This window comes from Trichomycterus rosablanca, chromosome 22 (genome assembly GCF_030014385.1).
Source record: "Trichomycterus rosablanca isolate fTriRos1 chromosome 22, fTriRos1.hap1, whole genome shotgun sequence".
Classification (NCBI taxonomy): Eukaryota; Metazoa; Chordata; class Actinopteri; order Siluriformes; family Trichomycteridae; genus Trichomycterus; species Trichomycterus rosablanca.
The window spans coordinates 2,449,775-2,693,542 of NC_086009.1; the positions used below are offsets into that span (position 1 = coordinate 2,449,775).

The 243,768-nt window shown below is 40.8% G+C and overlaps 15 protein-coding genes, 1 long non-coding RNA gene and 1 pseudogene across 24 annotated transcripts; 8 read left to right on the forward strand and 9 right to left on the reverse strand.

Moving 5' to 3' along the window:
* Positions 1 to 16,228: 16,228 nt before the first annotated feature.
* LOC134335926 (uncharacterized) lies at positions 16,229 to 18,272 on the forward strand. The gene is made up of 3 exons (XR_010015664.1): positions 16,229 to 16,253; positions 17,542 to 17,587; positions 17,690 to 18,272. It is a non-coding gene; the product is annotated as an uncharacterized LOC134335926 (long non-coding RNA).
* Positions 18,273 to 21,910: 3,638 nt separating this feature from the next.
* Positions 21,911 to 31,493, forward strand: pih1d1 (PIH1 domain containing 1). 2 transcript variants are annotated; one of them, XM_063018680.1, is made up of 11 exons: positions 21,911 to 22,013; positions 23,782 to 23,869; positions 24,005 to 24,062; positions 24,153 to 24,341; positions 25,291 to 25,352; positions 25,489 to 25,570; positions 26,735 to 26,831; positions 26,969 to 27,004; positions 28,074 to 28,152; positions 29,162 to 29,305; positions 31,414 to 31,493. In XM_063018680.1, exons 2-11 carry the CDS (start codon positions 23,789 to 23,791, stop codon positions 31,447 to 31,449), a joined length of 864 nt encoding a protein of 287 aa, XP_062874750.1. In that variant the 5' UTR covers positions 21,911 to 22,013; positions 23,782 to 23,788; the 3' UTR covers positions 31,450 to 31,493. The 2 variants fall into 2 exon arrangements, with proteins under 2 accessions (XP_062874750.1, XP_062874752.1); XM_063018682.1 differs by lacking the exon at positions 21,911 to 22,013 and adding an exon at positions 22,497 to 22,515.
* A 5,444-nt stretch (positions 31,494 to 36,937) lies between these two features.
* Positions 36,938 to 46,834, forward strand: tnnt1 (troponin T type 1 (skeletal, slow)). Of its 2 annotated transcripts, XM_063018430.1 has the most exons (10): positions 36,938 to 36,974; positions 39,146 to 39,172; positions 42,346 to 42,406; positions 42,505 to 42,621; positions 43,456 to 43,533; positions 43,658 to 43,771; positions 43,889 to 43,998; positions 45,379 to 45,469; positions 46,476 to 46,516; positions 46,620 to 46,834. In XM_063018430.1, exons 3-10 carry the CDS (start codon positions 42,350 to 42,352, stop codon positions 46,663 to 46,665), a joined length of 654 nt encoding a protein of 217 aa, XP_062874500.1. In that variant the 5' UTR covers positions 36,938 to 36,974; positions 39,146 to 39,172; positions 42,346 to 42,349; the 3' UTR covers positions 46,666 to 46,834. The 2 variants fall into 2 exon arrangements, with proteins under 2 accessions (XP_062874500.1, XP_062874499.1); XM_063018429.1 differs by lacking the exon at positions 36,938 to 36,974 and having other exon boundaries at positions 39,118 to 39,172.
* A 1,622-nt stretch (positions 46,835 to 48,456) lies between these two features.
* syt5a (synaptotagmin Va) lies at positions 48,457 to 53,847 on the reverse strand. The gene is made up of 9 exons (XM_063018835.1): positions 53,700 to 53,847; positions 53,570 to 53,584; positions 52,785 to 52,957; positions 51,775 to 51,867; positions 51,295 to 51,462; positions 50,621 to 50,788; positions 49,283 to 49,400; positions 49,057 to 49,190; positions 48,457 to 48,931 (listed from the first exon to the last, which is right to left on the reverse strand). Exons 1-9 carry the CDS (start codon positions 53,845 to 53,847, stop codon positions 48,722 to 48,724), a joined length of 1,227 nt encoding a protein of 408 aa, XP_062874905.1. The 3' UTR covers positions 48,457 to 48,721.
* Positions 53,848 to 56,851: 3,004 nt separating this feature from the next.
* Positions 56,852 to 58,660, reverse strand: LOC134300418 (ferritin, middle subunit-like). Its single transcript, XM_062985107.1, has 4 exons — positions 58,414 to 58,660; positions 57,470 to 57,616; positions 57,255 to 57,380; positions 56,852 to 57,142 (listed from the first exon to the last, which is right to left on the reverse strand). The coding sequence occupies exons 1-4, from the start codon at positions 58,513 to 58,515 to the stop codon at positions 56,987 to 56,989; spliced, it is 531 nt and encodes a 176-aa protein (XP_062841177.1). The 5' UTR covers positions 58,516 to 58,660; the 3' UTR covers positions 56,852 to 56,986.
* Positions 58,661 to 61,564: 2,904 nt separating this feature from the next.
* Positions 61,565 to 63,049, reverse strand: LOC134335925 (ferritin, middle subunit-like). The gene is made up of 4 exons (XM_063018566.1): positions 62,802 to 63,049; positions 62,236 to 62,382; positions 61,995 to 62,120; positions 61,565 to 61,855 (listed from the first exon to the last, which is right to left on the reverse strand). Exons 1-4 carry the CDS (start codon positions 62,901 to 62,903, stop codon positions 61,697 to 61,699), a joined length of 534 nt encoding a protein of 177 aa, XP_062874636.1. The 5' UTR covers positions 62,904 to 63,049; the 3' UTR covers positions 61,565 to 61,696.
* A 5,266-nt stretch (positions 63,050 to 68,315) lies between these two features.
* Positions 68,316 to 70,028, reverse strand: LOC134335924 (ferritin, middle subunit). The gene is made up of 4 exons (XM_063018563.1): positions 69,764 to 70,028; positions 69,146 to 69,292; positions 68,895 to 69,020; positions 68,316 to 68,646 (listed from the first exon to the last, which is right to left on the reverse strand). The coding sequence occupies exons 1-4, from the start codon at positions 69,866 to 69,868 to the stop codon at positions 68,491 to 68,493; spliced, it is 534 nt and encodes a 177-aa protein (XP_062874633.1). The 5' UTR covers positions 69,869 to 70,028; the 3' UTR covers positions 68,316 to 68,490.
* Positions 70,029 to 73,898: 3,870 nt separating this feature from the next.
* Positions 73,899 to 85,371, reverse strand: aldh16a1 (aldehyde dehydrogenase 16 family, member A1). Its single transcript, XM_062984718.1, has 17 exons — positions 85,083 to 85,371; positions 83,336 to 83,435; positions 83,125 to 83,251; positions 82,808 to 82,965; positions 82,470 to 82,547; positions 82,108 to 82,292; positions 81,772 to 81,930; positions 81,086 to 81,244; positions 80,390 to 80,546; positions 80,196 to 80,271; positions 79,597 to 79,702; positions 78,899 to 79,029; positions 78,532 to 78,699; positions 77,142 to 77,346; positions 76,431 to 76,616; positions 75,661 to 75,786; positions 73,899 to 75,431 (listed from the first exon to the last, which is right to left on the reverse strand). Exons 1-17 carry the CDS (start codon positions 85,170 to 85,172, stop codon positions 75,258 to 75,260), a joined length of 2,385 nt encoding a protein of 794 aa, XP_062840788.1. The 5' UTR covers positions 85,173 to 85,371; the 3' UTR covers positions 73,899 to 75,257.
* Positions 85,372 to 87,036: 1,665 nt separating this feature from the next.
* LOC134300178 (apoptosis regulator BAX-like) lies at positions 87,037 to 92,830 on the forward strand. The gene is made up of 6 exons (XM_062984851.1): positions 87,037 to 87,164; positions 87,255 to 87,285; positions 89,021 to 89,179; positions 89,806 to 89,941; positions 90,020 to 90,124; positions 90,883 to 92,830. The coding sequence occupies exons 1-6, from the start codon at positions 87,143 to 87,145 to the stop codon at positions 91,036 to 91,038; spliced, it is 609 nt and encodes a 202-aa protein (XP_062840921.1). The 5' UTR covers positions 87,037 to 87,142; the 3' UTR covers positions 91,039 to 92,830.
* Positions 90,934 to 178,556, reverse strand: kcnc3a (potassium voltage-gated channel, Shaw-related subfamily, member 3a). Of its 6 annotated transcripts, none has more exons than XM_062984848.1 (4): positions 177,887 to 178,556; positions 134,060 to 135,029; positions 132,584 to 132,769; positions 90,934 to 91,020 (listed from the first exon to the last, which is right to left on the reverse strand). In XM_062984848.1, exons 1-4 carry the CDS (start codon positions 178,523 to 178,525, stop codon positions 90,980 to 90,982), a joined length of 1,836 nt encoding a protein of 611 aa, XP_062840918.1. In that variant the 5' UTR covers positions 178,526 to 178,556; the 3' UTR covers positions 90,934 to 90,979. The 6 variants fall into 6 exon arrangements, with proteins under 6 accessions (XP_062840918.1, XP_062840919.1, XP_062840917.1 ...); XM_062984849.1 differs by lacking the exon at positions 90,934 to 91,020 and adding an exon at positions 102,911 to 105,170; XM_062984847.1 differs by lacking the exon at positions 90,934 to 91,020 and adding an exon at positions 110,818 to 111,167.
* LOC134300115 (toll-like receptor 13) lies at positions 94,154 to 95,583 on the reverse strand (annotated as a pseudogene).
* Positions 178,557 to 199,377: 20,821 nt separating the features above from the next.
* On the reverse strand, positions 199,378 to 204,550 carry zgc:193811 (uncharacterized protein LOC559801 homolog). Of its 2 annotated transcripts, none has more exons than XM_063019054.1 (5): positions 204,388 to 204,550; positions 203,527 to 203,700; positions 202,827 to 202,937; positions 202,304 to 202,401; positions 199,378 to 199,817 (listed from the first exon to the last, which is right to left on the reverse strand). In XM_063019054.1, exons 1-5 carry the CDS (start codon positions 204,436 to 204,438, stop codon positions 199,481 to 199,483), a joined length of 771 nt encoding a protein of 256 aa, XP_062875124.1. In that variant the 5' UTR covers positions 204,439 to 204,550; the 3' UTR covers positions 199,378 to 199,480. The 2 variants fall into 2 exon arrangements, with proteins under 2 accessions (XP_062875124.1, XP_062875125.1); XM_063019055.1 differs by having other exon boundaries at positions 203,527 to 203,671; positions 204,388 to 204,493.
* A 3,211-nt stretch (positions 204,551 to 207,761) lies between these two features.
* On the forward strand, positions 207,762 to 208,686 carry LOC134335836 (toll-like receptor 12). The gene is given in 3 exon segments (XM_063018443.1): positions 207,762 to 208,425; positions 208,428 to 208,616; positions 208,619 to 208,686. Coding segments are annotated over 3 exon segments (915 nt in total). The 3' UTR covers positions 208,681 to 208,686.
* A 6,940-nt stretch (positions 208,687 to 215,626) lies between these two features.
* On the forward strand, positions 215,627 to 216,538 carry LOC134300288 (toll-like receptor 13). Its single transcript, XM_062985008.1, has 2 exons — positions 215,627 to 216,127; positions 216,209 to 216,538. The coding sequence occupies exons 1-2, from the start codon at positions 215,627 to 215,629 to the stop codon at positions 216,536 to 216,538; spliced, it is 831 nt and encodes a 276-aa protein (XP_062841078.1).
* Positions 216,539 to 221,554: 5,016 nt separating this feature from the next.
* Positions 221,555 to 222,706, forward strand: LOC134300289 (toll-like receptor 13). Its single transcript, XM_062985009.1, has 2 exons — positions 221,555 to 222,205; positions 222,287 to 222,706. Exons 1-2 carry the CDS (start codon positions 221,555 to 221,557, stop codon positions 222,614 to 222,616), a joined length of 981 nt encoding a protein of 326 aa, XP_062841079.1. The 3' UTR covers positions 222,617 to 222,706.
* A 4,968-nt stretch (positions 222,707 to 227,674) lies between these two features.
* Positions 227,675 to 236,113, reverse strand: ccdc47 (coiled-coil domain containing 47). Its single transcript, XM_063018600.1, has 13 exons — positions 236,010 to 236,113; positions 233,180 to 233,475; positions 232,232 to 232,324; positions 231,428 to 231,602; positions 231,204 to 231,325; positions 230,806 to 230,871; positions 230,588 to 230,689; positions 230,391 to 230,501; positions 230,208 to 230,293; positions 229,915 to 229,973; positions 229,026 to 229,135; positions 228,732 to 228,899; positions 227,675 to 228,253 (listed from the first exon to the last, which is right to left on the reverse strand). Exons 2-13 carry the CDS (start codon positions 233,465 to 233,467, stop codon positions 228,173 to 228,175), a joined length of 1,461 nt encoding a protein of 486 aa, XP_062874670.1. The 5' UTR covers positions 233,468 to 233,475; positions 236,010 to 236,113; the 3' UTR covers positions 227,675 to 228,172.
* A 1,385-nt stretch (positions 236,114 to 237,498) lies between these two features.
* On the forward strand, positions 237,499 to 243,126 carry dcaf7 (ddb1 and cul4 associated factor 7). Its single transcript, XM_063018557.1, has 7 exons — positions 237,499 to 237,971; positions 238,965 to 239,123; positions 239,216 to 239,327; positions 239,541 to 239,659; positions 240,092 to 240,301; positions 240,674 to 240,791; positions 241,516 to 243,126. The coding sequence occupies exons 1-7, from the start codon at positions 237,834 to 237,836 to the stop codon at positions 241,686 to 241,688; spliced, it is 1,029 nt and encodes a 342-aa protein (XP_062874627.1). The 5' UTR covers positions 237,499 to 237,833; the 3' UTR covers positions 241,689 to 243,126.
* The last annotated feature ends 642 nt before the right edge of the window (positions 243,127 to 243,768 follow it).

Genomic DNA, 243,768 nt, shown 5'->3' on the forward strand with positions numbered 1-243,768 from the left:
CACTGTTGGGCCCTTGAGCAAGGCCCTTAACCCTCAATTGCTTATATTGTATACTGTCACAGCTGTAAAAGCATCAGCTAAAAGGCGAAAATGTAAATGTAATAATGTCCATCAGGCCCAATGATCATTCTGCATGGACGTACAACAACTAACAAATCTGACACAATTTCCCAGGACAGGCAAACTCTCATAATTCTCAAAAGTGTCCATGTTCACCATTAAAAGTCACTATGAAAAACTTTATCAGTAAGAGGTCAGGAGGACCCAAATCCTGCTGAGAGTCAGCAGTGAACAACTATAAACAGAGCTCAACACTGCACACGGTTAGCATGTTACGGTTACCATAAATAGAAAACTTCCAACTGCAGCTGATTACTGTGGGAAAATGTTTCCCTTGGTATTCTGTTTACTTTCTGTAGTGGAGCAGCTCACCAGTGAAAGCTGAAAAAGCTTCCCACACCATGGCGCCTAACCGTGGTAGAAATGCTGAAACCTCTCTGAACTTAAACCATGCCACATCACTCTACATATCTCAGCTTAACCCCTCTGAATCAAACCGGCCAGACTTTGGAAGGTTTTTCACGATATACATTTTAATTGGTGCAGTTCTTGTCAAGTCCTGTATTGAGATACACATTCCTAATTTCTGAATCTGTAACGTATGGTTTGGTAATATCTGTTTTATTTTCTTTAGTGTGATCCATACCTGCCCCAGGCCCCCAGCACGATGAGGACATGAGCTCTGATGGTCACCTCGTTGACGTTATGAACGGCAAAACTCTGCTCTTTTGGACTTTAATTGCTGTAAGTCAATTTTTAATTTCATTTTGTCTTTTTCCTGAACACAGACTCATCAAAATATTTACACGCCTCTGGTCAAATTCTACTTTTTGTTGAAAATGAGGTAATGCTGAGTCAGTCCAGGCAACAGACTTATGTTACAGAATATATGAACTTTTCCCCAGTATGTTTCTCTGTAGAGGATTATTAACCAGTTAATGACTAATCAGGGGTGAAGACTGGTTAAGAGCCTGAAGCTTAAGTGGGGAGGGTTTGTACTATGGAATCAAAAAAGGATCATAAAGATTTTGAGTTTGTAAAACAAAAGTCACAAATGTACTGAAACTTGTAAATGCATTTAAACAACTACATGCACGAAAAATCCAAATCCACAAATGAACTGGAATGTGCAAACATGAAACAGAAATTAATATTAATAATAATTCAAATGTACAAATGTGAAAAAATATTTTAAATATATATAAATATATATTTTTCAATTTGTAAAAAATATTAGCATTTGTAAATCCGATCTTGTGAATGTGTGGAGTTAAAATCCTCTCATTCACCTTCTCTGCTGCAGTTGCGAAACTCTTGCTGCAGTTGCGAATTTTGACCCTGTTTTGACGCCTAATTGATGGACCAATAGGAAAGCTTTAAGCTGGACCAATCAGATTGCGAGGTTTGTTTAACTAATCAGAACACTGATTTGTTGCTGTCACTCAATTTCGGCACGCTGTTGGAACACGCCTCCCAATCTCAGTCATGGAGCTTCCAGCCAGAGGTACAATGGAGAGTCAGGTAAGGAACAATGCTAGCTCATGTTTCTTTTGCAGAAAGTTCGTTTTAAAAATATAACAGGCAGGCTCTGTGTAGTGCTTTTATTTATATTGTCAGTTTGACTCCTGTGCTAGCTTTGGGTAGCTGTAGCCAATTAGATAAAGATGGTTAATTAATTGGCTACAGCTACCCAAAGCTAGCACAGGAGTCAAACTGACAATATAAATAAAAGCACTACACAGAGCCTGCCTGTTATATTTTTAAAACGAACTTTCTGCAAAAGAAACATGAGCTAGCATTGTTCCTTACCTGACTCTCCATTGTACCTCTGGCTGGAAGCTCCATGACTGAGATTGGGAGGCGTGTTCCAACAGCGTGCCGAAATTGAGTGACAGCAACAAATCAGTGTTCTGATTAGTTAAACAAACCTCGCAATCTGATTGGTCCAGCTTAAAGCTTTCCTATTGGTCCATCAATTAGGCGTCAAAACAGGGTCAAAATTCGCAACTGCAGCATGAGTTTCGCAACTGCAGCAGAGAAGGTGAATGAGAGGATTTTAACTCCACACATTCACAAGATCGGATTTACAAATGCTAATATTTTTTACAAATTGAAAAATATATATTTATATATATTTAAAATATTTTTTCACATTTGTACATTTGAATTATTATTAATATTAATTTCTGTTTCATGTTTGCACATTCCAGTTCATTTGTGGATTTGGATTTTTCGTGCATGTAGTTGTTTAAATGCATTTACAAGTTTCAGTACATTTGTGACTTTTGTTTTACAAACTCAAAATCTTTATGACCCTTTTTTGATTCCATATTGTACAGGATTGCAGAGGTCACCAAATATTCTGAACTGACTGAACTGTTGTAAGACTAAAAACTCATCCCAACAGTCACACACACACACACACACACACACACACACACACACAAACTCAATGTTTTAAACCTAAACTGTAATAAACCAGCCAAGTCTGGAAAATTTAATGTTTGATAAATATTTTGATTTGGTTTCATTTGATTCAGTTCTTTTCATTCTGTTTTATTTGATTTAACTCTTCTGATTTAGTTCCATTTGATTCAGATTTTTTTATTCAGTTTTATGCGATTCAGCTGTTTTGATTTAATTCCATTTGATTCAGCTTTTTTAATTCGGTTTCATTTGATTCAGTTTAATTCGATTCAGTTCTTTTGATTCGGTTTCATATGATTCAGCTCTTTTAATTCAGTTCTATTTGATTTGGTTTAATTCGATTCAGTTCTATTTGATTCATTTCTTGTGGAGGTGTTTTCCTGAGCACTGTCAGTTGGACGTGGTTTGTTTAGTTCGATGTGAAAGAACTCAAAACAAAACATATTCAACTTCATAATTTTTTTTCAAGTTGTATTTTTTTTATATAAATTGATGCCTACAATACCTTAAAAAGTTTACACACATCCATTTCCTAAAGCAGATAAGAGCCCTGTTATCATATTTTGTGTATCTTAGCATCTTAACAGCCACACATGGTTTTTATAGGACACAGGTTTGTACAGCAGGCAGGCCAGACTAGCACCAACAATTTCTGATTATGTGTGGTTTGACCTGGTCATGTTGATACATGGATGGATGTCCCAACATGACCAGAAGAAATCATTCTAAAGGCAGCGTTTGTTGCTCCACAGTTCATTAATGGTGCCATCACAGATATATGGGTTCTTCATGCTGTGGGTACTAACGCACCTCCAGCTACTGGTAACAATACAGATGTTTTTATTCTCTTTTGGCCTGGAAAACATGACCTCCGTGTATCCACCGTGTATCTGTTACAGACATCTGATGAAATCAAGCGTGACTGGGTGTGTTTTTCAAACAATGCTGTGGTTTTACCACAACAACCATTCCAGAGTGGGACTGTTTTCCATTAACACCGTGTCACGACATGCTTCATTCCTCATATACCACAACAACTTGGCAACCATCACTCATGCGATTGGAAAAGTGTTACACCTTAAAATCACGTGAGTTTCAAAAACATTTGGGACGGTGCGCAAAAAATGCTAACAAAAAGCGAAAGTGAAACCAGAATGAGTTTTTATGAATTGTATTTTTTTTTGTACACGGATGCTTATTCCAAATTTGGTGCCTGCATGATGTTTTAAAAAGTTGGGACAGGAGCATGTTCACCTGCTGTGTTACATTTTTGGCACTGAAGACACAAATTAATAAAGTTTTATACGTGGATCAGGGCTCTGTTGTGATATTTTGTCTTGATGCAGGACACATTCTTTTATAGAACACAGACCAACAGGCAGGCCAGTCTAGTACCCACAACCTTTGATTATGCAGTCATGCTTTCGTAATGCGTGCAGAATGTGGCTTGGCGGTAAAACACGCTAGCACACCAGAGCTGGGATTTCGAATACATCGTATCGAATCTCAGCTCTGCCATCCGGCTGGGCTGGGCGGCCACATGAACAACGATTGTCTGTTGTTCACAGGGTGGGATGAGCCGGACCAGGGTTCCTCATAACTAACTGATGCAATTACAACCTCTGCTGGCTTATTGATGACGCCTGCGCAGAGTTGGGGAATAATGCTGATCAGGGTGTGGCTCCCTGCACACAAGACTGATCCGCGTATGAACTCGCCTTTGCAGGGGAATAGATGCAGTCTGTACTGCGCATGTGTCGGAGGGGGCGTGTGTCAGTTGCAAAGCTCCTCAGTCAGCAGTGAAGGGTTGTATCGGTAGAGGTGAAGCGTAACGCAATCAGGGGAATTGGATACGACTAGATTAGGGGAGAAAAATTGGGGGGTGAGTTCAGAGAAAAAAAGGGGAAAAAAGGTCCATTAAAAATAAATCGTCAGCATATTTTGCTCCAAAATGTACGGATATATTTCTGCATTCTCTGTGCTGTCAGAGATGTTTAAGTTATCAACACACACCTTTACAGTTCTGATTGTAGATCAGGGGCTTGTTTTGTCCAACAGCATCTAAATTCTTTAATGTTATAAAGCTTGCTGACCTGAGGACAGATGACGCTTTGGGATTTCTTGCTGAACTTGACGAGGACTGTCAGTGGGGCGTTGATGCTGTCAAATTAGTCCTATTAATATGGGTACAGAGAAGTAACCAGCTGTAGTTAATTATAATTATTAAGAATGATTTGGAAGGCTGTGGCACAAAGCTAAATCAGTATAGATAGTATTAGATTACGTTATTAATGTTAAAGTTCATGTTTTAATCTTATCTTCTTTCACAGGGATTTCTTTTAAGTGTGGATGTCTGTGATGCCAGATGTCCTGAACAACCTTTTTCAAACTTTTTTGTAAGTCTTTTTACTACAGAATTTTACTGCAGGCAAATCATATAATACTTTGTGTTTCTATACAACCTGTGTGGTGTTAATGTAATATTTAAATGCTGTGTGTGTGTGTGTGTGTGTGTGTGTTTTATAGAAAAAAAAAAATTTATTAGCGGACCACTTCATTGAGATACGACATTTCACATCTCCTACTAAGACAGCAGAGGTAACTTACATTTACATGTTCGGCATTTAGGAGACGCATTTATCCAAAGTGATTTACGGTATACTGTCTAAGCAATTGAGGTTTAAGGGCCTTGCTGAAGGGCCCAACAGTGGCAACCTGGCAGTGGTGGGGCTTGAACCAGCAATCTTCTGATTACTGGTCCAATACCTTAACCGCTAGGCTATAACTGCTGTATAACAGCTTCTACAGCTTCTAAATAATAGAAATAAATAAAGCATAAATTATTCAGTATTTGTATCTGTAAGGACACCGTTGATGTTAGGAGTCAGTGGTATCCCTGCTTGTTTCAGCAACAGTGTGGCTGTGTAGCAATAGAGTACAGGTGCTAGACTGGCCTGCCTGCAATCCAGTCCTGTCTGCCATTAAAACCGTGTGACACAACATGTGTCCTTTTAGAATGAATTAGTGTTAATTCATTCAAAATATTACAGATTAAAATTCGCTTCTTTTTTTTTACTTTCTTAAATATGTTATAAATATGTACACACATCCAAAAAATGAACTTTTCAGGACAGGGAGGAATATTTTAATCTTTTAATTACACACAAAAATAACAGCTTGCAATGAAAAACATTACAATACGCTCACTGTACACCAATCAGCCATAACATTTAAACCATTTACATTACATTTACATTTTCAGCATTTAGCAGACGCTTTTATCCAAAGCGACTTACACAGTGAGCGGAACACAATGAGCAATTGAGGGTTAAGGGCCTTGCTCAGGGACCCAACAGTGGCAACTTGGTGGTGGCGGGGCTTGAACCGGCAACCTTCTGTTTACCAGTCCAGTACCTTAACCACTGAGCTATCACTGGCTCACCTCCTTGTTTCTACACTTTGTAGTTCTACGATTACTGACTGTAGTCCATCTGTTTCTCTACATGCTTTGTTAGCCCCCTTTCATGCTGTTCTTCAATGGTCAGGACCCCCACAGGACCACCACAGAGCAGGTATTATTTGGGTGGTGGATCATTCTCAGCACTGCAGTGACACTGACATGGTGGTGGTGTGTTAGTGTGTGTTGTGCTGGTATGAGTGGATCAGACACAGCAGCGCTGCTGGAGTTTTTAAACACCTCACTGTCACTGCTGGACTGAGAATAGTCCACCAACCAAAAACATACAGCCAACAGCACCCCGTGGGCAGCGTCCTGTGACCACTGATGAAGGTCTAGAAGATAACACACCACCACCATGTCAGTGTCACTGCAGTGCTGAGAATGATCCACCACCTAAATAATACCTGCTCTGTGGTGGTCCTGTGGGGATTCTGTGGGGGTCCTGACCATTGAAGAACAGGGTGAAAGCAGGTTAAAAAAAGTATGTAAAGAAACAGATGGACTACAGTCAGTAATTGTAGAACTACAAAGTGCTTCTATGTGGTAAGTGGAGCTGATAAAATGGACAGTGAGTGTAGAAACAAGGAGGTGGTTTTAATGTTATGGCTGATCAGTGTATGTAAACATTTGACTTTTTAGTCTAAATGTCTGATAATTTTGTCACACTTTAATTTGTTCATTTTGTCTTTTCATGTTATTTCGTTCCCAGACTAATGACACTCTGCTTTCTTTAATAAACACACTGTGCTCCAGTGTGGACAAAAATTATCAATTTTACCCTAAAAAGGTTCAACCCACTGAACCTCTTCAGCAAGTCATGTGGGGGTATGCAGAACTCCTGAGTTCACTTGTAAGTACACATCAGATATATTAGATTAATTATGATGAATACCTGACCTGTGGGGGGATGTTTGTAACGGGTGTGACGTCGTGTCATCTCTGTTTTTTCAGCTAAACCAGACTTTTGAGGTAAACCAGACTCGTGCGAACAACACAATGATGCAAATGTGTGAGAAGCACATCTGCCATAATTCCACATACCACAAAAGTTATGTGCTGCTGAAAGAGTTTAAGACGCTGTATTATAACGTATGCTCCTGGAATGAACCTCCATCAGGTACTGAACTCATGTGCTACTAGGGTGAACATTTTACCCATTTTTCCTACATTTATTTTAAGACTCACTAGTAAAAATGCTTCTGTTTGTTTTCTTGAAATACAAGAAATACAATCTTTTTTTGGATTTTTCATTTTAATTCTATGATCAGCAAAAGGCAAAAAGTTTGAGTGAAAAGTAAAATCTCTGTAAAATACATCCAAGTTTAGAATTTCTTAGCATTCGGCTGAAAAGCGAGTCAGCACGTTGGTAAACCTGATCTTGTGAATTCCTGATGCGCGTCTTACTTTGAACAGATGGATTTGTAACGAGCCCATTGGTTATGAAATAATGTCCTTCTGCCTTGCCAAATATGGCCAGCAGAGGGGGCATGGAGGCGTAGAAGGTTGACGTGTCGGTTCCTCTCAACTGACAGTCACCTGCACAACATTATCTATTATCTATTTATTACGCTTTCCGCTCTGGTCTGGTTTCCCACACTTTTCCTGGGAACTCCAAGGGAACCAGGACGAGCGAGCTGATTGTCCTTTACCAGGCGCCTCACGATTGCAGTTGCAAAAATCCTTTTTTACATCTAAGAAGTATCATGACATTCACATATTTACAGTGTATTTACTTATTAACATATTTTTGTTCTTTATTTTCCATCTACTCCTCGTCTGACCTCAGAGTGCCCGGGTTCAGGAAGTAAGTAACAAATCATTTAAATAGCTTTCACATGTCTTTAAATTATTTTTTGTTTTGTTCTCCTGGCCCCTGCAGTCGTGCTTTCAAATCAAAAGTGAAAAGCACTGAATTTTCCTCAGTGCACCAGTTGGTTGAGAGATTTGTAGAAGTTACAGCTGCATCCTTCAGTCCACAGGGAATAATGAAATCCTAGATTTTTCTTTTCCCACCAATTCAAAAAACAGATCTCAATTCCAGAACGGTTAGGACAGTGTGTAAAATGAAAGATAAATAATAATTGGCTTCCCGTTGCTCAACGCATTCAATTCAAAATTCTTCTATTCACTCACAAAGCTCTCCATAATCAGGCCCCATCCTACCTCACCGACCTGCTCCATCAGCACATTCCCTCCCGTAGGCTTCGCTCTTCTGAGGCTAACCTACTGTCCATACCCTCTAGGACCAAGCACTGGACCTGGGGTGACAGGGCCTTTTCCATAGCTGCTCCATCTTTATGGAATGCTCTCCCCAAACACCTACGAGATTGTCCTGACCTGTCCAAATTCAAGTCACTTCTCAAAACTCATCTATTCAAAATGGCATTTAACTTGTAACAACACGAAATAAATGCTTTTATTTTTGCTATTCTTTTTAATAGTTTTTATACTTAGATCATGACAGAAATGTGAAGTCCTAGATCCTAAAACTTGTAAAGTTTTCAGTTTCCTGATTGCATGTGAATCTGTCCTGTTTCTGTCTAATTTTAAGAAATTGTTCTATATTTGTTGTTCTCTCTCATAATTTAGCTAATTTTTAATGAACTGTCTTATGCTGCTCTCTTTGTTTTTATCTTAATTATTCTTGATGTTGATGTACTATTTTGATTTTGTACTATGATTTGTATGGTGTATGTACGTATTTGTTTTGATTATTTGTCTTATGTAAAGCGTCTTTGAGTATCTTGAAAAGCGCTATATAAATAAAATGTATTATTATTATTATTATTATTAAAATCCAATGCAGTCGTGTGTAACTTTTCTTTCACATGTTTTAATTATTATATATAAGTTATTATTTCACATTTATTATCTCATTATTTCATATTATTACCTCATTAATTCTTTATTATTACATCATTATTTCCTAGTAGTATTATCTTATTATTTCTTATTATCTTATTTTTTATATTATTATCATATTATTTCTTATCATTACCTCATTGTTTAATAAAAAATAAATAAAGCACAATTAATCTTTTGTTTCTATTTTTTTTTTAGATCCATCGACTTCCGCTCCATCCTTCACTAAAGTAAACCACATCACCAGTAAGTCTCTGCACCTTTTTTATTTATGTTATACTGGTGATAAGGATCCAGGTCATTCCAAAGGGTTCACAAACTTTTTCCTACAGCAGTAATACAGTCAGGATTCACTGTGATGTAAAATTGATGCTGATTTCTAAAAATAGTTTTTTTGTTCACCTTTATTTATTTATTTTTTTTTTTTTTATTGTTTAGGCACCCAGGCTTCACCGTCTACAGAAAGAAGCAAAACGACACCACCCACCTGTGAGTCATACAAACCCAAATCAGAAAAAGTTGGGACGGTGTGGAAAATGCAGATTTAAAAAAATACTGAAAACACAGTGTTTCTTAGGTTTACTTTAACTTTTATTTCATTGCAGACAGCTGTATGTGGTATAACCCAAAATAGTCCATGTTTTGTCTGACCAGCTTGATTTAATTTGTTAGTAAACATCAATCCCTGCATTTCTGACCTGCAACACATTCCAAAACAAGTTGGGACGGTAAAGCATTTACTATTCTGTAACATTGCCGTTCCCTCTCACAACACTTTAAAGACGTTTTGGTACCGAGGACACCGAACAATTACGAGTTTCAGGTCTTATTTTGTCCTATTCTTCCTGCAAACCTTTCCTTATTGGAGAAAGGTCAGGACTGCAGGCTGGCCAGTCCAGCACCTGTACCCTGTTCTTCTGCAGCCATGCTTTTGTAGTGTGTGCAGCATGTCGTCTTGTTGCTCTAAAATCTTAATGTTCTTTTCTGCAATAGTGCTGCCATCACAGAAGTGTAAATGACCTTTGCCAAGGGCACTGAACTAACACCATACCATCACAGACCCTTGCCCTTGGACTTCTTGCTGAAAACAGTCTAGATGGTCCTTTTCTGTTAAATATCTTGGGTATATTCTCTCTGCAATGAAATACAAGTTGAATTAGGGCCAGTGATAGCTCAGTGGTTAAGGTACTGGACTAGTAAACAGAAGGTTGCCGGTTCAAGCCCCGCCACCACCGAGTTGCCACTGTTGGATCCCTGAGCAAGGCCCTTAACCCTCAATTGCTCATTGTGTTCCGCTCACTGTGTAAGTCGCTTTGGATAAAAGCGTCTGCTAAATGCTGAAAATGTAAATGAATTAAATGCACTGCATTTTCATTTTATTTGCAATATTTATACTGTCCCAATTTTTTCTGATTGGGATTATAGATTACACTGGCACTGGAGTTAAAACCTCTGTGCATGTTTCTTTTTTATGTTCATTATCATTATTTATTATAATTTTTTTGAGTTGGGGGTGGCCTTGTTGTAGTTGGTGCCAAAGACATAAAGACATGCAACCTGTTGACTTGGGTTCGGTCCTCGTCTCCTGTCTCTGACTTGTAAGGAGTTTATCATGCTCTGTTTGGCCTGTTTGGGTTCTTTGTTTCCATCCATTATGCAAAAGTTGCCTTGGCTGCCTTGAGCTGACTGACTGGATCCTGACTGGAATAAAGCCACAAGTCTGATAAATGAAAGAATGAAACATTTGAAACTGGCACATTAAGTGTCATTAAATGCTGTTGAAAGGTCCTGTGGATCTGGATCTGATTCTGGCCTCTGGGTTCTGGGTTACCTCTGAAAGGTGGGCTGAGTGCCCAGGATTGCCCTCCGGACAGAGCGATGAATTGCACCCAGTGTTTTGGTGTGTCGTGGGATCTTCATGGTTTCATCGTGTTTTTGATGAAGGCTTCCCATTGTGCAGTCCAGTCGGAGGTCTGATATGTGCTGTGAGTTTGTACCCTGCAGTTCTTTGTCCCAAAATGTAAATAATGCGGAACAGTGATGGTTATTTAATTGCGTTCACCCTCTTCTGATTTATTACACGCTTGCTTGCGTATGCTGTTGAAGCCGTTTGCTTCAGTATGTAGGACGTTTTACAATCCTGATCACAGCTCTCATCTCATTCTTCACATGTTTGTTCTGTCTCCTGTTTGTACAGTGATGTCGAGTAATAAAACATATGCTGTTAATAAATAGTCTCAGTGCGCTTTCAGTTCAGGTCCCAAGCCTGGAACCCCTGTGTAGAAGTAGAAGACATATATACATATATAAATAAACACGTGTACAGTACAATTAAATTCATTTTTTGCATATCTCAGCTTGTTTGGAAGCTGGGGTCAGAGTGCAGGGTCAATGTACGGCACCCTGGAACAGACAGGGTTAAGGGCCTTGCTCAAGGGCCCAACAGTGGCTGCATAGCGGAGGCTGGATTTAAACCGGCAGTCTTCTAGTTGATAGCCCAAAGCTCTACCCGCTAGGCTACCCCTGTCCCCTAGATAATTTGCTTAATCTCGTGCTGACTGTGTTTGAGATCTAATCTGTCTTACCAAGACTTTGACGTTTTTATTAGACATACTTTTTTAGATTGTTGACCTGGAGGAACAATGATCTGAACAGTGTCTGGACGACTGGGCTAGTGGCTTTATTTGCGGTGGGTCCAATTCATTAGGCGAGAGTCAGGAAACACCCCGGACAAGTCGGCAGTCCATCACAGGGCACACACACACACACACACACACTTGTAATAATTTTAGTATCTCTAACTCACCAGTTCCAACTTACTGTCTTTGTACTGTGGGAGGAAACCGGAGCTCCCAGAGGAAACCCCGCAGACACAAAAAGAACATGCCAACTCCACACAGAACCCAGACCCACCCATTGTAGATTTCTGCATCACATGTTGCTGTTATTCTGTTTTGCAGATACAGAAAACGTTATGCTGCCTCATCAGACATCAACTGACTCGAATAATGGTAAAATAATACAAAACCTTTTATATCTGTGTATTAATCTTTAAAGTAGCCTTCTCATTATAACACACTGATACACTGTATGACCAAAAGAATCTGGACACCCTTGATAACTGTTAGGTTTAGCTGTCTCAGCCACACACACTGACAACAGGTGTAAAGAATATATATAAAATCATATAAAATAATTCAAACGCTTTCCAACTGAGTTCGATTGAGTTTGTTGTGGGGAAGCTCCAGTGACCTGCACAGACCCTTTACCTAAATCCCCCTGAACACGTAAGGGATGAATTAGAACACTGATTGTGAGTGTGACCCGACCTCATGAATGCTTTTTTGATTAGATGGGCATAAATTCCAATGGACTCAGTCCAGAATCTAGTGGAAAGTCTTTCTAGAGGAGTGGATTCAGGGCACAGGATGAATAAATGAATTAACATCAATTGGATGGAACCAAACAGCTCACAGTCAGGTGTCCACATACTTTTAATTAGATCAGACCTGAGTGGCGTCTAAACAATTTAGGAACGACGGTTTAGTGGCTTCAGCTGATTTTTACTGATTATTTAAATCACACGTCCCTGTTTTTCTGTCTTGCAGGTTTAGAAAACGTTACTCTGCATCATCAGACATTTACTGACTCAAATGGAACTAATGGTAAAATAATACAAAAAATTTCTCATATCAGTGTATTTACTCTTTATATTACCAAAAGTATGTGGACACCCTTCCTGACTACTAAGTTTACGTGTTTCAAAAATCAACTATATAAATTAAATGTGCTTTCACATTTTCTGGCAACAGATGTCAGTGCTTCTCCGGTCCAGTACGATTGTTCCCTTGTGCAGAAAGTGAAATCCCATCAACACTGATATTTATTGGGATTTTAACGTCATGTTTTACACTCATGGTTACATTCATGACAGGAACGGAAGTTACTGGTTACCCAAGATTCCTCAGTTCACAAGTTTAATATCAAACACAGTCATGGACAATTTTGTATCTTCAATTCACCTTACTGCACATCTTTGGACTGTGGGAGGAAACCGGAGCTCTCAGAGGAAACCCACACAGACACGGGGAGAACATGCAAACCAAAAACAGAAAGGACCCGGACTGCCCCACCTGGGAATCAGACCCCACTGAAGGTGCTCAAGTGTGTTTGGATGTGTTTTATCAGACACACTTTTTAAATTAGATTGTTGACCTGGAGGCGCCATCTGAACAGTGTCTGGACGACTGGGCTAGTGGCTTTATTTGCGGTGGGTCCAATTCATTAGGCGAGAGTCAGGAAACACCGCAGACAAGTCGGCAGTCACACACACACACACACACACTTGTGATAATTTTAGTATCTCTAACTCACCAGTTCCAACTTACTGTCTTTGTACTGTGGGAGGAAACCAGAGCTCCCAGAGGAAACCCCGCAGACACAAAAAGAACATGCCAACTTCACACAGAACCCAGACCCACCCATTGCCGATTTCTGCATCACATGTCCCTGTTTTTCTGTTTTGCAGATACAGAAAACGTTATGCTGCCTCATCAGACATCAACTGACTCGAATAATGGTAAAATAATACAAAACCTTTTATATCTGTGTATTAATCTTTAAAGTAGCCTTCTCATTATAACACACTGATACACTGTATGACCAAAAGAATCTGGACACCCTTGATAACTGTTAGGTTTAGCTGTCTCAGCCACACACACTGACAACAGGTGTAAAGAATATATATAAAATTATATAAAATAATTCAAACGCTTTCCAACTGAGTTCGATTGAGTTTGTTGTGGGGAAGCTCCAGTGACCTGCACAGACCCTTTACCTAAATCCCCCTGAACACGTAAGGGATGAATTAGAACACTGATTGTGAGTGTGACCTGACCTCATGAATGCTTTATTAATTAGATGGGCATAAATTCCAATGGACTCAGTCCAGAATCTAGTGGAAAATCTTTCTAGAGAAGTGGATGCAGGGCACAGGATGAATAAATGAATAAACATCAATTGGATGGAACCAAACAGCTCACAGTCAGGTGTCCACGTACTTTTAATTAGATCAGACCTGAGTGGCGTCTAAACAATTTAGGAACGACGGTTTAGTGGCTTTAGCTGATTTTTACTGATTATTTAAATCACACGTCCCTGTTTTTCTGTCTTGCAGGTACAAAAAACGTTATGCAGCATTACAAATTTACTGACTCAAAAAGAACTAATGGTAAAATAATACAAAACATTTCATATCTGTGTATTTACTCTTTATATTACCAAAAGTATGTGGACACCCTTCCTGACTACTAAGTTTACGTGTTTCAGAAAATCAGTTATATAAATAAAATGTGCTTTCACATTTTCTGCTTCTCCGGTCCAGTACGATTGTTCCCTTGTGCAGAAAGTGAAATCCCATCAACAGTGATCATTATTAGGACTTTAACGTCATGTTTTACACTTTGGTTACATTCATGACAGAAACGGTAGTTACTCATACCACAAGGTTAATCAGTTCACAGGTTTAATATCAAACACAGTGATGGACAATTTAGTATCTTTAATTCACCTCACTGCAAGTCTTTGGACTGTGGCAGGAAACCGGAGCTCCCGGAGGAAACCCATACAGAAAAGACCCAGACCGCCCCACGTGAAAATCGGACCCAGGACCTTCTTGCTGTGAGGCGACAGTGCTACCCACCGATCACAAATAGCACAAACAATCGCTCATTGTTTTGGACTGGAATGCTCAACATGCTCATACACGAGTGTCCTCATACTTTTGACCATATATTTACCTTGCTAAGTCTTGACAAGCCTGGACGCCAATTTCGATGTTAGATTAAGTTTTGATACAGAAAAACATCATAGGACTCAACCTTTTAAGCCGTAGCCTAGTGGTTAAGGTACTGGATTAGTAATCAAAAGGTTGCTTGTTCAGGCCCCACCACTGCCAGGTTGCTGCTGTTGGGCCCTTGAGCAAGGCCCTTAACCCTCAATTGCTCAGATTGTATACTGTACTGTAAGTCGCTTTGAATAAAGGCGTCTACTAAATGCTGAAAATGTAAATGTAAAACTTAATCAATTTTAGCTGAGAAATGTTTAAAATTCATAAATGTATTTATTAATAATGTAAGAATGATAATGTTTGTATATTTGTATATTCCAGATGCAACCTAAACAAATACATTCTACTCAGGTGGAATCATTTGAATTGTTAACATTTTTTAAAACTTTTTAATTTCAGTTTCAGGAACTCAGTTTCAGGAAGCTTTGACTTTAGCATGTAAGTGTGGGACATCAAACTGACTTATTATGTGTATCAGTATTTTCTTTTGAGTACTAATCAGTATGATGTCTTGTTTTCTAGATTCGATCCTGTCACCACTTTTAATTGTTTCGGTGATGCTAAACGTCTGCCTCTGCACTTATATTGTACCCAGGTACAAAAAACAGAAGCGAGACAAGGTAATGTTTGCTGCGATTGTTCTCCGTTTCCTGTCTGTGTTGTAACATGTTCGTTCTGATGAGTCAGTGAGAGTTCTTGCTGTCATTAGTCTCAGGTTTATTCTGTGCTGGTCTTTTACTGGTCCTGAATAGTGCCAAAATATTTCTTTTAAATGATCACAGATCAATAAATCTATTGGGGGTGGCACGGTGGCTCGGTGGGTAGCACTGTCACCTCACGGCAAGAAGGTCCTGGGTTTGATTCCCGGGTGGAGCGGTCCGGGTCCGTTCTGTGTGGAGTTTGCATGTTCTCCCCGTGTCTGTGTGGGTTTCCTCTGGGAGCTCCGGTTCCCTCACAAAGTCCAAAGACATGCAAGTGAGGTTAACTGGAGATACAAAATTGGCCTCAGATGTGTGTGTGTGTGTGTGTGAGAGAGAGACCTGTAATGGCAGCCTGTCCAATATGTTTCCTGGATTTTGCCCAGTGAATTGTACCCACCGTGACCCTATATCAGAAAAAAACTGTGCTGAAAACACTTCTTATTTTACCAATAGTTTTTAACCTTTTTGACCTGTTTGAGATCCTGCCACAACATTGCAGTGATGTTTAAATCAGAACTTTTACTAGGCCATTTCAATTTTTTAATTTTATTTCTTTATTATTTATTACTTTTTCATTCAGAGATCTTGTTGTCTTGTTGCATAGCTTAGATGTACTTGAGCTTCAGATCACAGATTTATGGTCGTCAACCTAATAGCTTTGAAATTGGCACTTGTTGCCTCCCACTTTGACAAAGTGAAAAATGTTTGTGGTCGGAAAAGTTCATTTTTTTTGTCACACAAGAAGAACAGTTGCAGTAAATCCATGTTATGACAGATTGTAGATTTTTTTTACCTGGACTGCGTGTGTTCGGATGATTTATTTTATGCTCCGTTTGGTCTTTTTCAGTTAGCTCAAGAACAGATGCTGCATGAATATTGCATGGGTGTGGCCCAGGTATCACTTTTAAATATGTTTTTGCTGCTGATGTTAACACACATGTAACAGAAACACCGGTGTGGCTGCTCATGTGGCAGGAGCATGATGAAAACCGGACACCATCGGAAGCTTCAGTTAATGTATACATCAACCATCAGAAGAGAGAAAAATGTGGTGCAGTTGCCAATGTGAGACAGGTTGCTGGCTCTCTGGTATTTCTGCAGTCAGGGAAAGTTCGACTTGATAATGAGGAAGGTCAGAAGAAAATGTTCTGGCTGGTTTGAGCTGACAAAGGGGCTTAAACAACAAACCTTTCACTGGTGTGAAGCAGAAAAGCATCTCAGAAAGCACAACACGTCGTACTTTCAGTTAGCTCCAAAAGCAAAAGTCCACATCAGATTCCACCTTTTGTCAGATCAAAACATGCTGTTTAAATGATAAAATGCTCTTTTATTATGAAGCATTTTACTTCATCTTCTTCCTAATGTAGATGTATCCAATTACCCAATCATATTTTACCTCTGCTGATGCTGATCTTTACTCCTGAACGAGAAGAGCCATAATGAACACATGCTCTGACACGTGTGCAGTACTGACCGCTTCTTTTCCCCTGCACCAGGTGGGTTCATATGGTGCTCAGAATCACATTTGGAGAGTCACGTGTCTCCATTATCCCAAACGGCAATCCCACCCTCGGACGAGCCGATACTTATCCATGGAGGCACCAGACCTGCAGATAGCAGAGCTGAGATTCAAATTTGTGAGTCTGAGACCACATGGGCATCCTCACACTGTTCAATTCTGACATCTATCTGCTTTGCACTGCAGAAATAAAGATTTAATGGACAAGACAATATTTATTTTGAACTTTCCACTTGAGGGAGTGGATTGTTATGTGGTCTTTGGCTGTTATGCATTCAGAGATGCTGTTCTGTTCGCAATAAGTGTATTAATTGGTTATTTAGGATGCTGAAACCTACGTGTCAGTCAGGCTGATCTCTGCCACTTGCTGAATGTTTTTCCCATATTTTTTCCATTCTGATGTTTGAACATTAACAGAAGCTCTTAAACCATGACTGCCATTTTGCTAAAATGTAACTGAACCTGTGTGTTCCCATAATCACTATGAACTACATGTTAAGGTAATTAAACTGCAGAACTAGAAGGAAATCGGTCGTGATAACAAATGTATAAAGCTGAATGCTAACTAAATCATGTAGACTCATGTGAAATACCTTAGTAATCAGATTCTTCATACCATCACATTTTTTAAACTTATTTAGATATTCTATACCTTCTTTTTTAGGATCAAAATATGCCACGAAGGAACTCGAGAACTGAAGATACCATAAGTGAGTTTCACTTCCTGTTAGTGTGTTTAAGTAATGCTATAGTTTCTTGTAAATTCATGAATGACATGCTAATCAGTTCTCGTTTCACTTCTTCCACTGTAGTCTAACGTCTCGCTGGATCATCAATCACAGCAGCAGATAAATCACCTATAAAAATGAGCCCAGGCGTGTCGTTTTGACTGTGATGCCAAACTCAGGCTGTTTTACAAAGGGCTGAAATGAGTGAAACTGTGGTCAGTTTTGGATGGGACGGTATTGACCTGAATACAGAATGGACATAGAGTGTCTGTTTTGTTGAGTTCTATCATAACAAGAAGCAACAATGGTTCATCTAGACAGATCACTTAATTTTGGCCAAAATCTCAGACTGAACTTATAAGCTTCCGTCTGGAGGACTGAAAGACATGAAGTTTATGGAACTGTGGACTATGAACTGGATGGAAGCATATTGTGAGCATATTAGTTGTGCTGCAAGGGTTGGGATTGGCCAGTAAATGAAATATTCTTGACAATGGGCTGCTTCCTGCTTTTATAACCTGCTATGCTGCATGTTCTAATAAGTATGAAAATGCAGAAACACTGTACAGATTATTAATTTAAAATAACAAAAGAGGGAAAAACACAGGATGTTTTACAACCCAACAGCGGATTGACGTCTCACTTGTAAATAAATCGATTAGGTTTTTATTTGCTGTATTTAAAGTATTATTTATAATGTGTGAAAGGTGTCGTAGATCAGATCTGGACTGAGCCCAGTAGAATTCAGTAACACAATAATGAGCTGTGTTCAGTGTTTTGTGGCTAAAATGAAACTAACCAAATTAATAAACCACATTAACTAGAGAGAGAGACGTGGGAGATTCTGTACCAACTCAACACCAGACAGAAACTAAAATCATATCAAATTCTTTTGGCTTTAATTCTGGATTCTAGTGAGACTTCAAACAGAAGTGTATAAACGATGGGGTGTTTTAAACCCACTACCAATATAAAAATATTCTTCCTTCACTGTTTTCTTAAAATTAGTATTGAAGCATCAAGCGTATTTTAAAAATCTGAGGATGTTTTGTGATCTGTTAAAGAGGCTCTGGTGTCTCAGAGACCCCAAACAAAACACAACATGACTGCATGTTTACTTTTAATTTCAGGACCACATAAAGTTTAAAACTTTGAAGTTAATTGTGTGGAAGAGATTCATTAATTATACATTATACATTAATTATTCTGTCCTGACATTATCTTCATTATCATTGTAAAAATGGTAATAAATATACCTCCAAGTGGCGATTTCTTGGGTTAGCCCACTATGGCCCAATATGTGAGTGTAGATCCATTCCTGAAGGAGAATAGAAGGATAGAAGCATTATGCCAAAGTTCATGTCAGACTATTTTAGCATGTCATAGTGCCATCTAGCACTGCAGTTATACTATTTTCTTGCCACAGCCTAAGAACCTCCTGCGCTCTGTGCCTCTGAAGTTTGGTGATTATCGGTGTGATGTTTTCTGAGTTAAAGCCGATTAAATGTGTGCTTTATGCTTGGCGCTGCTTCATGTTTTTAAGTGTTGTCTGGCAACAACACTGTATAAAAATTACAACTTTTTTTGATAATTATTAAAGTTTAAGTTCTCAGGGTTCCTTTGATACCACATTTGTGTATTTGGGGTGATCATTTAGAGACTGTGATTTGGCATATTATGCAGATTAGCTCAGAATCTGTGTGATGGTGTTTGGGCTTTTTCTACGGTGTAAGTAATCAGAAGAAAGAAATTTTGTCTGTACGTCTTACGGGGTATGTTTGACAGTATTCTATAGTGCCATTATCAGGCCAATCATGTTGTACAACTTTTGTTTGGTCTATGAATTTTGTTTTATCTGAGAAAAATTAGAAAAAGAAGAATCTTAACAAAAACAGCAGGTATCCGGCAGCGTTGGTGCTATAACGATTATAATAATAACGATCGGACCTTAATTTACAGCTGTTGCAGTTGTATCCTAACTGCGGGGGTGAAAATCTGCCCAATATAACTGCCTGCAAAGCACATTTCTTATTTTTTTGTGTTTACTTTTTTAATTTTCTTATTTGTCCTTCTGTCTTATGTCTGCACAAATACATTTTAACACACACACACACACACACACACACACACACACACACACACACACACACACATATATATATATATATATATATAGTATTTGTTAAAATGGGTGCACTTACTAAAACTGTGTGCTGCTATACCTGTAGCATTCATAAACTCCTATATATCTGTAATAAATGCCCATATATATATATATATATATATATATATATATATATATATATATATATATATATATATATATATATATATATATGTGTGTGTGTGTGTGTGTGTGTGTGTGTGTGTGTGTATGTGTATACATATTCTCTGTGCAACCTCACATAATCCACATAATCCAGTACGCTATCTGTATAGTTAATGCTCAGTGTGTGCAGTCAGTGAAAAACCAAGGCAGTATGAGTTCTCATTTACATTTATTAGCATTGGAATTATTAAAAATGGTTTATGTTCTACAGTGCATGTGTCTTCTGTACAGCAATTTGTCATCTTTGTGTGTATATGTGTGTGTGTGTGTGTGTGTTTGTGTATATGTGTAAAGGGGGGTAGCAATGTTTTATGCATGTAAATTCACTCCAAACAATTGGGAAGGAGTATGTGTGTATTGTTTGTTATCTGTATACAGTGTGTGTTTAATGTGTATAATGTGTGTACATGTGTGTAATCAGTGTTATATCTAGACTGTGTGTGCATGTGAAAGTGTTCTCTGCTGTATTAATGATAAGCTGAACTTGTAATTATATTTAATTGTATATTTTGCTGTTCACTTGAAAACTAATGTTATAGAAGTATTTATATACATGTTATTTGGTATTTCTAATTCTAAATGATTTACCATCATTAAATGTTTATAAGGGAATGATGTTTTGCTGTTTTAATGTGACAGTGCTTCATTTATTAATTTATCATAATGGCTTTGCTTTCTACGGGTCAGAATCACGGCGGTCAGGAGTCCATCAGAAAACACCAAACTGACTCCATGGTTAGTTGTAGCTCAGTGGTTAAAGTACTAGACTTATAAGGTGAAGGTTGCACCCACAAGATTTTATCTGGGTTTTTATTCTAAATGCTAACCGAATTAGTGAACAGGTGGGACTGTATGTCTTTTAACTGTAGTCATTAATAACATGTTTCTTAATTGTTTAATGTAACTGACTGTTTGCTAGAGGAGCCTCACCTGTTTGTTTGTTTGTTTATGAGGATTTTAACATCATGTTTTACACTTTGGTTACATTCATGACAGGAACGCTAGTTACTCATTACACGAGATTCATCAGTTCACAAGGTTATATCGAACACAGTCTTGGACAATTTAGTGTCTCCAGTTTACCTCACTTGCATGTCTTTGGACTGTGGGAGGAAACCGGAGCACCCAGAGTAAACCCACGCAGACACGGGGAGAACATGCAAACTCCACACAGAAAGGACCCGGACTGCCCCACCTGGGGATCGAACCCAGGACCTTCTGCCTCACCTGTAAACAGATAATTATTTTCAACAGATTCATTTATTGTATTCATATACATTTATTATGCATATATACAATCTAAAACAGAACATTTACAATTTCCCAACAATACCTGGCGAATTAATTCATTCCTGATGTTAATCCTTTATTGAATTGAATGTGTGTGCATAAATAAATCACTAGTGACACCAGAGATGTTTTGTTTAATTGAGACTGTGGCAGCTAAGTAAGTAGAACTTTGGGCTATCAGTCAAAAAGTTGTGGGTTTGAATCCCAGCTCTGCCAAGTAGCCACTGTTGGGCCCTTGATTAAGGCCCTTAACCCTCTCGACTCCAGAATGGGTAAGTGTCCAGTATCATGTTGGACTGGCGTCCTGTCTGGCACCATATTACATTTACAATCATGACATTGAGCAGACATTTACACTTACAACTGTGACTGAATAAATTTGAGGATTAAGGGCCTTGCTCAGGGGCCCAACTTTGGCAATTTGGCAGTAGTGGTGCTTGAATTAACAACCTTCAGGTTATAAGGTTCATATTTTAACCACTGAGTTACAATTAATCAAAGAGTCATCTTGGTGTTTGCTGATTGACTCCTGACCCGCCGCGATTCTGAAAAGCCGTTATGTAAAATAAATAAATGAAGGAATAAAATAAACGAAATAAATAAATAAAAGCTTATTAAAACGTGTGGTAGTCAGTTGTATTATGACTTGTATTTTGAAATGTGCTGTTGTCAGGCAGGACTATATGCTTGTGTTTTGAGAGTCGAGCATTCAAAACTACAGTCGGTTGACAAGTACAAACTTTGGTGAATAAAAACCTAAACAAATGTTATAAACGAAGACTTTATCAGGTAAGTAATGCTTTACTGAAGTGCTTATTTTCTGTTTAAATTACTGCTTATTCACCTCAGCGCAACTAACTTAGCATTGTGTTGTGCTAACTGGCTAACCGGCTAGTTGTAGTAAGTAGCTGTTTAGCATTAGCACCATTGCTAATGACGTAACATGCAGCCAAAAGTTTATACACATTTAAAAACATTAATACAAAGGCAATACAAATACTTTGGAGTTGTAATAATTTCTGCAACTTCTTTCTGTATCTGAGCCTTTAAAATACATACTTGTATTTCCTTTTTACGTTTATTTGATGTTTTTTAAAACAATATGCAAAAGGATGCAGTTTTGACCCTCGTAGAAATCATATTTTAATAATTTTGGTTTAAAAAAAAAAAGTTTAAACACCCTGGACAGTCAACAAACGTTTGTACATTTAATCCATAATTATAGTTTATTTGCTGAATTTAACTTATAGGCTAAAGTGGAACGTATTGCCTAACAAGAACAAAAGCTATGGTAAATTATATATATTATAAGCTCTTTTAATTACATACTAATTATATATTAGTTATATGTATCCAGTTTGCTTAGTGGTAGCTTTAAGGTACTTGACCAGTAATCAAAAGGTTGCCAGTTCGAGCCCCACTACCACCAAGTCACCACTGTTGGGCCCCTGGGCAAGGCTCTCAACCCTCAATCAGTACATAAAACAACCTTTAATTATTATTATTATTATTATTGTGTGATCATATTAGCACAGTTTTTACGCAGGATGCCTTTCCTGATGCAACCCTCCTGATTCAAGTCATGTCTGGGCTTAAGAAGCACTGACAAGTGCACCCCCCAATGGTAGACTGTTTTGATCCATGCTGACGCCCGACTAGCTGATAGCACAGCTAAGATTCGAACCCTGGATCCCCAGATCTCAGCAGTGGTGGGCAGGCGTACTTTACCGCTGCATCACCCGAGTGCCTCTGATATCATTCTATATTGCTGCCAAATATGTGTGGTAGGTTTAGTCTGGCACCTCTCCTAAGACCAGTCTGTCACTGGACTCTCAGACTGGAGGTAAAACTTGAGCTCTCGTTGTCATGCCTCAACAAGGCACCATACCATGAGAACTTTCAGCAACCTAAATTAACCTAAATATATCTGATTATTGACTACAGACGGTTATGTCTCCGTACCTAAATAAATAAGCTAGTTTGACTTAATCTGTAAAAAGTACTGTACATAAACAGTGGTCTCCTTCAAGTCATGCTGATATACCTGAATGCTCAAAGACCATAAACAGGTTTTCTTTAAATTAGAAGCTGCTGGAACATTGGCTATACTCTCCACAGTCAACTGAGCTTTCAATTCTACATGTGAGAAAGAAGCCCCTGCTTTCTTCTGTCAGTGTGATAAGCAACACACTGTGAGATTTGTGGTGTATTTTGACCACTGTGAGATTTGTGGTGTATTTTGACCACCGTGCGGTCTAATTAGCCCTGTTATAGCTACTAAATTAGCCCTATTATATAGACATTATGGTACTTTCTATATCACCAAATAAAGAGCATTAAGTTCAGAATACCAACAATCAACCAAATAAATGAATCAAACTTTATAATGTGACTTTTTTTGTCAAAAAAAAGCAATGTTTTGGCCATTTAGGAGCTTAGAGAATGGTTGCAGAAGTATTACAATCCCAAGACTTCCATAAAATGCCCTTACCAAGTGTTGGATTGTTGGATGGTTTACTTTCACTTTCTCATGACAGCAGCTTGTTTGTTTAAACAGTGTTGCAATGGAAACAGACTCAACTTTGCTCAGAACAGAACTGGAGGAACAAAAACAGGAAGAGCTCTATCAGCAGCTCCTAATGCAGGTGGGTAACACCTGGGTGCATCTGGGGCACAAGTTTCTTTAAATTGGCTCGTATCTTTTAACTCGCATGGACATGTGGGGGAATGAAAATGAGATGGTGTGCTTTGTGTGTGTTTTATCTCTATTTTATATTTAGACCATGGGAAAGATAGCGAGTGACAACGCTCCCTCTAAAGTCATCCGGCCACAGCCAGGTTAGTTTAATCTCTTTTATGTTGTTATGTAAGATGTTGTTGATGATATAAACTCCGTATCAAAGACCTTGAATGCTGTTTATCTTTCAGGAATGTGTGTGAAGACTCTTTCTCTATCAGACAAGCAGAAGGTTTTTGTGAATATCTGTCAGTCGGCAGATATCCCGCCTCCTCCACCCATCTCCCAGGAGGCACTGGTGGAGCTTTTGGAGTCAGAGGATCCGACAGGTTACAAAGTACCCATGAGTCTCGGAGAAGCCCACACTGAATTAGATAACAGTAAGAGTTTCCTGTTTTTGTATAACATGTGTGATGACTTTTTGCTATAGTGTGGATGTTTATTGACCACTTTTTTAAATATCCTTGTCTCACCCGAACCCAGTGTTCTGCACCATGTCCTCTCAATACCAGTTTATTATGTATTCCACTAGTCTTGTGAGGTCAGATACCAATCACTTATCAGATTTGCATCTCGAGATTATCACGGCTTGAACATTTGAAGTACGTCACTGAGGTCTGATTCAAAACTCGCTTTGTTTAATCAACACACATGCAAACGCTGGCTCAGATCATGTAAACAAGCTTTGATTTGATTCAGTTCTTTTGTTTTGATGATGTTTTGATGATGCCAGGATGTTTTGGTGCACATTTTCTTTCATATCTTCTCTCATGGCTAACAGAACAGCTTTTAGTTCCAGTGCACATGGTTTCATTCCCCACCAGTGTGAATAAACAGTGAATTGCAAAACCCCAGATTATTGCACAGCTGTGCCCAGGCTAAAAATGCTTTCTGTCATGCCCACATGTACTAAAACTCTGGGTTCAAACAAACTGACTTCTGTCTTCAGGTAAATACCAAAAAATACAAAGAGTCTGTATGTGTTTCATTGTGCGCAAGTCGGCGTCACAGTGGCATGGGTAGCACTCTCGCCTCACAGCAAGCAGGTTCTGGGTTCGATTCCCAGGTGAAGTGGTCTGGGTCCTTTCTGTATGTAGTTTGCATGTTCTCCCCGTGTCTGCGTTGCTTTCCTCCGGGAGCTCCAGTTTCCTCACACAGTCCAAAGACGTGCAAGTGAAGTGAACTGAAGATACAGAATTGTCCATGACTGTGTTCGATATTAAACTTGAACTGATTAATCTTATTAATAAAATAAATAAATAAATACCTGCGTGTCCATAAATTTTTGGAAGGTATCCATGGGAGTTGAGTATGTTTCCTGCTTTTCAGGTTCCAACAGTTGTATCGTGTACGACGTCGTCATCAATGCGGAATTCTTCCAGAGGTGCCAGGTGTGTTTATAAGGGTGTTTGGTATAATTATACCAGCATGTCTCTGCATGTGGTTTTACTGGAAATCAGCAGATATTTTAGAAATGTTTATAAATGCCAATATTAATTAAGACAAATGATAAATATGTCTGTACAGAAGGACACGTTGTTCCAGCAGTTTATGATCGCAGTGTCACTCGAGGGATTGGAGAACAAATACAGTTTGGAGTTAAGCAGAGGTCAGTTGTTGGAAATCACATTTACATTTTTTGTCCTGCTCTGATTGACTAGCTACACGTAGGACTGTATGTTATTGACTAAAATGATAAATGTTATATCTGTCGTCTGTGTTCCTTAAAGCTGTATTAAACAACTAGGAGTGCTGTAATCATGGTGAGGTTTAAGTGCATAAACCACACCATGTTGTGCCCTGTTATGCTTACATCATATCAGTATACAAAAAGTTACACACATTGTTTTGGTCAGTTTAATCAGCCGACCGGGCGCCTGCACGGACACACGATTGGCTATATGTCTGTAAGGCGAGCGACAATGGCTGAAACAGGTTCTTTGTCTCTGGGGCAAGTGCGGCCTTCGCAGACCGATCAGAGCACCTGCATAGTGGGTGGCTAATCATTGACGGCAGAGTGCTTACACTATATTAATATGCACACGGTCGCACATGTTGTTTTGGTCAGTTTAATCAGCCGGTCAGGCACCTGCACGGACACACGATTGGCCGAATGTGTGTAGGGGGATGGGTAATGGCTGAAACAGGGCTTCTTGTCGCTGGGGCAAGTATGGCCTCCGCTGACCGATCGGCGTGCCTGCATAGGGGATGGCTGATTATGGATGCCAGGGTGCTTACACGATATTAATATGCACACGTTGTTTTGGTCAGTTTACTCAGCCGACCGGGCGCCTCTGTGAACACACTATTGGCCCCCGTCCACTGTTGCTTGGGCAAGTGCGGCCTCCGCTGACTTATCAAGGTGCCTGGCTCTCAGCATGTGATACTGTGCTGGACGTTGTTGACTATATGGTTAATCTTTATGATCTGTGTATATTGACACTGGTTTGTCAGTATATTTTCAAGCCCACATGTTGAAATACAGCACAAAGGCATCTTGATCCTGAAATCATGGGATCAAGATCACTGGCATTTAGTATTTATTTTAGACTTCCATTAATGTATAGAGATATCTCTGAATTTCCTGAATCTGATGATGATATTCTGCACTGTAGACGGTAAAATACCTTAAATCCTTGCAAATTACTCATGAGGATTTTAACCCTGCTGCCTAACTAGGCTAATACAAAAAACTACTACATGTGTATATTTTTCATTGTTCTTCTTGTGTGTGATGTGGAGTTATGAATGAATTACTGCGTTTCTCGTGTAGACATCAAGATTTTGAAAAACAGGAAGTTCATGGGCTCAGTGACTGAACAGAACATTCGCACAAAGAACAAACCAGTCATTCAGGAGATCAACACAAAGTACGACTTTACTTTATTCTCTTCTGCATTATTTTCTCAGATCCTCTTTTCCTTTTAGATTTCCAACATTTAATTGTGATATATCTAATAAGATTCAAAACAATGTCCCAATTCTTGTCTGTGCACGTTCTGTACAGGGAGACACAATCCCAGCCACCTGCAGCAGCCAAAAGGTGAGTACGTTCTATTTAAACACACACTGAGCACTTTATTAGGTACACCTGTCTGAAAGGTACATTCACTGTTTATTTTATAAACTACACCTATCATACAGATATAGAATACTATACTGTGTTATACAGTTCTTATCCTATAGTTTTTTCTGTACACTTGTCCACCCCCCTGCCTTTCACCTTTACATGAAATTAAAATGTGTATCGATTTATTGAGGTTGGGGACCCTACATGGGCTCACCTGAGATGCAGATACGGTTTATTTTTACAATTACAATTTATATGGAGTTTATGGCAGATAAAATAATTATTATGGTTTATTATGCTATATATTAAATAGGGCGGCAAGGTGGCTAAGTGGGTAGCTCTGTTGCCTCACAGCAAGAAGGTCCTGAGTTCTATCCCCAGGTGGAGCAGTCTGGGTCCTCTCTGTGTGGAGTTTGCATGTTCTCCCCGTGTCTGTGTGGGTTTCCTCCGGGTTCTCCGGTTTCCTCCCACAGTCCAAAAGCATGCAGCCAGGCTAATTGGAGACACTGAATTGTGTCCCCGGCCCGGTACCCGGCCGCTAGGATGCATAAACCAGTGCGCATTGTAGTGCCGGTCCCAAGCCTGGATAAATAGGGAGGGTCGTGTCAGGAAGGGCATCCGGCGTAAAAACTGTGCCAAATCAATAATGCGGATCATGATCCGCTGGCGACCCCTAACGGGAGCAGCCGAGGAAATAGATTATGCTATATATTAAATAGAAGCTTAGTTCCTCTGACAGTCTTGACAATATCAGCTGCATAAACAGTACAAATTACATAATAATAATAATATTGCACTGGTATGATAGTCCACACAGTCAGATGTGAGGTTGTGCTGGCGTCTTAAAAACATGAGAACCCCCGTGTTAACCAGTCAGAAATGCATTTGTGCTATAATGTGCTGTGTGAACACAGGTGAAGCAGCATTTGCCCTTCAGGTTCACATTCATGTGCAGCTTTACTTTATAGACAAGAGAAGAAAATGTGAGAAATGTGATGTTTGCTCTGCTCCAGTTTTAACTTCCCAGTTCTTTTCCATTCAGCCCACAGTTCTGCTTACTGGTGGAGCCACCTGTTGAAGATCCAGAGTATCTAATAGCTGAAATCCAGCTTCCTGGAGTGGTAAGGAACTGGCTGCATTGTTACAGAGAACAGTGTAGATAGAAAACAACATTACCTTCTGTTTTGTGCACCACTTGGCCAAAAGTATGTGGAAACCCTTATTAATTATTAAGTTCAGGTGCTAACACTAATTAATTAATTAACTTCTTGGTTGTTGGAAAGTTATCTTTTTTTATTTTATTTTCAAGATAAATAGTGAAAATTATCGGTTTTCAGTTTGGTTTTCCTGGTGAGACATGCATATTCAAGAAGCTTTATTGTCATTTCTGTTACGTACAAGTACATACTTTAAAAAACAGTGCTCCTCCAAGACCATGATGCAACACACAACATGCAATCAACACAATATGCAACTATATTTCGAACATCACACCAAACAAAAAGATGATGTTTCTACTCCTTTATTGCTTTACTTTCTGGAAGGTGGTTAGAGCTCCTAACCAGATGCGAGAAATAATCCGTCCAGTTGGACCCGGGTCTGCCAAGTGTTCTTCGCCAGATAGGAAGTGTCTGAGTTAGCTGTACACCAGAGACATTCCTGTAAGCTGTGGTTTCTCTTGGTGAAAAAAAGCACTTCTTCCAACCGCCTCACAAAGAGGGACAAGACGACATCTACAGATAACAATTAGTGACCGCCAGCCACCACACTGGATACCATTACAGCCTCAGCTGTGTCTTGATATGAGATCATAGTGATTAGATAATATTAGTCGATTATGATTATTAAATTAAAAAGGGACAGTGGTAGCTCAGTGGTTAAGCTACTGGACTAGTAATCTGAAGGTTGCCGGTTCGAGCCCCACCACTACCAGGTGGCCACTGTTGGGCCCTTGAGCAAGGCCCTTAACCCTCAATTGCTCAAAATAAATTGTGTACAGTCATAATTGTAAGTCGCTTTGGATAAAAGCGTCTGCTAAATGCTGAAAATGTAAGTGAAAATGTAAATTAAATTGTGGAAGAAATGAGGGAATTACACATTAAGTGTTTGTTTTTTGGTGCTTTCTACTAGACTTCTGTTCGCTCTCTCATCCTGGACCTGGGAGAAGACAGGCTAGTCCTAAATGCTCGGCCCTCTCTGTTCTACCTGGACATTTTTCTACCCTTCCTTATAGACCAGGACAACAGTGGTGCCCAGTACAACTCCAACACACAGGTATTCCATACCTTCGACCGTATAATCTCAGTGATTTTAGATCCTCGTATGATATGTAATACAAGACAAGAGAACGTGAGGAAACGTGAGGTTTTAATTATTATTGATTCATTTATTAAAGGAAAATGATTGTAGAACACATATATACAGTGGGGCCAAAATATATTTAGTATTTAGTCAGCCACTGATTGTGCAGGTTCTCCTACTTAGAAAGATGAGAGAGGTCTGTAATTTTCATCATAGGTACACTTCAACTATGAGAGACAAAATGAGAAAAAAAAATCCAGGAAATCACATTGTAGGATTTTTAAAGAATTTATTTGTAAATTATGGTGGAAAATAAGTATTTGGTCAATAACAAAAGTTCAACTCAATACTTTGTAACATAACCTTTGTTGGCAATGACAGAGGTCAAACGTTTCCTGTAAGTCTTCACCAGGTTTGCACACACTGTAGCTGATATTTTGGCCCATTCCTCCATGCAGATCTCCTCTAGAGCAGTGATGTTTTGGGGCTGTCGCTGGGCAACACGGACTCCACAAATTTTCTATGGGGTTGAGGCCTGGAGACTGGAGGTTTTGGCTTAAAATCTCACGATACATGGCCCCGTTCATTCTTCCCTTAACACGGATCAGTCGCCCTGTCCCCTTTGCAAAAAAACAGCCCCAAAGCATGATGTTTCCACCCCCATGCTTCACAGTAGGTATGGTGTTCTTGGGATGCAACTCAGCCTCCAAACACGACGAGTTGAGTTTTTACCAAAAAGTTCCATTTTGGTTTCATCTGACCACATGATATTCTCCCAATCCTCTTCTGGATCATCCATATGCTCTCTGGCAAACATCAGACGGGCCTGGACATGTACTGGCTTAAGCAGGGGGACACGCCTGGCACTGCAGGATTTGAGTCCCTCTCGGCATAGTGTGTTACTGATGGTAGCCTTTGTTACTTTGGTCCCAGCTCTCTGCAGGTCATTCATCAGGTCCCTCCGTGTAGTTCTGGGATTTTTGCTCACCATTCTCATGATCATTTTGACCCCACGGGATGAGATCTTGACCCCAAGGGAGATTATCAATGGTGTATGTCTTGTATTGCTCCCACAGTTGATTTATTCACACCAACCTGCTTGCCTATTGTAGATTCACTCTTCCCAGCCTGGTGCAGGTCTACAATTTTCTTCCTGGTGTCCTTCGACAGCTCTGTGGTCTTGGCCATGGTTGAGTTTGGAGTCTGACTGTTTGAGGCTGTGGACAGGTGTCTTTTATACAGATAACGAGGTCAAACATGTGCCATTAATACAGGTAATGAGTGGAGGACAGAAGAGCTTCTTAAAGAAGAAGTTACAGGTCTGTGAGAGCCAGAAATCTTGCTTGTTTGTTATTGACCAAATACTTACTTTCCACCATAATTTACAAATAAATTCTTTAAAAATCCTACAGTGTGATTTCCTGGATTTTTTTTCTCATTTTGTCTCTCATAGTTGAAGTGTACCTATGATGAAAGTTACAGACCTCTCTCATCTTTCTAAGTAGGAGAACCTGCACAATCAGTGGCTGACTAAATACTTTTTGACCCCACTGTAACCCACATGGAAGAATTACCACTGTTGTTGTGCCACTTTTAGCAGCATAAACGGTGAATTTTAATAGCGAGAACTATTTAGGAGTGGTGCTCTTTAGATCACAAAATGATGACCAGACATTTCCTTCAGGTTTTTGTCCATCAGCACAGACCCCAAAGCAGCAAATCACATCCACACCATCACGCTATCATGTCTGACTGCTAGTAGGATTTCTGAGAAATGCTCTTAGCTTTATGCCAAACATAACAGGTCACCCTGTCCTGAAAGTTCCTGTTTCAACTCATCAGTTCACAGAACACCCTAAAAGGCTTGGGTCATCAGTGTGGCTTTTGGCAAATGTAAAAAGAAACTGTTCTTTTGGTTAGAAGTGCTTTTGCCTTGCAGCTCTTCCACAGATATGACCCAGTGTTTTTTTTTTCTGTTTGTGAAATCAATTTAATATTTTATAAGCTTTTGCCTATCGTGTTGATCTTCAGAAGCAGTACATCTAATCACATGCACTGTGTTCTTCTTCCCTTTCTAACAGGTCCTGACTGTCACTATGTCTGTGACATCATCCTAAAATATGTGTAACATTTATTAATAAATTATTTATGTTTTTTATCATTTGGGTGTGCGTCCATTTATTTTTCACATTAAGATGACATCCCAGCAAACAGATCTGCCATAATAAGAAGCTGGAAGAACGTGGATGATATTGTCTACAGTCCGGCTTTGAGATTGCTTCGCCAGAAGCACGTCACTTAACTGTAGATGGTGTGACCCACACTCCATCAGATTTGTCTTCCTTGGATTAAAAAGTTTGGGTTTGCTTTCTATTAAAATAAAAAAGTCTCTTGCAAGTGTGTTCAAACTTTTAAGAAACTGATTGCTAGCATGTACAATGGCCTGTTGACCGATCTGTTTTTACTTTTCTTCACTGTGTAAATTCACCATGTGTCTTCTGGAACAGTTGTCCTTAAATCCCAGTGCTATTTTTGTCAACTTGTCTCTGTTCATTGTTTTACCCCCCTTGTATAATCCCTGGTGTTTGATGGGTGAGGTCAGCTCTTCTCTCTCTTAATCCTCAGCGCTGGTCATCTTTCTTTCCCGAGCTTCTTGCTAATCCGTCTGTGGACATGTGCCGTAGCTTCCATCACCCCCTCTGTCTTCATGTCTGTATATAAAGGTCCCTATTGTTCCCCATGACAATAACCAGACCCCTCACTTCCAGGGCGTCACGCTGAAGCACTCCGGATTCATCCTGCCATCACACAGGTACAGTACAGTCTACATAGTCTCTGTAACTTGGTATGGGAGTGTAGCTGGTAGCAAAGCTGAAGACTAATAATTGATTGATACTTTATGGATTGTTCCACACTTTTTAAGAATTGCACTTATTTTACTCTGTTTTATAGTTGAACAGCCTATGCAATAATCTGTATTGTTTACAAATTGCATTTATTAACTGTTTGAGTCTGTCAAGCAGGGGAAGAACTTAATTGTAGATTCCAAATTGTTTTGTTACATTTCACTATTTTTATTTATTTAGGCTTTTTTTCTTTCAATCAATATATACGTATAATACAGAAATTAAAATATAAAATGCAGTTTTTCTTTTCAATTACAGTATTTCCAACTATTAAAATAGTTAAATGTGACACTTCTTCTTAAAGCTAGAAATTGGCATAGAACATCGCTTGCTAGTTAGTAATCCAGTACTAAACTGGGCTGTTCCACTGGTTCCATGACATCAGAAATATCGATCTTGACAGATGAATTAGTGTTTGCTAAATGGATTTAGATTCTCCAGATTAAATAAATCAATATCACACATTAGTGCTGACTGATCCAAATTCTTTCAGAGGCTCAGAAAACTTGAATTTTAAGGGGTATTTTTAAATAGTTAAATGTTGATTTAAGCAGTAAAAATAAAAAATAAAACTAGTAAAAGTACCTTGCATGTGTTGGTACATAGATACAGCCCTAAGTTAATACTCTAGCAGCCAAAACACTTATGGAGCCATTATGATAGATCTGTCATCAGTAATTTTACATACATTAGTTAAATATTTATTTATGTACTTATTTATTTATTTAGAACTAAATCCAATTAGATTCCCAGACTAAATATTGCAGTGTTGCATGCTATTGCAGGCTAACAAATATATTACTGTTTAGCATGCTGAAAGTTACAAATATTTAAAGAAAGAACATTAAATTACTTATTTACTGACCCACAAACTTAAGTTTAGTGATCAAAACCTCACTGAAAAAGAGGAACAGGGAGTAGCAAGTGATGTTAGCCAGTTAGCAATCTGTTGCTAACAGAAACAGTTATGCTAAATCCATCAGATTGCATCAGTCTTTTTCTATCTATTTGAAATGTAATTTTCTATATTAAATGTTATACATAACAAAACTGCAATTTCCCCCATATTTCTTCGTGGAATCTATTTAAAAATTCTGTATAGATAGTTATTGCTCAGTACAGGTACAAGGCAATGAAATGCAGTTAGCATTTACCAGAAGTGCAAATAGTAGCATTGTGCAAAGAAACAGAGAATATCAGTAAAGTTACATATCTATGAGTAATATTATTATATAATTATAACTATAGATATTTACATGTATGGAATTATATATACATAGTACTATATACAAAATAGCAATAATAATAATACGCATATGAATAAAATGGGATTAGTTAGGTGTATATTATAATAATAACAGTAATAATAATAAAAGATTAGTTAGGTATGTATTATAATAACAGTAATAATAATAAAAAATATGTTAATAGATAACTATACAACTGTAACTATAATATACACTAATATAAAGTTGCTAGTCAGCCAGTGATCGCAGCTGTTACACCAGGTCCATGACAACAAAATAATGTCATCTGGTTCGTAATGGTTTCATATTCCATTATGTGAAATCAGACCTATTAATAAAATCACCCTCATGGTGATAATCACCTCTGTCAGAGCTAATCTTTCAGTCGTGTCCTTGACAGAGATGAACCTTTTAGCATTGTGTGGTGAAAGCTTCACTGTTCCTGACAGGATCTTTACACTTCCATAGATAGAAACGTCCTCTTTATTGAGGCTTAGTCTCTTCTATTGTTTCCAAATAACAAGCTTAGTCTTGGTTATTGTCTCAGTACTCTCGACACAGACTGTTAGTGTGTATATTACTGCCTGTTTCAAATTTATTATTTAGTTTTCAGTGATTAAGCCTGACTTTGTTTAGCTATTGAGATGTTTTTGGTCCCCTATACTAAATACTGTTTTGTATAAAAGGTCATTTTAACCCTCCAGTCTTATTAACCAAAGGAACTGTGTTATCAAAAACAATATAAAGGTAAACGTTTGTGAACACACTTCTTATTATAGATCTCTGCCACACCCATGGCTAACATATAAAACAAATCATATGCAAGTAGATTTTTCACAACAAACTGGGAAATACAAGGGTTTTTGAATACGTTTCCACACTTTTTAAAGTTCATTTATTAAGAATTTCACAATGACATCACATCACTTTTCTACACGGTCACCTTCTGATGCATTTTTCCAGTGTCGTACCAACATTTTCATGCCATCAGCAGAAAAATTTAGCCACCATCAACACATGAAAATCTTCTTCCCCTGAAAGCTTCTTTGAGCGTCCAAAAAGGTGGAAATGAGATGGAGCTAAATCCGGACTACAAGCATCTATCAGTCTCTCAGACACGACTGATTACTCCTCCTCCTGTCCTCACCGCTTATAACCGAAATATAAAAGTGCGGAAACTTTTTGATGATCCCTTGTCACTTTTTGTCTCTTGTCTGCAGGATCTGGTGGTTGTTGAATTGTGGTTCAAAAAAAATCATCACAAGATTCTTGGCTGTGCTTGGAGGGGGAACAGTGAGGCAGTCTGTAGTCTTGGAAAAGCTCCTCATTTGGAAAACCTGCTTTTCTCTTTCAACCATGATGCCAGGCTCTGTTACAATGTGGCACATTTAATAGTTTGTTTTATTATGACCTTAAAATCACCAAAATGTGAAATTTGAGCAGGAACGTCTACACCTCTGCATAAGATTTTATACACAGCCTAGATGCTGTAAAACTCATTGTAATCTAAAAGTAAGGTATTGTAATCTCTGGTAAACTGAAAGTAAGATACATCTCAGTGCCTAAAGACTTCATATTGTGAATATAGAGGCACCACACAAGGTGGTGGTTATGGTAGGTTGGCAATAAACTGGCATTGAACCGAGAGAAACCTATATCACTCTCATGAGGGCTGGAGGATGTGGATTAAAGGCGATGAAAACTATGCACTTCATAAATACCAAATATAACGGGCCAGCTATAAATTGTTCCAGATGACAACGGGTGGCACCAAAAAGGTTTTAAAAGCTTGTCCTGTTTTGGTCATGGTGCCAGCCTCTTGTGTCAAATGGCCAAAGTAGCATAGAGTGAAGCTCTATAATGTCCCAAGGTGTGAGGATGTGAATGTTTTATTGTGAAAGTGCTGGTTGTCCTGCAAAAGTGTGTTCCCTTGTTGGGATTCATGTTTTTGTATGCCATTGGACCAACCGTGACCCTAACCAGGATGAAACGGCTAGTGAACATGCACTTTCACTCGTGTGAGGAATCTTTTTCAGATGTACGCTTCCATCTGAGGTGACTAGAAGCTTCAGACCGGGTACAGTGTGTCTCTGGAGACCGTCCTCACAGTAAGACAGAGCCAAGCGCTTCTGTTACCAGGAGCAAAAGCGAACGGGCGTGTCTGCCATATAAAAATAAAAGAAAATAATATAACCAAACAGCTGGTGCGACTGAAAGTAAAGAAAGAATTAGGAATCGTATCTCACTGTTCCGGCTGTCCTCACATTCTCACCTGTTCTCACCCCACAAATCTGCCCCATGATACAGCCAGGATGGTGTCGTCACCCTGGCACAATGAAGACTGTACCAGCTGGTGCCACAGCATATCACAATATATCAAACCTCCAATATGTCTTATTGTTCTGTTTGTAAAAAAAGTATCAGATTTTTTTATCTGACGTGCTTTTATTCAGCTGTCAACGTACTTTTTAACATATAATGTGCCTGATTTACAAACACCTAAATCCAAGACATGTCATATTGCTGCAAATACAGTATATTGCTCTGCAAATAAGGGATTGATTTCACTGGCCCATGCAGGTCAGGGGCGCCGCAGGTCTCGTTTAACTGGGAAACAATAGATACAAGGCAGGAATACCCAAGATAGGGTGCCAATCAACCGCAGGGCTTTGACCTTCCCCCAAACCCCTCTTCTCGGACAGTTGATAGGGCTATTATAATAGACCCCTGCACCACCTGAGTGCCTATTTTTTTGTTTTTTTTTTCCTCAGCCAACTTAAAAGAAGACATGCAAACTTTTATTAAGCTGGATTTGTAATCTAATAAGTAATATTACAATATTAAAGATTTATGTGTTTTTTTTATTTTGTTTATTGTTTAACCCCAGGAGTTGATTTCATCATGTCTGACGTCGAGGAAGAATATGAGTGAGTACATTTTAATTTACCTCATTAAAAAAAAAATAATATCACAATGTGTGTTTTAACCTTAGTATTTGATTTTTTATCTCTGTCTTCTTCTGTTCTTACCTGTCTGTATCTTTGGTTTCTCAGGGAGCAGGCAGAGGGTAAGTCTAGATCTACGTCATGCACATAATTCTTCGACCATTATATTATTCGTTTGCTGATTGATGGTTGATTTGCTTTCAACACCAGCAGTAAAATTTCTGGCTTTCTGCATGACTTTGCCAAAATGTACAAATACACACTAGATGTATCAACACTGGGAAGAATGATGGTTGATAAATAGATCTGTTTTTGTCCTCAGATACAAATTCTTGTTTATTATTTATTATAAGAAAATAATTACTTGGTTGTTTGGTTTGGACAAACGGACGGATGATTGGACAGGTGGATATTTAATAAAGGCTGCCCATACTTTTACCATATAGAGATGTTTTTAAGGAATTAATTAGATAAAGTACCCTTACTGGTGTATTTGTGTCAATAACAGAAGAGGAAGAAGACGCCCCTGCACAGGAGGATGAAGGTAAGAAAGTCCACCATTCAAACTCTTAGTCATTAAATTTAATCAAACTACATATTGAATGGGTTCAGTTACAGTGGTGTTAAAAAAAATAGCAGTACAACACCATTAACCTGATAAATCACTGTTTTTAGTAGAAATGCTGTTTCTACATAGCAAAAAATTTACTTAAAAGTGTAGTAGAGTATTGAAAACAAAACAAACCCAACAATTAGGACATGCATGCCACTCATTCTGAGTAATCGAAGCATTAATTGAAAGGGGGTTGTTCAAAATAATAGCAGTGAGGAGTTCAATTGGTGAAGTCATTCATTCTGCAGAGGAACGGGTGTCAATTTTGGCCCTTATTTAAGGTAGGAGGGGGGCAAATGTTGCACAGGTTGGTCAAAGCACATTTCCTTCTGAAATACTGGGTAAAATGGGTTGTTCCAGACATTGTTCTGATGAACAGCATACTTTGATTAAAAAGTTGATTGTAGAGGGAAAACATACAGAGAAGTGCAGCAAATGATTGGCTGCTCAGCTAAAATGATCTCAGATGCTTTGAAGTGAAAACCAAAACCTGAAAGACGCGGAAGGAAGCGTGGAACTACTGTTCGAAAGGATCGAAGAAAAGCCAAAATGGCAAAGGCTCAGCCAATGATCACCTCCAGAAAGTTCAAGGAACATCTGAAGTTACCAGTGAGTACAGAAGATGATTAAGTGAAGCCAATTTACCAGCAGGAACTCCTTGCAAAGTCCCGTTGTTAAGAAAATGATGTGTCCTGAATGGGTTACAATTTGCCAAAGAACACATTGACTGGTCCAAAGACAAATGGCTCAACATTTTGTGGACTGGTGAAAGCAAAATTGTTCTTTTTGGGTCTAGTGGCCGTAGACAGTATGACAGACGACTCAAGCCAGAGTACACTGTGAAGACAGTAAAGCATGGTGGTACAAAATGATGATATGGGGATGTTTTTCATACCATGGTGTTACACCTATTTATCACATACGAGGGATCATGGATCAGTTTAAATATATCAGAATACTTGAGGAGATCATGTTGCCCTATGTCGAAGAAGAAATGTCCTTAAAACGGGTGTTTTAACATGACAATGACCCAAAACATCTTGGTTACAGACAAACAAGATTGAGGTAATAGAGTGGCCAGCCCAATCTCCTGACTTCAATCCCATAGAGAACTTGTGGCCTGATAGCTGAAACTTGCTTTTTTGAGGCAAAACCAAAATTGCAGAAGAACTGTGGAATGTAGTGTAATCATCCTGGACTGGAATACCTGTTCAGAGGTGCCAGAAGTTGGTCGACTCCATGCAACACAGATCTCAGAAACAATTGTTATGCCACTAAATATTAGTTCAGTAATTTAAAGTAAAGTGAAACCTCAAACATTTTTTTCAGTTTATACATAAATTTTTTTAAAGAAAAATGCTGGCACTGCTATTATTTTGAACAGCCTAATATTCATTTTTCTTAACTTTCTGTAAAGGATTAACACAAACTGGCTAAATTTTGTTAATGTTTTGATTTAGAATTGAAAATGTAGTATTTTCAGTGCATTTGCATTTATGGAAATAAAAGTTATTATAATGATTTTGTGCTTTATTCGCTTTTTTTAAATCACTGCTATTTTTTTGAACACTACTGTAGTCCTGGGAAACACTGGGCACGAGGCAGGAATACCTTAGACAGGGCACCAGTTCACTGCAGGGCTTTGGTCTTCCTTTCCTTCTCCCCCAGGTTTGGCCATCAACTGTCTCTGTGAACATTTACTATTCAGTATTTAGAAACCTACACCTAAACCTTTACATGAATCCCCACATATACTTTAGTTTCCTTTTCAATAAACTCCATTTGCTGCATTGGCTACTATAAATGTCATAAAGGTGTGGGTAAGTGTGAACTAGTCCCACAATTCAAGTGTGTGATGCCCTGCAATGGACTGGCACCCCAGTCCAGGGTATATTCGGGGATCATTACATAAATGAAATAAAACTAGCTGATAATAACTGTTTTTAATGCTGAAACTATTGCTTACAATACATTAACAGAGATGTTGGTCTCCATGTCCTCTTAGTTATCATGTCTCTAAATAGTTTGGACAACTTTCTGACTTTTCTTACTTCTCTACTTTTCTATAAACTGAATGGATCCGTGTTGGGACCATGTTACAGAGCAGCGGGACTACACCGAGTATCAAGGTACTTGTGTTTCATTGTGTCATTATAACCATCATTGAAATGTTTGTACATTACTTTCATCAGTTTTCAGTAACCTCTGACCTGCATTTTAAACCAGAACAATTGTGTATTGTCAAGCAGTCAACTTAAAGTTTTTACAGAAACACTTAAAGAAAGTTCCAGAAAAGCTGTGAAAAAAGTATTTGCCCCTTCTCGGTTTCTTCTACTTTTGCATATTTGTCACACTTATATGATTTACATCATCAAACTACCTTTAATATTAGACAATGGCCTAAGTAAACATAATATATATGGGTCACCTTTTTTATGATCAAACTTAGTCCATCCACAATGATGTAAAAGATTTATAGCAGGGTATTGCACACGTTTGATTGCAGTTGTTACTACCAAGGGTGGCACAACCAAGTTTTAGGTTTTTTGGCGGTGCAATCACTTTTTCACATGAGTAATAGAAGCTTTTAATAAATCTTTATATTCAATAAATGGAACGATTATTTAAAAGCTTCATTTTATGTTTGCTTTTGTTGTTATAACAATCCTTTTATAGATCTGAAACATTTGAATGTGACAAAATAGCAGAAATAGAAGAAATCAGAGGGACAAATACTTTTTCTGTACTAGCTCCTGTTACAGATGAATGAAAGTCTGATGTGCAGTAATGAAATCTTTTAAAGACCAGGCCATGATTTCTGTGTCATTGATCCAAGCATCTGTCCAGTCTGCTGTTCTCCATTGTGTCGTTATGTTTTCACCTCTCACGGCTCCATCTCTGTTTCTTCTTCATTTATTTCCTTCACGCATCACATCTCTCATTCATCAGATGAGACGCAGGAAGAAGGTGAGAGTGTTGGGTGTTTCTTCAGATATCACTGTCTCCCTCCCTCTGACCTTTACACGACCATTTATGACTTCGCAATAAGTGATATATTAGGATGTACAAAGGGTGCACAAGCCCCCCCCCCGACAGACAGACAGACAGACAGACAGACAGACAGACAGACAGACAGATAGATTGATTTATAGATAGATAGATAGATAGATAGATAGATAGATAGATAGATAGATAGACAGACAGACAGACAGACAGACAGACAGACAGACAGGCATACAGACAGACGGTCGGATGGACAGACAGATAGATAGACAGATAGATATACGGACGAACGGACTGAAAGACAGATAGATAGATATACAGACAGTCAGACAGACAGATAGATATACAGACAGATAGATAGATAGACAGACAGATAGATAGATATACAGACAGACAGACAGATAGAGAGATAGACTTGATATATGTGACAAGTACTGCTACTTGGTGTTTGGTGGCCATTGGTCCCATATATACAGTGTATCACAAAAGTGAGTACACCCCTCACATTTCTGCAAATATTTTATTATATCTTTTCATGGGACAACACTATAGACATGAAACTTGGATATAACTTAGAGTAGTCAGTGTACAACTTGTATAGCAGTGTAGATTTACTGTCTTCTGAAAATAACTCAACACACAGCCATTAATGTCTAAATGGCTGGCAACATAAGTGAGTACACCCCACAGTGAACATGTCCAAATTGTGCCCAAAGTGTCAATATTTTGTGTGACCACCATTATTATCCAGCACTGCCTTAACCCTCCTGGGCATGGAATTCACCAGAGCTGCACAGGTTGCTACTGGAATCCTCTTCCACTCCTCCATGATGACATCACGGAGCTGGTGGATGTTAGACACCTTGAACTCCTCCACCTTCCACTTGAGGATGCGCCACAGGTGCTCAATTGGGTTTAGTCCATCACCTTTACATTCAGCTTCCTCAGCAAGGCAGTTGTCATCTTGGAGGTTGTGTTTGGGGACGTTATCCTGTTGGAAAACTGCCATGAGGCCCAGTTTTCGAAGGGAGGGGATCATGCTCTGTTTCAGAATGTCACAGTACATGTTGGAATTGATGTTTCCCTCAATGAACTGCAGCTCCCCAGTGCCAGCAACACTCATGCAGCCCAAGACCATGATGCTACCACCACCATGCTTGACTGTAGGCAAGATACAGTTGTCTTGGTACTTCTCACCAGGGCGCCGCCACACATGCTGGACACCATCTGAGCCAAACAAGTTTATCTTGGTCTCGCCAGACCACAGGGCATTCCAGTAATCCATGTTCTTGGACTGCTTGTCTTCAGCAAACTGTTTGCGGGCTTTCTTGTGCGTCAGCTTCCTTCTGGGATGACGACCATGCAGACCGAGTTGATGCAGTGTGTGGCGTATGGTCTGAGCACTGACAGGCTGACCTCCCACGTCTTCAACCTCTGCAGCAATGCTGGCAGCACTCGTGTGTCTATTTTTTAAAGCCAACCTCTGGATATGACGCCGAACACGTGGACTCAACTTCTTTGGTCGACCCTGGCGAAGCCTGTTCCGAGTGGAACCTGTCCTGGAAAACCGCTGTATGACCTTGGCCACCATGCTGTAGCTCAGTTTCAGGGTGTTAGCAATCTTCTTATAGCCCAGGCCATCTTTGTGGAGAGCAACAATTCTATTTCTCACATCCTCAGAGAGTTTTTTGCCATGAGGTGCCATGTTGAATATCCAGTGGCCAGTATGAGAGATTGTACCCAAAACACCAAATTTAACAGCCCTGCTCCCCATTTACACCTGGAACCTTGACACATGACACCAGGGAGGGACAACGACACATTTGGGCACAATTTGGACATGTTCACTGTGGGGTGTATTCACTTATGTTGCCAGCTATTTAGACATTAATGGCTGTGTGTTGAGTTATTTTCAGAAGACAGTAAATCTACACTGCTATACAAGCTGTACACTGACTACTCTAAGTTATATCCAAGTTTTATTTCTATAGTGTTGTCCCATGAAAAGATATAATAAAATATTTGCAGAAATGTGAGGGGTGTACTCACTTTTGTGATACACTGTATATAGGTATATATATATATATGTTATTAAATATGTCGTTCATTTCATGGCTTATTTTCTCTTTCTGTTTTGCCTGCTGCGACGTCTCTCTCTCTCTCTCTCTCTCTCTCTCACTTTTTAGAGGAGGAACGACCTCGTCCAAAGTACGTTCCAAAATAAATGATGTTATTCTCATTTGCAGTCCTGATGTTTGCAGAACTCATCCTGAAAGCATTTCTTCTGATTGTATTTCAGACCCATGGCTCCTCAGCTCGCCCCTCCAAAGATCCCAGAGGGGGACAGAGTCGACTTTGATGTGAGTGTGACTGCACTCTTTACTTCTCAGACCATGAGTTATAATAATATATATTGTACCTTTTACTAGGTTTTAATCTGCTCTCTTTGGACCTTTAGGACATCCACAGGAAGAGGATGGAGAAAGACCTGCTGGAGCTGCAGACGCTGATCGAGGCTCACTTCGAACAGAGGAAGAAGGAGGAAGGGGAACTCATCGGCCTCAAGGACAGAATTGTTAGTGACTTACACCATGTGGCCAAAAGTATTTGGACTATGAGCTTATTGGACATCCCATTGCAAAAACAAATGTGTTCTTTTCAGCTATAATAACAGCCACTCTTTATGTCTGTAGGAATTTGTGCCCATTAAGTCAAAAGTTGACAGCATTTGTATGGCTGGGCACTGATTTTGGTCAACAAAGCCATAATTGATGTTCTGGTTCATTCCAAAGCTGTCCAGTAGGGCTGAGGTCAGGGCTCTGTGCAGGACACTGGAGTTCCCTAAACTGTTGCTGAAAAGTTGGAAGCATATCATTTCCTTCATATTATCATCAACTTTTATAAATATTATTTTGTTTAAATTAAAGTTAAGTGCTCTTAGATTTAAGACACTTTACCCTATATGGCCAAAAGTATTATGGACAACACTTTTAAATAACTGTGTTTTCTGTGTTTAAAGCCAATCAAATAAAATTATGTGTTTGATTTTTATGGCAACAGTTTGGTATTCTTTCTTCTTTCTTCTTGCTCCTTTCTTCTTGCTTCTGTCGTCTTGCTTTTTTGAGCTTGCTTCTTTCTTTTTGCTTCGTTCTTGTTGCTTGTTTAGTTGTGCTGCTTTCTTATTTTTGTTCTTGCTTCTTTGTTCTTGCTTCTTTGTTCTTGCTTTTTTTATCTTGCTTCTTTCTTTTTGCTTCGTTCTTGTTGCGTCTTTCTTCTTGTTTCTTTTTGCTCCTTTCTTCTTGCTTCTTTCTTCTTGCTTCTTAAGTCGGGCTTTTTTAGTTATGCTTCTTTCTTTTTGCTTCTTTTTTCTTTGTCCTGATTGTTTTCCTGTCTGACTTCGTTCCTGCAGGAGAGGCGTCGCTCTGAGAGAGCCGAGCAGCAGCGTGTAAGAGCTGAGAAAGAGAGAGACCGACAAACCAGGATCGCTGTAAGAGCCACACTAATAATAATATTACTCATAAACAGTGCAGCGTCACTGCTGACATCAAAACAGGTTTAATAATACTGAATTAATAAAAGAATCATTTGTTTCTCTTTGATTCACCTCTTAGGGGGAGCGCCAGAGAAAAGAGGATGAGGAGGCCAAGAAGCGAGCAGACGATGAAGCCAAGAAGAAGAAGGTTCTGTCCAACATGGGCGCCAACTTTGGTGGTTTTCTAGCCAAGGTAAAACATGGTGGATTATGTGTGTCTGTAATTATTTCAGCTCTGTTGAACCAGAGGAGGTTGGTATCCGTGTTTACCCGTGTTTACCCATGTTTACCCATGTTTATATGATGGCAGGCGGAGCAGAGGCGAGGGAAGCGTCTGACTGGAAGAGAAATTAAGAGGAAGACTCTGTCTGAGAGACGCGCTCCTCTCGGCATCGACAACCTCAGAGAGGACGGTCTCAGGTATATTTAAACCCACACACATCTGAAGACACTGGGGCTGAATTTTAGTTTTTAATTAACACTGAAATCGCGCAGCGTAAAGCTGGCTTAACAGGCACAAAAGCGATGTGTTTTAGGACTGATGGGTGCAGAGGATTTACTCCTTTTACTGGTACTGACAGGTAAAGGAGCCATGCTCTTACACTGGCGGGTAAAGACGCCATGATTTTTTAATAGGATTAACAGCTACAGAGACCACGGTCTTCAAACAGGGCTGACAGGTAAATACGCAATGACTTTTGAATGGGATTGACAGGTATAGAGACCACCGTCTTTAAATAGGCCCGACAGGTAAAGAGGCTGACTGGAACTGACATGCCGGGGCCATGCTTTCATACTGGTATTAGGCACACACTGCCAAAAAATAACTACATGTAAGTTCAACTTTTGCTCCTGGTTTTTTTTTTTTTTTTTGGAATGTATTTGGGATTCACTCCTTCCTCCCACCTTTTAAAAAGGTCCAAGTAGGTAAAATGACTTCTGTGAATTTCCCAGGAGTGATTGAGCATGAATGGAGTGAATGTGTGTTCAGGGTGGATTATAAACATTCCCCAGCAATCCAAACCTGGTAGTAATCAAGCACATGTGGCAGCGAACTTACTTAGCAAAGTTACAATCAGGATTCAGTTAGTCAAGATATTCATACAATTCCTTTGATCTTCATGCTCTCATAAAGACACATATGGTGAAAACACATTTCTTGGCTTGTAGACAAAACTGAACTGACCTTTAATCGCTGTAAAAAACTAATTGTATGCGTGCATGTCTAATTTTGTATCAAGTACGTATCGATTGTATGTATCAAGACCAGTATTTCAGTAATCGTCCACTAGCCGACGCACGTCTCTCTGTTAATTTTGTCAGGAGACTCGCTTTGTTCTCGCCTTTTTTTTTCTGTGTTTTATGCTTTATTTTTGCAAGTTCTAGTGCTTAGTTTTGCTCCAGCGCTGCTCCAATAACCACCAGCAAAGCTTCAAATCCCCACTATACGATCATGACAAAAAAATCTCCCCCACTACACTATCCCCAGTAGTACAACCCACCAATTATAATATTTATTTACAGGTTTTACATGGCATATTTACACATCTATTTACACTGTTCAGTTTACATTTTATGTGCATGTAATATGTGCATGTTTAGCACTTTTGTGGACCTTAGTGCTGTGTTTTTGTATATTTTTGCACCCCCGGGAATAAACCTCGCTGTTTAGGATGAATGCATTTTACAGACCAGTGCGCCACCTTTTCAGTCTGATAAATCAAGGTTCCACTACGTTTTAATTACAACAATGTAATGATTACATTATTGTCACCTTTTGTGTCACCTGTATGTGAGCAGGCAGCGAGCTCAGGAGATGTGGGACTGGATCCATCAGCTGGAATCGGAGAAGTTCGACTTCATGGATGAGATGAAGAGGCAGAAGTATGAGGTCAGATGTTTTTTATTTATTTTACTGACTTATTATACTGTAGTTTACACACTAAGTTGCCTGTGTATTACCTACAACTCCACACACCTTTCCCTAAAATGTCAAAGTATTTGTTTTGTGTGGTGGCTCGGTGGGTAGCACTGTTGCATCACAGCAAGAAGGTCCTGGGTTCGATTCCCAGGTGGAGCGGTCTGGGTCCTTTCTGTGTGTGTTTGCATGTTCTCCCTGTGTCTGTGAGGGTTTTCCTCTTACAGTCCAGAGACATGTAGACAGGTTAATTGGAGGTGTTTCCTACCTTTCGCCCAGCTGAATTGTACCCACCGTGACCCTGAATAGGAGAAAGCGGTGGTAAAACAGGACTTGTTTTCCTTACATTGTTTGGTGGTTAAACAACAAGGCTGGATAAAGAACCAAAGTACATAGTACTACTATATGGACAAAAGTATTGAGACACAGTGGGTGGCACGGCCTCTCAGTGAATAGCACTGTCACAGCAAGAAGGTCCTGGGTTCGATCCCCAGGTGGAACGGTCCGGGTCCCTTCTGTGTGGAGTTTGCATGTTCTCCTCCCGTGTCTGTGTGGGTTTCCTCCGGGAGCTCCGGTTTCCTTCCAGGAGATACAGAACTGTCCATGACTGTGTTTGACATTAAACTTGTGAACTGATTAACCTTGTCCTGTCATGAATGTAACCAAAGTGTGTAAAACATGACGTTAAAATCCTAATAAAAAAATACATTGGCACACCCATTCTAATCTAAACTGGAACATTTGGTAGAGCTGGAGTCTATAGTACTGGTGAGAAATGTTGTTTTTTTTTGGTTCTGAAATTATTCTCTGGAATGTTTGGGAGTTGTGTTGTCTGAATCGGATATTTAAACAGTTGAACCAGCGATCTGATACCATGGTTTTTTTTATAGCATGTAGTGTGTGGCACCTACTGAGATTAGGTGTACCATTGTGTAGCTACAATTCCATCAATCAGATCTCATTTCCTTTTTCCCCACAGATTGTTGTGCTGCTGAACAGGATTTCACACGCCCAAAAATTGTAAGTCGTCCTCATATAAAAGAGCTACAGCTACACGATTACACGCTTTTTCTTTCACTTTTTATTGTTCTACAAGTGCTTCTATTGTTTTTTCTCTCTGTAGCAAAAAGGGACACGGAAAGGGAAAAGTTGGAGGTCGCTGGAAATAAACTTTCGTTTTTGGAAAGAAGAAGTCTGAGCGGAGGAGGAAAGAGAAAAGAGAAGAGAAACAAACATAAAAAGACTAAAAAGCTTCTTCCTCTTGTGTTGATTCGGTGTCTGCAGCTCTGCTGTCTCTGTGTAAAAGCTAATCTGACATTCATAATAAAATGATTCCTAAATCCATGTGTATTAGTATTATGGGATTTCTAGATTATTGCAAAACACTCGTGTGAAAACTCACCAGCTCTGTTAATGTGACTGAATAAATGCTGGTCTTAAGGAGGATATTTTATTTTTTTGGATCATGTGCAGCAGCTTTTCGGAGCACTTTTATCTCTGTTAAGCTTTTCAGTCATGATGATTTCCTGCATGCATGTCAGAACATCGTCCTCCCTAGTCATCTTTAGCTCAGGGACTGTGTGTGTTTGGGGTTTGTGTATGAGTTGGGAGGAGGTCCTGCATTCCAGATCAGTAATCCATCCTGATGTACAGTGTCACAGCGCCCTGCTACTGAGACCTCCAGCTTCCTTCCGTTCTGCTGCTGTTAGAATAATCTGGTGGATGTGATCACTAACGTCCCCTACTGGTAAGAGATGGAAATGAAGGGAGGTTATTACCCAGCAAAACCTGATAATCTATTTTATATTTAAAGCTCAATACCTCAATACAGTACGCTATGTGACCAAAAGTATGTAAACACCTCAACATGAGCTTGTTGAACTTTCTATTTCCAAACCTGCTCGTTCCCCAGAAGTGAGGTGTTCAGGTTTGCCTGTGTGTGTGTGTGTGTGTGTGTTTGCCAAAAGACAATTATCCACTTCAGTACTCTTCCTTTGTATTGATGTTTATTTTAGAGAACAGATCATAAACACAACAACACATCAGTTGGCTTTTAATCCAGTTCACTATCTTACAGCTAATGTTTTATTCTCTATTTTCTGGGCTGTTCATGTATTTAGGGGGCGCCACAGTGGATCTGGGTTGTACCCACAGACCGGTTTCACATAAGATATAATTTCACAGACTGGCGGGGCAGGAGGATTTAAAATAAAATGATATGATGAGCTTAATAAAAAAACACAAAGTGCATAATCATACTACTCACTAGTGATGGAAAATTAAGGGGAACCCTGAGCTTGTGTTTTTGCTTATTTTAGCAGCTTGTGGGCTTAATTTTTTAGTATCACGTGATTGAAATAGGTGTCAAACCCATCGAGAGGAACAGATGGATTTTATTTATTGGAAATTATTTATTTTTGTTATTTATTTTTTATTATATTATTATGTTAATAATATTTATTTATTTTTATTATTTATTTATTATTATTATTATTTATTTTATTTATTATTATTTTTTTATTATTATTTATATATTATTATTATAATATTTATTTTTATTTATTTATTTATGAAACTGAAAAAATACATTCATTTTCTCTCTATGCAGCCCGGTAATACATAACCCGGTGGTTAGGGACCACTGCCCTATATGATGCAACCCTCAGGCTTGGGACCAACCCCCGAGAGCGCAAATGCACCTCCCAATAGCTAGGTTTGTTTCAGCCAATCCCCTTCCCTGAACGTTAGCCGATCATGTCCGTGCAGACGCCAGGCCGGCCGATAGCATCGCTGAGATCCAAACCCGAACAAACACAAGTGATATAAAATAAATACAACATTTACACACAATACTTACACACTGCTGTGATTAAAACGTAACAGGAAATACAAAAATAAACAACTAAATACATAAAATACAAGGAAAATTTCAGTGTGAGGTTGGTTTTCTGTGTTACTGATACATATACAAGATACAGATCATATAAAATAATAAATAATCACAATAAAATGAAACTAATGAAGGGCTGAAGGTCTGAGGTGTGTAAAATACGTGATTTTAATTTGCAGTTTGGGACTAGTCATGGGTCTGCAGGTTCTCAGGTATAGTTAGTGAGGTGTGTATATATTTAAACACGGGTCACGACGTTTCTGTTGCATCTGGACTGTGAGCTTTGATTGGTGTATATTTACGGGCGTGGCTGTGTTTTAACTGGACAGGTATGTTTAGCGGATCGGCGCTTTTAAGGCCGCGTCCACTTCCTCCTCGGGCTGCAGCGTGTGCCACTGGGCGACGGGGCGTCTGGGATTGGCCAGCATGTCGGACCAGTGACGGAGGCCCACGCCGCTGGCACCGTACCCGATCCAGCACTTACCGATGGCGTCGTTGCTGCCCAGTTTGTCGTAATCGTAGACGGTGATCAGCACCTGGATCTTCTGCAGGTGAACGGAGGAGAGACGGTGTGTTAGTACTAGATGTTACTGTTACTCAGTTGTTTATAAACTAGGGTTAATTTAGGGTAAGTATAGCAGGGATATGTCAAGTTAAACTCTGCTTTTACCTGAATCTGAGCGAAGGGGATCTCAAAGCTGAAGCTCTCGTTGAAATACGGGTTCAGCGTGTTCTGTTTGACCGTGGTCTTCTTTTTCTTTAAACGTTTGCCATTGTGTTGCAGAACCACCTTTACAAACGGGTCTAAAAGATAAAACAGCACCCAAAAAATCAAGCTTTGGTTCTTAATCCCATAAACGGTAGTTGAAGATGATCAGGAAGAGAACTGTGCTGACCAGATAAACCACCCACGTCCATCTTCTTCAGGTTCTTGGCTTCCATCACACAGACAGTGAGCTTGCCGGAGGTGGGGACGTACCTCAGGGATATACAGATGTCTCCTAGTTTCTCTTGCTGTTTGGAGAAAGGGTTATGAAGGTAGTTATATGACATTAAAATAACTAATTAATAATATATGCAACAACAAACAAGCCTTGAAAGGGGGCAATTTTTTCACTGCATCTAATAAATGATGTGTCCATTTGCTGCATTTATAAAAGTTATTTTGTTTGTTTTTTCTCTTTTTCTTCCAAATTCATTAATTTCCTGGCTGGTACACTGTACCCACGCTGGTTAAGGAGGGATGCAAGCTACCACAAGCTTCCTCTGATATGTGTGAAGTGACCGACTGCATCGTTTTAGCCTTTCAATCACAGGAACATGCTATGCTCTTCGTATTCCACCACCACTTGTGCTGGTGCCTTAATCAGACTGTAGAAGTGCTGGGCTAGCGTACTGGACTGATATGCCACCTGAATGCCCCTTATTAGGTTTTGCTAAGCCTAGTCTACTTTAATCCACCTTTGTAAATTAGAGCATTTGAACCAGGTATCAGTTTATGGCCCTCAATTTTGAAATTAATGTAAATTGTGACTGGAAATTTTATATTTTATTAGTTATTTGCATTAAACTTCTGCTTTCTTAGTTCAATTAGCAGAGGTAGTAGAGACTTTTGGAAGGTTTCTTAGGTCCAGAGATATGTTGACCTTGGCATGGGCTTCTTGCTTCCGTGGGAATGCATGGGTGTCAGGACTGTGTGTGCGGGGGTGCACGCGCAGTTTTGATACTGGTGCATTCTTGTGGAAGTATGCCATGTTTCTAACAAACTGACTATTCTTGTAGGATGATAAAACAAGTTTAGTGTGGAAGGTTGACCTTGAGCTGGGTTGCTGAGAAGAGTTAGCCTGAAGGGGCAGTAAGTGGGGTATAAATACTGTGATAGGGCAGACGTAGTCGCCCTTTCTCTCCTGTAAAGGCATGTGTGCGTTTGCATTGAGATTGGCCCTCAGCTGAGTAATAAATTGATTATTTGCTTTTATCACTATCCCGGTTGTCTGTGTCAATCTTTAAGGGTTATTTTGAATTCCCACAACAAAACCTACAGAGAATAAAACCCTAAAATTATGTGTATATATTTATATATATGGCTATACTGGCTATATATGTATATATGTGGCCCAATTCATTGGCCCAATTCAATGTGCAATACTCATCACTCCATCCATCCATCCATTAACTTAGAATCAGTGATGAAACAACTTCATCCTGTTGATGAAAAGTCATTAGAGACTCACCTCTTCTTTTTCTCCTCCAACCAGGTCTTTCCACTCATGAATAGGCTGTCCAAGGTCCACGCTGTTCATGGGAACCTTAATCTCTCCGATCACATCATGCTTACCAAATCGGTCAAAATCAAACACCTGCAGCACTAAAGTCTGGCCAGCCAGGTCATTAAAGGGGATCTGAGGACAGAAGAGTGCAAGGTAAAGTCTCCCAAATTAAAATTCATTATATATATACTACTAGATGCGTCCACTGATGTGTGTATAATACAAACTCAGTGTTAAAATGTTGGGACAGTAGGTAAAATGCAAATAAAATGAGAAAGCAGTGATTATTAAACTGCCTTTATAGCTGTTTAGTTGTAAGAAATACAGTAAATACACTATTTAATGGTTTAGCACATTAAATTGGGTGTAAAAGAAGCAAGACTGGGTCAAGGTTTGCCAATTGTTGAAAAACTAATTAATGCTGCCCATATACAGTAGCATATAAAGTCTTTCTAGTAATGGAGTGCAGATGCTAGACTGGCTGCAGTCCTGATGTCTCCCACTGAAAATATGTGATGCATTACAAATCACAGTAAACAACAACAGACACCCGGACTGTTGTTATATCAAGCAAGAACAAGTAAACAAATACTGAATGATCATATTGCTCTGAGTGAGACGTGGAACATACAACAAACCTTAAAAATAAAAGTCTCGTTAAAAACAGGACAGAGGTTCTTGCGCTGGATTTTGGTCTCAAACTTCTTCTTCTTGTCAGGGAGCATGTACACTTTGACGTAGGGATCAGAGGTGCCTCCCATATCCATAGCAGGAAGATCCTGGGCTTGCAGGACACCCACGATGAGCTGGACAAGAAAGAATGAAAAACATATTATTTAAGGACTAATTTCTTTTCTCTGTTATGTACTGAACACTGAACGTGTCCGAGATGATAAAATTTACTGTAGTTTATAATGTTGGGATTAGCTCAGCATAAAGCGTGACATTCAACTGTCTGCCACCAGAGGGCACCAGTGGCTATAAGAATGGACCTGTTGGGTTTGTTCTCTTTTGTTCTCCATTAAAAACACTAAATCTGATCTAAAATCAGGTTTTTAACACCTGAACAGGTTTTATTGATTACAGAATTTATGGGAAGGTCTCTCAGTCATACACACCTGATTGTCAGTAAAGTTATAGTCCAGGGTGTACTCCAGTTTACCAAAGAATTCCTGCTCCTTTTCCTCACCTTCCTCCTGCTTCGCTTCTTCCTGAAAAAGCATTAAATAAAACAATAAATAATGTACATTAGAATGTGTTCCTTACATTTATTGTTAAAAGAAATACTCAATTTTCTTAGCTCACTGTTCAGGTGACAGCTTCCTTTCTCAGGAAAAAAGCTTGTTATAAAATTCTAATCGCATGTTTGGCAAAAGTAACCCCCCCCCTTTCTGATTCTCTGTGTTTACATATTACATGTCTCATTTATGGTATGTTTATATAATTTATAATCTAATACCTGTATCACTCTGTGAAAAAGCAATTTTGGCCCTTTATTCCTTTAACTTGTTACAGCTTTTAATGTAACAGTGACTGAATGATTAAACTACATGCTTCCCATTATTTAATGTCACATGATTGGGTTTACATCAGGACTCTGACCATTCCACTTTTAAATATGAATTTTGTTCTTCTTTTGTATTTTGGATTGTTGACCTGCTGAATAATACATTTATGTTTTAGTATGGCACTCCGTCACCATCACATTACAGCCACCATGTGTGGTAATGTTCCAACTGTGGAATGCTGTATTTTTATTTTTTATAATTTTTTTTGGAAATAATAAATGAATGTTAAAGAGAATATTACCTGTTGTTGAAAATATATTATACAGATTGTATGTTGTACATAGAACATTATCTCAGAAGGTTTAAAGATCGTCTAGGTTCTTGTGTGCAAATTGCATAATAGAGAACGGACATTTCTCTTGGTTAGCAGTGGGTTTTCTTCTTGCTGCTCTTCTATTAATCCATTTTTGCTTAGTTTTATACTGTTGAGTCTTCAACTCCTTAGCATTTGCTGAGACTTGCTGTGTCATAAGTTTTTAAATGGGATCTGACCTTAGTGAACTCAATTAGTCCAAAAAAAATTGTAGCACATCCCAAACAACATAAACTCTCCCTCTTACCTTGTCCTCCTCTCCATCTTTGTCCTTCTTCCTTGTGCGGCGTCCGCCCTTCCTCTCCCTCACTTTCTTGGCTTTCTTCTTCCCTCCTAAACATTTCTTATAGATGCAGAAGGCAAAGCAGCCGACGAGGGCCAGCACCACCACCACTATGGCCCCGATCACCCACATGGGCACTGAGAGAGAGGGATTGGTAATAATTAAGCGAATAAATTGATGGATGGTTTTAAAGATATATAGTTTAATAAATGGATTCATGGAGGGATGGAGGAAGGATAAAAGGAGAGAAGGGATGGACGGATAGACAAATTGATAGATGTATGGAAAGACAAATGGAAGCCTGTCTGATAAACAAATACGTGCATGGAATTTGAATGGATGGATGTTTGATTGGATGATAGATGCTTGCACAGGAGTGAATGAAGAGTGGATGCACATATCAGTGATAGATGGGTGGTTGAATGGTTGAGAGAGAGAGATTTATGAATTGATACATACATGAAAAGAACTAGATGGAATGACTGATGGGTAGATGGAGGCACTGATACAAGGATTGTTCATATAGATGGATGGACAGACAGACCTATCATGTGGTAGATGGACAGCAGTGTTGGAGAGGTGGATGGATGAATGAGTTTGTAAATGATGGACGCCTGGTTAGACTGGTGTAAACAGGTAGATTGACAGACAAAACGGTAGATGTACAAATGTATGGATAAAACAGTGGATAGAGGGATGGATGGGAATGTTAAAATATGGGGAATAGAGAGGGTGGTAATGAGACTTACATTTGATCTTGTGGTCTGTGATGGTGAACAGAAAAGCATGACACCGAATGAATTAGGGAAAGTCTGGGAGTCTGGTACTGAATGATGCACTACTAGAGAATTAGTTTTTTTAGATATTCGTGTTACCCACTGGGTAGGTGGCCGAGCTCATTGAAGAACTTGTTCTTGATGTCGAGGAAGTTGTGGGAGTGGTGGGACGGTGGAGGTGGACCGGGTGCAGGTTCCACCTCAGGCTCCGCCGCCCTCCGCGTACGCTGCTGTGGGCCGAGCAGTCGCATGGCTGATCAGCTGGGAAATTACAGAGAGGATTTTAAACAAGGGTCATTCAGAACCTCCAATCCAAGATGAATGAGCACATTTCTGATTAACAATTCATAAAGTCAGGACATGTGAGCTAAATGAAAAATAATAATAATAATAGTAATAATATAGACAATATTACACATACAGTATTTAAACTTTTGGTAAACAGAGAAGCTGCAATAAAATACAGTACATTTTCTACCTGATGGTGTGTATTATATTTTAACCTTTACCTCCCAATAATAAATACGGAAACTTGACAGTAGTCTAGAATATCAACACTCATAACATTATTCTAATCATCATAGTCTGCAGGAAACAAATCCTTAGTATAATTGCACAGGAGTGCAGTGGATAGCGCTGTTGCCTTACAGCAAGAATGTCCTGGGTTTGATTCCCCAGCCAGGCCATATGTGCATTGTCCCAGTTTGGATATACTCAATTTCCTCTTGCACTCTGACGACCTCATCTGGCAGTATGACACCTTGGCCCACCGAGGACGGCTGCAGGCTAGCACATCCCTCTTACAACACGTTAACCCGCAGACTGCTTTTTACATGCTCTGTTTGAGCATCCACCACTGACTGGAGTAAAGAAGTAGTCGACAATTTCATGTGTCAGTGGGAATGGCAGCTAGTCTGCGGTCCCCTGCAGCCAGCATGGGGTGGTGCAAGGAGCAGAGAAATTGTATTAGGGAATATTAAATTAATAAACTGAGAAAAAAGTGGGGAAATAGGGTGTTAAAGATTTAATTGTGTCTGTTTAGAGCACGGCCAGGCTGGTGAGACTAATCAGATTTGAGCCTGGATTAGTGAGACTGCTGCACCACCCAAACACCCAGATAAATACACTTTTGACCTCATTATCTATCAGACTCTATTATCTAAACATAATGAGAAACTTTAATATACTAAAAATGTGTTATACGTTTTCTATCCTGTGATCTTTCTCCAACACCAACATCCTCTTATTTACCTTTAGTACGACCAGTACAGCTGGCCCACTAAAATCCTCTCCCATCATGCATTTCTGTACCCAGCATGATTAACTCTAATCCCACAAACAACCAGATCTACTCTTAATCTCTATGAACTAGTGATGCACAGGCATTAATGCAAGTCTAATCAGTTTCATACTGGACCAGCAAGCAGGAAAACACAATTTACCCACATACACAACTGGAACAAGCTATAAATTATATAACAAAGTATAGTGTTGGCTCTAAAAAGCAAAATAAAAGCATTATAAAATAGATTCATCAGCCTACAGTTGATTTTATCAGTCCTCTGGTCTGCGAGTTTAGATTTTCTCTGCGTCACCTGGATTAAATTTATTTATCAAGAAGCTAAATGTGATAGTTTTGGATAACAAACACTCATCCTTAGCAATTTTGAGCCCTAGACAATGCTACAGCCGTTTGCACTTTGGACTAGAGGAAGCATATTTTGCTCATCGGCCCAACATTTGTAACCTGGCATTTTGAACTCACAATATTCCGATTACCAGTCCGGAACCTTCACCACTAAGCTTTTACTTCACTTTTGTGTCCTTAGTGTGTATCTTCTCACAAAGGACGATACATAGAGGACAATTCTCTTACCTGATGATGATCTTTCACTCTGTTTCTTTCTGTTATAGATGAAATTTAACCTCGTCTGCTTTGGTTGGAAAGGAGATTTGGTCTCATCACAGGGTTCTGTGCGCGCTCCCGATCCCTAATCCTACTTATCATTCAGCTCGTCATCTCTCCCTCTGTCACCATCCCTCCATCTCTCACTCATTCACTCTGCATCACTCTCGTTCACTCCATTATTCACGCTGTATCACTCGTTCTGTATCATTCACACTTTAATAACCAAGGTGAAGTGGTTGAGAAAACTCTCACAGAAGCATTTCTAACCACCTAGTTAAAATACCGCGGTTCTGGGAGTGGTGGTGAGTTTAAAAAGTGTTGAGTTTCAAGGTATTTTTTTTCATAAGGATGTTTGGGAAACCTGTTAATGCGTTCCCTGGTCCCTGTTAACGTGACTTATTGTACTAAAAACGAGGGAGGAATTTTATTAGTGGAGAGACCTTATGAGCAGTAATAATTAAGAGAGGTTTAGTGTTTCTTTGTCGTTCTTTGTCACATTTTTTTTAACAATAAGTATTTTAGACTCTTGAAAAAAACAGAACCTCGAGCTATAATACAAGTTTGAAAGTGAAACAGGGAGGAAAATCCAGCTAAACACAAATATATGTGGAGCTTTCAGACTAGATCTGATAGTTATTCCACACAAATGCCGATTCGTCTCATACGCACACTTTGATGACATTTTACTGCACGGCTCATGCCAAGTGCTAAACAAAGCGGCTGTTCATTGTAAATTTAAAATTAAATAAATGACATGTTGAGTTCAAGGGTACAAATTTCTCAATGAAGATTTAGAGTTTGGGGGACGTTGAGTTACAAGGTACCGCTGTATTAGTTAATAACAATTTGCAGTTTTACACAAACAAAAACAATCTGTTTATTTTTTGCTTTTGTGAATGTGCACATTAAGTCTGTAAAGCCAGTAATAAAACATGAACTTCAAAACACTGTTACTGAATGAAATACCTGCCATTTAGGTCAGCACTGCAAAAGGTTCCAGAATTTAATCAAAATTATATTTTAAATGAACTTTCATACACTTTGTGTATTTAAGCTCAAGACTTAAAAGCTTTCAGATTAAACTTTTGTCCTGGATTTGGCTCCATTACCCTTCTTTAACGGTTATTCTGGGATTCAGCTTTGTTTTCTGCGGCTGAAATGTGAAACAAGTGGCTACAAATGAAGACTGAAGACCAAGATTAATCTGAGGTCAGACACACCTGAGCTATAGGAGATATTTTGGCAACATGATGCTGAATGTTTAATAATTTATGAACAGCTACCTGGACAGGTGCTCACCTGACTGATCTCACAGTTTATTACAGGTAACAAAAAGCAGTCAGTCATTCAGCTTAAAATGTTTATTCTTCAGATTTAAAATTCTTAAGGACTAAAACATTCACTTCAAACCGGTTTCCAATTATTCAACACACGTTAGTACAAGTCAAACTAAAGTGATGCAGCCTGTTGTTAAATCAGATTTAGCTCTTGTCGCCCAGGGTGTGCTTGTCGAACAGGTACTCGGCCATCCTGTTGTTGCCGGCGTCCATCTTGCTGAGGTTGGTGATGTGGTCACCCAGCTTCTTGATGGACTCCACCTGCTCGTTCAGGTAGTGAGTCTCCAGGAGGTCACACAGCTGATGGACATAAGAGATCATTGGTAAATAAATAAAGTCACAATATTAACATTCTGCTTCAGTGGGTATCGTCAGTATTGTAACTACGGCATCGTTTAAAATACACACTTACATGAGGGTCGATCTTGTCAGCAGCAAGCTTGTGCAGGTCCAGCAAAGCCTGGTTCACATTCTTCTCCAGCTGCAGAGCGCACTGCATGGCCTCCAGTCCAGTCCCCCACTCATTGCGCTCAGGTTTCTGGAATATTAAATACAACATCAGTCAAGCTAAACTGTAAACACATTTGTAACGAGTTATGATTAGTACAGGCGACAGTTCTGATGTACCTTGATGTCCTGGAGCATGAGGAGTCCTCCTCTTTTGTTCTGGAAGGACATCAACTTCTCAGCATGTTCTTTCTCCTCGTGGCTGTTCTCCTTGAAGAAGTGAGCGAAGCCAGTGAGGGCCACATCATCCCGGGAGAAGTAGAAAGCCTGTTGGATAGGAACACAGAGATCAACAACTGGGTATGATTTAACACATTGTGGTTCTTTCAAAAGCTGGGTCAAATATATTTCAAATAACTTTTATGTTTTATTTATGTTTATACACAAAGATGCTTTAATAAATCCCAAACTAGTCATTTTAATCTTATTTTTGGTCTGAGAGATTTGTTCCTACATTAGATGCAATAAATAATTTTGTTAATTTGAAGCCAGGATGGCACGGTGGCTCTGTGGGTAGCACCATCGCCTCGCAGCAAAAAGGTCCTGGGTTCGATCCCCAAGTGGGGCGGTCTGGGTCCTTTCTGTGTGGAGTTTGCATGTTCTCCCTGTGTCTGTGTGGGTTTCCTCCCATAGTCCAAAGACGTGCAGGTGAGGTGAATTGGAGATACAAAATTTACCATGACTGCGTTTTGATAACTGTGTAACCAGTAACTACCTGTCCTGTCATGAATGTAACCACAGTGAATAAAACAAAAAACAAAACAATAAAACAAAATCCTAATAAATAAATATTAAAAAACATTTAAATAAGTTTTTTTTTTATATTTAATACACTTTCAATTGACTTTTATGTGCCTCTAGTTTTATATTTACTGATCATATTGAATAATGTCATGAATTAAATACAATAAAACAGAAACAAAGCCAAACTGAATTAACATTAATAACCAGGCAGCAAGTTTTCCACCTTAGATTTGCACAACTTTAACAGTTTTGACCTTTTTAATAATAGAAAAGCAATTTACAGTTAATTAAACACCAGATATAATAAGTAGAGTTCTCACCATGGAAGTGTAGGTGTATGAAGCGTACAGCTCCATGTTTATCATCTTGTTGATGGCGGCCTCGCAGTCGCGGTGGTAGTTCTGACGAATCTGAGACTCCATTTCAGCTGGTTTTCTTATCAAACGTACAAAGAATAAATATTATAACTGAATGTTTAGGCTTTACTCAGTACCTGAAAGACGTTCCGTTCAATCACTGTTGAAGCAAGAACCTCCTCTCAGTCCGTTAGATGATGTGAATTTAAACGGTCCGCTCAGGGTATTAATAATACAGGTGCGTGACGTCAGACTTAGCGACCAATCAAATGGCACTGGAAAGATTTAACGGTCATGCTGACACAAGAAGGGCTGTTTGATTCCTGAAATTAAGGAGTCGACTCATTTAGGACTCGGTTCATGAACACGGTACATACATGCATTACAATAAACATTACATCTGTAATTAAAATATTTTAAATATTATACTGTGTTAGGATTTAAAATGTTAATACAACAACAATAACATCTGAAAACAATGCATACTGACTCCTTTTTAAGGACTTAATTCCTGTTTTCCTCGTGAACACGTTGACAGTTTGTCATAAACAAGCTTCTACCAGTTTCTTGGTACACAGTACCTACTTCGTTTTTTTTATGAAAATAAAGCTACATTAACAATTTAGTAACATGAGACATCCAGAGCTTTGGGGCTAACAATTTTCACACTATTTTCAAAGAATCAAAGAATCGATTCTTCAGGTTTGACACCGAGCCCCGTTTACTAAAACGTTTAGGAAATGCATTGCTAATTTATTTTTTACTCTTAAAATGATGTGAATATTACATTACAACATGTTTTAATTGACTATTATTTGCAGAAATGCAGTAATTTTCCTGATATGCGACCACAAGATGCCAGTTTTTCTGATGAGCAGTCGAAATGTATTCCACATACTAGAGTAACTTAGTGTTTTATAAAACAGTTTTTCTCCTGTGCAGACAAAGTCAAAACCCAATGACAGATACAACATAAAGTTCTTGTAGTATTCCGAAAAATACACTCTTTCTAATTATTTTGTACAAACTGTAATCTTCTGGTATGTGTACCACTGTGGGTTCCAAAACCAACCAAGATGGTACCTCACACCAGGTCAGTGTTATTCTGCTGAATACTGGGTTTCCCTTGTTCTCATGTTTATTTTAATCTCTTCTCTAAACAATTTTGATTCTCTTGGACAGTTGCTGCTTTTTTTGGGCTGCATGCTTACTCATTTCCCTTTTAATCATTCCCACTAAGATATACAGAAACTAAATTAAACGTGCATAGAATAATGAATAGACAATGAATGATTAATGTTTGGAACAGTAAGTTAATATGATGAAACTGTAGTAAGCACTTATTGTTTTTGGAAACGCTGTTTCTCTTGAGACGCTGCAGGTGTAACAAGATGCGTCACGGAAAATGCTGAGTCAACACACACCTCTCCATCTCCAAGTACATCTCCAACTCTATTACAAGCACAACTGACTTTGTCTCATGTAATGTAAACTGTGTGTGACACAGCAAAACACCACAACCTAATAATGGTAACTCAGCTTAGTGGTTAAGGTACATTGGTTCAAGCCTCGCCACTGCCAAGGTGCTACTGTTGGGCCTTAAACAAACCTTGCTTGGATTGCAAACAAATATAACAACCAGAGTTGCCCAGTGGGTCTTTAGTTCTCTAAGCAAAGGCATACAACAGGAAAAATAATAAAATAGTCAAATAAATTAGAACAATTTACTCACCAATCAGAAATCTTATTAAGTAAATAATCTAGTATTATCATGGTTCATTATTTACTCCTAGCTCAAATTAAAATATATTCAAATGTTTCCACTTTGAAAATTTGTAATAAATTGTCTCCATATTTGTTCCCTATTAATGACTTCTCAGCATAATGCACTCCCAATACTGAACCAGTGTAGTAACAAGGTTTTACCTAATTAACGCTGCAAGGCGTTAAACACCTAGAGAAGCACCCAAAGCAGAACCAGCGGCCACAAGGGACAATGCTCTATCCCATTTGTGAGAAGGTCTGAAAAGAGTTGCAAGTGCTGTCAGATTGAAAGCCACCTCATTAATCTCAAGATTACTCTAACATACAAAATTAGGTCGACACCCAGCTTTGTGAAAGACCAGATTGCTATGCTGTGCATCATCATTAGACAATCAATGTTATGAAACTTGTTTCTATTTCAATTCTATTTCCTAACTTAGTTTCACTGTGGAAGTAGCAATGCCACAAAGGGCAGGTGTGACTGCTAGTTTTCATGCCATCCGAGCTCAAGCACACCTGACTACACCTGTTTTTGTCTTTGGTATGCAAATACTTGATCAGGCTACATGTGCAGCAGGTCAATACCATATTGTCCAGACTACAGTCACTTACATTTCAGATTTGGTAACAGGAATTCACATGTAATCCATTTATGGATGATAATTTAAAACTGCACAAAGATTCTGAAATGTTTTGTTTTATCACTGAGTCAAATTCTAAACCTTAAAATAACTGCAACTGTTATTGATCTGTGACTGAATTAATCCAGAGTTAGTCTAAGAAACAAAATTATAACTTTTGATTTTTCTAAAGATGAGAAACATACAATGCAAAATGGAGGAGAAATATTATACAGTTGGTAACTTCTGTGCCCTTATAAACTAGTTTGACTTTAGAGCATAGACGAGGAAGGATGGTAGCCCTGCTTTAAGGATCATTTTGGTCTTCAACTTATACATTTCCTTATGTGACTGGATTTAGAGAATGTTAAATGTCCAAAACACCTGAGCTAGCAGTTATGTTGGCAAAATTTCAGCAAGTGTAAGAGTAGGATTTATGTAATGCACAACAATAAAACCACCAACATCGAAGACCTGTAGTCTTAAAACATTTGCTTCTTACAGCAAATTGGACTTCACCCAGTATTTACGATCATCCTTTCCCCAGTAACGTGTATAATTGTCCCCGTTTACAATGTCTACAGGGCTCATAAACTGATAAGAGTTGTATTACCCAACACTAATTCCAGACTAGAATAAAGGTCACAGTTTTCCCACATGATTACTGACTGAAAACTACACTGACCTTCCACATTTAATTTTATTACAAATAGAAAAGAGATGAGTCACTCTTTCAGCTTGAAATGTTTATTCATCAGATTTTAAATCCATCACATGCTTATAATCAACAGCACAAACACCAACTCAAAACAAGTTTCCAATCAACACACTTGGGTGTGCTGCGTCTTATTGTCAAGTTAGATTTAGCTCTGTCCACCACCCAGGGTGTGCTTGTCGAACAGGTACTCGGCCATCCTGTTGTTGCCAGCGTCCATCTTGCTGAGGTTGGTGATGTGGTCACCCAGCTTCTTGATGGCCTCCACCTGCTCATTCAAGTAGTTAGACTCCAGGAAGTCACAGAGCTGATGGACAAATACAAAAGAAGTGTAAGAAAATTATGGCCCTCTTGTTAATGGATGTAAAACTGACTGTGTTGGGTGATACTGTTTAAATATTAACATTAATATAGAGTTTTGCACAGGTTAGGACTGCAACACTTACATGAGGATCGACCTTCTCAGAGGCAAGCTTGTGCAGGTCCAACAGAGCCTGGTTCACATTTTTCTCCAGCTGCAGAGCACACTGCATGGCCTCCAGTCCAGTTCCCCACTCATCACGCTCAGGTTTCTGATAGAGAATAATAATACAACTTTAGAAAAAAATGGATGGAGAAAAAGCATGGCATATTACACAAGCACAATACGACTTGTAATGATTGGCACAGTCGATTGCTTTGATGTACCTTGACATCCTGGAGGAAGATGCGTCCTCCTCTTTTGTTCTGGAAGGACATGAACTTCTCAGCATGCTCGGTCTCCTCATGGCTGTTCTCCTTGAAGAAGTGAGCAAAGCCGTTGAGGGCCACATCATCCCGGGAGAAGTAGAAGGCCTGTTGGATAAGAATTTTATATTTGTTTATTGATCGTATTGATTAATACCACAACTTTTAATACAGAAGAGACAACACCAAAGACTAAAGTACATTGTTATTTACTATGTAAAACATTTAACAATAAAATTATATGATTGCAACTGAAATTCTGGGTAAAATATAAATAATACAATAAACAATTGTGAATAAAATCGAGCTATATTAAGTATTTTAATAATAAGTGTATTTTTTTTGTTGTATTATTATTGGGTTTGTAACTACTGGTCCTGACCAGCAGGGGGCTCCGCTGCAACACTATTCTACCAATACATACACAATAAACAATTCCCAATTCATTCCCATTCAGACAGGTTTTACCTTTAAATTTACACCTTTTTACCTCTTTAAACACCAGACATAATAAGTAGAGTTCTCACCATGGAAGTGTAGGTGTATGAAGCGTACAGCTCCATGTTCATCATCTTGTTGATGGCGGCCTCCAGGTCGCGGTGGTAATTCTGACGAATCTGAGACTCCATTTCAGCTGGTTTTCTTATCAAAAGTCAAGTATAAAAATAAATAAATACTAAAACTGAATGTTTAGCCTGAAATTTCGCGAGAAAGACGTTCCGTTCAATCACTGCTGAAGCAAGAACCTCCTTCGAAGCTAGCGGAAGCTGTAACTCGGAATGGCTGCGCTCTCTGTATTTATGGGAAAGGAGCGTGACGTCAGACCCAACAACCAATCAAATGGCAAAGGAGCGGCTGCACAGTCACAGGATAAAAATGCTGACGCAACGAGGGCTGATTCGATTCGTGATATTAAGGAGTCGATTCACATTTGCTTTAAAAATGCAATACATGTGTTACAATAAAAAAAAAAGAAGCATAAATAAATAGAAAACTGTTAAAATATTATGTAAAGATATGGAATACATAAGAAATATAGATTTTTTTTTTCAGTTTCAGTCTGTTCAGTTCTTACTCGTTTTCACAGGGCCAGTTCGTTTTAGTACTAGCTTTTACCAGTAACTACCTAATTCTTCTTAAAGAAATATGAAATTCATAAATAAGAAATTCAGATATTCATAATTTTGGAATATATGACATTTATCAGACGGCGAAATGGAAATCTTTGTAAAATCAAATTCAGAGCTTTGAGGCCAAATCTGTTTTCAAATTAGCCTGAATCAAGGAATCGACTCTTCACTTTTGACGCCCAGTCCTGTTTACTGAAACATTAACAAAATGCGGTTCTAATTCAATCTTACTTTTAAAGAAGAGTTAATATCACACAACAAAACGTTGTTTGATTCTACTTGACTCTGAATCATTTCCTCAATGTGCTACCACAAGACAGCAGTTTTTTTTCTGACGAGCAATGACTAAGCACTTTTTAATGTATTCTAAACAGAGTGACATAGTGTTTTATAAACTTAAACCAGTTTTTCTGCTTTGTAGACAAAAACCAATGACACATAGAAGTTACTGTAGTGTTCAGACAAAATAAACTCTTTTGGACTATTGGTTCCTGAAATGGTGGTAAGTGCACAAACCAACCAAGATGGTACCTTACCTCAGGCCAGTTTCATTCTCCTGGACAACCGGGTTTCATTTGTTCACCTGTTTAAATTTAAGAACCTTTGTAAATTATATATTCTACATATAACCATTCAACCCATGCTTACAGTAAATACAGAGCATTGCCTGTAAACACTAACCCCAAGGACAGTCCATTGCAGGGCAGAAATTGTAAAATTTTTTATTATTAACAAGGTTAAAATGATCACAGTCATAATCGCTAAAATGTAGAATTCTAAAGTGTCCCAGAATAGTGGCTGGCAATTTCGGCCTATCAGCTCTAAATAATTTAAATTTTCCTCAACAACGGCTGTTTCTTTGCGTGTTTGTTTGCCCATTTTTTTAAATCATTTCAACATTATCACATTTAAAGATATTTAGAAAATAAATTAGAAATGTGTTGGCGTAATACAATAAAAAACACTGAGCTTTGCTTTTCAAGAATGCGGCATGGCCTACTTTTATTTTTTGCAGTCTTCACAATGAAGATTAAAGATTTTAAATATTTTTCTTTATAAAATAGTCTTCACACTTTTTTTATTGACGTAATGTTGTCATACATATTTCTTAGTAGCTCTTTATGAAACAGTTGACATGAACCCGACTTACACCTGTCAAAAACTATGACACATACAGTATAAAGTTCTTATAGTGTTTACAATATGCATGCAATAAACAATGTATAGTCACTGAACAAACAGAGGCTTTTTCTTTTAAAAATATTTATCTTATTTATCACTGTCTTTACAATGAAGATTAGACATTTTTACTCTTTAAAATAGTCTGTACACTTATAAATGGAGAATTGGATTTCATAGTTATCAGTAGTTCTAACTGTTGTCTAAATGACAACATTAAATCACTTGGGAAATGTATGGAATAACAGAATAATATTATGATTTAACTAAGTACTGATTTCCTGTAAGGCACTGCTGCTGTAACATGATCTCTCATGGAAACTGCTGAGTCAGCACACACCTATCTCCAAATCTACTAAAACCACAGTGGACTTTGTCTGATACATCATGGAGTAATGTAAACTGTGTGTGACACAGCATAACCACAGACAGGCCAACCTTACCTGTACAGCAAGCTGACATAAAGACCAGAGTAAACCAGTTGGTCCAAAGTTATCTAAACAAAATGATTACAATGGAAATATAAAAAAAAAGTCAAAGAATAAAACAAAAATTTGCATATTTGTACCAAGCAAACAGCAAAAGCTAAATAATCTAGTATTTTTGTAGTAGTTTTGGTTAAATACTCCTCAAAAATTATATAGTGACCAAGATTTAACCATTGTTAGAAACAAATTATTTGAACTTACCAAATAAGTAAAGTCAAGTGTGCAAGCCAGTCTAGCACGTGCACTCATTTTAAAAAAAGCTACACTGTGGCTCCACAATGCTTATCTAGCCCATTATTGAATTCACTTTGTCCCAAGTTTTTTAGAATGTGTTATATATACATAAATTCAATATTACATTAAAATTAAAAATTCTTGCTGTTTTAATAAAATAGCTGTAAAACAATGATGCACATCCTTCTTTATTATGTTTTTATCTGTGAAATCTAAATTAAATAGATTATGTTAAAACCTCAGAAATTGTATCGTTTGTGTTGGTAAAATGTTCAGCATTTAGATACTTTTTGGTAAAATGTGTGTGAAAATAAGTGAGAATTACAATACATTTTATTCTGTAACTAAATTATTATTATTTACTTATTTTTACATATTGTTAGCTTTGTAATACAAGCATTGTTTGGTTATGCAATGTGAAAGTCACTTCCCAAGTTATTGACTTGAAATGTGGTGAATCTTGTCTAGTCACTGTCCTCCACATGAGAAGAACATGAAATTTACATTCAGCAAGTTGTTTTTGGTGTCATCAGACACCTGAGACGTTGTTTCATGTTACTCAAAGCAGTGAGCGAGTGAAAGGATGATCTAATGAAGGTAATGCAGGTAAAACATTTTGCTGAGACATCGTGAGTCATCATTCGCTCAGTTAAATATCCAGTTACCTAAAGAAATAACTGTACATGGCAAACCATAAAGAACATCAGTGATACAGACAGTGTATAAACATTAACCACTGCTGGATTAAATATGTACCACACAGGTCACCTTCATGCTTATTATCAGCTGTGTGCGCAGTTTTACTACTCAGACGTTCCTGCATATCTGTGTGAGAGTCATGGCACCAACATTTCTTACATTTTTAGTAAAAATATGACCATGACATGCAAAACTGTTATAAAATAGGTATTGCCATGGACATTTATACAGGGTGGTCCTTATGTTGTGCCATATCAGTGGAGTCGCTAAAATCTAGGCTATACATTTAAACAGCATTAAAAATTTTTGAATATTCTAAATTAGTTTTAGGATTCTAAATGATTTCCTTTTTGCATAACAGAGGGATAATGGACAGGTCACAGGTCACCTACCTACTTATCCATTATAAGGATGAGCCTATGAACATACATGTACATACATGAAAAAAACAGTGGTGAACAGAATTATTTAGGACATGCACTATATGATAATAATAACAATAATTTAACTTGCAAATTTTTTACTTCACTGTCTGTAAAGCTTGTGTGATTGTGGCTTAAAAGTGCATTCATCTGCAGACATAAAATTTCCACCGTCCAGTTTTTTGTAATAGATTGTTTCCCTCTTAATGCTACAATATTTTAACTGCTACAATCACAGTGGCAAAATAATGAATATAAAGACTTGCCAGTGTCCATCTTGGTGAGGTTGTGTGGTCATCTAGCCTCATGATTGTTTTCACCTGCTTATTTACGTAGTGTGTCCAGCAGGTCACTCTAGCAGGTCATAATCAAGTGGACGTAAAACTAGCATCATGCAAACTACTGGTCTCGTGAACTGTTCTTTATTGCAGCCATACAGACTGGACCTGCCATTATTCAGCTCTAATCAGCAGGTTCTAATGACCAGCACTGTGAGTGGAGGGGTTCAGGAGTAGGGCTGTTAAGCAGTGATTTTGGTTTGGTCTGTAGATTCATGTATACATGTGGATGCATTTCTGGGATTTCTTCATGTTTTATTGAATTTGCTGATGGTGCATTTCTGAGAACAGCTGCTGACAGATATTAAAGTTGATTAGTGTGCCATTCAGTGATGAAGACCTGAATTTAAGTTCTACTTAAGTCACACATTTCTGATTAACCTGATTCTGATTGACCTGGGCTAGTCAGTTATACAGAATTCTACTGCTAACTTTAAAATAAATTTTCTATTTTGACCTCAGTTCAAACATCACATCCATAGTAACTGGCATTTCACACTTGTTTTAGATATACAGGGTCGCAAAATGTGCCTTTTTTAAAATCCTGAATTAAAATAATGCCAGTTCCTGACCAGTAGTAAGAATGAGTAGACTGTTTGTCCCTCTGCCTTCAGGACCATAAAAACTCAGACTAGCAGGCTGAGGAACAGCTTCTTTCCCAGAGCTGTGACCTCCATCACTCCTCTGTACACCCTCGCCCAAACCCTTAAGAACTCATGCCACTTTGCACCTCAATCTTTATATGCTGCTATTATTGACTGCATGTTTCATGTCTGTGTTGTTTTTCTTTTTATATGATTCATTTATGTTCATCTATTTTATGATGGCTAACATGTGCTTCCTTCTAGACAAAATTTAACCTAGTATCTGGATTGTTAAATTTATATCTGTGTTAGTTGTAATTTTAATTGAATGTATCCTTTCTTTATGCATTTTCATTGTAATTTTAACATATCCCCATTTCTGCTATTGCTTTAATTTACATCCATGATTTTGTTTTTAATGCTTTACTATACTTATTACTTATATTTTGTTTTTACTTTGTACTGTAAACCCCTTTCAGTTGCAGTTTTAATGTTTGAATGGTACGACATAAAGATTAAAGGACATGGAATGCAAAACCATTCTAATAGAAACAATCCTAGACTGCACAATACAAACAAAACAAAAATCACTTCATTGTGCTTTAGAGTTGTTGTTGGCCATAGCGGCTCTAAGAAAATTAGCTTTTACCTAGCTGTTTTATTGTACACTTAGTCTTGCCTAAAGGTGAGGGATACCAACACAAAGGGTAAACTCAGACCACAACTCATTCATGTATATAAAAATGTATACCCAAGTCCCATAATTTTGGTTATATACTGTGGTCATCATGCCTGAAATGCTAACATATGTATAAATAACTGTTACAGCTTCATCAATATTTGATCTTTTTAGCTGCATAACCCATAGCCCACCCCTGAAACTGTTTATACACGGATGTTTTGAACAGTTATGTACTTCACCAAGCTCACTGCATTATATTTCAAAGTAAAACCACAAAGTCACATGTGCAGCAAGAAAGGTTTATTCATCAGATTCAGTCAGGGCTAAATTATAGCGAATACATTCATGTAGGCTACATGGAACAGTGAAATATATAAAGTTCCATACGACAGCATTAAATCTGCAAGAGCGCTAACATTAAGAGCAGATTCCTGGAGTTGATGATAAACACGAGGCAGATTTAGCTCTTGTCGCCCAGGGTGTGCTTGTCGAACAGGTACTCGGCCATCCTGTTGTTGCCAGCATCCATCTTGCTGAGGTTGGTGATGTGGTCACCCAGCTTCTTGATGGACTCCACCTGCTCGTTCAGGTAGTGAGTCTCCAGGAAGTCACACAGCTGATGAAATAGAAGAAAAATAAATAAATTAATTAAAAGGTCTATAATTGTTTGAAAAAGCCTGCAAACATTTGGCATTTAATCAAAGCGACCTATGTGAGCCCAAACACAGACTTGCCACAGTGAGCACATTCTCAAACAAGTCTGTGTTTGTTCAAGGGCGGCACATCAACACGTTGTGCAACCGCCATGAATTGGCACATTCAGGGCATAAGCGTAGGCTCAGACAAGACGGAACTCTGACTTACATGAGGATCGACCTTCTCAGAGGCAAGCTTGTGCAGGTCCAGCAGAGCCTGGTTCACATTTTTCTCCAGCTGCAGAGCACACTGCATGGCCTCCAGTCCAGTTCCCCACTCATCACGCTCAGGTTTCTGATGCAGAATAACAAAAGTATGAACTCAATGGAGGATATAGATGCTTTATTAAGGCTTTATTACCTTGCAGATTTAAAACTGAATAGGGTTAATGTTTATTATACTTGATATTTGTGACGTACCTTGATATCCTGGAGGAAGATGCGTCCGCCACGCTTGTTCTGGAAGGACATAAACTTCTCGGCATGTTCGCGCTCCTCATGGCTGTTCTCCTTGAAGAAGTGAGCAAAGCCGTTGAGGGCCACATCATCCCGGGAGAAGTAGAAAGCCTGTCAGAAAAAAATGAACACAGTAAAATGTTAAACATATAGTTTGAGCCTCAAAAATGCAATTTCATTAGACCATGTTGGCAATGTGACAAATTCTTTACAGCAATACTATGAGTCTCACAACATTGCCCAATACCCAGCAGTGACGTCATTGGTCCTGTTTTCTGTTGATTTCTTAGGCTTTCAGAGGCAAATCCCATCAATGCCAAATCACCCTAATTCTTCTGATTAAATACTACTTTGTATATGTATTAACTAATGCAAGTTTAAAGAACAATTGTCACTTGTTTATGTTACAAATACCCAATTGTTGTGGCAACCAATTCCAAATATCGCGAGACTTGCCTCTAATAAAGTAACTGTCTCCAAATATCGCGATACTACAACATACGCTGTGAACTGTTCCGTTCACACACATCATTTAAAAAAAGTAACTAATAAACATTAAAAACAAAATAATAAACATCTCACCATGGAAGTGTAGGTGTAGGAGGCGTACAGCTCCATGTTTAACATCTTGTTGATGGCGGCCTCACAGTCGCGGTGGTAGTTCTGACGAATCTGAGACTCAGACATTTCTGCTGGTTTTGTCTCTTTTTTTAATCAAAACGTACAAAAATAAATAAATCTATTTAACAGACTTTAGAAATGTCGAGGAAAACACGCAACAGAGCGACAATGAAGTTCCGTTCAAGCACTGTTGAAGCGAGAACTCCAGGAGTCTAACCGAAGCTATGAAATGGATGCTTTGTGCGTTCGGTATTTATAGTCAACTCGAGGAGGCAAGATGCTGAACTCAGCCAATCAAACAGCGTTTATGAGGGAAAAAGTAGGCGGGCACAAAGAAAGCAACCAATCACGATGCTTTATTTGTGCCAGGCCATGATGATTTTACATGCAGGCTCGATTCCAGGTTAGATAACGTTTAACGACTCCATTACCTAAGTGTTTTTCCCAGTATGGGTGCTGGTGGTTTTTGTGAATAAAACAACAAAGAGCACATTAAAAAAGAAGCCTGACTTAAAAGTGACACTTTGTTTTTAATTATTTGTTTGTTTTGTTTATTTGGATTTGAACATCATGTTTTACACGTTGGTTACATTCAGGACAGGTAGTTAACGGTAGTTACTCGTTACACAAGGTTCATCAGTTCAAGGTTATCTCCAATTTAGTATCTCCAATTTACCTCACTTGCATGTCTTTGGACTGTGGGAGGAAACTGGAGCACCCGGAGGAAACCCACGCAGGCACGGGGAGAACATGCAAACTCCACGCAGAAAGGACTCGGACCGCCCCACCTGGGGATCGAACCCAGGACCTTCTTGCTGTGAGGCGACAGTGCTACCCACTTAGCCACCGTGCCGCCCCTGTTTTTAATTAAATCCAGTTTACATCAAAAGCATTCCATAAAATATTCCATTAGTCTATACACACAAAAACTTGCACTGTCCATGTATATACAGATTAGATTAGATTCAACTTTATTGTCATTGTGCAGAGTACAAGAAGCCAATGAAATGCAGTTGCATTTAACATCTGCAGAAGTGCAAAATAAAGATTATTTTCATATAATACAGTTAAAGTGCAGAAGTGACCAGATAAGTGAAATGAGGAGATACAAGTTAAAGAATATTAAACAGATAATGCTGATTGTACAGTGCATAGACTAGTATATAATTAAAGAGTAATGAATGAGAATAAATGAACTACATAAGTATAGCAGATATATACAGTATATACATTATTGTTTGTGCTGGTTAAATAGTGCAGTAGAGATTACTGATTGTATATACAGATAAAATGATACACTTGTGAATAGTACAGAGTTCAGGTACAGAGTAGATATTACCAGTCTGTGTGATCATAGTTAATGTGTAACACATCAAAAACATTACGAGTAAGCATACTGCATCAAAACAAACCTATTAGAAGAATGTGGATTAAGAATAAGCTTAATTGTAAAACATTGTGGCATTTGCATTGCAATATATACAACTTTAAAGCAACGTAAGGCAACAGACAAAGATGCAAAATAAAGGTTGTATGGGCAGTCTCAGTGGACATGGTGGTGCATGTCAAACATCAACAGAAAAGTCCATCAGTGGTCACAAGTCAAAGCTTACTGACAAAGACACATTACAAAATAGTTGCTGAATATTATATACAAATATTATACTGACTGAATTTGAGAAATGTTTCTGATAAATATTTAACTTCACCTTTGAACTGCTATTAATCATAAACTTTTATTATAGATTTTGGGAATAACATGATCACAAACATACATATCCAGAACAATAATTAAAATAAAAACCCAAAGATGTTTTTAAAATTATTATAATAATGATTTATACCGATGTGCTTACAATTTGTTGCTTACAAAGAAGAACTAACTAACGATAAACAAAATGAATTTAAACCATGATCTTAAGGAAAAATAGTGGTCTGGAAAGCACAAAGAAATTGAGCTTTTGAAGTCAAAATGTCTATACTGTATATTTGTATTCATATAAAGTGCTGTCTGAAATGCACATGACTTGAAAAATGCTGAATCACGATGACTTTGCAGTTCTTGTTTACATGATAGCGTGGATCACGTGGACGAATACTTCCTCACTCCAGTACAGCATTCACACCCATAAACTATGTATGCATCTGGGAACCTGAGACAACTGCGTAAGCAGGAACTGTTACTTTGCTTACTATGTGAGAAACAATTTACCTATACTTATGTGACTTTTTTGCAAACTCACCTTCAGGGTTAATCCAGTGCATTTAGAAAAATCTCTCGTTCAGGCCCTTTTTTTTAATACTTTGTAGAAAGCCTTTTGGCAGCAATTATAGCTGCAAGTCTTTTCGGATACATCACTACAGCTTTGCACGCCTGGATTTAGACCGTTTCCCCCCCCCATTATATATAGAATAGATCATTGCCTATTCAAACAGGTTATTCTATCTCTGCACTCGACCTTGAGAGCTTTTTTGGAGTGACCTTTGGGATCCTTCTTACCTCCCTGACCAAGACTATTTTGCCCAGATGCCCAATTTGACCAGACAGAGATCTCTTGGAAGCTTTAAAGTTGTGCCAACCTTCATACATTTCAAAATTATTGACACCATGATGGACCTGAAACACTCAAAACCTTAGATATTGTTGTATTCCTTTGTCACAAACTGATAGGGGTGATCCACAGTGCCTTGGACGTTATGGCTTGGTTGTACTTCTGACAATGCAGTGTAAATTTTAAGTCCTTAAAGAGCCCGGTGTGCCTTTCCAAACTATATCCAATCAGTTTTTGCAACTGCAACAGTTGGACTCCAATTGAGTTCTAGACACATCTCAAGGATAATTACCATGCAACTTATTTAGGTACTGAAGAATTAAGTACAGAACTAAGATAACTAAGTAACCAATGAAAACAAGGTAGAAGTCTAAAAAACAAAATCACAAAAGAACTGAATCAATAGTAAGTAAAAAATAAACTAATGACCCTTTTAAACAAATTATTAAATCATACTATAAAACAACTTACTTATTTATTAATTAATTAATTCTTAAATTTGTCAGTCGGCCACAAATTTTTTTTTTTCTGGGAGATCTTACAAAAACCAACATCAAGACCAAATATAGTCTAGACAAGTACAACCTGGGTAATGACATTCTGAAAAAAATGTTTATGTGCATTGAAATAATTAAATAGCAGCACCTTAGGCTGCCAAACTGTTTAACAATTGACAGTATTATTCTGCTACAGCAGGTTATCTTTAACAAGGATTTACAATTCCTTTATCCGAGTTCCTTTTTGTACACTCATCAGGTGCTTTTTCTGAATCGCTTACCTAAAAAAGCTGAACAGCAGACGTGCACGTGATGTGAAAAACTGCAGTCTCACCGTGATTCAGCGTTTCTTTTGATGAGGAGCCTAAGGTGTGTTTATAGGAACAACATACATCAGTGGATTTGCAGCTGGATTTGCATCTGCCCAGACAAGATCAACAGCTGCTGAAAATACAAAATAAACTTCATTCCAGCCTCAACAGAAGTAACTGCAGCTTCTGCACAGACAGAATGATGGAAACTAATTAAGAAAAGAAGTAAATTATTACAGTTCACCAAAACACAGTCAAACAAAAGTTTGGACACCCCTCATAAAATCAAGTAACGGTTTTGTTGTTTTTTAAATAGAAAAGAAAACATTTGCATTTAAATGAATGTTAGTAAGTAATATACAGTATTTAACTGTTCCAAGATCATTTTAATTATTTAACAGAATATTTCGCCTCACAGCAAGAAGGTCCTGGGTTCGATCCCCAGGTGGGGTGGTCCGGGTCCTTTCTGTGTGGAGTTTACATGTTCTCTCCGTGTCCGTGTGGGTTTCCTCCGGGAGCTCCAGTTTCCTCCCACAGTCCAAAGACATGCAAGTGAGGTGAATTGGAGATACTAAATTGCCCATGACTGTGTTCTATATAAACTTGTGAACTGAAGAACCTTGTGTAATGAGTAACTACCTGCCCGGTCATGAATGTAACCAAAGAATGAAAACATTATGTTAAAATCCTAATAAATAAACAATATTTAACAGAATAAATGACACAAACACAGAGGCACTGTTGCTGTAACCGTTTTATTTATTTAACTCAACCCGTTAGTACTTCTTACACTTGTTTAGGTCTTAAAGGGATGTTCCAATCCCATTCTAAACAGATATTACCAAAACGCTGAAAGGCCAATTCTGGTACTAATACAACACTAAGAGCAAGTGGGTACAAGAAATCAGATGATTAATGTTTTTTGTTCACATGAATCAGTCTAATTTCTCAGTGTGAAGACCTACAGTGAAGATGTTTTATGCCAGATGCCCTTTTTGGCACAAGCCTCCTTATTTACGCAGGCTTGGAACAGCTGGTTGCTGGAGAAAACGAGGCTACTGTTGAACCATACTGGAAAAAGAAGGAGGAGAGGAGAAAAAAGAAGAAGAAAGGTCACTTACATTTACATTTTCAGCATTTAGCAGACGCCTTTATCCAAAGCGACTTACACAATGAGTGGAACACGATGAGCAATTGAGGGTTAAGGGCCTTGCTCAGGGACCCAACAGTGGCAACTTGGTGGTGGCGGGGCTTGAACCGGCAACCTTCTGTTTACTAGTCCAGTTCCTTAACCACTGAGCTACCACTGGCCCCACTTGTGGGATAACGGAATAAAAAAACATACACATTATTAAACTTGCCAATCATGTCTGTAGGAAGATGGAAGGTTAGTGCAATTTACTGCAATTTAGGGTTTTAGGAAAGACTTAGTACTTACTGTTAGGAAAGAAGTGTACTGATGCACAAATCTGGCTTACACACCAGCAGAACCAGAGCTAGCCCTCATGATGAGATTTAATGATTAAAGCACTAGAATATGACGGTCAAATATGATTGAGCTGTCGAATATGACTTAATCACGACGGCAGATACATTTTGCATAAAGTGACTTGTTTTACATTCAAGTCCAACTTGTTTGTTGTTCCTGAAAAGATCTCTGTATACACTTATATAACAGTATGAAAATGACAGATAAGATCATTTACAGTAGACTGAGTAGCTTTTACTATACAGAATGTTTTTATAAACAGCCCTGAGTGCTCATACCAATCATGTGAGGTAGTTACACAATAAACTTGGCACTGGTTTAAACTGGTTAGAATCATGAGCAAGTAGATTTGACGTTACATGCAGAACAAAAACTTTTGCTTCTTTATTTCCTTCAGTTTGTGGCCTTGAAAAGGGGCTGTTTTGCATAACGCAAGAGCTTCCCTGTACTTGACGCCTCACAGTCAACACGCTTATCAGTTTAGGAATGCAGAATAATATTAAGGGAATGTACGATCAATGTACAAACTTATTTATTTTATACTTTTAATTTTTTGATTTTCTTTCTCCTACATTTCTATATTTTCAATAACTGTAGCTAGTGTAGTTAGGCCGTAGGGATCCACACACTCTTCCACGCCACAGCGTTCCTCCACATTTCCTCCTGTACTGAAGGACTCGGGTGGGTCCAGTATCCTTCATTTTTCTCATCCTCTTTCTCACAGTGCAGCCAGAGTCGCTTCAGAGGGCTGCAGCAAAAATACTGGAGAAATTGGACACCCTGCACAGTAAAAAAGCAGTGGTTTTTAATAATAATGGTTAAGTCCACGTACAAAAGGTGGACAAAAATCCATAACATTAGGTTAATATATAGAAGGTATTAAGGATTTAGTGGCCTTGAGGTTAGTTTTGTAGTTGACCATCATATTTGCTCTTGTTTTAACAGCATGTATTACTAGTTAATAACACAAGTACTATTCCAGTACTTTATCACATCAGCTCAGACTTACCTCCACTGTACCCCAGTACCAGACTGCCTGGATCTCATTGTGATTGGCCAACGCTTGGGTCAGGTGATCCCTGCCACCGGTGATCACACTGACCAAACCAGCGGGAAGATCAGCCGCCTGGAGAACCTGTCACCAGGAAAATAATGTGAACAAAACCAGGAACCGGTACAGAAACAGGAACAAAAATCTCACCCAGAGGAACTGAGACTGTTCCAAAGAGAAGTGAACTCATTTAGAAACATAAAGAGGGAATTTGTTTGATGCACACACGATTTTTAAGAATTAAATACAGTTTCTGACTACATTAGAGGGGTTTAAATGGTGGCATGTATCCCTGTTTTTTTATTAATTCCATTCACTACCTGCATGTGTAAATTTAGGTCACTTAACACTCTTGTGAAAGGTGAGACCACATGAAATAATAGATGGTAACACTCCTATTAAAGTTATTATACAGTTAATATACTTATTGTGCAATTCCCAAGTACATTTCTAGTGAATTACTATCGAATGCACAGTCTGCATGTGTCCTTAAAGTCAAATAATCTGAACAATTTAAATGGCTCTAGTTTAAAATCCCAATTAAAAAAATTCAGACTTTATTTTAGGTCTGAAGATGTTCAGTCTTTAAATTTTGATTTTAGCTGTATAGCATCATAAAAACACTAAAATGACCTTTGCAGCAATGGCAAGCTCAGTAATTCAACCACAAATACATAAAAAACAAACAAAAATACAGCAAACATATAACTAGGATTGTTTTAATGCACCTGAATGAAATCCAGAGCTGGGAGAGGGTACTTCTCGCTTGGCACTATGATGACAGCATTTCCCATGGAAACTGCAGCTCCAAGCACAGATACTAGGGACAGAAGGGGCTTCGCATCGGGAAGTACCACACCGATAATTCCTAAAGCCTCCGGGGTGGAGAAGGCCGAGCCAGTCTGAGGAAGCAGCTGTGGAGAAACAGACGTACCTCGTGACTTTAGTAAACATATCAGTTCATTTTAAGAGCTGATCTGAATTAAAAGCTGAGCTGCAGATCACACACACAGTGTGTGGAGTAACAGTGCAGGAGTCGTGCCAAAAACCAACACCCTGTGCATGTGTGTCAGTCCAACACATGTTTAACACAACCGTGCAGTGGTGAAGGTGCTAGATAAGAAATCAGAAGGTTGCTGGTTCAAGCCCCACCCCCTCTGTAGGGGCCCCTGAGCAAGACCATCAACCCATAACTGCTCAAACTATCGGCCGTGTTTGAGGGAGAGAAGGTCAGATTTTGTGCACAGGAGCACAGTCATGTTAAAACATAAAAGGGCCTTTCCTAAACTGTTGCCACAAAGTTAAATATTAAGCACATCTTAATAGTGGGTGCGGCTGAAACACCTGAACACAATAATTAGTAATGGCTCAATACAATTGACCATATAGTTAAAGTATATGTAAATATTTATGAATGTAAATTAGGAAGAATCTCTTACTGGCATTTGTCCAACTTGCTTATCACAGTGTGCAGCCCAGTCAGAAAGCCTGGAGACGCTAAACTCTACTTCTCGCTCGGCTTCCTCCATAGACAGGCCTGTCTGGACGCTGACGGACGCTGCCAGGTCCTTTCTTTTCTTCTCCAGACTGTCAGCAAATGAATAGAGGGAAAGTGCACGAGCAGCCGGACTCTTTTTTACCCACCTATGATTAAAAACGTCAGAAAGTTTAGATCATCAGAAGAGAAACAGTGCTGTGAAGAAACTATTTGCTTCTGAAATTATGTGAATTTCTAACAAGGCAAGGCAAGTTTATTTGTATAGCACGTTTCATACACAGTGGCAATTCAAAGTGCTTTACATAAGGAAAAAAAATTAATTAAAAGCATTAAAACATTCCTGAGATCTAGAATCTCAGAAAGACTTCTTGCAAACATTTAGTTACAATTAAGAGAACATGAAATTCAAACAAGAGAGATAAAAAATTAAGAACGTGAAAAATTAAAAGAAAATATTGTAAAATATACCCTACAATTTAGAATGTACACTACTCTATAAAAAGAATTATTAAGAGCATGAAAAACTAAAAGAAATATGGTAAAATGAGGGTAATAGCAAAAATTTCGAGCTCAATCACAGGCACAAGAAAAAAGAAAAGTTTTTAACCTGGATTTAAACATTTCTACATTTGCGGAACATCTAATATCTCCTGGCAATCTGTTCCAGTTATATGCAGCCCAACATGCTGCTTCACCATGTTTAGTTTGGACTCTGGGCTCAACTAGCTGACCTGAGTCCATGGATCTAAGAGATCTACTGGGTTTATATTCTCTAAACATTTCTGAGATGTATTCTGGGCCGAACCCGTTCAGTGATTTATAGACCAGTAGCAGCACTTTAAATTCTATTCTGTAACTAACCGGAAGCCAGTGTAGAGATTTTAGAACTGGAGTGATGTGCTCAGTTCTCTTCGTCTTAGTTAAAACTCTAGCAGCAGCGTTCTGAATGAGCTGTAACTGTTCAATGGTCTTTTTGGGAAGTCCAGTTAAGAGACAATTACAACAGTCCACCCTACTGGAGATAAAAGCATGGTGACCTGCAAGTGACCTTGATCCTATTAAATAATTTTGGATCAGCCTGGAACCTTCACTGTGAGCCAGACCATCTCATCCAAAATTTGTGACTGACCTTAACAATGCTTTGCTTAAATTTTGTCGAACACCCCGCAAAAAATCCAAAATACTGTAAAACACATTCTCAAAATGATTCAGCCGCAACGATTGTTGGAGACGGATTCATACTGTCGCCCGTGGTTTTGTGTGTCAACACACTTTTGTCCACATTAATGCTTTTTATGAACATATGAAGTGAAATGAATGCAGCAGTGTACCCTGGCTGGATCTTCAGAGCAGATTCCACGGCATTTCGGACATCCTTCCTGCCTCCATCAGGGCAGTGAGCCAGCACAGCACCTCCCGGAGCCAGAACTGTCCTAGTGGAGCCCGAATCAGCCTTACACAGCTTCCCACCCACCAGCTGAGAGCAGGAACGAGCCACGCTGAGACACAGACAAACAGAGAGATACACACAGGGATTCCTAGAGAGCTAGAACAAGAGAGACATCTGGTGGATTTTTAAACACCGTTACGTTTTATGTGTGTGAAGATTGATGGTGTTTCCATCGAGGCTAAAGTGAGAAGATGATTTGAAGCTTGAGTTAAAGCTTTTTAGTTTGTATTAGTGAGAAGGAGACGCACCTGGTTGGATCAAAACCTGCTGGTACCAGGAATTTGGATGCAGCAGTGCCGAATTTGGTGTAGTCCAGAGAACTAGGCATGGAATGTGGCATAGACGTCGAAGGTGAAGCACAGAGGTACTGATACAAACCCTACAGTGCGACAAACAGGACAAAATAAGATTCCACAAGCAACATTCTGACAAACACATAAAATGCAAGGGTCGTCTCCTGACCGGGGAGGGCCGTAACTAAAACATGCCCCCACCGACACGTGTGGAGTGGCCAGCCACTTCTTTTCACCTGTATGCCCAGCTAATAGCAGAGCTGAGATTCGAACTTGGGAGCTCAAGATCTTGGCACTGGTTGGCTAGTTTGTTTTACTGCTGCACCAAGTGCGCGCCCAGCTGACACTTCTTAATGACAATTCTTGACATGCCATACAAATCCTAACAAATCAAACTAAAAGTCAAACATTACATTTAGGTTGGACACTGTACAGAACTTTTTTTCCCCATGCCCCAATTAAAAATTGATCAGTCAATTTAATATGTTTATTAAATACAAATAACTGCTACAGAATTTACTTAAAAAACAAAACCCAGGGAGGCACAATTTTCTGCACATAAAAATCACCAATCCTCCTCATTTTACTTTGTTACTTTCCAGATCTGCCCATGACGACTTAAAATAAAGAGTAAAGCAGTGTAAACGTTTCACCTCTCGGCCTCCGTCGGTACAGTTCCCGCTCTCTCTCCGTCCAGACTGTGGGAGCGATGGATCTGTCACCAACTGACTGTTCACCCACACTGATCCTACACACAGACTACAAACACACACACAAACACACACACACACACACACACTATTTTTAAATTCATGTGTTTAAGCCACAACAATTGCTAACAGGTGTATTATATAAATTGTAATTATATAAATGAAATTATATCCTTTTAGCAACAGTTTATGGAAGGCCCTTTCCTGTTCCATCATGACTGTGCCCCTGTGCACAAGACAAGCTCTAAAAAGACATGAAGAAAAGCTTGATTCAAAGAAAACCCAGTGTCCTACACAGATCCCTGAGCTCAGCCCTACTGAACAGCTCTGGAATGAACCGGAACATCAACTGAGGAAGAAGCAAGTGATTACTACACACGTCAGGGGGTGTGTGTTAGGTACACCCCTCCTCTGTCGGGGTAGCGGTCTGCAGTGGTGATGAGTGATACATCTGGGTAATTAAGATTGTGGATATTCTATCAGTCACTGCTAGCAAAATCAGGGTTCAGATATGTAGGGTGCATTCAGAGGGTTATGGGTACCTCTTAGCAGTCTCCAAAGCCAGAGTCAAATCTTCAGTCCAGATAGACGCGGCCTGACCATGAGGGCTCCAGTTACCTTCACACAAACAGGTCACATTAGATACAAATAACATAATACAACATGCAACAGCACCACAAAATTTATTAAACTGATGCTAAAAGTGCACCAGATGTTTTTTTCTTGTTGTTTTTACCTAGAACGACTCCCTCTGCGGCACTTCTGAAGGACAGCATGGGCAGGATGGGTCCTGGAGGAGGAGAGACCACCGAGGGGCAGGAGGGGGCCACATTGCACAAAACCGTAGGGGGAAACACACATCCGGAGGAGGGTGGAGAACAGGATTGGATTAGCTGCAACGAACCCACAAAACAAGCAAAACAGCAGTAAATAAAAATTTAACTTTACTGTCACCTTTAAAAAGATATTTTTATTATTAATTAAGAATTCTGCAGAAATTCATTCAGGTGAAATTTGTATTAGATAGGTGGGTGCGCCAGTAAAGCCTTTACGGTAATGGAATAACTACAATACATGGCCAAAAGTTTACAGACATCCTGTCTCAAAACGATTGAAAATAATATGGAGCTGCTAAGAAAATCTGCTCAAAGATTCCAGCCTCACTCTCCCTGACTGGCAGCTATTAAATATAAAGATTCAATTACAAAAAAGTCCAGACAGTTTAATGTGGATTTCAAGCATTGCAGTAACAGTAGACTATTAAATTACATTAAAGTCACACACAGGTTTGAAAGCAAGCCCCTATCAATCACTGTCTGTAAAAAGGCTGGTTGACTGTAAGGGTTTCCTTTCATAAATAGTCAGAAGGTGGATTGGCTCCCTAAATTCTCGTGACTGTGAGTAAATAAATACAGTAGTAAGTGTGGCTCACCACTGCCCCCTGCTGTTCTGCCTCCTGCACTGCAGCCTCCACCAGGCTCCTGTTTGACTCCCTGGCCAGAGGAACACACTTCATTCCGGCCATCCTCAGTTTCAGCTTCGCCGCCACACCATCATACACCGACTCCTGGACACACAGCACCCACTGGCACTGCCGGGAGAAAGAGAACCATTCTGCTTTAGTACACAGAGACATATTCACAGTCGTTCGTAATGTCCTGGGTATTCCAGCCTTGATCTGATCATGGCAGTGGCGGTTCTAGGGGGAGCCAGTGCCACTGTGACAACCAGCTTGGCCCCCCCTACGGCCCCCCTAGGAATACAGTATATGTAAAATTGAATATGAAAAAGAAAAGGACTGAATAAATGACATTTAAGCAGAGCAAATGCCTTCAATGGTGATTCTTTGTTGATCTGTTCACATCAAACTCAAGAAAATGTAGACTGAAAACTGCATAAATAAAATGTTGAATTCTACTGAATATCGACTGTTTCCTCTTAATGCCCACAATGCACATTTGGGCAGAAAGTAATTGGCCCCTCTATCATAGCCTCTGGCCCCTGCCTGGCCCCCCACCTCACACAGCAAAGCCTCTGATTTGAGGGAATTAAAACAAACTTTCCCACCCTGAAGTGACTCCAGCTAAATCTTTTTAAGTGTAAAATCTGTTAGCTTACGTCTTTACTGTTTTTAAAAGCCGTTTCTATCGCTGCATCCACCGCACTGTCAATATCGGCGGTCTCGAAGATGATGAAAGGACACACTGTGCTGACGCAGAGGGACAGAGAGACAGGGACGCCCCGACCAGCCGTCTGCTGAGCCAGCGCTACTCCATCCTGAAGAACAAAAAAGAAAAACGATACAGGTAAGTTACTGCACTGCGCCCTGTGATTCTGTGAAACCCACGACCCTGACCAGTATAAAGCGACGGTACAAACATAAACATGAAATGAAAAACCTGAAACGTAAAGCGAAATATGTGTATTTTTACACAAACACACACACACACACACCTGTTTGCTACCACTGTAGGTCAGGTAGCTGATCTGGGAATTCTGAGCCACTCGAGCACCCAGCGAGCTGTCGCCCGTCACCACGTTTAACACCCCAGCAGGGAATCCTGACTCCATGAAGAGCTGGGCCAGTAACAGTGCAGGAGGAGCCATTTTCACTCCAGCAACCACGGTGACAGCATTGCCTGTATAACAGCACAGATCAGATATTAAACATCAGAATACTCAAGGGACCTGTCACAGAAACACATATCCCCCATCCACACACACTCACACACAATAGAACTATATGAGCCTGGTTTGAATTGAAAGGGTTAATATTTGTGAAATGTGGGCTGTTGGAAAATGCAGATTGGACTCACCCACAGCTAGAGCTGGTAGGACCTTTTGCCATATAGAGTAGAAGGAACAGTCATCTGAAACCACCACAGCTACGACCCCTAGAAAACACAATATCACGGATACTGTTATGATACTGATACCGATATACACTTTCGAGTCACATTATTATAAACACTTCCCACTTTCAAGGCTGCAGCGCGTAGGAAGGAAGTCCTGTTTCGTGAGCTCTTGCTCCCAACTCAATATAAATGGATGAAATAGTGACAGACTGATATATCCAATGTCCAAGCTTCCAAATCATCAATACAATTTTGTTCCGTCCCCGTCATACTGTAGCGAAAATGTCAAATGCACGAACCTTGCGGGTTCCACCCAGGCAGCAGAGTATCTCTGAGCTGAGCCCAGCCAGCGCAGTACTGTGCCAGTCTGACCAGAGCAGCGGTAGAACTGGGACACTGGGACAGGTCACACAGCTCAGTTAGACACTGACTGTATCTCTGAATTGTCCCTGCCAACCTGCAAACCACACAGATTCAAAATAATATCACTACAGAACTACAACAATAAAACAACACATAAAGAAAATCACTTTAACAGTTTGGGGAAGACCCTTTCCTGACCCCTCCCCTCACCCATGTAAATGATCATTAATGTGACGTTTTGCTGTGCTGGTACCTGAGCAGAACTTTGGCTCTGCGATGGGCGCTCAGCTCACTCCAGGCTTTAAACCCTGCGGACGCAGAGGAGGCGCAACTCGCCGTATCCTCATCCTCGGCTACAGTGATGCTGCACAAAGACCCACCTGGAGGAAAGAGACAAAGAAACTAGCAATAAAGGCAAATTAATTATGCAGATAATGAGTGTGATCACATTTCAGCTCACTCACCCGTGGAGTCACTTAAATTGTGTTTCTGCCGGCCAGCTGGGTTCACAAACTTTCCATCACAGAAAAACCCAAGACATTTAGAGTTCTGCTCGAGCCAGGACTAACAAATAGAGAACAGAGACACATCATAAAAAAAAAAACATGCTGTATGCTGTGCGGTATGTATAATTTTGACCAGGTAGATATTTTTGTAAATCCTACAATAAACGTATGAATGAACTTAATTTATTATCTGTTTTATATCAATTATCAGCCTTGATGATTTCTAAATACCAGGACCAGTTTAGACCATTTTTCTGAACTTTAGACCATTTCATCTGTACTGCTGTGTTTACAAAGTAACACATTAATAGAGCTACAGTAAAAGTCGTAGGTTTAAATACACTTGGAAGTGACCTGCATGTTCTAGCAATTGTCCAAATTTATTTAATCATTTTCTTGCAGCTGTTTTTACTATTAAAAATAAACATTATATATAAACTTATATATTATGTCACTCAACTTTGTGGCACAACCTTCTAACTCCTTTTCAGTGATTGACTTCACTGTATAATTATAAATGGTTCTAGTACGATTACACCAATTACAAGGTACAGTGAGCAGAAAATAACACACAGAGTCACTTTGTGCTTAAAGGGAATAGGTCTGGATGGTCAAAAATGTATCTACTTTATTAGTAACAAACTAAAATCCCTGATGGATTGGTGTCCTGTCCAGGCTGTGTTCTGAGAAAACCAGACCCACATAGACCATGACCAGGATAAAGCTTTCATAAAGCAGGAGAATGAAATGAAATGAAAAAAATATAGTGTCAGAATAAAGGTTTGTAAATTTTAAACCCTGAATAGGACGGCACATCCAGTAGGTAATTATTACTTTAAAGATTACATGTGCTCGGCCTTGTGATTCTCCCTAATGAAGAGTCACATGCACACTAAATACCATTTATTACCAGAGAACAACATGCCCTACTGATACATGACTATTTATTTCCTCTGAAAGTGTGTGAACCTTTTGAATTAATTATGTATATGTTCAGAAACCGGGTGGCAGGGTGGCTCGTTGGGTAGCACGGTCACCTCACAGCAAGAAGGTTCGATTCCCAGGTGGATCAGTCCGAGTCCTTTCTGTGTGGAGTTCCTGTCTCCTTGTGTTTGCTTGGGTTTCCTGCGGGTGCTCCGGTTTCCTCCTACAGTCCAAAGACGTGCAGCCAGGACCAAGGACGGATTAAGGATAGTCTGGGCCCCTGGGCAAAGAGTTGGCTAGGGGCCCCAAAAGCATGGCTAGGGCCCCCAAGAGGCCCTGGGGTCAAAGTCCCTAATAGTCAGAGGATCCTTAAAATGGAGGGCCCTCGGAAATAAAAATATATTGTATCATAAATGTTGATAGGCATCGCAAAATGTTTTGGGCCAGGGCCCCCCCGGGGCCCCCTGACCTCAAGGGCCCCTGGGCGCTGGCCCCACTGGCCCGGTCAGTAATCCAGCCATGGCCAGGACAACTAGAAATACTAAGATTACCCTAGATGTGAATGTGTGTGTGTGTGTGTGTGTGTGTTTGCCCTGTAATAGACTGGCAACCTGTCCACTGCCCACAGTGGTTAATATTTTTGGTTGCAAGTTTTAGGGTTCTCTTCTATTTTGGACAAGAAAGTATGTTTAAATGAACACAGTGATAAAAGGGAACAGCTGTGTACATGTCCCTTACAGGTGTGTGATTACTGCTGCTGTTGTGTGCAGGTAGATCTTACCTGTGCTGTACCAGCAGCAGATGAAGCAGATGGACCTAACTCCATGGATTTAAAAATGTTGTACACAGTGTTTGAGGTGCTATCTGCCATACCATCAACTCCTAATAATAATTAGTAACTAATCAACTAATAATAAATCTGATTTTCAGTCCTGAACCCACACACACACACACAAACAATCTGTGCTTTACTGATTCATAAGCTAGGTAGCTAAGCTAACCAAACTACAGCAATGCTAATTATATAGCGCGCACTTTAAAGAAAAAATAAAACACAACGCGGTTGAAATTTAAGCACAAAAATTTAACTGAATGTTAATAAAAGCAGGCGAAAGCAGCATTAATAAAAGAGATTAGAAAACTACAGCGTGTTCTCTAGCTGCCCCTGTCATTCTGTAACCCGCCCCGTTTCCGACATCCCACCAATAGAACGCAGAGGAGGGGAACCACATTACATTTGATTCAGAGTCGGTTCATTTCGTATACTGTAGGTATTTCAATTACACCATTTAGGTGGTTCTTGAGTGGGGGTTTGAGTTTTTGAAATGTTATACAGTGTTTGATGTGCTATCTCCCATACCATTCCACCGACATTCCACCAACAGAACACAGAGGAGGGGAACCACATTACATTTGATTCCGAGTCGGTTCATCCGGAATCGGTTCATTTCATATACTGTAAGTACTGTATTGCATTTACACCATTTCGGTGGTTCTTAAAATTTTGGGCCCATATAAGTTTTAACATGTACAGTTTGAGGTGCTATCTGCCAAGTGTGCAGTTGTAGCCTAGCGGTTAAAATACTGGGCTAGTAGGCAGAAGGTCTGCTGGTTCAAACCCCACCACTGTCAGATTGCCACTGTTGGACCCTTGAGCAAGGCCCTTAACACCAAATTGCTTAGAGTGTATAATGGACAAAAGCGTCTGCTAAATGCCAAAAATGTTAATGTAAAAAATAAACCCACAGACCTCTAAAGATTTTAACATCATGTTTTACACACTTTGGTTACATTCATGACAGGGCAGGTAGTTACTCGTTACACAAGATTAATCAGTTCACAAGTTCAATATCAAACACAGTCATGGACAATTTTGTTTCTCCAGTTATCTTCACTGTGGGAGGAAACCGGAGCTCCTGGGGGAAACCCACAAAGACACGGGGAGAACATGCAAACTCCACACAGAAAGGACCGGACCACCTTACCTGGGGATCAAACCCAGGACCTTCTTGCTGTGAGGCGGCAGTTCTACCCACCGAGCCACCGTGCCGATATATTACTAAAATCAGGTGTTTAAATAAGGACATTAGGCAAATATACATACTTATATTGTTATTTATTTATTTTTTATCACTGCACAAGTTATTCCTTTTTGATTGTGAAGCATTGTGTGGATCTGGCTTGGAACTCACTTACTTTTTTAGTAGGTGAACGTTTCTCTACAAAAGACGAATGTTGTCTTTATTTTATTCTTCAAGTTGCCAGTCAAATAAAATGTTAGTAATATAATGATAATAAATAAGAGATTAGTTGAAATCTTAATTACTGAGGGGGCAGAATGGTGGCGCCTCACAGCAAGAAGGTCCTGGGTTCGATCCCAAGGTGGGGCGGTCTGGGTCCTTTCTGTGTGGAGTTAGCATGTTCTCCCCTTGTCTATGTGGGTTTCCTCCGGGAGCTCCGGTTTCCTCCTACAGTCCAATACATTCAGTCAGGTTAAATGGGGATACAAAATTGTCCATGACTGTGTTTGACATTAAAACTTGTGACTTGATGAATCTTGAGTAACCAAAGGTAAAATCCTAATAAATAACTAAATAATTCTGACACATTCTGTCCTGAGCTGTTTACTGATACTGCACTGATACAGCGCCACCTACAGGCAGAACTCGGTCGTTATAGAACTACTTGTTCTGGACGGATGTAGATTTATTAGCTCATTCACGTCTGTTTGCTCGTTATAAGCAGATCATCTTCTGTTTTAAGAAAGAAACTTTCTTAGTCTTAGTCTAAATTAAGTCTACTTTCTCTGAAACCGGCGGATATAAAAGCAGGGTTTTTAATATGGACGGTGAAAGAACTACCGGTAAGCTGTATGTATATAAACATGTCCATGATGGTGAAAGTAAAAGAGTTTATATATAAGAATAATTTTTAATTTCCCCCTCTTCTATAGATTACCAGATCGGACAGGCTTTGTTGAACAGGTAAGGGTTTCCTTTTTTGTTACTTTTATAAAGATTATTTATCCCTCGCTTGTTTTGTTTACTGCTTTAATAGATGTATGAGTTAGTTAGGTTACACTAATGTTGATCTATTACTTTATTATTTTGTAATTTGAAAAGTTTCGAAGAACATTTTACTTCCTAACTTCCTTAAGTTTTTTTTCATTATAAAGTGACGTATGAGAAGTGAAAGTAAAAGCTCCACGTCCACAGCTGTCAGTCCTTTTATTACGATTTGAAGCGACATAATTAATGTAGTTTAGTAAACTGTGTCTCGAAATATTGCACATGAGTAGTTGTAATCTTCACCCTCTATCCTTCTACTCCTCTATAGCCTATCTAGCACCGATTAGGCATAACATTATGACCACCTTGCTAATATTGTGTTGGTCTCCCTTTTGCTGCACTGTGTATTCTGACACCTTTCCATCAGAACCAGCATTAACGTCTTCAGCAATTTAAGCTACAGTAGCTGGTCTTGGCCTTGGCCGCCCATGACCCTGTCGCCTGTTTACCACTGTTCCTTCCTTGGACCACTGCAGACCGGGAACACCCCACAAGAGCTGCAGTTTTGGAGATGCTCTGACAGAGTCGTCTAGCCATCACAATCTGGCCCTCGTCAAATTCACTCAGATCCTCACGCTCGCCCATTTTTCCTGCTTCTAACATCAACTTTGAGGATAAAATGTTCACTTGCTGTCTAATATATCCCCCCCACTAACAGGTGCCGTGATGAAGAGATAATCAGTGTTATTCACTTCACCTGTCAGTGCTTATAATGTCATGCCTGGTCGGTGTAGTAGTTTAAAAGCCTTATTTTTGACTTTTCATTCCAGTAAAAGTGTATATTCTCGGTCCCAGTTGTGCTGGGAATATTTAGTCTAAGCACAACTGGGAGAGAAAATTTACACTTTTACTACACTTGAAATCAAAAGTTAACATGCAGTTGTTTTTAAGGTTGTGCTTTATGACAGAACTGTAATTATTAACCAGGATTGGTAAATATACACACACAGTAGATTCAATTACATTTACATATAATGGTGCTGTAATTAACTGATTTAAGTTTGAGGCATGGTCACCCATTGTATAAATAATTTCTAATTAGTAATTATGATAGACTATAGTTTTTTAACTGTTAGTGTCCATATAAACAGGGCTACTTTGATTGCACCCAAAACCTAATAAAATGGTAATTTTTGTTATCTGTATATTACCACTATTATACTCATTCATACCTATATCTGATATTATATTTATTATATATATTGACACAATTATATATATTATAACAATGTATATTAGACAATGTATATTATTGCTCATATTGTCTATAAAATACCCATAACAATATAATTATTTTTATATTTAAACTTATATATCTGTATATATTATTTATAAGAATAGATACACTACTGCTTCTATTATTAATGTACCAGATGCACAATTTGGATATACTTTTTTTGCATAACGTATATTGTATATATGCTTGTTGTACATTCGCTACACCTTATTTACTTTAGTTATATCTGTATTAGTTTCTCTTCTTTTGCTTGTTAAACTACTGAAGGTCAATAATTTCCCTGTCTGTCTATTTGCATTGTTAACATATATTTAAATATTCCTGTTTTCTTCTGCAGTCTTCTGAAGTCTTAGTTTAGACTATTGCTTGAGTAGATGATCTAAAAACACTATTCTCTGTGTTTATGCCTTCCAGAGTGGTACACAATCAAATAATGGCATTCAGTATAGACACCTCTTTAAGCCTACCTGACACTCCAGTAACTGATGAAAGCAGTCAGAAGATGGTGGAGGAGCTGTCAAAGGGAATTATTATAATTGGTGACAGGCTGAATAAAGATAAACTCTTTAATAGGTAAATTTTATTTGGTGTTTTTTTCATATCTAGAACATGGGGCAGTGGTGGCTTAGCTGCAGTGCTGGTCATAAGTACTAAATCTATTAGTTTACTGGTAAATTTATAATAGCATCAGATCATAATACCATCAGCAGCGAGTTTGACAGTAGGTGCCAGTTTGTTGCTGACAGTCTTAACATTTCTCTTTTAAACACACTTCTGGTCAAGTAACTCATGAAAACATGGAACTGGAGAACACAGAATGCTTTACACCAGGGGCGCTCAGGTGGCGCAGTGGGATAATCCGGTAGTGCACCGGCGCCAGGATCCTGAGCTCCCGGGTTCGAATCTTGGCTCTGCTACCAGTTGGCTGGGCTGCTACCGGTCTGCTGGGCTGGCATAATTGGCTAATGGCTGCAGCATTCTGTACATTCGGGGCGCACACGTCGGAGGGAGTGTGTGTCAGTCGAATATACACCCTCCTTGGATGCCTGCAGTGGATTGGGAGAAAAAGGGAGTAAAATGCATAAAAAGAATGCTTTACACCACAACATTAAAATCAAGTTTAGAATTGATTTTGTACACCTAATTAGGCTACGGAATATAAGCATATACCTGTATTATTTTTCATGTCTATTACTCAGCCTAATCCATAATTTGGCAGCTCACGCCGATAAGAAAACGTTCTTACTACTGGTGGAAAATGTCTTCAGCGATGGTCAGATAAACTGGGGAAGAATCTTCATTTTGTTTTATGCAGTAGGAAGGCTGGCTGTAAAGGTAAGAGTAACTTCAGCTCATGATATGTTCTGTATAAGTACTCGCACCATAACTTGTTTCTTTATTGTTCCTCTATAGATGCTACTATCTAACTTGCCCACACTGGTCCTGGACAATGTGAATTTATGTCTGGATTTCTTCAGGGCCAAGCTGTTGGCATGGATTCACAAAATGGGTGGATGGGTAAGAAATATGACATTATAGAAAAGATGCATTTAATGAAAGGAACACATGTGGCACATGACTTTAATATAGATTGTTTATGCAGGGCCCAAGAATATCCTAGAACCAAAGTGTTAAACAAGAAATAATCCTTGAAAATGACTGGAACAAGGGCGGCACGGTGGGTAGCACTGTCGCCTCACAGCAACAAGGTCCTGGGTTCGATCCCCAGTCGGGGCGGTCCGTGTCCTTTCTGTGCGGAGTTTACACGTTCTCCCCGTGTCTGTGTCTGTTTCCTCCCACAGTCCAAAAACATGCAGTCAGGTTAATTGGAGACACTGGATTGCCCTATAGGTGAATGGGTGTGTGTGTATATGTGTGTCTGCCCTGTGATGGACTGGCGGCCTGTACAAAGTGTTACTGTGTGCCTTGTGCCCTTTGAAAAACTCACCCACCGTGACCCTAACTGTATAAGCGGTTAAGAAAGTGAGTGAGAAATTACTGGAACAAAATAAAAAGACTCCTAGCTGGCTAGGAAAAGTGTACAAGCTATAATATCTGCCAAATAAAGTGTCATTAAATACTAAGATTATGGACATGTTACTAACCATTTTCTTACTTCAATTTTTCAGTTAATTACATATAAAGAAACACTTTATTAACATCTTTTTAATTACAAAATAATGTTATTTAAATGGGTGGGGGATGACCACACATTTACACATTTACCGACAACTGTATAACCCTACTTCACTCTTTTTTCTTTAATATCCTAACAGATCAGCAGTATTTCAGCGCTGGCCCAGTTTTCCCTGGACAGTTTTTCCAGTTCCTCTATCTGCAACATCCCTGTGTCGGCTGGACTCGTCGTGGTCTTCATGAGTGGGATTCTGCTGGGTGGTCTCCTCGTCTGGAAACTAAACAAAAGCACTTGAGAGACACTTAAAAACAAAGAAATTATAAACAAAGCAAAGAAGATGCACTGAGGGGAACAGAATTAAAGCGGGACATACTCAGGTTTTATAAAAATGTAATTATCCAGAACTATAAGTAACTGTATTTTCAGGAATAACACAGTATTGACAGGGTGCCGAGTTATTAGAGTTATTTTGATGTGAACATTTAATTTTGAACCATTTTATTACATTAATGAAATCAAACACAAAAATGTCTCAATTTAATAATAATAATAATAATAATGATAATGATAGATTTATATATCGCCTTTCTCATACTCAAGGTCGCTTTACAACAAAACTTTTTCTAAATTGCTTGTCAAATGACTATAAATATAAGGCCGAAAATGCCTTATAAAGCCGAAATGATTTCGAGATTAGAGCCGAAATGATTTCGAGATTAGAGCCGAAATGATTTCGAGATTAGAGCCGAAATTATTTCGAGATTAGAGCCGAAATTATTTCGAGATTAAAGTCGAAATATTATGGCCATAGCGACCTCCTTGTGTTAAAATGAGGGATGTTCATGAAGTTTTACTTTCGTATCGGTTTCACAAATAAAGAAATCCTCAATCTCCTGCACATCAGCACCAGCGTGTTATTAGCGTAAGGAACTGAAGGAGCTGAAACGGATTTGCAATAAACTGTGTTTATTTAGAAGAACGTGCGCCAGTACTTCAACCGAGCCTTATAGACTCGTACGATAAACTAAAGCCGTATGGCATCGCTATAAATGGTTGCATTGACGCGTTTAGTCATTTATTTATTTTATTTATTAGTTATTTTTATTCTCATAATATTTCCACTTTATTGTCGAAATTGATACAAAAAAAAATGTTTTTACTGCCCTAATACTCTGTCGTAATTCCCCGGGAAATGTGTGTCCAGGCATTAAATGGTACTGTTGCTCGCTGCTTTTTGTGTGTTAAACATGATGGTGAACAGGTTGAGTCCTGTAAATCATCTTACACATATGAAGAGTGTTTTGTGAATAAATGGTTTCCTCCGTTCAAGTGTTAACATCATTTTGACTCACCCTGTAGTTCTAAATTAATTATTTTGTTACTTGTCAATTTTTTTTTTAAATCTTTGACCCATATATATATTTTTAATATTCAGTTCCCTATAGCACTTTTCTATAGCAGAAGCAATATTATATGTTTATACAACAGGTAGTTCCGACCTTACAATCTGATTGGTTGAGAAGCGTTCTAACTGTGCTGATATTCGTGATAACAGCACGGTTTTTTCACACCACAATGGTATTACTCCGCTGACGCATTGCCATTAACGACAAGCTTCATGCACACAAACGCGCACGCAGGCGACACAGACTTTTTTTCCCGATTGCGTTTTAAATCCGTTATCATATATACAATCTAGTGCACTGTGTAGGGAACATAAATCAATTGTCTAATATATTGTCTAGTGCACTATGTAGTGAACATGAATGCGTTATCCGATACACAATCTAGTGCACTATGTAGGGAACATTAATGTGTTTGTAACGCGAACAGTTAGCTTAATAGCCCAGTTAGCAGCTCCTAAAAGTTCTGTTATCACCCATAATCCTTTGGTGTGTGCGAGAGGTTTTTTGTTTCTTTTTTTTCTCTTTGGAGGTTCTTGACTTTTTCTTCTTGTTGTTCTTACCTCCCTGAAATGAGTTTTTGCAACTTGGGATGTCTGCTTTGTAGTGTTAAACTTTATATTCGTTGTGGAACTAGTTTTTGGCGGAAGGTATTGTCAATATTAAAGCATATTTATTATGAAATTCAGGGCTTCTTTGATTTATTTTCTTCCTTTACTTTGTAAAAACTGTTGTATAAAAGCAATAGAACACTTGTTCTATTGCTTAACTATATATTAGGTATTACCAACTTGCCTTCATTTGGTTGGTGTTGAAAATGGCTTATACACTGCTCAGGAGGCGCAGCGGTAAAAACACACGCTGACACCAGAGCTGGGATCTCGAATACATCGTATCGAGTCTTAGCTCTGCCTGCTGGCTGGGCTGAGCGGCCACATGAACAACGATTGGCCTGTTGTTCAGATAGGGGTGGGGTTAAGCCGGATTGGGTATTTTTCTCATAACTAATGCAATTCCGACCTCTGCTGGCTGATTGTTAGACGGGAAAAGAGTGCGCTGCTCAGGGTGTTTCTCTCCGTACACAGTGCTGATCCGCATTGCACTCGTCAAGGTGTAGGTGGCAAAATGCATATGGCTGCTGCCCACATGTCGGAGGGGGCGTGGGTTAGCTTTGTTCTTTTCAATCAGAGCGGGGATCGGCATTGGTGGAGAGGAAGCATGACGCAATCGGGCAATTCGATGCGCTAAAAAAAGGGAAAAAAGGGGGGAAAATGCATAAACAAAATATATAAAAAAAGAAAATGGCTTATATATCTGGAAGTATCTTCTTGCTGTTGATATAATGAGAATATATTTTTTACCTTTGAGTTTGTAATAAATGAATCAGTGTGAAACTAATAACAGATATATTAATGTTTACGAGAACGTAAAGTACTTTAAAGGCAGAGGTGGGTTGGGTGTAGGAGTTCAAATATTCTCAACATTCTTAAATAAAAAAAAATATATGTACTCACGGTGCTGCGAACTAATGCGCCAGTGCACCACCGCTGAGAAAGGCTGAGGTAAATGTACATTTATATTGATACAAACAAATAACAATACAAAATCACATCACACAAGTACAATTCAACAAAGAAATCATTACCACTTTTGTAAAAGAATACTGGTCACATATGGGGATGTTGGGACAGCATAGCCTAGTGGGTAGAGCTTTGGGCTATCAATCGAAAATCCAGACTGTTCTATGCAGCCACTCTTAACCCTCTCAGCTCCAGGGGGCGCCATACATTGGCTGACCCCAGCTCTGACCCCAGCTTCTAAACAATACCTGGGATATACGGAATATGAATTTCATTGTACTGTACACGTGTATATGTATACATGACATTCTTCTACTGCTGATGCTTTACTAAATTCTCTTACTAATGTATCAAGAATGTGAAACTTCTATCGTCTACCTCATTCACACAGCGGTGTCACTTTAATATCCATTAAATTTGCAGTACAAGCTCTTGTGCACTTGACTTAATTCTTTACTTCATTCATTCAAACATACAGAAATACAGATTAGCTCAAGTAAACTTGAATGATTTACAAAAGCAGCTTCTTCTGTTGTCGTGTCTCTTTTCAAAGTCTGAAACCGAGATTCCTTGACATCATACATGTATACAAGACAGCAGATGCTTTTATTCACAATTGTAACTAAACACAATGCAAGCAAATTAAGTTTGAGGGCCTTGCTCAGGGGCCCAACAGTAGCAAGTTGGCGGTGGTGGGGCTTGATCATTAGTCTGTCACCTTAACCACTGAGCTGGAACAATGCATAGCCACGGTTTTGGAATAAGATGTCCAAAAAGTCCAAAAAGTCAGGTGTCCACATGTTTTTGGTCACACAGTGTATTTCTACTTTAATTCTATGTTGCGTTTGCCGGTATAAGCTTTGCCCAAAGTCTATCCCAGAATGCATTGTGCAGCTCTGGGTCTTGTGGCCAGTTTATGTAGGTCCGTGTTTTCACCAGACGGGCCAGTCTGTGATGTGCATTTAACAGCTGATTAGGAATCTTTTCCAGGAAAATCAGGACGAGGACGTCTTTGTGTTCAACCAGCAACCTGTAAGTGGCCAAACGCATCTCCAGAGAGCACCAGTTACTCCGTAGGTAATTGTGGCTGACCAGGCCATGTTCTCCACAATGTCCTTCCCTAGCTGGAAGTCCCTGCTGTGCAGGCAGATCCGGAGGAAAGGAGGCCCTCGTTTCTCCAGGTTGGGCAGCAGCTCCTCCATCACCCACTGCTCATCCTTCCCACAGTAGGAAACGAATACATCATATAAATATTGCCCCTTTCTGGATGCCATCATGGCCTCCTCGATCCAGCCTCGAGCTATGTGGTAGAAAGCCAGCAGGTAGTCTCCGGCCAGTTGATGGAGCAGAACCACCAGCATGAAGAAGACCAGTCCCAAAGAAGTGGAGGCAAAAAGCAGAAACTCAATGTCAATAAAACAGTTGTCGTGAGCATACTTGTAGAAACGTTTAGTTCCTTCTGTACCTTTACACGGTATCTGTTCCAGTGAGTTACCCTAAAAAGTGCACTTGAATATTTTGTTGATATTTGGACCATTTGGTAAACCAGGCATTATCACAGCTACACTGTAGGAGTGGAATCTGCATGATGAGATATTTCAGGTTTTTCAAAGGTTCCACAAAGCTCTCCATCATACTGAACACACCATCAATGTAAAGCACCAGAACCTTCAGTGACTTCAGGTCTTTAGTTAAGTCTTTCTCCAATGAATTAATCCAGCAAAGTTTTAAATCCAGGTACTCTAGACTAGACAGGTTGTGGAAAATCACACCACGTCCAGGCTGACTGGACAAATCAATGTTATATAGGAACAAACTCTTCAGCTGAACAAGCTGATTCAAATCTGTCAGGTCCATTTGTGCTGTTTTGTGTCTTGCTTTAATCCTCAGGTGTGTCAGAGACTTGAGGAAGCGAGCAGGAAAAGTTTGTCCACAAAGTAACTGCTCAGTCTCTGCCATTAACTGGACGAGAGACTCAAAAAGTAAATTCTCACAATCCAAAAAAGTGACAGACTGACCACAAACATGAAGTTCCTTAAGGGTTGAATTAGTTTTCCTACTGTTGTCTAAATGGAGGGTCATTGGTCGCATCCCAGAGCTGATGTACAGATTAGTCAGATTTTCAGGGACACTGAGGTTAATCTGGATCTCAAAAGGTTCAGAAGTGGGAAACTGAAAGACTCCCAAACTTAAAAAGTCTAAAGATGTTAAATGAATAAAAGTCGAAGGCTCAACAGTGATCAACATATTTTCATCCAGCAGAAGAGTTTTAAGATTACGTAAACCGAAAAAGCTCAATTCTGTTTAGTTATTTTGTTGTGACTGAGGTCCAAGTATTCAAGTAAAACTGTCTTATTAAATGTAAAGTCTTCAATATGTTCAATGCCACTGTTTACCACGTATAATACATCCAGATCTTGAAAGCAGCTAAACTGTCTGTAGCTGAGATTTTTGAAGTTGCTTGTATGAAGATACAGCATTTTTATTTTTGAGACAGAATAACTTTGAGTTTTACACAGTCCCAAAACTCCACTTCCTTCTGTACTTTCTGGAGTCAACGGCCATACGAGTCTTAATGAGGTGAGGTTCCTCAGCATGTCGATGAATGTTAAATTAATTGATTTAGTCAGAGGATTAGAAGGTATAAGTGCTAAACCTTTAAGAGTCTCGCATTTATCCAAATTGAACTCAAAGTCATCGGTCACATGTAAGAATTGTACACTTAAGTCAGCTACTGAGAGCTTGTGTGCAGTTTCACAAATGGCTTCTAAGCTTTTTAAATTCTGGGTAAAATACACCACTGATAAATCATGAAGGCTTTTGATTTCAGAGCTTATATATTTTAAGGCCTCAAAGTCTGTTTCTAGGTATGAAAATTTTGGAAAGTATTTCAACACTGTTTTATCAAGTACCTTTAGCTTGCTGAATAAGATAGTCACCCTCTCAAATGCACGAAATTCCTTCAATTCGAAAGACGTTCCGTTGGAAAAAGTGCAGTTTGGCTGCTTTAAAACAGTTAATGTGTTCGCTTCTACGTGTAACTCTTTCAGCGACGACACAAACGCTAATCTGCACAATAAGTCAGAGAAGTTATGAAAACCTCCATAGATGTGAATCACGTCCAACCTACCGACATCCTTAAAGACATCGACGGACACTCCTGACAGACTGCAGTAACCGAAAACAACAGTCGTTATATTTCGAACGTCGGCAAACACCTCAGAGGACAGAGAGAAATTATCAGGCACTGAACACCAAATTTTCAGAGTCTGTAAAGCTGAAAGGTTCTTGAAAGCTCCAGGAGAGATGGTGGTTTTGGCTCCAGTGATGGTTAAGCTTCTGAGCTTGTGAAACCTGGCGAGAGAATTCGGATTCACTCGTGTACCCTCCACCAGGGTTAAACAGAGGACCTCGAGGTCAGATGGAATCCCGGTAAGATCCAGTTCCACATTAGAGACGCCTTCACAGATTCCTGTTAGGTCACTTTTTGGACACTGATGTACTGAGTTCTCATCAGAGTAATCTCCAGAGATGTAACATTTCTCAGACAGCCAGCACAGGGCGAGGTGTGTACAAACAGCAAAACAACAGAACAGTACGTGTCCTCGTAGAAAGGTCATATCCTTCCTAATACTGCAGTCGTCTGTGGTTAAATTGTTCTGTGCTTAATATTTTTCAGCAGTGCTTGAAAGAGATCCGTCCTACAGTTTGCCCAAAAAAATCTTCTCTGGGCTGCAGTGTGTGAACTGACTTGTTCCTTATTTTGTAAGGTTTATTTGCATACGTACAGCTGTATGCACTCTGAGCCACATTACAGATTCTATTAAAGATTAACACAACCTCAGCAGCAAACTTTCCTTTTTCGCTAAAGTTAATGCACAAGCTACTTAATATTTAATAACCTTAAATCACAGAACAGAAAAACGTGGCATGTGCAGTAGTTTGGACATAATTTTAACTGTTATTAGGGCTAGAAAATAGCTCAAAAATTACTTTCAGCTTTACACAAAATTTTAAAGCATAATGTCTTTTGTACACTGAATAGTGTGGGGCGGTCCGGGTCCTTTCTGTGTGGAGTTTGCATGTTCTCCCCATGTCTGCATGGGTTTACCCTTGGTGCTCCGGTTTCCTCCCACAGTCCAAAGACGTGCAAGTGAGGTGAACTGGAGACACTCAAATTGTTCATGACTGTGTTCTATATAACCTTGTAAACTGATGAATCTTGTGTAATGAGTAACTACCTGTACTGTCATGAATGTAACCAAAGTGTAAAACATGATGTTAAAATACTAATAAACAAACATTAAACACAACATTACAGACGAGGTAACTTGTGGAGAAACAACATAGTTTGCACAATTAGATTCAACAACTAAATGTTTATTAAAATTTACTGCTAATTAAATTTTGTAACCAGTTTAATCACCAAAGGTAATAAGTAATAAGTCAGAATCTCTGCGCTGGTGTGCTAACAGAATATCCCGCTGCGCCCCCTGGGCGCCTCAGGTTTAAGCCATTGATGTATAATCTGTAATGTTTTTACAGTATGTGACACACCTCACAAATCCTCATCTGATTGAAAAGGTACAAGTGTCCCACAGATACACTTTAAAACCTTGTGGAAAGACATTCTTAACCTAAAAGCTTTCACAGAAGCAAATAAGAAGCCAGTTTCAATGAAATTATCATGGTTTTGAAATGGTTTGGAAGACAGGCATCCACATATGGTTGTATACCATGACAACACATACTACACTGGATTTAGGTTTTATAAGAAAAGCTCGTTCCTGTTTCACTCTGTCAGGAAGCTGACTGGATGTATAAGAGGGTGTATTTGTTGGTCACACCTCGCTCGATGTGGAACTGAGGAAACAGCAGCATATCAACTAGAAGCGTAGCAAAAAAACTTCAGCTCGCCGTTGTGTGAATGCTCACGACTAAGAATAGCCCGTTCAATGGCAGTTTAACTCCGGGGTGTGTCTCACAGCTCGAGTGTTTCCCACCTCGCATTCAGGGTTTCAGTCTTTACCACAATCCTGACCAAGATAAAGCGATTATTAAAGAAATAAACTGTTAAAATTATTAAGTAAATAACAGCACGTTAAAAGTGTTGGTAAGGTGATGAATCAACCACCAGCCACAGAACCACACAAGAACCACCACAGGAACCAAAAATACATTTGTGAGGTCAGACACTGATGTTGGAAACATGGTGATCTCTCTACACAGACGCATTTTACATCATCCTACCCTCCCGAGAAGAGGGCATGTCTAAATTCTTAGATTCCTTAAAATGCTCCTACTGAGGCACCTTAATTCTGAATGATAATCTGACTGAATAACGAGGGAGCGTCCGACAGATATAACTCGGAACAACCAAGTTCTTTTCAAATGTAAATATTTTGTATAAAGGTGTCATTATACAAGTGTCATTTATTTGTAAATTCAGGCTCGTCAGAGACAGTTTAACCATTTTTGGTACACGGAGGGAGACGTTGTGCTGCCTCACATAATTGGTTTGAATGCCCTGAGGCTAACTGTGTTAGCTTAGTAAGCCAAAACTGCAGTGACGTAAAGTAGAGCATCTAAATAATCTGAATTATGAGTCCATGTCTTATTAGAATCCTCTCTACTGAGGCAGCTGATCAGGTAGGCAGTAGGCAGCAAGGCAGCTCACTAGGTTTTCAGACAGACCCCAGGTTCCAGTGTATCCCAGTGGTGTTCAGTAGGGTTGAGGTCAAGGTTCTTGTGCTGGTCACTGGAGTTCCTCTGTCCACAGTCATGCTGGAACAGAAATGGACCTCATCCACACTGTTGAAGCAAAGCTAATGAAAAGCATCACTTGATATTAAACTCTGAAACACCTGAACTGATCTGGTTTTAATAAATGTTTAAAAAAAAAATATTTTTATGCATTTTCTCCCAATTTATCGTAGTCAATTTGTCTTCTGCTGCTGGTGGATCCCTGATTGCAGTTGAGGTGGGTATCATGCTGCTCACACTTCCTGCAAGCCTTTAGCAGAACCCTTTTTCACCCATTCTGCACAGGCGCCTCTCTATCTGTTAATCAGGGTCCTTACACAGCTTTGAAGACCCCACCCACATAGTCCGGTCATCCCGCCCTAGCAGAGACGTGTCTGCTGCAGGCACTGCCAATTATGCCCGTTAGATGGCGCCCAGCCGACCGGTTTAAATCTGAGCTAGACTGTATGAAAGCGACATAAAGAAAAGAAAACAAGACGCGTTTTGAAAATTTTAGCAAGAGCTTTTATTATTTTTTAGTGGTTTTCATAGGGTTTTCTTTTCAAATGTAAGTTTTTATCTTTTTCATGTATTTTAGACCATTTCATGTGTATTTTTTTCCTATTTGTAGTGAAGAAGACTTTATCAGGTAGGTTAGCATTCAACTTCAAACCCGTCAGTAGGATAATGTTTTTAAGTCTCTGTATTTTTCTCAAACTCTGTTAAATTATTACACTTTATTCATTTTTTTACATGTTTAAAAAATATAAAAGGTAAATAATAAACATTCCATTGAAATATATTTTATACAGTTCTGTTGTGTGTAAGTTTTTTTTCTCCTTTTTTTAAGCTATGACATTAAAACTGTTTCCAGCATTGGTCTAAATAGCATAAACCATCCACGGCTTCGGTAACGGTTTCTCTCTGGTCTCGCTCTCTCTGTCTCGCCCTGCATTTCTTACTAAAGAGTAAAGAACTTAAAAAGGTAAATAGGTGAATGGAAGAGTCGTATGATTTAAATGCACCAAAGATAACAGAAAAGTGTTTAAAAAAACCCTCAAAGAGCTGTAGCTTATATATTCTTTGTAAATATTTGAGGTATAGATATATCTACTATATAAAAATATAAATAATCAATGAATTTAAGTAGCAGCTATGGGTGTCCAACACACTTCCCAAAGACAACGCAGTTTTAAATTGCACTAGCACTCGCCAAGAGTCCAAAAACATAATATGTGAAGACCGTCACTTCCTTTCCGATCGAACCGAGACAGACACAGAGAGCTCAAGAGAGAGAGACAGTTACCGGATTCCGACCATTCGCCAATACTTTAAGTCTTTTTTTTTTTTTAAACCCATGCATGCAGTATAATTCGATTTCAAACAACCTGATAGAAAAACACAAGAACGAGGGATGCAAAAGAGCTTCTTTCTGAAAAATAGAGGAGGACGGGGAGCAGAGGAGGAAGGGACGAGAAGGAATGCATACAGGAAAGAGAGAAGGACTCGCTGACCCCGGTCCTCTCTGATATGTTAAAAGGTTTCGCTTCTGAGGACGTGGGACGTGTATGTACGGAGCTGATAATCGTATCTCGCTCTGTACCTTCATGAAATGTAATCAAACCCCCAAAGCCAGTCAGATATTCCCATACACATACGTACACTTACTCACAAAGTGTCACGAGATACGCCGGATGAGTCTTATTTACGCCCCACTGTGTGTTAAAACGCATTAGTGAGTTATGAGAGCAGCACAAATCAAATTATTGCTGATTCATTACAGATTCCACGACTTTCTACTCCGTGCAATGAACTCTGCCGATCCAACGGGCTACGAGGACTGGAACTGAGAGTGACGCCTCCTGAAAGGGCCACGGGGAAATGTCTAATTGTCTAATGCTTCCAAAAAAGATTCAGCATTTGAAACCACCTAAAATGAACAACACCAGCTTAATCCGGCCCCGCTCGGATCCCTAATAATATCAAATCAGAGGCTGGTAACAGGCCCGAGGGCTGGAAGCGATTAAAGTGGACGAATGACAAATAAGTGGTAAAATATCAGCCTGGCTCTGCTTGGTGTTGCTTTTCACCTGCCCCACAATGTATTTCACCAACATTAAACTGGAAGCTAATGTAACTTTCAGTGGCTCTGCATAGGTAGTCAGTTTTAAACAGATGAGTGTCGTGCAGAAGATGAAGTTCAATCTAATTCAGTTAGATATGCATGCATTCCTGCTCTGTGCCACGTAAACAATACATGTGGCTCGGGTTAAAGCTGCAGTATGGACCTTTCTGGCAAGTCAACATTTGGAGACCCTTATAATAACAAATAGTATTGAAAATAAGACGTTGACAGCTGAAAACTGCCCCAACAGCCCTGACTTTAAATACAGCCCTGACTTTCTAAGGTGTCTCAACACAAGACCCCCCATAACGCAGTTATAATCTACAGATCTGATGGTTCTACTTTTAGATTTGGAACACAAATGTTACATACTGCAGCTTTAATGTGCAACCGACTGTAATTGTCAAAGGTATATCACTGCTACACTTAAACCCTGCATTCACATCAGAAGCCACCAAAAGTGCCCTGAAATCGATGAACGGACGGACCGATGATCGTACAGCCACTACGTCCGACAACCAGAAGAAGCACGCAGGAGATCAGATCAGTCATAAAGCTGCGTACATTTTAATCCCTACTGCAAGCAGGCAGGGACAAATAAAAGTGAGATCTTAAGCATGGGCATGATGAAAATGCATTTACCCATCATACTCTACCTACTGTATGGCACAAACAGAACGATCAGCTTATTGACAGGACACCACCTAATTTACTGTGTCATTTCATTTAAATACCTTGCATAGGTGCATCGGTTTGCCTGCTCAGTCAGGTGGTACGCTACGTGATATAGAACATACCCAAGTGGCTTCTGTTAAATGTGCAGATATTGAATCGATTACTTTAGTTTTAGCTCTGCGTTCACATCAGCAGGGATGAGAAGCCAAGTCGAAAATTAAAAACCATTGAGCGCCCACTTTTTTATCAGCTGTGGTTTCCTAAGTACAGCAGATTTGCTATTTATTTATTTATTTATTTATTTATTAAGAGACGAGAGAGAATTTGAAGCAACGAAGCAAACCAATTAGCCAACAATCTCTAAATCAGAATGTTATTACTGTTGTTTTAGAAAAACAACAACAACAAAACGGCAAGAGTACCTACAAGGGTGCTGAAAACTCGACATAGGTGATGGGTTTAACCTCACTGTCAACAGAACACAGTAAGTAATATAAAAAATAAACTATGTAAAGTGAAATAGTAAAAATAATGACCAATCTGAAATCTGATTTCATTACATTTGTGACTAAATCACTTATGAACTTTCACCTTTATGAAACGATTTTATATATAATTGTGTGTAAAAGATCATAAATCACCCCCAAAACACTAGCAACACATCATACATATTCAAACAGGGGCGCATTTCTTAAAGTTCTTACACTCCTGGGTACAAACTAGAGTTAGGAAAGCAAAGCTATTTAAAAAGTGGACGGTCGCTGTTCAGTTCAACGTTCCTGTGATGCTGATAGTGTAACGATCTATGAGATTCATTTGCCTCGTCAGGTTCATACGTTATCGCTAAAAATGTCATTCCAGAACCTCACTTTTAAGCTCTATAGGAGTTAAAGAAACATAAAACTCTGTCGTGCCTGGCTTGTCTGGACCTTTTTGACACAATCCATTCATATGTGACTCTTTCTGTTTCCTTAAATTGTAAGAGTTGCTACGGAAGACTTAAAAAGCACCTTTTTTTTTTTTTATCAACTCGATCCATCGTGGACTTTATGGCTGTAACTGCATGTCGACTGCACTGAAGTACGTCCCTCAACAAGTGACCAAACCAATAAATAAATAAATAAATCAATAATAAATAAATAACATTTACATGAGACTGTGCGAGCAGGCATATTTGAGGGCTACAAAGCGTTTTCGTAGTAAAAAAATAAGGTGTGTATTGCTCTACCAGGTCAAAAAATGCTACCGATCGTTTCACTGTAGTGCTGAATTAAAAACTTATAAAAAGAGAACAGACCGTGCCGTAAAGAAAGCGAGCGAACGCGCTGCTGTCAGTGTGCTCTCCTAGACGTCCGATTAACTTAACCTGACGAGCCCAGCGAATAAATAAATGTAGAAAATGACTGAACAAACAGCAGCTGAAGTAACTGAGGGCAGAACGGTAGAAGGAAAGAGAAGATGCGGATGAACAGAGGTTAAAAAGATGTCATATGTGGGGTTCATTTCACAGATCGGTTCCATTTGGATGGGGTAACTAATATCTATATATAGTATAAAGTACATAAAGGTCACTCTGTAGCTGCAGATTGATTTATATGTTTTATGCATGTATATTCTGTATTCAGAACAATCTAGATCATTTCTCAGTATTATTTTCTTAATTTAGTTGCATATACATAAACCTGGCATGATTTTGCTCTTTTTTTGTAATTCCAAGCCCTCTTTACGTGTGTGTGTGAGTGTATGTGTGAGTGGAAGGTTGGGTGAGGGGGGTTAATCAGGGCTTACAGAAGCAGAGTCATGCAGTTTAGTCATGCTGGTAGACAAAGTCAGAAAATGCATTTTCAGTTTGCATTCGTTATTTTTTTTTACTACGTTTTTTTTTCTTTAAGACTAAAGTTCAGAGTTCAGCCAGCGTTCCCAAACCCCAGCTCTGTCCTTCAGCGGGTTTCGGATCCGTCCTGTCCAGGTGGTTCCTCTCCCCCCCCCCTCCCGGAGGAACATCCTCGTGTGTTCGGCGTCTCGTCGGTTTCTCCGCCCCGTTACGTGTTCTCTAGTTTAATTCTTGCAGGTTTTATTTATAGTCTTGATTTTTTTCACTTTCATGCCATGCAGTTCAACTACAGAGGAGGAGAAACGCTGAGATGTTGGGAAGAGAGGAAGAACGAAAAGTAGGACCGAAAGAGGTGCTTATGTTTGTTCGTTTAGGTTATAATCAGAGAGTCTGTGGGTCCCGGAAGGTTCTGTTGACGGTTCTGTACCGATGTTCAGTATCTGAGATGTTCAGGATGAGACCTCTCTCCGTCCGAAAGAGCATGAAGTTGACTGTTGTCTACCAATTTGGCTTTTCTTTTAAAGAGCGTGGGGTTGAATTGCATAGTCGAGTCAAGCATGGGAATCTTTCAGACGTTCAATCGTTCAATTCTTTGCCCTTAAAACAGCGAAGAGCACAAAGTGGAAGCGATCCCTGTTTTCTTTTCTTTTTTTGTTTTGTTAAAATCCTAAAAGCTTCCACTTGTAGTTTTCACACGCAAACATGGAAAAAAAGAATAAATAGCACTAAATGCAAATCAAAACATGTCATTCTGTTACTTATTTGCTGAGATGAAGAGTCACGATGTGCTGATATGTAAGCGCAGAAGATTAACGGATTAACGACGGTCCGGACCGAAAGGAAGTGAGACGTTCCCCGTCCGTGTGGTGCGATGTGCCTGGGTTTGGTTCGTCCGCTCGTGGGTTCCGTCTACGTGACGACGGATTCCGCTTTCTTCGGTTCGAATGGGCATTTTCTCTGATCGACCCTCTCTGATCGTTTCCTCTCGCTGTGATTCTGGAGGTGGAATATTGTCATGCCGAGGTCTCAGGTCTTTCCAGAGGACGGGGTCGGTTCAGAAACTCAGCACTATAGGAGAACGAGAGAGTAGAAGAACAGAGGGAAGAGAAAGAGAACAAAAACCCGACTTAAATCCTATATGGAGTGGATATGTTTCCTCTACATTCGCTTGATAAGCAACAGCATGATAATTCTGAGCTTATTGATCTATTCAGATGGGATAAACAACCTCTGTAGATCAGAGAATCTGAACAATGTCTCAAATTATGGTGGGATTAGGACTGTCTGACAGACCTAATGAAATGTTGGACCCCCCAAAAAAGGTAAAAACAATGGGAGTAAAGGCATTATCACTGTACACTGATCAGCCATAACATTAAAACCACCTCCTTGTTTCTACACAGCTCCACTTACCATATAGGAGCACTTGTAGTTCTACAATTACTGACTGTAGTCCCTCTGTTTCTCTGCATGCCTTGTTAGCCCCCTTTCACCCTGTTCTTCAATGGTCAGGACCCCCACAGGACCACCACAGAGCAGGTATTATTTAGGTGGTGGATGATTCTCAGCACTGCAGTGACACTGACATGGTGGTGGTGGTGTGTTAGTGTGTGTTGTGCTGGTATGAGTGGATCAGACACAGCAGCACTGCTGGAGTTTTGAAACACCTCACTGTCACTGCTGGACTGAGAATAGTCCACCAACCAAAAATTTCCAGCCAACAGAGCCCCGTGGGCAGCGTCCTGTGAGCACTGATTAAGGTGTAGAACATGACTGACTCAAACAGCAGCAATAGATGAGCGATCGTCTCTGACTTTACATCTACAAGGTGAACCAACTAGGTAGGAGTGTCTAATAGAGTGGACAGTGAGTGGACACGGTATTTAAAAACTCCAGCAGCGCTGCTGTGTCTGATCCACTCGTACCAGCACAACACACACTAACACACCACCACCATGTCAGTGTCACTGCAGTGCTGAGAATCATCCACCACCTTAATAATACCTGCTCTGTGGTGGTCCTGTGGGGGTCCTGACCATTGAAGAACAGCATGAAAGGGGGCTAACAAAGTATTTAGAGAAACAGATGGACTACAGTCAGTAATTGTAGAACTTCAAAGTGCTTCTATGTGGTAAGTGGAGCTGATAAAATGGACAGTGAGTGTAGAAACAAGGAGGTGGTTTTAATGTTATGGTTTATAAACCTGCTAATTAACAGTTAATGAGTCTCAGGCCTGGTTTAGATCATCAATATACATTATATTACAGTTATGTTCATCTGAGGCTGAAGGAATAGTAGCTTTAATTCATATTTCTTAGTGTTTTCTTCAATCTTCTTGGACTGAGAGCTGAATATGGGTTAAACTGTAGTCCATCAAAGACCAGATGTAAGAATTATGGATTTAGACGTGACCACATTTACAAAAAAATACTATAGAAAGTATTAAATTTGCCCCACGTCCTTATAAAAAACGAATCCCATCTGAATAGTGCTGTAGAAATCACACACTAGTGAAGTGGTTATCAGAAGCTTTTCCAAGTTCTTGGATTTAAAATCGATTTTGCGATCAAAATGCAAAAGCAGTCGTTTAAGCGAGGAGACATTTTTATAGGCACAATCAGTTTAAACATTTCAAAAGTGACATCAAGGATCAAAACATCGATATACAGCAAATTCAGAAGTAAGGCCACCATAACCCATAACATGCATAAAAAAAAGAAAAAAAAAGCTCTTATTAAGTCAGAAAGACTCACAGAAGCTTTACACACATGCAGAAACTCAAACCTCACACTCTTACATCACTGTGTACACACACTTCCAGTCTTTGAGGGCCACAAGATCCGCTCGACAGGGGGTCAACATTGTCCCACAGCGGGCCAAAAGCAGTCAACGACTGTAAAATTGGTTCATCTCGCAGGACCAGGGGCCTCTAGGACTGACCAGGACAAAGCAAAAAAGCTCAGTGCACCGAAGCCCTCGACATCCCCAACAGAAAGAGCCCCAAAACGCCTCCGTATTCCCTATGAAGTGCCCTCGGTTCAGGGTCTGGACTGAATGGATGAGTGCTCGTGCCGCCCACGACATAGGGAATAGAGAACGAGTGCGGGTGCGTTTGAAACACGGCGAATGAGACACGGCGTGAAGAGACGTGAAGAGAGCAGAAAATGAAAGAAAAGGAAATGAAAGGTTCACACGGAACACGGAAGTACAGAAGCCCTGAACAACCACCAAATCCTGAGGTTTAATTATCCTTCATTTTCTCTTTATAACTTTATTTTTACTTTGCAGTTTTGAGTCACTTGTGTCATTATCACCAATAACACGTGATCTAGATCTTGAGATAATGAAACTTCTAAGATCTTTAAAATGATTCTAAATGTTTTGTGTTCCTGATCACACTGGCACTCTGGTGGTATGTTAGAATTATTTTATAGGAAAAGAAGCAAAAGAATCACACTAATCTATGAGCATAGAATATACACTGTGTCCAAAAGTATGTGGACACCTGGCCATTAGCTTCTTGGACGTCATAGTTCAAAACCAGAGCTGTTCAGTGGTTCTCTCTCTCAGGGCTCAGTGTACCAGTTCAGGCCACTGGAGTCCACGGTCTGCTAACCAGGGTCCTTGCACAGTGTTTTGAAGACCCCACCCACTTAGTCTGGTCTTTTTCCACACAGCAAACTCGGTGGCCAATTTAGTCTGCTGCAGGCACTGGCAATTGTGCCCACTAGATGGTGCCCAGCCGAATGGCAGCAGAGGCGCGATTCGAATCGGGGCGTTTAGAATCTCAGCGCTGGGGTGCTAGCAGAAAATCTCCCTGTGCCAAACCTCTAAACAGTAATTAAACATTAGCTCAAGATCTCTGGAAAATGATTTAAAATTTAAAAACTACATTTGTTATGTGGTGTTAATGAGATAGAAATTGATTGTGAGAAATAAAATGAAAACATTAATTCAGGGCTGTTCAGGGTTTCTGTAACTAAGCAGACAGACACAGCACACAGACATCCCAAAAAAAAGAAATAAACCCTCAAAAAAACGCACATGGGAACACACAGTCTTACGCTGAGAAGCGACCAGCTTCTTTCCTCCTTTCTCTCTCTCTCCTGCTTTTCTTCCTTCCACAAACTCTCCTCCATTTCTCGACGTCCTTTTGTTGACAAGTTCCTCTTTCAACACACTCAGTCCTCCCCACATGCACAATCTGTCCGTCTGTCTTTAACTCACGCTTCAGTTCTGTTCCCGACGCTTCGGGTGTTCGTAATCCACATCACATCGTTTATTCAGGACATTTTGAAACAGTTCAGATCAATAAAAGAAAATAAAACCTAAATGTCGGTACGTTGTGGATGGAGAGTAAGATGGAGGTGTGGATGGAGGATGGAGGAGTAAAAAAGCAAACGGACGCTACAGGGATGGAAGACTTGTGATGGAGATAGAAATATAAACACATTCATATCTCTGATTCGGATTTAAATACCCCCTCATTTTCTCTTTCTCTCTTATTTAGATTAGACATTGTTTGGAAGACCGACAGAGAGAGCTAGCTATACCTGAGTAGTGACGGGGAGAAACTAAAGCTCAGTAAAAAAAAGGACTGATTAAAGTCTGGTAATGTCGCCCAGCCCAACCAAACCAACCAAACCAAACCTCATGGACTAATGGACTCTGTTGTGGCTACATCTGTGCACACTCCATGTTAATTACTGTTAATTAATTAATAGTGTTTTCTTACAAATAAACTAAGCAGATGATCTGGGTTAAACGCAGTGATCAGTGTTTGTAGCTCGGCCTGTCACGGTAATCACTGGGATGAATGAATTTGGCCTGGAATTAATAAACTGATAAATAACATCAGACTTCTGCTGTTAGTACATAAATATTGATAGATAATTGATAAATAATTTAAAACTGTAATTGTTAAAGTGGTTGAGATGATTATTAAGATATTTTATGTTATTTTAACTCATTATTTAAGCTGACTGATTACATGAGCTGAAGCTTATTGTGATCATTTAAAATAAACATAATTGTTCATGATTATTTAAGTAATTATTACTATTATTATTATTATTGAAGCTGATTTTTATTATCTGAACCAATGGCTACTATTTTAGTTTACTTCAGCAGTTTATCCTGGTCAGGGTTGTGATGGGCCTGGCTTTACAGGAATCACTGGGCGCGATGCAGAACATACCCAGAACAGGACGCCAATCCATTATGGCCCGCGTCTGCTATTTAAGGTATTTTGGAGCTGCACATGCTTGTTTAAGCTGTTCCTGATTGTTGGAAATGAACAGGACCTAAATATCAATTAGCAGACGCTTTTTTATCCAAAGCGACTTACAGTACTGTGACAGTATACTGCTTAAGCAATTGAGGGTTAAGGGTCTTGCTCAAGGGTCCAACAAGGGCAACCTGGCTGTGGTGGGGCTTAAACCAGTAACCTTTTTATTAGTCCAGTACCTTCACAGCTAGGCTTCAACTACCCTACACTTATTAAGCTGACAGATTATTTAATCTAAAGAATTTATTCTGAATGTCCACAGCTATTTATTTACTTTATTATATTTATTCACTGTTATTGTTTGGAATAAATGCATCTGAATCAGCCAAAAAAGGCTAAATCTGCTCTTCTAAAAACCATCAACATTTTCTGCAAAGCCAGATAAAGAAGCAGCAAAGCTAATGTTGCTGCTGGTAAATAAAATAGTCTAACAACGATGTTAACAATTACTGTTGTGGTTAAATTTTTAGCAAATTATCCTGACAGTGTGATTTACAAAGAAAGTAGTAGTCAAATGTAGTAAATTTGTTGTAGATGCAGCTTCAGTCGGCGATTACAGATCTTTAGACAATCGTCTACAGCAGTGGTCCCCAACCGGGTACCGGTCCGTAGGTCATTTATTACCGGACCTCACAGAAAGAATAAATAATTAGAGACGCTACAAGAGCAATTCAATTTCCAAAACTTTTCTGTTGTTATTGCTTCCAATCACCTCTAGCTGGGACCACACTGATTTTCCATTCTATAGTTATTCTATTTTAAATCCCCCCGCCGGTCCATGAAATTATATCTTATATGAAATCGGTCCGTGGTGCAAAACAGGTTGGGGGCCGCTGGTCTACCGTATGAAATCATTCCTGACCAAATGTGAATGCGCTGCTGTTTATTATTTTGTTTATTATACAGCTAAAGTAAACATGATAGTTTGTAATTACTCACATGAGCACTTTATAGATCGTGACAGGCCAAGTTGCAGCACTGAAAAGCACTAACCAGACACAGTTCTGCTCTTTCCTGTGCTTCCTTCTCTTCGGACTTTATTAATGGATGAAGAAGTATCGTCTCATTCTGCTCAGCACAGCCTAACTCTACCCCCCCTTCCTTCCTCCAGGGAAGTATTAAATGCATATAGAAAAAAATCACAAGATGCTCAAGGATGCAGCACTAAGCATTCCGGTAGTACGCGAGGCAACATGCACTGCTGAGGACAGTAGTAGCATCATTGTCGACTCCTTATATTATTTTGGTCCCAATCTGCTTTACGATCCACCGATTGTTCCTCAGTGGAGATAATTCAAGTACTTGGACTAACAGCGTTTTCTTTTCTTTTTTTAATCCTTGACTGTAAAGCGCCAACTGAGCACTTAAGATCAACCGACCTTATGTTAGATGCATTTATCTTATTCCATTAAAGTGCCTAACGTCTGCTACTAATCTAAGAATAGTGTACGCTACATCAATTCAGCTCTCGTTTAAAAAAAGTGGACCGATTTCGCTACGGGTATCCAGCGGGCGCCGAGACGTAACGCATGCGGATAACCAGGCCTAACAAAATCAAAGTGCATACTGAAAGAGGGTGGCGTGATGCACATGAATGACAGGGATCACTGACGGAGATGATGGGAAGAGGGAATGATGAAGAAACCAACGTTGGTTGGGGGCGCGGGAGGAATGTGCACACGTGAAGGGAGGAATGGAGTTTCCTGTTCTAGATTACTTCACAGTTAGAGCTTCTTTTTGCATATATCTGATAAGCAGTGGGCTTTCAGAATAGTTCTCTGTGGAAAAGATGAGAAAGAATCAATCACGAAGTGATCACAAGGCGACCGAGCGCTAAATGAAACAAAACAGCATGGTTACAGAGTTCAAACATGCCCCTCTCTCGTCTTCCACAAAACCCCACGTTTTACAGTTAGAATGGTCTCTGCCACCCACTAGCATCTTAGCATGCATAACTGATCCCATCCTGTCAGTAATAGTCTTTTCAGAACAGCAGATTGGTAACAAAAACATGCAGGTCATAAACATGTATGTGCATATGAATCTCCGCATCCATATGTACACACCCATATGAATACACACATACATAAAGCTTCAGATCACAAAATCAGTTCTCTTATCAAAAAACATACTTATAATGATCATTATTGCTCGGCAAGGGGAAAAAAAACCACATGCATTCTCGGAATACAAAGTCAGAGATTAGAATTGTACACAGCATTAAGACCTGACGTCGGCCCGAGGAATTTCCCCCAAACGCGACACACGTAGAAACCGAGGAATGAAATGAAGAGCACAAGACAAGGAGAGAGAAACACACAGAGGTCTGGTGTGGATCTGATCAGCTAAACTCCTGACTCCTGGTTCATCATCGCTCTTACTTTCCTCCCTGAAGCTACATCTGTTCTTACACGACGAAAGCAGTCGGTTTTAGAACTACAGCGAATGCAAAACTGGTTTTCCGAGTCTATCCTCAACCTACTGGGCAGAGTCCGACCTGGTGTTACGTTTACTTCAATAACATTCTGATAAGCAAAGAACTTTTATAGGATTGTGCAAATGTGCATATAGCATCATAGTTAAAGCAACAAGTGCTAACCTCGCTTATCGCTCTAAAGCTTGGTTTATGCTTCCCAATGGACATACAACCAAAACAGGAGCGTAGAAATTCATCACTTGCATCTGCAGCCTAAAGCCTGGTGTATGTTTTATTTCCAACAGGCTTTTTATTGACTCCCAAAGCATTTATGTCAGATTTAAAGGGGAGAGCAGCAGCAGCTGGTTTGGAAAAATATATAAAAGGACAATTCATTTCCAATTCATGATTGAAATGTATTGGACTGCATTGTTGACTACTGGCTACTTTTAAATACGCTAACCAGTTTTGTGCTGTCCTATGCAGCTTCTTTAGCACTTTTATAGGACTTTTATAGGTTCTGTTAGACGTCACGACTCCCAATCATCTTGATATGTCGTATATGATCAAGTAACGTAGGAGATTGTAGAGTACTGACGTTCCCTTCATGCACTAGTATATATAAAACCGGGGAAGCGTCCTGAAGCAGTGCAGAAACAATTGGCGGTGTTGGAAATAGCCTACTACATACCACTCACGCATTGATGGGGGCCCGAAGTAAGCAGTAAGCAGTATACAGTACACAACCAGTATGATTTTATTTCCAGTATGTTTGTCCAGTAAGATACCTGGATGACGTTCTACTCCAGCCAAAATTTCCAGTACGACAACAGAGCTATCTTTGTGAGGTACTACATTAAAAAGTGGGCGGATGCTTCATATGTTTGTCTGCCCTGTAGTATAGTTTGCTTTTGTTGCATACTTTATACTCTGAGGGTTCTTCAAAAAGATTCCTCACTTTTATATATACATTTATATTGGAAGCGGTGATGGTGTAGTATTAGGAGTAATCAGTCGTGTCTGAGAGACTGAGAGAGCTTATAGTCCGGATTTAGCTCCATCTGATTTACACCTTTTTGGATGCTCAAAGAAGCTTTAAGGGGAAGAAGATTTTAATCTGATGATGATGTGAAAGCAGCGCTGCATCAGTGGCTTCGAGCTTAACTGAAAACTGACGGCATTAAAAAGTTGGTACCACACTGAAATAGACGCTCCACGAACGCTCCAGACTTTCCACAGTGTGTTTCGGGTGAAGCATAAACCAGGCTTAACCAGTTATGTTTCCTGAATTTTCACTATTTAGGTAAACGGTAGGGTGAGCATCACTTTAAATACTCTCTCTCTATTAGAGATGACTGTTTAAATTTTGGGGAATCATGCCTAGGCAAGCAGATTTTAAGAATTTCGTGATCGTGATCCGAGCCCTGGTGAAGAGATGGTTTAACGGAAGCTGTTCTGTTCTTATTGCTCATTTCTCTGGTGTTGCATGTACGTGGTGTTGCATATATGGAAGATCCGGCATGCCTGCGGATCCGGTTATAGCATGCACGGGCACGTTTAGTGCAGTGGACCTACGGCGTTAAAAGTGACACTATTCGGCTCTGACCACATCGACTCTCATCTAGTACTTATTGTGCGTTTGGGGGGGGGGGGGGGGGGGGATGGATGAATGACACAGGGAATGATATGAAAGGAGGGACTCATGAGACGAGGTCAGATGTCAAAATTACACACAGCGTTAAGTTCACACGTTTAAACAGCGGAATTAAATCGTTCTGGAATACAAAAATAATATTCATAGAGCTCCGTTTAAATAAAACAGTGGAGAAAACTGAGCATCATTTGCAACCAAAATGCTACAAGTGTCTACAATGTTCTGTACAGATTCAGCATTCCTTTGTTATCTTTACATTCTTTAAAAAAACAGAATCGTAATAAGCTGCCGTTGCAGTGGATTTTTTAAGGTGTGTTTTCTCTAAGAGTCTCTCTCTCTCGCACTTATTTATCATGTCATCCTTTGTTTTTCTTCTGCTGTCAGTCCAGCATCCAGTCAACGTTCCCTCCTTATTTTAATCGGAAGGGTTGGGAGGGGAAGATCAGCATCCAAGAGACAGAGCAGGCCGAAAGGAAACGAAGGTAGAAAGAACAAGAGAGGAAAGGAATAAAAAAAGGAGAAATCAAGGAGGACAAAAAAATGGAAACTTACTGCATTCAACCAATAAGAATCACAGTAACTGCAGGGTGAGTGGGGCGTTCTAAGGGGGGCGATGATCATGTGCGATGATGACGATGAGGAAGGTTCTGTTAGACGTCACCCTCGGGTGTCCTCGGCACCCCGGCCCGACTCCGAGTCGTCTTGATATGTCGTATATGATCAAGTAATGTAGGAGATTGTAGAGTACTGACGTTCCCTTCATGCACTAGTATATATAAAACCGGGGAAGCATCCTGAAGCAGTGCAGAAGGTCACGGGCCCTGGATAATTCGGCTTCTCCGCCCGCACCGTGGTTAAATAGCTAAATAGTAAACAAGCTAAATATCAGTTACATGGATCTACCTGACGTCATGCCCACGAATCCCACCCACGTGGAACAGAGTCTCTACTCTTTAGTCTCCCAAAGCCTGATAGAAAAATAGATACTGTCATTTACATTTGTATTTATTTATCTATTTTATTTGGTGGTCACTCTCAGCTTCTTACGTACTCTCTCTGACCCTGTGTTGGACGTCTTAAAATAACTCATATAATATCAGACTCCTAAGTGACTCGTTAATGTTGATGTGAAATGATTAATAGCTGTTTTCACAAGGACATTTTTAATTGCAATAAGAAGCCGCGCTGACAGAAAACATGATGTACATAAATTCTGGTACGTGTTCACTTCACTTCATTGTCGCTCATATTTGCTGCCAAACTGCTTCTTTCTGCAACTGCTGCTGGTCTTTGTTGTTCTTAGTTAGGGCTTGGTGTTGGTCTTGGGGAATCGAAAGTCTCCCCAAAGCCCTCGTCTGACGGCCTAAACGAGATGCCAAACGTTAACCTACGCAACACAAGCTCACTGTGTCCACAGCATTACTGTAATTAAGCTCAAAATAAAAGTGGACACCAACGATTACCTTTACTAGCTAGAACACACTTAGATTACAACAGCCACAGATCATTTAGACACAATCTTGGTGGGACTCTGAGTCAGGATACATTGGGTCCGTCTGAAAACCTAGCTCTCTCTACACAGACACATCCTACACTCCCGAGAAAAGGGCGTGTCTAAATTCTTAGATCCCTTAAAATGCTCCTACTGAGGTGGCTGACTGAATAACGAGGGAGCGTCCAACGCCTCCTCAGCGCTGAAGACAATCCCAGCATTCAGTATGGAGGAGGGATGCGGAGCAACCAACAGAGTTCCTTTCAAATGTAAATAAATTCTAATTGATGTTTATTTTGTATAAAGGTGTAATTATACGAGTGTCGTTTCTTTGTAAATTCGGGCTCGTCAGGGACAGTTTAACCGTTATCGGTACACGGAGGGAGACGTTAGCTGGCTTGCTAGCGGGTTGTGCCGCCTCAGCCCATCGATTTGAATGCCCTGAGGCTAACTGTGTTAGCTTAGTAAGCTAACACTGCAGTGACGTAAGTAGTGTGTCTAAATAATCTGCCTTATGAATCCATGTCTTATTAGAACCCTCTCTACTGAGGCAGCTGATCAGGTAGGTAGTAGGGCAGCTCACTAGGATTTCAGACAGACCCCTAGAGTCATTTATATTCTTATAAACTCAGTCCAGACGTCTACCAACCAGCTCTAACGGTTCATAACAGGTGACTTAGCTCAGGTCTATCAGACTTGGGTCCTACCTGCAGAAAAGAGGATGTGGGAGGGCAAAGATGCAAGACGACAAAACATCATCTTATTTATTTCATTTAAGTAAGATGATATATCATGTATATATCATCTATACTCATATCATTTTGCCAGCCCACATCCAGATGTGTACAGTAAAGCATTTAATCTCTATGAGGACAGTTTACGAGAAGCGTCGGTCTGTTTATCTAGCTGTTTCTTTGTCCTGAGAAACCAGCAGCATTTATCTGATTAAAAATGTCCTTTAGAAGTTAAGAGTAAATATGCGTCCCTGTGTGTGTTTGTAGGGTTAGGAGGGTTGGTGGTGACTGTATAAATAATGTCTAATGATTAAAACAAATGAAAATCGTGATCAGTGTCATCAGACGAGCTTTTTCTTTATGTAGTTATACTTGTACTTGATGGTTCTGTTATTCGCTACTTGCTGTAATTTCGTTGCATGCACTAGAGTAACTGGACGTTTTCTAAGCTAGCTGACAGCATCTCTCCAGGCGGTTTGCTTCGAGGCCTATGGTAGCTTTCGGTTTATCAGTTCTAAAGGAGTTAAATCTCTAGAAAACCAGCAAACAGGCGGGAGAAGCCATCTACTGTCAGCTCACTACTAGACTAAATGATCTAACGATAAAAGTTACCTAGATGTCGCTCGTCACGTCTCGTGGCGGCGCTTTCATTTCATATTCTATAGTTTTAATAAGGCATAACATTGCTAATTCAGACAGCAGGAATTCTTTAAAGTTGCTGAAGCTTAAAGTTCGATAAAGCTTTTTTTTTTTAAACCCCAACCCCAAACGGAAGCTCCTGCAGCCGTGCTGCACGATGAACGTTTCTCATTATCGTCGCTAGTACTAATGCTGTAGCTTCACGGCGCATTTTGGACAGGGGTTTATAGTCTGGTGCGGGCGGTTTAGTCTTTTCCTCTCCCCGTCTCGAGGTCGCCGTGCTACAAAATGGAAGGGATGGGGGAGCGGCAGCGGCGCAGAGGCCCGGGAGAATCGTACGCTTCGTAGGGGGCGCTGTTAATGGGGGTGATGGGGGTCAGACGCAGGGGGGCTCCCGACATCCCTGAGATGTTATTCAGGCTTCGGGACTTCTCGTAGCCGGCGGCTGGAGCGGGATGGGTTTGGGGATGATGATGCAGATGATCGTCCAGTCGATTCCACACGTTTTGTGGTCAGTATTAAGATTAAAAGGTCCAGTTATAGTCGGTGGAGGATGATGAATATGTAAAGAATTAAAACAAATGTAATTGTCCAGGATTAATCATGTGTGTGATCAGCAAATAACAATTCATAAAAAATTATATATAACAAAACAGGGATAAAATCAAAATAAAATGATGTTAGACAGACGGACAGACAGACACAGACAGACAGACAGACAGACAGACAGAGACAAGGACAAAACAGGAAAATGCGAGTTATGAAATGTCATTAAATTTTGCTTCACAAATGCTACAGCAGTGTTTTTAAACAAAGCGCTCCGAGCCGCACAGCGGCGGTGGAGGTCGGGCACGTTCACGTGGAGCAGGTGGATGAAGCACCTGATGTGTAACTCAGGAGGAAAAACATGAGTCGTGAGCTCAGGAGGAAAAAAGAACAAGCAGCGAGTTTAGCATCCAGGTGTTTGATCCAGTCTCAGACGGGATGCTCCGCATTCTTTACAACCAATGGAGGGGCAGACAGACAGACGGACGGGCAGACGGACGGACAGACGGCGGCCCGAGGGGTCTGAGCACGAAGCCCTGAGGCCGGAGTCTCGCCGCGTCCGGCGCTTTGGACCAGGTAAAGCTCTGTGGGGGTTTAAATATGAGCGTGTTCATCAGATCTTATCAGTGTTGGTAGGATAGTTGGAATGTAAATGTATGGAAGCTGTACACACTGAGTCGTCTGTTTATTTAATCCACACACACACACACACACAGCACCTAAACTTAGCGGCTACGATATAATCACGGCTCTCTGCAAAACAGAAGTGGGTGTTTGGATATTTGTCAATGTACTTTCTCCCCTTTTCTTCCAATTTATCGTAGCCAATTAAGTCTTCCGCTGCTGGAGACCCCAATGGCATCCGAGGAGAGTATATGCACCTAACACACCCCTTCTTATTCGCCCGCACTTTGGCGGAGTCACGCGCTGATCTCCACGTTCCTCCATTTCTGTACAGGTGCCTCGGGCTACCAGCCAGGGTCCTTACACAGCGTCGAAGACCCCGCCTAGTTATTAGCCCGGTCTTTTCCCACCCAGCAGACTTTAGTGGTTTATATTTGTCTGCACTGCCAGTTGTGCCCACTAGGGGCGCCCAGCCGACCGGTAGCAGAGCTGAGATAAATGAGACATTGTCCCGATCTGTTCCTGCAGGTAATTTCTTTCTAATGTCCGTAAACTGATTTTCTAAATTGCACTGATCATATCGATGCACTGTAAAGGTATACAATCACTGACTGTCGCCCATCTGTTGCTAGCCGTGTTCTGCTATTCGTCCATCAATGGAAAAGAACCGTCATACATTTACTTGTTCTGCATTGAGCGGATGCTTTTATCCAAAGCGACTTACAGTACTGTGACAGTATACAGTCTAAGCAATTGAGGATTAAGGGCCTTGCTTAACCTTTAACCTGACAGAGGTGGGGCTTAAACCAGCGACCTTTCGATTACTAGTCCAGTACCTTAACCACTAGGCTACACCTGCCTTCATAAGAACCAAGACAGCGACGTGAATGTGGTTGCGTCTGTCGTACTGACACAAGTAAACGATGCCTCGACCAGACGTTAGTGAAGCACGACCCACGACGTGTTACACTGTTAAAGTATACACCGACCAGGCATAACATTATGACCACTGACAGGTGAAGTGAATAACATTGATTATCTCTTCATCATGGCACCTGTTAGTGGGGGGGATATATCAGGCAGCAAGTGAACATTTTATCCTCAAAGTTGATGTTAGAAGCAGGAAAAATGGGCGAGCGTGAGGATCTGAGCGAGTTTGACGAGGGCCAGATTGTGATGGCTAGACGATGGGTCACAGCATCTCCAAAACTGCAGCTCTTGTGGGGTGTTCCTGGTCTGTAGTGGTCAGTATCTATCAAAAGTGGTCCAAGGAAGGAACAGTGGTAAACCGGTGACAGGGTCATTGATACACGTGAAAGAGAGTGAAGGCTGGGCCGTGTGGTCCGATCCAACAGACGAGCTACTGTAGCTCAAACTGCTGAAGAAGTTCATGCTGGTTCTGATAGAAAGATGTCAGAATACACAGTGCATCAAAAGGGGGACCAACACAATATTAGGAAGGTGGTCATAATGTTATACCTGATCGGTGTATGTGGGCAGAAATATGTTAGTATGTTAGTATACATCCAGCCGACAAGCTTACATGCTAACAATCCTCCACACACTAATGGTTTTTCTTTTAATACAGTTTAGAACAGAATGGAGGATAACTCTAGATTCCCCTTAGTGGTCGGCATGTACACAGTCACCACAGGTAACGCTTTTGGCTTTTGATTGATTGATTCTGCTGGATGGTTAGTAAGAGCTGTGAGATCTGTAAGATTAAGCCCCTTCTTTTAGTTCTCTCTTTTGCTAATTATGCTGCTCTTAAGTGCAAGTACCGTCCCGAAACCATTACCAATATGTTAACTGGTGCAACCCTCCTTTAATCAGTGTAATCGCATTGCTGGCTTGAGAACAGTGCATCAACCAAAAATCTCAGTTCAGTGAGTGATTAACACACACTTAGCGTGGAAGTTGCTGAGCTTAATACACTTGAGCCAGCAGGATATTCTGTTCTATCATTGGTTTAAGCAGCGCCTGGTAAGTAGCGGTTCTAGGGTACACAGGGGTGACAAATTGGCACAGCGATTGATACGAGAGGGTAAAGAATACGTGTACATCTAAAGAAGCCAAGTCTATGTTTGATTATCGACGCTTATGTCTCCTTCAGGTCCAGTTTCTGACCGCAGGATGCTCTTAGCTGTGTGAAAGTATTGTTTATTTCTTGTTTTTAAATTTTCCCCCCAATTTTCCTCCCAATCTAGTCGTGTCCAACTACCTCGGTTGTGTTACGTTTTCCCTCTACTGATGGGAACCGACGAGTTAGAGGTATAAGTATAATTCAGTAGTTTGCTACGGCTGTACCAGTAACTCTCCAGTGATACCAGCCACTGATCAATTGATATCCGCTGAGAAGTGGCCATAATGTTCTCCCTTTCCATAACAGAACAGAGAACAGAACGTCTGATCGAATTAGCATAGCAATCGATGGGCTACAGTAAGTAATTGTATACCCACAAAATACACCTGTACAGTCGGGGGTCCTTAATAACAACACAGTGTACACGTGGATAAGTGTGAGTGAAACCCTGAAGTGAGCTTCGCCTGGTCCAAAAGCACCCAGGAGCTTTCCTTCCACACCAGTTTCCTCGGCCATCCAGCTCGTTTATGTGTTTATGTTCTCTTTACAGTACAAGTGTGTTTAATTGGTGATAATCGTATCCGGATTTCATGCTGTCATCCTCAAAATAATATCTTTGATGACTGAAACACAAGTGAGTGAAAGACCTTTACAGTTTACGGTTCAGGTAAAACATTAAAGATGCAGTTTGTCATTTAGAGGACCTGCCTGACTATAACTATAATGCAACTACTGTTTAACGAACCCCTGACTGGCCTCTCCATTCTGTCTCCTGACCTCAGTTCTCTTTTTAGGTAAGAGAAGCTAAACTAAGCTTTGTTTCTAACAGAACCTGATGAACTAGGATTGTGTGGCATCATTGTGATTGAGGAATTTTGGTACAAAATGTTGGTACTTAGTGCTAAATTGATACCAAAGCTGAAACAAACATAATTATTTTTAAAAGTTTTGATAGTGGAGAGTAATGTTTTTAAAATTACATATTACTTCCAGCTGCTCTTGTATATATAGGGGTCGCCACAGCAGATCTGGTCCAGTTTTCTCCCCATTTTAGCGCATCCAATTTGTCTTCCGCTGCTGACAGACTTCAGATTTGCATCCGAGGAGAGCACGCCGCTTCTTTACACGTGTACAGCCCTCCTCTTCTCGCCCACCCACATAGAGTCCGGTCCCCCCATGCAGATACGGTGGCCAATAAGTATCTGCTGCAGGCACTGCCAATTATGCTCGCCATATGGCGCCCAGCCGACTGGTGGCAACACCGAGCCTCGAACCCGGGAGTTCAGAAACTCGGTGCTGGTGCGTGAGCGGAATATCCCTCTGTGCTGGATGTGCTTCCTAATGCAACACTTTTATTTCTATCCAGGCTTGAGACCTGCACTAAGAGCGCACGGATGAGTGCACCTCCCAATGACTAGGTTGCTTTGCCCACTTTTGGACATTAGTCAATCGTGTCTTGTGCTACATATACTATTTTTAATTCATTAAATTATTTTTACTAGCTGCTTTATTCTGGTCAGGATCACAGTGGGTCTGGAGCCACCCAGACACCCTGGTTGCAAGACCATTACATGTATCAGGCATGTGTTTGGGAGCTTGGGAAGACCCCAAAGTACCTGGTTGAAACCCACTCAGACGTGGAAAGAGCATGAACAGCTTTATTACAGACAGACATCAGCGGCGAGGATTGTACCCAGGGCCTCAGGACTTCGCTTAATAGCTTCTAACATTTCACCAAGAGGCAATTTAGAGCAGCCAATCCACCTCTTGCATGCTTTTCAGAGGTGGAAGGAAACAAGAATAGCCAAAAGAAACACAAACCATCTTCGTGATCCTGCAAAATTACAAACTGCACCTTTAACTGATGCTGATTTTCAGAACCTGCGTTCGTATTTGAGGTGGGCCGAGCTCTGCACCACACACACTGTCAGATTAGGAGCCGAAACCATTGATGGGAACGGATGATGAAGGAAAGGCAGCAGTATTACATCATCAACCCCCGTTATACATAAAACGACTCCGCCCACACTGACACACAACCACAATGAGCGAGATCAGGAGGAAGAGTGATGAGCTGGAAGTGTTCGTTTGTCGGTCCTTGTCTTTCTTCAGTTCCACATGTGATGCAGATCTGTGTGTGTGTGTGTGTGTGTGTGTGTGTGTGTGTGTGTGTTTCCTGGGTGTGTGTGCACTCCTGACAGTCATTCCTACCTCCTACACTAATGCATCACCTAGAGAAGCCACACAGCAAAGCATTTTAGGATGCGCCAGACATTTCTGGGTCAGTATGTTCCTCAGGACAGACCAACTAAACTGTGGCTGCTGGTGAAGGTAGTTTTGTTTTGCTTTTTTATTATAGAGGCTATTGGCTGATTGCTTTTACAATTATTATGTATACATATGTATACATTATACATATATAAAGATATATATAAATATAAAAAAGATATATATATTTAAATTAAAACAGAAGCTAAACATAACCACGCTTGTGTCGTTCCAACGCCCCCCTCTGGTGGTGAGAGGGCGAAACTGCATGTCATATGCCTCACATGTACACATTTTTGTATGATTAAGCAAATGTTTATTAAATTGTTCTGCAGCAGATGCCAAATTACAACATAATAATCCCAAAAACCTTGATTCTGTCCAAATAAAGTGATTATAAAGGATGTTTACATGTTTAGTAAGGATTGTTATTACAGCAGCAGCTGCTTCTCCATCGTTTTCTACATTATCATGTTTGCATGAACGCCCCTCTCTCTAAACAGGACTGATATTCAGAAACTAGATTGTGCTATAAACTGTAAAGCCTTGCTTCTATTTCTTCTATAAATCCAGTGCAGGATCTGTGTTTTGGTATGTTATCGAAGCGTGAGGACGCACGACTGACCCAGTGATGAATGAGAGCAGGTAGAACCGAATCATCAGCTCCATAAACAAAGCGCTACACGGTTCACTGTGGTGAATCTAAACCAGCATTTACAGCAGAACCGAGAACTAAAACTCATGCAACATGCAGGTCGAAACGACAAGGAGGACCAGAGGTGGAGAAAAGACCCCCCCCCCCAGCATCCCAAAACAACAACGTACATTTTAAATTCTACAGATAAATAAAGACGTCTTGTTTTCTGTTCACCATTTTACTTCCCTGCTAATGAACTCTTTGCAATTAGCATCACACAGACACACACAGACAACATTGAGATGTTTGGTGGGAGGAATGGATGAAGTCAGGATTTAATGATAAGATCATGTGCTGTTATTAAATTCATACTCTGAGGTTTCTTAGCTACGTCTCGTCTCATAGGGTTTCCCGATGCATGGATTTTTATTTGGTTTCTGTGTTTATCATAAAACAGTAATAAAGAACAAAAAAGTAAATAGTCACAAATTCCTACAGACACTCTTGGAAATGTTATGGAAAACCCTCCCAAAAGAGTGGAGGCTGTTATAGGCACAACTATGGAGACAGCTCTATAACTCTGGCTGTGGTTTTGAAATGGGATGTCCACAAGGCTTTGGTGTCTACATACTTGGGCCATATTTTGTACATTTTTTTAAATTTATATTTGGCACACTTACCCTCTTACCCTCTAGATAATCCTTGATCACAGGAGTATACAAGTCAGCTCAAAATACCGTCAATCTTCCCTTTGGAGCACAGGGACTGTATTAAAAATGACTATTTATTTTAAGATCTGTTTTACCCGAACAGGCAGAGCATTTAGAGTGCGTGATGCTGAAAAGAAATTTGCACAAACTATTGAGCATCTAGCTAAGCATCATGGGAGCTGCGTCATGCAGGCAGGCGTTTGAACGCATGGTAGAACAGCCTGCTGTATGTGTTTGTGTGTACGTACCTGGTCAGACTTTAGTAACACTACGAGCATTGTAGCGCCGGCCTGACGGTGGGATGGGAGACGATAACATGAGGACTAAATATTTAAACCTGGTACAGTCATGCTAAAATATAAAACTGCTCTCTTTAATGTCTCTATAAACAACATCTAAAGCATGTGGACCAATCAACACGTTTTAAAATCAGTTCACTCAGAATTCTAGTCATTATTTTATTTATTTAATACGTTTAGCTAGTTTTAGATTTGATTTATTATCCAGGTTAGATTTTAGGCATTTAGCATTTTTGCATCTATCCAAAGCGACCTACAATTGTGTCCGTATACACTGCAAGCAAGTGCGGCTTAAGGGCCTCGAACAAGGGCCCAACAGTGACTTCCAATTACTTCTAATAACTCGTCCTGTACCTTAACCACTGAGCTCCCACCATCCTGTAATATTTACATTATTCAAAACTGCTCAAGTTCAATTAGATGGAATGAAACAAATGAAACTCGACAATGTCAACACAACAACATTCATCACACAAACACACTCACAAATATAAACACACAAACCCACACAATCACACAAACACACACACACACACACACTATCACACACACAAACACACAAACCCACACAGTCACACAAACACAAAATCATGCACACAATCACAAACACACACAATTACACACTCACACACAAACACAAAATCACACAAACACACACACACACAAACACACACACACAAACACACACAATCACACACACACACACACAATCACACACACAATCACACAAACAGACAAACACACACACAATCACACACAAACACAAAATCACACACACACACAAACACAATTACACAAACACATACAAACACACAATCACACACACACACACACACACACACACACAAACACAAATCACACACAAACACAATTACACAAACACATACAAACACACACAATCACACACACACACACACACAAACAAAAAATCACACATAAACACAATTACACAAACACATACAAACACATAATCACACACACAAACACAAAATCAAACACAATTACACAAACACACAATCATACAAACACACACAAGCACATGAACACACAATTACACAAACACACACACACACACACACGCACACAGGTCCAGAGACTCAACAGTGTGAGTGTTTGTTATTTACGGTGGACAGGACAGTGAGACACAGCTGAATGATACGGACACAAACACCCAGTGTAGTGGACACACAGCATGTATACTGACCGCATACATGACACAGACAACACAGCATCAGTACAGGAGTGTTTAATACCCCAGCTCATGAGTGCACACACACACACACACACACACACACACACACACACACACTAACTCACACGCAAGCCAATTGCTTAAGAGCTTTTCTACATTAGCAGGAAACAAATCCATCCACCCCACCCAGATCAGGACTGTACACATTCTCCCAGTGCATCCCAATATAGAAAGCAACTGTCACCTGACATGAATGACCATCCTGCACGTCATGTTCCGAACCATTTAATTCTCAGATTAATCAAGCGGAGAGGCACTCAAGTCCGTCAGAGGCCCACTGACCCTTAAAAAGCACCGGGACGTCAATAAATCCCCGTCCGATCCCACCAATCAATCCTGGAGTTTTACTGCCCGGTCGTTCAGAACCCAGTCTGTATCCACCACAGCTGTAGTGTTTAGAAAAGATCTGAACGTCTGATTACTATGACAGGGGGTCAGTTTGGAATGTAAAAGGGTCAGTGTGAGCTTATAACCGCCCTCAGCACTGAACTAAACTGTGATGGAGCGCTAATCCTCCCCCTCTCGGTTCACTTCTTCATGAAAGCAGTGACCTGAGCAAAATGAGAGCGTCCGTCTTTCTGTGAGGATTCAGCCACTGCAGAGACTCGCCTGCACTGCACCGCTCACAAAATCACGTCATTACATCAAATAAAGAATTTCACGCTGTTCTCTTACATTTCAGGAGGCTTTCTGTAAACCAATGAACATGGTACAACCATTTACACTGAATTAAGATTATAATTATAATAACAAAACTATTTTGTTTGGTCGTTTTGGGATTGTAATGGTTTCTGCACCTTTTCTTTTGCTCAATAATTAAAACATTAAATCCCCCCCCCCCCCTAATTTTCTCCTTCACCTCTACTGATACAACCCACCACTGCTGACTGAGGAGCTTATCGAATCTCGGCTCTGCCATCAGGCTGGGTGGCTACATGAACAACGATTGGCTGTTGTTCATAGATAGGATATGCATTTTTGCACCTCATTTCTGCATTTTTGCACCTCAATTTGGCACCTAATTTCTGCATTTTTTAAAACTCATTTTTGTATTTTTGCACCTCAATTTGGCACCTCATTTTTGTATTTTTGCACCTCATTTCTGCCTTTTTGCACCTCATTTTTGCACTAATTTCTGCATTTCTGCACCTCATTTCTGCATTTTTGCACCTCATTTCTGCATTGTTGCACCTCATTTCTGCACCTCATTTCTGCATTGTTGCACCTCATTTCTGCACCTCATTTCTGCATTTTTGCACCTCATTTCTGCATTGTTGCACCTCATTTCTGCACCTCATTTCTGCATTGTTGCACCTCATTTCTGCACCTCATTTCTGCACCTCATTTCTGCATTTTTGCACCTCATTTCTGCACCTCATTTCTGCACCTCATTTCTGCATTTTTGCACCTCATTTCTGCACCTCATTTCTGCATTGTTGCACCTCATTTCTGCACCTCATTTCTGCATTGTTGCACCTCATTTCTGCACCTCATTTCTGCATTTTTGCACCTCATTTCTGCATTGTTGCACCTCATTTTTGCCACTTTGCACTTTGCAAATCTTATATCCTGCTATTATTGACCACGTTTTATGTCTGTGTTGTCGTGTGTCTTTTCATATGATTCATTTATGTTGAGAAGTACGAACAGTATTTTGTTGTACTATGTACAATGACAAAGTTTCTACTCTATTCTATTATATTCTATTCTACTCTAACAACGGAGGCTAGGAGATCAATATTGCAGCCAAAAAAGGTGGAAAATCAGCTGCAGTGCACTCAGCAAGGCTTAGCAGTGGCATGAATCGGGAGCACGACCGCTCCATTAAAGCTCTCACTGTGCAGAAGTCACGGCACAACATGATAAAACAACAATCGTTCCACACATCACCACGAAAACGAGCAAGAAAGAAAAGGAAACAATGAGGAACATAAAACCACCACCAGTAATATTAACAGAGCGCATGTTCATAATAAAAACCCCAGTGCATCATGGGAACATGACTGGATGTCTGGATCTCATCATCTCATCGATTAGAAAATTCAGAATCCGTCTCTAGCTAGACGTGTGTGACGGCTCAAAACTTCTCTGAGTCGTACGATTGTACCCACAGTGTCCTGTTCAGTCCCAGAATGCTCTCTTCCACTGTTTCCTTGGCAACAGTGGGTAATACGTAGTGGGTGACGATGGGGTGATGAGGAGGGGTCGGATACACGGGTACATCGGACGGTTAACAAAAAGAATATACACATGGCGGAGAGGTGAAGAACATACCAAGGTACAGAATGTATACACACACACACTCGCTATAGGGCAAGAAGTATGTGGACACCTTATCCATTTCAAAACAGGGTGCATTAATTTGGAGTTCGCTCCTTTTCTTTACAACCATAACAGTCTCCACTCTTATGTTCAACAATATTTTAACGTGTGTCTATGGGAATTTAAACCACGATGCACAGTCAGTGTTCCTATGCATCCCGAAGGTGTTCGGTACAATAAATCAATTATTTGCAGCAATAGTTTAGGGAAGGCTCTTTCCTGTTCCTGCATAGCAAGCTCTATAAAGACATGAAGAAAAGCTCGGTTTAAAGAAAGCACCCAGCCATATAAAAGCACAAATTCCCACAAGCCTTAAGATAATCCTTTATTAGTCCCACAATGGGGAAATTCACAAGAGCGACTTCTCAGAAGAGCGACTGTTCTTATCACACAGACGTCACTCTGTTTTAATACCATTTGCCTTCAGAACAGGATGTCTGACAGGCTCATGCTCAGGCGTCCAAATACTTTTGGCCGTATAGTGTAAATAAAAACCAAAATGAAAGTGTAATGACGGGATACAGGAGGATTTTGGGAGGGGTGAAGCACTCCGCCCTGCTGCACTATTCATGTACAGTAAACACTTACAGCCCAGGAATGATCCGGGATCCTGATAGTTACTTACCTTCAGCCCTTTACTTCTTATATATGGCAAAAGTGGCTGTTTAATTTGTGTTTTGATAGTGTTGTTGTTTAAAATAAATAAATAAAACATCTGGAACTCAAAGTCTGACGCTGTATTTAATATAAGTTTATGATTTCCTACTTTAAAAGTGTTGCATTACAGCATGAGAGTCAGTAATACATAATAAATATGTGTATGGATCGAAATATTGCAGGCTAGGACTTACAGAAGGAAGAGAACGAGTTTACATCTAAATGAATCATTTTATCTGTTCAGATCCCACAGAACATAAAATCTCACATATAATTAGTTTATAACTGATCGTTACATTCTAATGCAACACTGTTAAAATAAATAAGGCTTTTAATTAGGAAAAACGCTGTCGTCCGTAATGTTAGCCTGCGAGTCTAGCATCAGTAGATTCACCTGCGTGTTTGTTTGAGCTCCGAGTTTGATTAGGTCAGTCACCAAAGCTGTGCATCACGCCACACAGCGGTCAGTATTGTCCTCGCTGTTTGTTTGTGTGTGTGTGTGTGTGTGTGAGGGGACAGACTGAGACTCGAGGACGTCGGACGGCAGTGTTTTAGCGCTCCGTGTCCTAAACGCTCTGCGCTAAAACACTGCCCGCCAGAGCCCGCGGTACGGAGGGACAGGACGAAACACAAGCCCACGAAGTGGCCCGACAACCCAGCACACACACAACACACACACCTAAACGGGCGGAATTTTCAGGCGGACTGGTTGTGTTTGGTGATCGATGCCAAAAATAATGGGGACAGTTTCAAAACGGTGTGTGTTAGGATGGTGTGATCGGTCGGACGGGAGGTGCAGGGTGACGGGTCACTGTGAGAGCACATGAGGAGGAAGAGGAGGAGGAAGAGGAGGCCACAGCAACACGACACAGTGTACACACACACACACGCACGAGACAAACACATGAAGTGTAACGGTGTAGCAACAAGAGCTGACATACAAACGCATGACACGACACAACCTGAGGAAAAGGGAAAACGACAGCGCGTCAGAAAGAAATGCACCCTGGAGGACGTCCGTCAGAGAGCAGCCCACCCCTTCATGACCCCCCCAAAAATAAAAACACACATTGCAGAGCATAAAGTACATAATAAACCATCTAAACACATACACACACACTCACACGCACACACACACTTCTATTCATTCAGTCGAATGTGTGAAATGTAAAGTAGACCCTGGTTTGGAAAGTAGACAAGAGTTTTAAAAGCATGAATCAACCAGGCACCACTACACGGTGGAGATCAGCGGGTGGTCACATTTACAGAATCATGTCCTTCTGACTTGCCATTAATAGCTGGCGGAGAGAAAACCGAGTGAGCGATAATCGGTGGATTTGCCAGCTCATCTGTTGGCAACCTGCTTTTCTTTTGAAACCGTAATGCTGGGCTCAAACCAGTCTGGTTTTCTACTCTTTAACTAACTCTTTATGGCCACAACCCTCATTGAGGACCCATCAGGCTCGGTGTCTGTTTAAAACCCTTGTATAGATCCCAGTCTTCTCCAGCTTTATGGCTTTTGTGCAGCATTCAAGAGTTTCTCAGTTTCAAGTTTAACAGACCCGTCAGGCGGGTAACACCAGTAACCAACCCAAGCCTGCTGTGAAGTGGTGCTACTGGTTGGTGGTACGATTTATGAGGGTAAAGAGAGTAAAAAATGAGAAGATTGGACAGAGTAACAGAAATGTGGGTGAGAGACGATGAGAAGTAAAATAAGAACAGTAGACCAGGAGATGTGACTTTTCGGAGAAAACAGGAAGCCGATATTTAACTTATATAACAAACAGAATGTTTGTCGAACACACCAACTCACCCAAATTACATTCACATACACGTGTGTGTGTGTGTGTGTGTGTGTGTCCATGACTGTTTTCTACTAATTTTGATGGACTTTTACACCAGTCTAACTGGACTTTAATCAAGATCAATCACAGCTACGACGTGTCACTGAATTTTAGCCTTTCCAATAGACCCTATGTGAACAAAAGTATTGGGACATCCCTGCTAATTACTGATTTTAGATATTTCCAACCCACCTATAACTGTCAGATGTATAAAATCAATTATGTGCAATATATTACATGTCGGGCGGCACGGTGGCTCGGTGGGTAGCACTGTTGCCTCACAGCAAGAAGGTCCTGGGTTTGATCCCCAGACGGGCCGGTCCGTGTCCTTTCTGTGCAGAGTTTGCATGTTCTCTCCGTGTCTGCGTGGGTTTCCTCCGGGAGCTCCGGTTTCCTTCCACAGTCCAAAAACATGCAGTCAGGTTAATTGGAGACACTGAGTTGCCCTATAGTTGAATGGGTGTGTGTGTGTGTATTTGTGTCTGTCCTGCGATGGACTGGTGCCCCATCCAGGGTGTTACTGTGTGCCTTGCGCCCATTGAAAAGCACCAGCACCCCCCGCGACCCTGATTGGATAAGTGGTTAAGAAAGTGAGTACGTGAGTGATATTACATGCCTCCATGCTTGGGAAAGGCCAGTTCCATTTCCTCCAGTCTGACGTGGTTTGGTGTGGAGAAACTATACGGATGAATTGGAATGTTGACTGTGAGCAAGGCCTATCGTCTGAATACGCTTATATATAAAATATTAAAGGCTGTTACCCCTAAAAAAGAGGGCGGTGGTGCACGGACATGATTGGATAGTATGACGAGGGGGTGGAAGAATGGGGCGAGGGGGGTTTGTGGTTAAATCAGCCTGGCCGTTGTGAGGTGCACTTGTCTGTGCAGGTCACAAGCCCGGACAGAAACGTGAGGGTTGCGTCATGAAGGGCAATCAGTGTAAAAACCGTGCCAGGTCTGGTATGCGGATCAGAATGACCCACTGAAAAAGGTCTAAGGGGGTTGGAAAGTTAACACGTCTCTATCTGTTTGATATAACCCCTTTAGATTTACACACACACACACACACACACACACACACACACACACACACATACACACTTTAGCCATCACCCGTACAGGTTATACACCCTGAAAATGTGGAAACATTATTATAGTTCAGATCGTAACTCTTACAGTTAATCAACATCAATGAACAAACATGCACGTTTAATACAAGCAAGTGTGTGTGTGTGTGTGTGTGTGTGTGTAGTGAGCTTGTGAGTTTGCCTCAGATCCTCTCCATATAACATCATGATACTGTGTGAGTGAGTGTGTGAGTGTGTGTGTGTGATGAGTTTGTGTGTTTGCCTCAGATAGTCTGCATATAACCTCATGATACTGTGTGTGTGTGTGTGTAAGTGTGTGTGTAAGTGTGTGTGCCCTCTTATGCATACACTCATTAGCTGTAATTTATTTCTCAGTGTACTGAGACAGGTCTCGGTTGGTACCCCTCAGCGTGGTGCCGTTTTAAACGTTACCTCTGTGCCCCTATGGTTTGATCCAGGAGGAGGCGGAGTTTGCATTAAGGTCCTGCTGTAGCAGAGGCCCGTCCGGCTTGAACCATTCCTCTCCCACAGGGGAGGCGGTGCTGGTACACGCAGCGTCTGCTGGTTTCAGGGTTTGGGTTTGTTTTTTATTGAAAGGTAGTCGGGGTGTATAAAAGGGCGTGTTCAGGATCAGTGAGGTGAAGGATGGGGTGACAGGATGATGACAGGGTGGAATGAGAGACAGGGTGACGTGATGTGAGGAGAGGAGGAATATAAAATAAACAGGGGCGTGGGGGGGGGGGGGGGCAGTAAAGAGGAGAAAGAAACGAGTGAAGGATCATACAGAACGACAAGATCAGGACGTTTAAGGGAAGGATGAACACCAGTGGAGAGAGAGAACCAAGACATGAATCAATGAGTGACAAAGCATGAATGAGCCAGACAGACAGACAGATAGGCAGACAGAAAAATAGACAGATATACACAGACAGACAGACACACAGACAGATAAACAGACAGACAGACAGACAGACAGATACACAGACAGACAGACAGACAGACTGACAGACTGACAGTTACACAGACAGACAGACAGAAAAGCATACACGCAGACACATAAATAGAAAGACAGACAGGTAGACAGCTATAGATAGAAAGACAGATATAGATAGATAGATAGATAGATAGATAGATAGATAGATAGATAGATAGATAGATAGATAGATAGATAGATAGATACACAGGCAGACACAGACAGACACAGACAGACAGATATAGATAGATAGACAGATACACAGACAGACAGACAGATGGACAGAAATGAGTAGTATGCAGGGAATGTTATGCTCATATCTGTTATGATTTGGTGTGTGTGTGTGTGTGTGTAACCTTACCTGTGCAGATGTATGGTGTATTGTGAGTATGTATGATGTCAGGTGTGTGTGTGTGTGTGTATGAGGTCAGGTGTGTGTGTCTGTGTGTGTGTGTGTGTGTGAAACCCTTACCTGTGCAGGGGTGTATGGTGAGTGTGTATGAGTGTGTCAGGTGTGTATGTGTGTGTGTGAGATGTCAGGTGTGTGTGTGTGTGTGTGAAACCCTTACCTGTGCAGGGGTGTATTCTGAGTGTGTATGAGTGTGTCAGGTGTGTATGTGTGTGTGTGAGATGTCAGGTGTGTGTGTGTGTGTGTGTGTGAAACCCTTACCTGTGCAGGGGTGTATGGTGAGTGTGTATGAGTGTGTCAGGTGTGTATGTGTGTGTGTGAGATGTCAGGTGTGTGTGTGTGTGTGTGTGTGTGTGTGTGAAACCCTTACCTGTGCAGGGGTGTATGGTGAGTGTGTATGAGTGTGTCAGGTGTGTATGTGTGTGTGTGAGATGTCAGGTGTGTGTGTGTGTGTGTGTGTGTGTGTGTGTGTGTGTGTGTGAAACCCTTACCTGTGCAGGGGTGTATTCTGAGTGTGTATGAGTGTGTCAGGTGTGTATGGAGCGTACCTTTCCTGACATTGCTGTCGGTGGTGCGGAACTCTCCGGCACTGAGCAGGAAGCAGGCGCGGTCGTGCGGGTAGCGCCCAGTTCCCGTCGCCGGGCTCCTGTCGTCCGGCCCCAGCACCTGATCTATAGTGGGGCAGTCCTCGTTAGCCAGGGCAGCGTTAGCCGCGTCCCCGTTCTGCTTCGAGTCTGTCAGGGCACAAACACACACGAGAGGAAGAGCGAGAGTGAGACAGGTACTGAACGTTAGTACTTGTTTATGGTTATGATTAACTAGTAGGTCAGCAGTGGTAGCTCAGTGGTTAAGATACTGAACAAATGATCAGAAGGTCACTAAGTAAAGTTGCCTCTGTTGGGCCCCTGAGCAAGGCCCTCAGCTGCTTGAATTTTATTTGGTCACAATTGAAAGTTGTGTGACAAAAGTATTAAGCCACACCTTCTAACAGATGTAATTAATCAAAGATTTTATGCTGCCGTCTTTGCAGCAACAGTTTAGGGAAGGCCCTCTCCTGTTCCAGCATGGCTCTCCAGTGTCCTGCACAGAGCCCTGACCTCAGCCCCACTGATCAGTTCTGGAATAAACTGGAACTTCAACATCACTGCCCACCAGTACAAATGCTATCTTTTGACCGAATGGGCACAAATTCCCACAGACCTAGTTCAAAGTCTTGTGAGAAACCTTATCAAAGGAGAAAGGAGGTCATGTGGCATGTCCAGCAAGCTCACGGTCTGATGTCCAAACACTTTTGACCACATAGTGTGTGTGTATATGCCGTCCACAGTCAAGCAAACTTCACATTGCAAGGTAAGTCACTTTTCCTCTCTTTTATTTTAAACATATCTTGTGTGTGATTATAAATGCGTACGTTTTTGTTTGCGTTTGTTTATGTTTAAGTCAAAAGACGTCACGTGTAAATGTAACATGTTTAATAAACTCTGGATGTACAAGAATATTCCCTGCACCACATTGTGTGCCTACATTCACCATGATGCCAGCTGTAATCCAGTGTGTGAGGATCTGATTTTTTACATTTTGATGCTTTTCATCCCACTCGCACTAAACGAATGAATCCGAAACATTAAAGACGGAAAAAAGAAACTGCAGAGGAAACATCACAGCATCCGACACCAGCGCCAAATCTAATCTAGCTAATCTAGCGTTTACAGAAATAACCCCAACGTACTGGAAGCGCTGGAGACGTCATGGAACCAAGCGGAGGAATTTTGAAAAGAAAGAGAAACAAAGAAAGAGGTACACTACATGACCAAAAGTATGAGGACGCCCTTCCTAATTTCCTCCCACAGTCCAAAAACATGCAGTCAGGTTAACTGGAGACACTGAATTGCCCTATAGGTGAATGGGTGTGTGTATGTGTGTGTGTGTGTGACTGGCACCCCATCCAGGGTGTTACTGTGTTGAAAAGCTTGGGTAAGCAACTGATCACACAAATGTAAGCGTGCAAATTCTGATGAACCCACCTGCCCTGTTGATCTCAATGATCTCCTCTTGTGCCAGGGGGCAGTCCCCTGCTATGCTGCCACCCAGCACATTGCCCATGAGTCTGTGCGGCGAGGCGGTGGCCATGGCGAGAGCGTCAGGCTTGCAGTAGTTGGGCGAGCCGGGCTGCGGGGCTCGCGGGATGTGTTTATTCTTCTTCTTGGGAAGCTTCTGCTTGGCCATGGCGAGCGAGTAGTACATGCCGAAGTTGTTGACGATGACGGGCACGGGCATGGCGATGGTGAGCACGCCAGCGAGGGCACACAGAGCGCCCACCAACATACCCGACCAAGTCTCTGGGTACATGTCGCCATAGCCCAGCGTGGTCATTGTAACCACGGCCCACCAGAAGCCGATGGGGATGTTCTTAAAGGTGGTGTGGGCACTGCCCGTGGGGTCATTGGGGTCAGCGCCGATCCTCTCGGCGTAGTAGATCATGGTGGCGAAGATAAGCACACCCAGCGCCAAGAAGATGATGAGCAGCAAGAACTCGTTGGTGCTGGCGCGGAGCGTGTGGCCGAGCACTCGCAGCCCGACGAAGTGGCGCGTCAGCTTGAAGATCCTTAGGATCCGGACGAAACGCACGACGCGCAGGAAGCCCAGCACGTCCTTGGCTGCCTTGGAGGACAGGCTGCTGAGCGCCATCTCCAGGTAGAAGGGCAGGATGGCGACGAAGTCGATTATGTTCAGGGAGCTCTTGAAGAACTCGGCCTTGTCTGGGCAGAAGATGACGCGCGTGAACACCTCGATGGTGAACCAGATCACGCACATGCCCTCCACGTACGTCAGCCAGCTGTCAGTCACCACCTCGAACATCACCTCCTCTCGCGTCACGTTGCCCACCGTCACGTTTTCCGTCTTGTTGTAGATGGTGTTAAACGCCTCGTGGGTCTCGAGGCAGAACGTGGAGATGGAGATGAGGATGAACAGCAGCGAGCCGAACGCTATGTACTAAAGGGGGACAAGCAGAAAGACAGAGAGGAGAAAAAATGTTAAATCTGGACACTTGATCCATTTACACAATGTACAACACCAGCCTTTTTATATTCTTGAATGATTCAGCTAATTTATTGTGGTATTAGGGCAGATATTCAAATTGAAGGTCCATGTCTGGTCCGAGGTACAATAATATCCGGCCCGCCAGTATATAGGACGCACACCATTGATAATACAAGTCCCAAAAGATATGGCAGAACAAAAAGTTGGCGATGAAAACAGGACTTTTAAGACCGGTAAGAGGCAGAGTATCTATTTACACACATTAGCAGTTACTAAGCCTTGTTTGTGGAGCTGGCATGGCCATAATGAAAGAATATATTTGCCCTTTGCCTTATCCAATATCCTGTTTATCCAGTTTAATAAATGCTGACCCTGTTTGGCCCTTGACATAGTCTTGTTTTTTTGTTTTGACCCTCTTTGGGATCGAGTTTGACACTTCAGTATTAGTAATAATAGTAATAATTGGTCCTCGTTTATTAATTCATCTTCAGTAGCCTCTTCATCCTGGTCAGAAGCACTGTGAGTCCAGGTCCTGGGCAGAACATAAAGCCAGTCAATGACTGAGGATCACACACTCACCCCTTTATTGATGAACTCGTTTAATTACTCACCTGCACCCAGGAGTCATTTATAGCGGTCAGTGCAGCGACCGTGTTCCTGAAAGGGTGGGAGGAGGAACATGTGATACCAAGCTCCAAGCTCAGGACTCCAGTACATCACCCGCAGTATATATGTACATACGCCCCTCCGAATTGTGGGTGCCTCAGCCACAACCTTTGCCAACCGCTGTATATTCATTTCATTTTACGCGGGTAAACCAGGAAACCCTGGAATAGCCTGGACAGGGCAGCAATCTACTGCAGGTCTTCGCCTATCCCTCCCTCCCTTATGGAGACCTCAGTTCTCCCACCTTCCAAAAATATGCCAGCTGGATGCACTGGGTACTTTAAATTACCTTAATACAGGCCTGAGGGATTAACCTTTCCAGTTTAGGGGTCTGGTGGCTCTGTTACGCTGCGGTGGGCATTTTGCTGGCATAACCCTTTGAGCTAAGGGTCTCTCTGTATATCTTAATAGCAGTAGCCTTGTTTTTAGAGTAATCCCCGTATTTACATTGTATGAAGGATCACAGACGGTTGTTTATTTCATCACCAGAGCTTAACGTAAACACAAACTGCCATTTCATCATACAGACAACATCAGCAGGATCTATACGAGCTTTTCGGTGGCTTGGGGTGGTCCAGCACCTTCTTAAACATTTTTTGTTATATATAATCTAAATATCTCAGCATCAAACTATATATTCCTGCCTAGAGCGAATTCTACACTGCAGATTGCAGACGGTGCTGCAGAGGGACAGACAGACAGAAGGACCGAGGGCCACTGCAGAGGAACGAAAGCACGAATCTAGCACCATTCAACAGGCAGAGGGCACCAGACACCATGAGCTGGTACAGGCGGTGTATGAGAATGCAGTATTCGGTGCACAGCCGCAAGGAAAAACACCACAAGGAAGGAAAAGGAAATGGAAGAGAGGGAAAAAAAAACACTAGCATAATCCTAAGTGAACACAGAAAGCCATGCGAAGGTGAAACACATGTACTGGCGAGGAGAGAAATACATCAGAGGAGACTGGACGGTTGTTTAGAGAAGGGATGTGATAAGGGATGTGAGTGGATGAATGAAGCAGGTTGTAAAAAGACCGAGGAGATGAGAGGGACGAGTGTGGCTGTGAGTTATAGCTGGACATGATGGACCGAGCCACCGGAGTGAAATTAAGAGACGCAGCATCAGATCTAATGCAGAAAGAAATGCATTGATCCGGCCAGCGTGACTGTGTCCCTCCTTTATCTTCCTCTATCACCTGAAATCAATATGATTGTCTCAGCCTGCCTCAGCATCCAATTACACACACACACACACACACACACACACACACACATGCAGCAATTACTTTAATGCTGCATGCATAAATGCTATATGTCACATTTTACAGAGTGGCTGTGGTAACAATACAGCTCGTATAGTAAAACCATTATACTGTATACTGCGCTCTATACTGTCCGAATACAGAATGTATAGAGCTCATTCTATACAAACCTCTGCACAGGTGTATACGTATTACATTATACTGTATACTACATATCACAGGAATATATCTATATAATCCATACTGCACCACTGCTTCTATACAAACCTTTGCACAGGCCATGTTATATACTACATATCACAGGAATATACCTATATAATCCATACTGCACCACTGCTTCTATACAAACCTTTGCACAGGCCATGTTATATACTACATATCACAGGAATATACCTATATAATCCATACTGTACCACTGCTTCTATACAAACCTTTGCACAGGCCATGTTATATACTACATATCACAGGAATATACCTATATAATCCATACTGCACCACTGCATCTATACAAACCTCTGCACAGGTCATGTTATATACTACATATCACAGGAATATACCTATATAATCCATACTGCACCACTGCTTCTATACAAACCTTTGCACAGGCCATGTTATATACTACATATCACAGGAATATACCTATATAATCCATACTGCACCACTGCTTCTATACAAACCTTTGCACAGGCCATGTTATATACTACATATCACAGGAATATACCTATATAATCCATACTGCACCACTGCATCTATACAAACCTCTGCACAGGCCATGTTATATACTACATATCACAGGAATATACCTATATAATCCATACTGCACTACTGCTTCTATACAAACCTTTGCACAGGCCATGTTATATACTACATATCACAGGAATATATCTATATGACCCATACTGCACCTGTATATTCTATGCAAACCTCTGCACAGGTCTATACATATTATATTATGTTATATACGTACTACATATCACAGGAATATACCTATATAATCCATACTGCACCTGTATATACCACATACTGCATACAGCACTGGATTATACTATATAACTACATATCATAGTACACCTACACTTACACTGTATCCATACTGCACCAGTATATTCTATACAAATCCCTGCACAGGTCTATACGTATTACATTCTGTTATATACTACATATCACAGGAATATACCTATATGACCCATACTGCACCTGTATATTCTATACAAATCCCTGCACAGGTCTATACATATTACATTGTTATATACTTCATATCACAGGAATATACCTATATAATCCATACTGCACCTGTATTTACCACATACTGCACTATATAACTACATATCACAAAAAATATATAATCCATACAGCACTGTATTATACTATATAACTACACATTACAAAAATAGACATACAAAATCCATACTGCCTGAGTATATACCACATACTGCATACTGCACCGAATTGTACTATTTACCTACAAATCACAAAAATATACTTGTATAATCTATACTGCACTGTATTGTACTATATAAAAACAATCACTGTAATATACTTATAGAATCCATATTGCACTGTATTGTACTATATAACTACATAATCACATGAACACACCTATATAATACATACTGCACCTGTATATATACACCACATGCTGTATACCGCACTGTATTATACTATATAACTATATATTACAAAAATATACTTATATAATCCATACTACTCTGGATTATACTATATAACTACATATTACAGGAGTATATGTATATAATCCATACTACTCTGGATTATACTATATAACTACATATTACAGGAGTATATGTATATAATCCATACTACTCTGGATTATACTATATAACTACATATTACAGGAGTATACGTATATAATCCATACTACTCTGGATTATACTATATAACTACGTATTACAGGAGTATACATATATAATCCATACTACTCTGGATTATACTTTATAACTACGTATTACAGGAGTATACATATATAATCCATACTACTCTGGATTATACTTTATAACTACATATTACAGGAATATGCTAACATAACTCATAGTGACCCTACATATACCACATGCTGTATACTGCACTTGCTTATATCACTATATATTACATATATAACATACATAACAAGTAGTATATAACAAGAAGCTATAGATTTATATAGCTGTCCCCTGATTTATTAAGGTCAACACACTTTTCCCTTATGTGTTGAAGAGAATTGGACCTCTGTGTCACCTCACATATTTACCCCAGTGAAACAGAAAGTCATGGATCACAGCATGAAAGTTCCTAGATGCTCTTATTAACTTCAACAAGTAAAATATAAGTACACACACGCACACACACACACACACACACACACACACTTTAATCCTTAAGAAATCTTTTAGGGCGTTTCTCAAATAGCAGCAGTCAGGTCAATACCCCAGCGATGGAGGAGCTGCAGTGAAATGAAGGACGTGACGCGTCCTGAGGGAACAAACCAATTCCCCAACCTGATTAGCATGAACTAATTTGACAAGCCCATCTCGACTCGGCCTCAAAACTCTGACGAGGCTCCCGCTTGTGTGTCGACGTCACCCCCCCCCCCCCCCCCCCCCCCACACACACAGCCTGCTCCAGATACACACCAGCTCCAGATATGGAAGACGAAAACGGTCAAAACGTCTAAATTCATCATAAAAATATCACGTCTGAGGTTGATTAACACACCCAACCTCACTGTTTGTAAACAATCCATTAAATATCCACACAAGCAAACCTGAGACCCCAAATATTTGGTGTTTGTGTGATACCCATACCAACCGGTACACATAAAATAGGATGCATAAAAGTGTTCAGCGACTCTGCAGGCTCGTCTCAGTATGAAATCAGTGCCTGCGCTGCTCTTCCTATGCGCTGCTTGTAATTAAAATGAACGGTCAGCCTGTAGCTGAGTAAACGCTGGTGTAAATCATTCAGAGCTTTATGGACGTCTAGATGACACAGAGGAGATCGTCGTGCAGAAAAGATCTGAAAGAAACAGAAACAGATCCTGCAGAAATAAGAAATACAAGGTCTAAATGTGTCTAGCCGTCTCTGACAGGTGAAAAGAAGCGGTCGGCAACCGCACACCTGTCAGAGAGGGGCGTGGCTTAGGTTAGGTATGCCCCCCCCGGCATAGTGTTCCTGTAGCAACGTCAAGGTGACTTTACTTTGATACCAGTGTTCAAGAAGAGTGACTGTTGGGTGCTCGGATGGCAGCAGTAAAACACACTGTAGCTTTAGCCTGTGTAGCCTCAGCCTGTGTACCCTTAGCCTCTGTATCCTTAGCCTGTGTAACCTAAGTCTCTGTAGCCTTAGCCTCTGTATCCTTAACATGTTTAGTATTAGCCTGTGTACCCTAAGTCTGTGTAGCCTTAACGTCTGTATCCTTAGCCTGTGTAGGCTTAGCCTGTGTAGCCTTATCATGTGTAGCCTAGCCTGTGTAGCCTCAGCCTCTGTAGCTTTAGCCTGTGTAGTCTTAGCCTGTGTAGCCTTATCATGTGTAGCCTAGCCTGTGTAGCTTTAGTCTCTGTATCCTTAGCCGGTGTATTCTTAGCCTCTATAGCCTTAACATGTTTAGTATTAGCCTGTGTAGTCTTAGCATGTGTAGCCTCAGTCTCTGTAGCTTTAACATGTTTAGTATTAGCCTGTGTACCATAAGTCTGTGTGGCCTTAACCTCTGTAGTCTTAGCCTGTGTAGTCTTAGCCTGTGTATCCTTAGTCTCTGTATCCTTAGCCTGGGTAGCCTTAACCTCTGTAGCTTTAGCCTGTGTAGCCTGAGCCTCTGTAGCTTTAGCCTGTGTAGCCTTAGCATGTGTTGCCTTAGCCTGTGTAACCTAAGCCTCTGTAGCTTTAGCCTGTGTAGGCTTAGCCTGTGTACCCTTAGTCTGTGTAGCCTTAACATATTTAGTATTAGTCTGTGTAGCCTTAGCCCGTGTAGCCTCAGTCTCTGTAGTCTTTTGCCTGTATAGCATTAGTCTGTGTAGCCTTACCCTGTGTAGCTTTAGCCAAACCATTCACACTGAATGATTTCAGATTGTTAAACAAAACATAATCTTACACAAAGGGTACCTGAGTCAAAATTAAACCTTTTAATTTGTTTAATGTACAAAAATTACTAAGTTAATTAATTAACCTGATAACCAAATAGCAAAAAAGCTAATTTAGTTAATTGAAGACTGCCGGACCTTCAGACAGGATATAAATCTCACTGATCATGAACCGTCAATGTCACGCAGTAACCGTAAAGTTTCTACAGAAACACTAAACGTCATGACAGAAATACTGATTAGATAGAAAAAGGTAAAACGATAGAACAGTCACACAGAGATTGATGAAAAGAGTTCCAGAGCTTAGGAGCAACAGCACTGGAAGATCTGCCACCCATCGAGGAGTGCCAGTAAGGATGAGGATGAGCTCTCCAAGATAATCCGGGGCCAAACCACGGCCCTCAGTTTAAATGTAAAGAGCAGAATTCTGTATTTAATGTGTGACATTACCGGGAGCCAGTGGAGCTACCAAACACACACACACACACACACACACACACACACAAGACACACACCAGTCTGGAAATGGTAACAAAGCAAATCCTCTCTAAGCAAGTCCTCTAAGACTACACCGAACCACAGTGGAAAGAAAATCCATTGTTGCACTTCTTGACCTCATAAAATGGGCACAAATTCCCACAAAGACTCACTTGTGGACAGGCTTTACAGAAGAGCGTGGACTGTTATAGCTGCAAAGGAAGGAAAGGGGCGACTCTGAATTATTGACCACGGTATTAAAATGTAATGTACAACAAGCTGGTGAGCTTGTGGTGTCCACATAACTGTGGCTCTATGGTGTCCATGCGATGCAAAACAAAACGGACCGACATACACCGACCAGGCATAACATTATGACCACCTCCTTGTTTTTACAATCACTGTAAATTTTATTTTATCCACTTACCCTATAGAAACACTTTGTAGTTCTACAATTACTGACTGTAGTCCATCTGTTTCTCTAAATACTTTAGTAGCCTCCTTTCATGCTGTTCTTCCATGGTCAGGACCCCCATAGGACCCCCACAGAGCAGGTATTATTTAGGTGGTGGATCATTCTCAGCACTGCAGTGACACTGACATGGTGGTGGTGTGTTAGTGTGTGTTGTGCTGGTATGAGTGGATCAGACACAACAGTGCTGCTGGAGTTTTTAAATACTGTGTCCACTCACTGTCCACTCTATTAGACCTACCTAGCTGGTTCACCTTGTAGATGTAAAGTCAGAGACGATCGCTCATCTATTGCTGCTGTTTGAGTTGGTCATCTTCTAGACATTCATCAGTGGTCACAGGACGCTGCCCACGGGGCGCTGTTGGCTGGATATTTTTGGTTGGTGGACTATTCTCAGTCCAGCAGTGACAGTGAGGTCATTTTATGTTCAACAGTGATGTTCATTTTACTCGAGTCTTATTATTGCATTAAACAAACACATTCAATAATATGTTACCAGATTCTGGAACCACCTTGGTGCCACCCAAACTCTTTAAAATTCAGCTGATTCCACACTTCCTCTCATCCATCGAGAGAAATAAAAGCAGTTCATGATCGTATCATGTCCGACAGGTTGTGTTGCTGTTCGCCGGACCCTCAGAGGGGTCAGCATGTTAAACTAGCCATGCCTGCCCCCACTGATATAATCCCGGCATTAGTATGCACGGAGCAGCAGCGGCACATGAGTCCAGTGAGACCAGATCGGAAAAGGGTCACGGCGTGCTTACTGCTGACACGGAACGGAGTCCGGCACGTTCCTGTCCAAAACACAGCCCTGTAAGTGGGCTAATAGAATGTAGGACACAACCTGCTATTTGTAGAGAGTCTGGGGGGTCACGACGACACCTGCCCGGCGGTCACTCGGCTCGAACCGCTATTCATTTATTTATTGATTTATTTATTTATTAGGATTTTAACGTCATGTTTTACACACTTTGGTTACATTAGTGACAGGACAGGTAGTTACTGCTTACCCAGCATTCATCAGTTCAAGTTTTAATGTCAAACACAGTCAGTCATGGACAATTTAGTATCTCCAATTCACCTCACTTGCACGTCTTTGTACTGTTGGAGGAAACCGGAGCTCCTGGAGGAAACCCACGCAGACTCCACACAGAAAGGACCCGGACCGCCCCACCTGGGACTCTAACCCAGGACCTTCTTGCTGTGAGGCGGCAGTGCTACCCACCGAGCCACCGTGCCGCCATCCAGGGTTCCTGAGAGGTACAACATCCAACCCTTTGCCCTTTCATTGAAGGATCACAAGTTTGAGTACCGATGATCCAAAACCACCCTGTGACTGGGAGCTGGGCACTAACTGGTGTTGCGTTCTGGAAGGACCTCATTCCTGTCTCACTTATCCATCGATTAGCTCCAGCCAATCTTCCTCCAAACCATTCTAATGTAACTAATGACTCGATATAAGCGACATCTCATAAAGAGGCGACAGCTGGCTTCATCTATCATGCTAAACCCCGATTACGAGCTGATCCACGTTAGCAGTCGGCTACCTGCCAGCTAATAGGTGCGCACAATTTCCTGTTCTAGTTGTACCATGAGCTAGTTGGGCTAAATAAGGATTTGGCAGACGATTTTTCTAATCCAAACGACTTGCAATCATGACAAAATACAATTCAAGCAGTTGAGCATTAGGGGTCTTGCTTAGGGGCCCAACAGTGGCAACCTGGTTACCATGGGGCTTAAACCAGCAACCTTCTAATTTCTAGTCCTGTACCTTAACCAGTGAGCTACCTCTGTCTGTTCACAGCTCACAGAGCTTCTTATTTTGGATGTGTGGCATACACCAAGAGAACAACACAGGCCTGGATGCTTGACACTCAAAGTAAAGCTGCCCTTATGCTGTGGGGGCATATTGGAATGGTTCGAGTCCACTTTTTCACAGATAGGAGGGTCACTGGAAACTGTTACTGATCTCTTGGACGTATTTATCAGAACGACCATGGTCTAGCACCTGCACTCTTTGATTAAGCATTCTCTCAGACAGCTGTACTGCACACAGAAAGTCATGCTACGCCCTGAGTGAATCCTCCACCACCAGTGCTGGTGACTCGATCAGAAGCGGAAGTAATTGTAGCTAATCGTGTCCAGTGGACGCCCAGCCAGTCCGGACAGAACTGCTGAGATTCGAACTTGAGAGCTCAGGCATAGCGGCGTCGTGCTGGAGTATTAGATCACTGTGCCAGCCGAGCGCCTGCGAGTGAATCTGTGTTAGCACTAGTACTGGATGCTATTTATAACGCTCGTTTAGCAGAAGTGTGTCAGGACAGCAGGTAATGTCCCAGCGTGTTCACGTGTCTCTTAAAAAAGGGACATAAAACTGTAATACACCGGCAGGACCACGACACAACGCACACGTGGACTGAATAATACAATTAGTGCACTATCATTAGATAAAAATTTGATTTTATGCTTCATATTATTATTATGCTGTTTTATGCATTAAGTTATAATGCCTCAGTTATATTGTGCTTGAGATGTTGCTGAGAGTCTAAAGTACAGAGATAAGCAACATGTCTGTTGTGAGCAGATAAGAAACAATAGTTAGCACAGAATGGAGATTCCAAAGTCCAACACCCTATGTGATATGACTAGAGCAGTATAAAGGGAGGCCCACAGTTCTGTTCCTTGTTCTTCTTCAGATACATGATCTTGCCAATAAATGATCCAATCCAGTCAACTGTGATCTTTGTTTTCATTTATCATCCAACCTTATTTTTCTATGACAAGATGCACATACACTATTAGGAGAAAAGTATTGGGACACCCGTTCTTATGATTGAATTCATGTGTTTCAGCCACAACAATCACTAACAGGTGTATTACATCCTTTCCTATATAACATCCAAGCATGACTGTACCCCTGTGCACAAAGCAGCTCTAGAAAGACGTGAAGAAAATCTTGGTTTAAAGAAACTGACCGCAGCCCCACTCAGCAGCTCTGGAATGAACCGGAACATCAACATCAGTGCTCAGTCATACAAATGCTTTTGACAGAATGGGCACAAATTCCTACAGTCTTGTTAGACGCCTTCTCAGAAGACTTATAGCTGAGAAGATCACATAGAGGTCACTCTGTTTTCATAGCGTTTTTAACAATAGCATTTTAGCAATATTTAAGGACAGTGGTAGCTTAGTGGTTAAGGTACTGGACTAGTAATCAGAGGGTTGGCGGTTCAAGCCCCACCATTGCCAAGTTGCCACTGTTGGGCCCTGAGCAAGGCCCTTAACCCTCAATTGATCAAACTGTATTCATTCATAATTGTAAGTCTCTGCTAAATGCCGACAACCACCATGGTAGGGTGTCCAAATACTTTTAATTACTATAAATAGTGTGTTTATTTATGACTAAACAGTACAAATATGTTCCTGTATGAATGAAATCTCACTCCTCTGCCTCGAATTTCACTCTGAAATATCAGAAATCAGTTTTGCACAGATTATCTCAGATGAACTTCAGTGTTCAGTGAGACTCTCTGTACCGCGGTAAACGCTGTAAAGCTGAAGCTCAGCTTTGGTCCAGACTCATTTACAATGCAGGTAAATGAAATGCAGTCAGGAACCCGGAGTGAACATGCAGAAGTGACTTCGATTTGTGGTCTGCCTTCCAAGAAATGCCCGAAGACTCAGCAACTCAGCTCTTCTCAACTGAACGTCGATGCACAAACGCTCGGTAATAATTCTACTGTGAGTGTGTGTGTGAGTGTGTGTGTGTGAGTGTGTGTGTGTGTGTCTGTGTGATCAGTGTTGTGACAAATTGCTGAATACTGAAAACGCCATTTCAAATGTATTTATTAGCATGTTTTATTACGATACGTTAAACAGGAACACACTCAGAGTGCAGGCAGAATATCATTTACAATAAATTTTTTCATCATAACCTTTAGAAAGTTAAACTGTACCTGATAACTCTTAAAATTGACATCTAGTGATCTCTAAAGTTTACACAAATTAGGTCAAAAAACAAGCTGGTAGCTCAGTGGTTGAGGTACTGGATTAGTAATAAGAACATTACAGGTTCAAGTCCCACTACTGCCTTACCACTTTTGGGCCATTAACCTTAAAAAAGTAGAGGTCTTTTGACCAGACAGACCCAACCTGCCATAAAAGCTACAGTCCCTCAGAAACTCTCTGTACAGTATCGTGTCAGAAAAGCATCAGAACGCACCAGACGTGGAAGCTTGACGTGGATCGTCTACCATACCAGATCAGATCACATTCCAGTCCAGTCAGATCTAATTACAGATGAGCACAGAACTGGAAAATCATCTACGAGCATCTGTATAAATATAACTCAGAGCTCAGATCAGTCTGGAAAATGAAACTACAGACCATAGGTCAGACCAGTGCTATAGATCTAGAAATGAAACTAACTAGAATGGCGCTGATTAGAAAGACTACTGACACACAAACTTACTCTGACTAAGTTTTAAAAGTCAGTGGCTGTGGGCACCCAGATGAAACTGCAGCAGACAAAACTGACCCTAGTGGGTATGAAAAGGACAAACTAAACAAGGGGGCGGGTCTTCAAGGCAGTGTAAGGCTGCCTGTAAGGCGCCTGTACAGAAGCGGAGAAACTAACGACTCTAAAGACTTCCCGGCAAAACGTGTCAGGATCTGATGAGACACAAAGTGTGATTACAATGCTGCTATGCTAATGCTATGATAAAAAGAACAATAATGTAAACAAAACCTAGTTTGAAGCATCTACACTGTTGGCCTTCATTATATAGATTATTCACTCCTATTATTGTATCATCTTAAATGTTTAGCTTTTACTGACATCTCTGATGATGCGAGACTTAAAATCATGAGAAGCTGCTGAAAGCTAAAGCTGTGTTCAAGTAATGCTTTACAGACTAGAATTTTGACACACGAGTTGGGAAAAAAACAAAGAAATGATCCCGTCATCTAAAAATCCATGGTAATAAAGTCAGGACAGAGTCGGTAACCCTAATTAGGCACAGGATACCATAACATTCCTGCTGTTAGTAGTAAAATACCACACTACTACTTTTATTTTATGTTAATGCATTAATAATAATAATGATACATCTCAGTTTTTCACGTTTTGCTCTAATACAAATACTGTTATTTACCAATTGTGATTATGGTAAGGCATAAAAATTACAATAATTATTTAATTAATAATAAGTAAATAAATCAATACCCATCATTAATTGCACAAGTCTAGATTAAAAACATATTTATTTACTCAGGTTTTTGATTAGTATTTTTAAAACTAGGGGTGTGTGGCTCCGGTCCTGGACATCTGGGGTCTGGGCAGTCTGGTGCTCTCATGTTTGTCAGATTTACTGGCGCTGCGTGTCAGCTTCTCACCTCTAGGACCGGAGCTGCCCACCCCAAATATAGACAAAGGCGCAGAGCTTGTGGGTTCATGACCTTGTTACCTGCTCGCTCTTCCTTTTAGTTATGCTGTAATAATTAGTGGGCGGAGTCTAAAGCTACTCTCTGTAAAACTGACATTTTACTCTTAACGACTTCACATTGTAACAACATCTTCTGTTGTTTATACCGGGGTGGTTCTGACGGAAACCTGTTCACCCTACAAGTCGAGACTGCAGTGCCAACAATGCTGCTCCTGCTAGATGTGATGTAAACCTGGCATGTTTCCACCAAAAATGACAGACTAAACTGAACAATGAAAAACTCCAACTATTTTTTTGCAAGTTATAACTTTCCGTTCAATTTAACTTAGTGTTGATGATTTGTGTAAATCCTATTTATTTAAAGTCTCCTTTAGGCCACCCAAGAAGGATGGGGGTCCCTGCTGAGTCTGGTTCCTCTCAAGGTTTCCTCCTGTAATTTTAAGGGAGTTTTTTTTTACCACTGTCGCCATCTTCTGCTCAATAGGGGTTTTTTGTCTGTTGGTCCTGGATTCTGTAAAGTTGCTTTGAGAAAATGTCCACTGTAAAAAGCGCTACATAAATAAATTTGACTTGACATTTATTACAAGAGCCATAAATATTCCAGGTTGTCCTAGTACATTTTCAAAGGTGTGTGAGGTAAAGTTTTGGTTCTACGGGAGCAGATTGTGCTTTGGCCCAAGCACCCACATTATTAAGCTGCTAGCCATTTAGCACAGAAGTCTGCCATGATTTATATGTAGTCCAGGCTGTGGAGTAAAGTAATCAAGTCTTAAAACCAGAGTTTAGGGCTGATATAAGAAGTCCTGCATTAGTTGAACAAAGTGATCAAGAAGGGCTATGTGGCTTTAGGAGATCAGCAAGATATGCAGGAACAAAGTGATTCACGCCAAATAACACGTGGACTTAATTGACATACTATTTTGTGACATTTCTGTGATTTGAGACGGAGCCAGATTATTAATATGAATGAATTCTTGTTTAAAAACACCCAGTCCAGAGTAACTGAAACTGACGTAGCTGCATCATCACAAACGAAGCTTCTGCTATGTCCAAGTCTGATCCTACTTTACTTTTACTTAATCAAACACGCACTCGTGCAAAAATCTCATCCAGCCCAACGTTCGGTCAAAGTCGGCCGATACTCCCACACGACGGTGCACTCGCTTCCTCCTGCGTGAACCGCGGACGCCAAATATAAGGACACGAGCGCACTTAAAGATAATTGGTATTAGTGGACGTGACCTGCAGATCGCTGCACTGAATCAGCACAAGAAGAATCGATGGAATTGTTTGGATGAAGAAGAGCGGTGCGGAGCGTTTCATTACCAATCGATGGATTAAATCACAGAGCGGCCGCGTCCTGAATCTCACACGGGCCGAGCGAGTGCACTCAGAGCGAGGGCACTGAGAGTGAGTGCACTGAGAGCAAGTGCACTCAGAGCGAGTGCGCCCAGTTTTATATGAGAAAGTGGATCTGATCTGCTGAGCGAGCACGACAGGGGGCATCAGGAGGAGACGGGTGAACCGAGGAGGAAGAAGCGTGAGGAAGGTAGTGAGACAGGAAGTGAGGAGGGAGACGGCTCAAACTCTGGAACTGAAAACCACTCGCGGTCTCTCTCTCACTATCCACTATGGCGTTAACTCTCTCATTTACTCTCTCTTCCTTTCTCATCCCCCCCATCCTCACCCATCCTCTGTTTAGCATTCTCCTCTCATTTACTCCCGCTTTCATGCTTTCTCTCTTTTCCCCTTCTCCTTCACTCTTGCTCTCTCATTCGAGCATATTCGCTTGCTCTCTTTTTTCCCTCATCCACTGTATCTCTATCTCTCTTATTATTGCTTTCTTTACCTCTTCTTCTTTCTCACAATCTCTCTCACTTATTCTCCTCTCATTTGCTCTCGCTTTCATGCTTTCTCTTCCTTTCTCTTTCACCCTCCAGAGCGAAGGCTACCTCTCTCACCCATCCTCTATTCAGCATTCTCCTCTCATTTACTCTTACTCTCATGCTTTCTCTCTTTCCCCCTTCCTCCTCTCTCTCTCTCTCTCTCTCTCTCTCTCTCTGTCTCTCATTTGGGCGAATTCGCTTGCTCTCTTTTTTTCCTCATCCACCAGATCTCTCTTTTTTTTAAATCACGTTTTCTTTACCTCTTCTTCTTTCTCACTCACTCACTCATTCTTTTTCTCAGTCTCTCTCACTCATTCTTTTTCCATCCATCACATCCACTCTCTCTCTACCTCTCTCGATCCCACTTGCTAATTATTTTCTCTTTATTTCCCTCTACATTCCTGTTTCTCCCTCTAGTGTTCTCTCTCTCTCTCTTGCTCTCTCTTTTTTCCCCAGTTCCATACTGCACCATAATAACATGAAGCAGAAAACTGAATGTAGAAAGAGCTGAGGGGTGTGTGTGTGTGGGGAGGGGAATGGGGGGGGGGGGGGGGGGTGCTGTGTAGGACCGAGTGAAGAGGAAGGAAACAGTAGATGGACGCATTAATGCTGAAGAAAAAGAGGAAACATCTGTAGCACAGATGAAAGATAAATGGAACGAGCAGAAGACATGGATGTAAAATAATATTAGGCAGAAATGTGATACAGGCGCATGATACAGGTGGCTGGTTCATGTACTTAATGCTTTTATTTATCTTAAAAACGACGTCCATAAAGATATGAAGCACAGAGCCCTGACCTCAGCCTCACTCAGCAGCTCTGGAATGAACTGGAACATCGACTGAGATGTTCGGCTTTCTTGATCGACATCACTGCCCAGCTGCACATGCTCTTTTGACTAAATGGGCACAAATTCCCACAGACATACTTTAAAGTCTTGTGAGAACCCTTCTGAGAAGAATGGGAAAAAAAAGATCACATATAGGTCAATCTGTTTTAATATTGCTAGTTTTTAAAAATGGGACGTCCAGCAAGCTCATGGTAAGGTGTCCAAATACTTTTGGTCACATAGTGCGTCTTTCTTGCCTTGCTTTGTTATTTTTTAAAGAGTGGACGCATTGCCTTTTAAATCATGTTTTATTTAGACGTAACGTTGCCACCATTAAGTCAGAGTTTTTTGTGATTGAAGACGTGACGTAACAGTAAACCAGCGAGTCTGTTAAAGTACTGGACTAGTAATCGAAAGGTCGCTGGTTCAAGCCCCACCACTGTCAGTTTGCCACTGTTGGCCCCTGAGCAAGGCCCTTAACATTCAAGTTGCTTTGGATAAACATGTCAGCTAAATGCTGAAAATGTAAATTCAATTTCATAAGACCAATAAAATTACGCTGAAGTGTAAAATATTTGGCAACCACTGCAGTAAGTGCTGAGATGTTCTGTGTTCTGTGCTGTGGTCAGCACTGCCCTGTGGTAAACACACACACACACACACACACACACACACACACACACACACACACACCTTCCTCCGTTTTGTAAAAGCAGGTTGGAGCGCAGTGGTGCGGCAGTAATGAGATCCCCCACAGCGTCAGTATGTGGTGCAGTGTGAAAGGGAAACACCTACAGGGACAGAAATTCGTCAGGGCAGCCGCTCGTATTCACCCGCGCTATATTAAAGACGTACTGCTGTGTATTATGTCCTGATTCATTTACATTTGCAGCATTTTGCAGACGATTTGATCCAAAACGACTTACATTCATTATGACTGACGACAGGCCACGCTCATGGGTCCAACAGTGGCAGCTTGGAGGTTGTGGGGCTTGAACCACTGGTCCAGTACCTTAAGCACTGAGCTACCGCTGCCCATCGTTCCTGTTAAATTCCTGTTGTCGTAGCGGTTAGAATGAGCCATAATAACATTTCATCTTCGTTTACTTGAAACTCAAAAGCCAGACGTGAATTAAACAATCCAAAAAAACATCTGCATGGAGCAGGTTTCTCAAACCCGGGGTCGCCACCCTTGCATGTGACACAGATAAAAAAAAAAAAAAAGGAATACATGAATTTTAACGACTTAACAAGGTACATAAAAACGAAATCAACTTGCACACGAGCTCCCCCTTGTGGAGGCTTTACGTTACATCTTGTAGGACACAGTGGGACCAGATTACCATCATTTTTATTAATTACGTATTTTTCGGTTTATGTTTCGGATTAATGCTTTGTTTGTGTTGCCTGGGTCGCAGTAAAAATCACGGACAAAATGTGGGACGCTTGTAAAAAAAGTTTGAAAAACCCCAGGCGCCCAGGTGGCGCAGCGGGATATTCTGCCAGCACACCAGCGCCGAGATTCTGAACTCCTCTGTTTGGCACCGGTCGGCTGGGCTCCATCTAGCGAGCATAATTGGCAGTGCCTGCAGCAGACACGTCTCTGCTAGGGCGGGATGACTGGACTATGTGGGTGGCGTCTTCAAACGCTGTGTAAGGACCCTGATTAGCAGATAGAGGCGCTTGTGCAGAGTGCATAGGTGCAAAAGGATTCCGATGAGGGCTCGACTGCAATCAGTGATCTCCCCGGAGCGGAAGACAAATTGACTACAGTAAATTGGGAGAAAATTGATAAAATATGGGTAAATACAGGGTCATTTACAGGGTAAATACTGTACCCGTGTGTAACTTGCACCACCAAAGGATTTTTCCTGTGTAGTGGTAATTGAGCAGTGGAATTCTGGGTGCTCAAACAGTGAAGCAGTGATATACTCTAGATCCGTGGATCCGGGGTTCGACTCTCAGCTGTGCTATCACTCCATGTCCGAGGGTAGATGGCTGAAACTGCCTAGAATTGTGGGGAGCCCATTTGTCAGTGCACTCTAAGTGCCAGTCACAAGCCTGGATAGAAATAGGAAGGTTGTGTCAGGAAGGGCATCCGGCATAAAGAACAAAACTAGAATTCCCAAACCCTTCGTTTCAGCCTGAATAAATAAGAGATGCTATAAAAAGCAGATCTTGTAATGGATATAAAACGCTGCACTGCATTAGTGCGCGAGTGAACGATAATCAGATCTAACGTGAAGTATGAAGCAGACGTGTGGAGGGTTTATCAGAAGTGAACAGTTGTGCATGTGATGGTCGGGGGGGGGGGGGGGGGGGGTTTACATGTTAGACTGATGGTCGTTACTAATGGCGTGTTACGGTCAGACGAGCGGGTTATATTAGCTCTAGACAAAAAGGGAAGCTCACATACAGTTGTGGTGAGTTCTGACTCGCAGTGGTCTGAAACGGGACGGGCCACGAACCGCCGACAGGATGTTGGGCAGCCAGGACTCACTAATGATATGCTATGATGTCTGCTACTGACCAACAGAAGAGCCACTGTGGCTCAAATAGCAGATCATTACAGTACTAGCCAAATAAAGTGACCAGGGTAAATACTATACTCCGTTGAAAGCTCCTGGGGCATGCAGGCATCAGAACTAGACAATGGAGCAATGGAAAATAAAAAGGGTTCAAGATCATGTGGACGGGCGGGCATGTGTGCATCATTCACCCACAGAGGTAACGCCACCAGGATGCCCTGTAGGACGGTCCACCCCACAACCTACAGAAGCTGAAGGACCTGGTATCAGATACCACAGGATTCCAGTAATATTCTGGCTTGTTATATTTGGCTTGTTTTATATTTGGTGCAGCCGAACTAGCCCTATTTATGAGGGCACAGAGAAGTCACCAGCTCTAGTCAAATCTAACCAACTGTGATTAGAAGACCACAAAACAAAGTTAAATGATGTTAGGGAACTTGTAGCCTAGCGGTTAAGGTACTGGACTAGTAATCAGAAGGTTGCCACTGTTGGGCCTTTGAGCAAAGCCCCTAACCCTCAATTGCTTAGACAGTATACTGTCAAAGTACTGTAAGTACCACTTATCCAATTAGGGTCGAGGGGGGTGCTGGAGCCTGGAGATCCGCTGGAGATCCCAGCTTTTCAATGGGCGCAAGGCACACAGTAACACCAGTCTATCACAGGGCAGACACACACACACACACACACACACAGACCCATTCACCTATAGGGCAATTCAGTGTCTCCAATCAACCTGACTGCATGTTTTTGGACTGTGGGAGGAAACCGGAGCTCCCGGAGGAAACCCACGCAGACACGGGGAGAACATGCAAACTCTGCACAGAAAGGACCCGGACCGCCCCGCATGGGGATCGAACCCAGGACCTTCTTGCTGTGAGGAGACATTGCTACCCACCGAGCCACCGTGCCGCCCACCTCATAAACTAACAAATAAATAATCATAGTGTTTTGTTAAACGACATACAAACTGTGTGTGTGTGTGTGTGTGTGTGTGTGTGTGTGTGTGTGTGTGTGTGTGTGTGTTCAGATCGTTCAGTCACAGTAAAGGAACAGTTGAAGAAATCCCTGACAGAAAGAAAACGCTGAAGTTTTTTGTTAAGGGCGCATAAGGTGAAGCCAGTAGGGGAGAGCAAATTGCCGACAAGGCCGAGAGAAAGAGCGCGCGCACACACACACACACACACACACACACACACAGCAGCAGCAATAGCAGCAGCAGCAAAGTCATTCAATTACGTGGCTAGAATAGAAACCATAATCAATACACATTCAGTAATATGAATCACCCGATGGTGCGTTAAGTCTTTTAAAAAGGTGCGTTGTTTGTTTGCGCGCGCGCGTGTGTGTGTGTGTGTGTGTGTGTGATGTCATCCTCCAAGGAAACACTCTTGATATTGATTAGCCGCTGTCACCTGCAGTGCTGAGTATCTGTGTGTGTGTGTGTGTGTGTGTGTGTGTGTGTGTGTCCTACATCCCTGCAGTATCTGAATAAACAAAAGCGTAACGCCGGAGAAGAGAGAGAGAGAGAGAGAGAGAGAGAGAGAGAGAGAGAGAGAGAGAGAGAGAGAGCGTATGGTGAATGCTGAGGAAGCACTGACTTACTGCAGAGGTACACGCTATGACCAAAAGTATTCGGACACCCGACCGTGAGCTTGTTGGACAAAACGAGCTATAACAACAGCCTCAAAACAGCTTTTGAAAAGGCTTCTTACAAGACTTTGGGCACAAATTCCCACAGACATACTTCATTCAGTCATAATATTTGGATGGCTGGACACTGATGTCGATGTTCCAGTTCATTCCAAGGCTGTTCAGTAGGGCTGAGGTCAGAACTCTTTGCAGGACGTTGAAGTTTCTGTAAACTGAGCTTTATGCATCTTTTAGGACCTTCCCTAAACCTTTGGAAGCATGTAATTTCCCTTGTATACTTGATATCTTGCACCTGGTTGTAACACATAAACTCAGTCATTAAAAGCGTGTCCGGATACTTTTGGGCACTTGGACCATCTGTGAAGAGAACAGGCCGAGCCAGCGTGCCAGCGTGCCAGCGATGGAGGAAATGCAGCACGCTGCCCACAGAATTCACACTCAGCAGGAATTCCCACCCTCTCTAATGCCATTTTGTTCCGTGTACGTCCCTCCAGAGTGGTGCAGTGCGTACCGGGCACATGCCCACGTCCCGCGGTGCCAGGAAGTTCACACCAGCTCGCGCGACTCGTAAACACAACGAACTGAGCAGCAGTGGGACCTCGGGCTGCCAAAAACACGGCCCCACCTACAGGAGCTTAGAGCGACATCAAAGAACCTGAAGAGCTTTTATCTTCTATAGGCGGCAAAGAGATGGACACGTACATATCACTGACCACTCATACAGTGCCCGTTGTATTAGGTCTATTGTTTGTCTGTTATTTAGTCTTAAAGTACAATGGAACAAGGAAACAGTCAGTAAATATGGAATAACTGTTCATGGGTGTCTATCCGTGCATCCATCGCAAAGATTAAAGGGAACCAAACGGTCACTTTGGTTCTCCGCAGTATGTACAGGAGGTCAGCTGACCTTGGTCCAGTTATTAGCAACCGTTTGAGATGTAATATATCACAAGGTTATAAAAAATGTCACTTCCTGCTGCTTGTTTGCAGATCAGTCGTCATTCACCAACCTTGTTGGCAACATGCGCTCACTGAGCACTTTATTAGGAACACCTATACACCTATATGGCACATATCACCCCCCTGAACCCCATTTATCAATCAAAAGTGTGCACCCCACACTCCTTTACAGGACCCTTTGATCAAATGTGATTTGGCTGGTGGGTCATACTCACTGCACTGCACTGACACTAACATGGTAATAACATGGTAGTGTGTGTTTTACTAATATGTGTGTGTATCAGGTGCAGCAGTGTTGTTGGGATTCTTAAAGATCTCAATACTGATGTCAATACTGGAAAGAAAATTGCACTCCACTGCGTCCTGTGATCAAAACGTGACCAGTGATAAAAGACTAGAGGTGGATTTACACACTTCTACAGAAAAATGTGAAGGAAATCAGCTCTAGTCTCTAGCTGAACATAATATACACCAATATTGTTTGTAAAGTTATTGAACCACTAAAGGTCATTTCATTTCATTGAAGCATTGAAGCCTTGCATAATTTAGCCGACACACAACACTGCCTTTACCAAAACAATATATCTAAGCTAAACTTAAATATTTAGATATTCAAATGAAGGAGATGAACGATTATCTGCATTTGTAAGCAAATATCAAGAAGTAATATTTATTAAAGTAGCAGTAGCAACGGCAGCACTCAGTGTGGGTAAATACTTCAGATATCAGTTATCAGTGCGTCCTCATTATTAACTACAGCAAAATCCAAATATTTCAAGGATGTAGCAATAAATTGATTATTGTGAGGGACCAAATATACCAAGAGGGGGAGTCGGGGGGTAGATTTGGCCCTTCACAGTGTGTGTGTGTGTGGGGGGGGGATCTTCCATCTTCCTAACAACTGATGGGAAGACTGATGGATCTTAACTTATCACGTGTTCAATTCAGCATCTAGAGAACACTCATCCCAGTAATGCTATGATGCCCCCCCCCCCCAACACACACACAGAGGCTGGTCAGCTAAGCACTTTAATAGATTAATTGCAGTAAGTGAGTGAAGAGAGTGAAGCTTCTCCAAACGGCACAAACCAGCAAACACAGCAGCTATTAAAACACACACACACACACACACACACACACACACACACAAGTATCTGTACACCAAAGCAGTGGTTTCCATCCCGTGGGACGGGGGGAAGCTGTTTTTGTAACTGCACTGACCCCCTGTTCCATTTTCTTAGCTAGAAGACGGCGGCATGCTGATTTTATCCACTTGTGTGTCACTGTGCTCGAACCAACCACTGTTAGTACTGGTATCTGGGATGAGTGGTTAAAAATAACATTTAGTGGTAAAATAACTGTTAAAAATAATGTTTAGTGGTAAAATAACTGTTAAAAATAATGTTTACTGGTAAAATAACTGTGAAAAAGAACACATACTGGTAAAATAACTGTTAAAAATAATGTTTACTGGTAAAATAACTGAAAAAGAACACATACTGGTAAAATAACTGTTAAAAATAATGTTTACTGGTAAAATAACTGTTAAAAAGAACACATACTGGTAAAATAACTGTTAAAAATAATGTTTACTGGTAAAATAACTGTTAAAAAGAACACATACTGGTAAAATAACTGTTAAAAATAATGTTTAGTGGTAAAATAACTGTTAAAAATAATGTTTAGTGGTAAAATAACTGTTAAAAATAATGTTTACTGGTAAAATAACTTAAAAATAATGTTTAGTGGTAAAATAACTGTTAAAAATAATGTTTAGTGGTAAAATAACTGTTAAAAATAATGTTTAGTGGTAAAATAACTGTTAAAAATAATGTTTAGTGGTAAAATAACTGTTAAAAATAATGTTTAATGGTAAAATAACTGTTAAAAATAATGTTTACTGGTAAAATAACTGTTAAAAATAATGTTTAGTGGTAAAATAACTGTTAAAAATAATGTTTACTGGTAAAATAACTGTTAAAAATAATGTTTAGTGTTAAAATAACTGTTAAAAATAATGTTTAGTGGTAAAATAACTGTTAAAAATGTTTACTGGTAAAATAACTGTTAAAAAGAACACATACTGGTAAAATAACTGTTAAAAATAATGTTTAGTGGTAAAATAACTGTTAAAAATAACAAATGTTATAGAATTTGCGGTAGAGATGCAAAAAAAGGCTGTTCTGGTTTGATAGCAATTATCATTAGCGAGATAGAGATCTACCAATCACACTGCACAGTGTCAATGTTCATCCATTCATTCACTGTCTGTTTTATTACTGTTTATCCTGGTCAGGGTCGCTGTGGGTCTGATTCACTGGGTAAAATGCAGAAAACACCCTGGACACCCTGGACAAGTCACCAGTCCATTACAGGGCACACACACACATTTTAAACACACACTTTTCAGTAGCTCTAGTTAACCTGACTGCATGTCTTTGGCACTCAGAATTAACTCATGCAGACACGGGGAGAACGTGCCAACTCCACACAGAAAGGACCCTGGTCCAGCTGGGTTTGAAGAGCACCCGGTCAGGCTGGAGGTACATCAGAGACTCAAACTCAGGAGTCGAGCCCAGTCGGTTTTCTTTAGGTACGGATGGTGCTAACAGTAGAGCTTATTTGTTCAAGCATTCATCAGAAGCAAACACTGCTGGGGGGGGGCACCCTTCAAACACTGAGTGCAAGGCACTATGGAAAGGACATCTGTCCATTGTAGGCCCACCTTCCCATCTTTAAAAGTATAGCAAGGTACGTACGGATATACATGACCAACAGTGTGTGTGTGTGTGTGTGTGTGTGTGTGTAACAGCCACCACATGTTCTATAACACACACATATTGACTGACACAGCTGTTTAAAAGCCTGATGAAGACGACCATGTAAACAGAGCGAGGAGGGGATGTGGGGGGTGGTGAGATGTATAGAGCGAGTGAATCCATTACTGAATGTTAAGTGTGTAATGTTTGTGAATGATATTTACCCACAAACCAACACTGAATGATGGCGGCCTGTCACGAACGTAACACGAGAAGCAGCAGTACATCTCTCATATCACTACAGGTCCTCTCGGTCCAGCCTCACCGGGCGGGTTCAGGACCAACAGAGTTTATTAGTGATTGAACCTGACACAAAAGCTATAATGAAGCATTATGACTGCACATGTCAAAGCTCTGAATATAAAACTGATTAAAAATGTGACTTTTTAAGCCTTCAAAAGCAAAAAAGCACTAATTTGACTTCACTACTTTGGTTCTAATTTATTATTATTATTATTAGTGAAATATTTTAGGTTTAGAAAACACGTGGCATTAATTATTGAGGATGGAATGGTGGCTTGGTGGGTAGCACTGTCACCTCACAGCAAGAAGGTCCTGGGTTTGATTCCCAGGTAAAGCATTCTGGGTCCTTTCTGTGTTGAGTTTGCATGTTCTCCCTATGTCTGTGTGGGTTTTCTCAGTCAGGTGTTGTGGGAATTCAAAACAACCCTTAAAGATTGACACAGACAACCGGAGTAATAGTAAAAGCAAAAAATCAATTAATTACTCAGCTGAGGACTCATCTCATAATGCAAACACTCACACATGCCTTTACAGAAGAGAAAGGTGGATACCGTCCGCCCTATCACAGTATTTATACCCCGCTTTACTGCCCCTTCAGGCTAACTCTGCTCAGCGACCCAGCTCAAGGCCGACTTTCCACACACAAACTAGTTTATCGTTTGTTTATCGTTCTACAAGAATAGTCAGCTTGATAAGGACATGGCGTACTTGCATAAGAATGCATAAGTATCAAAACTGTGTGTGCGGGGGTGCCCTTGCCAAGGTGAACATGTCTCTGGACTTCTGAAACCTTCAAAAAGTCTGAACTAAGAAAGCAGAAATTAATGAGTTTAATGTAAAGAAGTATTGAAATATAAAATTTCCAGTCACAATGGTTAACTGGAGATACGAAAAATTGCCCTCAGTGTGTGTTTGCCCTGTGATGGATGGGCGACCTGACCTATTCCTGACTCCTTCAGTTTGAAATAATATAAATAAACTATAAATAAATGAATGTATAAATGATATAATGAATGATATAAATGTATAGATTCTAATATTGCTTTCAACATTTTCTTTAGTCATTTAATCTCAACAAAGAAAAAACACCAAGTTATTCATTTATTCTGTCTATTGTTTTCTTCCTTAAAGGTCAAATAAGTCGATTTCATGTGTTTTACCTGTATAAATTGTATTACTTCAATCTGCATTTGAATGTGAGCAAGCTGCTTAATAATAATAATAATAATAATAATAATAATAATACATTTTTATTTTTGCTAATTCAGCGTACTCGGGCGTATGAGGTGTATGTACCTTTACATTTCCTTTTCCTGCTCATTGTTTTTAACTCGCTCAAAACCAAAACTAATCAAACACGACCAGCTGCAGGAGCTTCAGTACAAACACGAGCAGATCGGCTCTTTATTACGCTGCTTTTGTTCAGTTTACCACAAAATAAAACCTGTAAAGCCGGTAACATCTGCGGTCCAAACATTAAAAAAGGGGAAATAAAAGCGGCCAGTTTTAGTACCGACTGCAATAATGATAACAGGGAGGAGATATAATGACCTCAAGTGTAACGTACTTGTGAATAAACTCAATCCAGTGTTTACTAGTCCAGCACTGTACCCACTGAACTATCACTTCCCTATAAGCATGAAAGCTGCCAGGCAAGAAACAAGCCACACACACACACACACACACACACACACAGAAAGCTCGGGTGCTGCATTATTTCTGCTTAGTATTCGGACCCAGCCAGGCACTGCAGTGTAGTGGGTACGTTTGCCCTTGCAAATACACCTAAACCCTCACACCCACTCCATCACTGTGCTCTCTCTTCCCATTTCTACCTTTATCTCTCTCTCGCTCTCTCTCTCTCTGTGGTCATTTATACTGTCCAAGGTGACGGAGCGCCCTTCTCTTCGTCTCTTCGTCCTTAATCCAAGTGAGAGCAGCACTCAGAAAAAACGCCCAACATGAATTATTGTGCCAAGTCACTCTCTCTCTGTCACACACACACACACACACACACACACAAGCTGAACAAACAAGGAGCTTTAGAACACCTGGCAACCCACTTTATTTATCTAAATATAAACCCAAATATCTGCTCCCACCTGCACACACAGACAAAACAAAAACATGATTTACGATCAAACGTGAGTATTAAAGACACACGGTTCAGTTTTACTTCTGTACCTGATCAGCGGTGTGGAAAAGCTTGTTTTCCTTTTATTGATGGACCTTGTTGTTGCATATTTGTTACACTAAATGATTTCAGATCATTAAACTGAGCATAATTAAGAAACTAAGAAATAACGTGAATAAAACACATTCTGGGGCACCCAGGTGGTGCAGCGCGATATTCCGCTAGCACACCAGCGCCGAGATTCTGAACGCCACGGTTCGAAACTTGGCATTGCCTCCGCTTGGCTGGCAGTGCCTGCAGCAGACTCTAAATGACCACTGTGTCTGCAGATAGATGCGCCTGTGCAGAAAGCATAGGTAAAAAAGGGTTCCGCTAAGGACTGCATGCAGGTCGGAGGGGGCATGAGCAGCAATATAGCGGAAAACAAATTGACTAGACTAAATATATTCAGTATAAGGAACAAAGTTATCCAACACCCATATCATCTCACACATCTTTTAAACCACACAATCAAAGCCAAACTGTTCATTTAAAGTGTCTATAGGAACACAATGCGATGGTTCAATCAAGTTCATAAATAGCTCACAAAAGGTTTGAATCAAGCCCCAATCGCTCAGACTTCACCCTAACCACGGTGAAGTACAGTATCTCCAAACAGGGTAAAATTGGAAGAGAATTTACAGGGTGGCCGCCGCCTGTCAGCCTGCCAAAAATTCTTAAAGACTCAGCAAGAACTCATCCAAGGAGTCACAAAGGATTCCAGACAAACATCTAAACAACTGCAGGTTCTCGCCTCTGCTAAAGTCGATGTTTTTCCACAATACAGAAGAGACGAGACACAAATATGCACGTCTGTCATCACAAATAATGTTTGGAAGAATCCAAACTAAAACATGATTTACAATCAGAATTTATAGTGTTTTTTTCTTTATTGATTTATGCATTTTGTCCCCTTTTTTCCCAATTTAGTGTAGTCAACCCGTCTTCCGCTGCTGAGGATCCCTGATTGCGTTCGAGGAGGGTATATTGCTGCTCACGTGCCCTCCGACACAGATTCCTTTATCCACTAACCAGGGTCCTTGCACAGCATTTGAAGACCTTACCCACTTAGTTTGGTCATTTCCCCGCCCAGCAGACACACTGGCCAATTTGTGTCTGCTGCAGGCACTGCCAATTGCGCCTGTTAGATTGTGCCCAGCCGACCGGTAGCAGAGCCGAGATTCAAACCGGGGTGTCCAGAATCTCGACGGTGGTTTGCTGAATTATTGACACCCTTAAAATAACCAGTAAGACCATTCAACCCACAATGCCTGGTGCCTGTTAATAATCCATGATGAATGTATTTTGTTGTATCCTAGGGAACAAACACCAATGATACGTTATGAACGACATTCTGGAGATCTTATCAGACGAACGACAGCGTGCAGAGCTTCCAGTGGAGGTACTTCAGCTAGCACAGCGTGCTCTGATGTAAGCTGCACAGCATGAGCTTATAATAAATGCCAAAGCTCTCAGACTGCATTAAATATATGAGGTGGGTAAGCAGCAATACGGTACAGCAATTAGCCCAAGATTCCCGTCACGTTTGCTCCCTAACAGCCGTATGAACGGTGTAACGTTTCCACTGTGTGAACAGAAGCAGAACCTTGGTATTTAAACCATCAGTCCACAAGACTCTATTATTGTGTTTCTATTATTATCTCAGTTGTAGCATAGCGAGTAAAATACTAGACTAGTATTAAAAAGGTCGCTGGTTCGAGCCCCATTACTGCCAGGCTGCCACTGTTGGACCCTTGAGCAAGGCCCTTAACCTTTATTTGCTAAGACAGTGTACTGTCACAGTACTTTGGAAGCGTGTGCTAAATGCTGAAAACGTAAATGTAAATCTCTCTAAACGAGCAGTGTGACGTCAGTGCTTAAGAAACTGGATTTAAACCGACCACTGCTGAACCGCCACTGTTGGGCTCCTAAGCAAAACCCCTGACCCTCAGTTTGACCAAAAACATCGGCTAACTACCCTAAAATTATGCAGGAAATACATTCATACTAGCAGAACAATTTTCCTCCATTGCTCGCGTGAGGAGGGGGCAGTGCTGCTTATTTTGATGCTTTGCCACTCTTTTTTTTTTTGAGGTCCTCATGGCTTTCTTAAGGTACTTCTACCCTATCACCCCCTCCCAAGGTTTCCTTCTACCCCCCTCAAAACATGTGGAAAGTCTATCAGCTGCTTTTGCTTGAGTCAGGGAGTGATCGCAGAACCATTTTCCGCCATAGTCTGCCTAAGGAGGGGGCAGTGATGCTTACTGTGATGCTTTAATTTGCAGCTTTGTCACTCATTTTCATTTTGAAGTTCTGCTACAGCATCTAAAATTAATTCTAATTCAGCTTTGACTAAATAATCCTGCATTCATACCGGCAGCAACGTGACAAAGTGACCTGATGATTTCCGGGGACAGGAGGCAGCACTAATGTTGGTGACACAAAGCGGGCGGAGTCACACACGTTTGTAAAAAAAATGCAAATTAAATTCTTCTTCTTGTGTTAAACTATTACGTCTGTATTGCTCACTAGTGGTTGGCATGTAATTTGACTGTAATTCACAGTAAAATATCAATATCCGGAAGCTGCTGTGTATATACACGTCTGATTTATGAATTCTGAATTATTTAAAGGAACATAGTGAAAATAATTCTATATTGTGACACAATAAATACAGAAGAGAACATTCTGGCCGTGTATGTGTGTGCTCTGATGCTCTGATGTGAACTTATCCAGTCAGTAAAGGTTATTTATTTATATGAGCGTGTTTTATTTGTGACGGATCAAATCATTTAAACGTGCAGCTGTATTAACATCAGGATCGCTGAGTAAACATCAGCATAAGTCATGTAAGGTAGAGCTGGTATCAGGATCTGTATTTTGTTTTAGGCACGGGACTCACCGAGAGAAGGTGCTGGGTTCGATTCCCAGGTGGGGTGGTCCGGGTGCTTTCTGTGTGGAGTTTGCATGTTCACAGTACAAAGCCGTTAGGCGAGGTGAATTGGAGATACAAAATTGGCTGTGACTGTGTTTGACATTGAACCTGAACTGATGAATCATGGGTAACCTGTAACAACCTGTCCTGTCATGAATTGAACTGAAGTGTAAAACCTCACCTTAAATTCTTAATAAAACAAAATAAATAAGCTGTACTGAGCGATACCTGAGGATCAGGAATCTTGTTTGGTATTATAAATATATAATCCCGTATCTCTGGTAAATCAACCCCACAACAACATCCACACTTTTTGTCATCGTCCTTAAGGAGTTTGGACATCCCCCCAATGGCTTTGCTCAAGGTACTTCAAAGTCCCAGGTTTCCTTCTACACCCCCTCAATCCATCCCAAAAAAAACATGCGGAAAGTCTATTGGTTATCGGACAACTGGTGGACAACTCTTCCATATTCATGCCTATAAGAACACAATTTCAAACACCCATAAAGTTCTCATCTCATCTGCCTGCCTTTACTTCCATTACTGGTCATATCTTCATTAAGGTTTCGGTTAAACAAGCCCAGTTCTCACTCTGCAGTAGATTAGTTCTCAGTCCTGGGTGGATTCCTGCTTCGTACATAGTGTTTCTGATCTGAGCAGGACCCACTGGAACCCCGACCAGGATAAGCTGTTAAAAAATGCATAAATGAAAGGCCGTCCATTTGAAAAGCCGCCTGATTTCAGACGATTTGAATTATGGATTTTAATTCTGAAGCTTCTTACTGGATCTCCAGCGCTCTAATAATGTAGAAGTCGTTATTTCGGGCCCCTATGTAGTGCACGTGTACAGGGAGTAAGGAGCCATTCGGGATTGAGACTTGAATTGCTGTACGGTCCGCAGAGACTTCGGGAAGCGTGACTGCTCTTTTTTTTTAGATTTAGCAGGCCGGGCCCGAACATGGAAAGAGAGAGTGTGTGGTGAAATGATACAAGTGCAAATAATATGACACTACAGCCACACTGCCTAGGTCAGGCCTAGGTCATGTATTACAGTGTTCTGTGCTACAACTCCTGGAACCAAAAAAGATCAAGAAGTGATTATGGACCTCAAAAGTCACCTGACCTCATGTACCTCCAAAGTCACCTGACCTCATGTACCTCCAGAGTCACCTGACCTCAAAGACCTCAAAAGTCCCCTGACCTTATGTACCTCCAGAGTCACCTGACCTCATGGATTTTAAAAGTCACCTGACCTCATGGACCTCCAAAATCACCTGAACTTCATGTACCTCTAAAATCACCTGACCTAATGGACCTTAAAAGTCACCTGATCTAATAGACCTTGAAAATCACCTGACCTAATATACCTCCAAAATCACCTGACCTAATATACCTCCAAAATCACCTGACCTAATATACCTCCAAAATCACCTGACCTGAAGTTAGAGTTTAGCTAACTAACGACCCCATGAACTGCTGTTTTTACTTCTTTTTGGGGGGGGTCCAAGTATTAATTAGGAGGGTCAGACCTCCCAAATTCCCCCCGTAATTCTGAACATGCCTTAATCACTGAGCTGCCACTGATCTCATGAGTAAATAGAATCATTTTTACTCCTGGTGTATGAGGGTATAAGATATCAGTCATGGACGGTTCTGTGGGAGCGAGTGGAGACAGTCGAGGCAGGAAGGAAGGAAGGAAGGGGGGTAGCTGTGCGGTTTTGTCTTGCATTTAATTGTGCAGGTTCAGTTTACAGGCTTTTGGCAGCGTGTTCTCTGTTCTCCTCGGGAATGTAGCGCAGCCAGGTTTACAGTAATAGCTCATCAGCCAATCAGCGGTCAGCAGCATCGGGATGAAATTTTGAGTTTGGGAGGGTTTAAGGAACTGAAACAGCACGGCTGGGAAAAAAATGAAAGAAATGAAGGTGAGGATGAGGAGAGCCGGCAGGTGAAACACAGAGGTCAGAAGCGAAGGGAACAAATGATGTAATAAACACCGTCATCACCGCCACTGCAGTACGCCACAATAGAATCCCTGGGCAAGCTAATTCACACCTAATGTGCTAAACAAACTCATTGTCCGCCCGCGTGCTGGTCCAAAAAACATGCCAGGCGTTCATTAATCACCGTAGGTGTTGGTTTAACACCAGGAATTTTGCTGCGCTTTAAAAATTCCATCGCACACCTTTATGCGTGCCCGCTTCCCCTCTCAGGGAACAAATCGGTGACACAGGGAACAGTGCGGACGAAACTGCTGCATCCGCCGAGCTAAAAAGCCTCGCTCGCTGAAAGGAGGGGGGCAGGGAGACCTGCATGGCGCAGAACGGGGTAGCATTCTCGCCTCACGTCTTCTTGCTAATCTCCCCCGCTATATTTAGACGACGGTACAGGGGGGAAAGTAGCGAGAGCGAGAGCTAACGTCGATACAAGACCTTCAGAAAAACGGCTAGCGGAAACGTACAGTGATTAAGCCCGCGGCTCATGGCTGAATCCCGTCCGTATGAGCCGGACGCCCGATCACGTTTCATCTGGGAAATTCATGTTATGAAGAACGGTGTCAGGGAGCGCCGGAAGCCGGCGTGCACGCAGGATGTGATAAAATAAGCGTGTAAACGCGGCTCTGTGTGTCGTACACACCTCCCGGATCGGTGATAAACCCGACCTCATGATGAGGCGACGGGTGACGGAGCTCGTGCCTGCTTTTACAGTCACAACGCCATTTTTAAACAAAAAAAAAAAAACCCTCAGGCTCCGAGGCACTGAGGTTATTTTCCGCACCGGCATTCTCGATTCACCGCTGCTGAACGTCCCCAACAGCTGGAGGGACGCGGCACAGACGAGGAAAAGACACTTATAGAGCAGCGGGGTACACAAACCATGTCAAATACAACAACAAAGGACCGTTCTTACACCGCTCAGTCATTCATTTTCACTAATCCTGGTCAGGGTTGCAGTGCGTCAACAAACACAGCAGTAATACATCCTGGACAGTCACTCATTCACTCACTCATACACTCATTCATTCATTCATTCACTCACCCACTTATTCACTCACAAGCTCATTTACTCACTCTTTTACTCATTCACTCACTCATTCACAGCAAAGCTTTGATAGAAGAAAAAAAAACACCTACATCTAAAAAGCACAACAGGCGGGTTGGTGCTGAAATTTCAGCACCGAGCAGCACTGGACAGCAGCGTGTCCGGCTTGTCCAGGAATTAATGAAAAAAATTAGCTGGTTCTTTACCTCCAGACTGTAGATCTGGGTTATTTACTGCTTTAACTAATGTGATTCAGCTCCAGACAGATAAATAAATAAATCGCTCATTCTTAATATACCGGATCTGGTCAGACAGGCCTAACAAGGTAAATACTTCCAAGTATTTATTTAAAGCACCTCGTGGACCTGGCTCGTAACTCTGGTGTTTATTTTAAACACTTTGGTGCTTTAAATGCAAATAAATCACAATTAAACTTACTGATAAAAACATTTTTTATGAAAAGTTACATATAATAAGTTATAAAAGCATGTATGTTATATAATAGTCTTTTCTTTATGAAATATATTATTTAAACTATATTATTGTTTGAAAATGTGTTTTTTGCCGCTTTATCCTGGTCAGGGTCTGTGGTAGGTCCCCGAAATCACTGATGCTCATTCAGACAAAAGAACATTTGTGAGGTCGAGCACAGATTTTTGATCGGAAGGTCCGGACTGGACTCCCTCCACGTCAAACCGGGTAGAGCATGTCCATACGGACCTGAACTCAATGACTAGAAGGGGTGTTCACATACTTTTGAATATATATTCTACTTCATTGGCACTTGTGATGTCAATGTTTCAGTCCGGTCCTGAATTATTGTGCTAAATAATTCTGTTATAGTTCAGTAAGACCTAAACAGTCTGGATTTAAGTTGGCAAGAAGCGAGGACCTCTGATAAACAAACTGTAGCCGAGTCGACCTGAGGTGAAGCTCCGGGGACTGACATTAATTAATGGCTTTTTACCCCTCTGGAGAAATTTGGCAGCGAGAACAAAGCGGCTTTCTAAGTATAATGTATAGCGGGTTTATTTTATCTCCGTGCTGTTGCTTAGAAACGCCGCGAGTGCATTCCGCAGGTCCGTCGGACGGTCGTTCATCCGTAGCGAAGGACGGTGGTTGTACTCGGACGGTCAGTTCTGCCGCATGCTTGTTGACCGCACGTTCAGCATATCTAACATTCGATTGGCTGCGGGGACGGAAGGAAATGGTTCTGACAGTGATAATCGAGAGCAGAAGTGCTCGCGCAGCAGGCGGGAGAGTGACGACGGCGATAAAACATTACGCTGCATTATTTTAATGGCGGCTCATTCGCTGCTGATTATTTCTTTTATTACCTTCGACTGATTATCGGGGACGAGAGGAAATGATGCCAACGTGGGACGAACGCCAACGTTTAGCTTCATCAATTCAGCACCAGTTCTGCATGTCGGGGAAAATCGGCACGTTTTTGGTCCAAATTGTTCCTCAGGTGCTTCGTTTAGAATTTAATAAGATTTAATAAAGCAAAAGCTTAAAAAATCCAACATTAAACCATAATTATAATCAATATAACAGATTCTCTCACATGCTTCACTATTCTAATAACTAATCAATAAATATGGGCAAGCCGTAGCCGAGTGGTTAAGGTACAGGATTAGTAATCAGAAGGTTGCTGGTTCAAGCCCCACCACTGCCAGGTTGCTGCTGTTAGACCCCTTAACCCTCAACTGCTCAGACTGTAACGTAAGTCGCTTTTGATAAAGGTGTTTGCTAAATGCTGAAAATGTAAATAGATTAATAGATTTAATATCTGTGTACATTCATTCAGTCAGTCATTGTCTCTTTTACTACCGCTTTATCCTGGTCAGGGTCGCAGTGGGATATCTGTGTATATGCTATAGCTTAATAGAAAATAAGATGTAGTTATTTATTAGGATTTTAACGTCAGCTCCAATTCACCTCACTCGCACGTCTTTGGACCTTGGGAGGAAACCCACGCAGACACGGGGAGAACATGCAAACTGCACACAGAAACCACCCGGACCGCTCCACCTGGGAATCGAACCCAGGACCTTCCTGCTGTGAGCCACCGTGCCACCCAATATAAAATAAGAAACATGACATTTAAAAGTGATTAGACTGATTAAAAGGTATAGGGCCAAAAGTATTTGGACACCTGAGCATGAGCTTGTCGGACATCCCATTGCAAAAATGGTCACTGTTGAGCAAGGCCCTTAACCCTGTCTGGTCCAGGGACACCGTAAAATGACTGTGCTGCACTATGCGGAAAAATAATGTCGTTGTATTGAACAGCTGTAGCCTAGTGGTTAGGGTGCTGTTCCAGTAATCACAGAATTGCTGGTTCAAGCCCCTCCAATGCCAGGTTGCCACTGTTGGCAATTAACCCTCAATTGCTTGTGTCTCTTTCTTTTAGGCATCTTTAGCCTGGCGTCCTTTCTGGTCAGCAGAATAGCAGGCAGATAGAAGGTCGGCAGAAGACATTGCAGAACTATATTATATGAACTATATTACTGGTTATAAATATGTCCATGGTAGGTCCCTGAAATCACTGACGCTCATTCAGACGAATTGTTGATTGGTAGGTCCGGCTCATCCCAAAGCCGTTCTGTGGGGTTCAGGTCCAGACTGGAATCCCTTTACGTCAAACCAGGTAGACCAAGTCCATATGGACCTGAACTCAATAATTAGGAGTGGTGTTCACATACTTTTGGATATATATTCTACTTCAGTGGCACTTGTGATGACCAAACTGTCAAGGTTCATTTACATTTTCAGCATTTAGCAGACACTTTTATCCAAAGCAACTTACAATTATCACTGAATATGAATGCATTTGAGCTACTGAGGGTTAAGGGCCTTGCTTAAGGGCCCAACAGTGGCAACTTGGTGATGGTGGGGCTTGAACCAGCAGACTTATAATTACTAGTCCAGTACCTTAACTGCGGAGCTACCCTAACCCAATATGAGTTTTAATATCTAATAATTCAGGCTGGATCAGGACTGTTCTAAGTCACGCCGGGCAGCTCTGCGATTAGCAGTCTGAGCACGTTCGTGTTCGGTCAGTGGTCAGCGCTGCAGCATCAGGATAATCGAACACCGCGCTTCCTCAGCAGAACGCTCAGAAGAGCTGAAAAGCAGGAAAGACGGACGGGTGGCAGGAAGGAAAAAAGAAGAAGGAGCCAAAAGAAGAGCTCTGGTGCTGATGGCAGTAATGCAATCCCCTTCCTGTCACGCTTCCCACGAGAGCAGCGCTCGTTTGACTTATTGCTCAGAACGCGCGGCGCTCTGATGAAATGCGCTGCGTCTGCAGGCGGCCGCGGGTCGGGGAGGTAGCACAGCCGCAGTGTGGGATTCTGAGTTAGCGTCTCAGGACGCATCAGCTACATGTAACAGTGCTACACAGTACGACACGGCGACGAGGGCTTGTTCAGTCCGGGGTGTAGTCGATTTATCAGGAAGATAAAGGGACCACACACACACACACACACACACACACACACACACACACTATACACATATATACAGTGTAGTCTGCTTGCAACCCCCCCTGCTTGCGCTGCAGCAGAAATCGGCGCTCAGTCAGCTAGTACGAACCGCCGCATTGCTACGCTATAGCACAGCATGCGAGAGAGAAAGAGGCAGCGAGAGACGGAGTGAGAGAGCACGGGACACAAAGAGAGCGAAGGCTAGAGAGAGCTGGAGAGAAAGGGAAGAGAGCAGGAGAGCAAGAAATACAGAGATGGAGCTAGAACAAAAGATCGAGTGTGCAAGAGAGATAGAGAATATGAGAGAGAGAGAATGAGAGAGAGAGAGAATGAGAGAGAGAGGACACTGAGGTTGCAGGCGATGGTGATTAGTAGCGCAGCATGAGCTTCGGTTCTGCATTTGTATTTTAGCTCACGATGAAAGAAACACACACCACACATCATCAGTCCTGTGTTTCCTGTAGAGAGTGAGAAGCGCTTTGTTACCGCCGCTGGTTTACTCCAAATTTAATAATAATAATATAATAATATAATAATAATTCTGGCTGCATGCCTGGTACACACATACCAAACATCAGAACAGTGAGCTGCCTTGCTGCCTACTGCCTACCTGATCAGCTGCCTCAGTAAAAAGGATCTAATAAGAACTGGACTCATAAGGCAGATTATTTAGACGCTCTACTTTACGTCACCGCAGTTTTACCTTACTAGCCTCAGTCCGTGTAGACCGATGGGCTGAGGCGGCACAACACCTCCCTCTGTGTACCGAAGACTCTTAAACTGTCCCTGACGAGCCTGAATTTACAAATAAACGACACTCGTATAATGACACCTTTATACAAATTAAACATCAATGAGAGTTTGTTTTCATTTGAAAAGATCTGTTGGTTGCTTCGCATTACATTCGTCCACCATATTTGTCATTTTTTGTGAGAAAAGTCATGCCGCACTGAATGCTGGGATTGCCCTCAGTGTTGAGGAAGCATCAGATGCTCCCTCGTCATTCAGTCAGATCATCACTCAGAATTGAGGTGTCTCTTTTAAGGGATGTAAGAATTTAGACATGCCCTCTTCTCAGGAGTGTAGGATGACCTACAGAGGTTTTCAGACAGACCCGTAGTGTTTGTTTGCTTGTTTATTAGAATTTTAGGGTCTTGTTTTCCACTTTTGTTCCATTTAGTTACCCATGATGTGGTTTGGTTGGGTTGAATATTCCACCCATTGGGCATTTTATTAGTATGGCCCGCTTTCCAGGCAGGGACTTTGGTCGAGCCTGGATGTTGAGGTAGATTTAGTGAACAAAACATTGTAATAAGATGATCCAGTGAGTGGCAGTTTTACAGGCTAAAACACTTTGTTAATGAAGGGTCAGAGATGGATAGCCAGAGCTGACAGAAAGGTCGAAGCCTCGAAACCTCACAAGAGTGGAAGACGACATGAAGAACACAGTGGACACAGAACTAAACAGTAAAGACTGGCTTTGCCTGGTCTGATAAATCTAGGTGTCAGGATTGGAATCTACCGACTACAGGATGAATCCATGGACCTATTGGTGGTGTAATAGTGTTTTGGCACACGCTGAGACCCATAATACATCTCGAGTCCAGACATGAGTCCTCCAGCTTTAATGGATTGGAAGACTGAAGTCGGCCGGACGATTACGGAGTCGGATCACTCTGTCCCGGAGACCTACTCACAGCCTAAACAAACCATCCTGTACCATTACGCCACCAGTAAAAACCGAGGCCAGTCAAAGTGCCCGTGCAAACTCCTGTCTACCGTGGGCATGCAGGGACAGGAACTGGACATCAGAGTTATCGCCCAGTGTCACGGGAAGATCAAACACCTCACCAAAATCTGTCAGCAGGTGAAAAACGGTTTGGAAATCACACGCTAAGCACAAGAGCGACACTGCGGCGTGTTAATGACAGCGCGTTCCCAAAACAGCTCAGGAGGGCGATGCAGGTTTTTTGGGGATGAGCTGACATCGACTGCAGGAGTCACGGTTCGTGCTGAGCAAGCATGAAAGTGACACCAGGGCTCATTGTGCTGCTGCAGGCCCCCCGCTAGCCAAAATCCAGGACGCTCTTCACCTTCACGCCCTACTGGGACAATGTGTCTTGTCACAGAGGCCAGGACCCTGCAGCACAGCCTCCCTCACAGGTCTGCAATACAATCTACGTATACTCGATGTATCTAGGTGCAGAGAAGGTCATTTCGGCAGCGTATTTAACCCCACACATGCACTATATGGCCAAAAGTATGCAGCTACCCTTCCCGTTCCAAAACCATTGGCGTTTGCGAAGTCAACTTTGGGTCTGTTTTAAAACTTGGTGAGCTGCCTCAGTAGAGAGGATCTAATAAGGCATCTGACTCATAAGACAGATTATTTAGATGCTCTACTTACAGATTATGTCACCACAGTTTTAGCTTACTAAGCTAAACACAATTAGGATCAGGCCGTTCAAACCGACGGGCTGAGGCGCCACAACCCGCTAGCACGCCAGCTAACGTCTCCCTCCGTGTACCAAAAACGGTCAAACTGTCCCTGACTTGTATAATTACATCTTTATACAAATTAAAAACCAATGAGAATGTATTTACATTTGATATAAACTCTGTTGGTTGCTCCGCATTGATTCGTGCACCATGTAATATTTTGTGAGAGAAGTTGTGCCGCACTGAATGCTGGGATTGCCTTCAGCACTGAGGAAGTGTCGGACGCTCCCCTGTTATTCAGTCAGAATAACTAACCACTTCTTTTCCACCGTACTGTCCATGCTGGTATGGCACACTGTTAACCAAACCAGGACGTTTATACTGCTAATAAAGACTGGCGTTCTTATCCTGCTAATATATTTGCATAGAGATTTAACATGTTCTTCAGTATGATGATTAAACCCAATTGGTCGAAGTCGTCTGAGCTTGTGCTTCAACCAGTACATCTGAATATACAGTGTGTATATTTATTAGGTGTGCTCGGGGGCACAGCACCCCTGAGACCTGGGTTTGAATCTGAGCGATGCTACCTGCCGGCTGGGAACCTACACAGACATGATTGGCTATGTCTAAGAGGTGGGGAATGGACACAACACTGCGATGGATTGGCATCCTGTGTTAATAATAATAAGTGTGTTTAACAGGCAGTTGTAGCCTAAAGGTTAAGGTAATGGACTAGTAATCTGAATATCGCTGGTTCAAACCCCACCACTGCCCTTGAGCAAGGCCCTTAACCCTCAATTGCTTAGACCGTGTACCGTAAGTCGCTTTGGATGAATGCTGACAATGTAAATGATTCCAGATAGAACCGGACCCACTAGGATCCTGACCAGGATAAAGCGGTTGATTGAAATGAAACTAAAATAGAAGGTTATACGTTTGATGCCCCTGTACATTCAGTTTTTTGTATCTTTCTTATTATAAATGTGAACTAAACCGTATTTATAACCTTAAACAATAAAAAAGCTCCAGGGCTCGGTTCAAAATAACAAGTGCACAAGAAAAAAGCAGTACGAGACGGAGACGGAGGAGAGGATAAGGCTGCATTAGACTGAATAATGCGAGCGGTAAAAAGCAGCCGAGGCGAGCGAGAGGGCGCGAATGCCTCCCAGCTCCCGGATGAAAGAATGTAATCAGGCGTGGGAAAGTGCTGGAGGAGACGGCGTGAGTGCCGCGGACCTGAGACGCGGAGTTAACGGACACGCAGTGCGCAACACGCGTGACATGATTCTGTACCTATACAATACGGCCAAAAGTATGTGGACACTCGGCCATGAGCTCGCTGGAGATACGATTTCCTCCCCTCTGTGGGGAAAAAGGCCTCACTCACAGTCAGCGTTCCACTTCATCCCAAAGGTGTTCAGTGGGGTTAAGATCAGACTGCTGGAATTCTATACACAAAACTTGTCAAACCATGGGCCCTCCCCAAACTGGTGGCACAAAACTGGAAACATAATGTTTATTTTATAGAACAGTGGGTACAGTGGGTAGCGCCCTTTCTGCTTGGTTTGCATGTTCTCCTCGTGTCTGTGTGGGTTTCCTCCCACAGTTCAAACACATGCAGTCAGGTTAACTGAAGAGACGATACTGAATCTGTGTGTGTGCCCTGTGATGGCCAGCCACCTGTCGGAGGTGTTTTCCTAGTGAACCAGACTCACCGCGACCCTGACCAGGACAAATTGGTGGTAAAACAGACTGAATGAATGAATGACTTTATACACTTGATAGTAATATGTGTGTCTAAAACTCGTGAACTCAGTAATTACCAGGGTTTTTTTTAATATGAACTTGTACAAATTGGTGTAAAGCATTATAAGCAGACAGAGAGAGAGAGAGAGAGAGAGAGAGACAGAGAGTGTGTGTGTGTGTGTGTGTGTGTGTGTGTGTGTGTGTGTGTGTGTGTGTGTGATAGAGAGAAAGACATTAGACAGTAAGATAGTAAAGTCTGCCAGTAAAGCTTTACTCAAATCAAGTTAGATTCTTCTACCAGCCTTTTTCTATCATGCTAAAATCCACTTACAGAGTGTGAAGAAACCCACAGTATTGATTCAGCGCTCTGTAAAAATGGTTTCCTTTTACATTTCTTCCTTCATCAAGTCAATTTAAGCACATACTTATCACACTATGAAGACATACGACAAACTAAAGGAAACATGACGAGTGCGGACGCTGTCCGACAGGTGTACGGCGTAATATTATACACGCAGCGATCTAACTCTGTACCTCTGTGTGTGGCGTGTATGTGAGAAATGCTAAGCGTGCCCAGATGAGCGCGATTTTGGATCAAGGTGGTAGAAAAAATACAGTGAAGGGGGTAAAACGGGGCAAAAACCATGAACACTGATGTACAGAGATGTGGAGGAGAACACATCAAGAGAACAGTACTGGTCTGAATGCTTGACTTGATTTTGCTGCAGTTTTTTGGGGGGTCTGCCTGACCGCTTGAAGGAAACGGTCACTGCAGGTCTGTGCTAACTTCTCCTGATGTCCTATAATATCAAAGATCAAAGATCAAACTTGGGTCAACACAGCTGTGCGACACCAACACTACTAAGAATCTGTTTTTCTTTTTCACTCGCTCATCCTTAATAAGCGCTGGTCAAGGTGGTGGGGGATCCAGTGCCTATCCTTGAAACACAGCGCGCAAGGCACCGCAGGTCTGTGCTAACTTCTCCTGACCAAACGAAGTCCTATAATATGAAGCAGTGACCATTTCTCTGATCTTCTGGGAACCATTTGAGTCTTTTAATCTAGTCTATGCGCTTAATTTCTACCAAATTTCAATGAACATGCGGCACGGTGGCGCAGTGGGTAGCGCTGTTGTCTCACAGCAAGAGGGGTTTGGGTTCAATTCCCAAGCTGGCGGTCGGGATCCTTTCTGTGTAGAGTTTGCATGTTCTCCCTGTGTCTGTGTGGGTTTCCTTTGGGAGCCCCAGTTTCCTCCCACAAGTCCCGACATGCAGTCAGGTGAATTTAAGCTACTAAATATTGACCAGTGTGTGTGTGTGTGTGTGCCGTTTGATGGACTGGCGACTGCCTTTCGCCCAATGAATCAGACCCACCACGACCCTGACCAGGATAAATAGGTGGTAAAACAGACACTGAATGAATGAACACTAAGTGAATGTGAGTCCTATAGTGTAAAAATGTCTTCAGTTATTACATTATAATATTTTGCCGTATCGCTCAGTCCTGAATTATTACGTTAAAAGAGCAGCTTTTTTGTTTTTGCTTTTGTAGTTACAACAAACCCTTAATGTCTCTTAAATAGTTCATTGAAGTGAAACAGATTAAAGACTGTTTAAAGACTGCGGGTGTTAAATATTACCCAACAAAATCAGCATCAATAAATTATCTTTCCTTAATTTCACTAATTGCTATTCTTTTTTTCCTGGTCAGGGTCATGGTGGGCCTGACTAATTTGGAAATTTCTCTGCAACATCACAAATTCACAAAACCCCGGTCTCAGGAGCTGTCCAGCACACACATTAGCTGCTGTGCTACCACGTCCCTTAAAGAAGACCATGCAGTATACAGTACAGTATATTCTGACCAGAAAACTGAAGGACCATGGACAGGGCCTCCGTCCGTCGTGATTTAGAGCAGGAAATCACCAGGTTGGGATCAAACCTGTGTAAATTGAGTCGTGTGTCACCAGCTCATCGGGTCTGAAATACTTTGGAGCATTGGTATTAATTTAGCTTCTCTAAACTGGCACTATGGTGAATCTTACAGCCGATTTCTTTCTATATTATAAACAGTATTTTAGAGTTAAGCGCACGGCACCGACTGGAGCTCGGGATCGAACCTGGACCAACTAAGCTGTGCGGCAACCTACCACTGCGACAAATCCCATAGTAAAAGTAAAAAATCCCATTTACATATCAAAAGTTACATCAAGTAAAAAACGCCCCTCCAAGTGCTGATACTCATTCACTTGTTCGTTCATCTCCAGTTAACTGCTGGCTCAGGTTGGTCAGGCTGGCAGTGGGTCCAGAGTCTGTCCTGGAAATACTGGGTGTGGGGAACCAAAGATAAGAATCTTGGTGCACCGTTCATCATGTCATCACACCCTCGCTTTCACCTGGGTGCGATTCAGAAGAGAAACCTGATCTAGGATCAAACCTGGGTAAGAAGAGCTGTTCGGCACCGCCACTCATCCTCAGGGTGGCGGTAGATCCAGTGCCTATCCTAAAAACACTGTGTGCAAGGCACCACAACATGCAACCACACACTTACTCAAACCTAGGGGCACTTTAGAGCAAAGAACCGACCCGGAATCGAACCTGGGGCAACACAGCTGTGCAACACCAACACCTACACTGCGCAAACCCCCTTTTTTCTAAAAGCAGAACTGTTAGATTAGTATGTGTGTAGTGGTATTAAGCACCCCCCTTCCACATTAAGGGTTCTTTGCTTTTTCACTCACTCATCCTCAATAAACGCTGGTCAAGGTGGTGGTGGATCCAGTGCCTATCTTTGAAACACTGTGCGCAGGGCACCACAACACGCAACCACACACATACTTACATCAATTGGCAATTTCGAGCAGAGAACCGACCCGGGATCGAACCTGGGTAAGATGAGCTGTGCAGCACCGACACTAATAAGAATCTGTTTCCTTTTTTGACTCGCTCATCCTCAATAAAAACTGGTCAAGGTGGTGGTGGATGCAGTTCCTATCCTTGAAACACTGCGCGCAAGGCACCGCAACATGCAACCACACACTTACTCACACCTAGGGGCAATTTAGAGACCTGGGATCGAACTTGGGTCAACACAGCTGTGCGACACCGACACCGACACCTACACTGCGCAAACCCCCTTTTTTCCTAATAGCATACCTGTTAGATTAGTATTTGTGTAATGGTACTAAGCACCCCCCTTCCACATTAGAGGGTTCTTTGCTTTTCACTCGCTCATCCTGAATAGTAGATGGTCAAGGTGGCGGTGGATCCAGTGCCTATCCTTGTAACACTGCGCGCAAGGCACCGCAACATGCAGCCACACACTTACTCACATATATGAACAATTTAGAGCAAAGAACCGACCCAGGATCGAACCTGGGTAAGATGAGTTGTGCAGCGCCGACACTACTAAGAATCTGTTTTTCTTTTTCACTCGCTCATCCTCAGTAAAAACTGGTCAAGGTGGCGGTGGATCCAGTGCCTATCCTTGAAACACTGCGCGCAAGGCACCGCAACACGCAACCACACGCTTACTCACACCTAGGGGCAATTTAGAGACATGGGATCGAACCTGGGCCAACACGGCTGTGCGACACCGACACCTACACTGCGCAAACCCCTAAAAGCAGAGGAGAACACGGGTGTTCCGGAGGCGCGCGTCTGCACTCACCCGTGCGTACTTGGACGAGTAGGGATCCTCGAAGAGCGCCCACAAGCGCGGCTGCCAGACGCTCCACCAGCTCGGCTTGCCGCTGTCCTCGTGCAGGCAGAGGCGCTTGAGGTCTCCGTCGGCGCCGACGCCTCCGCCGACGCCCGCCAGCGCGGGGTCGTCCTCCGGCGCGTCCGGCTCGGGGGTCTCGAAGCTGTCGAGCGCCTCCTCGGCGTCGCGGTGCTGCCGGTAGTTCATCCAGCAGCACGCCTCCACGTCCGTCTCATCGATGCCCCAGAAGGCGAGCTCCTCCTCGAAGAGCGGGCCGCACACGTCGCCCGGGCAGTGCAGCTTGCCGGTGCGGTAGTAGTTGAGGATGAAAGCGAAGGTGCTCGGGTGCCGGTCGAAGAAGAACTCGTCCGATTTGGGGTCGTAGTCGAAGTTGCTGCAGGCGTCGGGCTCGGTGAGCCACGACAGGCGCGTGCCGGGCAGCGTGCGGAGCGTGCTCCGGTAGGTCTCGTGCCGCACGCCGCCGCAGTTGATGACGATGCGCTCGCTGTCCGACGGGCAAGTCATGTCGGCGCTTGCGCATGCTTTGGCGCACGACTTGCTGCCACCTTTGCGCCCTCTGAAAGAGGAGACGCACACCGAGCTGAGCATAGAGGAGCGCGAGGAGGGGGGAGAGAGGGGGAGGAGCCTGCGCGTGAGGGGGGAGAGAGAGAGAGAGAGAGAGAGAGAGAGAGAGAGAGAGAGAGAGCATGTGTTAATACAGGGGGTCTCAGTCCTCCAAAACCACTGCAGTGTACATCATTCATACCACATATAACACACCTGTGTTCACCACATGGTCTAAAGTATCTGGACACCTGAGCATGAGCTTGTCGGACGTCCCACCCAGAGTGACCTCTGTGTGATCATTCAGACACCTTTATCCAAAGCTACATACAGTACCGCGGCTGTACACTGTCTAAGCGATTTACATTTACATTTTCGGCATTTGGCAGACGCCTTTATCCGAAGCGACTTACAGTAGTGTGATGGTATACAGTTGGAGCAATTGAGGGTTAAGGGCCTTGCTCAAGGGCCCAACAGCAGCAACCTGGCAGTGGTGGGGCTTGAACCAGCAACCTTCTAATTACTAGTCCAGTATCTTAACCACTAGGCTACAACTGCCATAAAGGGGGAAATTTAAGGTTAAGGGCCTTGCTCAAGGGCCCAACAGTGGCAACCTGGCAGTAATGAGACTTGAACCTTTCACCTTTCCAGTGACTACTGCCCTGGCTGGAACAACAGCCGTTTTTGCAACGAGGCTTCTCTCAAGACGGGACTATGCCTGTGGGAATCTGTGCCCATTCTTTTAAATGAGCGTTTGTGTACGTCTGGGCCTAAATCAATGTGAGGCTGAGGTCAGGGCTCTGTGCAGGACAATGACGTTTCTTTAAACCAAGCTGTTTTGTGCTCTGTAAGGAAAGGACCTTCCCTAAACTGTTGCTGCAAAGTATGCAATAAGGAAGCATGTCATTTTCTTTATATAATCGATTTATATCAACACCTTTATCCAAAACGATGTACAGTACCGCAACAGTATACTGTCTAAGCAATTTAAGGTTAAAGGCCTTGCTTAAGGGCCCAACAGTGCTGCCCCGACTGGAACAACAGCCGACATTCAGTCTAACAAGCATTTGTGTATAGGTTCATTCCAGAGCTGTTCAGTGAGTTTAAGGTCAGGACTCTGGACTTTAAACCGAGCTTTTCTTCATGTCTTTATAGAGCTTGTTTTGTGCTTGTTTTGTGCTTCCCTCTTGTGACCTTCCCTAAACTGTTGCTGCAAAGTATACAATAAAGTATGCCTGTGGGAATTTGTGCCCCATTTAGTCAAACTAGCATTTGTGTATGGCTGGGTCTAAATCGATGTTCCGGTTCATTCCAGAGCTTTCAAGTGAGGCTGAGGTCAGGACACTGGATTTTCTCTGTCTTTATAGAGCTTGTTTTGTGCTCTATAAGGAAAGGACCTTCCCTAAACTGTTGCTGCAAAGTATGCAAAAAGGAAGCATTGCATTTTCTTTATATAATCGGTTTATTACACCTGTTGACCTGTGATCTCTGTGTGGTCTTTCCATTTACATTTTCAGCATTTAGCAGACACCTTTATCTAAAGCTACATACAGTACTGTGACTGTACACTGTCTAAGCAATTTCAGGTTAAAGTCTAGCCTAAGTGCCCAACAGTGGCAACCTGGCAGGTGGGGCTTGAAGCAGTAACCTTCTGATTACTAGTCCAGTACCTCAACCGATAGGCTACAACTGCCCTGGCTGGAACAACAACCGTTTTTCCAATAAGGCTTCTAACCAGCCGTGAGTATGCCTGTGGGAATTTGTGTCCATTCAGTCTAACAAGCACTTGAGTGTAGGTTCATTCCAGAGCTGTTCAGTGAGTTTAAGGTCAGGACTCTTTGCAGGACACTGGATTTTCTCTGTCTTTATAGAGCTTGTTTTGTGCTCTATAAGGAAAGGACCTTCCCTAAACTGTTGCTGCAAAGTATATAATAAGTAAGCATCACATTTCCTTTATATAATCGATTTAATACACCTGCTGACCATTGAAGGGTGGCACGGTAGCTTAGTGGGTAGCACTGTCGCCTCACAGCAAGAAGGTCCTGGGTTCGATCGCCAGGAAGGGTGGTCCGGGTCCTTTCTGTGTGGAGTTTGCATGTTCTCCCCGTGTCTGTGTGGGTTTTCTCCGGGAGCTCTGGTTTCCTCCCACAATCAAAAAACATGCAGTCAGGTTGATTGGAGACACTGAATTGCCCTATAGACGAATACGTGTGTATGTGTGTCTGCCCTGCGATGGACTGGCGTCCCGTCCAGGGTGTTACTGTGTGTCTTGCGCCCATTGAAAAGCTGGGATAGGCTCCAGTTATCCTAATTAGATAAGCGGATAAGAAAATGAATGAAATGAATGAATGCTGACCATTAACCTCTGTCAGAACACGGCTTCCCACAAGATGTGAGTATGCCTGTGGGAATTTGTGCCCATTCAGTCAAATGAGCATTTGAGTACGGCTGCGCACTGATGTTGATGGTCATTACAAAGGGTGTCCATATATTTTTGTCCATATAGTACGTGTGTAGCTTTTCTTCATTCACTCCCAGAAAATAATAAACAAATAATAAACACTGTGTAGCTGAACCTTCGACTCTAAATTCTAACTACGCTTAACTACGCTTGTCGATCAACAGCAAATGTAAAACCACGTCATATCCGATGCCCAGGTGGCGCAGTAGTCTAATACGCTAGCTCACCGATACAGAATTCTGGTCGGCAGATGAACAGACCCAGTCGGCGACCCACGAATCTGTGTGAGAGGTGCAGGACGGACATCACGGGGAGCACAGCCTGGTCCTTCATACATGTTAAAGCTACTGGTCAGCCTGACAGATCCGATTATGAGTCCAGCTAGCTCTGATACTGATACTGAATCTCAGATTTCTGTTTAAAAGCCCGTTGTGACTTTAACACTGTAATATAACATGGAAATGGTTCGACTAATGCACAGGGTGAAGTGATGTATAAAAATAGCAGTGTTCTCCAGCATAGTACGGCGTGATGGAGAGGAGTGAAGCGTAATATCTGATTAAAGTGCTCCACTTCCTGTTTGGAGCGTCTGTTCTTTACTTTATCACTTACGCTTGTAGACTTCAGTGAACTTCTAGAATCTGTTTGAAATGTCCAGAATAAGAATCACCTTGGCTCGGTGGGTAGCACTGTTACCTCATGGAACTAAGGGGCCTAGGCCACCCCCTAATAAACAACCCCACTGTGTTATCCCTCCTCCACCAAACTTCACAGCTGGCACAATGCTGCCAGGCAGGTAACGTTCTCCTGGCATTCACCAAACCCACACTTGTCCATCAGACACAGAGAAGCGTGATTCATCACTCCACAGACCACCTTTCCACTGCTCCGGAGTCCAGTGGCACAGTGACACGGTGGGTAGCACTGTCGCCTCATGGCAGGTTTTTTCCTAAATTAGAAAGAAGGAACATAGGCCAACCCCCTAAAAATCAAGCCCTCCTCCACCAAACTTCACAGCTGGCACAATGTGGCCAGGCAGGTAACGTTCTGCTTGCATTCACCACACCCACACTCGTCCATCAGACTTCCAGACAGAGAAGCATGATTCATCACTCCACAGACCACCTTTCCAGTGCTCCGGAGTCCAGTGGCACAGTGGCTGGGTGGGTAGCACTGTTGCCTAAGAGGCCTAGGCCAACCCCTAAAAAACAACCCCATTGCATTATCCCTCCTCCAGCAACCTTCACAGCTGGCACAATGCGGCCAGGCAGGTAACGTTCCCCTGGCATTCGCCACACCCACACTCGTATATCAGACTGCCAGACAGATTCGTCGTGACCACCTTTCCACTACTCCGGAGTCCAGTGGCACAGTGGCTGGGTGGATAGCTGATAGGTGGAGCTGTCCGGGTTCTTTCTGTGTGAAGTTTGCATGTTCTTCTCATAAATAAATGAGGTCCCAGTTGGCCTTGTCTGTGGGTGGGAGGGTTGTACATGGATTCTCCGTGCATGGTCGGGCTCTGCACGGCTAAATAATAAGGACTGACGTCGACATGCCATATATAAAGTACATTTTTTACTTCAGCTGTATAAACGTGATGGAACATTTCTTCTCCCTCATGATGCTTAAGCGCAGTTTAGCACCAGTGTTTTACTTTAACTCAGTCTAAAGCTGACTTAATTATTAATAACAGTTACGTCTGTGCCGTCGGACGGACGGGCGGGTGAGTGCTGGTGAAATGCGGAGTGGTTTTTATTGCACGCCGACTGTAGTGATTGACGGCGGCTTTCGAGTCATGCATTCCTTCGTGGACGACAGCTGGCGGATGTCAAACACACATTAAAGATTGCATAACAAATAGGTTTCCCTTACGGAGGTCTGTTCAGAGCCTCAGCCATTTTTTCCTCATCGCTTTATCAATCACCATGTTCTACAGTGCATCCAATCAGCACAGAGTGTGTGTGTGTGTGTGTGGGGGGGGATGAACTAAAGGTGGAACGATTATTTGCTGAGCTCCACAAAATGGGGAGAGAAGACTGCAGCATTAACACTCTCTCACATGCTCTCGCTTCTTCGCTCTCACACAGTGCAGCAGTGAAACATTACGCAGTCCATTCAGAAGCATGTGCAGGACGTTAACCCCTTCATTACTGCTTCACTGGCTCGAGTACAGGCTTAAGAATCACCGGCACCCTTGATAACAACGATTAAAAGGAATATATATATTCAGTATACAGTACATATTCAATCAATTTTATGCTTCCAACCTGGTGGCTAACAGTTGTGATCAAGCTTTGTCCTGTTCCACTATGATTGTGCCCCCGTGCACATGCACCAAGGTCTGTAAAAACATAACTAGACCAGCTTGGTGTGTTGGAACTCTTGCATCCTGTACACATTCATCCTTTAAACCCCATTAAACACACTTGAGATGAACTGGGAGCCAGGGTTCGGGAGACACAATTTGGACTTGTGGGCACTGGGATGGTTTTAACAGCTGTTTTTATGACCTTTGCCTAGGTTACTATGGTAAGCAGACTTTTGTCTTCAACCATATCTTATGTTCACTATATGGCCAAAAGTATTTGGACACCTGACCATGAGCTTGTTGGACATTTTAAAAACAAATGCTATTAAAATACAGTGACCCATGTGTGATCTTTTCAGCTATAACAACAGCCACTTTTCTTAGAAGACTTCTCACAAAGCTTTTTAGTATTTATGCGTATGGGAATTTGTTCCCATTCAGTCAAACGTGCTGATTTATATGGCTGGGCACTGATATTGATGTTCTCAGTTCATTCCAGAGCTGTTGAATGGGGCTGAGGTCAGGACTTTATAGAGCTTGCTTTATGTACAGGGGCACAGTCATGCTGGAACTGAAAAGGACCTTCCCTAAACTGTTGCTGCAAAGTTGGAAGCATATAATTACCTTTATATAATTGACACTGAACATTTATCACTCGTGTAGCGTTTAAGTGTCTCACGTTTACTGCTTAATCTGCACTATGAGGCGTCCTTGGAATCCTACGGCAATTCAGTCAGCAAATGGTTAGTCAAAATGTCCAAGACGTTGAAATGTAAAGCAGCTAAAAACACGACTCAGGTAACTGAGACCCAACCAATTCTGTGGACGTGGGGGGTATGGGGGGGTGAAAACAGAACTTTGAGACAGAACATGACGCCTCACACCATCGCTGGATGTTCTAGGTTTACATTCAACCATTAATGTATAGCTGTGCTGTGTGTTGTAGCTTCTATTTATTCCATCACTCAGTTTATGAGTGTCATTTAATGAATGTGGCTCTTTCCTTTTAAAACGAGTGAATATGAGCACATTTTTCCATAAATAAGGTGTACAGAACAAGAGATAAGGTGTAGGCTACAGTCAGTGATTGTGTACCACACAGTGTTCGATACATTGAAGGTAGGTAAGTGAACCTAAACGAAGTGACGACTAGCATATAAAAGATGTTTCTGCTCCTGCACAGACTCTGTATCAGTGCTGCACTGTGTGTAGGGAGGAGGGTTGCAGCGGAGAAGTGAATGATTTTTGTGTTGCGGTAAAATAAACGACTTTCCTCCTCCCCCGTCTTTCCTGAGCGATGGGTACAGATACCTAGACGAACATTCAAGCGGCGATGCCTACGTTACTCCTATAATCCTCATCATCCTCACGCTTTAAGTTTTCAGTTCTGCATACAACCTGCAGATTACAGCGGGACGTTCAACAGCCCCACACCTGTCCCTCTGTTCACCGTACCCCCTTGTTTAATACGGGATCTACTCTTCCCTCTTTCAGTCTGTCCACTTCCGGCTCATAAAACCATCCTTCGCAGCGTGAGAGTAAAACAAAGCATCCTGCAACAATTCCACCTCATTTCCTTTCAGTCACCTCGTGATCTTAATCACTCAGATATACGACTCCACTGCTGACGCCAGCGCTGGGCTTTCTGCTCCATTTTCCCGTCGTTTTGCTTCAACAAAACTAGTATCAAGTCAAATCTAAACTCAAAACAGGACAGAAGCTCTCAGGAATCAATAATGGACCAAGAGTATTACTGCACGGTTCACACTACACGACTTGATCTCGTGTAATCAAATACTGTAAAGCTTGTGTGTGCTGATATAAACTATATTATGCCCTTGTTCCTCCTCCCGAGTTTCTCTTCTGTATTTTGCGTTCATAACAATCACAACCTGATCACAACACCTTTCACACTACATAAATTTGAGTCGCCGACAGGTCCAGATATTTAACATGCTGGATATTTTTCTATTTTTTCACACATTGTTTGTTTATTAGGATTTTAATGTCATGTTTTACACTTTGGTTACATTCATGACAGACCCTGTAGTTACTCATTACACAAGATTCTATATCGAACACAGCCGTGGACAATTCAGTGTCTCCAATTCACCTCACTTGCATGTTTTGGACTGTGGGAGGAAACCGGAGCTCCCAGAGGAAACCCACGCGGACATGGGGAGAACATGCAAACTCCACACCCCACCGAACGCAGGACCTTCTTGCTGTGAGGCGACAGTGCTACACACTTAGCCACCATGCCACCGTGCTGCCCTTCACACATAGCAATCGAGAGCTGATTTTCAAGCCCTGAGCAATCGCCGAGTTGACCTATCAGCGAGCGAAAATCAGAGCAAAAATGATGTACTGTAAACTAGGCATGAAGTTCATTAGTTTTATTAACAGACAAAAGTTAACAAACAAGTTAAAGCGAGCAACTGTATATAATCATTAAACACACAATAATGACGATAAAATCATCATATGGTAAACTATAATAATAACACTAACAGTACTAATAATAATACTTCAGTGTTGATGATGATTTATGCAACACGTATCAAAAACAAAACAGACCTGTCACACCGGATCAACCGTGAATGTTTCACACCTGATCTCGCCAACTAGCAAAGGTGGGCGGAGTCCGCTTTCAATCTAGCGAGAGAGGGCCGATACCGGTACCAGTTCCCGGGCGACGAATGCACGCGTTATCACTCAATCCCATGAGTAAACTCTCAAAACGTTAGAAAACTTCTCCCGTCTTATATAGTAGTGTGTACTGAGAGAGAAAATAGCACTGGCCAGGCACCAAAATCTCTTTAAACCAACACGAGATCCATTCTATAAAAAACCAGTGTTGAGATTCCCAGATGGAAAACATCTAATGACTAAATAATTGCTAAGAAGTTCTCAGAAATATCCTGACCGCTCTGGAATGTGAAAAACTAGTGAGATAAATGTGATTTGAAAAAACATGTTTGTGCAACCATCCAAACACACTCGAGGTCGGATGAAGCCGACAGCCAGTGTTCACCACGTTGCCTAAAACCAAAGTTCTTCAGGACCCCAAGTATCTGACCCTACCTAGTTACAAAAATACCAATCACTACACCCATTTTCTCCTTTCTCATCCCCTCCTCTTTCTCTCTCTTCCTATCTCCACCTCTCTCGTGCTTCTGGTCTCTTATAGACCGACTAACCGTCCCAGAACCCACAGCGGAGGAGGAGGACCTGCATAACACAAGGTAAGATGAGCACCAGGAGTCGATGCTTCGCTTCAACATGTCATTTCATTTGTTTACTTGTTTATTCTTTCACTGTCTGTTTTACTGCCGATTTATCCCGGTCAGGGTCGCAGTGGGTCTGAGTCATTGGGGCGCCAGTCCATCATGGGACACACACACACACACACACACTTAGATACATTTCTATAGTCCCAGTCCAATTGGCCTGACTGCCTGTCTTTAGACATGTGGGAGGAAACCGGCGCTCCTGGAGGAAACCCACGTGGACATGAGGAGAACATGCAAACTCTAATATGTTCATTACTACTCTTAAAAATAATCTATATAGAATAATAACTATTATAACATTTTTGTCTGTTTGAAAGCTGCAGAATAACAAATAACAAATAAAAAAAATAAAACAAGTCAAATCGTGGTTCAAATTAAAGGAAGGACTTGGGGTCTGAAGCTTTATTAATACTTGGACCCCCTTCCCCCCAAAAAAGAGGTTAGCATGTTGTTTTGTGCCACAGAACATCGACTTTCACAATTCAAAGAACTCAAAAGTGAAACTGTGTAATGAATCAGCATGTGTGGGTAAATATCACGAGTTAATATGAGTTAATATATTTCTACTCTGTGTTGGATCAGTTATTAGTGTCAGTACTGGAAGGGGGGTGGCATGGTGGCTCGGTGGGTAGCACTGTCACCTCACGGCAAGAAGGTCCTGGGTTTGTCTCTCAGGTTGAGAGATCCGGGTCCTTTCTGTGTGAAGTTTGCATGTTCTCCCCGTGTCTGCGTGGGTTTCCTCCGGGAGCTCCGGTTTCCTCCCACAGTCCAAATGCAGTCAGGTTAATTGGAGCTACTTAAATTGCCCTTAGTGTGTGTATGCCTGCCCTGTGATGGACTGGTGCCCTGTCCAGGGTGTTTCTGTGTGCCATGTGCCCACTGAGAGCTGGGATAGAATCCAGCCGCCCCACGACCCTCATTAGGATAAGCAGATTAGAAAGTGGGTGAGTACTGGAAACTAAACAAGCAGCCACAGATTGTTCTTTTATTTATGATCATTTTTTAATATGGGAAAATTAAAATTAAGCTACTGCATGTGCACAAACACTACAGATTACGTTAGCAGGTTTGGTAAGCTGGTGTGTAATGAGGACCATTTCTGTTAGTGGTTCTTTAAAGGAGAAGAGAAGGAACAGAGTGGACAGAAAAGGAACGCGGGAGTCAGCAGGATGTGTCAGTATGATAGAATTATAGCAAGGGTGCTAAATTAAAAGTGGACAGTAAAAAGGTGGAGGAGAGGCAGCGGTGCTTCACTGAGCTAGCTGACGGTGCAAAAACTGCGTCCTGTTAAAAGAACATACCTGATTAAACAAACCAAATGTGTGTGTGACCAGAGGGGGCGCTCCAACTGTGTTTGAGTGTTGGGTTAGTGGGTTTGCATGGAAGGATGGATCTGTCTATAGAACAAGGCCAGAATCATAATATAACGTATCATGAGGGAGACACGTCCCTATTGGAGGGGGGACGATAGGATGCGCCAGTGTTCCCATCAGCTGTTGATATAGCATGATGATTTAGCATGACGGGTCAGCAGTATTCAGACTATTGCTGGAACAAGCCACACCAATGCCAGTTTTCCACTGTTGGGCCCCTAAACAAGGCCCTTAACCCTTGTGTAGTCTTAAAATTCTGTAAACTCCCCTTGTTCTAAGGGGTAAACTGACCTGTCTTTACTAAACCCCCTAAATAAGGCAGCTTCATTTAGAACCCAGATTTAACTTTGTGAATATCTATAATCATATCAGGGCTGCCTAGTGGTTAAGGTACTGGACCAGTAATCATAAGGTTGCCGGTTTAAGCCCCACCTCTGCCAGGTTGCCACCGTTGGGCCCTTGAGCAATGCCCTTGACCCTCAATTGCTTAGATTGTATACTTTGGACAAAAGCGTGTGCTAAATACCAAAAATGTAAATATTGGTGGGTCGTTTTTGACCCTTGGGTGTGAATGACCCCCTCACGTTTAATTCATGGCTACAGCCGTGCTATAGAAGTCCAGGAACACTGAGGGGGAAAAGGAGTAGATGAAGGAAAGGTCAGGGTGTGTAAGTAGATGATTAGTGGATCTGTAAGAGAAACTGAAGAACATGCAACACAAATACATGTAAAAGACGGACAAATCCAGCATCTTGTATCATGGCAGCATTAAACCCCGTTTCCCCTCCCCACCTCCTTCTCTCTGTGGTGCAGTATTTGTTCTGCATTTCTGTACTGCAGTTTACACCGAATGGAGCTCAAGGGCCACCTAGAGGGCCAATCTACTAACTACAGACCCCATAACACTGCAGTCCTCCCCTCCTCCTCCATCCGACTGCTCTTTCACTCACTGACTCCATATCTCACCATAACCACACCAGCCCTTCTGCTCCTTCTCTTGCTTTTCACCGGTGTGAGAGGCACAATTCTGATTATTCATGTTCATTTAAGGTATAAACTCCTAAATAATGAACATTTTTACTACAATCATTCATCATTTGGTGCTAAAATGCTTTGAAATACCAAAAGCACAACCAACAAGCACACTAAGGTTCAGCCTCAACAGAGCTCGGCTGATTTAATGGCACTTTTTATTGATTTATTTATTTATCTTTCAAATCTACTTCAGCGTCACCAGGGTTGTGGTGGGTCTGTAGCCTTTCTTATGGAAACGCTGGTGGTTAATAGGCAGAAATCCTGTCCCTGGGTCCAACACACACAGTCACTCACTCGTTAACTCGCTCAGTCACACACATGAACAATTTAAAACACCCAATTCTATTTTTAGCAGATTTGAGCAGCTAGGAGTAACCTGAGGAAGCCTGGGACTCTGCAGCAGTGCAACACCAACACAATCTGTACAGCCATACAAAACAGGTAATGTGAAAAACACAAGCATAATGATTTCATTTATTTATTTATTAGGATTTTAACGTCGTGTTTTACACTTTGGTTACATTCATGACAGAAACGGTAGTTACTCATTACATCAGATCTAAGATTCATCAGATCACAAGTTCAATCTGAAACACAGTCATGGACAATTTAGTATCTCCAATTCACCTCACTTGCACTCCACACAGAAAGGACTCCGACTGCTCCACCTGAGGATCGAACCCAGGACCTTCTTACTGTGAGGCAACAGTGCTACCCACCGAGCCACAGCGTCGCCCCGTCTGTTCTGTTCTGTGAGTGACTAGACGTTGGTGGTTCGAAAACAAATAAAAACATTATGAGGCCCCATACGTTCCGCGGCGCTTCGAACCGTCCGTCCTGTGTAATAACGTGTCTCTGTGTAGAACTAACACTATTCTTAAGATAGTTTTAACTCCCCTCCGCCTCCAGCTCTTGTTAAAACCTAATTAATAAAAGTGCCCTCTCCGGTTAATTACCATCCCTTTATAGTTTCCCATTAGGCTCTCAGGGAATGAAGCTAGAGCGAGGCAGAAATATGTGATATAATTGTGTTAAACCAAATCACATTCCAATTTGATGGAAACTTATTCTCAGTGGCAAAACAGAGAGACGGAGAGGATTGAAAGTCGAGTGAAAAGAACCCAGAGTCAGAGATAAGATGTCAGCTTGGCCGATGTCTTTCTATTTTTAAGTATTTATTTTTCTGTAATTTATAATCATCATAAATTTGACATTTCTTCAGCAAGGCTGCTGTTTTTTGTCCTGTCACTGTAGTGTAAATTGTGAGCCTGGGTCTTACAAACGCAGGGATGTGCCTTCCAAACAATGTCCAATCAATTCAACAGCAACAAGTGGATCAAATGGGGTATTAGATACATCTCAAGGGTGATTAATGCAAACAGGATGCACTTGATCACAATTCGGCATCTCAAAGCATTTTTAGTTTATTTTAAAAACTTATTTTGCTTTATTATTGTGGGTGATTAAAATACTTTCAAATTCGAATCCATAACATGATACATTGAGCAAAAAAGTTGAAGGGGCCTGAATACTCTCACACCTCAGGTCTCCAGGTTGGTACTGCGAGAATTACGATGGTAAAAGTTCTGCCAATGTGGGCACTTAATAATTTAGTGTGACTGTAGTAGTTTATTAGCATTAGAAGTGTGTAAACATTAAAATACATATCAAATAAAAACAAGCAAAAGCTAACAGGTAGGCACGTTCACTCATAAAACATATTGCCGATGTTAAAGGTATTAAATTGCAAACTTGCTGGCATCTACAGACTTAAACTATGTCTGGATCTATAACTATAGATTTTTAAACTGCACCCTTTTAACTTTACTGATAGTCCATCAGATTTAGATATTAAAAACGTATTAAAGCTGAAACTAATCCCACTGGGGCTGGGGGTTGAGGAAGTAAAGACAATCATGTGTGTAGGATGGACAAACAGAACGACAGAACAGTAATGAATTCATCAATGCATTCATTAACCGTCTTCCTCAGTTCCTCTCTTTTTTTTGATGCACACCCAGCTGGTGTGTGAGCACATTTGGAGGTCAATACTGCCCCACTACGGCAAATAGCAGTATGTGCACTATGTAGCCAAAATTATATGGACACCTGAAAATTAGTTCGTTAGAAATCGTGTTTCAAATCTAGCGCATTAATATGGAGCCCCCACCAGGGGGTAAATGAAACTATACCAACTCCACTCTGATAAGGTTTATCATATTATTTTGGAGTGTGTCTGTAGGAAGTTGTGCCTAAGTGTACCCACTGCCCCTGTGAAAAAACTAGGTCTGAAAAGTCTTGGTTAATGTGGAAAACCTCCAGTGTTGTCTGCAGGGATCTCAGCCCAACCCAAATGAATCTTTGGGATGAAATGGAACATCACTTGCAAGCTGGGCTGACTTGTGCAATATTACTGTGGACAAGATGTATTAGTGACAGACAGACTCAGAAATCTTGTGAAAAGCCTTTCCAGAGGAGGCGGAGGCTGCTAAAGCTGCAAAGTGAGGTGGAGGGACTCTGTCGTGTATCAGGGATCAGATCAAATTTAAAATACACAATCTTGAGCCAGTGGACGCACCATACACACACAAAATGTCATTAATGTAAAGCAGAAATGAATCAGGTTAGCGAACGTCTCCAAAACAGAGACAGAACGTCGAAATATTTATGCAAAATGCACCAATTTCTTCTAGTTTCAGTATTCACAGACACTTCTGATGGTTCATGGTTGTTGGTGAAGCCATTGCATTCATTTCATTACCTTCTTTCTTTTTAGATGGCTAATTAAACCCTTAATGATGATTTATGACCAATTAATGGCTTCTAACTTGAACTTAACATTTAGTTAATCAATTTAGTTAAAGCAGCTTAACTAAGATAGATGTCCAAAATTCCCTAATGAGTAAGCCTAGAGCGACGACGCCATAAAATAACATCACAAATGTGATGAAAAAGTAGATCCATCATCCATCAGATGTCTACATCTTATGTGGATTAATACATTTAAGATTTGAAAACAATTATGTGTGTAACACAAAATTCTACTATAATAACATGATGAAGGCCGGTGGAGCTTTAGGACGTCGTGTCCTGTAATGTCTGGACAAAGCAAAGATTCCTTTACCATGTTAGAAAGAATCTTATAATATTTTAAGATTGCAGACGACACACACACTACTGTGTTCTTTAATTATTTGGTACATTGAACGCTTAATTAGGCTTGATAATTAGAAGTTTTATACCTGGGTGAAATGTTGCATGACTGGATGGTTGTACATCATTTGTACTCAGTTAAACTAAAGAACCAGTGAATGTTTTATGAAGAACCATTTAAAATCATGTAAAGGATGTTTGCTGCAGTACAATTAAAAATTAAAATGAGGTTTTTCCTGGAAACCATTAGGATTCTTAAAGGAGCTTTATAGTTGTTGGTTCTTTACAATCCTAAGAACCAGTTCATGACTAAACACTGATTTAGTTTTACTTTGCAGCTTCTTTAAAAGGACTTTTAGTAAAATAACCCCTTTCCTTTTATGCACTTTTCCCAGATCCCAAGAAAACGGCACTTTAAGGGAACCCTTAACCACCCAGGGTGTCACGGTGGCACAATTTGTGGTGTGATTACTTGGTTTTGGTCATCCCCTGTCAGGTAGCCCCTTATCATTAAAGTTTTGCATGTTCTTCCTGTGTCCTTGCACCTCCACAAACATACAGTATGTAGACGGACTGATTTGTATTTCGCCTCAGGAAGAGGAGTGTAAGTAAATGAACAAGTGAATGTGTGATGTTTGGGAAATGAATTAGTGTTGAGTGTCTTTGGATAGCGCCAGACCCATGGTGACCCTGACCCCTGACCAGAATGAAGCAGTAAGTAGAAGTGAATGAATGAACAGTATAGGTGTATAATTGGTTCTCCAGTCATTTGCAGATGGGCAGTTGTAGCCTAGTGGTTGTACTGTTGTACTGTTGGACCCTTAAGCAAGGCCCTTAACCTTCAGTTGCTTAGACAATATACTGTCACAGTAATGTAAGTCGCTTTGAATTCAAGGGTCTGCTAAATGCATAACATGTAAATGTAAATGGAATGAGTATGACTGCATTGAAGGAATTATTTAGTCTGTTGATCTGGGCTGGGTGGGTCCGGAGCCTACACAGAAACGCTGCAAACGGTGGAGACACAAAACAAGGAACACCAGTTCATCACTGGGCATCACACACTCACACACTCCCCGGTACATTCCTAAATCACACAGGTGAGCTCACTGCTTTAAATTACCCCTATGAGTGAGTCAGTGAGTAAATCCGTGTTGCCCTGTTATTGATTGGTGCCCAGCCCAGGGTTGTAAAAATGCGCCTAGTGTTTCTGGGTGGCGCCCTACCAACCCCGACCTGGGGTGAAAATGAATGAATGAATGAATGCATGCATGAATATAAAGCACCCAAAGAATCCATTAGGGTCAAAAAGAGCTGCATTTTACACCACAGGGGGATGGGGGGTCTTGCAACCTGTAAGGAGGATCACGACACAACAAACCCACCCACACACACACATTGGATATGTATGTAAGTAGGTACTTACAGGCTTTGGGTCAGGCTCGGTTCGCGTGGATGCAGTGCGTATTCGCGCACACGTTAATAATCACACACATGAACGCGCGTAAGATCTGGTGTTTATTACTGGGTAGTTTTTCTTAATAAAGAAGCAAATCAATTCCTGATCATGGTATGAAGTCCTCATTCCATCTGCTGGTCTAAAAGCGGGCACGTTCTCATTATTAAAATCTGTTTTAAAAAATATATATATATATTTATGAGAGTAAATGGTGTTGAGGTTGTTGTGGTATTAATTCTCTGCTCCTGCTTGGTGTCCCTGAAGGCGCAGCTTATCCAAAGCGAGTGCGCAAAATTCAAACCTCCTGCCTGGCTGTATCACCGCGTCCCTGTTCAGTTTCCCCCGGCTCTTCACCTGTTACCAGGTCTCGAAAAAGAAATGCTAAAAAAAAAGAGAGGATGCTTCCAGTCAGACGGTCAGGTTCTTCTCATTTGGAGCGCGCAAACGCTCACAGGAGGGCGACAATCCGCGGTGTGTACCGGTGCTCGGTGCGTCTGCTCTCCATTTATTCCTCCCGAGGTGTGTCTGGGTCAGTTTAGGGCTCGCCTATGTGCAGTGTAATCCTAGGAGTAATCAAGTGGTCAGAACCGACCCCTCCCTCCCTTTTTTTCTGTCTTTATACAGAGGGAAGGTGGCAGCTGGTGCCCCCCTCACTCCCCCAGACTCCACCCTGTGCCACTTAACCATCTAAGCGCCATGAACCGATTGCAACATCGCTATACGTGCTATAAATAAAACCCAGGAACCCCCTGCAGGGCTGGATTTCCCTGCTACAGCTCACCTATTTTAATCCCATCAAAGGCTGGTATGTCCACATCATCCTGAATCATTTCATTTCTGTTTATTTTGTTTATTCTTATTATTATTTCTGGCTGGTACATTCTGATGTGGTGCGTTTAGCACAACAAACAGACCCTTGGTTTTCTGTTCAGCTCTGTATTTTGCATTTTATGCCACCTTATACATACAAATATATCATATTCACGTTATATGTGCCTATTATTATGCCTATTTTTAATACGTAGTAGGAAATATATGTGCGGCATGGACAAAATAACATAAATCCTTAAAACAAAATATAAAAATAATTCAGGCTAGCGTGTTCTTCCGTACATGTTGCTGCTCTCTGTAGGATTCCATCCCTGCCTGGTGAGAAGATGAACTCAATGATTTCAAACCAAACATGCTAGTCTGCAGTTCTTCTGTTAGAGGTTGACAAAGCAGTGCAGAACAGTTGGGTATTTAGAGCATTATTATACTCAGGGGCGGATCTAGAAAAATATTTATGGGGTGGCGAGAGGGGGGCAGGAATTTTTGAGGGGTGGCAACATATGGCAGACGTATTTATACTGAATTTAATCACAGTTATAACAGTTTGATGAGAAATAGTATGTACACACTACAAAAGGGCACGGGCTGCCATTTACAAACTCATACAGACAAACTTAATCTCATGCAATCAATGTCTTGCATTTAAGGTTTCATGTGAAACAGTTCATATTAGGAATAAGTGACCATACAATGTAATCTCATTAATAGGAGATAAAAGCATGGTAACACTACTGTAGGTGGGGCATTATCATTATCAAAGGAAAGGCATTAAGGTAAGACACAGGTGATGAGTGGCAGATGTATGAGAGGGAAAGCAAACAGTTTTTGACTGTGTCAGAGTGGCAGCGTTGCAAATTGGCCATAACTTTTCTTTTAATTTGTTGCTGCCAACTGGGGTGGCAGCAGGGGTGGCAAGGCTTTCTTTTAGGGTGCATTTGCCACCCTATGCCACCCCGGTAGATCCGCCCATGATTATACTTATTAATAATAGTGTAGCGTCAGTGGGAGGAGCCGTGGTATCCAGGCTTACCGTCAGCGTGTATCCCAGTGTGGGAGACTGGGTGGCTGCGGTGAGAGCTGGATAGGTAGCTTATATGTTTGTCTGTTGTATGAATGTATGTGTGTATGTATGAGTGTACGTCCTAAACCACTGAGAGATCTGTCAAGGGCAGCTCACTCGAGGTCCCGACGCTCGCCTTCCTGCTCGCCGGCGCCACAATAGTAATAATAAATATAAAAAAGTTAATAAAGAGTAAACACACATCCAGTCCAAAGCAGTTTGCCATACGATGTTAGAACATCAATCTAGCAAATCTTACATATATTTCAAGGTAAAATTCTGTCTAAAAACTGAATAAACAATATATACAAAACCATGCAACACAACAATCTGTATGCAGTACCGAAGATTTCCACAAGGTGGCCTCCCACACCATTATGGATCCTCCACTTCACTGAGTCGTTGACAGCAGGTGAGTTTAAGGCATCCCTTGTCTGTCCAGATGTACAAAATACAATAAAAAAGTCGACTTATATTATATTTTCTTTTGTCACTGCTTAAGCCAGATCATACCTGTATTGTTTTGGATAAGCAGCTCCAGTGTAAGACATGCTCAAGGGTCCAACAGTGGTGGGGCTCAAACCAGTGACCCTTTCATTAGTCAAGTACCTTAACTAGTAACTTTTTATGTGTTTTAAACATTTAATACCATTCATACGTTTATTTATTCATTAAATACTATGTTCATAATTATTCTGTAGTAACCACTTCATGCTGAATATTTTTATGTATTTATTTACTACCCTAATGTCTTTAGGTGGTTTAGCCTTTGAGGCTTATATTAAACTTCCACAGAAATTGAGTTGAACTGGTACTTCTGTAGCTCCAGTACAAAACTGAAGACACAAACTACATACCAAACATGTCTTGATAGATTTTTAGGTCTGAGTAAATATCTGTGACCACCAGTTATCGCTGAAATCATCACACACAGACAGTTTTGTTTAGTAGTAAAGTAATAAAGTGTGTAAATGCTGTAAATCTGTACATTTCTAACCTAAAGTTTTAAACACAGCTCAGCTATCAGAGTGATGATTAGATGGCTGATTTGGGATTTACTACCACCCGTGTTCTCATTGGCTAAACACTTCCGGTCAGTCAGGGTCATCGACGGGTCTGGATGTCACAGTGGGACTCGGCGTGGCACACTTGGCGTTTTAAAATGGGTTTAGTGATTAAGCAGGTTATATCAAACATCGTCTCTGCCTGGTTCAGCGTCTGCTCGTGCTGGGTGTTACTGGTCGACATTACTCACAGGGATCAATAATCAGCACGGGGCAAATTCACACCCAGGGCAACATATGTACACACATTTCTTCTGCATCAATCAGTGGGGGTTACAGACAGGAGAGGTCAGCAATGCCCTCGTCACATACAAATTACAGCCTCACTTTATATTTATGTCCACAATGTTATCATAGTACAAAATCAGCGTTTTTTAACTTTATTAAGCCACAAAGGTCTCACGGGCGCACACATACATAAAACTGATAGGTCTATAATAAAAAAATGTTAAGAACCGCTCTCGTAGTATTAAATATCTAATAATAATATTATCTTAGATGTTTAGGTCTTACTCGTAGCAAACAGATTCTAGGATGTGAGACCATCAAGTTTGTTTTCGCTTTTACATCATGTTTTAATTGTTTTAGATTTACATTTACAGATTTACATTAGGGCGGCACGGTGGCTCGGTGGGTAGCACTGTCACCTCACAGCAAGGTCCTTTCTGTGTGGAGTTTGCATGTTCTCCCCGTGTCTGCGTGGGTTTCCTCCGGAAGCTCCGGTTTCCTCCCACAGTCCAAAAACATGCGGTCAGGTTAATTGGAGACACGGAATTGCCCTATATGTAAATGAGTGTGTGTGTGTGTGTGTCTGGCGTCCCGTCCAGGGTGTTACTGTGTGCCTTGCGCCCATTAAAAAACTAAGATAGCTCCCCCGCGACCCTAATTGGATAAGCGGTTAAGACAGTGAGTGAGTGAGTGAGATTTACATTAGCAGGCGGTTTTATCCAAAGCGACTTACAATTAGGGCCTTGCTCGGGGGTCCAACAGGGGCATCTTGGCAATGGTGCTTAAATCAGCAACCTTCTGATTACTAATCCAGTAACTTAACTGCTGAGCTACGACTGAGAACTTCTGATAACCTGCTATTTTTATTTGGAACTGAATGTGATGCATTGAAGCTTTAAATAAACGGGACCTTCAAGCAAAAGGGCGTGCAAAAAAAAAAAAAACACAATCTCCTGACATTTTGTGACATGATTAAATTTAAAGACTTTATAGATTTTCCTTTGTTCTACGAGACTGATGTGTTTCCACTTAGTCAGTAAATTTGCTCACATATATACTGTATATATATATATATATATGGCTTAAATCATTCCTTTTACCCTCTCTCTCTCTCTCCGTCTCTGTTTGTGTCTGTCTGACGGCGCCGTTTGGGGAGAAGAGCCAGATTTGGAGAGCAGGTGGGCGGAAAAAGCAGAAGAGCCAGGGCAGGCAAAAAAACATTCACACAGACTCACAGGCTAATTTCTGAGATGCTGCCAATATCCTGATATTTTTAATTCACCATGTTGGTCTTTTTGTTGGTTTTTCTCGTCTCACATTGATTTATGTAGATGAGAGCGGATGTCTAGAATAAACTCCAGTCCCAACGGTTCCATTTTTTTCCCCTCAGCCGTCTCTGTGTGAAGTCGACTGCGTGTTCAGCAGAATCGCTCACCCACACACACAGTAACACACTCTCCTTCGTCTCGCCTGTTCACACACGTTGCAGTTTTCCCACAATTCCCTGCGCATGGCACAGACACACACAGAGAGCGCGGCCGGCTTTTCGCTCGCAGTCTCCAAGCTCCCTTTGTCACCCGTATAACCACTAATGGCTCTCTGAACTGGAGAGTTAATGGTTGACCAGTATAAATAATCTCTGCTGATCATATTTATGACTATGCAGCCTGAAATCACCCTTAAGTGCTCCTGCCGTTCCATTATAGCAGAATAAACTAAGCGCCTAAAGTTTGACCGGATGGACAGATGTAATACAAGAACCATCTAAAAAAAACAGACCTGCTATCAGTATGAGCTGCTGGATCACGGGTAACACTGTCCACAGTCAAGTGAGCTTTACATTTTAAAATACCCGAGTCTAAAAGTCTATGTTTAAGAATTGGTACCTTAAAGCTTCATGGAAATTTGTTGCTGATTAAATAGACAAATAAACAGAAGCAGATGATTTTCTTCTTCCAAGGCAGCTTTTTACCCACAGTCAGTTTAAAGCTTGCTCGACTGTCGTCTTATTCTAATTCACTGGCTGTTTTTTGTGATGCTTGGATTTCACCTGTCAATCCAAAACACACCTTTAGCAGAAGGTCACAGTTTTTCTTCCAGAGCTTGGCATAAGATCTCTGTGGAGTCAAACTAGCTTTATTTTTACGGGCACAGAGAAATCACCGTTCAAGCCGCTTGTTTCTCACGTATAGGTAGTGGGAACTGATTTGTGTGTGACATTACCAGCCAGCTGATTCACTGCCCTGCGATAATTTGGTGCCCTGTTATTTATTTATTAGGATTTTAACGTCATGTTTTACACTCTGTGGTTACATTCATGACTGGACAGGTAGTTACTGCTTACTGGTTAGTTCAAGTCTTTAATGTCAAAAACAGTCATGGACAATTTAGTTCTCCGATTCACCTCACTTGCACGTCTTTGGACTGTGGGAGGAAACCGGAGTTAGTATTAGTTAAATACATTGTTATTTTATACTGATTTGTTTTTGTTTGTATGTTGTTTTGTCAGAACTAAACGCTAAGTTTGCACCACGATGACCAATCCAGTGTAAAACTACTTATCTTACTGACCATTCAAAAGGTTTTAACCATTTTCTTATTTTTAATATTATAATAATTATATAAACGAATATTTAGCATGCACATGTTTTTATAATAAAATCTCTCACATTCATTAATAATAAACAGATCTGTGGATAAAAATGGTCGACCTGGTTAATAATGGATGTGTGATCTCACACGAGCACCATCCTGCCTCTTCCATAGCTCTGGTTCTCGGTGCTATACATCTTGGGGACGTCCAGGACGTGCCTCAGAGAGAAGCCCTGCTCTGAACGTTCTGTCCTGTGGTGGAGGGCAGCAGGGGTGCAGGACATGGTTCGAGGGGCAGGTGAAGTAAAACTGTTCCTATACACACTGATTTTATCGCGGGTCAAAGGCAGGGATGGGAGGGGCGGCTGTAGCCGAGAGGACAAACTGGGTGGGGCTTTGTGGGGTGGGAGGCGGCTTAAAGCGGCGCTCGTGGTCAGGGTCGTGGTGGGTGGCGTATCCGGGAAAGGAGCCAGCTCAGACCTGCAACCGGAGAGAAAGCAGAAACAGTGATGAAGTAAAACTACAATGTGTTTTATTAATTCGTTCATTCATTCACTGTTTCACCGCTTCATCCTGGTCAGGGTCTAGGTGGGTCTGATCCATTGATTTATTGATGTTGCACAAAGAGAACTTTGTCAAACAGTTTTCATTTATTTCTATTTCATCAAAAGAGATCATTTTATTTTCATGTTTACCACCGCTTTATCCTGGTCAGGGTCGCAGCGAGTCCGGTTTCACTGGAATACACTGGGCAGAAGGCAGGAATACCCTGAACAGGACACCAATCACGGGCAAGGCTTTGGCCTTTCGGGTCTATGTGTACCTTCCATTATTTGTCCTAGCACTTTGACAAAACAGCAAAGGTCACTACTGGCAACCAGGACAAACCCCATTCAATTTTCCTCCCTCAGACACGACCAGTTGTGTCTGATAAGCACCCGGTGAGTCCAGTAGCACCAGTGCATTCATGTATCACAAGCACTGACATGTGTAGAACATGATGCCTGTCAGGGCTACTTTTTGGCGAGCAGTGCAGCTGTCTGCAGAATAAAACAGTGATTGCTGATTGCTGAGCATTCTTCTTCTCGTTCCAGTGAAGATCTTCAGGTGGGCTAAAGCACAGCCTGGCGTTCAGAGTGCCGGCTCTAAAACCCCCATAATGCAGGAAGAGGGGTTTAAGTGCCCTTTTAAGCAAAGTGTATGTGGAACATTCACTGACCCGTTTTGTTGCCAGGTCAGGACAACCAGACGTAACTACTTAGAGAAGCGATGGGAAAAAGAGATGGAGGGGATATAAGTACGCTGTCAATTTATCAGTTAGTGTATCCCAAAACCAGTCACCTTAATCAGACTTGTAATTAATAGTAGCAGTGACATTGAAACAGGTCCCTAAATTCTACAATATTCAATAGTTTATGTCTCAGATTGCAGGTTTTATGTACATTAACTTTCCCTCTGTTGATTTATAATGTATGGGTTAGCCCACCTGAGCAAATCTAGTCAAAAAAACTAAGACTAAGTTAATAGCCATGTGTAAAAATGATGTTCATGGATCAGCCTCATCTAAAATGTTATACAAAAAGGCCTTTAGACAGAAGGAGCAGAGAAGAAGGGCAGAAGCTGTTACTACACAAACACACAGTAAAACATTGTGGTGGTAGATTTATGTTGTATGGTGGCTTTTAAGCAGCATGGGCTGCCAGTCTGGTCAAAACTGACTGGAAAATGAATTCTTGGATAAAAACCTGCTCCTCTTTGTCAGAAAGCTTAAACTGAGTATGAAGTTTAGGCCCGTAGACCCAAAGCCACAACAACACAACACCTTTGTGTTTAAAAAAAGTGTTTTTTTGTAGAGCAGCACATCGAGTTTAAATTGATGTCGCACACACTTACGATTAATGTTGCAGAAAGAGCCGACCAAAACCCAGTGAGGAAGCTGTGGTATGACCTAAAAGGTCAGATTTAGGAACTACCAGACTGGACTGACTGTCCTTTTACTGTTCACACATGTACATCCAGCAGGATCTTTTACAAGGTGACTTAATACAATCCAACCTGGGCTTGAACTAGCGACCTTCAGATTACTGACACAGTGCCTTATGCAGCTTCCACTGTCCTGTCCAGAAAGACTATGCAGCCAAAGCTTTGTAGACACCGGAGCTTGAGCCTGTTGGACATCCCATTCTAAAACCATGGACAGTAATATGCACCCCCACCCACTATGGACTACACTTATCTAAGAAGGCTTTCCACAAGATTTTTAAGTGTGTCTGTGGAGATTTGTTCAGTCAGAAGTGAATCTGCAAGGTCAGGCACTAAAGTTAGGCAAGAAGGCCTTACTGGCAATCGGCATCTAATTCCTCCCCGAGGTGTTTAATGGGGTCAGAGGTCAGGACTCCACTCCAAGCTTGAATATTTAGAATGAGTGTACACATACTTTTGACAATATAGTATATTCCTATAAACAGTGACAGAGAGTGACAGGCATATAGATGGACATAAGTTACTGTTTAATTATGCTCAGGGTTGTGGTGGGTCCAGTGCCACCTGCAAACACTGGGTACAAGATGGAAATAGACATTTAGATGCAATTTAGAATCGCCAATCCACCTTGTTCATGTTTTAGGAGGCACTAGTAAGCCAGGAGTGCAAGGGAAATACCCACTTGGACACAGGGAGACAGAATGTGCCTGGAGACGAGGATTAAATCAGATCCACAGGACCCATGTTGGTGTGCGGCACCCGTTCAAACACAATCCAGCTGTTAGACCCGACTCTGATTTATCAACCCACTGCTGTTTTCTCTAAGCTAGAGCCTAACGACCAAATCTCCAACCAGCTCACGTCAGGATGAACAACAGCACCCAGGAGGACTTGGAAATTCGATCAGCACCTTATTAGCCACCAGAGACCCAAATGACTATCTTTATGTGCTGCTGTACTGCCACCTGGTGGTGGATTCTTACCTGCTGAAGCTCCTGTAGTCTGTATGAGCTGTGCTGACTTCTGTGGCTGCTTCTCTGGGCAGCAGGGCTGAAAATGGAGCCAGCTGTTTATGTAGTGCCTAATAAAAAATAATACAGTATTTTATTTACCCTCCAACAGCCTACAACACAGCTCCATTAATAAAAAACAACGTGCATACTGGGAGCTCCATAATCCTTAGGGCACCGAGAGCTGCATTAAGAGACTTTGCATGAATAAGCGTTTTCAGCATTAATGCATTCACTTCCCCTGTCTCATGCGTTCATCTTCTCTTTCTCTTACATATCATAATCTCTTTTCTTTCCTATAATGCGTCTTAAATCTATGCTGCAAATCCAGGTGTTTACTCATAGGCACTTTTTTTTAGCCTAGATTACTGTATGTGTGTTTATTTCTGTACACACTGAAGATTCAGTAAGCATTCGAATCATGTATACTAAAGCACATGACTAGGGTTTATTTAGATACAGAGTCTCAAAGACCAGTCATACGGCTTTCGTTCACCTTCAGGGTCCTGTAGTGGTCCACTAGAAGCTCATGCGATGCTGGTTGCCCCCTGTACTGCTCCCTCATCTCAGTCAGTGGTGTACAGACCACTGACTTGCATTGTTTCATCTGCAGCAAAACAAGACAGTTCAGTTCATCTATGATGATTAAACGCACAGACAGGCATAAAAAACTTACTAATTAGTGACAAAAAGATAAAATAAATGGATGGAAAACCACACGTAATAGTAAATGCTCCAATTAACCCGGTCTGAACATCGATGGGAGATTCTGGACCAAAGGAACAGCATTCTTAACCACCTGAGGACTGAGGAAATATCTTCTGGACATTTCCAGATTTTCAGCACATGCGTCCTCTGAGACATTTGAAGCCAGCTATTAATAAAAGTGGAAGCTTAATCACTAATTGTTAGAAAGGTTAACATGTCTGGGGTGTGGCCTTTAACTATCTGTTTATTTTTAGCTGTTTGGTGAACTTGCTGCTGTGTTTTGGATCATAGAACTGCTCCAAAAACGTTAACCTTTTTAAAGACAATCTTCTTGTAATCTCAGCTATTTACGGTCAAGGTCTTGGATTAAGAGGTGACCCTATAGTACAGTTTAGGTTGATAGGTTGAGAGACTTAATCACAATAAAGCTTTATTTGTGGACCAACACTTGTTTATGTATCACATGCATTCACATCTACAGTCCTCACCCTCCAAGCCAGATCATTTAGGTAATGTGTGTGCCAGTGTGGAGGAGCTTTAGAATAGACACGATTTCCCAGAAGACCATCCATGGGTTTGTGGTCATGCTCGGTGTGGGAGGTGAGAGCGTAATGAGCGGGTCCAGATGCCCGTCTATGGAGAAGAAGAGGAAGAGGATTTTTCTGCAGCATGAGAAAAAAAGACAGAATGTTATCATTACAGTTTAGTATCATGAAATATAAAGTCTAAACAATCAGTAAAATAAAAGAAGCGGTAGTAAACATGTACACAAAGGGAAGAGACACACAACGTTTCAGAAAAAAATCAGCTGTGCAAACAAAGTGCTTTAATTGCTTTATTTACTGAAGCACTTTGCTTGTGTATTCAATAACAGGGTTTTGTTTAAAATATTCAGGACGTCTTGTACAGTTGACATTTACTTTTATTACTAAGTACGCAGCAGTTGCCGTGATGTTACGCAAAATTCTGATATCCAGGGGTGTAAAACTGGGGAGGAACGGAGATCAGTGTGTGACTCTCCATACGCTGTACTGATCCCTGTGTGAACCCACATCAGGAAGGTGATACGGCTACTACTTTAGGCACAGGATAGTGGTACAACTAGGTATTTTGGGAATAAATAGAATAATAATAATAAAAATAAATGATGCAGTTACAGAAAAAAAAGGACCCTCGCAAAAGGCATCAACATCCAAAGTATGCAATAAAATGCATGTCTGTTATAAAAGTATTTAAACTTTTGACTTCAGATGTACATAACACAATATAATAAAGTGTATATAAATATAAAGTAATATAATAAACTGTGTATGTGAGACGTGATTGATTGATATGATTAGCAAACAGACCTTCCAGCTCACAACGCCATTAGCGCTGTTATTAACACCGCAGCTCTCCATTAACCCACCACACAACCCACAACCCTTAAAAACAGTATCATGTAAATAAAAAATCTAAAACTGTGTAGAATTTATTAAATTAATCCTAACAGATTTATAGCTCAAACAAGAATTTAGCACTCAGGTACACGGTCGGTGTTTGGTAAAATGTCGCCATGGCAACAAACCGTCAACCGTCCGTTCCTACAGAGCGGAGGATTTCTGAAGCTTAGATTCATTCAAAAGAATCGATTCTCGAATGATTCAGTGATTCGGACAGCTCTATACTCTGGACATTGGCAGCATCTGCTGGTCACAAGTGGTCAACCGTATTAAATAAACCTCATATTTAGCACCTTCAGCTACAATGGTTCAAATTATAAACGCGAACCTTGTCTGAGGCGAGCGAGTCTGCATTTACTTCATTTTGTCATAACAAAAAGCATTAGAGATTTCGCATTAAATCCCAGCCTTCTCCTCCAACCCCCTATACCTCACAAGGGAACATAAATACAGGACATTTACACACATATCTGTCTGAATATACACAGACTAGGCATAACATTATGACCACTGCAGGTGAAGTGAATAACACTGATTATCTCTTCATCACGGCACCTGGGGGGGATATATTACACAGCAAGTGAACATTTTATCCACGAAGTTCATGTTAGAAGCAGGAAAAATGGGCGAGCGTGATAATTTGAGCGAGTTTGACGAGGGCCAGGTTGTGATGGCTAGACGACTGGGTCAGAGCATCTCCAAAACTGCAGCTCTTGTGGGGTGTTCCCGGTCTGCAGTGGTCCAAGGAAGGAAAAGTGGTAAACCGGCGACAAGGTCATGGGCGCCCAAGGCTCATTGATGCACGTGGGGAGCGAACAGACGAGCTACTGTAGCTCAAACTGCTGAAGAAGTTCATGCTGGTTCTGATAGAAAGGTGTCAGAATACACAGTGCAGCAAAAGGGAGACCAACACAATATTAGGAAGGTGGTCATAATGTAATGCCTGATCGGTGTATATAGGGGTTTTCTGCATTGGCTGAGTTTTCTCCAAAATTTCCTGTTCTTTTTTCAACTGACTGACAACTGTTTTCAAGGCATCATTAACACTAAGAGGCACATAAGCGACATTTCATGCTATTAAGCAGATTCTTTTTTTAAGCAAACCCAGCTTGTAAACAGAATTCTATTATTCAACTTCAACAGTTAGTGTCCACAGTTCCCAGGCTATTACAGATCATTATTGTCCCATTGTTCAGTCTTTTTGAAAATGGGTTTGCACATATGAAAAGAAAATACATTAAGAAATAAAAAAGAGGAAATGAGAGTTTCTGGTCTATTTTTATGCTCTGACAAATGCCACTTCAGTCGAGCACTGCAACCAAGAAATGAAGTTCATTTTCAACACTTATGAATCTTACAACAAGTCTGACAAAAGGACGGGTCCAGTACAAGAGGAAATATACAGAAAACATCTTCTGTTGGATTTATAATTGTTTGAATTATTCAGGGTGAATATTTCCACAGCTGACTCGTAACAAATGATTTTTAAAGCATCTCAGTGGCTGGAACGATAACCTAACAATCAACGAGGAAACATGCACTTTTATTTTGTTGCTGTTTTATCACAGCTTGTGATCTTCGGAATGTGTTACGTGTCTGAGAAATGTTTTGTCTCTGAAAGATACTTGGATAAGGATTTAATGAAGTGTCCACAAAGTGACTTGACTGGATTCTGTGATAGGGTCTCTAACGTGGAACTGGATCTTGCTGGGATTCCATCACATCTGGAGGTTCTCTGTTTAAACCTCGTGAAAGGTTCAGAACTGCATCCAAATTCTCTCTCGAGGTTTTACAAGCTTAGAAGATTAGACATCTATGGAGATCTTTCTAACATCTATCCTGGAGCTTTCAGGAATATTTCAAGTCTGCAAACTCTGCAGATTAATTGTTTCAACTCCTTACGTATCTTTCTTTCCTCTGAGGTTCTTAGTGACCTTCAAAATGTTACAACTATTACATTTATTGATTGCAGGTTGTCGGCAATGTCTGTAGACATCTTACAAGGAATTAAAAAGTTGGAAAATCTTTTGATCCGAGGGCCAATAATGGACTTTTCTGATGTCTTGTGCAGATTAGCATTTGTGTCAACACTTAAACAATTGCGTGTAGAATCAACAGATTTTACTATTCTTACTCAGCCAAACTGCACTTTTCCTAATGGGACTTTATTCGATATAAAAGAATTTAATGGAATCAAGGAGGTCTCTATTTATTTTTCAAGGGTAACAGTAGTAAATGAAACAGTATTAAAATACTTTAAAGAGTTATCAGCTTTGGAAATTTATTTTGGAGAATTAAAAGTTTTAAAATCTTACATTAGAAAGGTTGACGACTTGATTCTCTTTTATTCATACCAGAATTCAGGAGGGTTTAAAGACATTTGTGAAACTGCACATGAGCTTTCGGCAACTGCACTGAGTGTAACAGTCCTCCAAACAGTCAAAAACTTTACACTCGATTTGGAAAAATGCACGACTCTTAATAACTTTACACTGGAAGCTTATGATCAAACTAAATCAATTAATCTGACATTTATCAACATGCTGAGAAACCTCACCTCATTGAAAGTTGTATGGGAGATGACTCCTGAAAGCAGTGAAAGAAGTGGAGTTTTGGGACTGTGTAAAACTCAAATTATGGTGACAAAATTAAAATTTCTGTATCTTCATACAAACAGCTTAAAAAATCTCACCTACGGACAGTTTAGCTGCTTTCATGATCTTGAGGAATTGTACTTATTAAACAGTGACATTGAACATATTGAAGACTTTACATTTAATAACACAGTTTTACTGGAATACTTGGACCTCAGTCATAACAAAATAGCTAAACTTACAGAATTGAGCTTTTTTGGTTTACGTAATCTAAAAACTCTTCTGCTGGATGAAAATATGTTGATCACTGTTGAGCCTTCGACTTTTATTCATTTAACATCTTTAGACTTTTTAAGTTTGGGAGTCTTTCAGTTTCCCACTTCTGAACCTTCTGAGATCCAGATTAACCTCAGTGTCCCTGAAAATCTGACTAATCTGTACATCAGCTCTGGGATGCGACCAATGACCCTCCATTTAGACAACAGTAGGAAAACTAATTCAACCCTTAAGGAACTTCATGTTTGTGGTCAGTCTGTCACTTTTCTGGATTGTGAGAATTTACTTTTTGAGTCTCTCGTCCAGTTAACGGCAGAGACTGAGCAGTTACTTTGTGGACAAATTTTTCCTGCTCGCTTCCTCAAGTCTCTGACACACCTGAGGTTCATACCAAGACACAAAACGGCACAAATGGACTTGACAGATTTGAACCAACTTGTCCACCTAAAGAGTCTGGTCTTATATAACATTGATTTTTCCAATCAGTCTGGACTTGGTGTGATTTTCCACAACCTGTCTAGTCTGGAGTACCTGAATTTGTACCTTTGCTGGATTAATTCATTGGAGAAAGACTTAAGTAAAGACCTGAAGTCACTAAAGATTCTGCTCTTAAACATTGATGGTGTGTTCAGTATGATGGAGAGCTTTGTGGAACCCCTGAAAAACCTGAAATATCTCATCATGCAGAATCCACTCCTACAGTGTAGCTGTGATAATGCCTGGTTTACCAAATGGACTAAATATCAACAAAACGTTCAAGTGTACTTCTCAGGTGTCTCACTGGAGCAGATACAATGTAAAAGTAGTGAAGGAACTAAGCTTTTCTACAAGTATGTTCAAGACAACTGTTTTATTGACATTGAGTTCCTGCTTTTTGCCTCCACTTCCTCTGGACTCATCTTCTTCATGCTGGTGGTCCTGCTCCATCAAGTTGCCAGAGATCACCTGCTGACTTTGTTAGCCCAGTAACTTGAGGCTGGATAGAGGAGGCTAGAAAAAGGACACTGTCCATTCGATGTATTTGTGTCCTACTGTAAGAAGCATGAGCAGTGGGTGGTGAATGAGCTTCTGCCCAACTTCTGCTCCTGATCTGCCTGCACATCAGAGACGTCCAGCTTGGGAAGGACATTGTGGAGAACATCACTGACAGCCTATACAGAAGTAGACACAACTTCTGTCTGGTTACTGTTACCTATGGAATAACCGCTTTCTGGAGGATGGAGGAAAACATTTCTCATCAGCTGTTAAATGCACATCATTGACTGAACACCTGAGAACCTGGAGCTACATAAACCTTCCACAATACTCAGCTCTACACACTGCATTGTGAAAAAGAAAATGGGTGATTTCTTTCTGTATGATTTATCAGAATATATGTACAAATATTGAAGCCATGTGGTGTAAATACCTGATGTTTATTTTGATCTGTCATGTAGAAAGCTATTATGAAATACATTATAAATACTTCTAAAATAACCAGAGAAAACATTGCTATTGTTTTATCTTTAAATGTAGCTAACATTGCTGGACAAAAGTAAAACTACATTTGCTATATAACTGTATTTGTCTTTTCATTCTTCATTCATTCTTCCATTCAGTCATTTAAAACAAATAAATCATTGCTGAAATAAAAGTAATTAACATTCTTCACTTTTCTCACCTAAAACCTCTAACAGAATTGTCTTAAATGTTAAATAAAAATAACATCTATTAACCAAGGTTAAATTTCCTCATTTTAGATCCATAACTGAAATCTCTTTAATTCCACCTGATCAAAACCTTTTTGGTATCTTAGATTGAAAAGGTATTAATGATGTACTTCTTCCTGCAATGTAAATACTCCAACAACAAGGTAGAAATTACAAAGCTGTAATTAACTAAGTAATTACATTTAAACTGCTTGCGCAGGTCCAGTAATTACCTCTTCATGTTGTTACATGATATACATGAGTAAATTAAGCCGTACAATTTTCTTAAAGCAATTATTTTTTCCTCTGGTGCTTCATAGCACTCAGACTACCTGCTGCTTTACCCTAGAAGCCTTATATTATATATAATTTTTAATGCATAGTGTAGAAGTAAACTATAAATATAAACAAGTACAAAACAAGTAAGAAACAAATCATTTTTAATTTGTAACTTGGCGCCATTGATTTTTTCTGGTGGTAAGTGATCATATCAGATATTCTGCCTGTGCCAGAAAGTAGGGTTAGTAGTACATAAATAGACATAGACACAGGGTAACCTCATCAAATACCTCACAGATGTTTCTGGAGGTAAAAACTTAGGTCTCCAGGATCCTGGAGCTGAGCAACAACAAAGCTACTTCATCAGGCAATGTGCTGCTACAACAACTAAACAAAAAAAGTACATTAATTTAACATGACAAAGCAAGATTCATTGGTGAATATCCAAAAGTGGTATAGTAACATTACAGACATTAAGATCAGATTAAGTATTTTCCATAAATGGGCTTTGTTATACAGTCATCTAAGAAGAAGACGTTCGCTTACAAAAAAGAACTGAGAGTATGTTTATTTTAATACATATTTCCACCCAACACACACACACAAAATAATCTCAATAAACAACGTTGAATAGATTTTTCAGAAATAAAAAATATTTCTAAATAAAATGATGCCTGCAACATGCTTAAAAAAGTTTGGACGGGGGCTATTGAAGAGTGAAAAGTTTATAGAATATTCAGTTTGCACTGTTTTGAAACTTTCTACAGTACGCAGGTGAATTGGTAACAGGTGAGGGAATCATGAGTTTAAAAGTAGAATCCATTAAAGGTTCAGTCTTTGCACGTGGCTCATAACTTTGTGCCTTTATATATGCGATATCTTACATATAGAATGTTGGTCCAAAAGCCTGGATTGATGTTCCAGTTTATTCCAGAGCTGTTCAGTAGGGCTGAGGTCAGGGCTCTGCAGGACCCTGGAGTTTCTTTAAATCCAGCTTTTCTTCATGTCTTTACTTTAGACCTTATCCAGTCATGCTCATATAAAATTAAGATCAGTGTGGGTGTATTTTCCTAAAAAGATCTGTTCTTTACAGGAAGGTGGTTTAACCTTAAAGTGTTCTCTGAAAAGAAGAAGTACAAAAAGGAACTGAAAACCTGATAGTTATTTTGATGTTTATTTGTAACACGATACACTGAACACCATTTTTTCAAGAAACAACACTGGAGTGAAGACATAATCGTGATGCTGATCCAAGATCCACATAGCACTAAATCTCAAATGATTTGTCCAATAATTAATATTTAAAGATCTGCTCATGTAAACCAACACCAATCAAAAGTCACTTTATTAACAAACAAACAGTAGAGATGCACGAATAGCAAAGACCAAAAGATCCTAAAGATCAGATATCAATTTACATTAACAGACTGATCGATAAATAAATAAGATGTTTGAAGGGACAGCAGATCAACACCAAAACCTTTGATGAACTGTAAAGCATGGTGGAGGGAGAATCATTTTGATGTTGATGAGAAAACAGTGTATTCAAAACTCATTTATAGAAGTTAAAAGGATAATGCCATGTTAGTGGTTCATCAACTAAACTTAGAGTTGAACTGTCCAAAATGTTTGACCTACCATACACAGACAATTCAACAACTGAACTCAACTGAATTCAACCTGCCACAGTGTCTGCTGATCCAGTTCTACACAGCAATCATTGAGTCCATCCTCACATCACCTGTCCTCATCTGGTTTGGTTCCTCCACATCACATGAACGAGCCAAACTCCAGTGTATAATCAGGACAGCTGAGAGGATCATTGGATGTAGTCTGCCAACGCTTCAGGACATCTACAACAGCAGAGTGCTGAAGCACACGGGCAAAATTACAGCAGACCCCTCTCATCCTGGACATCACCTCTTTCAAACACTTCCATCTGGCAGAAGACTCAGGGCAATTAAAACAAACACAACCAGACATGCTAACAACTTCTTTCCCAGAGCTGTAACACTTCTTAACCACAGTTGTTCCCTTGGTTAAATGGTTAAATACTGGTTAACAGTCCATGTGCTGTTGGGTCAGTTAAATATGTTATATTTTACATGTCATACATGTGTATTATCTGTACTATTATGTGTACTAACTATGTGTATCAACAAAACACATTCCTTGTATGTGTAACCTGGCGGAATAAAGTGATCCTGATTCTGATTCTGAACTGAATGGTGTGGAACATTTGAATATAAAAAGCTTAACTGTGCTATGCAAGTGGTTTTATCAGCCGATATGATGATACAAGCCTAATTTCAAAAAAAGTTTGGACAGTAAGGTAAATGCAAAAAAACAGCTTTTCTAACAGCTATTTCAGGTTGTTTTTCACTGTGACTTTACTCACTCACTAACTTTTTTTTTTTTTTTTTTTTTTTTTTTTTTACCCCTTTTTCTCCCTTTTTAGCGCATCCAATTGTTCAATTAGCATCGTGCTTCCTCTCTGTCTATGCCGAACCCTGCCCTGACGGAGGTGATTGAAGCTAACCCGTATCCCCTCCGAAACACGAGCAGCAGCCAGATGCATCTTTGCCACCCACACATTGACGAGATTGGCGCCACCTAGCGTTGCATGCGGAGAGACACACCCTAAGGGCACCCCCTCCCATCTCTGTGTAAGCGCCTCCAATCAGCCGGCAGAGAACGCAATCGCATTCTGACAGAGAGAGACCCACATCCGGTTCTTTGTCCCACCCCCCACATGAGCAACCGGCCAATCGTTGCTCATATAGCCACTCAGCTTCGAACCGGTAAAGCAAGGCTGGATTCGATACGACGCTTCTCAGAATCCAGCCCTGGTTGCAGCGCGTTTCTTTTTACCGCTGCGCCACCTGAGCGGCCTCACTAACTTTCTTAACCGCTTATCCAATCAGGGTCGCGGGGGGTGCTGGAGCCTATCCCAGCTTTTCAATGGGCCCATCGCAGGGCAGACACACATACACACACACACCCATTCACCTATAGAGCAATTCAGTGTCTGCATGTTTTTGGACTGTGGGAGGAAACCGGAGCTCCCGAAGGAAACCCAAGCAGACACGGGGAGAACATGCAAACTCCACACAGAAAGGACCTTCTTGCTGTGAGGCGACAGTGCTACCCACTGTGCCGCCACTGTGACTTTATTGATTTTTTTTTTCTCTTGGTACAATAATTACTAATTTGATGCCTGCAACAAATTCCAAAAACATTGGGACAGGGGTAAATGATTAAAAGACCCTGTTGTAGACCTTTCTACATAAAAACAGATGAATAGGTGCCAGGTGATGCTAACATGATTGAGTATAAAACAAGCAAGGATGGATTAGCATTCACCATTTTGCAAAAGACCTGCAGAAGCGAGTAGTCTAAGTACTTTGGATTAGTCTTGGACTACTTGGACTACAATAGACCAAATCCATTATATTATAGAAAGATAAGAAGATCAGAAAATCTGGAGAAATGAATGTGCATAAAGGACACAGCCAAAGACAAGATTAAATGTCCATTATGTTTGACCCCTTTATGAATATAACCATGACTCAGAAATACTAAAACCCAGTACTCTGCTGCATCTACAAGAGCAAGTGAAGAGTCTCCAATGCATGACAATAGCATATATACACAAACCCAATTTCCAGAAAAGTTGGATCATTTTGTTAAATGCCTTATGCAATAAAAACAAGATTCTGTGGCATATTCTTTCATTCTTTTGAACCAACCTGACAATTGTACAAAAAAAAGGAGGTTTCCAATGGTTTTTACAGAGCAATTGTATTAATTGTATTTTGTAAATATACTCAAATGTACTATACTAAACTGTACTGTACTGTACTAAATATACTCAAACTCAGTGTTACCAGTCTTACATCATCGTTTTATTAGTGGCAGTTTTTATATGATTGTAAACTAGAAAAACTACTTGTTGAGTTCTGCACATGGAATATTTGCCCATTCTTGCTTTTTTTTTTTTTTTACCTAAATTACAATTCTCTTTTTAACTCTGGTACAAACTCATGAGGCACGACCCTTGGTAAAATGAAGTTGGAAGATAATTTCTTGTTAATTTATGTAGTATCTTAACATTTTAAACATTAGGATTGTACATACTCCAAGGAAATAAGAAGTACAAAAAGAGGAACTGAAAGTTCTTGATTTATTTTGATGCTGCACTGCAACCCAGAAATGATCTTCATTAGTCGATCTACTTACCGAGTGGAGCGTCTGTGAAAGGACTAACCAAAGGACGAGTCTGGGACAACTTTTACTGGATTTATGATTAATGCAGGAGTCTTTACCTCTAAACCATTTTACCAAAGCTGACTTGTATCAAAAGATTTTTGAAGCATCACATTATCTGGCAACATTACCCATCAACGCTAAAACATGCGTGTTTATTTATTTGTTGTTTTTGCACAGCTTGTGATCTTTGGACTGTGTTGGGTGTCTGAGAAATGTTTTGTCTACGAAGAACATTTGGACAAGTACATCAACCAGTGCCAGAAGAGTAACTTGACTGGATTCTGTGATAAGGTCTCTAATGTGGAACTGGATCTTGCTGGGATTCCATCACATCTGGAGGTTCTCTGTTTAAACCTCATGGAAGGTTCAGAACTGCATCCAAATTCTCTCTCAAGGTTTTACAAGCTTAAAACATTACAAATCAGTCTTTATGCAAACATCTATCCTGGTGCTTTCAAAAAGCTTTTAAGTCTGCAAAGTCTGCAGATTTCTTGCTTGGGACCCCAACATTTCTCTCTTACTTCTGAGGTTCTTAGTGACCTTAAAAATGTTACATCTATTACATTTACTGATTGCAAGTTATCATCAACATCCACAGACGTCTTTAGAGAACTTAAATCATTGGAAAATCTTTACATCCGAGGGCCAATAATGGACTTTTCTAATTTGTTGTGCAGATTAGCATTTGTGTCTAAACTTAAATATGTGCACGTGGAACCAACAAATTTGACTATTTTTACTCAGCCAGACTGCACTTTTTCCAACGGGACTCATTTTGAGCTTCAGGAATTTCATGGATTTAAGAGGGTCACTTTGTTTTTTCCAAAAGTAATAGTGGTAGATAAAATTGTGTTAAAATATTTTCCAGAGATCTCAGATCTGAGAATTAATTTTAGAGAACTGGATATTGTAAAAGATCACGTTAAAAAAGTTAATTACTTAACGCTTTGGCATGTTCACCAGAACTTTGAAGGTCTCGAAAAAATTTGTGAAACTGTAAATGAGCTTTCGGCGACTGCACTGAGTGTATCACTCTTCCAAACAGTCAAAAACTTTACACTCAATTTGGAAAAATGTGCAAATCTCACAAGCTTCACACTGGACGGAACTGATCAAAGTAAACTGATTAATCTGAAATTTATTAAGATGCTGAGGAACCTCACTGTTCTAAATGTTAGTTGGAAGGTCAATCCAGCGAGCACTGAAACAAGTGGAATTTTGGAAGTGTGTGAAAATCAAAGCCAATTTGTCACAAAAATAGAAACACTGTATATACGGACACACAACTTAAAAAATCTTACCTACAAACAGTTTAGCTGCTTTCATAATCTTGAGCATTTAAACGTGGTATATAGTGACATTGAACATATTGAAAACTTTACATTTAATAACACAGTTTTACTGGAATACTTGGACCTCAGTCACAACAAAATAGCTAAACTTACAGAATTGAGCTTTTTTGGTTTACGTAATCTAAAAACTCTAATACTAGATAAAAATATGTTGATCACTGTTGAGCCTTCGACTTTTATTCATTTAACATCTTTAGACTTTTTAAGTTTGGGAGTCTTTCAGTTTCCCACTTCTGAACCTTCTGAGATCCAGATTGACCTCAGTGTTCCTGAAAATCTGACTAATCTGTACATCAGCTCTGGGATGAAACCAATGACCCTCCATTTAGACAACAGTAGGGAAACTAATTCAACCCTTAAGAAACTTCATGTTTGTGGTCAGTCTGTCACTTTTCTGGATTGTGAGAATTTACTTTTTGAGTCTCTCGTCCAGTTAACGGCAGAGACTGAGCAGTTACTTTGTGGACAAACGTTTCCTGCTCGCTTCCTCAAGTCTCTGACACACTTGCAGATTATTGCAAGACACAGGACAGTAAACATGGACCTGACAGATTTGAACCAGTTCGTCCACCTAAAGAGTTTGTTCCTATATAAGATTGATTTGTCCAGTCAGCCTGGACTTGGTGTGATTTTTCACAACCTGTCTAGTCTGGAGTACCTGAATTTGTACCTTTGCTGGATTAATTCAATGGAGAAAGACTTAACTAAAGACCTGAAGTCACTAAAGGTTCTGCTCTTAAACATTGATGGTGTGTTCAGTATTATGGAGAGCTTTGTGGAACCCCTGAAGAACCTTAGATATCTTATCATGGAAAATCCACTCCTACAGTGTAGCTGTGATAATGCCTGGTTTACCAAATGGGCCAAATATCAACAAAATATCCAAGTGCATGTTTGGGGTATCTCACTGGAGCAGATACCGTGTAAAGGTACAGAAGGAACTAAACGTTTCTACAAGTATGCTCACGACAACTGTTTTATTGACATTGAGTTTCTGCTTTTTGCCTCCACTTCTTTGGGACTGGTCTTCTTCATGCTGGTGGTCCTGCTCCATCAACTGGCCGGAGACTACCTGCTGGCTTTCTACCACATAGCTCGAGGCTGGATCGAGGAGGCCATGATGGCATCCAGAAAGGGGCAATATTTATTTGATGTATTTGTGTCCTACTGTGGGAAGGATGAGCAGTGGGTGATGGAGGAGCTGCTGCCCAACCTGGAGAAACGAGGCCCTCCTTTCCTCCGGATCTGCCTGCACAGCAGGGACTTCCAGCTAGGGAAGGACATTGTGGAGAACATCACTGACAGTCTATACAGAAGCCGATTCACGCTTTGCCTGGTAAGCCACAATTACCTACGAAGTAACTGGTGCTCTCTGGAGATGCGTTTGGCCACTTACAGGTTGCTGGTTGAACACAAAGACGTCCTCGTCCTGATTTTCCTGGAAAAGATTCCTAATCAGCTGTTAAATGCACATCACAGACTGGCCCGTCTGGTGAAAACCCAGACCTACATAAACTGGCCACAAGACCCAGTGCTGCACAATGCATTCTGGGACAGGTTATGGGCAAAACTCGCACCTAAAAATGCAACACAGATTTAAGTTTCTTTATCTTTTATGAACTCTTTTTTTAAATTGCAAATATTGTAAAGTTAAGCCATGTGGCTTAAACTCCCCCACATGGAAATGTAATATCTACATACTGTATATGTCCCTATATCAGTAATGGTTTTTCCATATATGTTACCTGTAAGGTGATATATTATTGTAACATATATGTATTCTGTGGATATATATAATAAATGTAGATATAAATTTATAACATATATGAAATACCCATAATAAAATGTTTGTATGTACATATACAGTATATGGGATTAATTTTATAAGGTATTATGTGTTGTATCCATATATGTTAGCATATATATATATATATATTTAATTTATAAATGCTATTTTATTAACATAACATATATAGAAAGGCTGTATGTCAATATATGATTTTTTCTTATTTTCAGGCATGCATGTACAGTGTATCACAAAAGTGAGTACACCCCTCACATTTCTGCAGATATTTAAGTATATCTTTTCATGGGACAACACTGACAAAATGACACTTTGACACAATGAAAAGTAGTCTGTGTGCAGCTTATATAACAGTGTAAATTTATTCTTCCCTCAAAATAACTCAATATACAGCCATTAATGTCTAAACCACCGGCAACAAAAGTGAGTACACCCCTTAGTGAAAGTTCCTGAAGTGTCAATATTTTGTGTGGCCACCATTATTTCCCAGAACTGCCTTAACTCTCCTGGGCATGGAGTTTACCAGAGCTTCACAGGTTGCCACTGGAATGCTTTTCCACTCCTCCATGACGACATCACGGAGCTGGCGGATATTCGAGACTTTGCGCTCCTCCACCTTCCGCTTGAGGATGCCCCAAAGATGTTCTATTGGGTTTAGGTCTGGAGACATGCTTGGCCAGTCCATCACCTTTACCCTCAGCCTCTTCAATAAAGCAGTGGTCGTCTTAGAGGTGTGTTTGGGGTCATTATCATGCTGGAACACTGCCCTGCGACCCAGTTTCCGGAGGGAGGGGATCATGCTCTGCTTCAGTATTTCACAGTACATATTGGAGTTCATGTGTCCCTCAATGAAATGTAACTCCCCAACACCTGCTGCACTCATGCAGTCCCAGACCATGGCATTCCCACCACCATGCTTGACTGTAGGCATGACACACTTATCTTTGTACTCCTCACCTGATTGCCGCCACACATGCTTGAGACCATCTGAACCAAACAAATTAATCTTGGTCTCATCAGACCATAGGACATGGTTCCAGTAATCCATGTCCTTTGTTGACATGTCTTCAGCAAACTGTTTGCGGGCTTTCTTGTGTAGAGACTTCAGAAGAGGCTTCCTTCTGGGGTGACAGCCATGCAGACCAATTTGATGTAGTGTGCCGCGTATGGTCTGAGCACTGACAGGCTGACCCCCCACCTTTTCAATCTCTGCAGCAATGCTGACAGCACTCCTGCGCCTATCTTTCAAAGACAGCAGTTGGATGTGACGCTGAGCACGTGCACTCAGCTTCTTTGGACGACCGACGCGAGGTCTGTTCTGAGTGGACCCTGCTCTTTTAAAACGCTGGATGATCTTGGCCACTGTGCTGAAGCTCAGTTTCAGGGTGTTGGCAATCTTCTTGTAGCCTTGGCCATCTTCATGTAGCACAACAATTCATCTTTTAAGATCCTCAGAGAGTTCTTTGCCATGAGGTGCCATGTTGGAACTTTCAGTGACCAGTATGAGAGAGTGTGAGAGCTGTACTACTAAATTGAACACACCTGCTCCCTATGCACACCTGAGACCTAGTAACACTAACGAGTCACATGACATTTTGGAGGGAAAATGACAAGCAGTGCTCAATTTGGACATTTAGGGGTGTAGTCTCTTAGGGGTGTACTCACTTTTGTTGCCGGTGGTTTAGACATTAATGGCTGTATATTGAGTTATTTTGAGGGAAGAATAAATTTACACTGTTATATAAGCTGCACACAGACTACTTTTCATTGTGTCAAAGTGTCATTTTGTCAGTGTTGTCCCATGAAAAGATATACTTAAATATCTGCAGAAATGTGAGGGGTGTACTCACTTTTGTGATACACTGTATATATACAGTATATATATTCAGCCTATTTCAGTGTAAAACCCCCAGACCTTGCACAACGCTGTTGGTAAAAACTGATTCTGACTCAAAACAGTATATACTTAAAAATATATTTAAAAATGCACCCAATAAAACACATTTAATGCTTCTAAATGTTTATTTTATTTAATTGAACGTATTTTGTCTTGTAAACTAAACTCAACAACATCTGCTGGATTTTTCTAAATTTCAGAGCCATATTGACTGACTGAATTGGCACGACTTCTATTTGTTCGGTTCAAATTTGGGCTGAAACACAAGCACCACAACCCTGTTATGAGTTAAAAAGAAGTTGACCTTGTGTTATTAAATAATATTATAAAGGGGTGGCATAGTGGGATAATCTACAAGCACATTAGCATTGAGATTTTTATATCTCAGGTTCGAATCTTGGCTGGCTACTTCATGTAGAAATAAGCATTTTGACATATGTTACATATATGTAAAAGAAATGTATTACACATACATGAGTGTACATATTTCTATGGGACACACATATATGTCAGTATATGAAGTTGTTCCCATTTCAAATAGGTTTCATATAGAGTTTGCACAAATATGAGCATATACTGTATGTTATATATGAAAATGTTATATATGTGCATGTATTAAATCTGTGTATGGGCCAGTACTGTGTGAGCAGGTCATCAGTTAGTTTGTGTTTTTTACACACAGTGGATTTCTGTTTAGGGTTTTTGAAAGTCCATAAAATCTGGAGAAATTAACATTTATTAAAGGCAAAGATAAAAACAATATTAAAATATGTTGCAGTCATTACATTTAGTTCATATATATTATTTTTATTTGACTAGTTTATTTTTTTTTTTTCAGAGGAAGTGAGAAAAGGGAACTGATCTAGTTTCTGATCTATTCTGATGAGCTGACAAATGTCCCTTCAGTCACAAACTGCAACACAGAAATTATCTTCATAAGTCAACTTCTACTCATTCAGTGAGATGTTTTATAAAAGGACTGACTAAAGAATGGGTCTCGATCAACCACTGCACAAACGGAATTATTCAGAGGAAAATCTTTGTCGGATTTACAGTTAAATTCTTCTGGGTGGATGAGCACTGAGCACAAACCAATTTTACCAAAGCTGAGCTGTAACAACAGATTTTTTTCTGCAACATCTGGCAACATCACCCACCACCAACTTAAAATGCATTTTTATTTATTTGTTGTTTTTGCACAGCTTGTGATCATTGGACTGTGTTGGGTGTCTGAAAAATGTTTTGTCTATGAAGGATATTTGGAGGATTACGAAGACCGGTGCCAGAAAAGCAACTTGACTGGATACTGTAATAGGGTCTCTAATGTGGAACTGGATCTTGCTGGGATTCCATCACATCTGGAGGTTCTCTGTTTAAACCTCGAGGAAAGTTCAGAGCTGCATCCAAATTCTCTCTCAAGGTTTTACAAGCTTAAAACATTACAAATTAGTCTTTATTCAAACATCTATCCTGGTGCTTTCAAAAAGCTTTTAAGTCTGCAAAGTCTGCAGATTTCTTGCTTGGGACCCCAACATTTCTCTCTTTCCTTTGAGGTTCTTAGTGACCTTAAAAATGTTACATCTATTACAGTATATGATTGCAGGTTATCATCAACATCCACAGACGTCTTTAGAGAACTTAAATCATTGGAAAATCTTTTCATCCATGGGCCAATAATGGACTTTTCTGATTTGTTGTGCAGTTTATCATTTGTGTCTAAACTTAAATATGTGCGCGTGGAACCAACAAATTTGACTATTTTTACTCAGCCAGACTGCACGTTTTCCAACAGGACTCATTTTGAGCTCCAGGAATTTCATGGATTTGAGAGGGTCACTTTGGTTTTTCCAGAGATAAAAGTGGTAGATAAAACTGTGTTAAAGTATTTTCCAGAGATCTCAGTTTTGAAAATGGATTTTGAAGAATTTGATGTGTTAAAAGCTTTCGTTAAAAGAGTTGATGACTTGATCATTCGTCATTCATACCAGAACTTTGGAGGTTTTGAAAACATTTGCAAAACTGCACATGAGCTTTCTGTGATTGGTTTGCATGTAACAGTCTTCCAAACAGTCAACAACTTTACACTCAATTTGGAAAAATGTGCGACTCTTAAAAGCTTCTCACTAGGTGCATGGGATCAAACTAAACTGATTAATCTGACATTTATTAAAATGTTAAGGAACCTCACTGTTCTAAATGTTAATTGGCTAGTCAATACAGCAAGCACTGAAGGAAGTGGAACTTTGGAAATGTGTGAAAATCAAAGTAATTTTGTCACAAAAATAAAAAAGCTGAGTCTTTCTACAAAAACAATTAACAGTATAAGTTACAAACAATTTAGTTGCTTTCAATATATTGAGAGATTGGATCTGGGGGGCAATATCATTAAACATATTGAAGACTTTACATTTAATAACACAGTTTTACTGGAATACTTGGACCTCAGTTACAACAAAATAACAAAACTTACAGAATTGAGCTTTTTTGGTTTACGTAATCTAAAAACTCTAATACTAGATAAAAATATGTTGATCACTGTTGAGCCGTCGACTTTTATTCATTTAACATCTTTAGACTTTTTAAGTTTGGGAGTCTTTCAGTTTCCCACTTCTGAACCTTCTGAGATCCAGATTAACCTCAGTGTTCCTGAAAATCTGACTAATCTGTACATCAGCTCTGGAATACGACCAATGACCCTCCATTTAGACAACAGTAGGGAAACTAATTCAACCCTTAAGAAACTTCATGTTTTTGGTCAGTCTGTCACTTTTCTGGATTGTGAGAATTTACTTTTTGAGTCTCTCGTCCAGTTAACGGCAGAGACTGAGCAGTTACTTTGTGGACAAACTTTTCCTGCTCGCTTCCTCAAGTCTCTGTTACACTTAAAGATTATAAAAACACACAAGGCAGCACAAATGGACCTGACAGATTTGAACCAGCTTGTCAACCTGCAGAGTCTTCTACTAACTAACATAGATTTGTCTCATCAGCCTGGACTTGGTGTGATTTTCCACAACCTGTCTAGTCTGGAGTACCTGGATTTGAACTTCTGCTGGATTAATTCATTGGAGAAAGACTTAACTAAAGACCTGAAGTCACTGAAGATTCTGGTGCTTTACATTGATGGTGTGTTCAGTATGATGGAGAGCTTTGTGGAACCTTTGAAAAACCTGAAATATCTCATCATGCGAATTCCACTCCTACAGTGTAGCTGTGATAATGCCTGGTTTACCAAATGGCCCAAATATCAACAAAATATTCAAGTGCATGTTTGGGGTATCTCACTGGAACAGATACCGTGTAAAGGTACAGAAGGAACTAAACGTTTCTACAAGTATGCTCACGACAACTGTTTTATTGACATTGAGTTTCTGCTTTTTGCCTCCACTTCTTTGGGACTGGTCTTCTTCATGCTGGTGGTCCTGCTCCATCAACTGGCCGGAGACTACCTGCTGGCTTTCTACCACATAGCTCGAGGCTGGATCGAGGAGGCCATGATGGCATCCAGAAAGGGGCAATATTTATATGATGTATTCGTTTCCTACTGTGGGAAGGATGAGCAGTGGGTGATGGAGGAGCTGCTGCCCAACCTGGAGAAACGAGGGCCTCCTTTCCTCCGGATCTGCCTGCACAGCAGGGACTTCCAGCTAGGGAAGGACATTGTGGAGAACATCACTGACAGTCTATACAGAAGCCGATTCACACTTTGCCTGGTCAGCCACAATTACCTACGGAGTAACTGGTGCTCTCTGGAGATGCGTTTGGCCACTTACAGGTTGCTGGTTGAACACAAGGACGTCCTCGTCCTGATTTTCCTGGAAAAGATTCCTAATCAGCTGTTAAATGCACATCACAGACTGGCCCGTCTGGTGAAAACCCAGACCTACATAAACTGGCCACAAGACCCAGCGCTGCACAATGCATTCTGGGACAGGTTATGGGCAAAACTCGCACCTAAAAATGCAACACAGATTTAAGTTTCTTGATCTTTTTTGTACTATTTCTTTAAAGTTGTAAATAGAGTTAAGCAGTTGAAATATTTGATGTTCATCTTCATATGCATTGTAAAGAGCTATTAAAAATAACACATTTAATATACTGTACATTATTCATTTAAAATATATCAAATAAAGAGAACTTAATACTGTATATTGCTTCATTCTGAAATAACTAAATTATAACTATTTCTGCCTAATAAAAAGCTTAAATGATTTACAAATCTGTCTCATGTTTACTATTACAAATCTTCTAACTCTAGCATTACATTAATATTCCTAGCAGCACTGTCATTGGCTTCCTGTAAAACTGCTGACAAATTTGAGGATTGTGCTCTTTATTCATAAGTGGATTTAGATGTAATTTGCATTTGACCCTGGACCCAACCATCGTAAGTTAAAAAGGCAGTTTTATGCCAGACATGTCAACTTGCACATGAATCTCACCATACCCTACCCTGCCAGTGTTGTTTAAATATTTAACTAAAGTTATTATAGCACCACAAACCACAGACATGAATCAAAATTTGACTAATGATGATGGTAACCAATGTTACAAACTTAAAGTATAATAACTTTACATCTGCTGTCTGTTTCCATCATCTGGACAAGAGAGGTGGAGTATGATTATAAAGTCCAGCTTTCACAGTTCTGCTTCTCTGCTCATGTACACTGGTGAAGTTGAAAGTCTGTTGCACACTGTACTGAAGAGACAAAAGAATGGACACCAAAATCAACAATTTAACCCTAAACCAAGAAGAAAATAGAACTTCGTTGAAGATTTCCTGCACGGGTCCGTACTTGGTCACTAAGATCGCCATCGATGTGATAACGTGTCTCATCAGCATTCCCATCACCGCTATCGTCATTGTGGTACTTTTGAGGAGTAAATACAAAACCAGGAAGAAAAACAGCAGCTCATCTGGCTTCTCACCAGCTGAAAACTTCCTCCTACATGTCAACATCATTAACATATGTGACTGCCTCGCGATATTGCTGTATCTTCTCGACACAGTGGGTGTCTGTAAGGTCAGTTCGTTGATTTTGTTGGTTCTTCACAGCCTAAACGTCAATGCAGAGCCTATGTTCCTGATCGGCATCTGTATGACTATTTACTTAGCAGTTGTTCAACCTGTGGTTTACATGAATGGCAAAACCTTGCACCGTTTGAAGTGGATGTACAGCACACTTGCCTGGTTGTATGCTTTCACCATGTTGATGGTCAGTATCATTTTTAGACTCAGTCCTTTTACCCCTGCTGGCATGCTGTCGTACTACATCACCCTTCCCACCATCATGTTCTTCACCATCTCCACGCTGAAAAAGCTGCGTTCCTCCAGAGCCAACAATGGTGGTAAAAACCTGAACACGACCAAGAGAAGGGCCTTTCGGATCATTCTGGGCATCCTGCTGGTCACAATGGGATTCTGTACACCCCAAGTGTGTTTCTTTACCTATAGGGCTATAGTACCTACAGAATGGCTCAGGTATTGGTGTGTTGAGGCCCAACTAGTGTTGATAGTTCCTACACTGTGTAAGGTGGCAATACCTGGAATATACCTGCATAGTTTAAGTAAACTGGGCATTTAGTCACATATTGTTAATTCATTATTTCAATAACTTTTACATAAACTAATTGGCCATATTTTTCAGAACACGCTTATACAGCATATGAATACTATTATTATGTATAACATTATAGATTTATACCTATATTTTATGTGCTGTTGCTCAATCCAATCTGACTTCAATCTCCTCTCCAACATTAACAAACAACAATTTCGGCTTCTGTTCGGATTCTGTTCTTTACTGGATCTTTGCATTTTTTGCTTTTACTAAACAAGAATACAAACATTGCAGATCAGACCCGGACGGCACGGTGTCTCAGTGGGTAGCACTGTCTCTTCACAGCAACAAAGTCTTGGGTTTGATCCCCAGGCGGGATGGTCCGGGTCCTTTCTGTGCAGAGTTTCCTTCCAGTCCAAAAACATGCAGTGAAGTTAATTGGAGACACTGAGTTGCCCTATAGGTGAATGTGTGTGTGTCTGCCCTGTGATAGACTGGCACCCCGTCCAGGGTGTTACTGTGTGCGTGGCACCCATTGAACCCCCCCCCCCCCATTGGATAAGTGGTTAAGAAAGTGAGTGAGTGAGAAGCAGATCAGATCCATCTTCATATTCACTTTTCCTGCAATTCAATTACAACAGCTGCCTGCAGTATAAGTGATTTTACATCACCACCGCCATAAATAGATATTATGATATTATTATAACATATTTAAATTTGTCCCTTGTAGATAAACAAAATTTTACTAAATGTAACTGGGTGTCTACAGTATAACTTGCACTAGGCTGTATTGTGATTGTATATTTCTGATCCAGCATAAAATAAATAATTATAATAGACAAAGTCGATTTTAACATACATTTTTACACAGGTTCAACTGTAAAGTTACAGAATCATTGTATGTAATAAGAATAAGTAATACTCTAGCTTTAGGCTTTGTATCATTTGCTTAAGATGTTCTACACGTTCATTTGAATAACATTTATCTTCTTGTCATGAATGCATTTGTGTATGTCAGCTAGTTTTTTTGGAGATGAATATTAACAATGCTATGTTATTTGAGACCCTGCTACAACTTAATCCCAAAGAAATTAGTATGGCACGAAATATAAACGTAACATTAGCTATACATGATGTAAATGTGCCCATGAATGTCATACTGTAGCCTTAACAAATCTACATTTCATCTCGCATTCAAATCATGTTGTTATAAAGATGTGTACATGAAGGCAACTTAGCAATCGCTGATAAGAGTAAGTACTGTTGCAAATCTAAGTACATTATGAATACTTTCTTTCATCTGATGTGCATCTATCATCTACTGGACAAGAGAGGTGGGGTTTAATCATGAAACCTTGCTTTTGCCTGCTCGTGTACATTAGTGAAGATCTTTAGAACACAGTACTGAAAGACAGAAGAGGGACAAAATGGACAACCTGACACTAAACCAAGAGAAAAACTGGACTTCAATCTTTGATTTTTGCAGCAGGGTTTACCAAGCCACAGGTATCACTGTGGGAGTTACAGGTATTGTGAGTTTCCCCACCACCCTTATTGTTATCATCGAACTTTTAAAGAGATTATACAAAAGAAGGAAAAATCACAGCAACCGCTCCAGCTTCTCACCATGCGAGGCCTTTCTCTTACACATCAACTTCATCAACGTGTGCAACTGCATCGCTTCAGTGCTTTATCTTCTCGTCACAATGGGGGTTTGTGAAATCAACAGTTACCTTTTGATGGTTTTATTTTGGCCAAGCAATTCAGCAAAGCCGATGTTTCTACTTGGCCTCTGTGTGACCGTTTATTTAGCAGTTGTTCAACCAGTGACATACATGAATGCCAAAACCTCGCGGCATTTGGAGTGCACATTTACTACGTTTGCATGGCTGTACGCATTGGTCATCAGGGTAATCACTTTTATTTTTGAACTTTCCAATTTTCACCCCCTCAGCATAATGTCGTTTAGCATAACTTTAGCTCCTGTTGTTTTCTTTACTGTCTCCACACTGAAGGCCTTGAGTGGTGGGCAAAAAAACAACCCGGCAAAGAAAAAAGCCTTCCGGATTGTTCTGAGCATCCTGCTGGTCATGTTGATGTACTTTGTGCCCAACATATATACTTTCATGTACTGCTTTATACATTCGATGGACCTATTCACATTTATGTGTAATGAGTTCCAAGTGGTTTTGGTTCCTATTACAGCTGAGGTTATAATGCCCGTCATATTCCTGTACAGTGTAGGTAAACTTTCTGTTCAGTCAAATACTGCATAATCCTGAAACATGTTTATGTACACAGTTATTTACACCCACATTCCTTAGTTTATTGTGTACAACATTTTAATATAAAGGTGTATAGGATAAATTGTTATTTATAATGCTGTTGTGCTTGACTGTCAATGTTTTTTGGAAAGTTATATTATTGTAAATGTTATAATGTAAACATTAACATCACTATTATTAATTAATGTTGTAATCATTATGTACTATTTAAGATTTATGTTTTTGAAAGCTCTGTAACTGTACTGTTTATCACAGATTTCTTCACGAAATTTAGTTCAGACAACTGATGTAAAACTGCCATGCTTAGCTACTTACAAATGGCAGTGTAGAGACTTGGTGTTACATATACTCAACAAAATAAAAAGAAATACAAATCATGCTTTAAGAGTCTAAAGTCTTTTTTCTCTTTGTCACTTAATGGTAAAAAAGTGCAGTTTGTGGGGAACTCAGGGTTTTGGATTTTTAACTCATTCATTGTCTGTTTTACCAGCGGTTTATCTTATTCAGGGTCACTGTGGGATCAATTAAGAGCATTCATCCTACTGGCTCACAGCTCTAAAAGGCTGAAAAGGTTTAAACTAATGAGAAGTAGACAGATTGATCAATTTTTTTAAATGTTAGTTGCAACCCTACAATGTACACAGTTTGTGATTTTTAAATGTATTTATTTAGCAAAGATGCATCTGGTGTGAATAAATCCTCTCACTTCTATTACTACATGAACAACAATTTAAATGAGTAAAAAACAAGATCCATTTTTAACTAAATCTGTGTTTCTAGCTTCTCAGCACAACTCTGGCCTTCAAATTTGTAAAACATGACCATGTATATAACAAAGCTATCATTAAAGTGTCGGTCACTATTCATTTTAGCATTTTGTCTTATGTTCACATATAAAATCCATGAGCAATATTCGTATATATTTTTTGGGTTCCACTCTTTGCACCTAATCTGTATATGTGCAGTTATTCTGTGCACTCTGGTTCGACACCCTATAGAAAGTCATACACACTGCACGCAACTAGATGCAGTCCGAGACGAGGTGTGTGAGCATTATTATAGTATTATTTAACGTGAGACACAGACTGTGACACAATTAAATGTTGGTGTTGAGATCCAGCAGGTCTAGGTTAATTAAATAAAACAACAAATTAATCTAAAATAAACAACCACTCACATCTAGTCAATAGAAATTGTAAATTAGACACATTTTATAAAAAAATCTAGGTTACATTATGGCTTTGAGCTAATCTTTCATTTATCTTTAACAACAGTTGAGCAGCTGTAGTAATTCATAGGTAGTTTTCCAGGGACATGATCATGCTGTAAAAATTCTGTTCCAAACACACTAACACACATTTTCTTCTCTTTATTATAAACATGGGTAGTGTAGTCGTCTATGGATTTCTATAAAGCCATATTAGTAAAAGATCCAACAATTAAATCTAGTACCTGGGCATGTGGAGCAGTTCTGAAAGCTAACCAAATCTTCAAACAGTATTAAATATTTCTCCTGATTTACAACCAATAAAAAAGCAGCAGTATTTTAAATCATGGATGTATTTCCTTAAAATAAAACACAGAGACCGAGAAGAAGGTAGTGAACAGTTACAGGAAGCGATGGATACATTCTCAGATTCCAGGAGCCATGAAAGCAGAGTGTGCATCTGTCTGTATGTGTGTGTGTTTACATGGCTTTCACTTTAATTTGTTTCATCTTCATTTGCTTCTTCTCCATCTTCTTCTGCTCCCGACGTTGGGCCACCTCCTAAACAAACCACAGGACAAAAAAAACAACATGAAGAGATCACATTCATTTACCTTTAAAAGCCACTTAGTCCTGAATGTGGTCGAGTTGGATCCATCACCACCTGGATGGCATACACATTACATTCACGGCATTTAGCAGACGCTTTTATCCAAAGCGACTTACAGTATATACCAGTCTAAGCAATTGAGGGTTAAGGGCCTTGCTCAAAGGCCCAACAGCGGCAACCTGGTGGGGTTTGAACCAGCAACCTTCTGCTTACTAGTCCAGTACCTTAACTGCTAAGCTACAACTGCCCTACATTACCTGCTGCAGCGTCAACATACCACAATTAAGCTAAATAAATGCTATCTATGCATAAATATCACTGGTATTTATGTAGCTGTTTAGATAAAACAATGTGGCACAATAAATGTAATGTCATTTAATATGGGGCAGATTGTTTATGATTCCGTGCTCCTATCACTGTGGTTATTACCTCTAGGCGGCGCTGTCTCTCGGGATCCTCCTCGTTCATGATCCTCTCCTTCTCGGCTCTCTTCTTCTCCTCTCGGCGTGTCTGCGCCGCTTCTTGCCTCTGAGCGTGAGTCTGCTTCAGGAAGTTCTCCTCCACACGGGCACGGTTCTTTTCAGACTTCTGTTTCCCCTACACACACACACACACACACACACACACACACACACACACACACACACACAGACACACTTTAGTATCTGCTCTGTCAGTAGTTAATAGGTATTTGTAAAAGAGTGTGTGTGTGTGTGTGTTTACCTCTCTGTTGAGGCGCAGTTTCTTGACTTTGTCGATGCTGTAGATGACCATATTCATCAGCGGCAGCAAACCGTCCATGTCTTTGGGAGAAGGGTTTCCCATCCCAGGCACTACACACACACACACAATATTAAACACACTTCAATATTCACACACCTCAAACAGCAGCATACTAACACAAATACAAATTTAAACAACCCTACACTCATCAAACCAAACTTCCCAGCACCACCTACACCCAGTTTAGGTAAAGCCCTAAACATTTTTGTAGCCATCTTGTCACAATTTGGAATGACCACATAACCCGTCTTATTCTCAGTAGGTTTGTCTAATCTGTCAGAGCTGGATTTTTTCCCTCTGCATCCGTTTTCGTTAGCAGAGACACTGCTTTATTGTTTGCTATTGTTTACTTGTTTATTTTAACTAACCAATTTGTAGGTTCTGAGAAGAGAAAGTCTCTGAAGTACTGAAATTTCATAATTTCAGACAAGCTGGTCGTGTCTGTGTAGCTTATGCTATAAATGCTCAATAAAAAACTTGCTAAAGTTTGGATTAATTTATTTTGCTACTATTTTATTACTATTACTTAAGAAATAAAAGAAAATAAATGACAAAAATGCTCAGTTTTAAAAGTACTGGTATAAAGAAATGTAGAAGGCAGTATACAGTCTGAGCAATTGAGGGTTAGAGGCCTTGCTCAAGGGCCCAACAGCAACAACCTGGCAGTGGTGAGGCTTGAACCAGTGACCTTTTGATTACTAGTCTAATACCTTAACCACTAAGCTACAACTGCCCTCTAGTTAGATGCGATAAGTAGAGGAGTGTGAGTAGAACATAAAAAGTAAATATGAGTGTAAAGTCTTATGCTTTGTGTCTGCATGTTTCTCACCGTTAAATGTAAACATCAGCGTTTTCTTGGTGTCAGGAAGCTTTAAGGGCTGCCCCTCCCTATCACACCACAAGAAGTAAAAGAGTTTAAAGAAATTGTCAGAACATGAAATGTACATCATTGCCCCCCTGAAGCCGCTTTGCTACAGACGAAAGTAGGCTGCACAAGCAACACCGTCATGCTTATCAGCAACATAAGCTTCAGACTCTTACTAAAGAACTCTAAGCTAATCAGCAAACTTTAAGAGGCAGGAGGATGTGGATGCACACAGGAGAACTATTAAAACTACTCACTCTTGCATAACTTTTGGACCAGAAAATTGATCCGAAAAATGGATGGACTCGATCTTGTCGGCGTGGTTGACGATGTAATGCACCATCTAAACAAACAAAGTAAAACAATTCGCATAAAACAAACACTGAACATCAAACTAAGCAGCTCTGTGACAAACTCTGGTTCGGCTCGTCCCGTCTCACCTTGCTGTCCATCAATCCATCCGTGACCTCGCCCATCTCGGTTAGGATGGTCAGAGAGTCAGGGAGTCCATACTTAGCCCCCGACTTGGGCTTGTCCCCGCAGAACTCGCTCTAGAGAAAGAAGCCAGGATAAACAACGTGCATCAGCAAAACGCATCTCAGTGTTGTGATACAGAGAACCGTAAGCGTGTCCTCACCAGGTCCTGCATCTCCTTCTGAAGCCGTGCCATGGCCTTCCGGTTTCCCACTGCAAACACAAACGTGTCCATGTCCTCGTCATTCAGAGTTACTTTTATTTGCTGAAAAGGAAAAACAAGTATGAAGAACTATTTAAGTAAAAAAAACTGTGAGATTTATTGCAACTGGTCGCTGGTGTAGATACGTGCGTGCGTGCGTGTGTGATGCATGCACCTACCACTTGATCGCAGACAGGCCTCATCATCCTGGCCAGCACATTCAGCAGATCCTGCCTTTTGAGAAACTGTAGAAACAAAAAACCCTTATAAAACACCAGTAATAACATTATTTGATCATTACTGCTGCTAAAATCACCATAGTGAAGAACTAGAGACATAGGGACAGGGGTAGCCTAGAGTGTAGAGCTTTGGACTATCAATCAGAAGGCTGTAGGTTAAACTCAATGCTCTGCCATGCAGCCACTATTGGACTGACCCTAAGCCCTGTGATGGATTGGCTCCCTGTCCAGTGTCTTGTTCTCACTCCTAGTGTTTCCCAGAGAAACCAGACCCACCACAACCCTGACCAGGATGAAGCAGTGGTAAAACATGAACCAAAGCAGTCTTATTTTGGTACCTTGAGCTGAATAAGCATGCCCTCACAGCAAACCCGTCCTGAGCACCACAGGTTGTAGATGTGCTCGTTCTCCTGGTTCAGCTTCCCCGTGCTGGTGCCCTCTTTACTCGTACCGTCGTCACCTGTACAGCACAACTCATCAGCGCTCTCAGCAGCGGTAATTCCAGTAAAGCAAAAGTTCTAACTCAGCATTTACGTTTGCAGGGATGCAAAAAGGTTCTTACCGACAAGAGCGAAGTTGCTCTCCAGCAGCTCTCTGTGAGAGTTGAACCAGGCGTGAGCCAGCCTGCTGTTCTTGTTCTTGCCAATGATGTAGTTCATGATGTAAGCCAGGAGGCCGGTGACCATGAGGATCTCCATGTAGTAGCTTTCCCAACTGTTCTGCAAGTGTGCTGGGATCTAACGTGCAAAAATCAGTGTATCGTATAAGGACACGGGTACAAGCAGTACACATACTGTATATGGCTTTCACAATTGGCTACAAGAAAATCTTGAACACCTTTCGAAACATTCACCCAAAACTCCTCTTTAAGAAGGAGATAATGAAAAGTAAAGGCTAATTACTGAATGCGCTAAAAAAAATAATTAAGAAAATATTAACACTATATAAAAACACAGCACAATATTACATTAAACATTAAATTACTCAATATGTATATACTCAATCCATCCATGGTCAATCCATCCATCCACAGTAAACATTCACAGTATCTGTGATGTTTATTGCAGGACTTTAACATGAGTATCTTTAAAAATGTTTCTATATTTAATAGAACAAAACACTTATCTTATCTAATCAGAAAAAAACAACTATTAAGTAAAGAATGGTTTTATTTGTGACACAGAAAGCGGACTTTACCAATATAACATTTAGTTCCAATTTTCTTTAATTATAAATCCTAATATTTACGTTGTTTTACTGTTAATTAAGAGTTGGTATTTGTGTTCTGGTATCGGTATAGAGAGGAAAAATATTATGAAATAAGTATCATTTTTATGGAAATATGTAGAATAACTGAGGCTTTTACCTCTCTATAGATCAGTGTGTCCTTAAAGGTTGGGTTGGTCTTCTCATAGCCCTCAAACTCCTCGTTGTCATATTTGCTGTACATGTCCTGATCCTATGACCACAAATATAAATGACATAAAAAAAACAAGTGTTAATTTTGAGTGCTTCAGAATGATATTCAAGAATATTTTGCAGAGAAATAAATTACATTTCAGTAAAATGTATCTCCTATTATACACCATTATAACTCCTGTAATGCAACCATGATACACCGACTAGGCGTAACATTATGACCACTGACAGGTGACGTGAATAACAAGATGTCAGCAGCAGATCCTTTAACTCCTGTAAGTTGCGAGGTGGGGCCTCCATGGATCGGACTTGTTTGTCCAGCACGTCCCACAGATGCTCGACTGGACTGAGATCTGGGGAATTTGGAGGCCAAGTCAACACCTCAAACTCATCGTTGTGCTCTTCAAACCGTTCCTGAAGCATTTTTGCTTTGTGGCAGGACGCGTCATCCTGCTGAAAGAGGCCACAGCCATCAGGGAATAGCGTCTCCATGAAAGGGTGAACATGGTCAGCAACAATGCTTAGGTAGGTGCTAGGTGTCAAAGTAACATCCACATGGATGGCAGGACCCGAGGTTTCCCAGCAGAACATTGCCCAAAGCAAAGAAGATGTGCCACATACCACAGCACACCTTTAGGGGTCTAGTGGAGTCCATGCCTCAGTGGGTCAGGGCTGTTTTGTCAGCACAAGGGGGACCAACACAATATTAAGAAGGTGGTCATAATGTTATGCCTAATCAGTGTATAATACACTGAATAAAAAAAAATTAAAAAAACAGAGCAAACAACAAATTAAGACCAGGAACAACTGAAGTGTTGAATATATTTAATAAAACCATATTCAGTGCGTTTTTAAATATCAGTAGTAACGTTAAGTTACGAACAATGACGCTAACCTGCGTATCGGCATCTTCAAACTCGTCCTGCCCGTCCTCGTTCTCCACTGTAGCTTCATCCTCATCATCCTCCTCTACCGGAGTGGACGAGGGCGCCGGTCTGGGTGGAGGCTCGTTATCCGTCTCGATGGCTGGATCCTCCCCGACATCCTCGAACTCAGCAAAGTCGTTGTCGTCAAACTCGGCCAGATCCTCGCCGTCATCAAATTCATCGTTGTAGCGCCCTCGGGTATTGGGCAGGGCAAGCAGCAGCAGCAGGGCAGGCAGCAGAAAGAGACGGCTCCTCATTGCTCAGCCTAAAGCAGTAAAAATGTCAATGTAAACATGGCTAACGCTGACAATCCTGACTTTTATTCATAAGAAAACACACTGATTACTGCAGTATCATGAGGTTTGTATTGTAGTTTATTTTCCACACTTGTATTCGAACAGCATCGTCTGCTGGATGTCTTTTCTGTTACTGGTGTAGATACAGTAACAGCAGATCTGCAAAGTGCTGCAGGTTAGATTGTTTAGGGTTTGTTGTTTAAATGCCCTGTAGCATAACGGCAAGCTGGGTGTAAATAAAAACGGTTGTGTGTTTACACATCTAACTTACAATAAAACGGCACTCAACATGTGTCACATGCAACCCTGGCTAGAACAGAGTGCTTACTAAAAACAATGAGTGAATAGAGTTCTCTCATTCACCCCACACACAAATGCCCCTAGATCTTAAAATTATAAATAAAAGAAACGACCCTTAGATCTTAAAATCTCTAATAAGTTTACATAAGCAGTAACATTAATAATCAGATGAAATGAGTCCCAATCAAACATTAATGAGTTTTCAGGGTTTTTTTGTCTGAACATGTTGAATACTGACAAAATCAACAGCAGCTTAACCTGCAGATCTGGTAGAACAGTAAAACTCGAACAGTAACTACGGACGCAAATTTGACCAAATTCTTTTAACCAATAACAAGGATAATCATTAAATGGTTTACCATTAACCGCAAGGCTAAAAGTCTCATAAAAATCAACACAGCACTCACTAAACAGCTCAATGTAAGAGAAATGTAAAACGGTACTGCATCATGAACATACAAAGCATGGCCAGAGCTAGTTCAGTATTTTATACAAAAAAGTAATAGCAGGGAATCACAAATAAAGCTGCTAGTCAGATAAAATTGCAGCCAGTATCTTTAAGCTTTTTCTAACATCTAACAGAACAGTAGATCAGCAAAGACTAAATTTTATACTCTTGTGACACAAAATATCTGAATCTTGTTGAAAAGTAATGTAATACAAATATCCATATGTGCCGAGTTTGTTCGCCAGCTACAGACTGCATAATGAATCAGATCAGAATTGATTTTCTTTTGGATATAAAAATTTACAGTAATTTCTCCATTTATAATGAAATTATTTAAAACATAATAGTTTCCATGTTGGTCATGAGTGCAAAATCCTACAGAGCACTGACCTGACTGATTGCAGTTTGCAACCAATGTTTCTCTTTAGATTTTACACTTATCCCTGTTCTTATTATTCTTTTTAAACTGACATCCTAAGCAGAGGTGGTCTGACAGTCTAAAGTCAGTGGGTAGCAGTTAATACCACAATAGGATGAACATGTAATAGAGATGCAGTCGGTAACTTTTTAACATTTATGGCATGGCAGGCGGAGGCTTTTATCCAAAGCAACTTACAATGTGATTGAATACAATCCATGCAATTGAGGGTTAAGAGCCTTGCTCAAGGGTCCAACAATGGAAATCTGTCAGTGGTGGGGCTTGAACCAGCAGCCTTTCCCAATAAGATCTGTTTATATAACATGGTAATACATAGGTATTTACTGATACCCCAAGCTTTGGCATTAGACAACAGATAGCATTTAGCAGACACCTTTATCCAAAGCGACAGTACTATGACAGTATATTATCTAAGCAATTGAGGGTTGAGGGTTAAGGGCCTTGCTCAAGGGCCCAAACAGTGGAAACCTGGCAGTGGTGGGGCTTAAACCAGCAACCTTTTGATTACTAGTCCAGTATCTTAACCACTAGGGTACAATTGCCCTGTAAATTTATACATTTGGAAGTAAATTTTAATTTTCATTAGGTTAATTTTAAATAAAAAAAAAGTCACCTTTACGTCTATAGTGTATTCAGATATAGACTCAGGTCACAGTGTTCCATACATTTTACATTTATCCACGAGCTTTACATTAGTTAGTAAGTTATTCGTGTAATCTGTTTATAGAAATAAACTATATTGTTTATTTTACATCATATATCGTCTATTGTTTGTTACAGAATAGATAAAAGTAAACACAGTTTTGTATTCGTTCGTTTGATTTGAATGTAATTTTTAAAACTATAAAGTATCCAAATCTGTGAAGTGAGTTTTCCTGTAAACTGTTCTTCCTCAACTTTGTTCCACCAGAAATAAGGAAACAAACTTTATTTTAATTTAATACAAAACTCGACGATAAATTCCAACTGTACAGACCACTGGGCTGTGCGGAACACCGTGACCTTACTATTAATTCGGTAAAAGATAAGCTAGCATTAGCAGTATATGCTACAAATCGCTGACCTGAACAATATCATGAGTTATATTCACACATATTTTTATTTAGTCACAGATTAAACACTACTGGATAAAATCTTTAATGATGTGACATTGAAAACCCTCAATTAAATGAACTAAATAGCTTAGCATCTGACATTAGCTTTCAAACGTATTAGCTAGCTAGCTAGCCACATAAACATCATAAATAGCGATAGAAGTTCATTACAAGTTTCTTTTAAGTACAGTAATTTAAAATTCTACATTTGTATGTACCTACCTGCAAATGTCCCGTTTTATTATATAAAAAAATAAATAAGTATAAATCTTCGGAGCCGTCCTTTCTGTTGCTACTTACTAATCAGACTCAGGCAGGCTCTATGGACGCGTCCCAAATCGCATACTAGGGTACTAAACAGTATGCGTAAATAGTGTACTCCACTGCCCATCACTATATACAGTGTAGTGTATACTAGTAGGCGTTTTAGGACGAATCCTATCGCACACTGCGCATGCTCATTTTTCCTCAAAACGCATGCGCACTTCGCTTTATATTTCACAGCGATGCACTTCTTTATAGAGCGTTTCAAAAATAGAAGTGCTGTATAAGGGCAAAACTATGTGGACACTCACTTCAGATACCCCATGCTTCAGAATTGTGGTCACCCACGGTTAAGATAGCTGAAAAGAGTCTTGTCTTGCTGTTAATTACCCTACCCTCAAACTGACAGTATGACATAATTATTACACTTAACTGAACACATATTGTTTAATGAGACTCATTTGTAAAGTTTACTTTTCAATACAGAATATTTCCAGACCTCTCAGGCATCAGGATCCCTTTGCTGTATATTGTGTACTTCTCTCATCTTTTAACCTCAGCTCACAGCTTTACCTTCAGGCTGGAAGCACCACGCCAAAAGCTTGACTCTTGTGAATATTGTGCAGTTGGTAGCGCTGTCTCCTCACAGCAAGAAGGATATGGTTTTCCTCCGGATGCTCCAGTTTCCTTCCAAAGACATGAGGTCAGGTTATTTGCGCTACTAGGGGCGGCACAGTGGCTCAGTGGGTAGCACTGTCGCCTCACAGCCAGAAGGTCCAGGACCTTTCAGTGTGGAGTTTGCATGTTCTCCCCGTGTCTGTGTGGGTTTCTTCCAGGAGCTCCGGTTTCCTCCCACAGTCCAAAGACTTGCAAGTGAGGTGAATTGGAGATACTAAATTCACCTGTCTGGGCAGTGGTAGCTCAGCGGTTAAGGTACTGGACTAGTAATCATAAGGTTGCTGGTTTAAGCCCCATCACTGCCAAGTTGCTACTGTTGGGCCTCTGAGCAAGGCCCTTAACCTTCAATTGCTCAAATCGGGTTCAGTCATAATTGTAAGTCGCTTTGGATAAAAGCGCCTGATAAATGCCGCAAATGTAAATGTAAAAATGACTGTGTTTGACATTAAAACTTGTGAACTGATTAATCTTGTGTAACTAACGTTTCTGTCATGAGTGTAACCAAAGTGTGTAAAACATGAGGTTAAAATCCTAATAAAAAAATAAATAAATAAATGGAGCCATTAAAATTGCCCTAAATGTGCGTGTATATGTATGGATCCTGACCAGGATAAAGCGGTGGTAAAACAGAAAATAAATGAAAGAATTAAATAATTCCTTGTTTCTTGTTATATTAAAACAACTCATCTATTTGATCTTTTTTTTTCAGTTTTTTATTTTAATTCGGGACTTTTATGTTGAAATCCACAGAGACATTTTGAATGGAAAATCCTCAGTCAGACGCGGTTTGTTGGTTCTGCAGAGGTGAAAGCGAGCACATAAAGGATTAAAATTATAAAGGATTAAACAGTTATAAATGATGTGTGTAAAGTCGTTGATGTGAAGTGATTTGATCGGTGATCGGTGTGTGAGCTGAGCTAAATTCGGTATATCACATGCACGAGCGCGCGCGCGTGCACGCACCCTGGTGTTATTGATGACAGCAGCCTTTGTCTGAAAAACCCGCAACGTGGGACGTTTTATCAATAAATAAACCTAGAACAGCACCAGAGAGGATTTTATTAAACAATCGGACCTTGTCGGTTGATCTGATCAGGGTGTAAAATGTCTCTGCACGGTAAAAGGAAAGAGATTTATAAATACGAGGCACCATGGACGGTGTACGCCATGAACTGGAGCGTCCGGCCTGATAAACGCTTTCGCCTCGCACTCGGCAGCTTCGTGGAGGAATATAACAACAAGGTAAACACATACCGCACTTTATTACCATTTTATTATCTTTAATGCACGTCTTTTATTAATTAATATTCAGATTAGACACTGAACAGCTCGACTGTAGCTAACAGCCATGATCTGTTGTGTGGTCGGGCTTCGATTAATCAGTATGCATTTTTCACATGCTAAAATATCAGAATCAAAACAATGCTGTTGCTTAGCAACATTATGTGTAAAATATAAACGCTATACCACTGTAATTAAATCATATCTTATAAATAACACTATAATACTATATATAGCACTAATACTATATATTACAGTATAATACTATATATTACAGTATAATACTATATATTACACTATAATACTATATATTACACTATAATACTATATATTACGCTATAATACTATATATTACACTATAATAACACTATAATACTACATATAAATCTATATTACTATATATTACACTATAATAACACTATAATACTACATATAAATCTATATTACTATATATTACACTAATACTATATATTACACTATAATACTATATATTACACTAATAACACTATAATACTACATATAAATCTATATTACTATATATTACACTATAATACTACATATAACACTAATGCTATATATTACACTATAATACTATATATTACACTGTAATAACACTATAATACTACATATAAATCTATATTACTATATATATATTACTGCTACAGTTTAATCAGCTTCACACGTATGCTGCAAATCTTCTGGTGTACCACACTCCAAATGTGCTCAATTAGATTTAGATCAGGTTACTGGGGAGGCCATTAAACCAGTTTAAGATGATTTGTGCTTTTGAGAATTGGTGCTTTATCATCCTGCAAGTAGCCATTACAAGATAATCATAAAGTCAGCAACAAAACTGGAGTGCTGCAGTTAAGCTATACTGTTAGTGGTATTAAGTGGTCCAGTGTTTGTATAGAAAACATATCCAACGCCGTTACTCTTTATTCCCGTGTGTAGGTGCAGCTGGTGGGTCTGGATGAAGAGAGCAGTGAGTTTGTGTGCAGAAACACTTTTGATCATCCCTACCCCACCACCAAGATCATGTGGATTCCTGACACTAAGGGCGTCTACCCGGACCTGCTGGCCACCAGCGGAGATTACCTGCGTATCTGGAGGGTCTGTACAGAGCACGATTCTCTGTTCTTCTTTTATCTGTTACCCTCATACACACGCTCTGATCTTTTACACTCGCTGTCTGTGTCTCACAGGTAAACGACACAGAGACTCGACTCGAGTGCCTTCTGAACAACAACAAGAACTCAGACTTCTGCGCCCCTCTGACCTCTTTCGACTGGAACGAGGTTGACCCCAACCTTCTTGGTGAGACTTTTGCCAGTAGTTTATTCTTCAACATGCAGGCTAATTTAACAGGCTGATATACCTGGAGAAATCATGTAAGCTTTTGCCAGTTGGTAGATGCACCAATTGTGGATGAAAATGACAGTAAATTTGTCCTAAAACTTGCTTGCACATAAATGTTTTCATCATCTGTATGACATTAATGTACATGTATATTTCTATATGATATTCTAGGTACATCCAGTATTGACACTACCTGTACTATCTGGGGTTTGGAGACTGGGCAGGTTCTAGGGAGAGTCAACCTGGTGTCAGGCCATGTCAAGACCCAGCTCATTGCCCACGACAAAGAGGTGACATGTTAACTCTGTTCTTCTCCTCCTTGCCAATTCTGTGTTTATTTCATATAACAGTGTGTCCAATAAAAGTGTGAACTACAATAATAAATAACAATACAAAGTACTGAATATTAATACTGAGCCATATGGAGGTTACGATAGGGGAATTGGACGTGACTAGATTTGGAGGTAAAGGAGAAAAATGCAAAAAAAAGAGGTCTGGTTTGCAATCGATGTTCTATTTTATTCCAAGGTTGTTTAGTAGTGTTTTGTTTACCATGTCTTTATGGACCTCGCATTGTGCACATGGACGTATGGCCTTTCTCAAACTGCTGCCACAAATATTAATACTCCTGTTAGCAATGGGTGTGGCTGAAATGTCTGCACGCAATATTAAATCTGAATAATTTTGGCTATAAATGTAATGTGCGTGTGTGTATGGTGTAGGTGTATGACATCGCGTTCAGCCGTGCTGGTGGCGGGCGTGACATGTTTGCGTCTGTAGGAGCGGATGGCTCAGTGCGCATGTTTGATCTTCGTCACCTGGAGCACAGCACCATCATTTACGAGGATCCTCAGCATCACCCGCTGCTTCGCCTCTGCTGGAACAAACAGGACCCCAATTACCTGGCTACCATGGCTATGGACGGCATGGAGGTAACTGCATTCGCCCAGCCAGACTCGAACTCAAGTTCTGGGTTTTTTAAACACAATGAATTAGGAATGAAAGGCTTTGGGCCCAGCCTTGAGGCCTGTTCCTCTATTTCCTCACTGTCTAAAAGTTCACACACTTTGCTGCCTCACATCTGACTTTATACTAAAATTATACCTCATGCATAGTCATTACAATTACCAGTTATCCATTTTATGCAAATACAAGAAATACTCAGTTCTAGTTTCTTCTGTTTTGTACTGTACTGTTAATTATTTGTTGTATTATGCTACTTGGGCTTTAATTTCCTATCTATCTATCTATGTTCTTTATCAGTAGATAAGATCACACTGACTGTATGCTGTGTGTGTTACTAGGTGGTGATTCTGGATGTGCGTGTGCCCTGCACGCCTGTGGCTCGGCTCAACAATCACCGTGCGTGTGTGAACGGCATCGCCTGGGCACCTCACTCCTCCTGCCACATCTGTACTGCAGGTACGAGACCAACACAGCCACACAAACACACGGTTTCAGTCCTTGTGATTAGCATTAAACTTCCTTTGTGAATCAAGATGTTGATTATGGACTTCGTTGCATGTCACGCCTATGAGCCCATGGCTACAAAAAGCTTGCTTGACTGTGTCAGCTTTGTTCTAGTAGCTTATCTTTCATGGCAGACCTATTTCAGTTCTTAGATTAAAATCTAGATGGATTTTAATCTCAGCTTGACAGGAGATGACTGCCAAGTCGTTGTTTTTTTGTTTTTTGTTTTTTTTTAATGGTTGAAGTCAAATTTACCCTCTTGATATGGGTACAAAGAAGTCAGCAACTGTAGGGCATCACTAACCAGCAATTACAAGACCATGCCTTAAGATAAATTATATTTTAGAACCTTTTACACCACCAAGTTAACAAATGTATATACCTGTTTAGTGCTGCAAGCACTATTCTAGTAGTTCCTTTTCTTCACGACAATACAAGGGCCCAATAAAATTTGTGATGCTGAGGACAGATTCGAAAAATTGCATCAGAGTTCATAATCCAACACAGCCTAACACACTCAGTGGTAGTTTAGCATTTCAAACCAAAGATGTAGAAACTGATAAATGTGCTGTTATGTTTATGATTGATGAGCCTAAAAGGGTCCTTTAGTAGCTACTTACCTATTACACAGAAAATGTCACACCTCCTCACCTGCATTTCCTTTTCCTCTGTGTAGCGGACGATCATCAGGCTCTGATCTGGGACATCCAACAGATGCCCCGTGCCATCGAGGACCCCATCCTGGCCTACACCGCAGAGGGAGAGATCAACAATGTGCAGTGGGCGTCCACTCAGCCCGACTGGATCGCCATCTGCTACAACAACTGCTTGGAGATTTTGCGCGTTTAACAGCGCCTCTTCCGCCTCGGCCTCTGCCGCCGCCGCTGCTGACCCTAGCTCCCCCGCCACGGAGAGCGGGGCCAGCACTAGCGACAGCCATGTGGAGGGTGCGGGCGCCTGGTTCCTCTGCTGCTGTAGAGGAGTGGAGCTGGCAGGAGGACTCGCCTAGTGGACGTGACTCCGGGGTTGAGAAGACCGGAAGGAATCTGTTTTTAAGCAATTGTGTGTGTGTCTTTTTCATGTCCCGTTTAATGTGTTATTTTAGTTGTTAGATTTATTAGGGTTTAGTTTATTTTGCAGTGGAATTACTGCATTAGTGTGAGCCGGGCTGGATGATATGACAATGTGTCAATAACATCATGGTACACTCGTCTGGGTATCATCAAGTGTCAGTGCTTTAATAACTTTACTGTTATTCACTGTAACTGGGTGACAAAATCTATTTTTGTACATACGGATTCAGGATTCATTTTTTTAATAAAAAACTTTGTGAATCAGATATTTACTCATATCATCCAGCCCTGATGTGTAGATATATCAAAAAAGATATATCATTAAGAGCATCCTGCATTTCAAGTAAGCTATGAGTGAAGACTATAGTTAGCCAACAGCAGACCTTCTAATGAGCTTGGAATAATGCTTTTATAGCAGCTTGTTGCAAACAGTCGAGAGTCTATAAATTCCCAAGAAGGTGTCGCGTCTGGTTCGATCTGTAGCTTCGGAGAAATTATTTTGGTCCAACAGTGCACAGTGACTCAAAGACTTTCTGAAACATTTGATTGACAACTGAATACATGAGACGGATCTAGGAAAAGAAAAGCATGAAATCCATCAAGATGCATCAGTCTTGATTTCCTGAGCTCTGAATATTTGTTCATACTGATAACAAATACAGATCCAATACTTGTTTGTGCAACATTAAAAAAACCTGCTACATAAAATACAACACTGAGCTGCAGTTTCAGGCCAGTATCATTTCTATATCAATACTTTCAGATTGTGTCCTTAATTATTCAAGTTTATGTCTTCAACATGACCAGTTGTCAATTAAATCTCTATTTGAGGTTAAGTATAAATAGCATCAAGTATAAATACTCGTTGGTGAGCAGCTAAGTGACCGGACTTTTTTCACCTCTCAGATTTTAAGCTCACTCATTTTTTTAGCATGTTAGTGCTCGCTATGAGAGTTGTACATACATATATAAATATTATAAATAGCTGGGGCGAATGTTTATTGTGACCGTTACAGGTTATTACAGTCTGTTCATTAAGCAGTTTGGCTGTCATAAAAGTTAATTGTAATATTTCACTGTTTCAGTGTGTAACTGAAAATAGAAGCTTTTAGGAAACTGATTTAGGCCACAAAGATTCAGTGACTGTGTGATTACATGTATGTGCCCGACAGCTGCTGTTTTCTATTAATAAACCTGCATTGTTCTTCCATAAAGTATTTGCTGATTATTCAGTTTTTTTTAAGTTGGAAGTACAGGGATGTGCATTAACAATGTTGAAAACGAGATGACTGACAAAAACTGGCAAATGGCATTTTTTGGGCACATTTTCCTGCTGCAGTTGCCTAAACAAATCAGAAGGCAAATAAAGTAGAAGCAGTTTTATTAAATGATATATGACCTACAATCTGTGGACACCCTTCCTAGATTTAAGCTTTTTACCCACACCATTTGCTAACAGCTTGTCCCTGCGCACAAGGAGCGGTCCATAGAGATGTTCTGAGCCCTGACCTCAGCCCTACTGAACACAACTGGAATTAACTTCTTATCCATCACTGACTGACCTCAAAAAATGAAATGCTTTTTGATCCAATCTTGTAGAAATCTTTCCCATAGGAGTGGAGGCTGTAATAGCAGCAAAGGTGGGACAACATTCAATCCACATTAACACGCTTGGTTTTAGATGGATGTCCAACTCGATAAAATGTTTTGCTTTTTTCATAAATATAATGTTTTCTTAAATGACATACAGAAAAGATTAACCTTAGGTGATCAGATTATGTGTTATTTCATTCTTATAAAATGCTGGATTCCAAAATAAATCAGATGTCTTTATAATGCTTACAGTAAGGGTACAA

Coding starts and splice junctions, on each gene's coding strand:
- kcnc3a (XM_062984845.1), bottom strand. CDS start 178,525: ATGCTCAGCTCGGTGTGCGTCTCCTCTTTCAGAGGGCGCAAAGGTGGC. Junction 132,770..134,059: donor CATTGAGATCAACAGGGCAG/GTGGGTTCATCA, acceptor GTGCCCTGACAG/ACTCGAAGCAGAACGGGGAC. Junction 116,770..132,583: donor CGACAGCAATGTCAGGAAAG/GTACGCTCCATA, acceptor ATCCCGCTCCAG/CCGCCGGCTACGAGAAGTCC.
- LOC134300289 (XM_062985009.1), top strand. CDS start 221,555: ATGGACCTGACAGATTTGAACCAGCTTGTCAACCTGCAGAGTCTTCTA. Junction 222,206..222,286: donor GTGGGAAGGATGAGCAGTGG/GTGATGGAGGAG, acceptor AGGGACTTCCAG/CTAGGGAAGGACATTGTGGA.
- LOC134300178 (XM_062984851.1), top strand. CDS start 87,143: ATGGACGGTGAAAGAACTACCG. Junction 87,165..87,254: donor GGACGGTGAAAGAACTACCG/GTAAGCTGTATG, acceptor CCTCTTCTATAG/ATTACCAGATCGGACAGGCT. Junction 90,125..90,882: donor TTCACAAAATGGGTGGATGG/GTAAGAAATATG, acceptor ATATCCTAACAG/ATCAGCAGTATTTCAGCGCT.
- pih1d1 (XM_063018680.1), top strand. CDS start 23,789: ATGGAAACAGACTCAACTTTGCTCAGAACAGAACTGGAGGAACAAAAA. Junction 24,063..24,152: donor AGTCATCCGGCCACAGCCAG/GTTAGTTTAATC, acceptor TTTATCTTTCAG/GAATGTGTGTGAAGACTCTT. Junction 24,342..25,290: donor CCACACTGAATTAGATAACA/GTAAGAGTTTCC, acceptor CCTGCTTTTCAG/GTTCCAACAGTTGTATCGTG.
- tnnt1 (XM_063018430.1), top strand. CDS start 42,350: ATGGCTCCTCAGCTCGCCCCTCCAAAGATCCCAGAGGGGGACAGAGTC. Junction 42,407..42,504: donor GGGACAGAGTCGACTTTGAT/GTGAGTGTGACT, acceptor TTGGACCTTTAG/GACATCCACAGGAAGAGGAT. Junction 43,999..45,378: donor CTCAGAGAGGACGGTCTCAG/GTATATTTAAAC, acceptor GTATGTGAGCAG/GCAGCGAGCTCAGGAGATGT.
- LOC134300288 (XM_062985008.1), top strand. CDS start 215,627: ATGGAGAAAGACTTAACTAAAGACCTGAAGTCACTAAAGGTTCTGCTC. Junction 216,128..216,208: donor GTGGGAAGGATGAGCAGTGG/GTGATGGAGGAG, acceptor AGGGACTTCCAG/CTAGGGAAGGACATTGTGGA.
- LOC134300418 (XM_062985107.1), bottom strand. CDS start 58,515: ATGGAGTCTCAGATTCGTCAGAACTACCACCGCGACTGCGAGGCCGCC. Junction 57,617..58,413: donor CATACACCTACACTTCCATG/GTGAGAACTCTA, acceptor CCTATCCAACAG/GCTTTCTACTTCTCCCGGGA. Junction 57,143..57,254: donor CTGACAAGATCGACCCTCAT/GTAAGTGTGTAT, acceptor TATGTCCATCAG/CTGTGTGACCTCCTGGAGAC.
- LOC134335925 (XM_063018566.1), bottom strand. CDS start 62,903: ATGGAGTCTCAGATTCGTCAGAATTACCACCGCGACCTGGAGGCCGCC. Junction 62,121..62,235: donor TCTTCCTCCAGGATGTCAAG/GTACATCAAAGC, acceptor ATTCTCTATCAG/AAACCTGAGCGTGATGAGTG. Junction 61,856..61,994: donor CTGAGAAGGTCGATCCTCAT/GTAAGTGTTGCA, acceptor TTTGTCCATCAG/CTCTGTGACTTCCTGGAGTC.
- LOC134335924 (XM_063018563.1), bottom strand. CDS start 69,868: ATGTCTGAGTCTCAGATTCGTCAGAACTACCACCGCGACTGTGAGGCC. Junction 69,021..69,145: donor TCTTCCTCCAGGATATCAAG/GTACGTCACAAA, acceptor ATTCTGCATCAG/AAACCTGAGCGTGATGAGTG. Junction 68,647..68,894: donor CTGAGAAGGTCGATCCTCAT/GTAAGTCAGAGT, acceptor CTATTTCATCAG/CTGTGTGACTTCCTGGAGAC.
- dcaf7 (XM_063018557.1), top strand. CDS start 237,834: ATGTCTCTGCACGGTAAAAGGAAAGAGATTTATAAATACGAGGCACCA. Junction 237,972..238,964: donor TGGAGGAATATAACAACAAG/GTAAACACATAC, acceptor TCCCGTGTGTAG/GTGCAGCTGGTGGGTCTGGA. Junction 239,328..239,540: donor GGTTGACCCCAACCTTCTTG/GTGAGACTTTTG, acceptor ATGATATTCTAG/GTACATCCAGTATTGACACT.
- zgc:193811 (XM_063019054.1), bottom strand. CDS start 204,438: ATGGAGAGCTGCGGTGTTAATAACAGCGCTAATGGCGTTGTGAGCTGG. Junction 203,701..204,387: donor ATGGCGTTGTGAGCTGGAAG/GTCTGTTTGCTA, acceptor CTCATGCTGCAG/AAAAATCCTCTTCCTCTTCT. Junction 199,818..202,303: donor GACTACAGGAGCTTCAGCAG/GTAAGAATCCAC, acceptor CTCCGGTTGCAG/GTCTGAGCTGGCTCCTTTCC.
- ccdc47 (XM_063018600.1), bottom strand. CDS start 233,467: ATGAGGAGCCGTCTCTTTCTGCTGCCTGCCCTGCTGCTGCTGCTTGCC. Junction 229,974..230,207: donor GGTCCAAAAGTTATGCAAGA/GTGAGTAGTTTT, acceptor GTGGTGTGATAG/GGAGGGGCAGCCCTTAAAGC. Junction 229,136..229,914: donor GCTGATGTTTACATTTAACG/GTGAGAAACATG, acceptor GTGTGTGTGTAG/TGCCTGGGATGGGAAACCCT.
- aldh16a1 (XM_062984718.1), bottom strand. CDS start 85,172: ATGGCAGATAGCACCTCAAACACTGTGTACAACATTTTTAAATCCATG. Junction 80,272..80,389: donor CGCAGAGGGAGTCGTTCTAG/GTAAAAACAACA, acceptor GTTTGTGTGAAG/GTAACTGGAGCCCTCATGGT. Junction 76,617..77,141: donor AGCAAGTTGGACAAATGCCA/GTAAGAGATTCT, acceptor GTTTCTCCACAG/CTGCTTCCTCAGACTGGCTC.
- syt5a (XM_063018835.1), bottom strand. CDS start 53,847: ATGCGACTGCTCGGCCCACAGCAGCGTACGCGGAGGGCGGCGGAGCCT. Junction 50,789..51,294: donor ACGAGACTTTTATTTTTAAG/GTTTGTTGTATG, acceptor TTCTGTCCTCAG/ATCCCCTTTAATGACCTGGC. Junction 49,401..50,620: donor TTGGAGGAGAAAAAGAAGAG/GTGAGTCTCTAA, acceptor TTCTCCAAACAG/CAAGAGAAACTAGGAGACAT.